Here is a 245708-nt window from a genome sequence, read left to right as displayed (position 1 = left end):
TTCGTATCACATCGATTAGCCGAGATCACCGAGAAATCGAATCGTCAAGCATGGAGATATGTACCGACCGATCTTAATCCGGCAGACCATGCTACACGAGGCAAGCCTACAAGGAGGATCGACATACAGGATGATTGGTACAGAGGACCGCAGTTTCTCTACCTAGACGAGGTGGAGTGGCCGAGCCGAGATATTACAGTAAGCCGCACCGAAGATCTTCCTGAAAGGAAGCTGAAAGTCAAGTCAGGAATCGTTTTATCGACTACGACATCGAAAATGGAGCCATCAAGCGTATTACCCGATATACGTCGCTTCAGTAACTACGATCGATTGATTAATTCTACAGCCTACGTGCTACTTTTCATCGATAAGCTGAAATCCAAGAATAGGAGACTACAGCTACAAGTGCAACACATTAAGCGAGCAGAGCATATGTGGATACAGAATAGTCAACGGAGAAGTTTTCCAGACGAAATACGTACTCTGCACATCGGACGCGAAATCGACAGGAAATCGAAGCTATATACGCTAGCACCAGAGTTATGCGACGACGGCGTGCTACGTATGAAAACGAGATTGGGCAACGCTCCAGTACTCTACACGTCACTACATCCGATAATACTGGACGGCAGAGACTCATTTACTCGATTGCTGATTCAGAGAGCCCACAGACGATCAGCGCACATACATAACGAAGCCGTGATAAATCAGTTACGTCAAGATTATTGGATTTTGCATCTACGACCGATAGTGAAAGCCGTAGCGAGAGACTGCGCACTTTGCAAGCTACGTCGAGCTTCACCGCGAGCGCAGCCCTTCGGAGACCTACCCCCCGAGCGACTACAGGCTTATCAACGACCGTTTACCTACACCGCGCAAGACTATCTAGGCCCCATGTACGTGACAATAGGCCGGCGAAGAGAAAAACGCTGGGTCTGTTTATACACATGCCTAGTCACCAGAGCCATCCATCTGGAGAGCGTGCATAGTTTGTCGACGGACAGCGCGCTACTCGCCCTACGACGATTCGCTGCGCGACGAGGATGGCCACACACGATGTACAGCGACAACGCGACATGCTTCAAGGCGGCATCAACGGAGCTACGAGAAGCATATAAGCAGTGGCTACCACAGCTACGTGCTTACGGTCTACATCATCGGATGGAATGGAAGTTCATCCCGCCTGGTAATCCCTCTGCAGGCGGAGCTTGGGAACGCATGGTGCGTACCGTGAAGACGGCAATGGCGTACACATTCCATACAAGAGCACCGCGAACAGAAGTCTTCGAAACACTATTAGCAGAGATCGAGAATATCGTTAATAGAAGACCTCTCACACACGTTAACGTCGACCCGCAATCCGAGGAAAGTCTTACACCGGCACACTTTCTACTATTGCACAACGCAAACCTACCTATGATCGGAGTCTACGAAGAAAACGACAAGAAGCAGTGGAAGGCTGCACAGGCGCTCGCAGACCACTTCTGGCGGCGCTGGACGAAAGAGTACTTCCCACTGTTAGCACCACGTAAATCGTCCGACGAGGGAGGACGACAGATCCAGCCGGGAGACGTGGTCATCATCGCTGAACCCAATGGACCTCGCAGTGTATGGCCCAAAGGAGTCGTCGAGGTCGTCTATCCAGGCCCCGATGGACGGGTCCGCTCCGCAGACGTCAGGACGAGGCACGGGACGCTACGCAGGCCGAGCTGCAGACTGGCGGTCATCGCGTCGCAACCCATGCACCAGGAGTCTTCGACTGCGGGGACAAAATGTTAGCGACGCGACTGAAAACTTAGATGACGCTAAGATTAGTTAAGTTTAAATACGATTAAGGCTGTATTCGAAATAAAGATTTTATCCGTTAGGTAGGGCAAATATATAATTAGATTGTTATTAGACATAAGAATTATGTAATCGTTCGTTATATCAGGTATTATTCGATATTTAGGTCACGCAAACCCTAAATCCCAATTCCTTATTCGAAGAGCGAGATGGACGAAGGAATAAGAAAATAAAGAAAACTTATTCATTGGTTCATAATTATAGCCAATCACACGCAAATAAAGACAAGGAAAGGTAAAAAACAGCGAGACAGAAAATCTCGATCGTGATTGGTCAGTCAATTTCCCGTACAGAATTCGATTACGCTCAATTGTACTATGAGACGCACATATTTAGGTTATTATCGCAGTAATTACTTCAATTAGACTACTGAATGTTACGTATAATCGTAGAGCGTGAATTGCTTAACACCCTAATATAGGTCATGTTGTCGTAATCCTAGCTATTAGATAATAGCATGCTGTAAACCGTCGAGAAACGGGCTATTGTTCCGAGCGCGGGCGAACAATAGGCTTTGTATTCATGAAGTAAGCGAGTCGGACAGGTGTTATTGTTTTGTTTCACTGACCTAGTAACCGAGTTAGCGTGTTATGCAATATTTAAGTCAATAATTAGATATTTGTGAGAATTATAGTTATGTAAACGATAACGAGATAACACGATTTAACCCGAACAAAGCCGAATCAAGTAACCGACCAATCAGAGGGCTTGATTCAGAACGAATCGAAACGCGTCTTATCTCCTTATCGTAAGGGTGTTCCTTTTCTTCGAAATTCGTATATAAGCGAGGAAGGAACGGAGTGAAATCGTAGTCAGTCGTCGAGTGATCCAGCAACCAGAAGCCTCAAGAAGAAACCAACCGGAAGAGAACCAGAAGCGGTTCAATCGCGTAGTAGGGATTGTAGGAGTATTTTTATACCTTTGTATCGCGTGTAATAAAAGTCAGCTTTGTGCGAAACAGTAGTTTATTTAGCTATCTCCTCGCGCATCGTATTCGCTCCTCTTCACGCGGCGACGTAGAGGGCCGTGGTCACGGTCTTGGCAGTAGGAGTGGTGGCGACAGCCCGGTGCCTTCTCCATTGAGCTATCGTCGGCAGATATAGCGCCGCGGGCTGCTATATTTATATTATACGTTTCTTTTGTTATAGGTATTGTGATTTCATCAAAACTGTCATTGATATAATTCTATTGTAATGTAATATGATTTTTTCTCAAACTTGCTATGAAATGATGACATGACTTACGTCAAATTAGGTCCGGAAATACTACATATAAGGTGCGATGAGTGAAGATGATATGTAAAGGAATTTTATAAGCTGCCTTACACACCTAGGACTGTAAAGCAACCTTCTTTTGTTTTTTAACGTCAAATTGTGACACAACGTCTTGGCATTCAACCATCAACAAATAATATTTTTCAGTTAGCTTGGTACGGTGATCTTTCGTGCATATTCGTTGCTATTAAGCAACGGCGGTGGCGTATCGCGCAGGCGCGCGGACTTACGCGCATAAGGCACCGCTGGTAGAGTGGCGAGACGAGTAGTTCGCCACAAAACAAATTGACTACAATTTTTTGTTTTAATTGTAAGTTTGAGAAAAGAACTATACAAATCTCGGCGAGAAACGGGGTTGCTGGCCGCGTATCTATATCTACTTGGGCTGCAAGTGCTGCAACCCTACGTTTCCCGGCCTCTATAGTAATGTACTATTAAGTAGTATATAGACATGTTTTATAATGACTTTTGTTATATTATATTTTTGTATAATACTTTAAACAATTGTATTAGGTATAAACACATACATTGCATAATATCTTTCTTTTGTTATATTTCATTTAATGATAATACGTTATCGTACGTATCTGCGTACTAGTTGTTATAAAAATATGTTTTACATATTTTGTTATTAAAATATGTTTTACATATTTTTATAACAACTAGTACGCAGGCCGTACAATTAAGTACAGATTATCATCCCACTTAACCCAATCTAACCTATTTTTTTTTTTCAAGAATTCGATTCTGCGGGGGCCACTGTTCATACCTTACCTTAACCACTTTTTTACTAGGTATTTTATTCTACGGCCCCCCGTAGAATAAAATACCGAAGTGTCGAAGTTTTAATCTAACCTAACCCTCCTTTTGCTTTTGTGCGAAGTCGCACATAACCTAACCCATTTATGTCATGCAACTAATTATATATGAGAAGTAATTGTAAAAAATGTAGTGCACCCGTTTTATGTGTTTCGCATGGACTGCCCAAGGTTTTACAAAAACTATTCAATTATTGGCAAAGTCTAGATCAAGACTATATTACGGGTTTATCTATAAACTTTGTGACTTAAAACAACTATTACAGTTGTTTTCCTATTTTAGGTATTGCTAATATGTTAAGTACGAGGGCAACACTTAAAATTTTTAGAATTGAAAAATTGTGGTACCCAATTAGGCAGTATAACCGGGGACGGTCAATAAGGGTCCTGTGTTTTACGCGAAACAGCCGTAAGGGGAAAAACACTCACGGAAAGAAAACTATGAGGTCGCGCGCACGTTGCATCATCTCAAACGCATGCCGGAAACGAACTAGTTAAGTATATGGCGCACGCGAGGTGATTGAGTGATTGCCTTAAAGTGAATGTGATGAATGGTGAGTGTATGAAGATTAAGGAGTTCACAGACGTGTGTATGATGAAGGTGTGTCTATAAGTCTGTGTGGAATTGTAGGTTAAGGCGGTGCTACAGCAGTCAATATTTATTTAATAAATACTTGTTTAAACTTTCTAACCCACCTTATTTATTTGATGTTTATCGAACTAAGAAATGTCCTCAGGTGCGTAGGTTGGCAAAAATGTACCTTATATAATTTATAGTCTATATGGCGTACATTTTTTTCAATTTTAAGCCAGACTTAGCATTGTCTTTTGAATTCAAACCAAAACAAAAATCAAAGGAAAATATTAGTCTCCTGTTGAAACATAAAACTTCGTAAAGCCAGAAAATAATAAAAAATTGAATACTATTTATTTAATACGATAAGAACCTATGTTGTAGGCGGCAATATGAAACACACAGGCGTGTTCTGATTTTCTGTTTTGCGTATTCACTTTTGACTATTAAGTACTTAAATATAAAACGTATCTACAATACCAAAATCATAAAAAAGCTACCGTGCCGACCGTGCTCTGTATTTCGTGGACTTCGTGGTAGTTCGAAATGATCTTGATTTATAATTCTATGTGTAACGTCAAGGTAACATCGATAATAAACATGTCGATATTTCATTTTATCACTCATTTTTACCAGGAAAAGTTATACGTATGTTATACGTATTACGTATGTCATACACCCGTAACTTAAATATACCTTCACGTACCTACCTTTATGTGCTGTGTGCTAGAATATCATGAATTATGATCTAGGATAATATCAGGTTCAAAATAATGAAAAATCCGGTTCCGCCAAGATTTTAACTCAGATCGCTGGATTCAAAGTTCAGAGTGCTAACTATTACACCATGGAATCGATGTTATCTCAGCATAAATTTATAGAACGTGATAAAAGTAAATACATAATTTATTTTCAAGTGCAGGTGACTTAAATGATTTTCCCATAGTCCCCATGGTTTTTCAATGTAATTTTCATTTGCATAATTAACCTAAATTGTCTAATTTATTAGTACAATAATATAACCTTATAAACAATGAATAATGTAAACTAAAACTAAAATATAACTAAATTAAATCTAAAACTAAAATAAATCTAAAAATGGCCCCTGCGGCATAGTACCGAAGACGCTGGCAGCATTTCCTCGCTGGATCGTTAGACTGATGCGTTGAGCGAGGAAGCTGCCAGCTCTTTCATCTCCTGTGGCGTCATATTTAACTAACATTTTATTTTAATTATTGAATATTGAAAAATACCTAAGAATATAAAATGTCATAAAAATAAGCTCAAAATACATTATAAGTAAATATTTACTAAAAAAAAACAAGAATGGATAGGTATATCGTCCACGACTTGCTTTGGCGTAATTTATAAGAATTTTTGTTTGATGACTGCATCAATGTATACTTCTACGACTCGCTCGCCGCCACGCTCCATTCTGGCGAATAAGCGGCCCTTCTGTAAGGGAAACGTCGAGAGCAGCGGAAGATTTGGAATGGAGTAATTCATGAAATTATATTCTCCCTGAAAAATAAAAGAGTAAATGTAAAAATATCGGCTGTAGTCGATTGAATTTTTAATATAGTGTGCAAACTGAGTGAAGCGATCTGCGGGGCGTGCGGCGTTCATATTAAGCAAATGAAAACCTATGTAAGCGGCTTCACTGCACGATGCTCAAATCCTTTGTAAGCTGAACGTCACGCTGTACGCCCCGCCATAAGCGCCGCTGGACGAATTTAATTTTATGTACTTGCCGCGTGCAATATAAACCGGGCCTCAGCACCGGTCTAGTGTTTGAAAATTGAGACCTAGGCTCTCCGAAAGATGTTGTGTAAGTGATTAAGATATTTTATGATATAGTATAAAGAAGTACCATCAGACCAGGATAAATTCTTACCTTTGGAAAAGGACAAGATGAGGCGTTAAAAAATTTCAAGTAGAAAGGCTTAAACATGGCATATTTAGGTTCTGTAAACCAATCGCAAAGCCTGAAACGCATTACGAACATACTGGGGCGGTACTCATTGCTCAGGAATTCGTATATATTAACTGAAAACTGTAAAATAATCATAAAAACTCATTTGGAAATGAGCACGATGCACAATTTAAAAGGAATTTTGTCAACCTACAAATTATTGTTGCGACATTACTTCTGCGGCTTTCACGCGGACGATACCACTGTCAAATTTCTTGACAAAATGAGTGTACGTAATTCGTAACTGCATTACCTATTAATGCCGCTATTATAACGTCAAATCTGTCATTAATTTTATCAAGTTAATTGACAGCCACAGCACCAGCGTTAAGGCCGCAGCAGTAATGTCGCAACAGCAATGCAGATGCGGTTGCCAATCGAACATCTCCTTAAAGGTTAAGTAACTAGGTTCATTCGGACTGAGGTTGTGCTAGAAAGTTAGTCCCACAGTGTTGCGTTCAATTTTTTAAGACTTAGGATTTTCTGATTTGTGCAGCAATGGGACACAGCAATACCTCAGTATAGACTAACTCTCTTAATAAGAGTATAGAGTTTTCTGCAGCAATTGCAGGAAACGTCAAACAGGTAATTTGGTCAGATATTTATATTAACCTTGACGTTACTTGTAGCATGCAGTCTAGCGTGAGTTTGGTTCCAAAGTCCATCTGAGGAAATTTTACACAGTCAAGGAGTGCCACTGTAACATATTTTTATAGAAATTTAATACTAATGATGACATTGCCACACTGTTTTGACTTTGACATTGCAAAGTTCTGGTAAGTACGATTCTCATCCAGCTCCGACAATCTCGGGATTTTACCAAAATACTAATAAAAGTCAACTCACTACAATATCGTTTCCAAAGACAGTTAAGATTTTTAAACGATAGTTCAAGTAGTGGATGGGATCTCGACGGCTGTATCTCTGGGCTGTGATTTTCAGGTACTCAAAGTATTTAGGATTAAAGTACGTAACGTTTGGATGCTCAAAGTCAGCGTAGTATATCTATAAAAATAAAAAAAGTTAATAATACTTTTGACAAACAAGAGTAATAGAAAAAAAAGAATTGACACAAAATGCTGATCCTGGTAACATAATTAGAAAACACTAATGCATAGCCTTTGTTAAGGCTTACTAAAGTTCAAAAATAAAACTTACCATTAATGCCCGCATCACACTTAGCTTTTGTATGTGTGTAAAATAATATATGGCAGCGTAATTCTCATTTCCGATGTTAAAGCGAGAAATGCTGCTGGAATATTTGGGCAAATAAGGCCGTATAATTAGATTGACTAAAGCCGACATGGACTTTATATGAAATGACGACCTTTTAGCGACATCTCGCGCCAGCTCTCTCATTGCCATCTCAGCAAGAAGCGCGAAGCGAATCCGTCGGTTATTGCCAATGTCGCCTGCGCCTAGCTCAGCCACTTCCAGCTCTTATGAATCAAACTATACCCATCAAGGTGTATTTGTACTTTATACCAAACTAAAGCTGTCAAAGGCAGCACTTCGAACAGCATCTCAATAAAAAAACAAAAATGTATACAAATTACTGACCAGTTCCTTGGCAGTGAACATTGCTGCATAAAAAACGACAAGCAGCATGGACCTGGACCACATCTCTCACAATTATAAAATCACAGTCGACCAAAAGGATCGAAACCAGGGCTAGGGCTATTATCAGAAAGTTTCCTAACGCCAGGGTTTCCAGAGCTGAAGTGGTCCACTCCATTTGATAAATCCACTAAGTAGTCAAATGAAATCTGTAATTATATGTTTTAGGGTTCTATACATGAAAGGCGACAGTCGGAACCCTATTAAGTACTAAACTTATAATATCCATCTGTTAGGGCTCTATTTCAGGTTTCACTTTCAGCGTCGGCCAGAAAGAGTTTCAGCACGCATTTCTACTCATTACTACAATTTTTCTATTCTAAGAACTTTTAGTGTTGCCCTCGTACTTAACAGAGAAAGGATTCTTTTATAAATATTTGATGCATGAAATTTTCTGTTTCTACTACATTGTTTTTCTATCGCTACTATACCAAAAACTAACAAAAATTAAATTAATTTAAGATAATGAAGCGGGGCTTCTAAAAAACTTTTCTTTGTTATCTTATGAACCGCCATGGGTCCAAAGGGTTACTTACAAACCTCAAACTGATACTTAATATGATACTTAATATAGAAAAACATACTGCATAACAGAAAATAATACACGTCAAGCGTGAGTCGGACTTATGAAAAATAATAAAAACATTGTAAATATTGTGTGATGGTATAGGACCCTTAGGGCGCGAGTCCAAATCGCACTTGGCCGGTTATGAAAGCAGGAATACAGTTTATTTACGCGTGTCGCGCATCCACAATTACAGCTTTTATGTTCATAATTATTCACTTCATTAATTTAGACATTACAATTTAAATCCGTCGGTGAATATATATTTTTTAGATATATTTCGCATTGCATTTGGCATCATCAAAATGCGATATTATCAGTATTTGAATCGCCATAAATTGAGTTGCAATTAGTATTTATCAGTAAATTAATCTAGAGCTCATCATATTTATTTTATTTTGATGTGTTTCACGTGGACCGCCCAAGGTTGCAATGCCAATAATCTGTGCAATTATTTGCGTATTCTAGATCAAAACTATATTACAGGTTTAACTATAAACTTTATGACCGTAACATTTTTTTACCTGTTTTAGGTTTGTTAAGGGCAGGGCAACACGAGGGCAACACTAAAAAGTTTTTAGAATGGACAAATTGTATTAATTAGGCAGTCAATCTTTTTTTATTGAATGCTTATAAAATAAACTTTTTCTGACTGATCCTGAATCCTAAACTTGTTTTTTTTTTGTTTATGGAATTAATAAGTGTCCTTTAGCATTTGTAAGGCGCAAAAGTTTAATTTTTATTAAGAATAAAACGTAATTTAATTAACCTTTTGGAAATATTTCATTAAATATAATGAAAGGGCATTTTTGCCAGTAATCAGCCCCCTGTCTACCAATACACAGCCTTTAAGTACCCAGTGTCCAGCCATCCCATTTTAACGGCTGAATATTGGGTTCTGAGTTCCGTGATTTCAGTGTCCAGTAGTCAGCCACAGGATGACTACTGGGTATTAGATGTATTTCAGTCAAATAAAATCATAATAATGTAAATATATAAAGGTGCTTGAATTAACGACTTACATTGCATTTGAAAATAAAAAAAAACTTGAAACCTATGGTCAGCCGCCCTCGGCTGACTTCTGGGTTTACGACCTTTTTAAAATTACTGCCCTAAACCCAGTAGTCGGCCAGGGGTGGCTGACAATGGGATTTTGTACAAAAATGTAGTTCCCAATAGGCAGCCCTCTTAAAAATGTTATTTTAAGGCGCGGTGTATAGTAAAATGCGCTGTTTTTAAATCGATATTTACAAGCTTGTACAAAGATTTCATTGGTTATTTTCTAGTATGTATAACTTCAGTCCTTGAACTAGCCGTACGCTTGTCAGAAACACAAGGGCTCATCTTTTTCTCGATAGATTATTGCTTTGAAAATATGCTTAAAATTGTATCCTTTCCGATATTTTAGAAGTACTATGACGAATATCAATATGAAATTTACTTCATTCGATAGCTTTTAAGTAACTCTATGATTTTGCTTGTCATTTTATCGGTGCGTTAAACTTTTCATTCATAATTATGAATTCAACGTTTTGTCTACTAAACGTTACCCTGCACGGCAATACCGTCAGTACGCCAGTACGCCCGTGACCACTGTCAGCGTCGGACCTGTGCTAGTTTAGCGGACGTTACATAAAATGGATAATCACACTGTAAATACACAAATATGTTATACACACAATGTTTTCATCACACTTACGAAGAAAAAACTAAAGTTTAAGGTACTTGATTCTTAAATACGGTGACATTTCAGACATCCGTCCGTCATATTATCTTTTTTGACAAGTTTTACACACGCATCGTCCGGCATTCAGCCACGATTAACCAAAGGGTGAAATGGTGCCTTGCACCCGAGTTAAACACTCTACTTTTCATTTTTAATACGAGAAAAGTAAAAGTAAACAAACACGGCTAAATATAAACTTCAGTAGTATTTCGTGAGGGGTACTTTTAATTATACTCGTACATTTAGGTAAAACATAATTATTTATGGAATGGGTAGTTAATTATCAGAATGGAAATGGTACATCGAATCCATTTAAAACCAAAATTTGAAATGCTTATCGTAAAAAAGAAACAAACGTACTAAGAACGTACAGTGCTCTAGACTCTCTCTAGAGCAGTAACTTTTCTGCACTCTTTTGACAACAACAAAGACCCACTTTCAGAGCATGAGAAATGATAAAATATTTTAAACGGCTATTGCAGTAATAAGCAAATTGAATACCTATTTTTAAACGTAAACAAATAAATTAATTCGCTTGTTTAATTTATATCAGTCATTATATTGGAACAGCTTCAATTTTAAAACATACAGGATGCAGGAGATATACTGGATTCAAATATGTGGGAGTACTTAGTGAAAGGTGCCATTTCACGACTTTAAGTTTCCGAGTTACATGCGTTTTTGTGGATGCGTAATAGTTTTGTGTTATATAGCCTGTTCCGTTAAATCTTTATACAAGAACTACTACTGAATTTGGATTTCTGGTTTATTAACTTTCATATTTTAATTTATCATGGTATACATAATAAATAATAATAAATAAATAAATATTATAGGATATTATTACACAAATTGACTAAGTCCCTCAGTAAGCTCAATAAGGCTTGTGTTGAGGGTACTTAGACAACGATATATATAATATATAAATATTTATAAATACTTAAATACATAGAAAACACCCATGACTCAGGAACAAATATCCATGCTCATCACACGAATAAATGCCCTTACCAGGATTTGAACCCGGGACCATCAGCTTCGTAGGCAGGGTCACTACCTACTAGGCCAAACCGGTCGTCATCATATAAGACTTTATTTACAACATTTATCAATTATTTGATTTTGTAAGGTGAGCAGGAGCGATATTTACCCTTTAAGTCCCATACAAAATTTTCGCAGTTCGGATATATTTGTACCTTTCGCCAATATTTTTATTTCACTGGTTAATTATTCTATAAATTCAAGAATGTCACTTAATTCCACTTTTGTTAGTGCTAAACATAAAACCCTTTGTACAAGTTTGGTAAAATTATATGAATAAGTACTTTTATACCATGCTATTTCTAATTTGTATGAAAAATGGTGACATTTTATTTCTTTTTTCTAGTATAAATTTCGATAACATTCTGCCGCCAATTTCAGGTCTCAGCAATGATTTTACCTTCTTCTTTGAAAACTTGGACCTTTGTTATGTCTTTGTGATATGATTTTGCTATTTTTCCTGCCAATACAAAATATTAGTGGAAAATCGATTGAAAGTTTCACAAAAGATGTTTTCTTCATTTTCGTATTAGGGTGCGGGTGGGTGGTTTATTTTGAAATGAATCACTAGTCAAGGCCTATAATATATCCCTTCAAGTGGCGGCAGCGAAAACGTGAAAAGTAGTCAAGTGGCGGGGCCCCGTTGGGTGTTCAGCGCGGATTTAGAGAATATTACAAATACAACTATTTAAGCTTATCTATATATAACAGTATATTATATTGAAGCATATATCGTTAGAATAAGCATTAAATACGGTATTCGAATAGAACAATTAAATTATTGTAATGTTAATGTATTTCGCCACACGCACCTAACTAATCAAACCTAGCAACAGTGACAGGTGGCCGACAGCTTACTGGCTTTCGCATCAACCCGTGAGTGGTGGGCCGCCATTTGAAGGGATAAATAACATAGTTACAGATAAAATAATTTTGTTCATCAGAAAGTTTAGTATATTAATGTGTTCTTGTAAAAGACTATACGGAACAGGTCTTAATCGTACTTCGTTCCACAGGAAAATAATACTTATCGAGATAATTCTAACAACCTCAAACGCAATTAGGTTGCGATGTTTTTACACAGAGTTTCTATGGCCACCTCCTCTCTCAATCATCAGATCAGTTCGATGGTACCATAATATTTCATTGCCACCCTTTTTACATATATTTGCAGATTTTCAACTTCATCTGAAACCTCAGTGGGTCAAATATACTTGTAATATTTGATTAGAGACAGAGCAGACAGACAACAGACTGCTTCTGTATTAGACATTGATTAAAGTCAGTCAATTATGCCCATTACTATATAACTTCGAAATAGAAGTGTGTTTTTTGCCGTTATAAACTTTAAATAATATATAATAATAGCAATTTTCTCGACCTTGGCATTGAAAGTTTATAATCGTCGTCAATTCAAAAAATAATAAAGAAATAGTCGTTACAGTTAGAGTCATGGTTCTTTTTTGTGAAGATAGCAAGTTTTATCTACTTTTTGGAGCTACCATATATATGCTTATGCATACCTTATGCTTTTGTTTTGTGTTATCTCAGTACCTGCAAAAAATCTACCTTTCCACGTTCACTCCCACAAATTACTTAGCTTTATTAGTATTCTTCCTTTTTTCACTACTTGCCCGAAATTGACTTCTATTGCATTTTTAAGGTCAACTAAGTGGTCTATATATGATTTAAGACGGTTGTAACTTTTGTCTGAATTAGTAAGTAATATTTTTTCGTCAGAAAATTATTTGGTATCATTTTACTAGGTTATCAGTTTGCCGCGGTATACTTTAGTATTGTATATAATTATCTAATTTTTAATTTCATTGAGTAAAAATCATAATCAATATAAATTTCCGGAAAAGATTCGAGAACTAACAAACCAGAATACGGATGGCGTCAGAATAAGGACGTAGGCGTGCTCCGGGCGCGGCGCGCGGAGCGCCCGCCTGCCTGCTCTGCCACTTCGTCTGCTTCACCCCCTCAAAAACCTAAAATCCGACTATAAGAGCGCCTTAATATGGATTTATATTATTTTTTTACTTTTTCCAGATAAATTAAGTATTAATTATGTGAAGCAGTGTACATTCTTTAAAAAAAATATCACATTTCGGCTGCTAACGTCTGATCAAAATACCATGTGACGCTCCAAAAAAAATGGCGCATATCACATTTCCCTTCATGTCAGAAGACAGCAGTTCTTTGAAGTAGTGTTGTGGTTTATGCTAGACAATTATTTTAAAAATTAAGTTACTTTTCACTTCATACTTTATCAATCTATAATATCACCTACGTTTGTCATGAAAATTAAAAAACTTTGATATTTAAAAGCAAAAATAAGCAAGAAAGGCTGACCACTGGTACATGGCTGAGCACTGGTGCCTTTACCCTATTACACATCCAAAGTCATCATCATCATCGTCCTAGCTTTTATCGCAGTTTTTTGTCAGTGTTATTCATACCTATATCTAAAACTATCACAGCATAAATAAAATGAAACAAAACACTGAAAATAAATGAGCGCGCGAAAAGAATTCCCCGCGAAGCAAATCAGTCAGGTTGACACCCGAGCGGACAAGTATTTACGACGGGGGATGGGAAAAGTTTTAAAAACTAACCACTTTTCATTTCCAACGCAATCTACGGGCCACGACAAATGGACTTGGGACATGACCATGCTTGTTCCACGTTCCATTTTTTTAGCTGTTGCTTTTTATTTTGAGGTTATTTGGGTTCCGTACGTTTTATTTCATTATTTATTTATCGTATGGCATATTCTACATCACTGCATCAATAAATGGTCAAAATTAATAGAAATTATAAATAGAGATCAGTTAGTGTTTTAAGCTGCTGCATAGGAGATGGTCTTGAAGTCTTCTGCGTGTCCTGGGTATTTAGGGAGGGGGCACTCCAATACCACGTGGTCAATCGTCTGCTTGGTGTGACCGCAATCGCAAGCAGGGGATGTGCTCCAGACCCAAATGGGACAAACGGGAGTAGGCAAATGTGCCATTGGTAGGCACAGTTGCCTACTCCCGTTCTAAGTCGGTTAAGGGCAGTCCAGAGTCGGCGTGGTTCTTTGAATCCAGCAGGAGGTTTCTGAGGTGTGAATGTGAATTTCATCATTCATCACTTTGAATCTCAATCACAAAGCCTGCACCCAACAAACGTCTCTGTTTGCCCAGTGGTTGACTGGTCATTTGAACTTATTATTTTGTACAATAAAGTACAAATAAATAAATAGAGAAAGCAACGAGGGCCGTCGTTGAAAGCTAATTACATAGGTACATATAGGTATGGCGCAATTTTAGAAGTACAAATGAGATTTCGTGTTATATGAGATATTTTCGCGCGCTTTGTTGTGCTTGGTATATGTATTATGGAAAAGACTAAGTTATTTTTGCAACTTCATTTTTTTAAGCGTAACTATGATTTTTTTCATCTTCTTTTAAAAAAAGTTCATGGAACCGCACTGCACAAATAATTTAAGCTATGGAATATAAAATATTATGAAGTCTAATTCTTGAAATCTAAATATTTCTGTTCTGAAAACTGGCCAAAATCATCATTCATATTTGGTCTTGATATATAAATAGTAATTATAGATAGGTAGAAGAGTTTTAGATAGAAGTGGTAATTTACGTACCTATTTTGCGTTGGTAAAGTTCATTTTAGTAAACTAGTGCTTTTTACTAGAAGAGTTCGAAATTTAATGTTCACAAATATAATATATTTTTTATTTCGTCATTTGGCATGTATTATGTACAAAATTATTATTACACTATTTATAAGTACTTATAAATAAAATAATTACATAAAATTGAGTATTTGTTCTCAATAATATATTAGGCGCCTGCCTATCCTTGATAAAAAAAAAAAAATTCTGCGCCTACATTTTTTATACGTCGCGCCTTTTTCTAGTGTCAAAAAATGGTTGCTCAGACTATTTCTATTAAATATGTTGTATTTTATTGTATTGAAATAAGAAGGGTTTTTTTTCTGCCCGCGGATCTACAGCGTAACCCTTAGAAAAGTTGTCGCAGAACGATTTGTACGGCGTCGCGCGATATTGCGCACGAGACGAATGATGCAGCCGCCCTTTAATAAAATATGTGCTAGGCAGTCAAGTCCGAACAAGGGAATTAAATGACTTTAAATATTGTATTTTGACTAGGCAAGACTTGTGATGGGATTTCACTGAAGGTGACGTTTGGATGTCGACTGCAGCTGCATTACTGATGCGATATTACTATCTTTTTAGGGTTCCGTAGCCAAATGGCAAAAAACGGAACCCTTATAGATTCGTCATGTCCGTCTGTCTGTCCGATTCTGTCACAGCCACTTTTTTCCGAAACTATAAAAGCTATATTTAACGTTAGGGAAATGCGTTTACGCATGCAAAACAGGTCCGGGGGAAAACAGGAGCGATGACGGACTAACCAGTGGAGAACTAAACTAAACGTCTAAACGCCTAAAACCACCAACGAATGCCGATTCCGTTTGGGGTGCCGCAGATCGCTATCAGGATTCGACCGCGTGCAATATTTCTATAACGTACCGGCGTTGGTTAATATTAGTACTAAATTAAAATTATGAGGTAACGTGGGCCGAAGCCAATATATAAATTTTTAGAGCTCCGTACAAAGATGAATGTTGAGTGCTACCGTTCGCCAACAAACTGTTAAGCAGTTTGGCGAAAAAACATGTAAAAAGAATTATGCTGTGTATTACTTATTGTGTACTTAAATAAAATAAAAAAAATTGCTGACGGAGCTCTTATGGAATCACTTCGGTCTTGCAAATAAGATTAAATGTGTTTATTGTTTCGGTTTCTATACAATCATAACGCAAGAGGCTAATTATTAACAAAACATGACTAAAATATTCAGGTTCCATCGAGATTTGAACTCGGATTGCTGGATTTAGACTCACCTTTACACCATGGACCCGATGATAGCTCATTTAAAAAATACCATTATTAAAAGCAATCGATGGAAAACAAGCAACAACAAAAGACTACGTATTTTATTTGTTCAAGTGTATTCAAACAGATGTACGTAAATTCAGGATTAACAATGGGCATCTTATTAGTCAAACCCATTTATTATAGGTTTGTCGCACAATTTTTATTTCGTTGTAGTGGATAAAATATCCCGCCAAAAGTATCTGACTCCCTGGAATATTTTTCCAAATAGGGATATATCTTTACAGCTCGCGTTCAAAAGTATCTGACTCCCTGGAATACTTTTCGAAATAGGGATATATCTTTACAGCTCGCGTTCAAAAGTATCTGACTCCCTGGAATACTTTTCGAAATAGGTATATATCTCTACAGCTCGCGTTCAAAAGTATCTGACTTCCTGGAATACTTTTCCAAATAGGGATATATCTCTACAGCTCGCGTTCAAAAGTATCTGACTCCCTGAAATACTTTTTCAAATAGGGATATATCTCTACAGCTCGCGTTCAAAAGTATCTGCCTCCCTAGAATACTTTTCCAAATAGGGATATATCTCTATAGCTCGCGTTCAAAAGTATCTGCCTCCCTAGAATACTTTTCCAAGAGGGATATATCTCTACAGCTCGCGTTTAAAAGTATCTGTCACAATCTGGTCTTCGACATATAAAACATATTTCCTTTTTATTTTACGTTAGGTATTAGAGAATAGTTGATACTTTTAATGCCAACTGGACATGTAACATATAAATTATTACCTTACGCTGAGGGGTAGCTAATATGTAGGTCATACTGAGCGATTTTAACGATCGGTCCAACGCAGAAATCGCGAAAAAAAATCTGCCTTCTCATACATTTTGGTGAATCACAGTCAATGTTTTCTATGGAACAGATGACTTTCTTTCGCGGTTTCGGAGTTGGCTCCATAGTAAACCCATGTAATCATCCCTCAGCGTATGGACAAACATAACAATTTCACCCTGTAGGTATTGTTATAAAAAAGTTTTTGTATGTGTTTCTAATACTGTCTTTTACATTGTTATATTTACGGTTTCTTTATTATGTGCAGTGCCAACCCTAGCTTTTTCAATGAATTTGAATTAAAGTTATGGTTGAAAATTTCGATGTCTATAACAATCGGTTCCATGGTGTAATGGTTAGCACTCTGGACTTTGAATCCAGCGATCCGAGTTCAAATCTCGGTGGAACCTGACTTTTCGCAACATAATATGTGTTAATTAGCCTGATCAATGTTATAGTAAACTATTTACGTAGATACTGCAGGCAGATTTTAATTGCTAAATAAATTTTAGAAACATGAACTGAAAATAAAAAAAATTAAAAAAATAGACAATATCCAATCAAATGTAGAAAATATATTCTTATTATTACATATATGTATTTACCTAAGTGCTTACAAATTCAAAGTAAAAAATCGGCCATGAGCATGTCGGGCCACACTCAGTGTAGGGTTCCGTAGTTAACACATTCACTGCCAATGTTTTCGTAGCGCTACGTTCGTAGCCGATCCCAGCGTTTTCCCGCTTTGTAGAGGAGAGCGACTACGAACAGAGAACCCGCCGGACGGGTTCCCGGCCCTCAATATGTTAACCGTCCGCCACAATTATACGTCTTCTTGAACGTACATACATAACCTCGATACTCCTATGTTACCTCGATAATACTGTACTTGCCACTGTAATTAAGTATTGATAAATGTTTAAGTTCAATTAATTCAAATTCAAATAAATATAACATTATAGGACACTATTACACAAATTGACTAAGCCCCACAGTAAGCTTAATAAGACTTGTGTTGTAGGTACTGGGTACTTATACAACGATAAATATAATATAAAAAATATTTATAAATAATACTTTTTTTTTCATTAATTTATAGCAACGGAAAAACACGACTCAAAATTGTAAATTTATTTTTTATTATAAGCCGTTTTACGATTTTTATATGCATCAATCGCTTGTTTTATTTATGATTATTATAAGAAAAGAAGAAGAATAGCAAATTAATACTCTGCGGAAGGCCGCCGTCAATCAAAGCAATCAAGAAATGTACTCGTATTTACGAAAATCGATTCATAGAAATACATATTGTAGTTAAAGTTTTCCTAACACTATCCCAAACCTCCCTATTTATTTAATCACCACCTTGTGATAACCCTACAATAGAAAACGCAGCACCCCTCAAACCCTTCCTATAATTCGCACATTACTACTCACACCCCCCACACTCCATTCCCAACCTTAATTCCTTGTTTTAAGGTTGATATTCGTTGAAAGCGTTTTCAGTAGTTACTCTTGGGAAATTGGCGGGTGTGTCTAGGGTTGTCACTCGGCAAGATGAAGCCTCGTCCGATGGTGGAAATCTTAATCCAATACGAAGCGACAGCGCATGATTTATACGGAGTCGATCAGGGCGCTAAGAGGGTGTTTTATCAAGAGGTTTTTTATTCGACTTTCGTGAATGTAAATTAAGAGTAAGAACGCAAGCTCGGTCCAATTTCACCTTCCCATAAAAACGGAGTTTTGTTCTCATTTTAAAACTGCGTGTTGGATTGTAATGAAACTTGGCAAAAACAATGACATAAGGTATATATAGGGCTGAAATTAGTTTATATTGCTCCACCTTATAAAACAAACGAAATAGAGCAAAAGCAAGTTTTGTATGAAAATCTTAAACTTGCTGTATTTTTTAACTATTTGAGGCTACATGGACTAATTACAGCCCTTAGATATTCCTTATCTTATTGTAAGTACAAAGTTTCAGAGCAGCTAGCTAGTTGTTTTAAAATGAGAGTGTAACTACGTTAGTATGGGGAATCGCTGCTGTATGTATGGGAATCAAACAATTTACACATCTCTTCTCCGCTCCGCTGAACATATCTCTTCTCCGCTCCGCTGGAAATATCTCTTTTCCGCTCCGCTGAACACATCTCTTCTCCGCTCCCCTGGACACATCTCTTCTCCGCTCCTCTAGATTGCCAATGCTATTGGTTGATTCCTGCACGGTCTTCTCCTCCGCTCATCTCCGCCTTAACTCCACTGAAAATGTATTCCACTTAAAAGCAGCTTTATCCTTATGACTAATCTAGGCTAGCCGTATTACGGTATAAAAATAAACGAGGAGAATTAATACATACCTACGTATAAAGTGGACATTTCGTGAAGACAAACCCACTTTCTAGAAAAGGAGCTTTCAATTTCTCTGAATGCCTATAAAATAGTTAAACTTTGTTTTTATATTTCAGATAAAGTAGCAGTTGCATTGCCCAGTCTTCTAATAACCCAGGCTGATTTTGTACAGTCAAAACTGTGGAATGAACTGTCACCGTTACGACCTTCAAACCTTCAAGAAAAGAGCATAAAATGCACTTAGAGGCCCTCTGGTATTGCGGGTGTCCCTGGGCGGTGGTAATCCCATACCATCAAGTGATCCGTTTGCTCGTTTGCCTCCTATCCTATATCATAAAAAAGTGAAGGAATTTAATTCCTTACTCATTTCGTTGAAATGTTTGTTTGACATTCGCAATGCATTAAGAGGCTGTCAATACCTAAAGCGCACACACTGTCTATTTCTATCGGAGTAAATGAGATAGCACTGTCGCATGTTACTGGGCCTGGGCAAGGGAATAATAAGAAAAAATATTTAAATAAAAAAAAGTGGATTATTAGTGTAATATTTTACTCAACAGCGGTTTAGATATAAATGTTTTGAAATTGTGATTTTAATTGCAGACCCATAAGTCAAAACAATAAAGACATAGAACCGTTTAATTGTGATTTTAAGATCATAGAACTGTTTAAGTAAGATCAATTTTAAGGACATTGGGGGTTGACAGCCTCTTAAGGTCGAAATTTCCGACATGTCAATGTAACGTCATGCTCTTATGGTGATAGTTTGCTGGACGATTAAACCAATTTAGACTATAATATATTGTTGATCATTTTAACAAAACTTTGCGTTCGTGTATTAAGGCAAAAGGAGATTTTTGTTCTGTGGGGCAGGGTAGGTCGTCTAAGACGGTTAAGCCTCCATACTAATACCAAAAATTGATGGAGTAAAAAAAAATTCTACTTTGTCCTAATCAAAACAAGATACGAAAAATACGCACTTAGACGGATATCTCCACTATTTTTGTTATACCTGGTATAAGTGAAAAAAAAAAAAAAAACTCGTGTACCGGAAAAGATCCATCTTAGCGGCCCGGCCAGTAATACACTCAAACGCGCACCTGCGCGCAATCACATTACCGTCTTCGGCGTCATCGGGCAAATATGGGATTTCCAAAAAGTATGTCACTAACCAAAACGATACATCGATTTTCTCGAGACAGGTACCTATTGAGAGTCGAATCTCCATACAATATTAATTAAGTTAAGGAGTCACAGGAACCTAGCGCCATAACGTCAGCGAGAAAACGTTTTCCACTAAGTAAAACTTAACAAATCACTTTGATTTTGATGTCAATCGCTTCATGATGATATATTCTAGGTTTATAGATTTCGCTTTTTATTTTTATGAAAAAGATATAAATAAAAAAAAGGAAAACTTATAAATCTAGTTTTTCATTGTTTGAATTGTGTGGATCACGCGGTATCCCTCTTAAATTACATAAAAAAATAGAGCGTCATCATCATATTTAAAGACTCCTATAAACTTTAAAAAATAGAGCGTCATCAGCATATTTAAAGACTCCTATAAACTTTAAAAAATAGAGCGTCATCATCATATTTAAAGACTCCTATAAACTTTAAAAAATAGAGCGTCATCATCATATTTAAAGACTCCTATAAACTTTAAAAAATAGAGCGTCATCATCATATTTAAAGACTCCTATAAACTTTAAAAAATAGAGCGGCATCATCATATTTAAAGACTCCTATAAACTTTTTTGGAATCCACTTACAAAAAAAAACATATTTTTATTGTTACTTAGTGCTAAATTTACTAACACTAGATGCTATGCTAATCAAACAGAATGATGATTACTTGGTTGACTGGTATATAATTCCTTAAGGTATTATTTATTAAGTCAGCCATTTGTACAATCGTGTATTGTGTGTGAGACCTGGTCTCTGACACTGAAAGAAGAGGAGAGGAAAGTTTTTCGCCTTTTTTTGGGACCTATTCAGAGAGATGATGGCACCTGGTGAATCCGGAAAAATGCCGAGATCGAGGAGTTAGTGGCCGAGCCTAATATCATCGGCGAAACGAAAGCCCACACACTACGCTGGTTCGGTCACCTGCTCAGAATGGGAGAGGATCGGGCTGTCAAGAGGGCGTTCTGGGACGACCGACTGGTAACCGTGCAGTGGGTCGGCCCAGGTGTCGCTGGGAAGACAGTGTGGCGGCGGATCTGCTTCAGCTTCGCGTCAGTAACTGGCAGGAAGTAGCGCAGGATCGAGACAGGTGGCACGCTCTCGTTTCGGAGGCCAAGATTTTTTTTGGGTCACTGAGCCGAAATATTTAGTGCAGGGTTTTCCAATCTTTTTCACCCTGCGGCGCAGTTACAAGTGTAGTATTTTGCAACGGCGCCCTTGTACATTTAAAATCACGGTCGAAAAAGAGTGACACGACGCTATATTATTTACCGATGCGAGCGCTCAAATAGGTACCCGCGAATATTTGTGGTTTCGGATAATGATAGAACTCACGGCGCCCCTCTTTACTTTCTACGGCGCACCTGGGCGCCGCGGCGCACACTTTGGGAACCCCTGATTTAGTGTATTGTACAATAAATATTAAATAAACAAATAAATCACTGTACATTGATATAAAGATATGCTTCTCGCGTGCGATTCGTCGACCCGCGCGTTAGGGTAGTAGCCGGCCTTAGGTCCAAATTTTCATTGCACTATCCAGGCTGGAGTCTCCAAATAGGAATATGCCTGGATTTCGGGCTGCATTCCCGCGCGACGCCATTATAAATTATGGCCGTGATTTATTGCATCGAATTCTCGTCGGTAATTAGTGCGTGCCACTGGCCCGGTGGTACTTAGTTAACTATAGTTTACATTTGGTACTGCTGATTAGTACCTAAACTAGATAGTTTACCTGACTTAAGAAGTAGGAAAGGTCGTATTTATGAATGAATATATGTTTGTACGTTTACTTTTTACAAGAAAATTCTTTCAATCGTTCGGTAATTCACTTGCAAAAACGAGATGTAACGTGAGTATAGGATAGTATTGGGGCACTATCGTTTAAATCTCTGCAACTAGTATAAAGAGAGACAACCAGCATTTTTTTGTTTTTTGGGAAAATAAGCCATTTTGTTTGTATAGGTACACCATACGACGCAATTAATCAAAACAGACTGCCCATTATTACTGTGAATATTTATGATTACTCTGCAATACACATATTGATCGAGGCGAAGAGAAATGGTTTCATATTATATAGTAGGCGTGATACCTCAATTCAATATATTTAATTTGAATAATACAATCCATATTAGTGTTAGTACATAGCACAGCAAAACTTATAAATCTAATCAATTTGATGTTCATTGTAAATTGTACAGTTGTGAAACAGAAAATTGGCTAATGCTTTGCTACACTGAGGCGCCAGCGGGTGCAATATGAAAGTACAAAACTTTAAGATTTCAGACTACAGAAGAAACATACTTTTGCATTCTACGACCCCTTTTGACACAATTTAAGTGTGGTGTAAGGCGGAAAACTATCCTATCACAGTTTTTTTTTATCAAAATGCAATTTTAAGTCACGGACGAGTCCTTCGCCCAAAAATAACGAGTCTTCGTTTCGTCTTCATTTCACTCAGCTGTGGCAGTCCTACCTACCTCACCTTTAGGTGCTTGGACTAGAAATAACATGGTTACTTTCTTTAGACAATAGCCCTCTTTATGTAACATTGAATCACACCAATAATGTTGTTCTATTCCACCTCCTGACAGGCATATTCTTACAGAAGGGACCGAGATTCTTAGCCACTGCAACTCGGTATTTGGAGTCCATCTCCACAATTCTCCACACTCAGGACTACAGAGTGACAGTGATAACATTAAAATGATTAGTTTTGAATACAGTATACAGTAATTAGTTATGTTTATAGATTTAATTGTTTAGTTTTGTTAAACTAAGTTGAATATATAACTTACATGTTTGGTAATATCTGTTAGTGTAAGATGGTTAGTAATTTTTTTTTCTCGGTTTGCTTTCTAATCTCCTCTCTCGTTGCACTATTTTGCGATCCCAAGCTATGATATAGACATCCCGTACTTCAGCCTCCGATAACCGATATCACCCTACTTAAACTCCAGTTTAACAAACTGTGCCACCGGGCCCCTCCCCGCGGATTATCGGAGATTGAGTTTAATCGGGCCCGGCGCGTCCCATTAATAACCGAGACTGTTAATTGAACTTCTACCGACAGTACAAAGTGTACAATACAAATACAGCCCTAGTACAGTCAGCAAGGGTTTGACACGTGTCTTTACACGTCAAAAAATCAAGTACCGTAATCTCCACATCAATTAACCGATAAGTAAACTATATTGCAACGGAATTAAGAATACTGATGGTTAGATAAACGAAGTTGTCATACATCTTCCTCGCGTTGTCCCGGCATTTTGCCACGGTTCACGGGAGCCTGGGATCCGCTTGGCAACTCATCCCTAGAATTGGCCTAAGTACGAGCTTTTAAGAGTTTGTTGCTGTTCTATTTTAACTCTGTTTTGTAAACAATGGAAACATACATGAAATCGTTTTCTGGAGCAGATGATAAATAGATCTTCTTCTACTTAACTCAATAATAGGTCGACGTTCAGGGCTCTTCTCGAGGCACCTGAAGTTATTTCATTATAAATACTTAATATACTACTAATGACACTGGTTTTATAACACTTTTTCAGATTTCAGTGAGGTGTAAACTAAAAATAAGCACAAGATTTGTTAGGTTATATTATAGGTAATTTGCGTTCGTGTATTAAGGCAAAAGGAGATTTTTGTTCTGTGGGGCAGGGTAGGTCGTCTAAGATGGTTAAGCCTCCATACTAATACCAAAAATTGATTGAGGAAAAAAAAAATCTACTTTGTCCTAATCAAAACAAGATACGAAAAATACGCACTTAGACGGATATCTCCACTATTTTTGTTACACCTGGTATTAGTGAAAAGATTAAAAAAAATCTCGTGTATCGGAAAAGATCCATCTTAGCGGCCCGGCCAGCAATACACTCAAACGCGCACCTGCGCGCAATCACATTACCGTCTTCGGCGTCATCGGGCAAATATGGGATTTCCAAAAAGTATGTCACTAACCAAAACGATACATCGATTTTCTCGAGACAGGTACCTATTGAGAGTCGAATCTCCATACAATATTAATTAAGTTAAGGAGTCACAGGAACCTAGCGCCATAACGTCAGCGAGAAAACGTTTTCCACTAAGTAAAACTTAACAAATCACTTTGATTTTGATGTCAATCGCTTCATGATGACATATTCTAGGTTTGTAGATTTCGCTTTTTATTTTTATGAAAAAGATATAAATTAAAAAAAGGAAAACTTATAAATCTAGTTTTTCATTGTTTGAATTGTGTGGATCACGCGGTATCCCTCTTAAATTACATTAAAAAAAATAGAGCGTCATCATCATATTTAAAGACTCCTATAAACTTTAAAAAATAGAGCGTCATCATCATATTTAAAGACTCCTATAAACTTTAAAAAATAGAGCGTCATCATCATATTTAAAGACTCCTATAAACTTTAAAAAATAGAGCGTCATCATCATATTTAAAGACTCCTATAAACTTTTTTGGAATCCACTTACAAAAAAAAAACATCTTTTTATTGTTACTTAGTGCAAAACGCCTTTTTGATGGCGAAGTTAATCCTTAGTGATAGTTTGATCCTTAATGATAGATGTTAAAATGTGAAAGATAACACTTTAAATAAATAAAATAAATAATAAATAAGATAAATGTATAATTGTTGGTGCAATAAAGAATATTTACTTACTGACTTACTTTGAAAAAAAAAAATTCTCTTTGAGTTACAGTTTTACAAATAGCGTTTACATTTTATATATAATTTCTTTTTATTTGTAATGGACCTAAACTCATATAACATTTTTTCCTTCTTTTGGCCTCAGAAATGCGTGGTTAAAGTCTCTCGGGTTCCTCATGTAATGGGCACCTTGTATATGTGTAAGTTTATCAATATACCTTAATATTCATGTAATGTCTTGGTTACAATTTACTTTACTTTAAAATACCCTGCTCCTACTTAATCAGTAAGTTTTTTGGTTTGTTTATTTTATTTTTATTTATTTTTTATTTGGAAAGCAAACAACAATAAGTGTGCAGGATATAAGGTTTCAAATACACACAAAGTCCAGTGTATCAAATAAGGGTAGGAATACAAAGGATATTCACTTATTTCCTTAACAGCTCTCACTAAACATCTATAACAGAAATAATTGCTCTTCAGGTACGAAATACAATTATTAAATTTACTAACACCAGATGCTATGCTAATCAAACAGAATGATGATTACTTGGTTGGCTGGTATATATTAATTCCTTAAGGTATTATTTATTAAGTCAGCCATTTGTACAATCGTGTATTGTGTGTGAAGCCTGGTCTCTGACACTGAAAGAAGAAGGTAGCGGAGAGGAAAGTTTTGCCCCTTTTTTTGGGACCTATTCAGAGAGATAATGGCACCTGGTGAATCCAGAAAAATGCCGAGATCGAGGAGTTAGTGGCCGAGCCTAATATCATCGGCGAAACGAAAGCCCACACACTTCGCTGGTTCGGTCAAGAGGGCGTTCTTGGGACGACCGACTGGTAAGCGTGCAGTGGGTCGGCCCAGGTATCGCTGGGAAGACAGTGTGGCGGCGGTTCTGCTTCAGCTTCGCGTCAGTTACTGGCAGGAAGTTGCACAGGATCGAGACGGGTGGCACGCTCTCGTTTCGGAGGCCAAGATTTTTTTTGGGTCACTGAGCCAAAATAGTTAGTGTATTGTACAATAAATATTAAATAAACAAATAAATCACTGTACATTGATATAAAGATATGCTTCTCGCGTGCGATTCGTCGACCCGCGCGTTAGGGTAGTAGCCGGCCTTAGGTCCAAATTTTCATTGCACTATCCAGGCTGGAGTCTCCAAATAGGAATATGCCTGGATTTCGGGCTGCATTCCCGCGCGACGCCGTTATAAATTATGGCCGTGATTTATTGCATCGAATTCTCGTCGGTAATTAGTGCGTGCCACTGGCCCGGTGGTACTTAGTTAACTATAGTTTACATTTGGTACTGCTGATTAGTACCTAAACTAGATAGTTTACCTGACTTAAGAAGTAGGAAAGGTCGTGTTTATGAATTAATATATGTTTGTACGTTTACTTTTTACATGAAAATTTTTTCAATCGTTCGGTAATTCACTTGCAAAAACGAAATGTAACGTGAGTATAGGAGTTGGGGCACCATCGTTTAAATCTCTGCAACTAGTACAGAGAGAGACAACCAGCTTTATTTTGTTTTTTGGGAAAATAAGCCATTTTGTTTGTATAGGTACACCATACGACGCAATTAATCACGCTATCTACAACATGTTGCCGACTAGCTAAATCGTCTAAAATAATATCTGTTAGAGGACCAGAAGTCTACAATAAACTACCCAATGACTTAAGGCAGATTGAGTGTGACTCAACCTTTTACAATAAATTAAAAATATGGTTAACTGTCCAAGCTTTTTATGACATTAATGAATTTCTTAATTTTAAATGTAATAACATAATGTAGCTTAAATAATATTAATGTATGATTTTAATTTATCCGAATAACTTAATAATTTTAACTTGTCATTTTTATTTATTTGTATTTGTATCCTTTTATTTTAATCGAATGTAGATCAAGTAAATATTTTTAATTTAATTTAATTTAATTTCAACTGTGTATTTTATTGCTGACATGTAAAATTGTATATTTTACCAATAAATGAGTATGAGTATGAGTATGAGTAATCAAAACAGACTGCCCATTATTACTGTGAATATTTATGATTACTCTGCAATACACATATTGATCGAGGCGAAGAGAAATGGTTTCATATTATATAGTAGGCGTGATACCTCAATTAAATATATTTAATTTGAATAATACAATCCATATTAGTGTTAGTACATAGCAGAGCAAAACTTATAAATCTAATCAATTTGATGTTCATTGTAAATTGTACAGTTGTGAAACAAAAAATTGGCTAATGCTTTGCTACACTGAGGCGCCAGCGTGTGCAATATGAAAGTACAAAACTTTAAGATTTCAGACTACAGAAGAAACATATTTTTGCATTCTACGACCCCTTTTGACACAACTTAAGTGTGGTGTAAGGCGGAAAACTATCCTATCACAGTTTTTTTTTTATCAAAATGCAATTTTAAGTCACGGACGAGTCCTTCGCCCAAAAATAACGAGTCTTCGTTTCGTCTTCATTTTACTCAGCTGTGGTAGACCTACTTACCTCACCTTTAGGTGCTTGGACTAGAAATAACATGGTTACTTTCTTTAGACAATAGCCCTCTTTATGTAACATTGAATCACACCAACAATGTTGTTCTATTCCACCTCCTGACAGGCATATTCTTACAGAAGGGACCGAGATTCCTAGCCACTGCAACTCGGTATTTGGAGTCAATCTCCACAATTCTCCACACTCAGGACTACAGAGTGACAGTGATAACATTAAAATGATTAGTTTTGAATACAGTATACAGTAATTAGTTATGTTTATAGATTTAATTCTAATATAATCTCACACACTAGCATGTGGAACGCTCTAACTGAATGCAACGTACCGCTGGAAATAATAGACCTCATTAAAGACATTTACTCTAAAAGCGTTAGTAGAGTTAAGTTGGATAGAGTGGACCCCTTGTCGCCAAGAATATTTATTACTGTTTTACAAAATATAATGAAGAACCTAAACTGGTGTAACAAAGGCATAAATATTGAAGGAAAATATTTAAGTAACCTACGATTTGCAGACGACATTGTACTTTTCTCAGAATCATCCGCACAGTTACAATCAATGATCGAAGATATATACGTTGTAAGTAAAAATATAGGTCTAGAACTGAACACGTCTAAAACAAAAATCATGACAAACCACAATCGGGACTCTATCAAAGTAAATAATAACACTCTTGACTATGTTGAAACCTGGGTAAACAGATTTCCTTCAAGAAAACCCGACATGTGGATGAAGTAGATAGACGTGTTAAAACATCCTGGAACAAATACTGGAGTTACAAAGAACCGTTAAAATCAAACCTGCCCCTGAAACTAAAAAAGAAAATACTGGATTCCTGCATATTACCATGCCTTTCTTATGGATGTCAAACGTGGATTTTCAATTCGTACACAAAAAATAAAATCAACACGTGCCAAAGAAGCATGGAGCGGAGTATTCTAAATATAAAACGTGTCGATAAGAAGAAAAACACAGAAATAAGACAAAAAACAAAAGTAATTGACGCTCTGACATATTGCAAAAAATTGAAATGGCGATGGGCTGGTCATGTCACAAGAATGAACGACAACAAGTGGACAAAGTCGGTGACAACATGGCCGGGTCCAGCGGGAAAACGCAGGCAAGGAAAACCATTAGAAAGATGGTCAGATGAAATTATTAAAGTAGCAGGACAACAATGGATGGAAAAAGGCAAAATTAGAGATAAATGGAAAGAGTTGGAGGAGGCCTATACTCGAGAGAGGTCCTTAATATTCAAGACATAAGTTATATATTCATTAGACAATTAATATTTATTAAATTATATTTCAATCAAATTAATTTCAAATTAATGACATAATGTAAACAATTTTAGAATTTCAGAATATATTCATAAGTAAATTATCTATGAATTAAAATTAATAATGTTAATAATGCATGCATTCACATTTGTATATTGCAACGATATTAAGGAATAAATGGCTTTTTATTTATTTTTTTTTATTATAGATTTAATTGTTTAGTTTTGTTAAACTAAGTTGAATGTCTAGCTCACTAATGCAATCTATAACTTACATGTTTGGTAATATCTGTTAGTGTAAGTTGGTCAGTAATTTTTTTTCTCGGTTTGCTTTCTAAGTTCCTCTCTCGTTGCACGATTTTGCGATCCCTAGCCATGATATAGACATCCCGTACTTCAGCCTCCGTTAACCGATATCACCCTACTTAAACTCCAGTTTAACAAACTGTGCCACCGGGCCCCTCCCCGCGGATTATCGGAGATTGAGTTTAATCGGGCCCGGCGCGTCCCATTAATAACCGAGACTGTTAATTGAACTTCTACCGACTGTACAAAGTGTACAATACAAATACAGCCCTAGTACAGTCAGCAAGGGTTTGACACGTGTAAAGGAGTAAATCAAGTACCGCCATCTCCACATCAATTAACCGATAATTTGTAAACTATATTGCAACGGAATTAAGAATACTGATGGTTATTAGTAGAGGGTCATGTGTTGTGGTAAAGAATAGGCGCTGACTCAGCATAAATGCTGCGGAGACCACAGCGCTGATCTTCCGTCAGAACCTTAAAACCTCCTCATACATCTTCCTCGCGTTGTCCCGGCATTTTGCCACGGTTCATGGGAGCCTGGGGTCCGCTTGGCAACTCATCCCTAGAATTGGCCAAGGTACTAGTTTTTAAGAGTTTGTTGCTGTTCTATTTTAATTCTGTTTTGTAAACAATGGAAACATACACGAAAATCGTTTTCTGGTGCAGATTATAAATAGATCTTCTTCTACTGAACTCAATAATAGGTCGACGTTCAGGGCTCTTCTCGAGGCACCTGAAGTTATTTCATTATAAATACTTAATATACTACTAATGTCACTGGTTTAATAAATAAATAATAAATAAATAAATATTATAAGACATTATTACACAAATTGACTAAGTCCCACAGTAAGCTCAATAAGGCTTGTGTTGAGGGTACTTAGACAACGATATACATAATATATAAATATTTATAAATACTTAAATACATAGAAAACACCCATGACTCAGGAACAAATATCCATGCTCATCACACGAATAAATGCCCTTACCAGGGGATTTGAACCCGGGACCATCGGCTTCATAGGCAGGGTCACTACCCACTAGGCCAGACCGGTCGTCAAATAACACTTAATAACACTTTTTCAGATTTCAGTGAGGTGTAAACCAAAAATAGGTATAAAATTTGTTAAGTTAGACTAAGCTCCAAGACCCAACGCAAAAATACGCATATAAAAAGTGTAAAGTATATTTTAACTGGCTGAAAGAAACCCCTTTTTTCGCGCCGCCACGGTACTTATGTGCAATATACCGTCCTTTTCACACTCGTTTAGTCTCTTTTCCACCCTAGTGTGGAAATCAGTCCGACAAATTAAATCCTGCCTCAGATTATTACATAGCTCAGTGTCGGCTCATAAATAACCGTTGGAACGCGCCAAATTTGAATTTAGAATAGAATCTCATTTTTTGCGCTGTTTTGGTAAATTGGAAACGGAAGTGTGAGTGATTATGATTTGGGGAAAAGGTTTGGGGTGAGTTTATTTGTTTTTTGGAACGGTGACGGGTTAAATGTGAAAAGTTTTTATTTTATGGTTTAAGTAAATATTCTATATGTTGCACCATATATATACGGAAAATGAAATACAGTTAAAAACTGGGTAACAACGGGTAGTTAGGTAGTAGGGTAGGTACTTAGGTTTGATGATAAAGATAAAAATCAATTTATTCAAGTAGGATCTGTTGGATCCCTTTTGCATCATCAACATCTGATATATTATCTTAAACATGCACAATTACAAGATAAAATGAATGAAATTTATGGAGAAATGGTACCATATTTTATTCCGTTTTAACTAACTTTTCTCCGACTTGAATAAAACAAAGTGGGGCCGTGTCATTATAAACGTCTAATTTTCATAGAAACTTAACATTAATAATGCCATTTTCATACTTTGTCATTGAAAATGCCATGCATAGTAACCTTGGCGTGGCACAATTAAGGGCTATCTTTTGTTAGGTACGACGCAATCCATGAAATCTCAGACGACGTAAGGCTTAATTTAATTTAGTTAGGCTTTACTATATATATATATATATATATATATATATATATATATATATATATATCTAAGAACCAATCAAATAACTTTTTATGAAAATTCGTGTTATTTCAAGTAGACTCACTAATTATTTCGGTTCTATTTTTCTATGTCAAATTACAGCATTAGCACTTCTGGCCACCGAGCTAAGCCACGGGCAGACAGACAGACGGACGGATATGGCGAAACTATAAATGTTCCTTTTTCACTATATAACATTAGACGACCGATCTGGCCTAGTGGGTAGTGACCCTGCCTACGACGCTGATGGTCCCGGGTTCAAATCCTGGTAAGGGCATTTATTCGTGTGATGAGCATGGATATTTGTTCCTGAGTCATGGGTGTTTTCTATGTATTTAAGTATTTGTAAATTATATATATCGTTGTCTAAGTACCCTCAACACAAGCCTTATTGAGCTTACTGTGGGACTTAGTCAATTTGTGTAATAATGTCCTATAATATTTATTTATTTATTTATTTATAAAAGAATCTTAAAAGAGGTACTTACGTCACCGGGTTTTACCCATAACAATCAACACTGAAACAGAAATGGAAAATCCCTAATAATATTTTTCTCGCCGCACCATTTTTCCAAACACCTGTTTACACAAAACTAATGAGGCATTCATACACTATCATAATGTTACACTTTGCACCCTTGGCAACAAAGTGCCAAATTTGCCGTTTCATTTAGCCCACACCGTCAATATTTGAATAAAGTGCCCCCAAAATGTACAACTATAATAATCCCGTTATAAACGCTACAATGAGCTTTTATAAATAAAAATTCAATCAAGAGGACCTAGGCACAACCATTGTGCTTACACAATAGACGAAATGTCAAAAAAACTTAACGAAAACCAATCCAATATCAACCTAAATTTAAAACTGTAAGGTCCATTTTCGATTAACGATTGTAATAGAGATTTTAAAAGGGGGCTTCCATTTTCATCGTCATCACTAACTCGCGTCACACACTCAAATCTCAACTCTATTCGCATTTGCTTACAGTCGATTTTCAATTTCGTTTAAAAACTAGGGGTGTGCAAAGCCGTAGGCCTATTTGTGTCGGTTTCACACTTACAACAATAGTGTCATGATTCCTGATCCGGGATTATGCCGGTGTGTACCCGGGCTTAGGTCGCCGCGGGAAACAAATGGTTGCGGGCTAACAAGTGTGCATCCCTAATGGGACTCCGGTTTCAAATACCCCCTTTATACAAGAATGACGTAAGCGACAATGCTTTGCGAACAGGATAAGTTCTATTGACAATACTGACTAGTTTCTGAAATAAAATGTTTGGTGAAATCTTTATACGAGTAACTATAATCTGGGTGCATACAATTTATAGCAGCTCTGAACTTTGTGTCGTTTTCGGCTAAAGTGTACACTAGTGTAGTGTCAGCATCAATAGTAGCGGATGAAACAACGCGTCAAAAGTATATAAAGTCAAAAGTATAGCCTGGAATACTTTACAATTCGCGTTCTAAAGTATCTTTCACAGTCTAATCGTTTTACACATAGATACGTATACCCCATTTCATTTACCATGGCGAGATTCCACTTGAAACTACACAAAGAGAACTGAGAGAGAGAGAGAGAGAGAGAGAGATAAGGTTGAGCTATTGTGATACTAGATAAACATTCTGTATCTCTACAGAATGTTTATTTAGTTATCTGCAATAATTTAATATACATTATATCTCTTTTTACGCTGTCATACTTTGGACGCGTAGTCTGATCCTTTGCTTTTGATGCGGACTGTACTTCGTTATTTCTAAAAGTTCTAACTTTAGAATCATTTATAATAATAATGTCTTTACTGCACTGCTAGCACATGATGGGCGCGACAGTCGACAGGCGAGAAAACGCCGCGACATAGAGTTCTATCGCAAATCGGTAGCGTAAGACGCGCGCGACAACCCGCTGTCTCGCGGACAAATGTCAAGGCGACAATTTTTTGTCGCGGCGTTTTCTCGCCTGTCGACTGTCGCGCCCATCATGTGCTAGCCGTGCTGACTAAGTCCCACAATAAGCGAAGAATGCTTGTGTTGTGGGTACTCAGACAACGATATATATAATATACAAATATTAAATACATATAAAATATCCATGACTCAGGAACAAATATCTGTGCTCATCACACAAATAAATGCCCTTACCAGAATTCGATCCCAGGGCCATCGGCTTCATAGGCAGTATCACTATACCCACTAGGTCAAACCGTTCGTCGCGAATGAATTCCATTCCATGGTACTCCATTACCATGCACTTATTAAATGGTGCTCTATGTACGTATAGTGATAACCGATGATGAGGCTTTCGCGAGTGCAGCCCTACAATCGGTATTGGATATGGTCATAATATTTTTTTATTTTTTATTTTATTGGTATTCAGGATAACAACAGCCGTAAATATAACTAAACATATAAATGCTTACATAAAAGAAGGCCAATGACAGTCATCCATTAAATTGCAATACATAACAAAGTAAAATAACAAAAAAATTAAAAACGACGAAAATGTACAATATACACACAAATGCTCGAAACCTTAAAAATACGTACCGGTTGTAAAATATGTACTTAATGAATAATCGAGTTTAATTTACTTTTGGCAAAAGACCATAAAATTTGCATTAGTAACATATCCAAATAAATACCTGAACATAGTATTTGAACTGAATTTTTATTAATGGTAGAATTAGGTAGTAAGAAATAAAAATTTCAACATTTAGAAAGAAACTCCTTTAAAAAAAATTAAAAATACCTCTAACAAATTGCATTGCATTTCCCTAGTACCCATCAACACATAGCTTGAAGAAGTTATGATATGCCTACTTAGATATTATTATTGTAAGATTTGTACTATATCACTATAGCGCGGTAAGGACTGACAGATGAGCATCGCGAGTTTCAGTTATGTCTGTTTTTATTGTATTAAATCCTTTATTTAATGGTGATTGCCGTATTTAGTTTAACAGTAGTGATAATTTTATATGGGTCTATCTATCTCCTAAGCTAACAGGTCAATTCGAACGTACACTGACATCGGAATGACATCTAACTCATGTCAGTTATCGTTCATTTCGCTCGTATTCCGGACATGTATTGGCACAGGCGAGACGCACGATAACTAAATAACATAATTCAGTACCCCTAGTGTAAATAAATTGTATTTTGAAACGTGACGTACGCGTTTGCGTTTAGTCTCATTTTGTATTGGATTTAGAAAGAGCGCGCCAAGCGGGACGTTTTGGAAACTCAAAATCCTATACAAAATGAGACTTAACGCAAACGCGTTCGCCACGTTATGATGTCGATAAAATTTACACTAGGGGTACAGATATCATCCTCAATGTACGTTCGAATTGGCCTGTAAGTTTAGTTGACTAGAATATTTGATAGAAGTGGTTTTGCTACACGCATGGGAACGATGCATTTTATAGCTACGGGGCGTACGAAGCAGTTGCATACGTGGACGATTCGATTCCCAATGCAAGTGGACGTTATGCAAGCACTAAATTTAATGGGCCGTTACGTTTACGAGAGGCCTATGGGCCATATTTGGGTGATTCTCATACGTCTTAAGGTATGGCAATTCGACAAACAAATAGGTTAGTTTAATTTATCAGAATAAAATGTTATTTATATAGTATTTAGTGTTTTTACTATAAGAAATGCGAATTTAATTATATTTTGTTATAAAACATCTTCCTCCGGAATTTTTCTACGGATCTTGGGAGCCTGGGGTCCGCTTGGCAACTAATCCCAAGTCGGGCGTCGTGCTTACTGGTCCTTACTGGTCCTAGTAAGAGTACTGGTAAGAGTACTTACTGGTCCCTGTTATTTGGTGGTATATTGCCAGATTATTTTTGTTAAATACCTACACGAGTCGCATATGGTCGCGATTTTTAGCTACTCTACAAATATCAGACATCGTCATTTGGCCTATCTAGTCGTGTAGATATGAAACCCGCGACACAGCGAAACACAACGCACATACGTAGATTTCAACTAATTAGGCGGCCAAAACTCGCTATCCGAAAAAAAAACTAATGATAAGATAACCATTTACTCAGGTAGTCAACAGTTCCGGGAATACAATGGGCACCCCCTCCCACCCTTCATAGATGCGCAAGAGCTTCCCTCAGGTAGTCGGAATTCGATAGTCGCTTAACGTGTACGTGTCTGTTCTCGGCGCTCCTAAACTTACAACTTTTGTAAAATTCATATTTGTTTTTTAACTACTTATTTTCGAGTGTCAGTGATGGATTGCAGTAATTCAGGTAAGAACCTATGTTTTTTAATAGTAACTTTTTTAGTTTCTACTGCCTTTGATAAACTTTTAATTTTTCAAAGATAGCTCTATCAATAAGTCAGATTTTTTGTGTTTCTTACAATTAAATATGTCTTTTAACTAACTTAAGGGTCCGTCCGAGCAATGTTTTCTTTATTTTTCTATACTTTACTTATTTTTCTATCATACCAGTAAAAAATTAGCCGCGGAAACCCGCGCGTTTCCCAAATAAGAGCATTTGAATCTTAGGGGTCGAAATTGAGAAAAATACCACGTTAGTGCTAAATTGTATTAAATCTAATTATTTTTTGTTTTAGGTCCGTCTGGTACCTCGGGTACTAAAATAGTGACTCGGAAGTACCTGTTTCAACAGGTACAAAGACAAAATTTACCAAGTTTAAGGGAAAAACTCGATTCGTATGAAGATTTTCTTTTGATACGTTATGGAGACACCGAAAATGCTAAAAAGTATTTGAAGCAAAGGTATTCTTATATCAAGACCCAATTCATGAAAAGATGGATGAAAGCCAGTAAACACGAAGAAGTTTTCCTAAAAAACAACCGAGATTGGTTAGAAGGAACTTTCGAGATTCCGATAGAATCGGCCTCTCGTCAAGGTAGGCCAGCAAAATCTTTCGAAGATTTAAGTGAGCAAAGCAAAAGAAGAAAAACGGAAGAAGTCCGCGCGACTTTGAAGCATGACGTCATCATCCATGCCGCACAATCTGTTTTACAAAACACTGGGCAAAGGAATGCTTCAAAAGTTCTCAAAGAAATTACTAATTCGCCGACACGAGCCAGCAAATATAGATCTGCCTATTCTAAAGTGAATAACGACGACGACATGATACCTCCACTGACGCCTCTGCAAGCACTTCAGATGTTCGTGGAAGCTGATCTTTCAAGACGGCAATATGACATAATAAGAGCAACAAACCCAATACATTTCCCTTGCTACGACTTGTTGCTAAAGGCGAGACAAGAATGTTATCCACCAGAAGAATCCATGAATGTCACAGATACTTCGGCTTTTATTAACATCAGACCCCCTGATCAGCTCAAGCAGACAAATCAAGAAACCTTGTCACAAAGCATTCCTACCTGAAACTATAGAAATGTTGATGGCTGCCAAACCAAATACTTCTAGAGATAGCCAATAATCTTTGAATTCTCTCAAAGTAAAATATGTGTTTAAGTAGTTTTATTTGTAATAAGTATATATTTAAGATATAGATATATATGATATTTTACCATATTTATGCTTGTAACTGATAATTCATACGACGTTTTTATTTTGTTGGTAATTTAAAAAATAATTTTTATTTTTTGTATTTTATCGATGTAAATATGTTGCATAATCAATAATTATATTTTTTTCGGATCAAGAGGAGTTTATTTTAATTTCCTATTGTACGTATAGCTATTTTCCAGAAAAAAATATTTTTGGCCGCCTAAATAATTGAAATCTACGTATGTGCAACGGGCGCTCTAAACGCAATTGACCCGATTCGAAGAATGATTAAGACACGTTTAGAATCTTGGAAAGATCTTTAAAAGATCGATAACATGTCGTTTACATGTCCAATTTGACGTTTATGTATGTATGTATGTATGTATGTATGTCACTTTATTGCACAACAACAGACAAAATACAACAAAAAAATGTTATGTACAAAGCTGTGATCCCAATAAGTCAATGTGACAATGGTTTGCTCAAATCGACCTACTTCTATACTTCTATCTATCTAAATGAGAACTTATGGTTATCGTGTTGCACTCTTCGAATCGGGCCGACTGTCCGGATATTTTTGATACCATGTAACTACGTAGTTTTCTCAAAACTTTCAGTCGCAGAATAACCCCCAAACGTCGGCTATAGCGGCTCGATAATTATCGCCGGTTCACGACGCGACGCCCGCGGGCATCGTGCGCGACACGCCGCCGTTTAATGCCATGTAAATTTATTTTTATTTGTCGTGCGGCGTAAAGTCCGCCATTACCGATATTGCTTTCGATTTGGTAGGCTGCTGGTTTTATTGCAATGTACATATGTAATGTATGTAAAAATTGAGATTATTCTTTAAACTTTCATATGTAAAAAATCGTGGGTTCAAAACCTCGGTTGTTCTGTTATGTATAGGGCAGAAAAAATTGTTTTCTTAAAAATCCTTATCATACACAGACAACAAGTTAATAATGGAAGTAGATAGTGGAATTGGAAAATCATTAGAAATATATAATCTTATATATACCTTTAAACGAGCAATTCTTGTATATATATTTCGGAGATCTCGGAAACGGCTCTAATGATTTCGATGAAATTTGCTATATTGGGGTTTTCGGGGGCGAAATATCGATCTACTTAGGTCTTATTTCTGGGAAAACGCGCATTTTTGAGTTTTTATATGTTTTCCGAGCAAAGTTCGGTATATCAGATATTGATTACTTAACAGTTAACGCGTTTTATTTAATGAAGAAAGCAGTGAAGTAGCTTTGCTCTTTTTAGCGGCGGTTTCGTATTTTTTTAATGATCAAAAGCAGCTCTTTTCGGCAAATATCTAATGTGCGATCAAAAGAAAGCTGTTGTTGTTGGGTAGAGTTTAAAAATGCTTCACATTTAGGTATAACGTGCTGTATAAACAGGTACAAAATAAATATAATCAAATACAAAGCACACACAACACAGCCATACAAACCTCCATTAACACGGACAAAGATCGCTTTAAAGCAAATACAATGGCTTTTAATCCCATTGTCACGAGCTTAGCCTGATTAATTAGTATCAAACGTCAGCCACGCGAATTTACGCTTTGTTGGTTGGAGATAAGGTGCATGGGACGTTCTAGAGAGGCCCCACAATGTAATTACCGTTAATCTTGAAGGGATATACGCATAGGTTAGGTGTGCTCAAATTTGAACACCTTGTGGTTTAGTGTTGTTAACAGAACAAATTGGCATTAAAATTATAGTGCGAAATGTTACATCCGAAGAAATTTTTACATTCACTTGTTTTTTAATATAAACACATTTTGGGATATTTCTACTCAGAACGGCCATCGCCGAACAAGAAAGGGCTCTGTGAGATTGGGCTGCGTGCATCTCAGGGATTAATTGGCCAGAAAGAGTAATATAGGCAAACATAAAAAATGTGTCTGATTAACTACTAAAGTTTTAATTATATATTTTAAAAGGTTTTTCATTTCCCATGCATGCTCTGAAAGTGGGTCGTTGTTGTTTTAAAATGTGTGCAGAAAATCACACGTTCCTGCTCTAGAGCACTAACTACTTACTTACTACTTACTTTACTTTTTAAGTACGTCTATAAAAATAATAATAATAATAAAAACATTTATTTCAGACCTTGGTCCATACAGTGTTTGTTTAACTTACTCTAAAAAGTGATATTATAATATTATTGAAATAAATTAAACTTAAAATATTTAAGGGTTTAAACTGGAGCCAGGCATATACACCAGTAATAACTACATACACTCATGTGAGTCATGTGTATGTAGCTCCCACTGAGTGTACCCTGGTCCAGTGTACAAGAAGCTGAATGTCGAGCGTGTCAGCTATAACTGCCAGGAGACTGTTGCGGCTGTCCCGCACGCGCATGATGGCCGGCGGGAACCCGTCCACGCGCGCATCCGCGAACATCTCGGACGCGCTGCACCAGCGAGGCAACCGCAACAGTGCCCTGAAGGCATTGTTGTATTGGATGCGTAGGTCGCTTAGCGACCTCTACGTATAGCTGCTGGTCCATAATGCACATGTATAGAAAGTAGTGCAAAAAACTCGAAACAATGTGAGTAGTAGATGATGTATTTCTGTTGTCGCTATAACAAAAAATACTAAAAACAAATAAATACTAAAAATAAATATTTAAGGGGGGCTCCCATACAACAAACATATTTTTTTTGCCGTTTTTTATAAATAATGGTACGGACCCCTCGTGCGCGAGTCCGACTCGCACTTGCCCGGTTTTTTAAATGCACATGTACATATTTTACTTTACTCGTATTAAAAATGAAAAGTAGAGTGTTTAGCTCGGGTGAAAGGCAACTACCAAACTTAAACGATTGGCCTTTCATCAATTGGTCAACAATCTACCAGTGACTGACAGCCCAGGGAACCAGTAATCCCACACCTCAACCACACTTTAACACCAACTCGTCAAGCTACTGGACAGTGTTGCCACATTGGCACATTATTATTGCAGATCCTCCTGCAATAATAATGTGCCAATAATAATATTGTTCCTGAGTCATGGGTGTTTTCTATGTATATAAGTGTGTATTTATCTATATACGTATTTATATTGTCCCCTAGTAGTCATAGTATAAGCTTGAAGTTTGAGGCTAGGTCGATGTGTGTGCGATTATCCTCAAATATTTATTTATTAAGAAATCGGTTCCTACCCATGTTTTCTTGGATCAAAATTGAGGTGTCGTGTTGCTGTTGCCATTACTTTACTTAAGAGTTTAGTAACATCTAAAACAAGTACATCCACTTTCCGTATTAAAAGTATAAATTAGTGGTCATTTCTCTATACAAACGTTCTCGACATTTTCCTCTCTGGATTTTGGCCCTAAATAAATATATTTTTATAAGAGTTCATTATTACCAATATCTGTGTCTGTACGTTTTGCTTTTTTTGGTATTCTTATTTTTATAAGAACTAGGTAATCTCAAACAGCGCTAAAAACGGCCAAACAAATGCGCCATAAACAGACGCCTAGCATACAAAATCGGCAACAATAAACGAAAAAATCAAAACGGTACACACAGATAATTTCTTTCTCATTCCGTTCCCAAAATTTAGTTACAATTGGTTAAGTTTTGGAGGAGGAAAATGTCGATAACGAAACCTCCATTTCTGAGAATTTTACGCTGGATTTTTCGTTTAAGCTGCAGTTGTCTTTATCGCACTACTTTTAGAAGCCGTCCCCGTCAGCGCAACGGAGATATTTACCCAAGAATCTCAAATCTAAGAAGGGGCTCAGTTCCTCTTAAGATTATAGATTATGACGACCGGTTTGGCTTAGTGGGTAGTGACCCTGCCTACGAAGCTGATGGTCCCCGGTTCAAATCCTGGTAAGGGCATGTATTTGTGTGATGAGCATGGATATTTGTTCCTGAGTCATGGGTGTTTTCTATGTATTTAAGTAGGTATTTATATATTAAATTTTTTTATTCATTATAAAAACACAATATAAATTAAAACTACAATATTACTAAATTAAATCTAAAATAAAACTAAAATAAATCTAAAAATGGCCCCTATATATCGTTGTCCAAGTACCCTCAACACAAGCCTTATTGAGCTTACTGTGGGACTTAGTCAACTTGTGTAATAATGTCCTGTAATATTTATTTATTTATTTATATTTTTATAAGTACATGTAGTTAGTTCTGAATATACAATTTGTTCATACCTATAGATCGTGTCATGCACAATGACGCGTGTCTTACTCATATTGACATGTTATTAAAGGTTAGATTTAACAAATCTACGCGTCACCGTGGATGACACGAACTTTACAATTGTACATTTTTGCTGATGATATCAAAGCATTATGATTATGACAATCAAATGACACTTAATAACTTTAGTTACAAATAATGATGCAAATCAATTCATACCGACTAGGTATAATAGTGATAGGTAACATCGCATTTTGATGATGACATGACACGTGCAATGCGAATTTAAATTTAAATATTCTATATTCACGGGCGGTTTAACTTGTAATGATTCTATACTTAATTTACATTGATATACTTGGTTTTAAAAATAATTTTGAATAATAAAAGAGGTAACTGTGGATGCGTGACTCCGCTTAACTAAAATGTATGCCTGCTTTAAAAAAAACCGGCCAAATGCGATTACAACATTTGTAATTTACAACTCGCGCCCTAAGGCTCGCGCCGCTTCTTCTGTTTTAAATTATCATTTATGCTATGCAGTATATTTTAGTAGGAATAATATCATACAGAGCTTAAGGATCTAGACGCGTGTCCAGCCAAGTTCAAAGAAAAAGGTACTGGCGACGCAACCGTGTGTATATTACACGAACCATTTCGAGCTAATTTTGACCCCTTCAGAACTTGAAACCTATTTAACCTACACACATGAAATTTGGCACATTTATTCAAGCTAAAATACAAGATTTCATAAACGTAGCTCAAGTAGTTATTTATAAATTAACGTTTAAAAATCGGCATTTGAGAAAAAAAAGTGGCATTTGATGAAGTGGAACTGCTGATGCTGACCAGAATGGAACTCTTCAACGACGCATAGTTCCCGCTTGGCGATTGGTCGTCTTCGTTATGTTTGTTAGGCAAATTAGGTTTTCAAGACACATTTTTCTCAAGCTCGAGATCTGATGGTAGAATCTATGAGGAATCGAGGAAACTCCTCAAATGTTAAAGGCATACACATAGAGATGTTTGTATTGTATTTAACAAATCAAGCATTTACATTAAAAAAAGTGACATTAGATGAAGTGGAACTGCTGATGATGATCAGAATGGAACTCATCAATGACGCATAGTTCACGTATGGCGATTTGTCCTCTGCACTGTGTTTGTTAAGTTTATTTATCTATAATTTCTTGTCGAGCTATAACCACAAACACCGAGGTTCACAAATAGGGTCATAATAGGGTATTCTCCTACTATCAAATCAGTTTCTTCTTTAGAACTGTCAAAACGATTTGCTAATATTATATGAAACATTACACAAAGATGTCACTGTCAACTCACCTACTTTTTTATATTTCTATCCTATTTCGTTTTTCTAATAAATCTAATTAATCTGGTGCTTTATTTCATGCATGGTGAGAAATAATTTATTTTAAATACAGTCGAATACCCTATTGCGGGTATCTTATCAGTCAACCATAGGGCAAATCTGAAATGAGTCAAGGTGGGTTTAGTGACAAAAAAAACATGTTACCTCCCTTTCTACATAATTAGGCGTAGGACGCTGTCTTTTTAATTTCATTGTATAAAATCCAAAATCAACAATCTTTCTTTCACCGGTCTCCCTCATTGAAGTCGGTTTTTTTTCTTATAAATGTTTTTACTTCAATTATGTATTTTTGATTGACCAAGCGAGGGCGAACTGTGCGAAGCGCGAGCTAAGCGTCTCCATTTCGTTTAGACAAAAATATTTTCCTGTGTCCGGCAGTTCTCCTGTTCAAGTCGTATTACTCAACTTGTTTTCGTGAAGTTTTCTGAGAAGATTCGATAATAATGAAGTACTTATATTCTGGATTTATTTTGTTCATTCAGATTTGATATTTTTTGTCCGAACATTTGACGTGATACTGTGAGTGAAACAGTATTTTTTCTTTCGAAGCAATTAATTTATTAAAAATTATCCAATTCATCAAAAACTTTTATGTAAAGCTCAACCTGATTTTTTAAAAACCTTTTAAATGACGACTTCGTGAACAGTACCTAGTTTTTTCCACATCTAGTTGTGTGAAGTACCTAATCGGCTGCACCTCACAATTACATATGTCCCATATGGACAGACAAACGGACGGCCGGACGGACAGATGGACATAACGAAACTGTAGGGGTTCCGTTTTGCCATTTTGGTTACGGAAGGCCGAATGCCTGGAGCGTATGACGGTGCGCGCTTATCGCAACTTCTCCAAGTATCTTTATGGCGGAGGGTTTAGCCGAAGATCGAGCTCCGCGAAAATTTGAATATGAAGGTCAGAAGCGTCCGAGAGAAGCGCTTCTGTAGCGTTCAAACACAAAACATTGGTAAAAGACAAGTGTCTAAATGAATGCATGCATAGTTCTTGCAACTTCTACAAATACCGGCAAATTCCTCGCCGTTGGCTTTTGCATTTAGACAATTGAACTGCTCACAAAACCACTAGTCCATTGTGTTAAAAGTTGTAAGGTTTTTGAAAAGATTACGGCAAGAAACAGTGGAAATACTATAGAGGGCGCTACTTGGATGGTTTACTGGAACCCGGTTCGAATCTGAACTTGGATTTATTGTCTTTTTTTATTTATTATTGTTTTTTTTTATTAGCAATCCAATCACTGCTATCACATAAAATTTCACGATTTTAGGACTTCAGGAACCAATGTTTTCAGGTTTATAGGTATTTATGGGTACCCCCATTTTAAGGAGTTGCAGGGTGAAAGTTACAAATTTCTGGTGACCAGAGGTGTTTACACCCGTCTATACATGCCAAATTTCAGCCTTCTAAGACTTCAGGAAGTAGTCTCTATTTTCTATGACTCGTATTTTATAAAGCTCGCACAGTGAAAATAAAGGTATCTATAAAATCTTAATACAATCTAAAGTATACGAGCTTTTGCTGAAGATCTGGGAACTGGAAGAACAACCGCAGGAATAGAACGTAGGAGTCATATGTCCTGTCCACAAAAAAGGCTCAAAAAAGAAGTGCACAAACTATCGAGGGATTGCTTTGCTCACAACAGCGTACAAAGTCTTGTCCAACGTGTTGCTAAAGAGGATAGAGCCATATGCTGAAAAAATCCTCGGAGACTACCAATGTGGCTTCCGGAGAAATCGCAGCACGATGGACCAGATTTTCTTGCTCAAACAGCTAATGCAGAAGAAGTGGGAGTACGCACAAAGCATCCATTCGCTGTTTTTGGACTTCACAAAGGCCTATGACAGTATAGACAGGGGCACCTTGTACTCCATTCTTGCAAATTTCAACATCCCCAAAAAACTAGTAGCCATAATCACCACAGCAACGAGGGAAAGCAGGATGCGAGTTAAAGTTGGCGGCGAGTTGTCAGAGGAATTCACGGTGACTACCGGTCTAAAGCAAGGGGATGCTCTATCACCTGTGCTCTTCAACCTAGCTGTTGAACATGTTGTCCGAAAAGTACTAGAATTGGACATAGGAGTTGAGTTGAACGGCAAGCACAAGGTGGTAGGGTACGCCGACGACCTAGCTTTATTAGGGGAAAGCTGTGAACAAGTGGCGGAAGCAGCTAGTGTCCTGGAACGAGAGGCTTCTATGATAGGTCTCAGGATCAACCAGTCGAAAACCGAATACCTCCACATGAAACGGTAAAAAAACACACGCGTCAAGCGTGACAGTCTTCATGTTGGAGGCACCGTTTATCGTGGAGTTGACAAATTTCGGTACCTCGGATGCACGATTACCGACACAAACACCAGAGAGGAGGAGATCAATATACGCATCCAAAACGCCCTGCGATGCAGCGCAGCCCTCCATAAGGTGTTGGCGTCCAAGCTTCTCAGCAGAAATACTAAGTTACGGGTATATAAAACTATAATAAGACCAATCCTTATGTATGGCTGCGAAGCTTGGACACTAACACTGAAAGAAGAGAGTCAGCTCCTGGTAGCGGAAAGAAAGGTGTTACGGAAGATCCTGGGACCTATCAAAAGAGATGACGGCACCTGGAGGATCCGTAAGAATGCCGAAATCGAGGAGTTGTGGCCGAACCCAATATCATCGGCGAAACGAAATGCCACAGACTTCGCTGGTTCGGCCATTTACTGAGGATGGGTGAGGATCGAGGTGTTAAGAGAGCTTATTTGGGACAACCGACTGGTCGCCGTCCAGTGGGTCGGCCCAGATACCGCTGGAGCGACAGTGTACGGGCGGATCTGTGCCAACTCAAAGCCGACAACTGGCAGGAAGTGGCACAGGATCGGGACAGGTGGCATTCTCTCGTTTTGGAGGCCAAGACCCTCTTTGGATCACTGCGCCACAATAGTTAGTTAGTTTAGTTAGTTAGTTATAAAATCTTAATATAATAGCTTAATCAAACTTGGTATTTTTGATAAGTCTAAAAATTTTAGCTCTCTCTTATCCAAACCGAAACTACGATCGATGGTTCGAAAATACGACGAAACGTGCCGAGAAAATGTAGGCACTGTCTTTTGCCCTTTGTCTAGTCTTGGTATTAAAGGTATGTTACCTTGTATTCCTTTATTCAAGTAAAAGATAATATAAATACAATATTTTCTATACGATAATTTCGGATGAGATTTAATTTTATTTTTTCGTACGTTTTAGAGCGGGATCTTTCAGTAGTTAGTCGGGTTCAGTAGTTTCAACTTATTTTTTTCAATGTTCTTGGTTCAGAAATTACAGTTTTTTGGGTAACATACATACAAAAAAAGTGACGGTGAAGCGGTGTTGGCGGAGGGGATATCAATCTGGAGGTCGCTGGTTCAAATTCTAGCTTCGGAACTTATATACAAAATGTCATTTGATATTTACCACTAGCTTTTCGGTGAAGGAAAACATCGTGAGGAAACCAACATCTGCGAAGAAATTCAAAGGTGCATGTGAAGTCCCCAATCCGCATTGGGCTAGCGTGGGGACTATAGGAGGCCTGTGCCCAGCAGTGGGAGGTATATAGGCTGAATTATTCTTATTTATTATACATACAAAAAATACGGTTGAATTGATAACCTTTTCTTTTTTTTCTTTTGAAGTTGGTTAAAATAGTAAAAATAAAAACACGAGACAGTCTCGTTTTAGTTTAAACAATGAGTGCAGATCATATATCGTATCTAATATAACCATGGGCACGCCACGACAGCAAAAAACAAATTTAAATATAGGTACGAGTATATTATGAGCTAGATGGTTCCAGTGATAAATACTAATGGCAAATTAATGTATGCTGATTCTAATAGAGGTATATAATTTCACATTTCGTTAATGCCATATGCAGTGCGAGTTCGCTGAATGAAGTTATCACTGGATCGACGTTCTTGCTCTCACGTTCGGACGTTCTGCGTATTCTAAGAGATGTGGCCGACGCTGCTTCTCGTTCTTTACGTTCAAATGGTTACCGCCAAGAAACTGGTCAGTAATTTGATTAATCACACTATAAGGACCACCCCACACTTGCGTCTTTTGAGCGTCGGCGTCTAGTCAGCGCTATGGAAAATCGCTTCACGGCGCGGTTGCACCAACGTTGCGTCGAGCAGCAGCCATATTAGAGTTAGCTTGACGCCGACTCTCGGGTGGAGTGGCTTTTTTGAAAGTTTGTATTTAGGTCAAACATTTTTTTGAGTGCGGACTTGAAACTTTGTATAAAGGCATATTGTTAGAATTCAAGAAAAGTTATTTAAAGCGTTTTTAAAAATTCATCCCCTAAAAGGGTTAAATGGAGGTTGACAGTTTGTAAAATAAAAGAAAATCAATTTCAGCGGTTTTGAAAATTCATCCTTCAAGGTGGTGAAAAAGGGGTTGAAAGTTTGTATGGAGATCAAACATTTTTGTGCGGGACTTGAATCGTTGTATCACGGCATATTATTAGAATGCAAGAAAAGTTATTTCAGCGTTTTTATAAATTCATCCCCGAAATGGGTTAAAAGAGGTTGATAATTTGTAAGAGGTGTAAAATTTAACTTAAGCTAGGCACTTGAAACTTCGTGAATTGGTACTTCATTGAAAGGGAAGAAAACAAAAGGGTTAAAAAGGGGATATAAGTTTATATGTGGTGCGAGTTTTCTTTCAAGCTAGGCTTTTAAAATGGCGTTTATGAAAGTATTAATTCCCTAAATTGTTGAAAAAAGGGTTTAAAATTTGAATTAGATTGGAATAGTGGACTTGAAAATCTTCTTAAGGGATTGAGAGAGATCATATCGAGAACTTTTTTTTCACTTTTATTCACTTCGTAGGTTGTGTCAGACAAATCTCATGCGTTGTATAATTATTAAAAAGTGATTAACCTTCCATACTGATATCTTTTGCTGCATAATGATCTATGCTCATGTATATAACCAGCAACATACAAATTCACGCGTACGAAGTCGCAGGCAACAGCTAGTAATAAATATAAAGTAAGTTTGCTGTGCAGTGGGTTCAAGCCAGCAATTTTTGTAAAAATCGTAGCGCTTTATTAGACCATAATACGGTTGCCGAATATGTATAGCAATCAGGCCTCTCTGTAGTACAGCATTTCCTAAACTATTGGTCGCGACCCAGTGGTGGCTCGTGAGCGAATATTATATGCATATAAGCTAAATGGAGAAATTGTTCAGGTGGGCCGCAGACCAGTAAACTTTGGGAAACCCTGCTTTAGTAACTTAATCGATTAGAAACCTGATTAAACAACTTTCGCGCGAAAGAAAAAAACACGAACATAAGTCTAAAACGCACCATTCAAAATTTATAACTATTTTTGCACAGAAACATCATATGAAAATTGCTTCAAAAAATGCCAAATTATATTTTTGAACGAACTAATCGATTACTTTTTTCTTGTTAAAAATAACAATTCAAATATAGTTATAGGTATCCGCGTTCCCGGGCGTGACGCACGGCCGTCCGTTCTGGCCTATAACCGCGAAAATCGAAGTTCGTCAATTGCATTTTTCTCTGTCACTCTGATTACGTCTTAGTGAGAGTAAAAGAGCAAGATCCCCGCAATTTGCGAATTTCGGTTTTTGGGGTGGGTAAGTAATAGAACGTATACAAACCTATAATATATCACTCTGAATGTATAAATTCAATTTGTATAATTTTTAATGGAATAACATTCAATTGCAATAACATGCAATATGTATAACAACGAATTCTATTATTGCAAATTGTATAATAAACACTACATATATCATTGTTTACGATAACATTAGAAAGGTATAACGTTGAAATAATATAACATACAAAACAAATATCATACATAAAAATAATTTTTTGGTCAACTGCGTGTATTTTTGCAAAATATAATGTACTTTTCATTGCATAATCGATTGTTTTTTTTTTCCTCACTACCGAAATTACATTATTTAAATATATTTTTGTGTGTTAGTTAATGAACAGATACAGTTTTTAAATTATTATGAAATGAGCAATGTATTTGAAACATCTATACTATGCGAATTTATATTTCAACGTAGTTTGCTCCGTATTTATCTATTACAGATTGCAGCTTATTTCTGTGGTAATTCTGGTGCTAATTTCTTTATCTAGAGGGTCACAGTTCTAACCTAACCTAACCCACTTTTCTGTTAACAGTTTCTTTTTCCGAAGCCTCAGAGTTCTAACCTAACCTGCTACCTATTCTGGAAACAATTTATTTATCTAGGGGGTCACAGTTCTAACCTAACCTAACTCACTTTTAGCAGTTTTTTCTAGTAGTGTGTTCTATGAGGTTTGAAATTCTAGGTCATCCTACTAATTTTACTACTTAATTATATAAGATGATATTTATATTTTGATATGTATATATTATGACAGTTATATGAAATGAGCTTAACTTATATGTATACTATACCAAACAGCCATATGTATGTCGTATGTTATATTATTTTTATGTTATACTAATTGAAAGTATACTTTTACTTTATTATACATAAGATTAGTATACATTTTTAACGTTTGTAAACTGAAATTATTCCAAAAGTGCGTATATATTATAGGACGCACCCTTTTGGGGTAGGCCCCCAGTCCTCAGCTCAGTAAGTTGCGTTCGGAGAAGGACCTCCAAGATGCCAATCGTTTACGCCCCGTAGCGAACGAAACGCAAATGTCTTTGTCGCACTAATATGGAAGAGTAATGGAAAGAGATGGCCGTATCATTTGCTACGGCGCAAACGATTGGCATCTTGGCTAGGCACCCTGTGCTCAAGACCCTCTAGCAAAAGGCGTGTCTTCTAGGAGTAAATCCCTTACCAGAATCTGCATTTTGTGTCAATCGCATTTTTTTTGTAACTACCTAGTGTTTTTTTAAAGCCTTTTATATATAACTCGTACACTCTTATTTATCTTTAGGTATACTACGCTGACTTTGAGCATCCAAACGTTACGTACTTCAATTCTAAATACTTGGAGTATGCGAAACTCACAGCCCAGAGATACAGCCGTCGAGATCCCATCCACTACATAAACGTTCACGCAAAATTGTTAATTGACTTTGGGAATGACATTACAGTGAGTTGAGTTTTTTATTTGTTGGTAAAACCACCAGTTGGTTGGAGTTCAGTGAAAATCGTGAATCGTGGATTCTGCAAAATGGGACCAATCTGTTCTGTATGTTGGGGTAATACCGGATGCATTTTGAGCTGGTTAAGCACCACGTAAATAAAAATCTCGATATCAGTACGATAAATTTAAATAGACTGCTAAAATCTCTATATTTTGAATTACCGTACCCAAGTAACAATAACGGAACGAAATATTACCAATCGAACAGAACAATTAATTCATGAAAATTTTAAGTTTGACAATCATTGTTGTATTTTAAAAGGGTAAAGATCGGATTATTTCCTTCCGATCTTTAATTACAAGGGCGAAAATCGGATAGATAAAAAATACCAGAAAATTACCGTCCAACACAACTGAGCGGCGCGGCGGCTAGAGGTTGAGACGCAATGAAATGGCGTCTTGCACATTAATTAGGATTAAAATGTTGGGACATTGAAAAAAATACAACCGAATTGAGAACCTCCTCGTTTTGGAATCTTGAAGTCTGTTAAATATAAAGCCAAATTATGCGGAAATATGATTCTTATGGCTTACCACATCCGGTATTATCTTACCATCACACAATTTTTATATTCAAATTTTTCCCTTAAGACTGATATACGCTCTACAGCACTAATTTAACTAGCAAACAATGTCTAATTTTGTATTTGTCTTGATAAAACGAGTTTAATGACATTTCCTGTTCCAATTTTCCATCTACCGATTATTCTTCATAATGAAATTCTTCCAAACATTTTAAAGAACTCATTTGCAAACCTTTGTATGCAGACAAATCTGTACGTATTTATATGGCTAGCTGCTCATAGGTTTCATGTTTACTTTACAGATGACCTATAATGGTTACGAGTTCCTGAGCAACGAATACCGCCCCGGCATGTTTGTGATGACTTTCCGGATATGCGATTTTTTTTCAGAACCTAAATATGCCGTATTTAAGCCTATTTACATAAAACATATTAACGGCTCATTATGCCCTTTTCCAAAGGTAAGGTTTTAAATGTTTTGTTTTTTCGATTTGACGAGATATCTCTGTATCAGTATCGGAGATATCTGTGTTAAAGATATTTGATATCATAATGTAGTAGGTAGGTAACCTTTCCCACAAGTTTACGCAGTCGCCAGCGACTACGGATGCGGCAACCATTTTACGGCCTCAGTGGCTTTGTGGCGTGGAGTTGACTTTCCAAGGGATTTGAGCAGCGTGTACTGAGGTAAGGTAGCTTCCGTACATTTGCAATAAGTAGGTACATCATTGCATTTGTTTAACATAGACGCCGTGACGCACGCCACGCTGTTGTCTCCACTCGAGCATCCATTTAATGTTACAGTAAACACAGCTGATATTTTTACAATTAAAGCAAAAAATATTACTGTGCTAATCCGCGAAAAAATAGCATGCTAGTCAATCAGTGCTAACCCGTTATACTTACTAGCGTATTTTTACATGTAATTAATGTTACCGCAAAAATAAATACGCAAAAAAATATAACAACCCAGCACCAAAAGTACAAAACTCGACACGTGTTTCGCCTCTCTACGAGGCATCTTCAGGAGATGCTGGAGATGTTGACGGTCTGACGCCCGACAGCTTAAGTACTGTTATTGTGTTTGTGTTGTGTTATTTTACAATTACCGTTTAATTTTTCAGGGAGAGTATAAGTTTTTAAACCTCTCTATTCCTCCCGCTCTGAATTTGCCGCTCCTCTCGACGTTTCCTTATCAGAAGGGCCGCTTATTCTTCAGCTTTGTGCGTGGCGGCGAGCGAGTGGCAGATGGATACCTTGATGCAGCCATCAAACAAAAGTTCATATGAATGTGTATGAAGAAGCCGGTTAATATAAACTTCACACCTTGGCATGCAATTTCAATATACATGATGTCATGTGACTCCCACAGCTGAGACGTCTGAGGCTAAATGCATTTCAAAGTTTTTTTAAGTTTTTTTATATTTGCTCTATAGAATAAAAGAAGGTTCCAAATTCAAAACTGCATAAATGACTTTGGGTGTTAGCAAGGACGGCGCTAGCCAATTAACTAGGGAGGGGGTAGGGGAGCAAGTTGACATTGACACCACCGGAGGCATATATATGTTACAGGGGAGGGCTTTTCCTATTCATTGTACCTACCCCTCTGCTCCCTTCTGCCTGCCCTTGAGCCTTAGGACTAGGAGGTTAACTTCATTAAAGTTTTTCTGATCTTTATGTGGTAAAATTGTAGTTAAGATAAATTTATTTTTAAGGTCAAACATGAACGGGATCAATCTTTCATTTAAGCAAGAAAGGGTCAGTAAGTACTATAGATCTCTTGTAATCGTAAAAAAATGAAATTGCTATAATTGGAAAGCAACTAATGTGTTGTTCAGGCATTGTCAAAATCCCTACAAAACGCTGGTTTTCAAAACACCTGCTAAACCTTTGTGCAGCGGTAGGATTTTCCTGCAGTTATAGTGAGGCATTGCATGTCGAAAGTTCAGAAAAGGGAACATTTATGCAATTCGTTTGGGACAATACCGACGTAGGTCACCTACCATCGTTAAGAGCGCAATCTACCGTTAACTTTTACCGACCTTCCCCGATAGCAGCAGAGCGCTGTTAGATTTCAATCTACGTTACATTACCTACGTGCATACTTACGTCGGTATTGTCCCAAACGAATTGCATAAATGTTCCCTTTTCTGAACTTTCGACATGCAATGCCTCACTATAACTGCAGGAAAATTCTACCGCTGCACAAAGGTTTAGCAGGTGTTTTGACCCAAACTTTCTATATAGGTAAAAACCTATGCTGGTCTGTAATACTGAGACGAAAGAGTTAGGTCTTGCATCTGAAATCAGGATTAGGAAATGAGGCCTAAAAGAGGTTATTTCAGAGGTCTTGACATTATTGTCAATGCCATGTCTTTTCCTCATATTTAAACTTACATTACACAAGCAAATAGGGTTGTTTCCATCTACAAATCTTAGGGCAGAATTGTATTCCAATAAATTCTTTTGGATTATAAGAACATGTTAAACTGTTAAACTTTTAGGGGACAGGTCCCCTAAAAGTTTAACAGTTAACCATATTTTTGTAAATATTAAATTTAAAATATCTTTTGGCACACGTCACGTGACCAGACTCGAAACGTCATTGAAGATTCTGATGACGTCACAACTCTCGGATTGACACTGTTGACAGTTAACAAATGACAAATGTCAGTTGACAGTTCGTATTTTCTACGTGTGTATGTAGTTATGTGTCAAACCGTAAACTGTGACGTCATACAATTTTCAAGGAGCGGTTTGGGCGCGAAAGCATCTGTCAAAATATATTTTGTTAATTTAACATATTTAAAGCCGTTTTTAGAATAAAAGTTGAATTATAGGGCAACTTTTAGTTAATATAGAACGTAAACAAGCGTTTTAAAAAAATTGGAATCAACCCTATTAAGAATCAAAGATACGATATGGATTGAATATGTCAGTATCAAAAGTGACGTTTTTGTTTGAAGAACACTTGACAATGACATATCTAATCCATATCGTACGTTTAGCAAATGCTTGACGTATCTTAAAGTTCGAATCGGCCAGAAAGTTTTCTTTATCACCGATAGTATAATAAATTATTAAAGTAAGAATGTTTGCTATCCAACTTTAAAACGTTATAGATACTAAATGGTTGTTCAAAACGAAAAGTGTTCAAAGAAACCTAAAGATGACTTTCAGATCCCTAATGATGGGATATTACAGTATCCCGCCAGGTTAATGATGAAAAGTTACAAACATAATAACAGCCAATTTACAATAAGTACATATTCCAAGCACTATAACTTGTCCGTACTCGAACTGGCCGCTTGTCACTGCGTTACCGTCTTTTTATAACAATTCAAAATGGCGGGAACCAGTGACAAGTAAAAGTCAATTGATGCTTTTTATAAGCTGATCATAGATAAAAGTAAGAATGATCAAAATATAAGCTATTTTTAATTAATGATCACTAATACTATCTTCCCTATACCTGAAATGTTCTCCCACAAGTCTGATTGGTGATGTAGTGACGGACCATTAAGATAAATCGATTGACGTAAGAATTGGTTTTATAAACTGTAAGACAGGTATTTCCGATCCTTCTTGATCGATGCGTAAGCATTAAGTGCTTATACTTATATGCTTTCGTATATCCGGATTTTCTCTTCTACAGGTCGCAATTCTCAACCGATTTTGTGAGCTGGTTCGAAAAAAAATTTTTTTTTTGTCCATTCAGTTTTTGGAAAGTTTTCAAAATGGCGGAGACATAGGAGCGAGAACTACAGTTCACAGAGCCACTAGTGTATTACGATCAATAGAATGTTAGAAAACAATATTTGCTCCGCTTATTTTCAAAGGCGCATATTGGAAGAACCCGAGTTTAGGCTCTTAAGCAGAATAGTGGAGCTGATAGTTAAAACACTAGTTCTCGTGGTGAATATTATATTGCAAGTGATTGACATCAGACAGCTGTACAAAAACATAACAAATTCAAACGAGTGTCATATATGTGTCGTAATAAGTTTACTATTGTGCCAGCATACACATATACAACCTCCAATAGCGCACACAACGACAAGCACCATTCGAACGTACACTGATATCAGAATTACATCTAACTGATATCATTCCATTATTGTGTATTTCGCACGTACATGTCCGTACATGCGACGGGCAGTTTATCTTGCTACGAGATACTGTCGCGCCTATGATGTGCTAGGGCTACTGAAGTTCTAAAAACTTTAATCTCCGTGAGTTTGCTCGGAACTTTTCTTCAGGATTAACGATTAAGTGCCGAATTCAATCTTCACCCTTACCCGACTACGTCGAAGCAAAAGGAGGATTATGATTTTGACCGGTTTGTGTTTAAAAATAATACATATATCATCCTGATTTAATATGAATTGATAGACATGTCAGTGTATAGGTGTAAAGTGGGATGTTGGTATTGAAAATAATATCATTAAAAGTTTTGTCGCTCTTTAGCAAGGAAATACTATTTTCAAAAATATATTGGAATCCGCCCTCTTTCGGTTCTTCCTCTATTTTGTCTTATTGTCGTACGGGTAAGAATCAGAAAAATAGAACACTATGTTTTTCTCAATCTAAACAAAAATCCAGATTTTAAAAATAAGTATTAAAAAAATACTTGAAATTGAAACAGTCAATCTGAAATCTCGCGAGTTAATGAGTTCAATTTAGTTCAACTAATAAACGTAAAAAATATATATTTTTATACATATTTATTTAGTTATATTTATTTTCAAATACATTTTAATAAATCAAAAAAAAAAAAAAACATATTTATTAGTTATTTTCGACATTAGTTTATATTCGAATTGTATGTTTTTTAGGTTATTCGGTTTAGATCGTTTTTGGGATTGTGTATTGTTAATTTAATTGTATTTATTTATGTAATTTTTAATATTTAAGAACTGAAATAAAATGGTATAATTAACTCATAATAATTAAGTACATAGAAATACTCTAATAATTAAGAATTAAGACAAAATAAAGGTAACGTGCCTTCACATTGGGAATAAGTCGGATGTTCTCGCAAACTCAATTCTTTCCTCAAATGAAGATACACTTCCCTAATTGATAAACTAAAGTTCGCGTGCCGAGCGCCATCTAGCGAACTAACCAAGATTTACCGAGTGCGGGAGATTCCTTACACTACCAACATATATTTTACGATCTATACCACCTTTTATTATTACACATAAGGTTTATTTTCGCGTAATTGTAAGTAGGGGTAGGTGTGTTACGCTGTGCCGAGTTGCCACATTGATTTGTTGCTGGCAACTTTTATTGCCAATTAAAAAGCGGTTACGTTTAAATAATTAGAGTTCGACGAATTGCCGATTCTATTGACGTCACGCGAAGCACAAGTTTATGTCGTTTGTTGAACATGCGATCAATATAGTTCAACATGTATAGGTTCATTCTAATCTGGCTAATAGGCTCCAGATCCAGAGCCATAAGTTTAGACCAGATTGTAGGTAATCATTATCTTTATAGTTAGGGAGGCGAATAGGGGAATTTTCGGTAATACTCGAGCGTGGCAGTTTAAGATATGAGAGATACCTTAGACCTAATAGAACAACCTTGTAAAGTATTTAGCTCTATATGTAGTGACGCGCGCCTAGGATAGACGATCAGATTAGTAAAAAAAAATCGATAGTCTGAAATACTCGAGCGCGTCAGATTAAGATATTGGGGGTTGATTTTAGTGTTTTAAGACTAAATTTAACTAATCTGACGATAAGTCCTTGACGCCGCCGAGTTATAGGGTCGCGAACTTGTAAAAAAAAAACGTTAATCCGGCATTCTCGAGCGCGATTTTTATTTTTTTTATTTTGAAGAATATAATCTAAAACTTACTAAAAATACAAAATCTGCCGGTTTCCGCATGACCGGAAGCGTGGAGGAGCCATTTCATCTTCCGAAAAACGCGTTGCGGCATATAAGTCGCGAACGATACATTTTACAAAAAAAAAGTTTAAATAAACAAAAAAGGTAATTTTATTTTACACAAAAAAGGTCTCTTTACATTTTTGTCCAATGTTAAAACTTTTTGACTTGGATCATCATAAAAACTCTAACTCCCGGTTTTTTGAGTATATCTCGAAAACTGAGGGTGTTAAAAAAAATTGATATGAAATAACGATGATTAAATTATGTGACTTTTATTATATGTCAAAAATTTTTTTTTTCTAAAGCTTCTCGACAATTTTCGAATACGAATAAATGAATACGAATACGAATGAATGACGATAAGGACTACCACATCAGCGGTCCTCAGCAAATCCGATTAGTAGACTTTGCGAAGGACTTGAAAAATATCAAGTTCAAAGAAGCTCTAGTCAAGTTTTTCATTGATCATTGGAATAGTCAAGAGATGGCCGTTATTATTCGCAACAAAACAATCTATTTGAACCACAACTTGTGCTACGTCTTCAAAGTCGTCGATGGAATAGTGCAGAGAACAATCGATGATATGCTCTCATGCTCAAGTCACGAAGAAGCGGACACGAAGACAGTTTTCCTTGCCTGTCAATTGCCACAAGGTTCTACAACAATCATTCGAACATCAGACACAGATATTCTGGTCATTGTGTTGGCCAATGTGGAGCATTTGAACGAATCGGTTAGAGCGTGGATGGATCTCGGAGTCGGTAATGCACGTCGCTATATAGATGTTTCGGCACTGTCAGTTCAGTTAGGCTCAATGCTTTCACGCGCACTGCCTGCTTTCCACGCTTTAACAGGATGCGATTTTAATCCAGCATTGTATAAACGAGGCAAAAAGAGACCTTTTGATATTTTGAGAAAATCTGAGATCTTTCAAAAAGCGCTCGCTGATGTAGGGTCCGATCGTTGTGATATCCAAACAATATTACATCTACATTTACGTTGGTTGCCTATCGCTTTATTGTCATTCTTAAAATCCCCGTTTTATCAAGGAGAAAGAAAGGAAAAAAAGAAACCAAAAAACCTTTTTCGGTCAGATTAAGAGAACCCACCAACATTTTTGTCAGATTAAGAAAATATGCTTTCAGGATACCGAGATAAACCTCCCCTATGAAAATCTGATGCGCTCGAGTATTTCAAAAACACTTTTTTTTTTTTTGCATTTTCAAAAATTCATCGTAACTTATCGTCACGCCGAAATCGTCAGTTTTTTTAAAGGGAGCTTCCTTGGGGCCTACTTAACACCCCTTTCGAAAATCTGACGCGCTCGAGTATTATTTTTTTTTTTGCATTTTTGACTACTTTATATTCCTACCCCCACCACGCAAACCGGCAGATTAGTATACCGTTGTTATCAGAGGCACTTGGGGCATACGTAGTATGAATATCTGACGCGCTCGAGAATGCCCAAGTAACTGTTTTTTTTAACATTTTTGAAAAACCGTACACGCCAAACCCACCGCTAAAATGGTTTTTACCATACGAGCTTTTCTTTTCGAAATTATTTTATCTTTCGATTTTGATAGGTCTCGACGGCGCCGTTGAATTACGCCATTTAGCTACCTCGCCTCCCTAACTATTAACTGCCTACATATAGTTCGTGTCATCCACGATGACGCGCAGATGTGTCAAATCTAATAATAATATGACATTACGACTCAAAGTAGGCGTCTTTGAGAATGACACGATCTATATACTTGTACGCCACACTGCCAAGCACTGGCTTCTTCTCATTCTCAACTTTACCACATTGACGCCAAGCAGTTCACAAAACGACTGGCAAACAGCCCGGGCTATGGAACCGCGAACCACAACCAGAAAGATGAGAATCTTTAAAGGCCACCCCATCGTCAATAGAAAAAGGCGATTGAGGAAGACGAGAGAGCTCCTCTCATTGTGAAAGTCTTTCTCCGAGTTTCTTGCCGGTCCAATATTGGGATACCCTTCAACTATTGAGGAGGGATTTAAATCTTCTCGAGTAGTGGTGTAGGGTTAGAGCCGGCGTAGCTTTATTTGAGGTTCATAAGCGCATTGTTGTTGTTGTAGCACGTAAGGTTAAGCTGTTAGTGCTGATTGATTGAAATAAATAAATGAAATGAAATGAATTGTAATATGCCTACTTAAAATACTCCCAGTCCACTATAACTTGGATCTTTTTAAATCGAGAGTGAATAGACATCTTTTAGGTAAGCATGTTCCATCCTAGACTACATCGGCACTTTCCATCAGTTGAGATTGTGGTCAAATGCTTACCTTTTCGTAATAAAAAAATATATAACATGAGCAAACCTCCTTATCAATGTTGCGGTTAAATGAAAGTCAGGGTTGGCAAAAATACTTACCTTCGCCTTAACTATCATCAAATCATAATAGCGGTATAAATTCATTAGTGTATTCAATATTTAGCATAGGAATAAGTTATAGTATATTTTACATAATTACAATTTTTTGAGGAAAATTAAAAAAAAATCAGACCATCTTTTATTACTGATCGCACTTTTCTTTTAATAGGCAAATCAGCAATAGGTACTCATCGAGACAATTCTAATTAACACAAACACAATTAGGTTAACTGGAAGAGATCCCATACAGGGATAAGTTCGCCTTTGTTGTATTTAATTTACTCTGTACTAAGAAATAAAGTATATACATACATACATACATACATACAATTAGGTTGTATTGTTTTATCACAGAGTTCCTATAGCCACGTGCTGTGTCCATCATTAGATCAGCTCGAGGGTACCATAATATTGCATTGTCACCCAACCTACATAATGTATGTTAAAATCAGCCTAATGAAGGGAAGTGGGTCTTTAGCATACAAGATTTGACCCGAACATACAAATAAACATTGCTAGTTAAAAACTTGTAAAAAACTATAAGGCGACGTTGGGGAATTTTAATTTTTTTTTACGCAGGTCTTATTATTGCTAATTCAAAGATATTTTTATAAAATTATTATTTTAAGTTTTAATCCCCACTTGTACTGATCGAGGACTTAACAAACTTATAATAGTAATTTAATAATAAGAAGTAAACTATTAAAACTCTTAAAAAGTAAAATGCTTACACTATAGGCAAGCAAAATAAAATAACTTCAGTGAGCGTTGAATAGACTCCGCACCCCTTATCTAAATCACAAGCCGACAAGACCCCAGGGGCAGTGGATAATTGTTGCCATGCGTATCAATTTTCACCCAATGAGGGTAATCGCGTTAATTCTTTATTGGGGCTGGCAACTTTGCCTGTTTAGTTAATTTTTTGTAAAAGTAATGGTCTTTTTGTCTGCGCAAAGTTACGTTTACGTATTGTGTAGACTTTTATTTAGGGTATTATTAGACTTTAGAAACGGAATATGTACTTAAACGAGGTAACCAAGTGTACTTGTACACATCTTTATACACTGTGCTTAAATTTCGTTGCATAGTAGTTACAGTCAAAGAATTTCATTTCATTACCATTTCGCACTTTGTCACAGTGACAATCAATATGAAAACGCTAGGGATCCTTACTATTTTCACTGTGACAAGGTAAGAAATGGTACTAAAATTAAATTCCTCGACTATAACTACCTACTCTGCAATGTATCTGGGTCATTCTCCTTTTTATGTGTTTTTTTTTTGTCCATAGAAGTAAAAATTCTTCCTCCTTGCGTTGTCCCGGCATTTGCCACGGCTCATGGGAGCCTGGGGTCCGCTTGACAACTAATTTGGCGTAGGCACTAGTTTTTACGAAAGCGACTGCCATCTGACCTTCCAACCCAGAGGGTAAACTAGGCCTTGTTGGGATTAGTCCGGTTTCCTCACGATGTTTTCCTTCACCGAAAAGCGACTGGTAAATATCAAATAATATTTCGTACATAAGTTCCGAAAAACTCATTGGTACGAGCCGGGGTTTGAACCCGCGACCTCCGGATTGCAAGTCGCACGCTCTTACCGCTAGGCCACCAGCGCTAAAAGTAAAAACAGAAGACTCCACCTGCCACAGAAGTAAAAATTATATGTATAAATAAATATGTATTTTTTTAAATTGTCTATCAATATAAAGGCAATTTTAATGCCGCATTAACGGTACCTTGGAACCAAGGTAAAAAATAATTTAACTATTTTTATATCCAATATATTTTTCATTATACTCATTATAAGTAATAGGGCAGGGACGGTAACATAGTTGTATGTTTGTACACTTCAGGCTATACATTCTAAAAATAAAAAAAAGTCAAGGGTCAAATATTGAGGTCTATCTGTGCTTATCATGTTTTAGTAGCTATTGTTAGTTAAAACTCATCACGAATTTATATAAAAAGGTGGTTTATAAACATACGCCAATGAAAAAGTGAAATTGCTGTCTGGTTTCCACTCTCTCTTATTGCTAAGTTTAGGGTTAGAGATAAACACGTCTCACAAATATCTATCTCACGTTCTATATTTTTACAATAAAATACCTTATACACAGTATAAGGTAAACCACAGTATAACTACACTAGAGCGACACCCTCTGTCCCGTTTTATGTCAGCCATCCAATACCTATCACGGACCGTCCTGAATTTTGCATAAGGAAAATATGGCAAAAACGCCTCTGAATATAAAGTAAGCAAAGAATGATTGATTCTATATAGCGAGTGAGATGTCACATAAAATATTGATGTCGCGTCATAAAGGGTTCCTTTAGAGTCCGAAGTGAGAGGGCTTTTCGGAAATTAGTGGTATCTGGTTTCGGTGAGGACGGTTCATAAGATTGGATTGTGTTGCTTTCAAATTAAATAAGTATAACATAAAATAAAAACCAAAAATAAAGCTGTAATAAAAAAAGATAGAAGATCATTGAGTAAAAAAGGAAGTCCGTTGCGCCAAAGGAGCACCTCGAAACAAGAGGCCCATTTCTCGTCCAGTATGAGACTAATATTATTAGTCTGTTGCCATGGAAACCCATACGATATGACAGTTTGCGGATTAATAATAAGTTAATACCGTTCAAGAATTCGGACCCAGGATATATCTGATGACCAGGGGCCCATTTCCCCAATGGTATTTGTAGATGACAGAATCTGAAAAAGAAACTTAAAACTAATACTTACCTATACTTATATCCATATATACCTTTTTTACTTACCTATTTTGTATGATGATGTACTTCTTATATAAATAAATCTATACTTACGCATTGAATAGTGAGCACGAGCGACATGCAACGTTATATATACATACATAGATGCATACGTACCTGTATCGAAGCCAAATCAGTTGCTAACTGACCACTGTCACACACAGACGCTGTCCCTCGCGGCCGCTATAACTATTTCATTTTCGTATACCTACTTGTTTTTCTCCTGCTACTCTTCTTCCCTGCACCCTTTTCACCATCTATAGTCTACAGTATTAGACTAATATTATTAGTCCAGGAACTGTCAAGTTGTGTGGGTTACCATGGCAACACACTAATATTATTAGTCTAATTCCGTTCAAGAAATGGACCCCAGTGGTCGGCGTTTTGGGTGCAACCCATGCAACACTGCGGTATATCAAATTGAAATAGTAATACATATAGATACACTTTTAAGCCCGCCATACCGTTTAAACTGCTCGAAAAAAATGCTATTTAAGTGTAGGTAATATATTTATAAAATATACAACATTAAATAAAAAAGCAGTTAGTGAGGTCATTCACGACATTTACTCGGAGTTGCAAAAAGCGCTGGTGGCCTAGCGGTAAGAGCGTGTGACTTGCAATACGGAGGTCGCGGGTTCAAATTCAAACCCCGGCTCGTACCAATGAGTTTTTCCGAACTTATGTACGAAATATCATTTGATATTTTACCGGTCGCTTTGTGGTGAAGGAAAACATAGTTTACCCTCTGGGTCTTGGTCGCATCGCATATTAAATTGCCTAAATTCGCTGTCATATAATAAAACAAAAGTTAGTATTCCAAATTAAAGTGAATTTTACACACACACGCACACACACACGCACAATATACACTTATTACAAGTGGTGGTTGCCTAAAGAAAAGCATTAAAAAAAAAAGCCATTGATTAAGAATAAAACGATTACACATTCTAATTATTATCGTATTAAGACTGCAATTGTTTTTATAAGGGGGCACAATACGTGCCATCTGTGTTTACGAACTTACAATAAAATACGGTTACGTCATGCATTATGTTAAAATTATTATTGATGATCACTGAACAATAACAATATTAAAGTACTTATTTGATCAGCTGATCTGTTATTTCATGTCTTTGCGTTTTCTACTATCATCATCTTTGGTTATTTTTAGATTGTCAATCAACTGGTTCCATGGTGTAATGGTTAGCACTCTGGACTTTGAATCCAGCGATCCGAGTTCAAATCTCGGTGGAACCTACTTTTTTATACTGCCTTAGTTTTAAAAGCTCGCATCTCAATGAAAATAAGTTTGCAACGCTTATGACATTAGTGAATCTTTACAGTACTCTTATTAAACGTAATTGTAAACATCAGACATCTCGGTTATAAAGCGGTAATGAGACTAGGATTTATACCTATATTAAAATAAATAAATATTAGATAAATATCTAAATATACATACATACATAATATAACGCAGCGGCAGTAATAAGTAATGTAAGTTAAAAGTCCTGCCGGCAAAGCTAGAATATATCTCTGCTACTATTATTTTGAATAAATTTATCCTAAGTCGATTCTAGTTTCCGTGAAATCACATCTCTAGCCCAACTCTAGGGTTGTCCCATTGACCAAGCGTCTCTAGGTATAGGCTATTTGCAGCCCGCAATTTGATTCTCAGAAGTATTGTCATGTCCGTCTGTCTGTCCGTTTATGTCACAGCCACTTTTTTCCGAAACTATAAGAGCTATACTGTTCAAACTTGGTAAGTAGATGTATTATATGAACCGCATTAAGATTTTCACACAAAAATAGAAAAAAAAAACAATAAATTTTGGGGGTTCCCCATACTTAGAACTGAAACACAAAAAATCTTTTTTCATCAAACCCATACGTGTTGGGTTTCTATGGATAGGTCTTCAAAAATGATATTGAGGTTTCTAATATCATTTTTTTCTAAACTGAATAGTTTGCGCGAGAGACGCTTCCAAAGTGGTAAAATGTGTCCCCCGCCCCCTGTAACTTCTAAAATAACAGAATGATAAAACTAAAAAAAATACATATATGATATACATTACCATGCAAACTTCCACTGAAAATTGGTTTGAACGAGATCTAGTAAGTAGTTTTTTTTAAAACGTTATAAATGGTACGGAACCCTTCATGGGCGAGTCCGACTCGCACTTGGCCGCTTTTTATAAGTTCCATAAGTTTCTTTGCTAAGTTCTGGTTTCGGTGAAACCAATCTTTTTCCCAACTCTAGGGTCGTCTCATTGACCAAGCCTCTCTGCATATTTGCGGCACGCACCTTGATTCTCAGGAGTGTTATGCCGGAATTATGTGGAATTTGGAATTGAATTTCTGTTGATCGTTTCCCGTATTTGAGTTGTGGGTTTACGTTTGCGAGTTTCGGTTTTATGTCGCATGGGTACATTTGTTAGTTATTTAAGGAAATATATTAGGTAAGTACGCAAATCGTACATATAATTTGCACATTTGACAAGTTACATAATATGATGTTTTTGCATTGTTCTATTAAAATCGATACAGGTGACCATGCAACTACAACAGACATTAATAAAAAGAACTTGTTCTATATTAAATAGTATTTTATACAATCGTGGTATAATGGAGAGCTTTTCAGTCAAGTACCGTGTTAAAGCCACGAAGTTTGCTGAGTGGCCTTAATGGGTACGAGATTGAAAAGCTTGATTATATCACTATTGTATACAATACTTTTTCTACGGGTCAAGAAAAAACAATACTTTAAATTAGTAGAGTCATATAGATAAAAAAACCAAAACAATATAGATAAAATACGCGAGCAGCCGCAATACGTTGGCCGGCTAGTCAACGACACCTTCTCGTAACTCATGAGGCCTTGGTATTTGCTACTTGCTATATTAAATTTTTTGACAGTTTTTGTCCCAATTTTATGCACACAGTAGCTTATGGAGACCAACAAGCATCGCTAAAGGGTCTTCGTAGTCTATAGATATAGGTATATTAAGGGTGTCACATGCGTGTTTCTGCCTTATGAAGCAATTGTTTCTACTATACAACCTAAAATAAATAATAAATTAGAGCTATTGTTTTGTTTTGTCCTCTTGACCGCGGCGGCACGTGATTGGTCAAATTTATTATAGTTGACTAAAAGCGTTTCAATAGGATTATCCCATAGTGAAAAAAGTATAAGATTTCAGTTTGGCATACGAAACCTTAATTCAGTCCACGAATAGAAAAATATAAATATAAATATGTTGTAGATCAAAATTAATTGGCGGCCTAACTCTTTTCAAGTAAACTACTTAACATAACACTCGACCATAAACGAAAACCCAATAAGGCAATATTAATTCCCGCGGTTAGTGATTACTGCGGTAAACCGCCATATTTTTATGTCGCCGTAAATATGGGCTTGTCGTATTTACGACAGCAATACGATAAAGTGATATAAGTGATAGGGAGATAAAGTTTATGTCGTGCGTCATGGGCGAGCTTTTGGAGATGGCATTATGTAGAAATGAGATCTGGAAGAGCACCAAGATTGTTGACATAGCTCAGAAACTTGCCAGACTTACGTGACAGACGGGACATGTTGCTCATAGAACCGATGGCCACAGTAGGCCTAGCATATGATTGGCGAGTATCTCTCGACGAGATAGACTACGCATCTTTTTGTAACTACGTTAAGTAAAGAGGGACGGGTATAGTCTATCTCGCCGCGAGATGCTGTCGCACCAATCATGTGCTAGCCCGGCTGGAGCGTCTGAGGTAGAAATTTTCTTTTTTGGCGAACGCAAACGCGAACCATAAGACGCCGATGGAGAAGGACCCCAATAAGATAGTTTAACGATCTGATTTAAGATCGCAGGGACCATTGGATGAAGGCAGCGCACGATAGGCCGTGGTGGAGGCCTTGGGGAAGGGGAAAATAGGCTTGTCTAATTGTTTAATATAGTAGCAATAGCAATTAATTTTGGCCATTTCAATAGCAATTAATAACGGTGAAAAATTAGATGAACTGATTTTTATATAAATCCAAGGCAACCATGGACTGGACCAACTTTTTAATAAGACAATCTATTGCAGTTAGATTATACATATATAAAATAAGCTTTCATTTGATATATCATACGATTAAATAACAAACAATAAAAAGTAAAAAAAAACCGTCCGTACGAGATTTCACGGTATTTTTAAAGTAACGTTTGTTATATATTTTCTACCCACCAACGATAAGATTACTCTAAATGCAGTATTATATTCCTTAATTTGTTCGAAAAGATCCATTTCAGTTGCAACAGGTTCCATTCTTTAGGTAAGAGAGATATCACCATGGATTTACCCGTCACGTTCCTTTATATCAATTTAATCGGCAATTGAAATTCACTTGGCGCACCCACGAATCAATTACGGAGGCTGTGGCACATTCAAATACGCTGGAAGGGTGGCCATGGTTGCTCGAAGCCACAGGACAGATGAGCTTTTTTGTCTGATTATATTTGAGATAAAAAGTACATCAACTTCAACGCAACTTCCTTTATATATTGTTAATATTGATGATAATATGTCTGTCTATACTGTTTGATTTACCAGTTATAATAGATGAACAATGCCGCCAAACCCTCAACCAAACCAATAATATCTAAAGACTTCTTACCGTCCGCCCGTACAGTCTAAGTTAATTATTAAGTTACGTTGTTTCCTGGTTCGCTGGCGTTCATAACTTTTTTTTCGTGCGCGTTTTATACTAGCCAAAAATGGGTAAAACTGAAAACCGAGAAACCATTTTGCACATTAGAGTCAAACCAAAATAAGTTGGCAGTGATTTTAATAGCCCAGACGGTGCACGGGTTATTTTAAACGTTAATTCATAGTTTGGTAACTATTTTCCAATAAAAAAATTATAAATACACAAAATAATTCCCTTACCCAAATCTCCAGGGTATGTTCATTAAGATTTTTTTAAATTTCTCGTTGCTTACCTAATTTTTTGTGTAGTCCGTATGTCCTACAAAAAACATTGACGTGGTGTGCCTAACACGGATAGAAATGTTATTGAAGAATGCGCGTGTGATAGAATGTGAGCCAATATTGTACGTGTGCTTGCTTGTTCGGGCCCTTTGCATGTTGACTTGATGAATGGTAGAGGGTTTCGGTACATAAATATATTGTATTTAGGATAGTTAATCATTTAACATTTCTAGCACATTCTCGCATCTAAACCAATACGAAAACTTCAATATTCGAAACTGCTAAGCATAAAAAATAATCAAGTAAATAGCAAAAAGTCAGGTTCCGCCGAGATTTGAACTCACCACTCAAGTTCAGAGTGCTAACCATTACACCATGGAACGGTTATTTGCCAATCTAAATACTTGTGTAGTATGCAAAACTAAAGAAATATACCAGTATATGTCAAACAAACACATACTGTTTTTGTACAGCGGTTATGCGAATCACTGTTTTGACATTAATAACATAGTCAGAATGTGTCCAAAGTATATGTAATGAGCTGTCATCGGTTCCATGGTGTAAAGTTGCGCTCTTTAGACTTTGAATCCAGCGATCTGTACCCCTAGTGTAAATTGATTCGATAGCGAAACATGACGTACGCGTTTGGGTTAAGTGTCATTTTGTATGGGATTTTGAGTTTCCAAAACGTTCCGCTTGGCGCGCTGTGTCTAAATCCCATACTAAATGAGACTTAACACAAACGCGTAGGTACGTCACATTTCGAAATCGAATAAATTTACACTAGGGGCTTTGAGTTCAAATATAGGTTGAACCTACTTTTTGGAGTTTATAAAATAAGTAAGTTGCTTCATAGCTAGTGAATACAGTGTTTTGAGTTTAATAACTCACATCGTATGGTGTTGAAAATGGCAATGCGCACTTTCATTGCAGTGAATTTTCTTCTTACAGTACAGTTTTTATAGATACATTTTCCCTTTTATAAGAGTACTTCAAAACGGAGCAATCAAGAACAAACAACCCAAGCATTAGATAACTATATCTTAACACTAATAAAACATTTTCTATTTACCAATCGGTTTATGTGAATAATCTAAAACATGTACATTTCTCGAATCTGGTCATACGCGGCAACTTTTCATTAAGATCCAACAAGTTGCAACGTCTTATAATTAAAACTAACCTATCTAATATGAATCGACTTATATGATCCTTCTCAAACTATGGAAATAAAATGATATCGCCGATCGATATACATCTGAAACTGTCCATTGTACTCTCTTTACATCTTTATTACGTAGAAAATTATATATTATCATCAAGGCTCAAGGAATGGATATTGTAATGGCGATATTTATGCAAGCAGCCTAGTTAGTATAAGTAGTTATATTTAAGTCAAAATGAAATCTTTACTTAGAATATGAGAATGAGTCGCATTTTCAGGAATTTGTGTCATTATCAGGGGCTTTTAACAAAAAAAAAAATTATGTTTATTTTAAAATGACGTTCATGATCCATAACGGTTCATAATGGTTGAGTACAGCGCCCAACAAAATTTCATAAGCATCGAAGAAAACAGAAGGAAGGAACCTAATTTTAACCAATAAACTCTAGTGGTTCAAATAAACAGATATTGCCAATACAAGTACGTCCAAAACTGTCCACTGTACTTCAGGGCGCTATTATGTAAATGCCCGGATTACCACCGACAATGGATATTATAATGGCGCTGATGCGATCGGCCCGGTGTTGGGGCGCGTAACTCAATACGCAACTTGGACGCCCCCAGTGGCGCTGGGATGGGGCGATGTCGATACTGTCGATACTTATATTACGGAAAGTCATGTTGGAACCAATTATTCTCATAATTTCATTTTGCCGAATGATCAAGTGGCAACTCAACACAATAATCAGTTTGATTTCCCAAACTAACTGTCAGCTACTGTATGTTAAGCTAAAAACATCATAACACACTTCTCGACATTTTTGTAAATTATCATCGTAAGATGCAAAAAAAGTCGATTCTGATGGCGCGTCGGTCTAACATGAACACCTGTTAAAATAAATATGGTAAAAAAACAAATTTCGAATATAATGAATAAGTAAATAAATCAATGTTATGGTAGAAAACAATATGAATTATTTGTAAAGAAACATTTATCCAGAAAAAATTGGATACAGCAAGATACTTAATAAAATTCTTCGTAAATTAAGTTCGATACTTGATAGTTGTTTTATTATAAGTATTAGAGGCTTTAAAATTTTCTGTTTTGGTATATAAACTAACTCTCATTTCCACAAAAAAGTCAGGTTTCACCGAGATTTTACCTATTGGGTCGCTGGATTCAGAGTCCAGATTGCTCACCATTACACCATGGAACGAATGATAGCTTTTTACAATAACACTAGTTTACAAAGTTTTTGTCCTTTGAATGAAACGTTTTTTTTCTTAACAATCGTGGTGCACTGAGTTTCAGAAAAATTATAAAAAAAATCTAACACGTCATGTTTCCAAGATATTTATTATTTTTGATAATTTTTTACAAAAAATAATGCTTACAAAAATATCAAACAAAAAATTAAAAGTGAATTATCTTAGCTTTTTTCTTGTATTTATTCGTGTCTGTATCTCTAATAACAGACCAGCAATAATCAGCTAACATGGCCTGGTCCCAGTATCCTTGATAATTTTGCTCAAAAAATTTCAAATCCTGATGAAAACGCCCTCCATGTTCATCGCTGACTTGTCCGAGGTTCGCAGGGAAGAAATCGAGGTGCGAGTGAAGGAAATGAATTTTTAGAGACATGCTGACACCCATTCATTGAAAATTATGTAATAAATCAGCAAATAACTGTAGGTAATTTTCATTTTTTTTGTTGCCTAAAAATTCTTGAATAACAAGTCGTAGTGATTTCCAAGCAGATCTCTCAATATCAGAAAGGCTGTTTTCAAATACCCCATCTTTTAAGATTTTGTTGATTTGCGGTCCGATAAAAACACCTTCTTTCAGTTTAGCCTGAGAAAGATTGGGAAAAATAGAGCATAAATGCTTAAAAGCTACACTAGTTTTATCTAGTTTGATTCCGTTATGGGATATCCTTTTTTAGATATTATAAATTCACCACAAACATAAAAAAACGATCAGAATGTACTTTACACAACCTTTTTGACATTTTTAAAACAAGTATTTATTTAACTGAACACTGCACAGCATCAAAATTTTAAAATAAAATCGAAACCAACTTATGAGTAGTTTGAAAATAAGATGTTATAAGAACTTGATTTATAGACGTGATAGAAATAAAACAAATATATGTTTGCGTTTAGTTATTACTACTAAATACATCGATATGGAATTCATTGAAAGGACATAACTTTTATTTTAATTTGTAAACTAGTGTAATTTATACCTTCGTATTATTTTATTTTATTAGTGTCAAAATATAATTGATGACCACTGAGCAAGAACAATGGTTAAAGTTTTTATTCAATTGTTCTTTAAGTAGCATATTATTATGCTTCTTCAGATGGTGTTTGAGTATTTTGATTGGCAATTAACTGGTTTCATGGTGTAATGGTGAGCACTCTGGACTCTGAATCCAGTGATCCGAGTTCAAATCTCGGTAGAACCTGACTTTTTGCAAAAAAAAATCGTTAATTAGGTTTCAGTACATACAGTGCAAAATATGTTATAAAGAAAGAAATAAGTGGGGATCTAGAAGAAATACATTTTCCTAAAAACGCCAATTACGTAAATACTTTTCGGACGTACACCAAAACTGTTAGACAATATGACTGTTTTAAATGGGTACAATATTTCAAATATGTTTTTATAATAATAGTATGTGTTTATGCATGTTTATTGATAATAGTAGTGTTTAGATAGTGACTTTGATCTCTCTGTACTAATTTTCTTTTCTGCACCAATTGTAAGTTTCTGGTTGGCCCAATGCCAATGGTTGACTGGTAGAGAATGTCTTAAGGCCTAATCTTAAGGCTCGCCATTTGTACTTTTTTTGTATTGTGCAATAAAGGTTAAATAAATAAATAAATATAAGGCTTAAAAGTAGGTATAATATTGTAATGTTACATTTCATTATTGACTTATTCTTAATCTAGAAATAAGACATGCATAATAATTTGAAGCAGCTGCAAAAATGAGTCACCTTTCTATTGCTCCGGCAATTCAGTAGGTAATTTGTTATCTAATTGCCCTATTTGCATCTATATCCTAAATAGTTCCAAAGAAAATCCCGTAGCCTCGCAATGCATTAACAAAGAATAGTAAGTTGTCAACATTAAATACTACTTGGCCTCTCGCTCGTCTAGTGTTTTTTTTTTACTGTAACATTAGAACGATGTATCGATAATCCCCCATCACTAGCCTCTCCGTAAACTCACAGAAACTCGGTAAACGGATTCGACATCTCAACTAAGCGACAGTTTTAAAGTATCCCCCTCCTAACTCGATTCCGAGACGTCTCAACTCTCACCGGCCATCTTTATGTAAATTCGACAAGGATAACTTTGCGTGCGCAAGAACCACCAACACATGGAATCCCAAAGAGGAATCTAGCGATGTAACTGTAAATATATATTTGTGTTCGCGCTCAAGAGATGTTTGATTATCTCGTGTCGTGAGGGTTTTTTTTAAATGTTCGACGGTTGTGTTCTAAGTTGATTTGTGAAAGATACTTTACAAGTTTTATTGGGAGAACATGCGTGAAAATGGAGTTCTGAAGTGTTCTGTTTATTATTGTCGTGAAAGCGGCATTTTCTTTCTTTTATATGTTGTACTTCTGTCAATAGGTATTTCCAACAAAGAAAATGGAAAGATAATATGTCAGATTATAGGCTACGTTTTGATCTTAGTAATAATTTTGCTTATTATTTAATCCACTACGTGTACATATTGAAACAAGTACCATAATACAGAAAATTTGAAAAAAAAAATGAAGTACCGAACTCGTAACCGTCGCAACTCTTCAATTTTATTTTAAGATTTGATGATAATCCTAATCAGATCAACCCCATACTAAGCCCAGCCTGTTTTCTAGGGATTACGAAAGGATCGAGGATAAATCTAATTTACCTAAAAAAAGAATAAATGCACTTAGCGGGTTTCGAATCCAGGACTTTCATCTTTATAGGCCAGATTACCAGCTAGACTGAGACGCTGAACTATTACACTCAATTAAGAGCAAAGAAAACGGGTTACATTTGGATAATTCTATACATAGTGGTTCATTTTCATTACATTTGACTATATTTTACTATGTGCATGTCAAAATGTATTCTCGGCAGCATATTATCGAGTCATGCACCCTTCAGGCGCTCAGACCAAGCACCCCGACGAAAGGCACGTCTCCGATACAAAGGCAGACGTTTCAGCTATTCGCCATTTACTTAACTACACGACTTATATAAGCACTATGTTAAAGAAATATCAACTCTATGACATAACATTAAGGTATACTTTAAGATAAAGATGACTCTAAGGAGCCAAGTGAACCTCTGCTAAGAGGAAACGGATGTTATTTTGAGTGGAATAAGAATTTCTATCCATAATCATATATCGCAATGTTCGGAATTGCGATCACGATGGCTCATTCAACTTTGAAACTTATCTAGCTAGACTTTCGGTTGGTTTTAGATCGGTGATTGTTTAAACCAGGTGCGATGGGAGTGCGGTGGTGACACGGTGCAATTTGAATAAATTTGATCGCGGCACCATTTCGGTCGGGACGGTATTGGAAAGTGATGCTGTGGCTTGATGAAATTTTGTCCGACGACTGCGTTGTTTATTCTTGGCCGCTCGATTTGGGATGCTACTACAAAAAGGAAGGAAATGCAATGCGAGAACAGTAAGCACACTTTTTACTACAATTGGGAATGTATGAATGAATGGGACGATGTCATAGCACCTTTTAGTTTCGAATTAACAGTAGCCGTACTACGTCTGCCTTAGCCGTGTCAAACTGACGTATTTGCTAACGTCTGCATAATTATCTTACTTTCTAACTATATAGGTACATCTCGCTCACTATTATGCGAGTACGAGGGAGATGAATAGAAAGTATGTTAAGCACACGCTAGCGAATATGTCAGTGTCAAACTGATGGTACCCGTACTTTTGCTATTTTCTACCTTACAATGGGAAGTTTAATTATTATTTGTCTTTGATTCTTGTTCCAGTGTCGCTTGAAAACTACTGATAAGATAAATGAGATGTAATAAGCAGCTAGGAGGGCGAAAACCAATCAGCAAGATTTTATGTCAATTAACAAAAAACAAAAGCATAAAAAAAGGAATAAGTAAATATCTATATAGACAATAACAAGAAATCTAATTCGTTTCAATGGCATGAATAGTACAGTACCCCTAGTGTAAATTTAGTCGATAGCGAAACGTGACGTACGGCGTTTGCGTTAAGTCTCATTTTGTATGGGTTTTTGAACAGCGCGCCAAGCGGGACGTTTTGGAAAGTCAAAAATCTCATACAAAATGACACTTAACGCAAACGCGTACGTCACGTTTCGCTGTCGAAAATATTTACACTAGGGGTACAGATGACATAAGCAAAAATTTTGAATACCTACGTATTTTTTTTACTGGATTGTTTTATAGTTCTATAATATTTTTAGAATATATGCACAACAATATCTTTGGCAGGTCTTGCTGATAATAACCGTGTACGCGACTACGTAAGGAATAACTGACGTACCATTTAACTTATGTTTGAGTTGTAATTACGTGCAGCTTTAGCAGTTTCGAAAGTATTGCTCCAATTTTAATGAAAGATTTGACTATAATGTATGTATGTGTGTGGCATTTACAATTTTATACATCACTTACACATATGGAAACTTAGATCATCATAATTACCTACATTACCTACAACAACCGGGATATACAGGTTAGGAATCTCCATGACTGACCATGTCTGGCCCTCTAGTAGGAGGCCTTCACGCACTGTTAAAATGTGTGTGTGTACATTAACAGCGTGGCATTAACAGTTTAATATATTACTTATACATGTGAAAACTAAGATCGTCATAATTACATAAATCGGGATATACAGGCTAATAGGAATCTCCATTACTGGCCATGACCTGCCCTCTTGTAGGACGCCTTCACGCAATAATTAAGTTTAAGCTAATTAACGGTAAATTTGATGAAAGTTAAGGTTCCACCGAGATTTGAACTCGGATCGCTGGATTCAAAGTCCAGAGTGCTAACCATTACACCATGGAACCTGTTCTTTAACTTACAAAATTAATAATAACTTACTTTCTTTATTACTACACGACGGAGTTTTAGTTGACGTATTTGTTCAAGTGTGAACACATTGATTTTAATTTGATTGCAGCGATTATTTTTGCTGCTCTCATCAAGAGGTTCCATGGTGTAATGGTGAGCACTCTGGACTTTGAATCCAGCGATCCGAGTTCAAATCTCGGTGGAACCTGATTTTGCTCCAATATTTTATAAGTACATCGTGAATAGAACAATATAAGTAGATATTGTTTTATACTTCTGTACCCCTAGTGTAACTTTGATCGACATCATAACGTGACGAACGCGTTTGCGTTAAGTCTCATTTTGTATAGGATTTTGAGGTTCTAAAACGTCCCGCTTGGCGCGCTCTTCCTAAATCCAATACAAAATCAGACTAAACGCAAACGCGTACGTCACGTTTCAAAATCGAATTTAGTTACACTAGGGGTACTGTAGTCGTTAACTTAACGTAGCAAGTCGAACGAGGGATTTCAACGTATAATTACAGTTAGAAAACAACTACGGTAAAATATAATTTTTCAATAAAGCATAAACTAACTTTAAGCAGTTTAAGTATCGTTCGCATCGTTATCAACAAAACTAGGTGATTATTATTTACTTTACATATTTTTATAAACTTTAAGTATTGCATTTGACAAATTGTACAAAAGACCGACTTTACTAGTGCCTAGAGAGATCATTACTTGAAACCATTATTTTTAATGAATAACAAGATGAAATGTTAGTTCCTGATAAACATCAATAGGTTAATTAGGTCACCTAATTATCAGAAATAAATAAACTAAAAGTTCAGGTTCCACCGAGATTTGAACTCGGATCGCTGGATTCAAAGTCCAGAGTGCTAACCATTACACCATGGAACCGCACATCAGTAGTGCTCAATATACGAGCTATATTGCGCCTCTCACCGTGACGTCACTTGCGAGGTCAAAGGCAGATGCGGTGAAAGTTCTTGCTAATAGTTGAATTGATAGTATAGAGAGCATGATGGTTAGTCACGACTATGCTACTAGCGGCAAAATCTTTACACTATCCGCCTATGTTTGCACTGCTTTTTTTTTTATTCAAGTACACTGAACTGAGTTTCCTTAGTCCTTCAATTTAACTCTTCAATTTTGATGGATAAATCTGATGAGTAATGTGCCGTCAAAAAATACTTAATTAACGAAATATTCTTTGCCTTGTAATAAATCGAATGTCACGCCACTCGTTTACGGTTATCAATTGTTATAACCATAGCGTAACATAAGGAGCTGTTGATAAAACGTAACCTAACGATATTTCTATTGATTAAATACATTTTTATGGCAAAATAAAATCTATGTTCATTTAACATTTTAAATTTTAGTAGATACCTACTATTACATTTCTAATAAAGCTAAGTTTATTTGTTTATTCTATAATCTTAGTCCAAGCCTTCCGCAATATGTGATTTTATGTATTTTGCCAACACACGTCAAATATACTAAAATGAAAATGTAAAAAAATACAACTTTATAAACAAAAATTAATAAATATAATAAATAAATATTATATGGAAGTTCTTACACAAATTGACTAAGTTCCACGGTAAGCCAAGAAGGCTTGTGTTGTGGGTACTCAGACAACGATATATATAATATACAAATACTTAAATCACACAAATAAATGCCCTTGCCGGGAATAAATAAATAATAATAACATAACAGTATTAATAAAAATATATAAATCCCTAAAAATAAAAAATAAAAACTAGTGGCTCTGTTTTCTGTAGACCTCGTGAACCTGTAGACGAGAACATACTGACATCCTGAAGGTCTCCTTCACTCCGCGTGGTCAAATAGTTTCTAATTCTTCTTCTTTGTCCATCCCATCCCTCTTCCCTGTTTACCTGGGATCAGAGCACTTCGTTCTGGCTTCTCAGTGTAAGTACGCCTACAAGACCCTGGAATCTAAGTAGGTTCTCTTGCAGGATCTCTTTAAGGTAAATGTCTGACAACCAGATTTGTATGTCGTGCGTGCTCAAATTATTATACATTTATCGTACCGCAAAGATTTAAAAAAAATAGAGGCATTATTCTTTTGCAATGATCACACGAAACTGTTGTGCAAATATCATTACAAAACTAATACGACAGTTTTAAGATAAGTAATAATGTGCCTGTCCATCCGAATTACCAGCAATCTCATGCATCAACAAAAATATTTCAATGCATATCTTGACCCTCGCAAAAATTACTCGGACTCCAAATTGAATAACAAAACATCAAAGGTCAATGCAGATTCGTGCCCCAGCAAGCTAGCGATTTTGGACTCTACGAGTTAGAGTTTTTGCCATTTGGACTAGAAAATGCTCCCGATTCGTAATTTTTCGTAAATGTCTCATGTTTGGGAGTATGCGATTTTGGACCGTATGTCCTAGGGTTTTTGTAGTTAAAGTGGTGATTCGTGAATCTCACGACGTTGGCCGCTCATCCATTATGCACCATACTGATTGCGTTCACGCACGTGCCTCTCGTGAATTATAAATTCGCGGCGATTCTGCGCACAGGGATGGATTGGAAGGACCTTATTTTTGTTTTAAGATTTAAGAAGTCAACCAACACAAAAAATATACGTTTCAAGTTTTTCTTTAAAATGTTGATCTAAAAGACAGATCAAAATTATTAATGGCATATAAAGAATAATGAGAGGGTTGGTTTATATTATTTACATAAAAATTGCCTTATATTCGTACAAAAAATAACAAAGATATCATCATGTCTTTAAAAGCTGTTCAAACAAAATCTTACAAGTAACATGAAAATGATTGATTATGATTATATATTCTTATGCGTACAAATGCTTAATTACAAGCATTTAGTCTTTATACACTTGCGTAAACATTTAAATCGAGGCCTTGTATTCAATATCCGAAAATTTTGGGAGCATTTTGTATCCGGTTTAATGGTTAGCACTCTGGACTTTGAATCCAGCGATCCGAGTTCAAATCTCGGTGAAACCTACTTTTTATGTTAGTTTTTAAAGAACTTCGTCGACATTGAGATCAAATGTCAGGATCAATAGATTCTAAGTCCATAGTGCTAACTATTACACCATGAAACCGTCAATTTTAATAGTCCTTGCTGCATCTACCTACCTACTGTGATGCTTAGTAAAATAGTAATGTATATAAATATTTAAAAATCAGAGATATCACAACACATCAGGTTATGGTATTGAATACACCAGTAATTATAGTTATTATATTCGATATATCTATGTCGACTCTGCCAAATTGCGGACGTTCTCCTGTTTATTACAAATTTGTCTCCACAATACGGCAATGAGAATTGTCATTTATATCCTGGTCCACCGTGATACAGTTTTTACTAGTACGGGGATCAGATGACGCTTACTCAATGTTTCATTGCATTTACCTTAAAACTTGTTTATAAATTGCTTACAATGGTAAGTTCACCTTGTATCATTTATTACTTGTAAGCAGTTGTGAGCTATCATGTAGCTAAATAAAGTTATTTATTTTATTTATTTATTTTATATGTCGCTGAATCGAATGCATTTTTTTTTATATACTTCGTCGGTGGCAAACAAGCATACGGCTCGCCTGATGGTAAGCAGTCTCCGTAGCCTATGTACGCCTGCAACTCCAGAGGAATTACATGCGCGTTGCCGACCCTAAACCCGCCCCCCCTTGTTGAGCTCTGGCAACCTTACTCACCGGCAGGAACACAACACTATGAGTAGGGTCTAGTGTTATTTGGCTGCTGTTTTCTGTAAGGTGGAGGTACTTCCCCAGTTGGGCTCTGCTCTAGATCTGGAATGACATCCACTGGCTGTGCCCTACCACACAAAGCGAGATGACATTCACAATGTCCATACCTCTCTTATGCCTTCTCAAGGTCTACGCTTAAGTCCACAAGTGTATGAAATACGAGTACTTACATCAATGTTCAACGAATCCTTACATGGTTGTTTTTGCTATCGCGTCAGAATTGTCTCCGTTTCAGCTTGCGGAAAAATGCTTTCGTATGGCTGTCCGGCTGTTCTCTTTTGCAGGTCTTAAATCTCAACTGATTCTCGTGGAATTACGAGTATTTCAGCAGGTTCGATAATTACATACTCATATCGATTAATTTTTTCTAATTTTTTTCTCTTTATGGCTTACATAGCCCTTGTTATTATTGTTATAATGGATGATGCCCAGAGTACTGCCCTGAGGCACGCCGGAGTGCGTGCTAACAGGCGTTTAGCGCGCGCGGGACAAATCCCACAGCCCGCCTTCGGTGATCAAGCACGACAGGTTTTATTTGCTTTGTCTTCTATGTAACATGTAAGTCTCTATATATTATGTGTAACTAACCTTTGGAAGGATGTAACTTTGTATTTTGTACTGAATTACAATTAGATATTTTTTTTAATATGACCGTGTTATTATTATATATTAAGTATTAGGTAGATAGGTGCCCAATTCGAAATGGGATGTCTTGAAAATTATCATATAACAACAGTGAGAGGCATGTATAATACACTCGCGCGAGCAATGAAACGGAATCACTTGCCATGTAAGGCTTCTTCGCTCAATAACTTTTTCCAATTTTGCAATGCAATCCTGAAGAAAAACAAATAAAAGCTGATAATATAAGCTATTGAAGACCACCAATGTTTCAGGTGTGACGCCTAAAATTTGGCTTCTTCGCTCAATAACTTTCAATTTTGCAATGCAATCCTGAAAAAAAAGAAATTACAGCTGATAGTGATGATATAAGCTTTTGAAAACCACCAAAGTTTTATCTGTTTCAGGAGTGTCGCCTGAAAAAAATCTCTGTTCTAAGAATACACAAAAAACGCTTGGAAAAAGTATAGTAATTTTTATTTTAAATATTAATTTTCTTCTAAAAATATTCTAGGTTTTTTTTTGGAAAACCAGTAATAAGCAATGCAGCGCGTTGTGAACTGGTATGCTGAAAATGAGGTAAAGCCTAACAAGATTCTATTTGACGACCGGTCTGGCCTAGTGGACCCTGCCTATGAAGCCGATGGTCCTGGGTTCAAATCCCGGTAAGGGCATCTATTTGTGTGATGAGCACAGGTATGATCCTGAGTCATGGATGTTTTCTAGGTATTTAAGTATTTGTATATTATATACAACAACAACGGTCAGCAACAACAATGGTCGACAACGGTCTGAGTACCCTTAACAAACGCCTCCTTGAGCATGCCGTGCTGATACCGTGGGACTTAGTCAATTTGTGTAAGAATGTCCCAATAATATTTACTTATTTATTTGGTCCTGAGATAGTGTCACTACAAGCCGCTTACGTATTTCTAAAACACTTATAAACTAATACAAGGTAATAAAAAGCTTCACCCTCTTGCGCAACTTATATCAATCATCAGCAATTATCAACCGTTGTTCAATCACTTTAGCTGGTTACAGATAACCATTAACTTAATGATCCATCGCTCATGGGTCTTCAAACACCACTCATGAGCAAACACGGGGGCGGTCTCATTACTTTCCAATCGGCTATACTTTGATAGTTAGCTTGATTTGATCAAATTAATCTGCTTTTGGTTGACATTTGAGACTCTGACACTCCATTGACAAATATACCTTAGAGTTGCAACTTTAATTTAGTCTAACGATCCAGCGAGGAAATGCTGCCAGCGTCTTCGGTACTATGCCGCAGGGGCCATTTTTAGATTTATTTTAGTTTTATTTTAGATTTAATTTAGTAATATTTTAGTTTTAATTTATATTGTGTTTTTATATTAAGAATGAAAGTTGAGTAAAATCGTTTTATGTAGATTCAGTTCTGCTTATAACATAAAATTTATATTTATTTTATTTTATTTTTATTTTATTGATAAAAATGTTTACATGACATTACAGTTGAACCAATGCGTCACGAAACTTAGACTAACAGCAATAATAATTATAAGTATTAACAATTATAAAACTAAACTTAAAATAAATAATTAAAAACTATCCCCCTGCGGCATGGTGCCGTAGATGCTGGCAGAATTTCCTCGTTGTATCGCAATACTTATTCTCTGTGCGAGGAAGCTGCCAGCTCTACGATCACCGGTAGCGTCTGCTATTTTTTTGGATAATTCCTTGATAGTTTTTAATTATTTATTTTAAGTTTAGTTTTATTTATTTTTAGATTTAGATTTTAAGTTTTATATGTATTATGTTGTGTTTTTAAATAAATTGTATTTATTTCAAAAATTATAAAACAATAATGGCACATTAACAAATTAAATTGGGACAGTTGAGCACCTAGAAACCTGTATGAAGGGCTCTAGTTTGCAACGCATCATGCACACTTAAATGGCAAAGTGAAGTGTTGAAATAAGGGTGTCAAGCTTAGCAACTTTTAAAATTATAAACTCAGATACGTTTGAACTTTCTGGAATTAAAACATTATTAAAAATACTTATATAATAATAAACCTTTTTCATTTCTAGACTGTAAATTCAAAGGTGATGAAAAATTTAAAAAGACTGAATCCTAACTTCATACATTTTGGTGTGGAGTCCTTATGACCAGTGGGATACGAGCGCTTACGCCTAAAAGAGTTTAGGTAATCCTTTTTATATGGACATTACTTGAGAGTCTGGAGACCATAGCTATACTATCTGTCAACCAAACTGACGACCGAGGTCATATCACTATCTCTCTCACTCTTGTCATGACCACGTAAACATGAATAAGAAGTTTTACGACGCCGGTCGTCAGTTTGGTTGGAGCTTTTTTTATTGACGAATTAAAATTGCGATACAGAAAGGAAAATATATGCTGCCAGGCAAGGTTTACATTTATTTTTCAATAGTTCTATTCATATTACAGCTCATACTTACCTTAATTTACCCTAAAAAAATCTGGTGATGATAATATTTAAATAAACAAATACCAGTATTTCCTCCTAAGCTACAGTCACCTTGATACAATTCACCAGCTTCCCAGTAAGTCGTCTCCATTTCGCCACCTAACCAAATATACATACATAATTGTAGTAACCCAAGACGCTCCGAGGATCGCAAATCATATTCCTCGCCTTCGCGTTAATGGCCAAACGAAGTTACTATCGTCGTTCGTATTTGCATAATTCCCGGCTGACGGCTCTTACGAAACGAAATTCGACCTTAACGAGATGAGACTCCCTGTAATGAAAGCGTCTAGGCTTTGAGTTGTTGGTGAAGACGTTGAATTAAAAGGATCTTCTCTGTCGCTCAAATATGTAGATGCCAACTACGAAAACTGTGTTTTGATACTAAAACTGTGGAGTCTCTATGCTGTCACAAATTCAGAAAGGAAGAACTATCCCCTCTCTGTCTCTCTCCTAAACTCCTCTTATAAACGCGAAGAAAGAGATTGTAGACGGTTTTACCTGATAGATAGAGTTTCCCACATTGACCTTAGACCCTGAGAGACGTGTGTGACTTTTTTGTTATCAATCATACATAATATTAACTACCACAACTATATCTTTGTACAGTCAGCATCAAACAACTGATCACCCAACCAACCAACCAACCAATCAACCATCCAACCAACTAACCAACCAATCAATCAACCAACCAACCGTATGAAACAACGCGTAAAAAGTGTCTGCCACCCGTTTGCAATTAGGAATCCCACACTTCCCGTTCAAAAGTATCGGTCACAGCTTAGTTAATCAACATAAGTATGGAGACATATCTCTTTTTGTTAAGCTGAACAAAAAGAGAGAACCTGATTCGCTACTTTTGATGCTGACTCATCATCTTCCTCACTTTATTCCGGCTTTTTGCCACGGCTCATTAGAGGCTGGGATCCGCTTGGCAACTAATCCCAAGAATTGGCGTAGGCGCTACTTTTTACCCAAGAGACTGCAATCTGACCATCCAAACCAGATGGTAACTACGAGTAGACCTTATTGGGATTAGTCCAGTTTCCTCACGATGTTTTCCTTCACCGAAAAGCGACTGGTAAATATTAAATGATATATCGTGCATAAGTTCCGACAAACTCATTGGTACGAGCCGGGGTTTGAACCCGCCTCCGGATTGAAAGTCGCACGCTTTTACCGCTAGGCCACCAACGCTTGTTACCTACTTTTGATGATGAATTGATGACTGTGTGTTGGGTGTAGGGAATGCAATAACCGGGCGTTTTTCATTACCGGTAATTTACCGACGCGAGGTCCCACTAACCGGTTAACCGGTAAATTACCGGTTATACGTTTATGAAATAAATAACATTGATTTTGCATTATTTTCGTCAGTAACCTTTAAAAGTAATCAACAGCACGTTATAGAAACATCGACAAAACAGAATAATGAAAATAAACATTAAACAAGATATATTTACTAATCATATTAAATAAAAAATCAAACATGTATCATTTCAAAGCGAAATGAACTTGTACAGTAAATAAGCAACATCAAACTTTTTTAATTCTTTAAAAATCGCAGTAATCAAAGGGTAACAAAAATTATAACTAAAGAGCGACAGTCGTCATTTAAATGTCATACACGTTTGCATTTACACATCTATCAATATAATATTGTTATTAAAGGAACTAAAACCGTAATCAACATTCATTAAAATCTAGTAAAGTAGGAAAAAAAAGATTTAACAGCAAGATTAGTTTCATATCATTTTAACACTAATTACTTTAAAATTGCACTTTAAGTCAAATGCAAAAATGCGAAAATGTCAAATTGATAGATTAAGCGCATGAAATTGTACACCTTTTGTTAACTATTAAAAATGACAAGTACTGGTTTCTTTTAGCACGTCTTGTTATCTTTAATTATAATATTTTTTTTTTTATAAAACAGACTCACGTAATTAGTAATGTTTTTTTTTCTGATGGACGTTTAGGTAAACGCGCGAAAAGCAGTGATTTTGTCGATCTTATTTGTAAATTTCGTTAAATTTGGACTGCTAAAAATGGTAATTTTGTATTACACATATCCTGTACTTCAACTTTAATAAACTACATTTTTGTTACTATAAATTTGAAGTAGTGTAAATGAAAGTTAGAAGAAATCAATTTTCTACAGAAATTACTTCAAAACAAGTGACAATTTCTCTGAAAATGGACTTAATTTCAACGTAATTTTGATACTTAAACAATCTACAACATTTGCTGAAACTGTTCTTATACATCATTTTGTATAATTTACTACCATAATTTATATGAATTTTTAAAAACTATCCCTTCTCGTCACCTATTACCGGGGACGCACGCTTGCGACCTCATTATTAAAAGGCAAGATGAAAAAACGTGCTAATAGAAACCAATACTTGTTATTTAGATATTACGTAACAAAAGGTGTACAATTCCAACGACTAAATCTATCAATTTAAAATTTTTGCTCTAAAATCGTTACCGGGCTCTTAAGATAGGAGTTGGAATCAGGAACATGTCATCATCAGATCATTCTGTTAATTATATATAAAATAATTGCGTTTGTTAAATATCTAGGCGATTAATTGGAACGTTGCTTAGACATTCGTGAACGATATCTTGAACACAAGTAACCAGCGGTAGAAAATGTTCATCCGCATTCTACACTTGTCGGACACTACAGACTAAAACAAAGGACACTGAACATAGTAAGGCGGGTCGGGTAGGGGTGGCGAGAAGGGAAAGGGCGAGGGATTAGCGACCACTCATTTGTCACAAAACATTGCTTCCTAAATAGTTCCTACTCCGACGAGATCATAAGATGCAGAAAAGTAAGTATTTTAAGTGTCTCTTCGTAATCGTAAACCGTAGTAATTGTTTTTTTTTGTAAGTACGAAGACATAGATGGGCTAATTCAACAGGTTTTTACATTTTTATTTGCCTGTACAACGTTCGGTAAATTCCCGGTTACGACTGGAAATTACCGGTATTTTACCGACTGTAATATTGGTCAAATTACCGGGTAACCGGTTAACCGGTTAACCGGTTAGCATTCCCTAGTTGGGTGCTTATGATTCTGACTGACGTTGAAATTCCGTTCCGCTCGGTCAATTTCAGAATTTGAATGGTCTATGTACGTCTGTACGATGTGTTTTTGTAAATGTGGCTTCACCCTTCGTTTCTATACCCGAAAAATATAGCTCTTCCTTCTTGGGTAGTAAAGGCGTATAGTAGACCGAGGCGTATCGAATCACACGGCGAATCGGTTCAGATTACAAAATCTATTGATATTTAAAATATTTCTTATGCGCATCGATACGATACGATACGATACGATAATTTATTGATAAAATATATTTTACATGTCATGTCTTAATACTAGGTACTTAATCTATTATTACATCATTCGTTATGTGGCTAACTAACCAGTTACTATTTATTCTAAGCTGCTTAGTTTGGCACTCGAAAATAGGCATCCAACGAGTAGTAGGCCTCAGCTACTAGTTTATTTTTAAGTTTATTTTTAAACGAGCAGTAGCTAGTGGCATATCTTATTTCGTGTGGCAATGCGTTGTATATCTTGGGTCCCATCGTGTGTAGACACTTTTTCGATTTGGCAAGCCGTGTTCGAGGAGGTCGCAGCTCGTCGCACCTCCTGCTATTCGCCCCTCGTGCGTCACCCCTGGTAGGAAAGTGCAATAGATTACGTCGCACGTACTTTGCTACTTCGAGAATGTATACACACGGTAAGGTGAGTATTTTAGCGGTTTTAAATAGCTCTTGAGCTGGATGGTCCCATGGGACCCCTGATATGCAACGGATCGCACGTTTTTGCATAAGGAATGGTCTCATTCGGTCAGCGGCATCCCCCCACAGGTCAACACCATATGAAAGTAGAGAATGAACGTAGCCAAAGTAGGCTTTCCTGACATTGGCCGGGTCCAAACTAGGTCGCAGTCTACTTAGCGCGAAGCAGGCAGATGCCAGGCGGTCACATAACCAGTCAATGTGTGGGCTCCACGATAGTTTGCTATCTATAACAAAACCAAGATATTTCACTTGATCGACCTGTGGGACAAGCTGGCCGTTGCACGTGATAAGCAGTGGCTGGTCTTTTTTACCACGCAAAGAGAAATGAACTATATTCGTTTTGTCTACATTAAGTATCATACCATTGACTGAAAACCAAGATGCCACTTGGTTCATTACTTTAGTTATTTTTGTTCCAAGTAGGTCCTGGCTGTCAGCCGCAACGATCACACAACCGTCATCTGCAAACATCACGATCTCGGCATCGTCCGTGGCGGTTGTGAAATCGTTCATTAGTATTGAGAACAAATTATTTCCAATTACGGAACCCTGTGGCACCGCAATATCTCCCAACTCGAGAAGGTCGGACTTTGCACCGCGGACAGACGTCAGCTGTTTACATTCCTTTAAAAATGAAGCGATTACATTTAAGAAGCTGTCAGTGACGCCATAGTGTTCTAGTTTGGCTAGAATGAGAGGATGACTGACCAGCTCGAAGGCGCGCGACAAATCGCAGAATATGGCTGCGACCTGCCGCCCGCCGTCGAGATGGCTGGTCACTCTGGTTACCACGTCCCGCGCGGCGTCAATCGTCGACCTTCCACGTTGATATGCATATTGTTGCTTATTCAGTATGCTATTTAAGCTGAAATATGACATCAGTTTGCCGCTCAATAGGTGTTCAAAGATCTTGGAAAAAAGTGGAATTAAAGATATGGGTCTGAAGTTCTTAAATGAATTCATGTCGCCCTTACCTTTATAAATAGGTTGTACTTTGATATTTTTTTAACTATTAGGATAGGTACCATTTTTTATGCATCTATTAATTAAGTCACTTAAAATGTCAAATAAAAAAGTAGGCAATATATCGAGTAAGCGAGAAGACATGTCATTTATATCTCTCGAATCCTTACGCTTAATACGCTGGACGGTTTTTTTTACACATTCTGCTGAAAAGGGTTCGAATTTCATTAATTTAGCGTGTTTTTTTATATACTTACTAAGAAATTGCAGTGCAGCCGTGATGTCAGCGTGTGCGCAGGTGTACTTGTTTGCGTCGACGTAAAACCGGTTCAGTGCGGCGGCAGTAGCTGCAGCGCGGTGCTCGTTCGATCCATTAGGCGATTCCCTTATCAGCACATCGAGTGCATCTTGTTTTTTGATGCCACCACTCGTTTCGGACGCTATGATACGCCAGGAGGTTTTGCAAATATTGTCACTTATGGATATTAAGTTATTAATGTACCCTTTGCGAGCGGCGTTAAGTTCCCTGGAATACGAATTCTCGAGTGCCAAAACTATATCGCCAGATTGAACGTCGCTAGACATATTATTAGATAACAGGGTTTTTTTGCACTACGTAATCGGTTGCGCAATTCGATTACTGGTTCGTTAACCCATGATTTAGTAAAATTTTTTAGTGGATACTTTTTTAAAGGAAAATTGATATCATATGTTCTTATTATAATATTCATCACATTATCAAATAATTTATCGGGACAAGTCTGCTTATTCATTAAAAAAGCCCAGTCGTAATTATGTAAACAATAGTTAAAGTTATAAATATTCATTTCTGTAAATAATCTTTTCCATATTATGTTATTAAGTTGTAAAATTCTAGTTATTGCTATGACAATTAACACACATTTATGGTCAGATATATACATATCGTACGGTTCTACGCGCATAATTTCATTTTTTGGTATATTGGTGTAAGCGTGATCGATGCATGTACTTGTTGTTTGACAGATTCTAGTAGGAAATGAAATTAACGACTTCATGCCAGCTGATTTGAATATATCTAATAAAACTGTTTTTTCACTACTCCTTTTTAATAAGTCGACATTAAAATCGCCAACAATTATTACCTTGTATTGCTTAAAATTATTTTGCTCACCAGATTGAGTAGGGGGTCTGTATATACATATAACGATCACACCTATATCAACATATTCGGCCGCACACGCCTCCAGGTTCATCTCAGTGCTAAGGTCCGCTACTTCTTTGCGCTCCAGGGTGAGCAACGAGGACTCGGAGTAGATGCAGACGCCGCCTCCGTTGCGCGAGATCCTGCAGTTGCTGGCGCTGAGTTTGTAATTCATGATATTCACTGATTTCAGTTGGTCTTGCCGTAGCCAGTGTTCCGATAAACACAGGGCGTCAATTTTCTTATTAATTTGTAGTTCACACTCCAGTTTGTAGGTTTTATTTTTTAACCTGTTGATGTTCTGATGGACAACCGTAAAGTTTTGGGTTTGTGTCACCGACTTTGTCATTTGGGGCACCGTTAGATGATGGTCTGTGGAGCTTACTGGTAGTTGCATAGGCGTTGAACCTGTATGAGCTGGTAATTGATGCGAGCTAGGAGGTGGCCTGCCCGCGTACTTTTCTGTACAGAAAAGGCCGCCACGGTGAAATGCTGATATTGACAGGCCATGCTGATGGGGTCAGGAACTTATTATAGGCAGACGCTGGGATACCTATTTTGAAAGAATTGTAGTTGTCATGTTTCGAAGGTATGAGCTCAACCAGTACGTTCGGGTGGTTCATAGACTCCAAGTACTTTTTTATGTCGTCAGGTGTTGTTGTCTTTTTAAAGTAGCATCCGTGAAGGTATTTGTACTGCTCGACCCCCTCCAGGGTCGTGTTCGTTGCTGAACCGACTATGGGTTTGTTTTTCTTTCTTCGAAGTGGGTCCGCTATATGGGTTGTTTCATTTCTACCGTTGTCACATGTTTCACTGTGAATTTGTGACGTTTTGTCACATTCATTTGTAATAAAATTCACGTCCTTTGGTGTAGATGGTTTAGATTGAGTTCCGTTGCTAATGGGGGGCTGGCTCGGTGTAGTCACTTTTGGAGCGGAGTGACGGTTATTTTGAGGTTTTGACGAGGTGATTGCTATTTTGATTTTGGCCTGCTCTGCTGCAGCGCGCTTAGGCTTCACATTTTCAACAGTGCAGGGTGGCAATGTTGCTGGGGATTCTATTAAACGGCCGGTTAGCGCAGCGGCGTAACCGCCATCTTGTTTCTTTGTTTCCCTGTGTTGGCTCGTTGCATTATCCTTGTCAGCGATAACGGTTTTAAGGTATGATATTTCACTAAATAATTCACCTATTTTACTCATTAGCGAGTCAATTTTTAGTTCTAATGGTTTTATCGCACTTTTCACCGCGTTTGAGATCGCAATATCTGTTTTTGAGGTCATTTTTGCACGGTAAACGTTAATTAATGCGCGAGGGCACTAAGTTTCACACATTGCCGGCCGAGTGCGCGAGCGAGACTGATCCGAGAGACATCGCAGACTAAAAGGAGACGCGTATGGTGCAGTTTTACTGTGCTCATAGCCTCATATAATGCAATATTTGAAACATCAACGGATTTTTCATCGTGATCTGATTCGCCGTATGGCCCGATTCGCCTCGCTCTAACCTACGATCAATGCAAAATGCAAATCATATGTTTGTGATACAATCATTAAATTTGTGTCAGGCGCTTGAAAATAGATTTTTACATAAAGCGTGAATCTATTTTTAGTTAACTTTAGATATACCCGTAACTTTGACTATATAAGTATATACGAGATAGAATCGGTAGCGGTACATACAGGGTTTTTGAAATTATTTATTCGGTGGATATGTTGGCGTTGCAACCCTAAATAGGTCCATGGGATACCAGCGCGCACAAGTTTTTTGCAGGAATGGCGAAGCATCTGTTTGCCGTAACTGGTGACTGAAGAGTTGGCGGATACCTCGCACAACGTATCAGCATTGCGATACAACAAGGAAATGCCGTCAGCAATGTCAGCATCCTTGGTACCATCAACCATGCCTCAAGGGCCTATTTTAGATTTAAGCTAGTTATAGTAATCCTCTGTATATATCCATTATGTATATTGTTATTTTAAATAAAATGTAGGTATATTCCCGATATGTACTATGTGATTTCGAAAGGTAAAACAGATTATTTAAATAATTGCAGACGAGTTGTTTGCTACTCACGAGCACGACAGATTGTAGTCAAGCTTTGACGGGGGTGTCTTACGTATAACGGCTTTTAAAATGTTACTGGGTTGCTACGAGTATCCGTAAGTCCTCAATTTATTTCGCATGCACCAATCGCCGTGAGCGATTTTCAAGGTCGTTACTAAATGAGATTAAATCCATAACAATAAAACCGTAAGTTTTTAAATATTAATGGCGTCCGTATGCTATACTCAGTCTCAGGGTCGGTCGGCATCGCGCATGAACCGAACACTTATAGAGTTGCAGGCGTCCATAGGCTACGGAGACTGCTTACCATCAGGCGGGCCGTATGCTTGTTTGCCAACAACGTAGTATTAAAAAAATGGATATACGGATGATTCAGTAGATGTGAGCAGGATCAAGCCTGCGTATTCAGTAATGTATATAAGCAACTGTTTCGTACCAGTATTTGCGAGATTAACGTTAATTTAATTTTTACTGTTCAAAATGTTTTGATTTATTTTAAGTACGACATTTATGGTTACCCTCTTTGTTTCATCCATAACAAATGACAAATTGAATGTTATCAAAGTCTGGTTACTTTTAAAAAATCGTATCTCACTCAAGTGTGACATTTTATTTTCTTCACAATCAAACTGCTGTCATAACGGTTAAAGAAGTTTTATCTTTGTAAATAAGTGTTGTAGGGTGTTCATGATTGTAGATAAACAATCAAATTTGTCATTAAAAAAAGTTAGATAACAGAAAAAATCATGATTGCTTTACTTAAATATGACGGCGAACGATTCATCAACATTTACTGATTGTGTAGGCTTGGTTCTGCTCACGTCTCATGAATCACCCTGTATGTATTGTACTTAAAACCTGTGATAAAGTGAGGGTGGTAAAAAGAAAACAACTTCATAAACATCATTTTTTATTGAAGTGACTCATCTTTAACATACTTTATTCATTATATTACGACATAGGATTGCACGTTTGTCTTTGGATCCGTTTATACGTACTTAACTATATGTTACAATATATACAATTAATATTAACATTAAGGAATTATGTGAAAACTTCGACAATTACATTAAAATACAATAATACAAACATTTTAATTTTATAACATATTAAATTCCAGTTTAGACGTACTTGGTGAGTTCACATAAAAATTTGTGTTTATTTGTATATAAATAAACATTAAAATGTCACTTACAACATATTTATTTTGCATTTACGAGTTGGCATATAGTATTTAAACTATCACCTCGCTGTTATCAAGGAGATTTGATTGTAATAGAGACGTAAAGCCTAACAAAAAAACGTGCCCCTGAATTCGACATTCAAAGCAGATGGCGCTGTACAGTGCCATGTTTCATGGTCACCGAAATGTCAAACGTCAACTTTTGATAATCAGAGTCACCGCAAAATGTATGGAGCTACAGCTGTACACAGCACCATCTGGTTTACCTGTCAAATTCGAAGCACGAAATTGTCTTAGATTTTACACATCTTACTCAATCAATGTATCTTTGCTGTTATAAACATAATAAAGTTAATAAATACATGATATGTGACGACTGCAGGAAAAACGACCCACTTTGTCGCTTGCCATAAGGACGAGATTTGTTTGTATCTTTATACGAATAACCTGTCAAGGCGTCCTTATGGCAAGCGTCAAAGTAGAACGTTTTTCCGGCCGTGGTCACATATTGTTTCATTTTATTGCTTATTTACATTTTTTTCTATTTTGTCTTTGGCATTAAGGATTTCACTGTAAAGTAAATATTTAATCAGTAAGTAAATATTTAGACAAGACTTGAAGCCTGAAAAGCACTATTCACAGCATTTCAATATATTTCCAAACATTCTCTGACGGTAAAGCTTCTGTGTAAAGTTTGTACGCTGCAATTATAGCCACTAGAACATATTTTGTGGCATGATCAGAGAAAAGGGACTATAGCGTGACGTGATATAGAAGTGTCGTTAAATACCTAATAAAGGCTCCAACTTTTAGTGCGGATGACGTAAAAATTACGTCATTTTCACACAGGATGTTGTGGTAAATAAAATAAGTTTGGCGAAACTTGTTACCTTAAGGTACGATTAATTATTAATTTTGTGTTTTAGTTCAGGGTATGTACTGTCTTTATAGCCATAATAAAAGGACATGTCTGATGTCAGTCAGTCAGATAATTTAAAAATATATTTATTGTTAATCTGAACGACAATGTCAGTCAAAGACTGGTCATCGTGGTAGGTACTGGTCATTTCAAAAATATTTTAGGGACACTAACACCGATTAACTAAATTCTATGGAAACCCAAGAAGGCTTGTGGGTACCTATTAAGACAAAAATATATATAATATACAAATACTTCAATACATAGAAAACATCCATGACTCAGGAACAAATATCTGTGCTCATCAAGTCATCACGCAAATAAATGCCCTTGCCGGGATTCGAACCCAGGACCATCGGCTTCATAGGCAGGGTCACTAATAGCGCTTAATAAAAGTAGAGGAGGTTGTGAGGATTGACGTCATTAACACTAAAAGTACAAGCCCTGACAACGACGTATAGGTAAAAAACTTAAGTAAGTCACCTGTTGTATGTAGGTAGTTGTGACGTGTTCGAATAGACATTTCTGTCTCAGGTTTAGACATTATTTTATTTAACTATTATTTGGTGCACTTACATCATTTGGTGAGAAAAAAACGTTAATATGGTTTTTATCTTTACAATGAATAATTGATGGAATTCTATTAATCTAGTGCTTTAAAATGTAACTAAAGCTATAAAAATAGACAACATTTTGTACATTCAATATACTTAGCATATTAATGTGAAATATTTACAACGCTGCAACAAATAACCTTCATTTATAACTAAACGATACTATATCAAATATAGTGATATGTGAGTATTTGTTGTTTAAATAAAATTAAATAAATTTGATCTCTGAGGAATAATTTTAAAGTAAGGAACTGTAAGCTGGATAGCAAATTAAATTGTTCTGCGGTGATATTGTCGCATTATTTAAAATAATATGGATTTTGGAAAGGTTTCAATATGAAAAATAATTAAAATTGTATGTTGTTGCTGAATGCTTTGAAAACTATCGGCCCGATTTGAATATTAATATACGTCAAATATTAGATTTGACGTACCTATCCACAGAATAAATAATAGTGCTACCGTACAGAAATGACTCTTCCTACAAAACCGAAGTGTGACAGCGGTTCAGGGTCGAATTATGATGTCCCTTTCTAATGTATGGCACTATACCTTGCGGTTATTTAGGGTTGTCAAAATTCAAGTCATTATCTTATCTGTGGTCGTGAACGTATAGGGACGTCAAGTTGTGCCAACCCTAATAATTGCTCGGAGCAGCGCTGAGCCGAGCGGAGCCGACAAAAGCCGAAAGGAGGAGTGTCGTCCCACTGACCTATCTAAAAGTTCGAATCGGGCCGTTTTTACATATTACTTGTATAACTTTTTTTCAAGTTTTCTGTGAATTATTTTTATCTGATCATTCTTAGCATAACAATAACTTGGTGAACATGAGTAAAGAACTCAACTGGAATGACTTATTCGGAATTTATATAAAACTAAGTCAAAAATCAAAGACAACATTCTCAAGATATAATATTTGGAATGGCATTTATCAGTCTACTTACACATTTTATTCGCATTTAACAATATTAATTAAAAGGAGATCAAAAACTCACATGCACGAAGCCTTCACAATATATGTTTTATCCTAAAATCAGCTAAATATTAAACAGCAGTTTTTAACAATATTTTGTGGGCCCAGACCTCGGACCATTTAATTTGTCACTTACGAAGTTTGGTTTCACTTTTTTTTATACATCATAATCTAGTTCAATCTAAATAAAATTATAAATTAGCACGGTTTAATTATGAGAACTTTACTTTTGTACATCAACTTGTCACAACTAAGTTAAATGTCTTAAAACAATAATCTTTGGAAAACCGTAGCGTGTAGTTACTCGTATCAGGTTATTGAACAATAAATAATTACCTAATTGTATTTTGGTAATCTTTGGATTTTTTTTACATAATGTTCCTATATGGTAAGGGTAAAATATTTTGATATAATGAAAAAAATAGCTTAAGTAAAATGTTGTAAGGTCACAGGGTTGAAATTGCCTTAGTATCATTTTTCGAACGTGGATCCAAAAAATACATTTCAATAGTCTCTAAAAATCACGTTGTTCCATTGCAGACTCTATCGTGATCGCCACAGAGTCGCTATTACCTCAGCGCCAGTTAGTACGAGAGACTCCAATAGTCTAGAGGCACTGTTCTGTTTCATACTCTGTGCACTTCGTCACAGAGTCGCGATTGCCTCAGCGCCAGTTGGTACACAAGATATTCAGCTAGTTTAGAATCACTGTTGTTCTATTACAAACTCTGCGCACATTGCCACAGGGTCGATATCGCCTCACTACTAGTAGGTAAACGCGGAACTCTTATGGTTTAGAATCACTGTTGTTCTATTTTAAACTCTGTGCAGATGGCTACAGGGTCGCGATTGCCTCAGCGCCAGCTGGGCGGCGCGAAGGCGGTCGCCGTTCAGGAGGCGAGCGGCTGGAGCGGCGCGGGCGCGTGCGGCGGTCTGAAGTCGGGGTGCTGCCGCATCTCGGGGTGCGGCGGGTGGAGGTCTGGCGAAAAAAAAGTTTCTCTGTGATTTATAATTCTTACCGAGCTACCTACATGGCCGATTACAATGGATGATTCTGGAGGCCAGATGAGTTCTTACTTTTACCAAATTAAAAATTATACGTATGTCGTTCCTCTCCAAGCGGGGCGTAGGTTGGACATAGATATTTTCTCCTACTGTCCGATGTCACCTAATTATATTATTAAGTACTTTGCCCTCTGGCTATTGGGGCATATAATTAGTATGACAAAATTGTGGGTTTCTGTGTTCACGTGTCCCAATAGTCCACGTGGTGTCCACGCAAGTCCACCTTGCGTTGGAACACCCGCCCGCATAGCTCACACGCGAATGATATTTTTCCACGGCTATACACAAAGTCTTAAACGCTTACCTATTTTATGTTCCGGCAGCATCTCTACTTGCATACCATGCACATCAGTATACGTCATGTGTCTAAACACCCCATGTTGCGTCTCCCTGTGTCTATGCAAGTCGGCTTTCCGTTGGAACGCCCGTCAGCAAAGTTCAGACGCGAAAGACTTCAAGCCCTTGCGTTGAATATGGAATAATGTCATCATCGCGCTATTGACATTTTACGACTATGTCTATAAAGTCACAATATCGCTTACCTATTCTATGTTCCGGCATCATCTCCGCGTGCATACCATGCACATCAGTATGCGGTACATGTCTAAGGTCCGCATGTTGCGTCTCTCTGTGTCTACGCAAGTCCACTTTGCGTTGGAACGCCCGTCCGCAAAGTTCGCACGCAAAGGGCTTGAAGCCGGTGTGCTTTCGTGAGTGCGTGATGAGGTTGGAGCTCTGGCTGAACGCTTTGCCGCATACTTGGCATTTGTGGGGTTTCTCGCCTGTTGACAATGAAAATAAATACTCTTTAAATGTTTCTGACAGATTCTTTTCGGAAATGGGTAGCTCTTAGGGGCATGACACATTGTGTCCGATTCGTACGTCACTCCGAAGTTTGAGCGGGACAACGCTATGCGCGTATTATAGCGACATCCCGCTCGCACGACGCATTGTACCGTGCCCCTTACTCTGCTTACTATACTCTTTATTTTTAATAAGTACTTTTGCACCTTACTCCTTTGTAATAAGGCGAAAAATATATACATAATTTTGATGGCGACTGTACTTATAACATACACATAATTATTTTTATTTATTTATTTTTATTTAAATATAAATTTTCCTGTAGAGGAAACATAACTAATGAACTAAAATTATTAAAAGGTAATTTGTATTGACGGTGAAACCTAATTATTAATGGCTTTGGATCGCAAATTTATTCCTGGACCCGCTTTAACAAAAAAAAAGGTACCATCAGTGTAAAATTGAAACCAATTTGGTAGTACTTATAAAGGTTTGATTTCTACCATTCGTTAAAAACGCCCTATTTGTATTTAAAAGTCGAAGAGCTATTATACTTTATAATCTACTGACTTTTGAACTGACTACCTATGTAGTCAGATAAAAGAATACATAGGAACATAAATAAAAAACTGCAGTTACTCTTTTTTAACTCCGAAAACTTAACCAGACAACAATAAGCCTTCATCTTACATGGCAGCACGTTCGCAAAAATAACCCGCCGCTCCATTAAAACCTAATCCGACCCGATTCCGCAAATAATCCGTGCTATCGATCGTACGTGGACTTGCGGGCCCGCAATACCCGCATACCCGGGTACCCGGTCACCGTGTGCGCGTATACACGTCCGCGTAATCTCTGCCCAGTCCAGCATTTCTGATTCGACCCTGGACTTATAAAATTTATAGCTGATCTGACGTTTTCTAGAAAGATCTCGAGCAAGGATCTTATTGGGTTGAGTTAAGAGCTGATTTTGTTTGGCGCCTGTTGGTGTGAACGCATTAAAAGTTTATGTGTATCGTGATTCAAGTGTGGATAGGAATTTAATATTGCGTCGCGCGGAGCGTCTTTTGTTTAATTGTTTACGAATGCTATTAATTTTATTGTTTGCCGTACTGTGTTGCCAATATACGGAATATGGTTTCTAAGAGGGTGAAAAATTATACAGTGGTTATTGATAACATTTTGCACAAATAAATGGACATGTAATATTTTTTTATCATCTAATGTTTTTATTTATTAAGAACCTTATACAATATAGATAATTGCCGTTGTATATAACAGTTTATGTGTATCCTATAAGCATATATGAAATTGGTATAAATAATTACGTAGTCACATCCATCATACATTCATTAAACTCTTTATTAATAATAAGTACGAACATCATTTCATAAAAATAACCTAAGTGTATGTAAATATTTAATAAAATTGTGTACTTTATGAATCGTCTTACATCTAAAACAAACAATAAATCTAATCTTTGCTTCCAACATTTTTGTTCAAAAGAACAAATGAACTCAGGTAGCCACGCAACGCAACTTTATATACGACCGCAAAACAATACAACTTAGTACATAACGAGCTGTAAACAGCGTGGACCAATGCCGTGTCAACTGCAGTAGGTAATTACCTACACAAATCACGGCCGTATCGACCAGAAAAGGGCCGACGTCAATCAAGGGTAGTGGTGAAACCCAGTTCATTAGAGAGAGAGCGCTATAATCCGTGTACACCTCCCGCTCGCGCGCGAGTGTCGCGATACGGGAGCAATTTATACCCGTCGTACTATTGGCCGTGATTTTAGCGCGACTCCTCCCCGCGTCGCGTAGCAACCGAGGGGGGATTAACCCCCCCACTGCCGTTATGGATCGCAATTTTCCTTTGAATTGGAAATCAGCGCAGGCCCGCTCGTTAGCTGCCGTCTTCGCAATACGGCTACAGATTTTTACTGCCGGATGTTTGAGGGAGTATTTTGGGAGTTTTTGTTTGAAGTGGGTTTCAGTCAAGTAGGTATACTGGGTACCTAAATCATCATTTTTATGTTTGAGAACCTATGATTCTACATCTTTCTATAGAATAGATATAAACCGACAAGGAGTGAGGTTTTATTATTATTTTTATTTATGTAGGTATTATATTTTACAAAACCAAAATATGTAAATATTTCATTTAAATTAGAACTACCCACGATGATGAAAACTCGAAATGATGTCAATAGTCGAAATTTTGTATATTTTGTATTTGGAAAATTCATTTATTTTATATGTCACTTACATCAAAATGATGTCCGTTGCGTCACTCACACACACTACACACAGTTTTATTTTAACCTGAACGTCCCTGGTGTACTTACACCAAAACTTCAGAATCCTCAGAACAATTCTAGAAACAATAAAAATGTAGTAACAACACGTTAACAGCCTAAACAGCTGTTTAAACTCTCAACTCTCAGCAGTGGGCGCGTTACCCCTCCTTTACAAGACGTAAGGCGTAAACGTAAGGACTTACGCTGGCGTATAATCTTGGCTGTTCTTATACTAAGCCGCGCGAAGCCGTAACCCCATACAAATGGACTACATTTAATTTTACTTAGATGTACATGTATTTTTTTGTTTCTAGATTTGAGATTATCGAATGATTTCCATATTACAGGTAGATATCTATAGGAAACATACCACACTAACTATTATTATTTGTAAAGATGAAACATTACAAAAGAAGGTACCTACCACCAGATCCGGAAGGACCAGATCCCAAATTTCCCTAATAACTTAATCTCAATTTACCTACAATAAACCCCACTTCTGTAGGTAGGTAACTACTATAAATAAATCCCAATAGCTGCTATTTATATACATTTAAATCCCAATAACGTATTTATCCTATTATCGTATTATACTTGGAATTACCAATATCGGCGTAACAACCCATGCACAAGTGAATCACTAAAACTGGCTCGCCATTGGCCAGTTATGTACCTAATGGGTAGTAGGTAAGTAAATACTTAGACACAAATTAGGTACTTACATACTTAAGGGGCCCACTGAGTACCAGTTCGCCGGACGTTATCGGCCTGTCAGTTATTCGCGATTGTCAGCTTTTTCGAATAACTGACAGGTCGATATCGTCCGGAGAACTGGTAATCTGTGGGCCTCTTTTGATGCCTATTATTTATGTGTGGATGCAACTATTCCTATTTACGAAACGGAATCATTTTTGTAAATATGGTTCTCAAATTGGTAAGCCTCTATATTTACCTATTATTTAAATATTTTATTAACATTATGAAGTACCTAATGCCATAGCACAATTTACAGTTAGCGGATTTAATGCCTTAAGCCCCTTATGACATTATCTAAGCATCAATCAATTATTAGGTCAAACTAAAACATGGCGCAGGATTAGGTATGTCGAAACGAAATAACAAATAAGATTTTATTGCTTGTAATTTTTTCTTAAACATGGGTTAGCAATAACGAATAATCAATAAGTTTACAAGTACCTACAATATTTTTGAATAGACCTGCTAACATTGTGTTCTCGCGCGAGACTCCATACATCTTGCGCGACTTCAAGTATGGAATGGACTCACGCGCAAAAACGCAACTCATGCTATTAGACGGCCTGTTCAAAAATATTGTACTTGTGAACCTACCTCGATTGTCGTCTTTGTTAACCCATATTTAAGAACGGCTCTTTCTTCCGTCGATTAAAAGCATCATTTGTCTATCCGCCGGTTCTCCGCGACCTCCGCGTAATTACGGCAATATTGCGAGGGGGGCTCTTAATTGTCCGAAGGGAACCCGGGTGAGAACTTGTCTATCGAATCGATATACCGAGGTGAGATTTCACGACATTTGAGTGTCAATAGCGTGTCTACTCTTTCCGCTAAATAATTCGTAACCATTCAAAATAGAGCTAGATATTTAAAGTTAAGTTAAGCTAAACTGTGGAACGAATTTCCGAAACGGTATTTCCGGACCGATACCTTCAAGAAAAGTGGTACTCCCATCGCAAAGGCAAGTGCCTGGTTATAAGTACAACCATGTCTTTTGATGTAATAAAAAAAAGGGGTTACCAAGGGTTTCTTCCATCGATTAAAAGCGAGATCATTTGTCTGTCCGCCGGTTCTCCGCGACCTCTGCGTAATTACGGAGATATTGCGAGGGAGCCTCTTAATCGTCCAAGGGGACCGGGTGAGAACTTGTCTATCGAATCAATATGCCGAGGTGCCTGAGAGATTTTACGACGTTCGAGTGACAAAGACTTGTTAACTTTTTGCTCTACAGTCGGAGACGGACCAAGCTCTGCATGGAATTTGCATTAACAAAGTGTAGTAATGTCGTCACACATGTCAAACCTCTATGAAAATATGGTGTTTATAACAACACCTCCACACTTTGTTCTGTTAAAATCGGTGCAAAATTAGCTTAGTCGGTATCCAAATTAAATTAATAATATGATATGTTTTTGTAAAGGAAATAAAAAGAAAATATTTTCATAAAAAGCATCATGCAATCTAAAAGTTACAATTTTTTTTTGTACTTTTTGTAACTTTTAGATTGCATGATTGTATATATGTATAGGAAGACCTTGAGCACATTAGTATTTTTACTAGCACACACTTATATTAACTTCACTTATAACAATGTAATAAAATGTTGCAAGTTAATTCTAAACTTTTTGAACTTACCTAATATACCTATTTAACGTACAATGACTAGTATCTTAGTATATGTAGTCGTCGAAAACTAAGGGCGTTTTAAAAATGACTTTTTGTTTAAACTTGTTAATAGCTATACATACTTGCGTGTATTGTACACGCATATTTGATAATTCCGAATCACGTCCGGATGTCGGGTTATTCCCATACTTAAAAACCCATAACTTTATTATATCACAGCCCATTTTCGGAATTACCAATCTGAATCGGTAGTATTTCCTATTAGGTAGGTACACCTTATCAAAATTGGACTTGTTTAATATTATATTTCCTTAATCTACTCTCGACTCACGTCTCATTTAGTTAAAACCGGATTTTATTTTAGGTTCATGGTCTCGAAAATGGACTAGTTTTAGCGAAACAGGGAAATACGATAATCGACAGTTCGTTATCTGCCTCTCGTCTCTATAATTCTTGCATATTCGAGCGAAAGAGAAACTGATAAGAAATTATTTTTTTCGCCTTACGGCCTCAGTACTGTTAGTTAGCAGCAGCATTCGTGGTATCTATGTAGGTTAGGTCTCTAAATATACTAAGCGGGAAAGGTGTTCAGAATGAACTTGACATGATCTTATATATGTGTTCATTAGTTGTGCAGTTGCATATGAACTATTCGCCCGTTTAGCCCTGCTCCTGGTCAAGATCTCCTGACAAAGTGTTTCATTTTGATATTATTTTTGGTTCTCCAATAGAGGTCCCTGGCCGCGTAGCCATAGCCAACAAGAAAATCGCTTACGCTAAGTAGCGATCGGAATGCAACTGTCACTGTCGCACTAATATGGAAGAGTGATAGAGAGACACAGCGTTTCGTTATCGTAGTGATAGCGATTGTCACCTTGGCTAGGCCGGTAGATTACCAAACCAACAAAAATGTCCATTCGGCAAAAAAAGTGTTCAAAAAATTAAGCATGTGGACGCCGTGATATTAACCCCTATTGACTGTAACTTCTACTACGCAATTTCGGATCAATCCGATGGAAAATACAGCAGTATTCCCCGACTATCGAATCCAAAATACGTAACCGATTCATTTTTCAAAGCTTACAGTTCCATTTTCGCTGGACGATAAAAATCAACGGCAGCGTAACGTAAACGTGTGCAGTAACGTTAATATCGGGTTGTGATTGAACGCATCCCGGACGGCGATAACCGTAAATCCGGGATTCCCGTCCGGATAACCGGCCAGGCCCGGACTGAGGATGTTACGTGATGTGATGTGGGAAATATGAATAGTTTTTAGAATTTTGGTAAGATTATTGAAAGAAAGATAGGACCCTGCGGAAAACCAACCTAGAATTAAGCTGAGTTGGGTCTATTTTGCGACACACTTAAATGTTATTATTATGGATTTCTTTAGGATACGCGCAGCGGATGAAATAACGCTTTAAAAGTATCTGCCACCCTGGAACTCCATATAAATCTCTACGATTCGCATTCTAAAGCATCTGTCTCAGTCTAAATCTACATTTAATATCATATCTCTTTTTGTTGAGATGATTTACAGGCTGAATGAATATATAGGTCATATTGACCAACTTTTACTATGGGACTAATCCTGAAATCGCGAAAAAGAATTAAACTCTCCCATAGAAAATGTCAAGGTCAGACAGCCAAATTGTATGAAACAGCCAATTAGTTTTTTTGGGATTTCGGGATTGATCGATATTAATATTTGCTCAGTATTACCTCTATATTCACCCCGTCAATTATTGCAGGTGACTAAATACACCCTGTAGGATGGTACATACTTTTGACCCGTAGTCGTATAGCTGTCAAAATAAAAATGTCATCCAAAGATCTAAACACGTACCTACTGTACTTATTGTCAAGTGGTTAAAGGATTTGTACATACCTTTTAACAACATACATATTAGACAAATAAACTAATGGTGATTGTAAGAATAAGAATAAAGAATAAGAATAATTTATTATCATAAAATAATACATAGTAAAAGTTGCACAAATGCTGTTCTGTGTGTCCCAAACTAGGCTCAGCCTGTATCTTGGGACCCACCGAGCCGGTTCTACATAAACATTAACATTGTAAAGGTAATCAATCATATTATGCTTCAAATAATATATTATTAATGCGTATGGTTACTACAGCGCACTTTAAACAGAATTACCTCATCCACTAATAGAAATATCCGTAAATGGCGAAATAATGTTATTACACCATAAAATAATCACAGCGACATAATGACTAAGGCCGGCCGTTATCGGGCCGTTACGCGAGATTCGCAATAAAACCAATTATTATAATACTATTACACAATCGTGGGGCTCTAGTCTGTCAACATTTCTTTTTAGTCGGACTTAGAAGTTGAGTCACCGACGAATAGTTAGCTAAAATAAATGATTACTCTGTACATATATCCCGATTTATGTATTTTTTTTTATTCGAGTCTCAAGTACTGAAAAAATTATCCTAGCTTTAGATTAACTTTGCTATGTCTACAGGAAAGACGTGAACGACTTAACCATATTATAAAACAAAATGTGTCTAACCTAAATAGGTATTAGCATAAAAAAATGAGCGTACCTCGCCATTAAACGTCACAGTTTGGAGTCTTATGAAATTTATAAAATGTATTTTATTTTATTATGAAGGAATAATAAATAAATAAATAATGTCCAGGCTATATACGTAACAAAAAAGATAAAAATGTATTTGTACCTTAGTAGTAGTTATTATCCTAATAGCGTTATTATACTTATTATTGAATTTCTGTAAAAATCTACACTTATTTTTGACATTGACATTTGTAGTTGTCACTGTGAGGAGGAGACAAAACCCATTTAAAACAGTGATTTTAAGTTTTATAATTTTTTTTTACGAAGTAATGATTTTTCCACCCTCCATTTCGTCAGGTGATAAGCAAAACTCACTAATTAGTAAAACATAATCAAACAGAAATCACCTTACTTTAGTAGTAATATGGTTCATTATGGCTATGGTTTATTATGGTGGTAATGTGTGAGTTTTGCTTGTCACCTGACGATGAACGACGACCACAGGGATCGATAAGTATATTTTTTAATATCTTTATATGTATTTTTTTTATTATATTTTATTTTATATGTATATAATGAACATCTCTAATCCGGGCTGTTTAATATGTTTCGTTTTCACCAATTCTCTCTTTTTTCAAATATCTCCAAGCAGGGCTTCACAACCTTTTTCCTGATCTTCCAATCTGCGTTTATTATAAGTTATATCATTCTAATATAATTACTGAATCCGGCCCTGCGCGGCTCATCTGCACAGTATCACGGCGCTGGATTTTTATGGGGACGTACTTTGGGCGGTCGTGAATTAAATATATTATGGCTCCGAGTTAAAGTGCTTCGGTGGCAAGATTTCACGAAATATGGCCGAGGATGTACGGGGAGTGCAGAAGCTTTAAAAGGACGAGGTAGATTTTAGTTTAAATGGGTTCTTTTGCTGAAGAAAATGTTAGGATATATACCTACATTAAATCGCAAGATTATACGATATACGTAACCAAAATATTTATTCTGGTATATGTATTTCTCAAAAGTTCCTCCTATGACGTAAAGTCTAATGATGATGGTACGAAAAGACAACTCTGTTAATTTCATTTTCTTTTCTACCGCGGTAAAAATTAGAATATCGAAATTATCGGAAACGATTTAGAGTTGAATCAAGCTAACTGCAAGGAATCGGTAAAGTCATCATAACTGTCAAATTTCTATGAAAATATGACGTTTATGACACTCCCACATTTTTTTCTGTTCAAGTCGGTGTGGAGTGATCTAAGACGAACTATATTATTCTCCTTTTAAGCAACCTGTTACATTTTTGGTATGTTTGGGTAAATAAACAAACCTCATATTTTTTGCCAATAAAATACCTCAACAATATTTGAGCAAAATCTGTAATAAAATTGTAATCCTTCTTTCCAAATGATTGCCGTTGCGGCTTACAAAAAGACAATAAAGAAACAATAAGAAAAAGCCCATAAAACCTCCCTTCAGACCATAGACAACGCCAAAGCAGCAGCTTAAAAAACCGCCAGCCATAATAATAATTTAGCCGCGGTCTTGCCAGACTTAATTATTCAGGGACTTAGAGAAAAAACGGCGAAGCAAATTGGGGAGAGACGCCGTGAATTCAGGTAACATTTACATGTTCATAGATAATGCAGGGTACTTTGGAACGCTGTGGCAACACTGGCTTGCACCTTTTTGAATTTTGAATATGGAACTTTGGAATGAAATGAAAAAGAATGAAATGGTTTTAAATTTGAAATGTGAATGGCTAGACGTTTTTGTGAAGTCTTTAACAAATGAGCGATAGAAAACTGATAAATTCAATACCTTTTTGCTGTATCTCAAACTTCGCTATGAAAGGCCATTTAACTTCCGGTTGCATTCGTTAGTACAAACATACCCATACAGTAGCCATGGTGATATAGAGAGCATATGATTAGATAGATACCTTGGCCGAACGGTTGCAATGGTCCTTAACAAAAGTAGGCAGTTTAGGATGCTTTTGTTGTTGGGAAAACCACGATGTTTATTTCGTTGATTGGGAAAAATGGTGCCGATACCTTTTTTTAAAGTAATACAATACGTCATGAAATATTAGTTCTTGTAAAAATGTTGACATCTCCTGACGGCCAGGGAATGACAACATTTTTTAAGACTGAATTAAGTATATGTATACACAGTGTAACACGGCATCTTGGTGGAAACTAGGGTACTTTTCCGATGAATTGGGGGTGCACTTAGCCAGGTGCGAGACGAGGAGTGCAGTGCAACGTGCGCTGCCTGGGAACAGCAATATCTACGGTAGACTAAGTGTTGCCTGCGGTTTTTGGTGAAACGGTTTAAGTTTTGGGAAGGCTGTCACAAGAAGCTTGGAACTAATGCGAATTATAAGCTTTTGGTCCAAAATTTAGGTACATACCGTGAAGTGAAGGTCTTCACTTTAGCTAGAGTGAGGGTATTTCTTTTTAAAGGAAACCTAACGTTTTAGACGGACCTAAAGAAATGGAAAAATTAAAAAACGACAACAATTCTATGTAAGAAATCATATAGGTACTTCAAGATGTTATTGTTGTAATGGTTTCATTATTATTGTCTCAAATAATCTGCCTATTTCAATATTTTTTTTATTTGTACAAACTTAACTTTCCTATATTCACCTATCATTGCAAGATTATAACTTTTAACCAAAATTATATTTATACTTGATATAAAAATTCACAAAATGTACTCAAGAAACGGCAAAGAAAACGGGAAAAACACATCGATCCTCAGTCGGTAAAAAGAGCTGCTCGTTTATACCTACAAATCCACACTCTAGACGTCGTGATTACCACGCTCTAGTGAAGTGCGGATTTCGCCGGAATCCCGGTTTACGACCCTCCCCCCACCTGGGGGGGATGACCACGGATATAGGATTTAGTAGACTGGGAAAAAATGTTATCGATCCCTGCTTAGAGATTTTAGGAGGAAATGTTGGGGATGCCAATGTTTTCAAGAGGTTTAATTTAGTTTACTATTGGTAAAAAGGTTGACGATGCAAGAACTTAGGAAATCAGGGATGGGATATTTTTATCAAGTTTTATATTGAAGAATACTTACTCACTTAATTGAATCAAAAATGACACCAAAGTGCAGAAAAAATTGCCGATATTCGGCTAACTTTAGCAGGTGAACACTAAGTAATAAGCAGGTGAGGTGTACAAAATGTTTGTCACTTCTTACAGACCTATTCTAGTTTTACTGATATGATACTTACTTATCTGATACTGATCTGTCAGTGTCAAAAGCGACGTTTTTGGATCCGAGTTTTAGATTAGATATAATTCCAATATGCGCAATTCAGCAGGTCCTCTAAAGGAAATTGGAACCATCGCGTATTGGAATATAGTATCACATTATATTGTTGGATTTGGCCTGTTATTCACTTTATAAGTGAGTCCAGATCTTGTTCAGCTTCTAGTCCGATTAGTAACTTCTGCCAAATTACTATTACCCAAGTACCTAAATATATAACTAGAGTAATTTCCTAACGTAATTTTTGGTACTTAAATTAAAATCAAGAAATGTCTCCAGAAGCAAGTTACCTACGCAATTTCTGTTATTCTCTGTAGGCCTCAACGAAATAACCTAAAATTTTGATTGAACCAACAAAACCAGCGTTTAAGTAAACGTCGGCAACAATGATTGAATCACTCGCCGCTGGGTAAACACTCCTATCTCAGTTCTAATGGAATCGCAATCTTGCCGTGCGCAAACACGCGCCATCTTGGAGTAAAAACAAAATGGTGGCGCTATATTAGCTGTGTGGCTTATTGAATTTTGGGTTTCCATGTGATATGGTTTAATGGATTGATTTGTGTTGAAGTTGCGGCCAATTAGCACTCACACACAAGGTCTAATCGTGCCAATAATAAGCATACATCGCCTTCGTGTTATTTAATAACTTTTTCTGAAATATTTTTAGTGTAACAAATAGCTGTACTCAGATGTGTTTCATCAACAAGATCTGGCTGTAAAATGTGGTTATTTCAAACATGGTTGAAATGAGGATATGTTATTCTTTAATAATTTTGTTTATTAGATATGTATTTAATTGGTGCTTACCAGCAACCAGGTACTTCAAAGGATCGTTCACGAAGAAGAAAATCGTTTGATTAAGGATACGCATTTTCTCATAAGAACTTGATACACCTTTCTGGATTAAGTAACTGACAAGAGGGACGCCACATTACGTGAGACACGAATAAATATATCCTATCGTTCGCTTGTCAGTTACTAAATTTAGGAACAAGCTCATTATCTCTTTTTAAAACCAACTTCACCATTCTGTATGTGTTTATTGTTTCCGTAGCATACCTTTCTAAGTGTTAACAAACCGTGTCCATTTCCAGACAAAGCTCAACAACGCTGATTTAAAAAGGTCCCTCCCAAAACCCTGACCCGAAATCACCCCACTATTTTGTAAAATATGCCCGCGCTACCATAGGACGTTTACGATTTGCTTCTTACGGAAGATATGTGTTGTGTGTAAATGCCACTTAGCCGGGAGATTTATAGTACTGGCTACCGAGACGTGTTTTGTTCTCGCGTGTTTTGTTTTTGAGGAAAAATGGGAGAAGAATTCGGACTTGATTTTGAAACGAAGATCGTTGTGGCCTTAATTTTTAGAAAAGTATAGTACAAACTACCTACAACATAAAAAGTTTAACATACTTTTGTTTTGTTTATGGATTCTACTGAATAAAAAAAAAGTTGTAAGAAGACATTTAGACAAAAATATATCTACTTATCTACTGTTATTTACTAAGTATAATTGCACGTGTAAACATGACTCAAAACAAAATAAATAAATAAATATTATAGGACATTATTCCACAAATTGACTAAGTCCCACAGTAAGCTCAATAAGGCTTGAGTTGTGGGTACTTAGTTAGTGGGTTATTTTTTTCATAAACTATCTTCGTAATAAGAAGAACTATAATTGTTAATGTTTACAGCATCAGACGTATTTCAAACAACATTCTTCAAGAGAGCAATCACACTAGAATATCCATCAATGCGAAACAATAGAAGCCCTCCAGAAACCACGAAAATTCCCCAATTTTATTTCCCAAATGAAGAGACCGTGAAGACATCGGCGACTAGAAAAACTAATAAAGCTTTGACAGTTTGACAAATTCGTTAATTCAGCACCCTCAAGCGAGGGCATTTGTATCTCCGGCCCTAGACGAGAAACGCACTATGTCACGATGACGATGTGGAATAAAGCACGTAAAGCAATGTTTTGAAATTTAGATCAGAATTTTAGATTTTTTGACTTATGCCGCTTTGGCGTTTCGTGGGAAATTGGAGTACTGTTTTCTTAAGGTTTTTGTTCACGTGTTTATCTTGGTGTTCATATGTTTTTGTTACAGAGGAATCGTACAGATCTTTATACTTCTATCCCAAAATGGGGAAAGACAGTTTTGAGAGCTTACTTTAAGACATATTTATTACATCATAAATACAAATAGTCTTAATTATCATCTTTAAAATTTAGTGAATACATATTTTCTGTTTCTAAAACTGATAAATACTTGCACATATATATGTTTAGGTTGGTTGCTGGTTTTTAATTGTATATCTAATTAACCGACCGAACACATTCTGAACGTCTTAGGTACCGCTGGAGAGAAGTCCAAAAAAACCTTAACGAACTCAGCGCTGTCGATTCGACAGAAACGGCTTTTGGCAGAGAAGCATGGCGGTCTTTGTTATCGGAGGCCAAGATTCACTTCAGGTCGTTGCGCCAAAGCAGTACCTAAGTATCTACTCAAAACATAAACTTAGTCGTTTCTACATTAAAGGGCTGACAATAAAACAAAGAGCTCTAACATTTTACTCCAGGCCCCCAGATTTCCAAACAGAGGAGCGTCCATTTGGTCCGCAATAAACCGGGTGACTGTAGCATTCCTTTGCAACGACTTAGTCTAGCTGGAAGAGATCACTTAAACGAATATTATTCGAGCGCAATATTGAACAAGACATTATTTGTACGATGGCACTTGGACACTATTGGATTATTCAGAAAGAAAAGGCAGTGTTAGCTATGACTTTTATTACAGAAAACCTGCTAAAGTGCGTCAAAAGCACTGCCTCGACGTCAAAGCATCAAAACCGGCCACTAAACACCTCATATACGAATTCGAAGGTTGACGCCTTCAATCTCTGTCATTGGCGCAACCAGTGCTATTTTTTCGATATCAATGAGACACATCTAGAACCGTCTCGGTGATAAGGAGGACAGGAGGAGGATAAAGGAGACAATCGCCAACGACAATAGCCGGCGAGTGGCACAGTCCACAATATAGCTGGAACCCCTAAAATCCCGAATTCCTGGCACTCTTGGACCGGAGCGGCCCGTCTTTAAGCGGAGCTTTAACACTTGACCTTTCAAACATAATACAGCGATTTGAATTTGTAAGTAATTGATTAATTATACAGTTGAAAGGAAACTAGACTAGAAGAGAAAAACGCTTGTAATGATAATCCTTCCATTCCATTTGAATGGGGTAGCTAATAGTTGAGTAGTAGTTTAATATCCGCTAACACAGCGCTAAGCCTTGCTCGCAAATACATCGCAATAAGTGAAGTGACTGGAGCATTCCCGAATAGTTGCGAGCAATCCCGACGGGGACGGCAATCTTGCTGCATTCCTGCCACAGCGTACGTTGTCACATCAACTGACCGTTTGGCAAGAAAACCGCTCGCCTTTTTGAAAAAAAAAGGAAAAACAAATTAGTTAAAAGTTTCTATCACTTAATAAATTCATACACATTTACTTAGACATTTTGAATTAGGTCCTTGAGGCAAGCTGAAAATTTGCCTGAAACTTCTCCTATCATACCCTAACTCAGCACTGTAAGTCTGGCTGCGGGGTAGCGGGGCTGTATCTGTAATTCTTATACATCAAAATTAAATGTTTCAATCATAAGTCATAAAAAAGGCTTATAGCCAGACGATTTGGTCGGGTCTTTAATCTTGCTAGACACTTGCAAAACAATTTGTTGAAAAATAAAAATAAAAAAAAATCTTTAAAAATCTAAGGGTTGATTTAGCCCCACAGCCAGACTTCCAGTGCCAAGTTAGGGTATGATAGGAAAAGTTTTAGGCCAATTTTCAGCTTGCCTCAAGAACTTAATGTCTACCAGCTCTAGGACCAGTTTTCGTATCGATGCTTTCCGAAAAATTTTTTAGGTACTTCTTATTTATTTAGGTATCTGTGTACTCTACGAATGAATACGGTTATAAGGCAAATGGCAAGCGATTTCTCCGACTAGTGTCTCCGCTGCATATGTGTTGTCTTTAGGTACCCGTCAGCTAAGCGACGCAATGTTTCGTTATAGCGGAACAACTTGCCAAATGGATGCTGTGACATCGTTGAAACTTGCAACGCACGGCGAACTTCGAGCAGGAATTTAATATACATCAGTGGTTAAATTATATAAGCATGCCATTAAGCCGAGAAAAATCTTAACAGCTTTCTGCAATTAATGATTTGGTACCTACATATTTTTCTTTTAAGTATGTTGGTTATGAATAGTTTTTTAGTTCCGGTGTTTAAGACAATCAAATTACGAAAAAATGCCTTGTGTGCAACTATGTTAGGAACGATTTACCCACCCTTAACGACTGCACATACAAATGAACAGTGATCGGAACTATGGGAGTAAAACTTTAATAAAACTTGTTAAGCGGACACAAAATAGTGCATACAGCCCTAAAAATATTCATGTCCATAGGGATAGAAATAGTATAGTACTTACAGCCATAAAAAATATTTACATTCATAGATATTCGAATATTTTTAAGGCTATAAGCACTCTTTTTACGTCCGCTTGATAAGTTTTGTTAAAGTGTACTCCCATAGTTCCGATCACTGCAAATGAACCATCTGCAAACTACCTACAAGCTTAGGTGGGGCAAAAGAAACTATGGAACTAGAATAAGTCAATAAAATAAATTAAAAGATAATACTTTTTTTTGAATAGCGCATAAATAAACATAACTTTATATTTATTTACTTACGTAAAAGGACTCTCCTGATAAGGTTTCTTGCCTGAACAAAATATACCATGTCCGTTTTACTTAAAACTGTTCAAAAGATCTCTTTTTCTACAATATAAGACCCGGTTTACCTACTAACAGCACTGCAAAACTAGGTCTATTATTAGAAAAGCCTCATAAAATATTCCATTAGAGAGTACTATCTAATGTTCATTAAACATTACAAGCTTCATCTTATAAGCTGATAGAATATGACAGTAATTAAAGCCCACAATGTAAATCATAACCTCATAACCCGCCCCCATATTGTCTGGTCTCATTCACGTCCCGGCACAAATAAATTGCCCCTTGCCTCAGCTATAGGGTTACTAAGGATTACAAAGGGTTAGGTGTTATAAACTATGTTTTATACGGTACGATACGATTTTTGTCGTGTGGCCGCCGGCCGTGATTTCGAATATTTTATAAGATGATAAATGCTTACTTTTAAAGCGCTGATGGCTTAGCGGTAAGAGCGTGCGACTTGCAATCCGGAGGTCGCGGGTTCAAACCCGGGCTCGTACCAATGAGTTTTTCGGAACTTATGTACGAAATATCATTTGATATTTACCAGTCGCTTTTCGGTGAAGGAAAACATCGTGAGGAAACCGGACTAATCCCAACCAGGCCTAGTTTACCCTCTGGGTTGGAAGGTCAGATGGCAGTCGCTTTCGTAAAAACTAGTGCCTACGCCAAATCTTGGGATTAGTTGTCAAGCAGACCCCAGGCTCCCATGAGCCGTGGCAATATGCCGGGACAACGCGAGGAAGAAGAAGAGATAAATGCTTACTTTTGCTTTACTTCGGATTTGATCCTTGGTTTGTTTAGAAATTGTCCTTTTTTGATTCTAGTTTAAATATTTGGGAATGTAATACGAACTAGACTAAGGGCCTGTTTCACAATGTCTTAATAAAGTTTTGGATAGCTAATTAACCTGCAAAACTTAGCACTTTATCTACCAGTTAAGTTTATTTGAAATTGTGAAACGCCAACGATGACTTTATTCGTCAGATAAGTGGGAAATAGCTTATTGAGGACTTTAATAGTATAAAATTAACAGACCCGGTAACTGGAGAGTGAAAGCCTATGATTAGATGTTAAAAAATAATTTATTGTGTAATGTTGATACCTATGCAAAAGGACAGTTTTTTTTTCTGCAAAATCGTCTCGTAGTCGTGTCGTATGATTTAATCAAATAATTGGTATTATTTCATACATATCATACAATAAGTACCTAAGTACGTGGCAGAAAGGGTACCATAGAGCTTTACATATTTTAAAATATGTGCCTAACTCATATTACATCGTATTATTCGGCCATTACCACTGATACTGTCATCATAAAAGGTACGGCACATCTGTCATTTTCTACAAGGACTACGTATTTATAAGATTCAATGTATGTGTATGTTGGATGAGTGGGTAGTGACCCTGCCTATGAAGCCCATAGTCCCGGGTCCGAATCCCGGTAAGGGCATTTATAATAATAATTTATATTGTAGGACATTATTACACAAATTGACTAAGTCCCACAGTAAGCTCAATAAGGCTTGTGTTGAGGGTACTTAGACAACTATATATATAATATATAAATATATATAAATACTTAAATACATAGAAAACACCCATAACTCAGGAACATATATCCATGCTCATCATATTACCAGGATTTTAACCCGGGACCATCAGCTTCGTAGGCGGGGTCACTACCCACTAAGCCAAACCGGCCGTCAACACTTATTTGTCTGATGAATACAGATATTTGTTCCTGAGACATGGGTTTTATATGTAGGTAAGTATATAAGTATGCATTTATCTATTTACGTATGTATATCGTCGCGTAGTACCCATAGTACAAGTTTTGCTCAGTTTGGAGCTAGTTCGATCTGTGTAAGATCGTCCCAAATATTTATGTGTTTAAAAAAAAATGCATCTTCTCGGGCTGTGGTTTACCCCAGGGGTAGATTTTGACATTCATAAGTGCATTATAATATGCCTTAATTAAATAATAAAGACGTTCACTTTCACTATCCATCAGGTACCTACGAGTTTAAATTATCACTGATATCGATATAAGTACCTACTAGCATTTCTTAAGATACTTTTCATATTTATGAGATCCCTTCTACGAACGGAAAGGGCAGATTAATATATATTCTTCCTACGCTGATGCGTAGGAGTAGAAACAACCCACCGGCCAGTAAATAAATTACAAATAAATATTTATTTTATTCTATTTTTAGTATTTTTTTTAATACTACGTCGGTGGCAAACAAGCATACGGCCTGCCTGATGGTAAGCAGTCTCCGTAGCCTATGTACGCCTGCAACTCCAGAGGAGTTACATGCACGTTGCCGACCCTAACCCCACCCCTCCTCGTTGAGCTCTGGCAACCTTACTCACCGGCAGGAACACAATACTATGAGTAGGGTCTAGTGTTATTTGGCTGCGGTCTTACTGTAAGGTAGAGGTACTTCCCCAGTTGGGCTCTGCTCTAGATCTGGAATGACATCCACTGGCTGTGCCCTACCACACAAGGCGAGATGACATTCACAATGCCCATACCTCTCTTTTGGGCGTAGTTTAAGGACATACCCGAGTCGGGTGTTGTTATAGCGGCAACAGAAATATATCATCTGTGAAAATTTCAACTGTCTAACTATCACGGTTCATGAGATACAGCCTGGTGACAGACGGACAGACGGACGGACGGACAGGGGGCCTACCGCGAAAACCGAAATTCGCAAATTGCGGGGATCTTTCTCTTTTACTCCCACTAAGACGTAATTAAAGTGACAGAGAAAAATGTCCGCAATTGACGAACTTCTATTTTCGCGGTTATAGCCCAGGAGTCTTAGTAATAGGGTCCCATTTTACCCTATTTTACCCTTTGGGTATGGAGCTCTAAAAAATTTAGATATCACATATACCTAACACCATTTCATGCAGTCTGTAAAATCTATAATATCCACCACAGAAATCCACCACGATTTAGTGTGATTCTAACAAATGCACTTACATTTGCCGCTGTTATCCTAGCACTTGAATGCACCGGTTAACCTCTGAATCACTCCCCAAGCGAAATTCCACCTTATCCTTTATAAAATAAAGTCGCTTTCCCTTTACCCTTGACGTGCAAAACACTTAGCCAACTGGTATTGTGACTGACAAATCAAAACACTTGACGATCTGTCGGCGGCCAATCAAAATAACTGAATAATTTGATTATGGAACAGTCCGAATTAAGCTCAGATGTGTGTTTTGGTTTTTTGAAAACATTCGTTTTTTTATAGGCCAAAAGGTTACATTTGAAGCGGTGAGGTTAGTTTTAATGTTTTTTTTTTTAACTTCTAGGTTAATACTAAATTATGTATTTTAAAGGTCTAAGTGGGAAAATGGCTTAATATGATAAAACAAAACATGTTACATTATGTATTCAAAGAAAGAGCCGAATTATGTCAAGCTTCTTTTTTATAATTCATAGTGTAGTCTACGATGCACAAAAAAATGTTTTATAAAATAATTATGTTTCCGTTTTGTACAGAACCTGTGTTTTAAGATATTTGAATATTTCACTAACCCTACATATGTATATCTAAACTTAAATATAAATACAAACTAAACATGTATAAACATCTACCTACTATAACCAGCGCCAGGCTTCTCCCGTCGCAAAAATGCCCATCATACTCACTGCGTTGCCGCGTTGGAATGCGATGGACAGCTTTTGCATTATTCGCTTAGTAAAAAAGTTACTTTTAAAGTCTACAAAAAATAAATAAATGAGGAAGCCAATAACTACTTGGCAATTGAATTAGGTCCATAATCCCATAATAATCTCGGGCCCAAAAAGGTTTGATTGTAAATTCCATAATGACAGTTGCATTACGCGATTTACGCGGGTTCGCGTCGCGTGCCTAGTGCGTCTATTGTGATGACATTGATGGAGATACGACAGATAATGGTGCGACAACCATATTATAAGACCGGTATAATGAATGAATGTATGTATGTATGTATGTATTATGTATGTATGGTATGTTATTGTATTATATTTGGTTGTTGTTGTTAAAGTAGCACCGCCCACAATCTCTCTGCTTTGCCTAAAGGTTGACTGGTAGAGAATGCCTCATGGCATTAAGTCCGCCTTTTGTACTATAAGGTTTTCTTTTGTGCAATAAAGATTAAATAAATAAATAAATAAATGAATGAATGAATGAAAATCATTTATTTCGAGCTAAAAACTCATAATGATAGGCGAAAATGTTTTAAAGAGAATGACTATTTTGAAGCGATGGCCTAGCGGTAAGAGCGTGCGACTTTCAATCCGGAGGTCGCGGGTTCAAACCCCGGCTCGTACTCGTACCAATGAGTTTTTCGGAACTTATGTACGAAATATCATTTGATATTTACCAGTCGCTTTTTAGCGAAGGAAAACATCGTGAGGAAACCGGATTAAGCCCAATAAGGGCTAGTTTACCCTCTGAGTTGGAAGGTCAGATGGCAATCGCTTTCGTAAAAACTACTGCCTATGAGCCGTGGCAAAATGCCGGGATAGCGCGAGGAAGAAGGGAGTTTATTTTGAAAAAAATACTTAAGAAATTGAAAAAAATAGGCAAACATGTTATATTGGTAAACCTCTACGACAACTTAAGCATATTTGTAAATTTTACTTATTAGATTTGAAATAACTCTATTTTATAATAGAATTTAGATAATTTTTTTGTGATTTCATGTATTTATTCCTTGAATATGTTAAGGTGTATTAACCTAAGTATAAATAAAAGTGTATTTTATGTCTATGTCTAATAGCCTTTGATATTATAGTGTCATACAACATAAAATACTACTAAGTTACTAAAACAAAAAAAAAACATGACTAACCATAGTAACCATCACATGTTAAAAAATTCAAAACATGCAATGCACCACATTTAGTCGCATGAATCAACCGATTTACAATTAAATTTATTGTTTAAATAATCACATCCTGGAGCCGGTCGCACGCGCCGCCACGTGTTCACCACCAGCTCGGTAAGACCCCCAATTTAGTTCACACTACAAAAATCAGGAGGTCAACATTTACCAGCCAACCCTGACCCGACCTAACTTCAATCGCATTGCAATATGAACCTTAACACCTCGATATAAAGTCGCTCTAACATTACCGCGGAGGTAACACTAAACTGGTAAGATTAGAATTAGGGCTGTACCAAATTTAATAAATGAGTTTTTTATATAGTAACAGTTGGTAGGCGCGTGCCTTTAAAAGGGAAATGAGTATTGTGGTGATAAATTTCTGTATTAGTCAATGAGATACAATGTTTTAATCGATTTTCTGAGAAAAGATTGCAACTTTGTTTTATGAATGATGCTTTTAATAGTAAGTGCTCTCTTATTTTTTTATAGTTATTCTTAATGGACAAAGACTGATATTATTATCTGCGGATGCTGGCATGATTAAAAACAAGAGAAATCTCTGAGAAATTATTAAAAGAATAAAGTTCAAATTCAACTATTTCGGTTTACAGTTTAAATAGTAGTGTCTACTTGAAATAACACAAATGAAAATATTTTTATAGAAATTAATTTAATGTGTTCTTAGTGATTTACGTTCGTTAAAATAATGGTTAACAATGGTTAATTTATGTAGTACAGACGTTTATGACAAATCAATGCATCATCTTACTTTTAAGGGACAGTTTAAAAAAAAACGCTGGCTATTGATTTCCATTTGAATAATTTCGGAAACATCTATTTTTGTATAGGAATTAAAATTTTCTATTTCCATGTGAAAGTTTCGTGTGATATTTTCCTGAAATTTCCGAGAACATTTCAAAAATTTGCTAAAGATACGATATGAATCGGATATGTCAGTGTCAAAAGTGACGTTTCTTCAAATAAAAACATTTAAAGTTCGTAACGAGCCAAATATCAGGTGATCTTTTTCACTGCACTTTAGTCCAAGCCGAAAACATCTGATATTAGCACTTAGTAGTACTCAATCGTCAATGTCAATTGTCAATGTCAGATGACAATAGTCCAGTTGGTGGAACTAGCCTAGCTTAGTAAACGAAAATATATCGCAATAACGAAAAGTCAGAGTCACGTAGCTTACTATTTCATACATTACATTTGATTGTCGCTTTCTATAAACGACTGTCATCTTGACTAGGCTCCCTGACCTCTTCGTATCGGTTCGTATTCGGGCGTTTTCGACCCCGCTCGATAAACTTCGGCTTTGGCAGGGGTGCCACTGCAGCTAATCGTGATAATGTGCTTATTAAATTAGAGGCGCGTGCGATGCGCGAGGATCTGGTTACTCCCGGTTAAGTGGTATCACTTGTAAGGGAAGATCGATGGGGAGTGATTTTTAACGGCCTTGAAAAAAATTCTCAGGGATCTTGGTGCGTTTTTTTAATTGATATTTGATCGCAAAGGTCGTAAGCAAAGGCAGCAAAGCGGTGTTATAATACGTTAGAAGTAAACGCTCGGCGCGCAGTAGTTGAAATTCGATAGTAGGTATAATGATTTGTAAAGAAAAAAGGAAAACTTCTACAAAATCACTACATAGACTGAGAACATCTTCTTTGTATGTTCTAAATATAAGCAAAATTTATTTTCTAAAACCAAAATGTTTTAACGTATTATATAAATAAATAATAAATAAATAAATATTATAGCACATTACTACACAAATTGACTAAGTCCCACAGTAAGCTCAATAAGGCTTGTATTGAGGGTACTTAGACAACGATATATAAATACATAGAAAACACCCATGACTCAGGAACAAATATCCATGCTCATCACACGAATAAATGCCCTTACCAGGATTTGAACCCGGGACCATCAGCTTCGTAGGCAGGGTCACTGCCCACTAGGCCAAACCGGTCGTCAAAATAATGCGAATAAATATTGTTGAGGTAAGCCATTCGTGAGTCTGTTATTTTGTGGCTTATACCGAAGAAAGCTCTTTAAGATACTAAAAGCTACATGAAAATTGATATCGTACACATAAACAAACCTAAACTTTCATTTCTAGCCATATAAAAACGTCTAGCAGTAAAAATGTTCAAAAACTCGCAACACAAAACACTAAAACTAAAGCAGAAACGAAACGCCAACTGATTCCAACGAAAACACAGCAGGTGTCGGGTTACTGGCGAAACGTGGGGCCAGAGAGGGCGAGGACATTAATTTAATTACCTCTCTCTCTCGGGACACTCTAATATTATACGGGAGTGAGGCAGACCCAGCATACAAATTCGGGTGTCATTTTTTCGCGTGAGAAAAAAAATCTCAAAACTGATTTTCCGCGATCCCTAGTGAGATCGTGTTACGTGTATCGCGGCAAATCTGGAAATATTCGGTGAAGGTGACATTGACATGTGGAATTGTTTCCAACCTTGACAATGTCGTATTGATTTTTTTGCTGTGTGAGAGATTTACGTAGAAATATTTATAAGGTTGACGCAAAATACTTACAGAAAAACGTTAAATTTTTTTACCTACTTAATAGTATCGTACCTATAACCTCGTAAACTACTTTAGTATCTTTATTTTACGAATATAGCCTCCTAAGAACCAGAAGCAATTGTTTTGTTTTTGAATTTGGAACCCTTAGTTACATAATAAAAGTTCAAAATAGATTTTGGAATACATGTATGTACAAAAATTTGTACTCAGGGTCTTAGGAGGATAGATTACAAGATCATCAAATTTAAATCGTCTAACACGTAATTCTAAAAAAGATGCATGCAATTAGTAAAAATATAAATTCTTAAGCTCTGAAGATAACTGGAAAGTTACATTGTTAAAAACACATTTTTAAGTGCATTTTATACCACCTTAAGCGTATCTGTTTGAATTTTATTAACACTATCCAAATAACCCGCTCGCAACTAAATTTATCTGAACGTTTCCAAACGTCAATTCATGTGTAAGTTTTATCTCCTAGTAATTAGATACAGATTGAAATCATCTTTAGCGTCAATATTCAGTAAAAATATTTCCACCGTCACGTTCCTTAAACTACGTCCAGTATTTCATATCAGTGTGTTCCAGAACGTTCCAGACGTATATACGTATAACCGCTGACGGCATTGTCAGAGGCACGTCTACAGGGCTCCGGGAGGAGGGATGACAGCGAGGAAATCTGGATGTACCGTGTATTCCACTCGGGGATTTCAACAAAATATATTTCCTTGGATATCGGGTGTAAATCTTTGAAAGGATACTCGTGTATGAGATTAATCGTTTTATTTTTCAGAGAATTCTTGTTTTTTATTTGGTACCTACTTGTAAGATATAATATTGAAGCAAATATGTCTCGGCAATATGGAGGGCCACCGCTAGAAAGACGATATAATCGTTAACTACTAAGATTACATCACAAGTTTTATATAATAAGTTAATAGAAACTTTACAACTATTTATTTCAACAACTATGCCGAAATTCAACGATGATTATCTTAATCGTTCATTCAACCGAGAGATTTTGAGTTATCAGTGGTCTTATACTAATCAGTCAAATAGAATCATAAAAATACGTAGGCACTAGATCACTTTCCACACTTTAAGATAAAGTAGGAAGCACTCATTTTAAAAAACCATCTGAAATACTTTTTGGATATTTCATCATAATTAAGAATTAAGAACTCGCGAGTAGGTATATGTAGTTTCATATAATTCTACTTTTAATGTAACGCTATCAACTTTCTTAGCATCTAAACGAAATCAAAAAACGACTTTAATGAATTAAAAGAAAACGCCACTAAAATCGAAGTATCCGTCGACTGGGTGCTTAATTAAACGCCGGGCACGTACCACTCCTTGATTCAACCCCCAGCGGGGGGACACTTCTTGTGGACTCCCCCTTCCTTATGGACCGCTTAGATTTCCCCCCCTAGCTTGTGTGGACGGAATACTTGAAGTCTGGAATCTTGTACTAAGAATTGGTGTAGAGATTGGATAGTCCAGTCTGTGGATTGGTTTTAAAAATAAATTCTTAGTTTAGTGAAGGATTTAATGTTAGAAGTAAGTTTCGAAAAAAATGTATAATTCAAATATCTGAGGACACGTTATTTATTACATAAGAAACATCAACATTATCTAAATATCTAGTCACAGTACAATAAAAAATCACACAACAAATCGAAAATATCTACTGGTCGGAGATTGTATCTACTGTATTTAAATTTCCGTATTGCTTCCCTCCAAAAGAAAATTGAGCATTTGTTCCCAATTACACAATTGCAATTCGTTTTTAACAACTTTCGAGGTGCTTTCTGCAATTTTTAAGCAGAAGAAGCCTTTAAAAGTAATCAAAGGGGCTGAGAACAAAAAGTTAAGAACATTTGGCCCAAGAACGGCAATTATGAAGTGTTTTATACTTTTAATTTTGTTCTTGGCAATCTTTAACCGGGAAAATCGTTTCACGGGCGTTTTTGCTTTAATTATCTTAGGCTTTTAGAGATTTGGAAGTATTATGAAGAAAATTCCGAAAAGAATTGCAAATAACGAAAAAACAAGGTTGTTAATTGTAACTTTATAAATATATTAATAGTAAATGTTTACTTTGTTCTTCAACTGATCTTCATCAAAAGAAAATAAATATCAGCTTGAATTGTCAGAAATACACGAATGTTTGTGTAACTAGACACAAAACAAAGCTATCAAATTACAGCAATCTTACTTTGATACTAATTAACATGATTGCATTTTTTACCACAGTGCAAACCAATTTGGCAAATGCTTTTTAAATTCTTCATTGCAGACCGCGGGGAAGTAATGCAAGGAAAAAAGAAAATAGCGCCGCGTAATTATTCCGAGAGGCTAATGTGCCACTTGTTTATTCCACGCCTAATTAAGAGGAAGAGTTTTTTAAAATGCCTCTTAAACGGGAGCGTTTTAAAATCAAACATTCATGAGATGGAGCCGGTGCGATCGCTCAACTTTTACAGTTAATTGTTCAGGAATGTTCGTGGTCCAAAGCTACGGCTTTTTAAAATTTATTTTAACTTCACTTGTTTTACAATTACCCTTAGGCGTACCGCAAGGGTCTAACTTCGGACCATGCTGTTTATTAGTCACTGTCATATCCCTATTCGGTAAATGTAAATATAGGTTGAAAAGCTAATGCAAATCTAATTCAACCCATTCGATAATTATAGAACCAAAGAGCAGCGGCAAGCGAATTAATATTAATTACTCCAACTGTTCACAACTACTGCTAACTACCTACTAACTTGTAAATTGCCGTTCTAACAGGTACAAGTTCAGGGGTTACAAACTTCCGCGCTCAATTAGCGTTGAATTAAACCTTCGGGCGAGGTGACAAATCGCAGGTCGTGGTCGTACGTCTTGACGTTGAGTAATCACCCACCATTTAATTTCGCAGGCGTAATTATAAATAAAATTTCGACGATAAATTGTGTAGGGTACATTAATCAACAACTTGGGACACTGATTAAAATGCCGTTGAGGAACTATTCGCTGAGTTGATGTTAATAATTTACAAGGGGGATCAGGTGTGGTGAGACGAGACATCTACGATAAGTGGCGAGCGTGCCTGACGTTATTCGTGCGGTGAAGTCTGTCACACATAAAATCAAAGGTAAAGTGCAATTTCTCGTGTCATATAAAATAACTGGACACTGGTAAAATAAATAATATTTTATAGTACTTTAAGTAAATAATTCCTCCTTTAGTAAAAATGAGTACAGCATTATGTTTGTCGGTCTAAAAATTTACATGCAAATAAAGGCAATATAAATGCTCTTTTTAAATCTACGACTAAAATACAAAATCCGTCTTATTTTTAAGATATTCCGTATCCAAGTTTGCGATTAATGGCAGTATTTACGGCGTTGATAGAACAATTTGTCGGACAAATTGTCGGGGGCTTCCTTATTAATTATTCAGGATTATACCCTTGTCCTTTTAATCGTGACAATGGCTGATAAGGGAAACTTATTATTGCATATTATGCTTTATTGCGTCACTTAACTATTAGTCATTAGAAGTTTCCTGATAAAGTGTATTTTATAATTATGTATTCTGTTTTGTATACTTTAAAGTTTGCTCTTCTATTTGTTTTATATGCATCTGACAGATTTCTGCCTAATGGGGGTAGCTTGTAGTCCAAGCGGCAAAATTGAAATGTCATAAGAACATAATTAAAGTGTATTTAACTTGTGCTTATATTCTTCTATCTAATACCTTAATTATTTGAAATACTTCAAGAAACAGCCTTTTGAACGGTATTGAATAAATTGTTATATTTTTAACAGAGAAAGTTATTTTATTATATATAATATTATCCGAAATAGAAATGAAATAAAACCAGACTATTCCCTAAAAAGTATTTCTATTATAAAACTCGCAATAAAAGATTCAGCCATTATTCGAAACATTTCGCCGCCATATAATTTTCATTACAAGGGAAAGATTTCCGCGAACCATCGAAGCAACTACTAAGGACCAAATACCTACCCTTGAGGAACCCCAGTTCATTTAAGAAGGGTGGGACTTCCTCCGTCTTCCGTGATTCAGTATTCATTGCTTCAACACTGGGAGTGAGGGAGAGGGCTACACAAATCTCCCATTTCCCAATTAGTGTGAGCGAGACAGTGACAGAAGGGTTGGAATCACTAGCTGTAGGTAGACGTGATGAATAAAATTTACATGTTTTATCAATATGGAGGTGCAAATTCGGAATTTTGGATGCTGTTGGTTGTTAATGTTTTAAATTATGGTTATTATTTCTAGAAAATGGATACTGACTGACTGAATCGTGTCATAAACAAGGCGAACTTGAAATTAAGATCCTTTTACCACCTTAAAGGGGACATAAAAAATGACTTTTTATGCAATAATGAATTTAGGTAATTTTACGTTGAGACATGTTTTCCCCCTATAAATGCAGTGTAAATGAAGTGACTATTTATATTCTTAATTGAAGTTGAAATCCTATAAATCTTGTTTTATTCTGTGCTGCAGCATAATAAGAAGTTTTGTCTTAAGAACAATTCCGCTCCATGACTAAATAATGACTTTAGAAAATCATGTCGCCACAACAAGTTTACCAAAACACGGACGTAAAATCATGATAGCACTTTAGGGTTAAGATACGGAATCTTACCCGGCAGCTTAAGTGTTACCGAGACAACTCCGCCGACCGCAGCATCTTATATTCATGAAGGGCCTAAGGATTTAGATACTGTTGGGAGGTTTAGTGAACAAAATATTGTATCGTTTTTAATATTGCTTTCTTTAAACGTAGACCTGGTATAACGTGGTTTGTTTTGGGACATAGTGAACTCAAAAGTAAACGTTGAGCGAACTTGATATGAGCACTCGTTTTCATTATAAGAAATCACATTTTAATGTAATGCAGCTCAATTTAAACTGGTTAAAGTACTTTTCTTGAAATGTTCAGCGTCACTTTTTCTACCAAACTCAATATGCTAAAGGTAAACGCAACTCCATCCGAAAGCCAAAAGTAAAATTATACTAATTCCAATCTATATATATATATCTATTTATATCAATGTAAGAACAAAGTGCTCTAAAATCCGACTTATGCAGTTTTTTGCATAGGTTCTTCTAATGTTAAGTAGGTAGCTACTTGATAGACTATATGAACGATAATCTTGAGTATGTCCCAGGCGACGGTGTGTCCCCGCCCGCAACCCAATCCGCCCTTATAATGTACCCGCAAACGTCTCAAGCCCGCAATTATTATAAAACACCTAGCTCATCTTAACGTTAATATACATTAATTATGGGCGTTGTGACAGCCCTGAGTTATGGTAAGTAAGTGGAGTTTGCTTTAAATTGTTCATGATGAAGTGGGATTGGACTAAGTTTTTGATGATGAATTTGTAGGTTTAGATCAGATTAATAATGGCGATAAGTTTGGTAAATTTAAAGTACGTTAGTATTTAAATGCTTTAATTGAAAGATATGTCAAAAGGATAAGTACTTAAGAATTTGGCGAAGTGGTTGTTAAGAGCCATTTTAACAAAGGCACCAGTAGTCAGCCTTTTTACGAAATTTCTATGTTCAAGATCGTTTAATTTGCCCACTAATTGACCAATAACAATCATTTATGTTTTTACTGTTCAAGAATTTAATAAAGTTTAATTTGTATGAAGAACAAAATTTAATTGAAGTTTGCTTTTGGAAATATTTCATTAAATATAACGAAAGGGCCCTTTTGCCAGTAATCAGCCCCCTGTGAACCAATAAACAGCCTTTAAGCACCCAGTGTCCAGCCATCCTATTTTATCGGCTGACTAGTGGGTTCTGAGTCCCGTGATCTCAGTATCTAGTGGTCAGGTTAACTACGGGGTATTTGATGCATTTCAATCAAATAAAGTCGTAATAATGTAAATATTTAAAGGTGCTTAATTTTACGACATACGATTCATTTGAAAATAAAAAAATCTGGAATCCTATGGTCAGCCTACCATGGCTGACTTCTGTATTTACGACTTTTTAGGGTTCCGTAGCCAAATGGCAAAAAACGGAACCCTTATAGATTCGTCATGTCCGTCTGTCTGTCCGATTCTGTCACAGCCACTTTTTTCCGAAACTATAAAAGCTATACTGTTCAAACTTGGTAAGTAGATGTATTTTATGAACCGCATTATGATGTTTACACAAAAATAGAAAAAAAACAATAAATTTTGGGGGTTCCCCATACTTAGAACTGAAACTCAAAAAATCTTTTTTCATCAAACCCATACGTGTGGGGTATCTATGGATAGGTCTTTAAAAATGATATTGAGGTTTCTAATATAATTTTTTTCTAAACTGAAAAGTTTGCACGAGAGACACTTCCAAAGTGGTAAAAAGTGTGTCCCCCCCCCCCCGTAACTTCTAAAATAACAGAACGAAAAATCTGAAAAAAATATATGATATACATTACCATGCAAACTTCCACCGAAAATTGGTTTGAACGAGATCTAGTGAGTAGTTTTTTTTTAATACGTCAATAAATTAAAAAAAATTTTTTTTTCATCAAACCCATACGTGTGGGGTATCTATGGATAGGTCTTCAAAAATGATATTTAGGTTCCTAACATCATTTTTTTCTAAACTGAATAGTTTGCGCGAGAGACAGTTCCAAAGTGGTAAAATGTGTGTCCAAAGTGGTAAAATGTTGAACAAGATCTAGCAAGTAGATTTTTTTTAATACGTCTTAAATGGTACGGAACCCTTCATGCGCGAGTCCGACTCGCACTTGGCCGCTTTTTTTAAATTACTGCCTCAAAACCAGTAGTCAGCCAGGGGAGGCTGACTATTGGATTTTGTACAAAAAAGTAGTTCCCAATAGTCTGCCCCCTTAAAAATGTTACTTCAATATGGATTTATATTAAGTTTTACTTTTTTCAGATGTATTAAGTATAAATTATGTGAAGCAGTTCTCATTCTTTTAATAAAACATCACAATTTGGCTGCTAACCTCTTATCAAAATACCATGCGCTACTCCAAAAAAAATGGCGGATATCACTTTACCCTTCATGTCAGAAGACAGCACTTCTTTGAAGTAGTCTTGTGGTTCAGGCGAGACAATTCTTTAATAAATTAAGCTATTTTTTAATTAATAGTTTATCAGTCTATAATATCACCTACTTTTGGCGTGAAAATTAGAAAAACTCTGCTAATTAGAAACAAAAATAAGCAGCCTTTACCCTACAATGCCACATACTGAGTTAAGTAACTTGACGTCGACTTATGAACGATAGCCTCTGTAAAATCTGATTAAATCTAGTGCGTGCTTGTTTTGACAGATTTCTGGACAATGGTTTCTCAACATACTGGCAGGGGTAAGGTATTGTATGAACCACCATCGCACTCGGTACATTTATGACTTCAAAAAACGGTTTATATGACTGACACTTATATAACTCCATCAATTTACTCCACCCGCACCTTACATAGAATAGTACCCAAAACATAATTTCCCGCTATTCAAAAAGTCGTGATCGGTCAATAAAACTTTTGACTGGCTAATATAAAATTATATATGTCACAACACTTGTCCGACATTACAATACTATATTTAACGTTGCCAACGCGCTTTCTACTGTTCAATCGCTCACAATACCTATAGTTATTATAATTCGTTGCAAACGAGGATAAGGCAGAGTACTGAAGCGCTTGAAGATTTACAAACTAGGACTCACCAGTATGTATATAAGTGTGCTTCTTCATGTCAGATTTCTGGTGGAACCGCTTCCCGCAGTACTGGCATGGGTAGGGCCTAGTGTCGGAGTGGATGAGCAGGTGGGTAGACAGTGTGCTGGATCGCTTGAAGGTCTTGCCGCATTGCTTGCATTCGAACACCTTTTCTACGCTGTGGACAGCCCTAGAAGGAGGGGGAGGGATAAGTATTGTCATAAATAGGAGAAATTTAGAAATAAAACAAGGCTGACCAAATAACATGGGTAGATAGATAATTTCTTGAATCTGCATTGATAAAGACAACTGTGAATTTGATTGTTAACGGCATCGTTGACGGTAATTCATTTTTAATCAAAAAGTCTACAAGAGCACCAACTACAATGAGCTTTTCGGGACAAATTTATTCATTTTAAATCAAAAATATGTGAATAGGTATACCTATTTGTTTATTACGAGCTAATATGGCTAATATATTACTATGGATGTAGGAACTAAAACAAAATAATGAAATAAACTCACCTGTGTTGACTAAGACTGATCTCGTGCCCGAACGTTTTACTGCACATTTCGCAAGCAAATGGCCTCTTGCCATTATGCGACCGTCTCGCGTGCACTTCCAGGCCGTGCGGGGTGCTGAACATTTTCTCACACTTCACACACGAGTATACGTCCCCGATGGGCAGAGGTCTCGAGAGAGGCCCGGGAGCTCCTAGCACAGCTGCTCGGAGCCGAAGGAACTCCGGACCAGCGGCTTGCACTGCGTGGAGGTACAGGTTACTGTAACCTCCCCAAGGTATACCAAGACTCCCAGCGTCTCGGAGGAATTCCGCGAAAGGCAGATGAGGGTATAAGAAAGGCCGCTGCGGCTGGACTCGAGGTGCATCAGGTCTTAAGAGAGCACTGACAGAAAACGACTCGGATCTTCTCGGGGGAGGCGAGGAATCTGGAGGTCTTCTTGGCGAAGAAGGAGGGGAATCCACTTCGAGTTCAGGAGAACTTGACCGGACTGATCTGGGGGATTGCGGAGACGGGGGCCAGCATGAGCTGCCGCAGCGTGAATTGGGGGAAACGCCCTCGGGTCTCGGGATTTCGTTATGTTGCTCATCTTCTTCCTCGTCGGTTTTCTCGCTGACCAAACGGTTGATGCCGAACTTGATTTCCTCTGTAACAAAATACGCCTTATTATATTATCTAATTATTAATAAAATTCCTTATATGCTCGCGGTGTAAGCTATAAAAAATGCAATGATTTTTGCCTTATGCGGTAAAACCGCATACCTAAATATAAAAATTATATTCAGATTTAGCTTAAAAACAAGGACAAATATGGTCTTAAATCACTTCAGGTTTCCCAAACGCCACAAGTAGGTAATATTACACATCGTATAAACCCAAGTGGATTTCCCAATCATACCTACTTGTATTAATTTGGGAAAAATCTCCATATTCATTTACTTTGTTATTTCCTGTAACTACTTTAACAATAGCCCAGCAAATAACAGTAAAGTAACATCAAACAGTAATTTGCCAAACATGGGATCGTTTTCACTTTCCAATCGGGGACAAAGGGTACAATCAACTGAGGGCCCGGGGGCTTGAAAAAGCGCAGGTGCCTCACTTGTCGCTCGACGAAATGGGCCATATCATGTCGTAGCACCAAATTGACTTTCATTGGACCCTCCGGCCCACCCCTGTAATTAACACATTGGGTCTGAGCCCCTTTTTTACAATTCGCTAATCCGTCGAGAACTACGCTACGTTTAGTTTCTGTGATGCTTTGTGTTTAAGCTTTGGTGAACTTTGAATGAATTGGTTGAGTAGTTTTTTGCATTTATTTTATATTACCTTCTATTTCTTTTAAGTTTTCTTAAATTTGTCATACTTGTGTTTTACATGTATTGTTTGACATAAAAATGATAAAATACAACAATTATAAGGGCTAATTTTTATTTTGTTATCGTTCTTTTGTTCTTTCGATAACATTTGGTGGTAGATAGAGTTCCCTATTCTGTAAAATATAAGCGTAATTTGACCGTCGTATATCCAAAACAATCTTCCTCTGGGTTATGAAAACGCATGGAATTTTATTAACTAAACGAAAATTTATATATTTACATTATTTTTTCAAATCAAATTGGGATTTCTTTTTTATTCCGCCCAAAATGAGCAGCTCTTCAAGCATAATAGTTTCTTTCACAATCTGACGAAAAGAACAATAAAATAAAAATCCGCCTATAAGGCTCTTCTTGGGTGCGTAACTGTATGTATATTTTTTTGTATACTACTCGTACAGTCAGCATCAAAAGTAGCGGATCAAATAACGCTTCATAAGTTTCTACCATTCTGTAACAGCTGAACTAAAAGTCACGTCTTTAATATAGAACAACTAAGACTGTAAAAGATATATTTTTGAACGAGAATTTTTGAAAATTATTTACAATTGGAAAAGTTATACGGAATATCAGATACTTTTGGCGCGTTGTTTCATCCGTTACTTTTGATGCTGACTGTACCTATGTAAAACAAAAAACAAGTGCGTAAACTTAAAATGTTAGGTTTAACATCATACTCAGAATTTGTCTGTCATCATATTTAGGTAAAACAGACTGCCACTTCGTTGCTATGATATATTTCTGACCGTTACTTTCCCTACCGAAAAATCATACATCATCAAGCGACCATCACCCAAAAACAAACATCCATCTCAGCAGACAAGTTGCACTAATGAAGAGGCGCCCCTATAGCGAAACGCAGCAGCTGTCATCTGGAGCGGAACCAATCGGGAACAGTCGGCTCCGCTCGGCAGTTCTCGGCTCCCCTCGCCAAAGCCCAGCGTTTAAGGGTTGCCTCTGTACACTTGTTTGTTTGTCCCCCAGCATTATTACCCCATAGTATTTATTACATATTAATGGTTATTTGGATTCATTGTTCCGCCCCGACAGTATGCTCGAATTTATGGGTTTGCAAAATATTGAATGGGATAATGGAGCGAGTGTAAGGACGGTCATTGAGAGGCATTGTGCCGTTTTGTAATTAGATGATCTTAATTTTGGTGTTTGATTTATGGGTGCAATTTTAATAAAGTCACCTCCCTTATTACATTGATATTTATAAGATGGCTCATGACTATGTCCATATTCTTGCAGATTGTGATATGATATGGCCATTTATAATTATGTGCGTCCTTGAGAGAATGGACGAAGATCGGAACGTGAAAAGAGCGTACCTGGGTCGCCTAGCAGGAAGACGTCCTATCGGACGCCCTAGGTATCGCTGGAGCGACATGGTGGAGGCGGATCTGCGCGAGCTTCGAGTCGACAATTGGCGAGAGGTCGCACAGGACCGAGAAAAGTGGCGCTGTCTTGTGTCGGAGGCCAAGTCTCATTTTGGGTCGCTGAGCCAACGGAGTTAGTTAGTTAGTTGGTTCTATTAACTTAATAAATCCATATAAGGACAGTTAGGTATATTATTAAACTGCTGAAAGGCACTTAAAAATGAATTGATCTGTTTTCATCTACAGACTTCTTCTCTTCATCTGCTAATATTTTGTACATTACACCTGCATATTCAATACCTGTCCATCTCCGTACATGTATGAAGGCTAATTATATTACAAGAGTGCATTTTTCTATGCACACCGCACATTAGTATTACGCTGCACTAATGCAATTTTAATTATAAGAGGCGCGCCGCAAAGTGCCCGCTGCATTGTGATTGCTATTTTTCCAAAGCTTTTAACAAATTAAAAACAAGGCTAAGTGTTTCTGTAATCGGCTGGACTTTTTATCGATGTTTTGACCATCTAGGTTCGAAGGGAAATATGTGTGTGAAAGGAAAGGTGTGAAATCAAAATGAGCATTAATAATTTACGCCGCAGTGCTAATAACTAATGAAGCATAATATTAAAACAAATATATGTTTTTATCATAAATCATGACAAAAAATATCATTGTATATTTCCAGCAGGCATATTATGGATGGCTATATCCACGTACAGTAGGTTATGATGATAATAGATGCCTAAGCGACAGCGTGATAAAGATAGTAACTGTCTCTTTCAATCGCGCGATGATAAAATTTTATCACGTAGATAAACCCATAATACGAAGTCTCTGAACATAAATTTTAACAATGATTTTACGAATCAGTGGTTAAATTTCGATTTTTAACAAAATACCTTGCAAATTTGTGGTTTAATATTCAGCAGCGCATTCAGAATTAGCATATGGTTTGCATAGTGATGACCCATACGCAAATCCGCGTGCGATCGCCTAAATTGGTTACACCGAATCGGACAAATCGGTATGCATATGTGAATATGTAATATCTACCTACATATGTAAACCTTTATTTGTGGGTTGAGTTGGAAAATACTAAATAGTAAAATGTAGTCCTCCTCATCGTTTTCGATGACGGCGACCGGCAATAATACACCCTCAAATCGACAATGTTCAACGTTCAACCTTTGATTCTATTTTTGTATTTTTTATTAAAGTGAAAACTTCTTTAGCAGCGCTGTGCACTTTTTGGGATGGATAAAAAATCTTAAACTCGCGACAGATCACGTGGCCGACCGATTCGACAGATTGAAAATTCGTAAGACGGACACGTGACGTAGTCGTTGAAATTATGGATGGATGGAAGTTGATTTTTCGGAGAGATAATTTTTTTAATGTTAAATAATTGTAATAGTTCAGAAGTGTGTTATTAATGTCATATATAGGTAAATTGTCATGTTTGTGTACGATAGAGCAATATATAAATATTGTATTTTACCACATAAATGATAGTAATTTTATACTGATAATTAAAGCAATTCGTGCAAAATTATTCCCTAACCATTCCAAAATATCAAAAATGCACAACGTTAATATTAAAGTTTTCACTTCTGCCGGCACTCCCGGAGTTTTTTTTCTCTAACCAAAATCATTACTACTATTGAGCACCGAGGAGGTTTGAACTTAAACTCACGATCTTCGATGTTTTCTGCCAATTTAACGCTTTAACGGGCAAACTGAAAAAATCCTCAATTCAAGCCTCATCGCTAAACTAGTCCTAAAAATTCTGTACACGAAAAAAATACAAAAAATTATTCTTTTTTGAGACCTTCGCAATATAAAGGGTTGGGTTAAAATAAGTAAAAGTTGACTCGGATATTTGTTGGATGTTTTCGGATTAACCATGAAGAAAGAGTGGAACAAAATTTTATTGCATATCATTTAATGCGTGCCTACATGATAGTTTACAAATGTATGTATATCGGCATGATAAATATTCGTACCTATTTTTTTAAAAAAACCTACCTTATTTACTACAAACCTAAATATATATCTAAAATTAAATAATTATGTATGTGTTTGGTTTTCCGCTAAGGAAATGAACGTTTTATCCTCCATACACGATTAGATTTTATACATGGCGAATGTATAGGTGAATAAGGACTTCTAATACAAGTAGGTACATACACAATACAACCAATTTTAAATAGTTCTATTTTAATTACTATATTTATTTCAATAAAAACATATTATTATATTATTAAAACTTAAAATTTACACAAACAAACCGCTCCCCACCGTCCCGGGTGCAAAAGCGCCCATGATACTCGCAGCATTTCCACGCTGAATTACCATGGACAGCCTTTGCACTAGGAACGACTCGGAGCGGGGACCCTCCCCCTTTTGCCTGAGACGACGGCAATTTTTAATTATTATTTTAATTTAGTACATACACTTTAAAAGTGTCGGAAGTGAGTTACATGTTGGTTCACTAATACCAAGAATTACAAATACAGAAATAGTACTAGGCTTTGTTAAGGATAACAGAAGGAAGGCTTTGATCTTCTTCTTCCTGCCCTTATCCCACGTTATGTGGGGTGGGAACAACATGTTATTCTCTTCCATCCTCTATCTTTCGTTACTTCAGCACTCACTCCTTTCTTTCTCATATCATATGTTCTGATGGTAATAACAGGTTATGAACTTGATCTGGATTTATTATAAGATCTGTCAGTCTTAAAAGTGACATCTCTTCAACCAGAAACACTGATATCATATCTATAACAAATCCAGATCGAATTAATAACCATAAACAATCAATATATGCTTCCAGGACGTAAACTACATTTAATATTCTCAGTCTACTCTCTATTGCCATATTTTTAATTTCTACAAGCACCAATAACTAAAATCCTCAAATAATTTCTATCAAAGAGCATATTAGCTCAATAAAACTATAATAAACGCGACAAACATGCAAAGTCACGCGTCAACCGTTAATATGGATTAGTTATCAATAAACCCCCACATATGGGAGCCGTGGATAATTTACAACTATTTTAATTAAGTCACACCCCATGATTTGAAATCCGCAGTTATTTCATATTGTTCGTTGTCTATGAGAAATTCCTTTATTCTAGACCGATGTGACAAAAGATACAAAATATCCGTACTTACATCCATTACTAGAACATTACATACATATTAGCATTACAGGCAAAGTTGTAACTTGGGCACACTGGACACGCTTCGTATAATTACATAAACATTTAGTACATATTTTAAGTTTAGCGGTCGTTTTTATACAGTAAGTACATACTTTCACACTACTTCTGAGAAATGCAAAACATGCCGCGGCAGAATTAAGATTAATAACTTTTTTTATTCTTTTGTTTTTACTAACTTTCTAATATAATATCATTTATTTTACTGTATAAATAAAACTAAAAACTAATACTAAATAAAATTAAACTATGTCTACAAAGTTTGGCTCCTTTGGCATGGTGCCGAGGATGCTCGCAGCATTTCCTTGCTGTATTGCGATGCTAATACGTTGTGCGAGAAAGCTGCCAGCTCTTCGGTCACCTGTGAAGTCTACCAGCCTTTTAGAGAACTCTTTAAAATAAGTTATAGAGAGAGAGAGACAGCGTAATTTTGTAATTTTAAAGTAATTATAATTTCCTATTTTTCAAATAAGGAATTGCTTGCCAGAGCAATTTATTTCTAATAGGTTTACCATGTACTAGAAATGTATATGTATATATATATATATATATTATAGTGCATATAACATTGATCAAAACAATATGATTAGTACAGGAAGCACAACAATCAATTCATTATGTTCCAACGATCTGTATCAAAGCTCTGCGCTTTATCTGCAATTACTGAATTAACAGTATCAGCACAAAAATGTAACAAATAATGTATAAATCAAATGTTATCATTCGTTTTAATGTCTTTTATCAATCGTAAAGATATCTGTTAATCCGTGTTATCGTTGGGATTACATGTAGTCGAATCTTGGATTGAACGCGATGGAAATCATACGATTGAGTTGATATACAGGACTGAGTATGAAAACCCAAAACAATCAAATAATAGCATATATAAATCGGGAATAACTTTTAAAAGTATTACAATCTGGTATCTAAATACAAAAAATACTGACAACACCTATAACCGGGGGTTACATACTTATGTTATTTGAGCACTGACCTCCTAGACGCTTCGTCCCTTCGGCCCTACGTGGAGCTCGGCCTCCAGTCTTCCCATTTAGACACTAGTGCTATTCTGCTATTTGTTCTGTGTTTGAGCACTGACCTCCTAGACGCTTCGTGCCTTCGACCCTACGCGGAGCTCGGCATACGGCCTTCACGTTTAGACACTAGTGCTATTTGTTCTGTGTTTGAGCACTGACCCTTAGACGCTTCGTGCCTTCGACCCTACGCGGAGCTTGGCCTACGGCCTTCACATTTAGACACTAGTGCTATTTGTTCTGTGTTTGAGCACTGACCTAGACGCTTCGTGCCTTCGACCCTACGCGGAGCTTGGCCTACGGCCTTCACGTTTAGACACTAGTGCTATTTGTTCTGTGTTTGAGCACTGACCTCCTAGATGCTTTGTGCCTTCGGCCCTACGCGGAGCTCGGCATACGGCCTTCACATTTGGACACTAGTGCTATTTGTTCTGTGTTTGAGCACTGACCTCCTAGACGCTTCGTGCCTTCGACCCTACGCGGAGCTCGGCCTACGGCCTTCACGTTTAGACACTAGTGCTACTTGTTCTGTGTTTGAGCACTAACCTCCTAGACGCTTCGTGCGTTCGGCCACGTAGCTCGGCTCGGCCTCTTACTTTCACATTTAGACACTAGTGCTATTTGTTCTGTGTTTGAGCACTAACCTCCTAGACGCTTCGTGCGTTCGGCCACGTAGCTCGGCTCGGCCTCTTACTTTCACATTTAGACACTAGTGCTATTTGTTCTCCTGTTGTGTGTTTGCGCTCTGACCTCCTGGACCTTTCCACGTAACGTCGCGAGAAAAGTCGTCCAAAACTGTAATCTTATTGGATTTCTTTGACCGCTGTCATCCGCCCATAGACACAAATGTACATTTAAAGCATAATACACAAGGGGCCTACTCATTAACAGTTCGCCGGACGATAGTCATATCGGCCTGTCAGCTTTTACGAATAACTGACAGACGATATCGTTCGGTGAACTGGTAATCAGTAGGCCCCTTTACAGTATTCTTATTCAATGGTGTATTTAACATCGAAATGGGAAATGATGTACACCGAGAGCATCTCGATCAAATCAAACTTGGTGACTTTATCGACTAAAATATTTTATGAAAATATTTTAATTTGTGTTTTTAGTATTTTTTTCCTTCGTATATGACATTTATTTCGGTTTAACTCTGTATATAGATATTTGTTTTCAAATATTTTAATCTCAAAAGATTTATATAATAAATCACTTACTTAAATTTAGATATATTAGGGTATGCGACTAGAGACGATTTACAAAAATGCCTCGTACAAGCATGCTCATATTAAAACTTCTAACCAATTAATGCGGCGGCATTTAACGTTTTTCCTGTCATCTAAGCCGAAATCATAAACATATGACGTTTATCAGAACCTCGGGCTTAATCAACCTGGATTTATGTACACAGTAATCCGTATCCGAACTAATCAAAGTTTTACATTTCAAGGTTATCCTTGAGATTAGATTCCCTTACATTTTACCGTCTAATCAATCCTTTATTAAATTCGTTCGCGGCGTTCATACTTTGGTTTATCTTTATGGTTTAATGTTTTGAAAAAACACACTTGCATCTTTTTTACCTATAAAATTCTAACATCTACTTTTGACTAATTGTGCCATGAATCAGTTCTTAGTACCGTGAGCAGTTATAGTGAAAATGACACCGGCAATTTTTTCATTTTTATTTATTGATTAGATTTTTTGAGGTTCGAAGTTCGCTCCCAGATAGGGGACAAAATAAACCGCAGACTAGAAAGATAGATATAGACCTATCATTGTCTGTCAATAAAACCCTTTTACCCAAAGCACCCTCTGTAATGAGCAATTGGCAGTTTTTAACTTTATCATCCGATCATCAGAAACCCTACTCTACAAACACCAGCAGCATGCAGTATCTAAATAAGTGATCTACTACGTATCTTATCAAATCGAGATCATTCTTCCATATTTAGGGTTCCGTAGTCAACTAGGAACCCTTATAGTTTCACCATGTCCGTCTGTTTATCTGTCCGCAGCTTTGCTCCGTGATCGTTAGTGCTAGGTCTTACAAAACGAATAAGGTTCCCCAACAACCAGTTTTCGATAAAGTGCATATTTTCGGAAATAAACGCGCCGTAAGAAAAAAAATATGTGTCCTCTTTTATCTTTTGAACCATGGGTCCAAAAAATATGAAAAAAGTGTAAAATAGAAGCTTGCTAAATAATTTCAATGAAAGCTATAGCGTCATGATCGGTCCAGCCATTTTTGAGTTACTTACTGCAAAAAGTCTTGATAAAAAAAGTGATCTGTATCTTTAGGTATTTAAAAAAAGGTAAACAAACAATTTGTACATTTTCGGGTAGTTTTATTATTTATTGGTTAACCAACCAAATACAAAACTGCCTGGATCTGTCACTGAACGACCTGACTTTAAACCTACATTATTTGATCATGTAATGTTTTCATATACCCTCAACTGCCTTAAGGAGCCATTTGAGGGTAGATTTTGTTTACCTTTTTTTAAATACCTAAAGATACAGACTATAGGTTGGAGCAGAATATCAGTGATTTGCTCGAAAGACCTCTGTCGCCAGTCGCCACCCTTTTGTTGTTACTGCAATGCGCACACTGTAACTACTGCAAGTTATTCCACTGTTCCTGTTATATCTTTAATATTTACAAGATTTTGTATTTTAATTCATAGTGTATTTTGATAATTGTGTATTCCTCTGTATTTCTCAATTGTGTGTATTTGCAGCAATCAAATAAATTTATGGATCTATCTGTCTATCTATCTGTGAAAGTATAGGTACGGTCCAATTTGATTCCTAGGCCACTATAGAACCATGTCATAATGACTTCTACGACAGTGCTTATTGAGTGATGCATGTCATGTATAGAGTAGTTAAAGCTACAAGGTTCTATAGTGGCCTAGGATTCAAATTGGTTGACTGTACCCCCTTATGCTTGTAATGTACTTACATGTCGATATAGTAAGTATACTAATAGCGTTTAGCCTATTCTCACAGAATGGTAACTACGGAACCCTACACTGAGCATGGCCCCACATACTCTTGGCCGATTTTTAAATAGTTTTCCACACAGCAGTAAACAATGGGAGTTATATAAACAATGGGATTGTGACGCAACGTATCTTTGACAGTGTCAATCGATAACAATGACAAATCTGGGCTTAGCGGCTACATGAAAGCCCAGGGCTTAGGGGGACCACGCCTGGCAAAACGTCACATTTTGATAACTGTTCTGACATTTTGTGACGATTGACACAATCTTGGGAATGGGATTAGTGACGTGGCTTGCACGTTTACTCGTACTATGCAACTGGTGATAACAAGATTTTTGTGATTTCTTTCTTAAGACGTGTTTTTTATTTGATAATATTTTAACTTCAAATAGACACACTTTGAATAAGTACATACATCTTATATATGTAGATCATGCCATTTACGAAGACGCGTGCCTTTGATAAATCTGCGTCTCATCATGGATGACACGAACTTTACAGATTCAAGACCACATTAGAAATGTATATGAAAAAAAATCAAATAAAAATGATGGGAAAATTATATTTGACAGATATATAAGTATGTGACATTCTCAAGCATAAAGGTACCACATTGTCGCTTGCCATAAGGATGAAGGTACAAGCAAATTGCGACCTTATGATAAGCGACAATGTGGTACCTTTTGCTTGAGAACGTCACATATATGGTAGGTGGACTCAAAGTCAAATTCTATTACAAAAAAAACTGTCAGTTTGTTAAATCATATCAAATGAAGGCAAACTTTATGAATAAAAGGGAAGTCTTACATTTGAAGTAATCAAGATAACCCTCTAAGGTCATTAGAATCGTCAAACTCAACCGGCGTCTTTGTTGGTGTCCCGATTTCTCTTGTTTCCCCGAATTATTTGCTAAAGCAACACTCTTAATGTTCTTAATTACCGCACGTGCCCAAAAAACACCTGACGTCACACAGATCAACCTTAAAACCAAGAATTAAGGTTGAATTTAAAGGAGTTCTGATTACGACTGTCGCAATTTAAAGTTTGTCAGTAAACACTGTCGAAATGTCATTCATGGGCGGCTCCTTTGACGGATTAGATTCTTTAATGATTGCCGGTCAACATTGGTTAACTCGTGCCTAGATTTGCCATTGTGGAATGACGTGGGTGATTCAGAATAAGAGTGGTATAATTCCATAGAAAATATCTCCAGGTTCTCCATTAATTAATGAGTTTCGTCTGTCTTGACAAGCTTTGGCTTGACAAGCCTCTTTGGATTTAAGTCCCTACATTTTATCAGAACCTTATGTGGCTGTACTTACAAATCATATTATGAAAAAGTAATTTATTCTTTTGGGCCATACCGACACTTCAAGATGACAAAGAGTAATAACAAAGGGTTTTCACCAGACAAAAATTAAACTCGTCGGGTTTTTGCCCCAAAAAACACTCGACAAATAGTGCCAAGTGGCGTCGGAAAACAAAAGCGCAAGGCAATCACAATCCCCTAAATTATTAACGTGTACACCACAAAATTCAATTGTCATACCGGTTTGACACGCGAGCGTAGGGTGACCGAATTCAAAGTCATAAACTAAAGACAAGTCTTTCAATCGTAGTTTTAAATTTCTTCGTTTTCCGTTATAACTGGAGGCCTACTTAAGATGAAAATCCATCAATTGTTGATTTTTTATCCCCATAAAAAATGGCAATCGAAACTGAAATCGAAATTAAAATGGTCGCGTACTGTGCGGTTTAAGAGGAATTTTCTCCCGCGGACGCTCCGGCTGTTGAATGTGCTCTGTTCTGAAGTTCTCCTAAGGGTCTTAAGAATGGCGTTCTTCAAAAAAGGAGTGTACATGTTTTTAAAGGGTCGGCAACGCGCGTGTTATACCTCTGGAGTTGCAGGCGTCTATAGGGTACAGTGACTGCTTATGCATAGGCCGTATGCAACTCGATGCTGTTTGCCACCGACTCGGTATAAAACAAATATGACTATAGTATAGTCAAATATAAATATTGTCACTTGACTTTTAGTAACAGCTGTCATCTCAATACATTATTTTTGTTTAGCGATGTACAATGAAGCACCTGAGGATCTTTAAATAGTTTAACCTTTTGACAGCCAAAGACGTCATATGACGCGCGCGGCTACAGCCCAATATCATCCTTCATGCGTACCGACAAGGTTCACGATTACGCGCCGCGTGCGATAGGCGTGGCGTTCAAAAGGTTAAAATGACGTCCACACTTGGAGAATTGAAAATAATTAGCCCTTAATTGATTTGGTTTTAGCAGTCTACTTGACAAATTGTTCAGCCCAAGGCCAATCAAATTAGATCCAAGAATAGTGTTTTGAGGAATTAATTCTCAGTTAGCTGGAAATCCTTTTCTTTCATTTGGTCCTACATGTGTGTAATCCAAGTTTGCTCCATCCCAGGAGGTGATCCAACTTGCTAGAAATTAATTCTTCAAAAAAAAATTAATTTGATTGGCCTACACGTAGTTTAATGTTAGAATATTTTAATGTTGTTTGAAGAAGTCTCTTAAAAAGGAAATTCCGGAATAAGTATCAACATAGGGAATAACTTCAGCTCTATTATCATACCTCAAAGCCGATTAAACAGTGCCTGCACCTACAACTATAAAAAAGCAGGGCAAATCCCAGTTACCCCGGATTTATGGCGACCCGTCGAGCCCAAGTCTTTTGCTACACTTGGTCTTGGTCAAACATTGTGAATAATAGCGCACACAGCGATGTCGTGACCACTTGGCAAATATTGACAGGGCCGCCACGAATGTTACCCTTTGATTGATCGAGCAAGTGCGCTGTTTTTACATTTAGTCTGTTTTGGTTACAGTAATGACTAGAACTGTGATCCTGTTTTTACTTTGGCCTTTGTTTAGCCAGGTTGACTATCGTTGGTAGAAAACGCAAAAGGAAACTTGAATAATGTCGGGAAATAGTTACGTGACTTTCCTTATCATCATCATCATAGCGTCCCAGTTAGCGTCCGGTCGCCCACCGAGGGCTCCGTACTTTTCCGTACGGTTCCGTAGGCAAAAAACGTCAAAAAACGGAACCCTTATGGATTCGTCATGTCTGTCTGTCTGTCAATAAATTTTGGGGGTTCCCCATACTTAGAACTGAAACTCAAAAAAATTTTTTTCATCAACTCATACGTGTGGGGTATCTATGGATAGGTCTTCAAAAATGATATTGAGGTTTCTAATATCATTTTCAGAGTTCCGTAGCCAAATGAAAAAAAAAATGGAACCCTTATGGATTCGTCATGTCTGTCTGTCTGTCTGTCCGTATGTCATAGCCACTTTTTTCCGGAACTATAAGAACTATACTGTTGAAACTTGGTAAGTAGATGCATTCTGTGAACCGCATTAAGATTGTCACACAAAAATAGAATAAAAACAATAAATTTTGGGGGTTCCCCATACTTAGAACTGAAACTCAAAAATATTTTTTTCATCAAACTCATACGTGTGGAGTATCTATAGATAGGTCGTCAAAAATGATATTGAGGTTTTTAATATAATTTTTTTCTAAACTGAATAGTTAAGAAAAAAATGATATTAACCCCCCCTGTAACTTTTAAAATAAGAGAATGATAAAACTAAAAAAAATATATGATTTACATTACCATGCAAACTTCACCGAAAATTGGTTTGAGAGATCTAATAAGTCGTTTTTTTTAATACGTCATAAATGGAACGGAACCCTTATGCGCGAGTCCGACTCGAACTTGGCCGCTTTTTTTAGTATTTTTTGTAATAGCGGCAACAGAAATACATCATCTGAGAAAATTTCTACTGTCTAGCTATCATGGTTCATGAGTACCACCCACTTTCGACTGCACCTTACAAAAATATCCGGACAGAAAAAACTCATAAACTGCCCGGATAGAAATATTTACGTCCTTATTAATAAAACTTAAGAAACTTTGTTAAATTTTGTCCCTTCCTAACAAATACAAATGTCAAAATGACGGATAAGGACAAACGATTATCAGGGACTTGACAGACGTCGATGAATAACGCCACGAAAGTAGAGAAATCCACAATAGATGACACTCATCTTTTTTCAAAAATTTCTAAAGCCTAGAGACCTTCGAGCAACATTGGCTTCCGACACGTCGGAAGGGAGAAGCCCAAACGATAACTTACCGTACAACGGCAGAAGGACTTCTGCCGTTTTTTGAGGGAGGAAACGTGCACACAGTCACACTTCTCCCTCACTACATACAAAAGCCAATCTCTAAAGACGACACAAATATATATATATATAATAGAAAATGACACACGTCAAAGATAACTCTTGCACACCTCGATCTCTTTTTGTGTTCTTTTTGAGTCACAACACGCACCGTATGCCCAGTTGGGCATGTGCTTCGGCAGAGGGGAAATACTGCGAATGCCGACACCCTTCACAGTGTTGCTCGAAGCTAGAGACTAAACTCAGGAGGATTTTGCCCAGTATTATTAGACATACAATATGCGATCCGAAAAACAATTGCACTTTTCAACAAAACCAAAGACCTAACTAATTTCTTTGGGAATTGAGAATATATTAATTTATTATGATTTATTTTTATTACGCATCGGACGATCACAATACGAGGTCGATACGAACCGGTACATACAACAGCGAATACAATTTATTGCACTATATAATTATGCTATCTCTCGCCGCCGGTCAAATATAAACAGGTTTAAATTACAATTTATCCGCAATTTTGTACTTTGTTCAGCTTCAATGAAACCGCGCGAGACGTCTACACTAAAAAGACGGCACTACAACCGAAAACCCGTCGGGTAAGGCAACCTGAAGCGAATCACGAATTTATTTTTTTTATTTTCCTATAATATTAAAAAGACGAAGTTTGTTTTGACATATTTAAATTTTAAAGCCATGTTTTGAAATATCATTGCACCCAAAAACAGCTTTTGCAGAAATTTCCGTACGGAAACGCATTAATATTAACATAGGTATTACACTTTAATAGGTAACAAACCAGTTACTGCCAAAAAACACTTATTGCTAACTGTACTTCTTATCATTTGTAAGTCTGTCAAGTACTTGAGTCTAGAACCCATGCGATAGTGTTTTCCATCAAGGAGTTCTTTTGGTTACCTCTACTTCCAGCTGCGTCATCACATTACCTCCATATTAACATACTATAGATATACATTTTCACCGGGAATTCAGACAACGGGAAGTGGATTATCTTTAAGTTACAAAATTTGGAGCAAACAAATATAAGCAGTGAAGCTACATAAAAGCATGTAAAAATGGGACTCGAAGTCTACCTGGGAGATTTGACAATCTTCCATCTCAATAAATCAATACCCCCAGGAACTGGCGGATACGATTCGTTTTTAACGGATTCCTCGAAGTCACGAGGACACAAACACACAAACAGACCAACGGCGTTATCTTGTATTAATGTTTGCTTACACGGGTACACATGTCCAACTCGGATTTACAAGACGAGGGCATGAATACGCAGGTACAGTTAGAAAAAAAGAAGAAAATAATGTTATATCGTAACACTCTACCGTATCATAGTGAGGTCCTATGAAGCCGATGGTCCTGGGTTGGAATCCCGGTAAGAGAATTTATTTGTGTGACGAACACAGATATTTGTTCCGGAGTCATGGGTATTTTCTATGCATTTAAGTATTTATATATTAAATATCTATCGTTGTCTGGGTACCCGCAACACACGCCTTCATGAGCTTACTGTGGGGCTTACTCAATTTGTGTAAGAATGTCCAATATTTATTTATTATTTTTTACTTATCGTCAATATGAGTTTGTATTATCGATTTTATAATAATGCTGCATTCCGCTTACTTCTGGTCTGCTTTATAATCTTGTAACAGAGTACAGTTATCTTAAGTATGAAGTAAAAATGTCGGTGGCAATGTAGTAGGTTACTACCTACTACATTACTACCTACATTGACATAAGTACTTGTCAATTTAAAAAAAAACAGTTCAAAATGTTATATCATTAAAAAAAACATTATGTTTTGCTTTGCTGAACAAACATGAAGATCAAAGCAGTACAGCTGCTGTGATTGTCATTGGACTACGTTTGATCCATACTGAATGTGTCATACCTACTGTATTTTTACTAAGTCTTGACTATCTCATGTAAGATGGTACATATTGTGATATCATCTAAATGTCATAAAATCAACGACACCATAAAATCAGGAACCGGGTCATGAGTAGGTACTTTACAGTAAGTTACAAAATCCGTATTTATCGAAACTCCAGGTGTTGCACACCGTACCTTATCGCGCGCTATCCAAAATTCATGTTCGATACAAAAATTACAACTATCATAACACGACTATTTAAACTGGCGATACGTTATCGCGCTTTTGTCGATGCCGCCTGTAAATCAAAGCCATAAAACAAGCGTAATTTCGCCAGCGATAGGCTCTGACGGGCCACTGATAAGTGATAAGACAGAGATAGTGTCACGCCGAAATCTGAAGCCGTGGGATTTGGTGGATATTGAATATTGTGACGTTGGGGATTGGTCACGCTGGCAAAATACTGTTTGGTTGCTACAAAAAGGTTTAAAAGTATTAAAGATAAAGATAGTTTATTATTCAAGTAGACATATTACTTACAATGCAATTATGCACGTCAAATAAAGCTACACCGGCTCTAACCCTACACTACACCTCTGACCCGAGAAGATTTAAATCCCCCCTCAATTGGAAGAGGTTATCGCAATCCATATTTTGTTTGGGACACTAATATCCTATTTTGTCCATTTTTATAAAGATATCCACTACTACTAACTAACACATTACATCATCATATTAGTTACCAAACTGATCTGAAACTGATCTTAGATCTGTCATATCTTCAAATAAGTTGTGAAAAGATTTTTTGGTGTATATTTGTATGTGTACGTTTGAAAAATAAGGATTTTGTTTGGGACACTAATATTCTATTTTGTCCATTTTTACATCAAAAAAATCTTTTCTCAACTTATTTGAAGATACTTCTAGAAGATCTAAGACAGATCTAAGATCAAGTTTGGTTTAAGTTTAGTAGATGAGGGCACCACACAGACCGGGGGGTGTTTGAGATTTTTTAAGTTTAACTGATATTACAGTTCGTATCATCCATGATGACGCGCAGATTTGTCAAATCTAATCTTTAATAACATTGCAATATGAGTCAAGGCTCGCGTCTTCGTGAATGACACGATCTATAATAAAAGAATACTTGGTTTGGTACGTGTAGATAGTAGTTTTGCGAAGTTCAACTTCAGCCAATTTATTATGTTTCTTACCTCTGACAGGATAGACGTCATGGTGTGAAGGAGGAGATGCCCTCGGCTCCGGCCGAGGAACTGGTGACCAGGTGTTTTGGCCTAGGCTGTTCCGAAGAGCCTCACTCGCTAGAATTCCTGTGGACAAAAAGATAGAATCAGTTAACTGCATTCGTGTTACCTTTCGACAAAATAGTCAGTGATAAGCCATTTAAAGATTGAATGGAAGGTATATTCAACTTGGAAAATTCTAGTAGTGACGATCGGGGCCTGGTGATCTCAGTGGAAAGCTGTCGAACTAACACCCTCCGGTATAAAGTCAACCTTTGATTACCAGTTGTTCTAAAAATCAATCTTTCAAACATATCATTTAATTTTAAGATACATCAAAGTAGTGACATGCGTGGTAGAGGACAGTTCATTCCAATTACTCTTAGCATGCAAACTATTGATTTGGGCCGATCAGTCAAACTGACAATTTCAATCAGAGATTATTTTCCTCTTGTGTGTGGCACGCAATACTGTGAGTCATATCACATCTGTCATTGAACGGATACATTTAAGTATATTTTAAAGATAACGAGTATATATTCTTATTGTCAAAACTTGATAAGCTAACCTTTAAAATTAAAATGATTCTTGAAATTTTAGATGCACTACACATGTTTCTATGCAGAGATACTAAGCTCATAACTTTGCTTTTTGTAGGTACTACAAAAATAGCCATACCTATATGACATTCAAGACCCTTAAATATAATATTTTCACCCAAGATTAAGTTATTAAGAAATGAAATCATTTTTAAGCAGTCTGGCCTAGTCGGTAGTGACCCAGCCTATGAAGCCGATAATCCCGGGTTCGAATCCCGATAAGGGCATTTATTTGTGTGATGAACACCGATATTTATTCCTGAGTCATGGGTGTATTCTATATATGTATTTATCTATATACGTATTGGTATATCGTCGCTTAGGGGCGAGGTGGATCTGTGTAAGATGTCTCCTAATATTTATTCATCGCAGTTATACTTAAAGAAAGTAGCTACTATCATCGTGACAATTTCGCATTTAAACAATTCAGAGAAGTGACTACCGTGATTATGATCGCAGATACAGACAGACGTCGCATATACCCAATTGAATGTCCGTCCGAAGTGCCTTGATTTGTGTCGCGCCCTCGGCTCGACCCTTTCATAGCCGATCTTAATGACATGCTTGATTTATTTGTAGATATGCAACACGTGATCTTGTAATGTGAAGCTTGTTTTAACTTCTTGATCGTTTCAGAATTTTCTTGAAGGGTTTTTGGAAGAGGTTTATGTAATGAATATTACAAAACGTTATTATAAGTCTGTTGCCTAATCCTGTACCCCTAGTGTAAATTTGATCGACATCATAACGTGACGAACGCGTTTGCGTTAAGTCTCATTTTGTATAGGATATTGAGTTTCCAAAACGTCCCGCTTGGCGCGCTCTTTCTAAATCCAATACAAAATGAGACTAAACGCAAACGCGTACGTCACGTTTCGAAATCGAATTTATTTACACTAGGGGTACAGGTAATGAATAAAATACTTTATTAAAATACAACTAAAAACATTTGAAAAGGAAGGAGAAAAATGTGTAAGATAAGTAGTATAAGAATGAAGTTTTATCAAGTTTTTAATTTCCCGATAGAAAACTGTATTCTGGAGGCAATATATACTTACATTATTACTAAAAAAATGTTTTATTACCTAGTATTACGTCCATTACTTTGTACCAAACTTATGCAATCATAAAAACAAATCTTTAACACGTGATGGAAAAAGGATTACATGAGGATTATAGATTTCATAATCAAAACATCTCTTGAAAATCCAAAAGAATTATGTTGGAAGTAAATTACATACTAACTTCAACCTTGGTGCGTTATCGTATGGTCTACTTTTAAAATATTTTACGTTTGAGATACAAGATAATCACAGTATTTGTTTTGTAAGTATCGCTTGTAATTAGTTATACTTAATTACTTATTTGAGATCGTATTCAAAAATACTATCCTAAAAAATACAAGCATTGGAAATTACATCAAGATTGATTTTTTGATTTGAATTCATTATTTTTTAGCTATTTCTCTTAAAATAAGTAATTTTTAAAATGAATGATTGTTACAAACGGTAAGTTGATTAAAAGAAATTAAAAGTTTCTTGATCGGTCATATTTCATACCGTGAAAAATCGATACCTATAAATTTACTTGCCTTCCACGACTATATGTATCTTTATAGGCATATCGTATACACTCTCTATAACCTTGTAAACAAATCGTCTTTTATGAATCACGAACGTACAGTCCATCACAATTATGTCAAGCAGGCTATTTGGCACTTGAGGCATTAGGGCAGTTGGCGCCACCGAATCGCTGTCTTCCGCCCGCCGGCACGGATTGTCTTGCCCGGTTTCCTGCGCGTGCTTCAATTTAAATCGACTTATAATATGAATGAATTTAAGAAAACTATTCGAAGAGCCAGGGCAGATCGTGCAATCGAGTATCCCTGAACTTGTGTAGGAAATATCATGTGATATTTATCTGTTACTTTCCGGTGAACGAAAATAACTTGAACGGTGACTTGCATTCATTTGCTTGAGATTTAAAGGTGAAATATAGTCCCCAATCTTCAATGGGTCAGCATGGGGATTATAATCAGAACCTCCTTGTGAGTACCTGTGTCCACATATGATAATGAGAGTAAGAAGAAATCATGAGTAAAAATAAATATACACATGGGAAATATCGATTAATAGCCCTCTGTAAAGTTTGAGATGTAAAAGCCGAGAGACAATCGCACATTTATTTTTGACACCGAAAAGAAGAGTACAGAAAAAGATAATCTTCATTGTCGTTAATGCGTAATTAGATATTATTGGAATTTTTAAATTACCAGAAGAGTCTAGACAGACTTAAATGCTAGTAGCGGATGTGTCACATATCCTTGACATCCATTGCATCGTTGTTACTAATCCCAAAATTAACACAATACCGCCATTTTATAGACCAATCAAACCGTCTAATAATAGATCTTGTCCGCGCCAATTATGATCAATTAACTTTCTATTTATAGATAATTGAGTCACAGCTGGTTATCAAAAATTTTGAGATGACGGAATATTAGAAAAATGTCTCGGTTTTAGAAATTGGGCAGAAAGGATAGCCAGATGTAAAAATAAGATTTTTTTTCCAATACAAAGGCTAGACATTTATTTTGTTTGCTTTAGGAAACCTAACACATTTTAATGACACATTGATTAATAATAATAACATTCGAATGTACGTCACGTAAAACATTAGAAAATATGAATATCAGTTCACCAACACTAACTTTTTTCCTATTTTTGAATTTGGTTTGACTTTTATATGAAGCGATTATTTCATGCAATCGTAAATTGGAAAATTTCATCTACAGGTGGAATTGAAAAAAAAAAATTGCCTAAAATTATCTCAGGGTTTTATTCCGTAATATACGTCGTAAATAGTTAGTACTTTTACTATTTTTTTTGTTTTATACTTTGTTTGTCCGCTTGTTCTAGTCTATGGTTAAAAAACAAAGCCAGCCGAATGGCGCCAGCGGAATCAATGGCCGGCGTCCGGCGCTCATCACAATTGCCGCTGACAACGCCAATTGGACATCGCTTCCTGTGCCAGTGCAAGTCATGAGCTAGATGCTATGTGAACTGTTTACTTGACAATATCACAGCCAATACTAGTCTTTTTTATACTACGTCGGTGGCAAACAAGTATACCGCTATAAGCTAGCCTGATAGTAAGCAGTCTCCGTAGCCTATGTACGCTTGCAACTCCAGAGGAGTTACATGCGCGTTGCCGACCGTAACACTTCACACCCTCGTTAAGCTCTGGCAACCTGACTCATCGGCAGGAACACAACACTATGAGTTGGGTCTAGTGCTATTTGGCTGCGGTTTTCTGTAAGATGGAGGAGTACGTGTGGAGTAGTGCTTGTCCACCTCCTCGTGTAGTGTGGGGAAGTATCCCCAGTTGGGCTCTGCTCCAGATCTGGAATATCATCCGCTGTGCTGTGCCCTACCACACAAAGCGAGATGACATTCCACAGAAAGCGAGAGGACATTCACAATGTCCATACCTCTCTTATGAACGTAGTTTAAGGACGTACCCGGGTCCAAAGGACGTACCCTGGTCTGGTCTGGTTATGTTCAGTCGAAAGTGCAATATTTTGGCAACATCCCCATGTCACATTTATGTAAACTGTTTTGGCGATGTCGCCAACTAGAAAATTTAGCCATGACATTGCTGAGAGCAACAGGTTTTAATGATTAAACCGGGAAAAAGTTTTAAGGCACCTATATTAAAAAGAAAAAAAAAACAGAAAGAATGACAAATATTAAAGTAAATAGTATAAAAAGATAGAAAAACTGAAACTGAACTGAGGATGAAACTGAAGAAGCTGAAAGCTGAAGAAGCTCAAGACAGTTGCAAGTTAATGAAAAGGATCCACGTGTTGGTCCAATCCAGCATTCTACAACTTGAAATAGGTACTTTTATATTCTTCTATAATCTACATTTCTTTAAATCATCGAATTCATTTAATAATATGATTGATATCTTTCATAATTACTCGAATAACAAGAAATTTGTCATTTTTGTTTATATACTATGTGCTTGTGTTTTAAACCACTTCCGAGAGTCTCGTGCTGATTCTTAGTGTCCAAATTTAACTGGGATTTACTGTCACCGTCTCCCTGGTCAATTTGGAGGATATTGAGGATTTCCTTCCTTCGGCACCGTTACACACGGGCTAGATTCGTCTACACATCCCGTGTGCACGACCTTATGGCGGTTATCACAATGAATGCGATTCGCTTGTCGCTCCGATGTTTGGGCGAGATAACGCTATGCACGTATTATAGCGATATTCCGCTTGCACATCAGAGCGACGTCCGAATTCCGCATTAAGGAATCGCATCGCCATAGAGATCGACAATGCACGCGCCCCGCGCCGTGGTTAAACGAATACATGTAAAATTTTAATTCACTGTTTATTTCAAGTCTCAATGCTCAATATATTTCTAAGATATCATTTAAAGACAAAAATTAAATTGTATTATGTGCGAAACTAAAATATGGCAAATAAAATTATTTCAAAGCCGGGGCAATATGAAGGATGAAACTAGGATAAACGCTAATGGCGTTCTTCATTAACGTTTATCAAATCTAACAAACCGTTGATAATCGTTTGTTCATCCGTCATTCTAAATTTATATTTGTTAGAAATAAACAAAATCTAACAGAGGTTTGTTAGAGGTTGCTAAGTACGAAGGGGGTAAGACTACAGTACACTACTTTACTAAAAAATGTGTAAATTCCTTTCAATAAAACCCATGTTATAAATGCAATTTATATTGTCAGTGACAAAGGAAGCCAATAAATAATAGTGCATCGCAGCAATCGATTGTGATTGAATCGTCACTCGTCGATTACACTTTAATCGAATCAACTCGACCGAGGGGCGCCAGGCGACTACCCTCTAATTAGTATTATTGTTTTTGGTGAGGTGATAGGGTTGATTAATAAGGGTTATATTTATGATGACGCACTGTTGTTACGAATATATTCAATTTCGGACATATTTTGTTAAATATTCGTGTACATGCACGAATTGTTTAACCAAAACGTGAATATTGTAAATCTGAGAAGTAGAATAACTTTGAGAAAATGTGTGTTTATGAAGTTGCAAATAAATATTAGGTGGGCGTAAATAAATAATTACCGATCATTGTCGCATGGTAATTTAACTCTCTTGTGTTAAACACGTACTCGTACAAGCTACATCTTCAGTCGATTATCGATGTATTCAGAATACAGTAATAATAAATAAGTAATAAAAGAACGGAAGATAGAGAAAGTTACGTTTGACAGGAAATTTGACAAAAAACTTATCTACGATTCAATTTATTCTCTTAGTTCATAATGATGATGATATGTGGAGATCACCATGCGAAAATACATATCGAATCGTCAATGCAATCTCCTGCATTACAGTATTTACTGCCACCTACTAAGAATTATCAAGATGAAACACGCCGCGGGTCACCAATTAGTAGCCAGAAGACAATACCGTCTTTACGATCAATGGACCCGATCCATTCACTTATTATTGGATCGAATCGGTCATCGAGTGAATGGACAATGGGACAACGATTAACTATTTGCGGCTTGAATGAATGATTTGTACACGAATGGTTTTGTTGACATGTTTAATTGGGTGTTTTTGTTTTATGCAGGCAATGAACATGTTACAACATCTCGCTTAGAATCGATATCGTTAAGGATATGTATGATGATCGTATTTGTGTACGAAACAGTGTGATAAAAACAGTGTCAGTCTCAAATAAGACTGACATCGAGTAAATACTCGAGTGGAGTTAATAAGTGACACCTATTTTGACAGCCATCCTTAACGTAATTTTTTGTGTCAATTGGGCCTCGGCGAATACAAAATCAGATTTATTTTCTTTTAAAAAATATCATAATTACAACAGGAATACTGTTTGTAGACAACAATTTTGACTACTCCAGCTGTACAGATGAACGTGACCGCCAAAGCGGCTCGCATTGAACTCCCGCGCAGCAAGCTCAATGCGCTTATTAATCCCAATCAATATACTCAGCAATCCGAGTGTCGTGTTACCGCCTGGGTGGTATCGGCATCGGCTTGCGTCTACCGGAAACTGGGGCTTGAACTTACGATTCTTTTAACAAATGTTACAGTTAGGTTTGAGAATCGATAAGACCTTATCAGTAACAATACTTTTTGGAGAATGTAATTGGGAATGGAATAGAATAGAAAAATATTTAATGGCGTGAAAACATACATAAGAACAACAAAGTAAATAATGACACGTACACCAAATAGGATGCCGCTCAGCATAAGCCGTGTCTGAGACGCGGCACTGGTTTTCAGGGCACCCAAAATTAAAACTAAAACAGCAACAGAACAGAATAGCAACAGAACAAGGAAGAACATGTGTAAGAAGGAAAAAGAGAAACAGTTTACACTTATTTATAAAACTTGTTGGGTTACGAGTAAATACTTTTTAAGGTTGTACTTGAAAGAGGTAATGGAATAGCACTTCAATCTAAACACGCGCAGGTATTATTTTGAAATTAATGAAATGAAAGCATTTTATTTCGGACAAAAACATCCATATATATTTTACATGTAATAAAAGTGCGAAGATACAAACAGATTTGATAGGTAATCTATCATGGCTTTAGAAAAGTAGATAGCCAATTTTTATATCAGAGACACTTTCGTAAACAGATGACGCGATAATAAGAGTAAATAAATAAATAGTAATAAATAAAGTTTGGACTTTCTTACACAAATTGCCTAAGCCCCACAGTAAGCTCAAAAAAACGGCTCAGTAAGCTTGTGTTGTTGGCTCAGACAACTATAAATATGTATAATATATAAATACTTAAATACATAGAATCACCCATGACTCAGGAACAAATATTTAATTGTGTGACGAGCACAGATCATACAAATAAATACCCTTACCGGTATTCGAACCCAAGCAGTAGGCAGGTTTACTACCCACTATGCCAAACTGGTTGTCAAAAAATACCTGCATAGAAACGCTGTAAAATTATTAGGGATCGTAGTCTTATCTTTTTTTTATCCATTACGAAACTACAGTCTGTGTTTTAACTATGAAGTATTTACTACCCATAGAAAATAGTATAGAACGCTCATTTGTTTCTTACATAGGAAAATTATGGTTTAGTACTTTAAAGTTTTAAAAACAGACTTTATCAAAGGTGAATTTGAATAAGCTGCGAACATTAGAAATCATCACATAAATAATAACATCTTCAAAATTACGAGTTTTATCAACTGCCATTTGGTCTAACACGTAACCTAATTCGTTTCAAAAGAAACATTGTGCTTTATCAAATTCTCAGTAAAACACAGCTAGGTATGTTAGCAAGAACTGTTATCGTGGTGACAGGCAGTCTACGGAGCGCTGTTATCGCCACTGTGATGTGTCCACAGAGCACAGTGGGTCTCTCTTCCAATTGCATCGGCAGAGGCACGCGGTGTCAGTGAGGTCGCAGCTTCCTGAGTTCAGATTATTTGCGGAATGTGAGTTTTTAGAATGTCTTTGTTTTCTTGTTTAACACTATGTCACTGAGTAGGTAGGTTAGTAAATGCGTTGACGTTGGGAAGACACAAGTTGTCTTGTTATAAAAAAATCCTCAAATATTTACTTGTAAGTAGATTTCTTTATGTTTAACCCATAATATTAAATACTCATATGTTTTCGACCCACTAAATAAAGAATGACTCACGTTAGAACGGCCCTGGTCTGGACCGAGGCGTCCGACACCTCGTTTTTTATAAATAAATATTATAGGACATTATGTGATCACCGGTCACCTGTCATAGCAAGTGGAGTGTCGGTTGCGTCGGCCCGGACTCGGACCTTTCTACTTTTAAACTCACTCAAACACATTAAAATTAAGAAAGAGCTTGTAACCTTAAAGGGTTCAGACCAAACCTGATTATGGATTAAGTTAATATTTTTGGGGATTCATACGGTCCAACATTAGAATCATAAAGTACCTACGCCTAATATGACCTTATTAAATAGCTCCTAGCGATTATTTTTGTCGATTGAAAACTATCAACTCTAATTAACGCAGCGTTCATTTGTACAAATTAGAGGAAGTTACTAATTACGCTGTTTACTCGATTTGGTTTGGCTAACGCCTAACGCTTCTAATCGACACTTACTATGCACTTATTATATGTAATTGTAGTCGTGTTTGGGATGTTGCGAAAGTATTACATGGATTGAATTACAAGAAGTCGATGATATAGTTTTTAAGTGGGGAATGAACCTAAGCAACCCTTTCTTGTGTCTCTTATACCTCACATGATTGTGTGCCTACAAAATAATATTAGGGATACAATACCTTTTTAAATAAGAAAATAAAGAAAGCGTTTGGCATCAGTTTTCTAGATATAATTATTTTAAGAGTCAAAGTTATGTTGCTCTGAGCTCTGACAACAGACATCAGAAAGGATAAGACATCTTGACATCAGGATACACCTTCCTATCACCGCGCTTTTCATATGTAAAAAATGCAAATCTATTTGTCACGTGAGAAGTGACTGTTCTTGAAGATGCATTTGGATCAATCCACCAAGTTATCCTATAAAGCAGTTCTCACGACCGAGCCGCCCACGCCGCTTCCTCGCGTGGGGCCAATCATGCGCGGGCGACGGATTTTAGACCGATTTCAGGTAAACGGACTTGAGTCTCTTTTTGCAAGTGGTTTTTGGATGATTTCATGATTTGGATGAAGAATCAACATGTTATAGATTTATTTCAGGTTTCGAAGATATTTATATTTTTTACCTCTAATTTCGAAACGCCCGCATTGGTCCATCACATTACATATTACATTTGAGTTCCTCCAGGATGCACATTTTATAAATTCTCGCTTTAATTAAGAATGATTGGATAATGAATATTACATTTTCAGTTTAGTAAGACATATGGGAATAACCTATAAATTGGGGCCAGATTTTTGAAGGCAGCCAGATTTTTTAAGATAACTAAGTGGACTGATAAAGATCAGGATATTACTACTAGTTTTTTTAAATACTCTGTTACAATCATTTTTGTAATAGTTGGATATATAAAAAATTAAAAGAAAAGAAAAACTACACTGCGTAGACCAAACAACGCAAGCAATCTTTTTACACTAGTACAAACACATACTCCGAAGACAGGTCATAGTAATATTCAAAATCTAGATTTCTAGGTTCTAGGGACTACGTACTGATCAGATCAGATTAACTGCCAGGCAGACCAATAAACTAGACAAGCAAACTGGAGCAGTTCCCACGGCCGCCCACAGCATTAGTCACGCAGCTTGTCATCTGCTACTTTAATTGACCCGAGTGAGATCTACTAGTAAATTGAATCGTGGTTCTCCAGTCTGCGAGTGTGTGAATACGGCCGGCCTTGGCAAAGGATTTTTCGTTATGAATGAGTTTGTTATGGCGAATTATTAGTGTCACGGTTGCTATGCAAATTAATTTAGAGATGTGCGAACTTGTTTTTGATATGCGGGAATGGCAAATGTGATATCAGCCTATCATGTTATTTGACTACTTTAAATTTTTATATATTTTATTCATGTGACCACACAACCTGATTGATAAAGGTGGTGGTAATATGCTTGTAATGAGTTCAGAATAGTACATTACGATACAAGTGCGAAAAATAGGAAATTCGAAACGAGTGGCGATAAATTAAAACACGACCGAAGGGAGTGTTTTAAATCGACACGAGTTGCGAATTACCTATTCGCACATGTATCGTACAACGTTTTACAGTACATATGGCCCTTTAAATGTTCGACACAGTAACATAATATGCTACTTCTCGCACTAGTGCTATAAAGTAGCCCCATATGTACTGTAAATTAATATTATAGTATACTAGAATATAGTCCGAGTGAACTACTTACTATATTTATAAATCTTATAAACTTTATTAAGTATTTTGAGTCAGATCTTAATCTGGCGTAAATGACACAAAATACTGCCGCGTTATTCCGATGTTAAATGCAAATTAAATGGACCTCTAAACTAAAAGCTTAATTCATAATTAAAAGGTAGTACGACATCGAATGTATTCCAGACCTTCAAATGCAAAAAATATGTGAATAATATGTATGGAACAACGTATAAAAGATTAATTCGTGGTGCTGATTGCCGTGCGATCGAGGAGCGGGTTAAGAGGTGTTAATTGTGCAGATTGAATGTTTTCAGGGCAGAATCTCAATTGAACGCAATTGTTTCTTTGCCGTTTTCGCTGCGATGTGCCGGGGTTTGACGAGCGAGTTTTATAAATAATGTTCACACCAGACGAGGAATTGCGACGGTTGAAATGAATAAGATCAAGTCTGAATTATTATGAAGCGGAGTTGAGTTAGGTAACTAAGTATCTTCACCTCGTAGTTTTTTTTATCCGATGTACATTTGGTCGTTTTTATACGATGTGTTGGTTGTTCGATGGATAGTGCGATAGGGTCGCCATGTGATTGTGGTAGCCGAAGGAAAGCAAAAAATTCAGCTTGAATCCCTAAATGTAGTAATAATTTACTACTGAGTTTTCTAAGTAGTACCTAAGCAAATACATAAGCACACATACTGAGTGGAACTGTTTTGAGTCCATATAAATATTGAAAAATGAATATTTTTAACAGTAGCGAAACTTAAAACACTATTTGAAATCTTGTGCAACTATTACGATGACAAAATATTCGGCATTTTAATTAAACGGGACAAACTTAGCCCCAGAAGATGCTAAAAATAAATAATGTATGTTTTACTCTGAGCCCAGTTTTTATGACGATAAATAACAGATTGTTAAGTGCGAATAAAATCACATATGATACTAATGCCCGTGAGACTGGACCAATTGGGGTCAAAGTCGTAAACAAGATAGAATTACATTTTGCGCTTCGCACTTCAGACCTTCAGCGTAATCAGTACACTCGGCCAATATTCATACATGGTAAAAAAACTTAAATCGACCGGGATATGGACCGTGATTACCTTTCGAATATCGGGAGCTCGAAAACAATCAAAAGGTAATGACGTTCCAAATCCCGGTAGATTGAAGTCTAGTGAAACTAACCGTTTGTCATTCAAAACTGTTATGGTAAAAAAACTTCATCTCCGATGAAGAAGTCTCCGTTTAATATACTCAAGTTAGCAATAAATAAATCAATGTATGAGTTGTTAGAAATGTAGCTTTCTGTTAATTATATTAAGCAAACAAACATTTCCGCTGTGGAAGTTTTCCACGCGAGGGGTTACTTAAAAAACAAAGATCTTATTTGGCCGAATCAGATGTAAAACGTGATAATAATAAGTCATACAATTCAGCTAAATTGAACAGAAAGGGTAAAAAAATTAGCCATTGATCACGTGACTATTATAAGACAGCGTCCATCTCTTAAATATCGACCGGCGACACAGTCACGCGCGATATATGTAGGGGGAAAGTAGACCTGTAATAGAAAACTAAAAAAAACAAAGACTAAACCTTGTTTTGACCTTGAAAGCAGATATTTTTGCGCTTCGATGTCCTCCCACATTTTTGCGAGTAGACTGATAAATATTTACGACCGCCAAAGCCCGTAAAAGTACCGTGGCATAGACAATCAATCCAATTGGTGGTCATGATTCATTAGAGCGGCCGCTCTGAAGTGCCGGCGGCGGAAGATTCTAATGAGGTTAAGATTTAATGTCAAATCGTGGGTGACTCAGGTTGAGCAATAGGCAGCGGGTATACTAATATACACTGGCCACTGTCATTACGTTCGGGAAAAGACATGCGAGTAGCTATACCTTCTAAACAATGAACATGTAGTCCTCAAAAGAAGGTCCCTATACTATTGTGTCCCTATATTACATATGTATGGTTATGGTCAATATCTGTATATCCGTCATAGCGTGATAGTGGCAAAATAAGTCACTTTCTATCAAGCGGTGTTAACTGTTGAGAATTGTCATGTGGATAACGATATCCTTCATACTATGGAAGGTAGAGGTAAGGAATACATGCGATCTTCAAAAGTGTCTAGCTGACATCTGGACACTTACAACAGTTCTGCCTATGGAGATTGTAGTCTTTCACCTTCCATACATCATACGCCTAGGATAGTTAAAGATGGTACAATCAAGTGTAAAAATATAGGTGCGCACAAGTTACTCAAAAATATGTCCCAAAGCTCTTATGTCGGCGAATTAACGTCAGGGCAGAAAAAAAAGGCGCAAGGCTTACACAAAAACTGATCTAGAAATATAAAAATATCGCACAACGTATCAGTATTGCGATACAACGAGGAAATGCCGCCAGCATCCTTGGTACAATGCCTCAAGGGCCTATTTTAGATATAAGCTAGTTATAGTAATCATCTGTATATATCCATTATGTATATTGTTATTGTCAAAAAATATCGCTATTATTCAGACATTGCAAGACAAGCATATGGGGCCTCTCTGAGCTTCTCATCTTGTCAATATTAGGCGACATATTACCGTCAGGATTCTGGTTTTGTGACGGCCAGCATAACAAAGGCGTCGGAAAATCGATAAAACAGGGTACAGAACAGGGTAAATCTGTTAACGTGCGAAAGTCGTTGTAAATTCCGTGTCCGGAAAGATTCTGGGTCATTATCCTAATGGGGCACACGCGGCAATCCCTTCAGATGAGACTTCAACGGATTAATTATTTATATCTGTGGCGGAGCGCATGATTACATGATTACGATTTAAGAGCTTTGTCAACGCGTGGGGCAGCGACATATTTATTTTAGAGCACGATTTTTTTTATTCATGTTCTTAAATGTTCAAATCTTTACATTTGCAATGGTATTTAGATTTTTAAATCTTTTGATGTTGCTTTTAATACGATGGCTCGCGCTTATTGGTTCACGAAAGGCACAACTATAGTCGTGTCATATGGCATTTCGCCCTCATTTTTTAATATCCAAATTGAGATTGTAAATTAGAGTCACTTTCCTGTATAAGGTGTTGATAGAAGAAAGAAATTAAAAATGCTTGCCAATAGCAGTTAAAATGAAAGAACGTTGCTTAGAAAAAGCCTAACTGTTGAAGCAAATGTTAGGTATTTAAAAAATAATCTAAATCAATGAATATCTTATGATTTCTTATGTAGAGGAAAGAAAAAAGAGGAAAACCTAGGTTGAATTTTAAGGTCCCTTTGTAGCTTTTTATTTTAGGTATTGGTGCAATACTTAAACAATATTTACTTGCTTATTTATCAAGCTAAATTCTAATTAGTTTGCTAGTTACTTTATTCCATACATGTAATTGCTTGAGTGTGGGAACCGGACGTCGGATGTAGCCAAGGACTTGCGATTTAATTGTCGTTTTGTCGCACACATGTGCGATCAAAATAAACTGTTAAATAACGTGCTGGGCTGGGGCTCTGTTCGATTTGTTTTAACCATAGCTTGTGACATTAAGTCTTAAAATTGTCGTGTCACTGGGTCGGTAGAATTTGAACAGTACCCCAAAATTACGATGAGAAATTTTGGATGAATTTTATAACTTCCACATATTTTTCGAAATGTTATTAAAAATTAAACCTACAATCATATAACTGAAACAAAACGTAAATATTTCAATATATTCTCCTTTAGTTTCGATATATAAACGCAAACCTTTGTTACACATCAATGAAAAAAAAAATTCATAAGCTTGTCAAACCAATTTGAATTCGATGATTTAGGTTGCTAGGTGGGGGGTAGTCGTTGAGATTCAAGATGGCGAAGACGTCTCGAGAATATTTTTTTGTGCTTTACTCATTAATGTTGTTTAAAGTGTAATATTGATAGCTTATTATGCAGTGAACTATCGTGGAATTGTGCAGCTAATGAAAACTAATCTTGAAACGCGTATAACCATGTTTTCAGTTACACGCGGCAATCCATCGTGGCTTTGAGTAAAGTCCAGCTAGGTATCTCTTTACTAAATGCAACTACCGAACTACGTCATGCTCTACGAGCACACTTAAAAGTTACTATTGAACAAAGACACTTGACATTGGCAAGATGATCATAGATTTGATGGAGGCCATGTTTTAAAAGAAGAAGAAGGTTGATAGGTAGAGGTAGTGTGTGTACTTAATATTTTAGAAATCATTTGATAAATGTCACCGTGACATGTTTATTTCCCGTTCGTCATCAAACCACATGCTAATTTTAAACGATAATAACAGGTAATTTGACATATTCACTTATCCATGTCGGTACCTAAATTGAAAGTTTTATCATAGACGGTAAAAGGATAATTTAAATTTGTACGCTTGCAATTTTTGGGATTTTTCCGGGTCGTTAAATATATGGGTATAATAATCAGAGAACATTATTCCTTTTAAAGAGTGCTCATAAATTTAATTTACGATGGGCTAATTGTGTAATAAAATAATAAGAAATATAACCTACACTTACAGAATATTTACATCACCTAACGAGATTTTGAAGTGAAATCTTTAAAATCGGTAATTTTGATTTTAGTGCTTAGAGAAAAAAGACATTCATTATTTAAAAGTATACGCTTTTCTAACCTTTTTTTCTTTCTTTAGCTCGTTTATGTAGCTTCAGATACCATATTTTTGTTCTATTTCGTTTATTTTATAAGCTGGAGCTAAGTATATAAAGTATTTATAGGCATAGATATACCTCATGTCAATGTATGTACAGTCAGCATCAAAAGTAGCAGATGAAACAACGCGCCAAAAGTATCTGATATTCCGAATAACTTTTCCAAATATATATAAATTTCTAAAATTCGCGCTCAAAAGTATATCTTTTACAGTCTTTGTTATTCTATATTAAAGACATTACTTTTTGTTAAGAGGCTGTCAACACCCAATGTCCTTGAAATTGATGTTACTTAAACAGTTTTTTGAAAGACTATTTGTTTTAGTCAAGTAAGAAAAATATATGTTCATATTAATTATATTTCAAAGACCGTGGTTGTACTCGATACATGATTGAATGAAATCGGCTCGATAGAAAATAATTGCAAAGATTGGTCTTAAAATCACAATTAAACGGTTTTATGTCTTTATTGTTTTGACTTATGGGTCTGCAATTAAAATCACAATTTCAAAACATTTATATCTAAACCGCTGTTGAGTAAAATATTACACTAATAATCCACTTTTTTTTTATTTAAATATTTTTCTTATTATTCAGTAACATGCGACAGTGCTATCTCATTTACTCCGATACAAATAGACAGTGTGCGCGCTTTAAGTATTGACAGCCTCTTAAGCTGTTACAGAATGGTAGATACTTAGAAACGTTATTTGATCCGCTACTTTTGATGCTGACTGTAAGTACAACACGTAGTTTTATAATGAGAACGAAATTCCGTTTGTATGGGAAGGTGAAATTGGGTCGAGCTTGCTGCGGATTCTTAGCATAATACAATACTACGCAACATAATTCGACACATGTCTCAATACAATATAATCAGTAGCGCAAATCATACACGTCGCAAATGTCGCAGCACAAAGATTGGCAGTAGCGTAAATCGGTTATCTGTAATCGCACTACGCGCCTGTAATTCGTTTACCTCGACGTGTAGTCGACTGCCAAATTAGGTTTCCATCCAGAATGACGGATCGGCCGGTAGGGATTACATGGCGAAATCAGGAACTATGGAACTTGCTTTTTACACTGCTGGTGGACATTTTATTTTACTAAGCGGTTTTCTAAAACTTTTACAAGGTGTTTTTTTTATAAAAAAAAATGTAAATTTACATTTGTGGCCTATTGCTTAACAATTTTTACTTGTAAATTGAGTGGAGCTCTTTTTCCGATTCCTTTTATTACAAAGAGAGTTCCGCAAATGTAATAATTACAATTTTAAGTGCTCCGTAGAAAACTTTGTTCCCGGTGTTTTCTTATAAACATAAGAAAACAGTTTCATACAAGTTGAAACTGATACGTTAGCTTCAAACTCGCTTAGTCAATCAAAGATATGAAATTCAAGTGCAAATAAGCTATATCTGCATACCCGTTCGGGGATCGAACTCGGATCGTCGCTGTTACCACCTGTTTCTAAGCGGCTGTTGGCCAACTGCTCCAATAAGTTGGTGAAATTAGGCTACTTATTCTCGAGAAAGAATTTTAACTAAAAGTTAACAAAAAACCAGTAAAAATCAACGTATTATATATCGTTCGATAGATATTAAAAAGTATTTAACTTTAAGGTTATTGATTAAGTGAAAATAATCGCTCTGAAAGTTTGAAAGAGTGTGTATCCTCCTCCTTTCACTTATGAACCGGGCGTACAAAAAATATGAACATAATTATGAAAAAAAAAATCTTAATTAATATTTTTCTAGCAAATTATTTTGAACTAGATCTATTGAGACATTAATGAGTAGGTACCTATTATATACCTACCTTACTACCTACTACCTTAAAGAAGTTTTATTATAGGTACCTATTAGGTACCTATAATAAAACTTCTCTTCATATTAAAAGGACGTAAGTGCGGCGCAGATACGCTACTTTGGGACCCTCCATTACGCATGGCCCGATACGCACTTGGTCGGTTCTAGGACAAGTATCCCAATAGTTATTATGCATATGCATTTTGATTTAATTATATATTACAGAGAATAATAATTTGCTACCTAATAAGGTGGTGTTATAACAATGTTAATTAATCAAACTTAAGTTTTATCCAGTTTCCGGTCGATATGTAAATAGTTAATTGAGTTATTTTGATATAAATTCGGTAACTATTTCCGTTTTCCTGTTTGTAAGTTATCGATCTTACTTTGGCCTATTCTTATAATGAACCATTTTTTTACATTTCCTTAACAATAATCTAAGTAATTTAGAGATTAGAGAGTTCATTATACTTGAAGTAGTATGGAGGAATAAGGGACGGGGTCGTACGAGTATTAATTCACGCCAATGGACTTTCTTTGGACGGAATGTACGCGTTATCCCGGCTTTTTGTCACGGTTCATGGGAGCCTGGGCTCCGCTTTGTAACTAATCCCTGAATTGGTGTAGACACTAGTTTTTTATGAAAGCGACTGCCATCTGACCTTCCAACCCAGAGCCTACTTGAGCCTTTACAACTAGGCCTTTTTGAGATTAGTCCAGTTTCCTCACGATGTTTTCCTTCACCGAAAAGCTACTGGTTAGTGTCAAATTAATAGTTAATGATAGATTGTACATAAGTTCCGAGTAACTCATTGGTACGAGTCGAGGTTTGAACTTGAACCCGCGACCTCCGGATTGAAAATCGCACCCTCTACCGCTAGGCTACCAGCGTTTCTACATAGTTCTTTGGCTAAAAATATATTTTCCATTCACGTTAAAAGAAAGAAGAATAAGTTAAATTATTAATTGAAATATTCATGTTATTTTTAAAATTTTTAACTTTACTTTTAATAAAATCGTTTAACAATAATAATATCTTCTAGGCTTTAATTATTATTTCCTGATTCCATGATCAAAATGAAAAACAATTTACACACATAATAATGATACATTTTAAGGTAAAAGACTTTTGAAAGTAATTTTAATCATCGTTACCTACTTTTACCTCAAATTATCCGTATATGTATGTAGTAAATTTAATTATAATGAGCAGTTACCCGATGTATTTTAGCAAACACAGTGGAAAAACCTAATATTTTAAATTGTTTATCACTTGTAAATTTACCACATGAAATGAATAATAAATTGGTTTAGGATCTATATTATCCCATAGGATAAATTGCACTTAAACACTACTCTTTTTAGGGTTCCGTAGCCAAATGGCAAAAAACCGAACCCTTATAGATTCGTCATGTCCGTCTGTCTGTCCGTTTATGTCACAGCCACTTTTCTCCGAAACTAAAAGAGCTATACTGTTCAAACTTGGTAAGTAGATGTATTCTATAAACCGCATTAAGATTTTTATACAAAAATAGAAAAAAAAACAATAAATTTTGGGGGTTCCCCATACTTGGAACTGAAACTCAAAAAATCTGTTTTTCATCAAACCCATACGTGTGGGGTATCTATGGATAGGTCTTCAAAAATTATATTGAGGTTTCTAATATCATTTTTTTCTAACCTGAATAGTTTGCGCGAGAGACACTTCCAAAGTAGTAAAATGTGTCCCCCCCCCCGTAACTTCTAAAATAAGAGAATGATAAACCTAAAAAAATATATGATGTACATTACCATGCAAACTTCCACCGAAAATTGGTTTGAACGAGATCTAGTAAGCAGTTTTTTTTAATACGTCATAAATGGTACGGAACCCTTCATGGGCGAGTCCGACTCGCACTTGGCCGCTTTTTTTTAATTGAATTTTTTTATTGGTCGAAGCGTTAGCGAAGGTTACGTTTTGACTCGTGCAATGTACTTTCGTATGGCTCTTCGATCGTGTCGATGTTTTCAGACGTGACTGTACCTATGTCCGGATGTTCTCCTCTACAGGTCGCAGTTCTCAACTGAATGTAGTGAAATTATGTAAGCTAGTTCAGTAGCTACATAGATTTTTTCTGTCGTTTCGTTTTTTGGAGAACGTTCAAAATGGTCGAATGGCATTTAGGACTTAAGTGCCATTGCTCGCACGCTGTAAAAATGATTCGACGAAGATTTTTTTTTTTTACATGTTGTTATCGGTCTTATCGCGAGGTCCATCTATACAGCACACAGAGCCACTACTCAAAATCACAAGCCCTTTCCGTCTTAATTGGAGAAAAAAGTGTCTTAATATATGATATTCCATTCCCTAGATTGCTAATAGAATTTGCGAAAACGAAGCATACCTGTCATAATTATCGTAAAAACTGGGGTACAATATGCGGCTAAAGTGGAACGAACTACGATGAAAGTCAGTTCAGTTCTTCGTACGAAGGTTAGGAGTTACAGAATATGTGTGTTACTTAATTCTAGGCCTAAGTCGAAAATCATACAATTTCCTTCGTACACAAATCACATTTGGTAGTTGACATAGAATAGAGTAAGAGCTCCAAACGTCCTGTGGTGCCGTTTTCTCAACTATTATTGGGCTCGAATCAAAAGTGTATTAAAAGAGAAGTATGAAACAGCCAAAAAACATGAACAATTCCAGCAGGTGATGGGCTGATGCAGGCAAATGTGAAAAACGGGTCCGTAAAAAGCTGCCACTGAATGCGCTAGGAAGAAGCAGCCCATCACTCCTACATAAAAAATTAGTAAATGTTTCATAGACTTTGTATGACGGTAACGGAAAGTAAAGAATGAAAAATTAATGGTAATTTGAGAAACTTTTTTCTCTTAGCAATAAGAATTAAGAAGGTATAGAGGGAAATGCTTGGAACACAATTTTTGACTTCGTAACTTTGTTTGGACTAGTTAGGAGGTGAACATATCAAAAGTCCCCGGCCGTAGCTCTTGAGCCGGGGGGAGAGGGGAGGGTTTGAAGGTCCCATTTTTCGGTTTTCGATTACATCTCGGAATCTATACATCTTAGCGATATGAAAGTTGATTACATTTGTAACCAGTTTTATTTGTTAAGTTTTTCTATTTCATTTAGGGCTGATCCCCTTCCCTCTATAACTTTTTTTGAGCATTAATTGCCTAACTTATAGGATCGGAAAAGCTCGTGGTTCTGAGTAGAAATAACATAACACTTCCCAAATCTAAAATAATTGTAGTACACTATCCTTCTTTTATAATATGGCCCATATCAGTTTTCAGGTAAAATAGTTGTTATGGGTAAGTATAAATAGTAGCGGATGAAACAACGCTTCAAAAGAACGCGATATTCGGGTTAACTTTTCTAAGTATATAAAATTTCTAAAATTCTCGTTTAAAAGTACTTATATCTTTTACAGTCTCAATTGTTCCACATATATAACCAACACTGTTTGTTAAGCTGTTACAGAATGGTAGATACTTTTGAAGCGTTGTTTGATCCGCTATTTTTGATGCTGTACTCTATATATGTAATCGAATTTAAACTATCGTGAGACTAACATTAAACTCGACGCGGCGCGCAGCAGTACGCGAAGCGCGGCCATCTTGAACGCTACTCGCACTGTTAGTGTTTGAAAAAGGAGACCTAGGATCTCCGAAACATGTCGCGCGAGTGACTAAAAACATGTGAGTTAAGTCGTAAAATTAGTATAGAAATAAACAAGTATGTGGTTTAGGCGCTAAATTATTCAATAGGATAAATTGCAATTTTATCCCTTATCTCAGTTGTCATGTAAAACTATCGTTTAAAATAGGTAAGTATGTAAGTCTACCTACCTGAAATTTTAGATTGCTTATTACTTGTACATTTACCACTTGTAGGACACGCAGGTGGAAGTTGGATAAAAACTAGGTTTTTTAAGTGAAATGATGAGAGAGTGTCGCGTGGTGAGCAGATAGGCAACGGTACATTCGCAATATGTTATAGGTTAAGTATACATCCTCACACCCTAGAACCTAAATGGTCGCGGTTTAAGAGGAATTTCCTCCCGCGAACGCTTCGGCTGTGGAATGAGCTTCCTGCCGAGGTTTTCCCGAGGGGCTACAGTATGAGGTTCTTCAAAAAAGGAGAGTACAGGTTTTTAAAGGGTCGGCAACGCGCATGTAATGCCTCTGGTGTTGTAGGCGTCCATAGGCTACGGTGACTACTTACTATCAGGCGGGCCGTATGCTTGTTTGCCACCATCGTGGTATAAAAAAAATACACGCCAGCGCCCTCTGTGACTTTATTTGAATGTTCACAATATAGGTCCAACAGATGGAGTTAGTATGCACGAAATAAACCTTAATAATTAAAATTACGACTAATACAATGACGTAATGAGTAGCCAGGGATTTTTGAAAACTTTAGAGTACATTGTAAAGAAATCTTTGGCTTTCTTAATAATAGGAATAAATTTATATATTTTAAATGAATAAGATTATACCCAAACTTACTTTAGATATGGATCTATCGTCTACACCATTTGAAATAAACAAGTATGTGGTTTAGGCGCTAAATTATCCCATAGGATAAATGGCACTATTATCCTTACCTCAGTTTTTATGTAAAACTGCCGTTATTGGTAAGTAGGTATGTTCCGCTCAAAAATAAGGTAATACATAACAATCTATTAATGTATAGTTGTAGTTAATAATGTAGTGAAAAAAAGCCTGGAAATGTTTGAGTGTTGTTGCCCACCTGTTATTGGTGCATAGATATTATACGTGTCCACTATACTTGTTACTTTACTAGCTTTGTTTATGTACTGTGTGTCTTAAAAAAATATAAATTCGCATAGATTCATTTAGCATAATTTACCATGTAATTTTATATGATGAGGGTAAAAATCTATATGTTAAATATACTAAGAATTTAGTTTACAGAAAATTACTGGTATAACATCATATACACTTCCAAATAGGGTAGGATAATTTTATAGGTTAGAAATAGAATGATAAGTATGTGATGACGTATCGGTAATATTCTATAAAATAAATAATAAGTATTATTACAATAGTTTAACATTTGCAAAAAGCTACCGTAGTTACCTCATTTCATATGAAACAAATTAGCAAGAAACTTACAGCATATTTGTAGGTTTGTAGACGAAAAAATAGTATAAAATAGTTCTCTTTGAACCAAGTTTGTACTTATCGTATGTATTTATTGATTCACTAGTTAAGATGCAATTTGCCATTAACTCCGCCATTTGTACAGTCGCGGACTTTAATTGTTTTACTTTACATTGGACATATCATACCGTTAGTACTGAGAACCAAATTAGTTTGAACCCTAAATGGACCAACAATCGTCCGTGACTGTACGTTGCTGCGTTCCGTGCTATAAAGTTTAAATAAATAAAAACAGATTTTTTTGCGCTAAATACGGAAAGCTGGCCGTGCTGCAATACATTATAATACAAGACCAGAATAGATTTTCGTGCATCAAAAAGACGCAAACTACCACAAAGTAATTTGATACCTCGAGATTTCAATAAAAGCAACCACAATTACTTATTAATATATAGAAATCTCATTAAAATCAATGTCAGCGGTCGATGGCCGATCGCAATCCGATTAGACGTGATCGGATGGCGCAGCCTGGCTCCATCACATCTCCTTCGATATTAATTGTTTTTCGCGTAATCTTCTAAGCGAGATTTTATTATTTCTTGTATTTAGGAAGTTAATCTTATTGTCTTTTAATTATAAGAATAAAGGCCTGTGTTAATCTGTCAAAGAATATGGAGGCCCTGTAATAAACGCTGCACGATATGCTGTACAGTTTGGACCATGAGGACTAGGTATAGCAAAATTAGGAAACATGGTACTGACGGCCCGATTCGAACTTTAAGATACATCAAAAATTAGGTCTAATTACGATATGGATCGGATATGGCAGTGACAAAAGTGACTATTTTGATTGAAGAAACGTAACTTTTGACACTGACATATCTAATCCATATCGTATCTAGACCTAATATTTGAAGTAATTTAAAGTTGGAATTGGGCCGTTAGATTCGTTTTCATTGCCTAGGTAAAGGTAGGTTAGGCAAGATAAGACTTAAATTTAGTAGCATTAAGTTTTTATATTATTTGCATTAATTATTCAGTGCCTATGAGACAGGATGTTTTCATGGTTTCCTTACATTTGTCAATTTTTTTTTATTCTACCGAATTAAATTTCACCGATAGGGGAAGCCCGGGAAAATGTTAAAGGAAATCAATAGAATAAAATACAAGTATGTAATAAATACTTTATTTTACTTTTAATGTGTACGTTGTTTCATAAACTTTGGAAACGGCTATATAAAGAATAAAATCTTTGACGATTTCTTCTATTAAAACCACTAAAATCAAAAAGAATCTATTATCCATTTTACCCGCAGGGGTTGGGCAAAACAGATATGCCACTAGGAAAAACCCATAACTTAAAAATAACACAGATAGTCTTGACATTCGTCACAAAAGTACCTACACCTGCATATGATGTGCAATTTTCATGCGACCAATTTTGGCATTCGAGACACTTCCCGATTTTAAGTGTTGATACAAGGTAATAAATGGAATCTCAAACGGTTTTCGACAAATTTATAGATTTTTCTTCTTATTTTACTGGTTTATCGATCGCTTTTACGGTTTTTCTGAACACAATGCCCTCTCATTTTTAATTTTGTAATTGAAAAAAATATCTATAATAATAAACCCTGTAATACTCGTAATTATCCGTCTTGCCTATATTCGTTTTTCTCATAATACATATATATTAGATCGATGAACAAAATTCAAATCTATGTTATCAAAAAAAAAACTGCTATCACAAATTGTATTTAAATAAATATGTCATTGAACAAATAAAACATATACCTATTTATGCATTTCATACATAGTTTAGAGGTGGATGCCATTGCGAAAATTGTAACGAAACAGCACAAATTCTTTTTAATTTTTTCACGAAAAACGAGTGCTTACATTGGTTTGATCAAACTGTCATGGCGTCGCTGACCACAAATCATGGCAGCGTGTGTCAAAGCCCCATATATTACCGATATTTAGAAAAATTTATTTTTCTTCTTACCCACATTATGCGTATTGCCCGGGTTGCCCCTAAATTTATTTTTCAGAAACTGTAATTCATTAGGTCCAAAAAGATCATCGTATAGGTTGGGGTAGGTTTATGCCTTAAGGGCTGATTTATGACGGCATGCAAACTCGCATGCGATTTTAGTTGCATTGCGGATTATTGAGGTTACAACCAATTCGGCCGACCGATCAAATGCCGCAATGTAATGATACTCGCATGCTAGTTCACGCACTGTGTAAATGAGCCCTTGCTATTACAATTTAAAAATGTTACGTGTTTACAGAAAAATCATTTTTATGTAAATACTGTCGGTGCATGAAGATAAATCAAGAGTAGAAAATCCCATTTTCTTTTTAAAACATAATAAATACTTGATATACCTAAGTATGTCATGTTTTTGTTACTATTTTATCGCGGCTGACAGTACAACCCGTATTATTATTAAATTAAATCATTTCTAAAGTGTTTATGGTTAATAAAATTATTCCTTAGCATTTTTAATCTTGATGTAGGTAAAAATGGTCCTTACAGAATTGGCACCATTTAATACTTACTAATTAAAATATGAGAAAGTGAATAACATTTCTGTAGAAATACAAAATAATATCAATTCGATCGAGAGTTCATAATGAATATCCCAGAAAAGGTTTTTTGCGGGAAAATCTCATGTTCGAAATAAAGGTTTTCTAACCTAGAAATTTTGTGACATTCATTCTGTCGACAGGTATAGAAATATACCCAGATATATTTTACACGATAATATATTTGCAGAGAAAAGTGGAATAAGGTACTGCTACTATAAACATTATTTTAAATACAAGTGATTCATATCGACAACTCGAAGCTGCCGGATAAAAAATAATCCGGATAAAGAACCGTTTATCCGGTTTTGAATTTATATTTTACTGACATATTGTCCGCAGCTATCGCAATCTTTATTCATCAACGTACGTTACCTAAGATAATAAAAAAAACATATTCCAAATACTCTTTATGGGCTCTTTCCTACATTTTTAAATTATAAAAGTAGCCAATGTGTGGCCCGCCTTAGCGCTACCAATTTCAGATCGACGATCAAAAGAATCGCGCAAAGGGGGAGCTGGAGTAAAAAGAACAACACTCATCAGGTGCCGAGATGAAAATTGGAAATTAAAATTTCAACTGCATTGGGTATCAAGGGCACAAAGGAATTGGTATCGGTATTAGTATCGGACTGCCTTTGACCAATTAGAATCCTTGTGGGATTAATTTTTAAAACTAGGTCGGTAGCTATAATATTTTTAAGTTGTTTTGTTACAGCGAAGTAGAGTCTTCTTAATTATGATTTAAAAAAATCCTTTTAGACAATTATCAAACAGGTAAGTACCAACTAGTGCTGTAATATAACCTACCTACTTAATACCTATATCAAATAGCATCATACTAACAGCATTAAGAACGATATTATCCGATATATCCCGTATATTATATTTTCTAAATCATGTGCTTCATTTGTATGGTTTTATTAAATAATCCACTAATTTGTTCATTGAAATACGGTAATTGTTGTCTGGTTTATAACTGTATTTAATTTTTGTGTCAATAATAGGAACATGAACATCGGTTTTGCGAAACAATATATACCTACATACGTAATTAGGTACGTATTGTTTTTGTTGTACATATTATTTATTTACAATATATAATATCTATCGCAATGGGTATTCATCGAATAAGATAATGAAACCAAATTATGTTGCATGTAAGGAATTAAGTGTATATTTAGGTAGATGGATTGCAACTATGTGTCAAAAATTACCTTTGTAATATATTACGCTTTTTTTGTGATTATATTATCAATAAATTGAGAATTTATCTCATTTTACCTGTAAATGGCACGCAGGACCCTGTCTATTAAATAATATACCTACCTACTTCTTTATACTACATAATATATTATAGTAGATGTAAAATACAAATACCTACCTATCACCTCTGCTGTAGATACGTAGGTGGGTATCATGATTTAGATTAAGATTGTGGAGTAGAAACCTAAAGATAAGCTAAGCCGCCTAAAGTTGATACTTCCTAAATTATGAACTAAAATATTTATTACAAAATATAAATGATATTATCAATAAAAACCGATGTACTAAAATTTTACAGCCTTATTTTGATCTGTCGAAAGAGTTTATAATATTCTGGTACTCACTTTATCTGTGCAGTAAATGTTTAGTCAATAACATACATATATACACAATTTTCATAAGAACACATTCTTAAAACTTTAAGTATGTATTCTACCCATCAATTTACATGTAATTTAAAGCTTACTTAAGAAAAACAAAAGCTTGTTTACATTAAATTTAAATCTTCTTAAAAATTTGACATGTAAATTACTTTTAGAGGTAAAAGTAGAAACGAAACTGATAACTGGTTATACTTATTTTAAAATTCGAAATAAACTTACCCTTTGGGGTGACAACTCTAAAGGCGCTATTGGAGCCACTTCTCGGCGACTCCCTGAGGCTGCCGCCAGGCGAGCCACTCCTCACCATAGAAAAGTCCAACGGCATCGGCGGCATTGCACTTACTTCCATCGTCCCGGTTAAAAAAACATTACACAAACTTCAAAAACGAAAACCGATCCCCGAACCGCGGAGCGTGCGAGCGCTCCGGAGAGCTAGTGTGTTTTAAACCAGTATCACACTCGACGCGCCTTTAACTTGGTTTTAGTGTGTTTAAGGTTGAGAATCGATGGGATTCGCTTGAGATTTGAGCCTTATCGGCGGCTAGAGGCGTGGTTTGAATGGCGCCGCCCACCGTCCCCTGACGCCATGTGTCCGGAGTGACAATCACTTTGTATAGGTAACGCAATAATATGATTCTTGATGGATTTTGTGCGAATGCATTTACCGTGGCAATTTAATACGGTGTTTTCTGTATGTGGGCTCTGAGATGACTGGGCGGTGCTTGTTGTTATTATGTTGTTCTCGAGTTAGATAATTAATGGCTTTGTGTTTATGAATTAACTTGTATGGAAAATGATTATATTAGTTTTAAAATTTGAAATTAAATGTATCTGAATAGAAAAATCGCAAATGATAGAGATCTATTATTTTCTATTTGTATACAAACTCGTAAGCGATTCAATAATAATTAAGAAGGTTCCATTAGTTATCACATGGAACATTTAGGTAAAGTTCATTCAGCTTTCACTTATTATTCCACTTTCCATTTGTACTTATTATTTATCTAATACCTTAAACATTTATTTATTATTAAATTTAAACCTGGTCCCCGACACAAACAGATGAGTGTGTTTTATTTTTCAAGAGATATTAAAAAAAACTAGCTTTTGTTATATTGATTTTGTGGTAATAAATAAAAATAAGAATAGACAGATGTTTAATCAACATACCTAACGGTATAAGCACCTTGGCAAACAAATAAAGATATATCATTTATCTATATTTTAGAAATAGAAATATTTTTATTTTTAAACACAAACGAGACAAATTACATATAACAAAAATATAAAAAGAATAAAGTGCCCACCATGTTTTCGTACCAATTAATAATTAAGATTCACATTTATTTTAGATCAACTTAACTAAATTAAGATTTATTCAATTAAAACTATTTTCAACATACTCTTATAACATAAAATCACTAATTTGTGCCGAAGTCTAGTCAAAAGTCCAACTTTGTCGCTTACCATAAGGACGAGATTTGCTTGTATCTTTATACGAATAGGTAACCTATCAAGGCGTCCTTATGGCAAGCGACAAAGTGGGGTTTTGATTTTGACTGCTGCGACCACATATTGAGATAACAGCTGTCATGGTACTCAGGCTATAAATTCTAAACTGTAAATATAGGTGGCATATATGTTTGCCACCGATCTAAGATCAGGCAGATCATGAAATTCCTAGGCATATCATGAAACAAGAAAATCTTTGTCTCGTTTTCTGAGTCGACAGAGCCCAGTGTACGGAGCTCCTATTTCTGAACTAGTGCCTAGTATAGAGTTAGCATCAAAAGTTACATACACATAAATCAATACGTTAAAAGTATCTACGACCGTTTAATAAATTTACATTATTTATAGAACTTAGGTATTCGTTATAATATAGCTCACAGAGGTAAAATGTATAAGTAGTAGAGCCGTTAACCACGTATAGTACCTACGATGAATTTTATCGACAAATCACCCCCTAAACCTATGTTTTTTCAACCAATTTACAAGTGCACACCTTCATTGTTTTATGGCGCTAAGCACGACTGCCTTTGGTTAATGTACCATCCATTTGTCCATGTCCATTTATTTATCGCACATTAAAAAAATGAGAATCATTCGATAACTAACGACATAGTGATTAGGGCATACATTTCAAGCATAAATGTTACAGAGAATTTTTCACAGTTACTCGAGTATTAATAACAAAGATGTTTCTACAACTTAAATGATTTTTTTAGTGAAGAATATGATTAGGACACTACAAATCATTAATTATAGTAAATGATTAAAATGTACCTAGTTTAAGCTAAGTAGATTTAAGTTATCTAAATTTAAGGCTTTAATTGCTATGCCCTTGCAAGGCGTCACATGTATACCTTCTAAAATGTACCACCTTTAACAATTTATGTAATGTGACATGCAATAAATATTCATTCATTCATTCATTCAAGTTAAAAATTGTCGTCAAAAATTTCCTTTTTTTACATTTTATCTTTTTTTTGATAATGAGGTCGTTGATCGGTACTTTTTTTAACGTTAAATGATAGTACAGGATATCAGCTAAAACATGACATCAAAATTAGCCCTAGTTAAAACATTTCACAAGTTACACGAGTCCTAACAAGACCTTAACAACATTAACCAAGTGCAGTAGTGTTTGGCACCATAAAACATTGAAAGGGTGCATTTTTAAAATGGTTGAGAAAAAACATAGGTATGGGGGGTGATTTTTCGATAAAACTCATCGTACTATAGGTACGTGGTTAACGGCTCCACTATACTCGTAAGTGGACAAACACATTGTATACATATCATTTACTTCCTAGTCTTTCAGAAAACTCGTCTTTAAAAAACAAATATAGAGAAATAAAACTAAGAAAACGGATTATATTCGTTTTAGTTCATGAATAACTATCGCGGTAACGAAATACAATATTAAATATAGATAGAGAAGTTTAGTTTAGTTTACAAATGGAAAATTGCTTGACCTATAAGTTAAATTCGTCATATCGAAATCAAGATAAAAAAAACAATCTCAAAACAAAACCCGATCTCTTTTACATTCCGTTTCATCCTATACCTTCATCTGTATACGAACAAAAGAGGGATGATCAAAAATAATGGGATCTACCCGGCGAGATTATACCCGGATTATTTTATACTCAGTACTAAAATTTTTCCACAACTCTGTACTGTATATCCACCATCCCAGCACATACTTTTAGACAAATTTAAACCTTACATGATTCTAATAAGGTGTATACTTCTTTGTGTCCAGGTTGTTCGGGAATTTCATTTTGTCCCGAATAAAAATACCTATCCCATACGACGGCTTTGCTTTATCATTTCGAAGCGGGGGATAATTAGTTTTCGTAACGCTGGGGGTTATTCTGCTCTGGATCAAATATGGCTTGATCAAAAATGTAAAAAAAAAAACACCAATCTACAGGCCAGGTTTTGTGTTATCGTAAATATAATAGGTATGTAAGGTATGCTTATTAATAAAATAGCTTTTTCCTTAGCTTCTATTTTTGGTTTATATTTTTAAGTTTACACACGTAGATAATATTAAGATTAGTTCAGATTCTTCTTCCTGGCGTTGTCTCGTCATTTTGCCACGGCTCATGGGAGACTGGGGTCGGCTTGACAACTAATTCCAAGATTTGACGTAGACACTGGTTTTTACGAAAGCGATTGCCATCTGACCTTCCAACCCAGAGGGTAAACTAGGTCTTGTTGGGATTAGCCCGGTTTCCTCACGATGTTTTCCTTCACCGAAAAGCGACTGGTAAAAGAAATATAATTATAAATTACAAATTTTATTTATTCTAAAGAAATATTACAAAAGTAGAATATTATATTACACACAAATACAATTAGAAACAAATACACACAAAACAATAATATACAAATAAACTACGAGTACAATGCTAAATAAACTATCTTATTCTAAAAGACCTCCGTAAGCTGCACCGGGTGCAAAGGTGCCCATCACACTTGCCGCGTTACCGCGCTGGATAGCGATGGCCAACCTCTGCACCAGGTACGAACCCGCGCGGGCATCAGAGGTCTTCTCCCTAATCCTTCGTCCCACTTCCCTTATAAACACTATGGCGTCAGACCCCCAACACCCCGTTGTCTCGAAGGCGAGAGGTACAAAATAATAATTCGCTTCCAGAACAGAGTATTTTGCCCTCTTTCTCAATGCTGCCAACTCTGCCGCAGCGCCGGCTGTCCGCACCGTCCGGCCGAGGTGCGAGGCGGCGAACGTGCTAACGCACGTGGCGTCCCACAGTAGGCACTTCCCCTTCTGCCATGGCACCAAAGTTAACCCGTCCGGCCTTTTGCCATCAGTGCGACAGAGGCCCGGCGGTTCCAGTTCGGTTCGGTTATAAATTGTTTTTTTTTTTTTTTTTTTATAAATATTTTGCATCTTATAACTATTTTCCTGTGATTCACCTTCACCTCCTCCTCCAGTAATAACCATTTTTTGCCTCCTATGTGGGTGATGTCTAGTGTTGAGTTGCTCACTCGTGAGGCACTTCATTTGTACCACTCATTTAGTTAAATTGTCGCAGAACTTCACACCGCATAAATGTCATACATCACTCCTCAATTAATTTTACTCATTTACTCGCGCGCATCACACACAGCTCTTACCACTCAAACCATTCAAACACTTCAAATTTGAAAAAAAACTCTCAGCCTTTCAAACTCACTCGCGTTCCTCACAACTCGCAAGAGAGTCGCGAGGCGCTCGGTGCTCGCCGACATTCAAATGAAGAAATGAGTCTTTGACGTCATCGCATTCATCGCTCACACTATCAACTGCCCAACTACAAACCTTATTGCAAGGACAAAAGGTCCACCGAGAAATGCGTTGTGTTTGTACCTCGCCTTCGCCTCACTGTGACATCCCCTCAAAAATCCTTTCAAAATGAAACAATGAATTAGATTTACCGAAAGAGGGAGTGAGACAGACACGCGCCGTGCTTCAATAACACCTCATCGAAAATACGTTAAAAATGAAACACGAAAGAAAACAAGCGTAAGCGTCCGCAAGCTTACATACATATTACGCCATTTTGATCCTAGCATTGCTAAGTTACTTGTCAAAAGCGAAAAATCTAAGTCATCAAAGAACCTACCGAAGAAAGTTTTTTTTCTCTGTCGCACTTGTAATTTCATACGTAAGTGCGACAGCAAAGCAAAACTTCGTGGTTCGCGGTAGGCCTCCATATTTGTTAGCTATTATTGTACTAACGCGCATACCAGTATAACCTGACCTCAAGGTTCATATTGCTGGTGTCATGTATAATCTGAATCAATTAGACTGGACAGTGAAATGGTTACTTGATAAGCGATTAAAATTCCAACCAAGTCTCACTGGGCATTTACGAAGCTAGCTTAAAACAGTTATCGTTTAAGAGACCAAAATATTATTTAAATTATTGAAATATATATAGTGGCGTACACAAAATATGATATTTTACATTAGTTTATTAATAAAAAAGTAAATATAATTTGTATAGGTGAAATAAACATGTACATTTTAACGATTTGAATTTGTAATACTTTTTGTTAACGTGCTTCGTATAGTATTTCGATCATTTATGATTTTGACATATTTATAGTACGAGAAACTCGAAAAAGTTGTTCGTAATCTTTAGTTGTGTTTTATAAATAGTGATCAGTGACCATTCTTATAATTATTCCAAAATAACAATATAGTAACATTGTTTTCGCGATAAAATATACCTGTGGGTCTTTCTTTGTGTCTTTTGCATACAAAAATCAAGTGTATATTACACGCCGGTGGCATTACCGCGCGAACGTTATTGAGGCTTTCGTTTGTTATCATATTACAATGCTATTATTACTGATAAATTATGAGGTGGTAAGTTAGTAATTTCTATATAATAATAATGGTACAAAAAATATTGGATTTGTTCTCCTTAGTTTGTTAATTGTTTGTTTGGTAGTTTATGGTTAGTATTTATTTCAATATATGAATGTTAAACTTAAAATTATATCAAGTAGCAAGGATTGATACTGAACAATCTAACAATAAAAATAATAAACTGCTAAATTAGAACAAGTTTCATAAAAGCATCAAATTAAGTTGCAATAGGATGTATGTACTTTAACTCCTTAGTTTGATTCTTAAATGTATGTCTTCTGTTGTTAAAGTTCTGTTTTAAACCTCCAGAATTGCACTCCAAGTAAATATTTAAAAGGAAGTTTAGCAATGCCTAAATATGTATTTACATTAAATATGGTTTGCTGCCGTTGGAGTTGATGGAATAGTCGATGCTGCAAAAGTGCTAGTACCTCTCCTCATTTGAAGTAAGACATTGTAACACCTCATTTTAGAGAATGAGGTACTCATACAAACTCATTTTAAATTGATGTCCTACCCATCACTAGTGATGTCGTATGCCCATCTTGTGATAGGTCTGCCGTGTTTCCTGGTTCCTGCTAGTCCTAACCATGAGGTTAATCGTAATGTCTAGCAGATAACGGTACATATAGCTGACTATAAAAATATATTATAATTTAACACTGTAAAATCCGTCAAGTCAACCGAAGATGTTAAAAATTTAGCTACATCAAAAATAGGTAATCCCATACTAATTTAAAGTGATTCTTTTTAAGGTATACTTAAATAACTTCCATTTCGCCAAATGTCGCTTACTTTTAATACACAACGTCGTCGCCATGTTGAGGATTGACCCCAGCGGGATTAGCGCAGAGCGCGGCCGGTGAAAAATTGAACCGTTCATTGTTTTTAATGTCGCTACGTGACGCCATCATTGTCCCGGTCCGGATAATTGTGTCAACTGACAGGAAACGTCCGGAAAACAGTACTATTTTATTCAGATTTATGTTTTAATATGTAGATATCTCTCGTGGATACCACTTAAATATACATATTAAAACATTATAAAAATTAATGATGAATGAAAAACTATATAATCATAAGTTTGTCTTCGGTTACCGCGATAGTTATTCACGAAATAAAATTATCAAACGGATTATATCGCGGATAAGGAGTTTGAAATACATCCCGATGTTTCGAACCCGTTACAGCGTTCGTTAAGGATATAAAAAAATTAATCACAAAAGAAAACAGAAACAAAACATTCGCATAGCATTATGGACGCGACTATACCACAGTGTCAATGTTTTAGATTTTTTAAATGAGTGTATTGAAATTAAACCGTTCTATATTTTTAATGTTTCTACGTGTCGCCATCAATAACATGATACGACCGGCGAACAACACTATTTTATCCGGATTGAAAGTTTTTTTATCCGGCTGTACTAAATTTGAAAGTAAAAATGAAAGAAGGTTAACAAATAGAGTGTATAAGGGAGAAGTAGAAGAGGGAGCTGGAAGGGGTAGACCTCGGCGGACTTTCTCTGATCAAATCGGGAAAATCCTGAAGAAAGGCCAGGTCAAGAGCACCCTAAACCGACGAGCGTGTATGAGGAATGTCATGAAAGTGAAGGAAGCGAAAGAGGTATGTCAGGATCGTAGCAAGTGGAAATCCGTGGTCTCTGCCTACCCCTTCCGGAAATAGGCGTGATTATATGTATGTATGTATGTATACTAAATTTGAAGCGTTGAATTTTTGAATGCGCTAGGTGACGGGGCTACCATTGTGCTAGCCCTAATTATTATGTCAACTGATAGGAAACCTTATCCGGATAATAACACTACTTTATCCGGATTGAAACCTAACCTCTTTTTACTGCATTTATTTCAATTTGTGTGTATAGATTATTACATGGCAACTGCATAAAGTACCCCTTGATGTGGGAAGCGGCAAATTACTTTTTTTTTGTAGGTACCTACGTAACTCTCCGGCTTCTTAATTGAAAAAACACTATTTAATTTCAATTTTAAATATAATTGTTTTCAATTCAACGAAACAACTAATTTGTGCAATAAAGTTTAACTACTAAAATATGAAATATTTTAAAATATCATAAAACCTTCAACATTATACACCCAATCCTAATAACAAAGTCCAAAGCCGGCTAACTAAAACACCGTATCATTATACAGAACGAGCGAACAATCCTCGTCCATAACCCTTCGCTGCTCGTTTGCACACAAACGACGCTCAACCGGCTCGTGGCAATTATCCGGCGCGGCGGGGAGTGGTAACCTGTGCGGGTGTGGCGGCTTTCCTGTTATAGACACGGTGGCGCGTAGTGACAGATTCGTGTATGCAATATTATTGTATCCTGTATACTGTCCTGTAAACAGTAGTAGGTAACTGTATAGTGATAAAAACGTTAATTTTTTTTTATCATGTTTTTTTTGTGTAATTCGACATTTACACACTGTATACATCTCTAATAAAGTATCTAATATTTGATTGATTCCATATTTGTAATTACAAAATACAATTGTATTTTATTATTTTTATTGATTGTAATTTAAAGGGTCATATGTACTGTAAAACGTTGTACGATACATGTGCGAATAGGTAATTCGCAACTCGTGTCGATTTGAAACACTCCCTTCGGTCGTGTTTTAATTTATCGCCACTCGTTTCGAATTTCCTATTTTTGCACTTGTATTGTAATGTACTATTAAAGTTACAACGCCATTCGCGTGCAATACAACAACATTCCCAAAATGTTGTTGAGGCTGCCGAGACATTGCAGTGCATCCCGTATGTTTGCAGAGGCGCGTACAGATGACTTTTTCGCAATCAGGCGAAAAAGAGTTGGATCTCCGCTGAAACGTATGCTGCTGTCCCAGCAACGATCTTCTGAGAGAGTTGGCGGAGCGCCTCGACTCTCCTCTCACTCGCTACTGGGTTGAAGTGGTGATTGGCAGGCCAAGTAGAGCAGATTGTTTGCCTTGCTTGCCCCAGATTAATTAGTCCATGCCCCTGTCAATTTACAACATAGTACTATATCGTGTTATATATTAAGTTTTAATTGTTTTTCTATTATTATATTTTCTATTTTTTGTATTGTTCAACTAAGATAGTTATTAAGATCCTCTCTGTAACTAACAAGCTATGGATAGATAGATAGAATACTCTTTATTGGCACACCTCAGTAAAAGATACAGCTTACAGAAAAACAATTGATTAGTGATAGAGACAGACAACAGGCGGTCTTATCGCTAAAGTGCGATCTCTTCCAGACAACCTTTGGGTCAACACCTTTGGGTTTGGGGGATCAACTTGGTCTGAAATCAATTTTATTATTATTATTATTAAATAACTTTTTTTTAATGATACAGGAGGCAAACGAGCAGACGGATCACATGATGGTACACGATTATCGCCGCCCATGGACACATGCAACACCAGAGGGGTTGTAAGTGCGTTGCCGGCCTTTAAGAAAGGAGTACGCTCTTTTCTTTCTACGGGTATAAAAAAACGTACCAAATAATTTTATTTACATTTATAGAAAAAATATATCCTTATTTATTTATCTCTGGCCAAAACTCAACACTACACCTCAGACACTGTGTCGACTGTGTAACCGGTGTAACTCCACAAAACCCGGTCCAGAGTTCTCACAGAGCCAAATTATACAGAGTTAATTAATACAAAACATTAAAAACTTATCTCTCGCCGTGAAATCGTTTAGTACTCGCCTACGCAGAGAATTGCCCCCTTTACATGTTTATTTTCCATTCCCAGTCAAAATTTTATTTAAATTATCGCACCTTTAAGCACGTAGCGCTGTAACGCTTTAAAGCGATTATGGGGATTTTAAATAGGTGAAAATTAAACAAAATTATTCTTAAAAATGATTCATTATTGTAAAATTTTGCATGAATAATTTACATTACTAAACATCACTTAAAGCAGGCAACCAGGGATCGGAAACCGGTATTTTTTTGTATGGGAACGAAAACGGTATTTTTTCGTTCTTTGTTAATTATTTCATTCCTAATCGGGCAATCTAATAATACGAAGTCGTTATCTAAAAACACAACTGAGTCCTACATTTTGAGTATAAAATAAACCGAAATATATGGTTATTTCGATGTTTTTGCAAAAAACCGGTTCCGATCCCTGCAGGCAACACTTATGGATTTACAGGTCACCTCGAGAATGCTAATATAGTCAGTTAAGGATTTAAAAAAAATGGAGAAAAAAAAAGTGAAATGTAGTACTCAATCTATTCCCTTCTTCAAATCAAACCTTAAGGAAAACTATATTTCCCTTCCTTAGTTTTTATTAATGACACTGTTGTTTCTTTATTTCAATATATACTTTTTAAGTATGCATGTCTATGTACATAGACATACATACATAAACAGTACGTTTATGATTATACTTATTTAAGTATGTTTATTTATATTAATGTTTTGTGTGTGTTGTTTGCTAGTATTCAATTGTAAAACTCTATTCACCCGCTTAGAGTTTTTCATGTAACATAATATAAATAAATAAGAACTAATTTTTACGAAGAATAATATTTGAAGTACACCATTATTTGGTCCCACATTTATTTTTAAAGTCTCTCAAAAGACGAAAATAAAACCTATCTCAAAAGTTACAGAGACACCACAAAGCGCTTACGAGAAATTAAAAAGAAAACTTTGCCCGGTTCAACCCTTGCGGTATTTACCGGGGCAAATTACAGTCGCGGGCAAACCCGGTATTTGCATTTAGATCGTCACATTAGCTGAGGGTTTTTTGACCGGGCGAAATTACAGGAAGATGTAATTATGGAACCTTTTTAACCTTTTTGATGTTTTTAGTGACCAATGGGTTAATTAGTTAGGGTTAAAGAGTTTGAGTGGTCTTGGAATTAAAAAGTTTGAATCTTAGTTTATGCTCTTTTTGACAATTTTTGAGCTACTATCGGTTAAATTATAAACAGTTTAAAGGTGAATCAACTTTTTTTGTGTTGTTATCCTGTTCCGTTGCCCAAGGGACGATACTGGCACGGCCAGATTCGAAGAATGATTAAGACACGTTTAAGATCGATAACTAAACGAAATGTCTAAATTGACGTTTATTTCGATTCCGCTGTGATCCCAATGAGATCTATCTACGATATTTCTAATGTGAATGCGACATTGGTTGCCCGAAACGAGCTGATTCTGTCAATTATACGACATACAAACGATATCTAAAGGAAAACTTATCTACACCAGAACTTATCATTATCGTATCTCATTCTTCGAATCGGGCCGACAGTTTGTTAGAAGAGATGTTGCATGACGATTTACTAACATGCTCAGCGGATGGCCTGTTATAGAAATGGCATAAAACTACCTCATAAATGCATGTTTGATACATTAAATTATAATACCATAAAATCAGGAGTTCAAGATTGGTTGTCCAAGGGACAATAAAACGGTAACCATATGGCATCGAGTGACATAAAAAAAGTTATTTACCCTAAAATACTACAGATTAATTAGAATTGGGTACTTGACACATGTTGAATATTATAACAAAATTTAGTTAAATGGATAGAAAATGAGCCATCCATTATAAAAAAGTGGAATTCAAAAAAATATATTAAGATTATAAAAAAATACAAGGCTCCAAACTCTAAAAATATATATTATTTTGTGTTTTAAAAATAGATTTAAAAAAATGGTACCATACGATTCCATACATTTTATTGAAAAATAAATTGTATGACAACTATACACATAACCGCAATATTTCAGAGTCAAAATGGCAATTTCCTTGATCTTCCATACATTTAGGACAGACTTATATGATGTGACGTCACATCACATTATCATTTTGTTAGAGGCGTTTCAATCGTCGAGTGCGGGGTGTCAGACTTTAACTCTCATTTCTGATCTTTGTGTTGCTTAAATGCCATGAGTCCTATATAGACATTTGATCCTCGGGAAAATCAAGATCGTTTCACATTATTTACAAAAAACTGTCAAGTAGCCAATTATGACGTCTTAATTAATATGAAAGCGTATAAAGAATAAATAATCATCTGATAATGAAATGGTATTAATATATAGTATTAGGTGCATACTACTTCTAAGTATATATTTTTTTAATTATATGAAGATATAAAATAAAATAAAAATAATTTATTTCAGGTATACCAACCCATAAGACACATTACAAAAAATACTAAAAATAGATTAAATAACAAATTTAGCAGCTGCAAACATAATAAATGATTACAAAAATAAATTACATTAATTAATTATTAGCGGCACTAGGTAGAAATCATCACTTTGTTTGGCCAGTGATGATTTCTACCCAGTGTTTTGTCATGGGGTTGTTCAAGCACTCAGCGAACATGCTCAGGATGGTGTTGGAGCTGCCGCGTACTCTGTTCAGCAGTGACGCTACTCTCTTCCTTCTGACGGCGTGAAAGCCATCAGTGCGCGCCTCTGCGAAAGCGCTTAGGGCAAGACTAGAACTTGCAACTCAACACCGGTCCAATCGCTCTTAACAGTCTTACCCAACCGACTATAGTTCGTGTCATCCACGGTGATGCGCAGATCTGTCAAATCTAACCTTAAATAACATTACAATAAGGGTCAAGACACGCGCCGTCGTGAATGGCACGAAGCTTAAGGAAATACGGAGTGGCGCATAGCGACATCTGCCGTAAGAAGTTGTAAGTACATTAAATACTTCTAAAACTTCTAAGTACAGTACCCCTAGTGTAAATAAATTCGATTTCGAAACGTGACGTACGCGTTTGCGTTTAGCCTCATTTTGTATTGGATTTAGAAAGAGCGCGCCAAGCGGGACGTTTTGGAAACTCAAAATCCTATACACAATTAGACTTAACGCAAACGCGTTCGTCACGTTATGATGTCCATTAAATTTACACTAGGGGTACAGAACTTGCTTCTTTCTGTACCATCATCCTCTTTTAATTTTATAATAATTCTTTCACTTTTCAATCTATCCGACTATGGAATTCTCTGCCTATAGACTTAAGGCGCGCTCAATGTCCTAATTATTTCAAGAGACTCATTCATTAAACTTTATTTTTTATCTGCTCCGTAATACTTTTATCTGCTTTCTTTTGCATACTTATAGCTGGCATTTACTTATATGTATATATATATTATATGTATTTTAATATATGTACGTATTATTTATGTATAGTGTTTATGTATAGTATATGATATATTGTTTTGTTTTGCGTTTATTCCGTGAAAGACTTCTTTTATTGCATCTGGAACACCTACTGACATGACATAAATTTATGACATAAATCCGCTACCTAAAGGTTGTCTGGAAGAGATCGCTTTTTAGCGATGAGACCTGTTGTTTACCTCTTCCTATGTGTTGTATTATTTGTATTGTTTCTGTATTGAGGTGTGCAATAAAGAGTATTTGTATTGTATTTTATTGTAAATGAGTACTGCGAAAGATTCATATGAAACACTGAATCGATAATAAGGACTGTAATGTAAAAGCAAAAAGCTCGTAACTGTAAACCTCAGAAGCAACTTGGCGGATGTCGAACTTTTTTACAAGCACTTATGACCTTTTAGGCCTGAGCGCATTCTTGAGTCGTCTATTTATTGTGCACGTGAAAATAATAATATCTACATTATGTCATTAAAGGCGCCAGCAGCCATTGGCTCTATGAGCAATTTAAGTACTTAATTTTTTTTTATCAAGCAGAAACGTCTGCGAGCGATACTACAAATTTTTATATGCAATGAAGGAAAAATGGAAAATTCACACCTCCGGCTATACTCGAACTTGCGACCATTGGAACGCCGGTCCAACTGAGCTACGGAGGCTTACCGAATATTGCCGGAGGTGTACGTTTTAAAATATTTCCTTTAATGTTAAAATTATAAGTAATATTTCATAAATAAAAAACAATATGCAAGTCAGTCTGTTTCTCTCTGATGCTTACAAATTCACGTCTATCCTGAAATAAAAAATAAACACCAATTCCATATGAACATAACTAGTGTCAAGGAACTATTATACAAGGTGCCCGTGAGCATTGCGAGATATTTTAACATTTTTAACTAAGCATTCCTGGTAATATTTAGAAACTAAAATGTCATATAAAATTTTCTATATTAGGCCTAGTTTCAGAGATAATTAAATGTTTTTCGAAATCATTCTTTCGCCATAAGTCGGTACAAAACACATTTGTGACTGCGGTATTGCCACTTTGAGGTCTAGTCTGGACATACGTATTGATTGACATCGAAAAATTTAAAAAACGTAATCGAGAGGCTACCCCAAAATAAAATAAAAAAACTCTTTAGTTAATTTTAGGTTATGTGTTTATCAATAAAAATAACGTTTTATGTACAGGAGTGTTCAAAAAAGGGAAAAAAAAAACTTTTTTTTTTTGTTGAATTTAACAAAAAGTCTTATACTTAACATTTTTTGCTTCTGTTGCCATCAGGAATGCACCGTTAAAATCTCTCGCAATGCTCACGGGCACATTATATCTTAACATACATATGCTGGAACATACGAATGTACAATGGAAACCCACAGCATGATCTCGCGAAAAAATCCTAAAGCGCCATTATCAAATCTTATACCATATTTCATAAAATTATATCATCAAGTATCGATAACACGTGTAGGTTGTAGGTTTATTCATAAATTCGCGACGAGGCGACCGTCTGTCTGTGCGCACATGTCTTAATGACCGCGTATGTGACCACGTGTGTCGTTCATGTGGCTTTGGAATGGGAAGAAAGGATCGAATATAAGAATTATATTGTTGGATAAGCACAACTTTGGGAATAAAACAATTATTTATTTTATCAAATATTATTTTACTACTAACTAAGGTACCAGCGGCAAAGAATTCAAAATATCTTAACTTTTATAAGTGTGAATGGGTTCAAATTTTGCGTCCATGTTCGCTAATACCATAGACAAAACTGCATGTTCATATTAAACGAAAGAAACAATAATAATAAAAATAACGACAGGCCATTTTTGGAAAAGTTACCTGAAAAATTGTTTGACATGCGCCAAAATAATGTAATTAGAACATTGATTTTGGGTAGATAACAAAAGTATTATCATTAATTTTTATCGAGAAAATGCAGACTAGGTACTTGGTTTAAAAAAAATACCTTGATGACTCTGGATCGGTTCATGACTCTGTTGTAAGAAAATAAAAATCTTGGGTTGTCACACAATGCAACATACCAAATTTAAAAATTGACAAAATAATACTGACTATGATCAATGATAAACTTTATTTTGGTTAGGTACCTTATTTTAATGTAAGACACATAAACCTCCAAAAAAAAATTGTAAGACCTCCTTCTCGGCTCGGAGCACCGACTGTACCACCTTTGGTTACTGATCGAGCGTGCAATCGGTGCTCCCAGAAAAAGATCCTCAAAATTTTTATCGAAACATGTCAAGCGCTTATTTGACTTAGTTAAAATAAAATAATTATTATATGTTCGAGTCTCACGTGAATTTTAATGTTTTGAATAAAATAAAATAAAATAGCCTTTATTTGCGACCCCTTCTTTCTGTGTTGCATGCTAAACACTTACAAGGAATAACATATAAACTGTATTCAATTATAAAAACAGTTAATAAAATATTATTGTACATGAAATTTTTTTTATTTTTTTTATTTCGGGATCCCCTTGTGGGTATAGGCCTCCTCCAGTTTTTGCCATGCCTCTCGATCTTGGGCTAGATAATGCCGGCAGTTTTCTTTATGTCATCAGCCCAACGCTTGAGTGGGCGTCCTGAATGTCTGTCACCACTCCCTGGTCCTCTCCATTCCGTCACTCTTTTCGCCCTTTAATGTTTTAAATTTTTTTAATGTTTTAACAATAGATAAAATAAATGATTTTGTTATCGAGTCCTTTCTGAACAAGTCCAAACTCTATATGAGTGTTTAATTTCAGTAAAGTAATGAATGAACTGGATGAAGCCATGTTGATCCGCACAAACATCACGTGTTGTACTAAAATAAAACATGAGATTATCTTTTTTGTGGCATTAAAAAACTCACTGACACATTAGCTATATCATATTGCGTTTACTTACGATATCTAGTAGGTACTTCTTGAATTTATTAAACTTTAAAATAAAGGGTCAAAAACGTTTAATTTATCATCATCATCATCATCATTTTAGCCTCCAGTCGCCCACTGCTGAGCATTGGCCTCTCTTCGTGTAAGCCACTTATACCGGTCCTGGGTTAGTCTCATCCAGAAGTGTCCCGCGATTTTCCGAATGTCGTCCACCCAACGAATCAACGGACGCCAGGCTCTTTTTTCATCCGAAAGCGGCCACCAATCTGACAACATTTTCGTTTTGATTGGTTTATTTTTTATTTTTTTACAAGTCAAAACCTGTTAAGATCATTGAAGCAAGTCGTTGCAAAAATTGTGCAGAAATTGAATTCTGACAATGACTATTTTAAATGCGATCTTTAAAAAATTAAGTTCAAATACATAGATATTAGCTAAGAAATCGAGACACATTTTAGAGTATAGCCGAACTAGGGTTGCTTCAACCCTTAAAGTTAGCTGAAATATTTTTTAGCCGATGGTATGGTGTTTCGGAAATCTACTCACACGTACACTAATTCCACTCACGTCATTTGTTCTTTATAGAGACATTTGATTGTTGTAGATTAACTATTTTAACTGTATAAGTTTTATGGGCGTATCTAACAGAACTATTATTAAAAAAACCGGCCAAGAGCATGTCGGGCCACGCTCAGTGTAGGGTTCCGTAGTTACTCTTCCGTCACAATAAGCTAAACTGGAGCTTAAAGTATAGTAAATTGTTAACCAAGGGATGAAACGGTACCTTTCACCCGAGTTAAACAAATAGGCAAATTTGCATAATCAGTACCTAATTAAAGTAAGTCTTTTTACTATGAAGGGAAAACTTTTTGCGATAATTCAAAAACAGCTAAACTGATCATGTCCGCTATAGTTTTCATTTAATGTCTTTCTTAAGCTCTACTTCCACGATTTTTTTCATATTTTTTGGACCTATGGTTCAAAAGTTAGAGGGGGGGACACATTTTTTTTTTCTTCCGGAGCGATTATCTCCGAATATATTCACTTTATCAAAAAATGTTTTTTGAAAACCCCTATCAGTTTTGAAAGACCTTTCCAACGATACCCCACACTCTAGGGTTGAAGTGAAAAAAAAATTTCACCCCCACTTTACGTGTAGGGGAGGTACCCTAAAAAAAATTAAATTTTTAGATTTTATTGTAAGACTTTGTCGGCTTTATTGATTTATATATCCATGCCAAATTTCAGCTTTCTAGCACTAACGACCACGGAGCAAAGCCTCGGACAGACAAACAGACAGACAGACAGACAGACAGACAGACGGACATGGCGAAACTATAAGGGTTCCGTTTTATGCCATTTGGCTACGGAACCCTAAAAAGGAGGTTTTGATACGAAAGTGATTTTCATTAATTTCATTATATTTTACTCAGAATGCTTATACTTTTAACCTAAATCGAAATCGTCACGTATAGATACATTCCCATTTTTTTTTCTATTTGTATGTGCGTGACGCACTGGAACATTTATTTTCATAAAAAAATGTTACTCTTTTTTATGCTTAGACCTAATTCTGCTTAAAACGAAAACACTAAATGTGATAACTATTAAATAAATAATATTTATACCCCTTACGCAATTATGGCAAAAAATGTCTTACATCATCTCGTAACAGAGCTGAGACTATTCAAACTGCTGGATCGATCTTGATGAATCATAGCTAAAAACTATCCGCGTTAAATAAACTGTATCGAAATCGGTCAATCCATTTGAGAGCTATAATACCACTCTTTTTGCGTCAGGGGTAGGGGTTTGCACGAGGGGTCCGAAATGGGAAGATCCGTGGATCCGGATCGAGATCCGGAAAATTACAATCCGGATTGTAAATCCTAGTAGGGGTTAAAAATGAACAATTTTGATATTTCGATCGCTACCCATCCGTATTCAGAGCACACTGTAACCACACTTTCACATGTCATTTAGCCAAGATCGTTAAAAAACAATCTAGAACGCTAGACCGGCGGGTCACCGACCGCGGCCACATGTCACTGCAGACTTCTTTAATGACAAACTATATTATTATTTGCATGTGCACAACAAATAGACGACTCGAGATTCCGTTCAGATCTAAAAGGTCGAAAGCGTTTGGGAAAAAGTCGGACAACCGCCGAACTGCTTCTGAGGCTAAGAATTACGAGTTTTTGCTTTTACCGGACTTAAATTACAGTCCCTCAGTAACGATTTAGTGTTTCATCTGAATCTTGCGTACATATGTATTCATTTAATCTAGGTACTTAGAAGTTGTATGTAATATTTTATACCAATTTGATTATAATATCTGTTTTTTATACCTCGGCCTTTATATTAATTTATAAGGCATGATACAGAATTCGAAGTGTTTATCTATTTTATATTAACCGATTTAGGTTAGCTGCGCGTCATCGTGGATGACAAAGATATAAACTTATACCTTTAAACGAGCATATTGTACATTTATATATTATATATACATAAACGGCTCTAACGATTTCGACGAAACTAGCTATATGGGGGTTTTCGAGAGCGAAAAATCGATATAGCTCTTACCTCTGGGATAACGCGCATTTTTGAGTTTTTATATGTTTTCCGAACAAAGATCGGTCTCCCAGATATTGTATATTTTACTATAGTATTGTGCTTTTGTTCATATTTTGTGTAATTGCCTGAATTGGAATTATTTTTGAGTACGACCGACTAATAAAATTCGTAGCATCGGATGCTTCTCGGTGAATTTACTTTCTATTTATTTATCCGGCAATGACGTGCTTTGACTTATTAGGCAAACTGATAACGTTATTCCTCATTGAAAAAATCACCTATGATGACATCGGTATCACAAATTATCGCAAATGCATCTAAATAGCTTGAAAATAAGACCCACTTGCATCGCAAACCATTAGCAAATCGAATTCACATCGACATCCTCACTTCTTTTGTTATCTGCATCCCATCTGCTCCATAACGCCTCAGCACAAAACGCCATAAGTGTCTTAAAAGCTTGTATGAACATGTAATGATTTGAAATTAGGTTACATACTGTGACAAATTAGGTTATATACGGCGTACAAATCAGCCCGTCGGAACCTCGTCGGATGTGCGGGCGCTGGCCAGTTATTCTCATCGCTTCAGGCAAAGTAGTGTATATTTATGCCTTTTTTTCATCATCATCATCATTTAAAAGTATGATTCTGGTCGGTGGAGTAGACGCCAGTTTTCGCGGTCCTCGGCCAAGTTCTTTAGGTCCCTGTAAGACACGACATTTGCTTTTCGTTTTAGTTGTTGCGTGTGACTTGCTCGTGGTTTTCCCCTTCCTCTTCTACCTTCGATCTTGCCTTCCAAAATAGTTTTAAAAAAAGTGTCGTGTCTTATCAAGTGACCTATCATTTTGCCTCGTCTATTCTCTATGGTCCTCAGTATTATGGTCGTTTTCTTCATGCAGGTTTATTTTTTGGGTTTCCTAATTCAGACTCTATCTTCTGTTCCATAGCAAAACATTGACATATGAAACGCCGAAAGCTATGAGACAGCATAATTTTTGCGATTTTGGGGTTGGCTTAATTGCAAAAGTTGTTGTTCAGTATGACCTACATACGAGTATTCACTCCTCAGACAGGCAACAAAAATACCATGTATTTACTAAGGAGGACCCAATTGCTTTCAAACTCGATGCTTGACCTAAGAAACTTTATCATTAAAAAAGTGCTCTCTAAGCGAATGGAACAAGGCGCTGAAAAACGAGCGGAAGCGAATCGTTTGCGCATGTGTCGTGTAAACATGATTTCATTCATTAAACTTTAATTGGCCCTTAATGGACTTGTTACGAAACGGGTTGGTGTAACAGAAGAATGACTACATTTTTTTTCTATTCGTCGACTGTACTGGTTGAAATACCAAACTATAATTGCGTACTTTCATGTACGGGCTCCCAGTTCAACTATAAAATTAATTTCAATACGCTGTAGTCAACTATAAAGAAAATCGACCAATTACGGGCCGCCGCGCTCCCATAGAAAATACTACTCGGCAAGCTTCGTTGCCTAAACACGGTACTCGACTATATCAAGATTGTATAAAATACAATTTTATGTCATAGCCAGCAAACTAGCAGACGAGCCGCCTATTGGGAAGCAATCATCGTCGTCCATGGACATAAGCAACAACACAGGCGCCACTTCAGCGTTGCCGACCATTGGCTCGCGTCTCGACATAAGTAAATACATTTGAATTTTATACCTATATTATTCTACTAATCTGCCAAGCGCGTAACCTATTTATCTTTTGCCTCGAAATTCTACTCTGCGTATAAAATTATTCAGCCACGTGTTTATTCTTAATTAGGTGGCTAACATTGTATTGCATTAGGCACACATAAATTTTATATGGCATTTTTTACCACCACCTTATGACATAATCTTTTTTTTGTTTTATGTAGTATTTTCAGTACTTACGAACTTGGTCTGTTGGTTGGGTCATCTTGGAATGGTGAAGATCGGGACGTGATAAGACCGTACCTGAGTCACCTAGCAGGAGGACGTCCTATCGGACGCACCAGGTATCGCTGGAACGACATGGTGGAGGCGGATCTGCGCGACCTTCGAGTCAACAATAGGCGAGAAAGTCGCAAAGGACCAAAAAAAGTGGCGCTGTCTTGTGTCGGAGGCCAAGTCTTATTTTGGGTCGCTTAGCCAGCGGAGTAAGTAATTTAAGGACTAAATTAGGCTTGAATTATGTATTATTGTACCTACATATTCATTTTGAACATATTTTAAAGGGCTAAGCGTAAGCTTCATTCTAGATCTTTATTTCGATTCCGCTGTGATCCCACTGAGATCTATCTACGATATTTCTAACGTCAAAGTGACATTGGTTGCCCGAATCGAGCTGCTTCTGACAATTATACGACGTACAAACGATATGTAAATGTAAACCAGAACTGATCGTTATCGTATCTCATTCTTCGAATCGGGCCGATAGATTGTTTTCCTTGCCTCTACCCTCCATACCTAAGGTACACGTGTTATACTTCAACCTTATGATTTACGAACCCCACACGAAACAAAACGCTAAGCGTCGCATAAAATCAACTTGCAGCGACAAAACGCGGCGGTGCGTTCAGAAACCACAATAAAGTAAGTTTACAGCCGCAGCACACCTCTTTACGGCTATAATCCATTCTGAACGCTCTCCGAGCTCTTATAATGGTCCTTAAATGCGGTAAATGAAGTGTTTAAACTCCGAGAAAGTTTGAATTGTTTTTTTTTTCTGAGCGTTATGGTAGCAGTTACAGTCGCATTTGAAAACGTTATGTCTTTAAGACTGGCGATTTAGAAAAGAAGTTATAATTATACCTATTGCTTATTATCCTTGTTGTTTTTCTTGGCATAATAGGCTAGTTGACTAAATTCTACTAATAGAATTTAGAGGTTAAATACTAGTTAATTCCCAATTTCTATCAGTCGTATTTCAAAAATAGCATTTGCCGTTTTCCATTGATTTTCGAGTGACGAAATCGAGCGCTCGAAACTTAAAAATCGGTTTCCTGGTTTGTTCTTAGGATTAAATGTCTATATGGGATCCATTGCGCATTATTTATTTATTATTTATTAAATAATGGTCAGAGTCTGTCAATCGCACTTTACTGACGAAACGCTCCCAACAAAATGGTAATACATATATAGTGACGTCACTATTGTATACAAGCCGTTTCGATGTATAAACAACAAGGAAATTGCGATTTTCTAGGTGAAATACAATTACAATATATTTTTTAAATAAATTTGAAGGACGCGAATGGTGTGTACCATTATTTTTCCTTGTTGGATATTTAAAGAATAACTTAAATCATGAAACTTTGAGGTTTTGTATTTTTTTAATCATAGCCATATATTTTTTAACTTTCCAATTTATTGTGATAAATTGCAAATTTTCTGTCTATTTAACTAGATTTAGTTATAAAATTCAACATGTGTCAACAACCCTACTGTAACTATAACATTACAATACAATACAATAAAAATCCTCTTTATTGCACAACCTCAGAATCAAAACAACAAATCATTGTGCAAAATACTGGTTCTCTGTACTGGTTGTATACGAAATAATAGTTCGTCTTCAATCCTAACAGATGAAAAAAAGTTTGTTAGGGTCGGTAAAGGTGACAGTCCATTTCCAACTGCAGCTGCACTACCGTTGCGACATTACTGGTGCGACATTACTGCAGCGGCCGACTGCTGCTGCTTGCGGCGTGCAGTCGCGGCAGCGTTCGTCAGTTGACTGTCAATGTCAATGAGTTATGAATAATGTCACTGTCAGACGTATAAATAAAATTACTGATTTACTTATTTGTATATTTTACGAGAAGAAGTAAGTGACGATAATGCTACATTGTATACGAAAATGAAGAACAGATTTGCCTTTCTACAAGAATCACAGTCAGTCCAAGGCACTTACGCAATATTATTAAAAACCAGATATTGAATTGTGATCGTTTGCATGCCGATTAAATAAATAGCAATTTAACTTCAAATCGAAGAAATACAACCAAATTACTCGAATGAAATTAATGCAGAGGAGCAAATATTTCTTAACTTAAGGTAAGTTAACATTTTGAAATTATCTTCCCCATCCTCTTGACTAAATGCGTGACCACCGCGCACACAGCAACCCGACGAGAGCGGGACTCATGTTGCTCGTGATGGATACGGTGTACGCTGGTTTGCAAAGAGATTCGTGGGTTTCGGAGATGGCAATGCGACACGTAAGAATAAATTCTCCAATGTAGACGTTCAGTGTTAGTAAAATATTACACATTTATCTTTCCGAGTTTTCATATTAAGCCAATTTTACTTTCTTTAGGTACCTAACAGTGAAAAATAAATGAATAAATTGCTTTGTAAGAGCTATAATTGCGCAATTTACACTTAATATTGTCCAGTGTCCTATTTCAAACTGAAGCACAAATTTAAATCTTATAATGGCTCTTGTGTTGCAGGTGTCCATAGGCGACGGCACTCGTGGTCGGGGCAGATACAGTGTATGACTAGACCTTATAAAACTTGACGGGCGAGACAAGAAATCCTTTATGAAGAAAGCTATTTACGTCAGCCAAGAAGGGGCTGATAGAAAGAATTTTGAATAAATTAATCGGAATAATACATATTTTCCTCGTGTTGAAGTGATGAAAAAATTTCGTGTTGCACTCTGTAGCAAAGTTTATTTAACTCTCATTCCTTGAATCCCCGCAACTGTCAATAAAATTTTACTTTTAAAACCGTTGTCACTTCTCTCGTGATTCAATTTTGTAATCTTTCTTATGATTGAGTATCCATATGCTACCATGTGTTAAACAACAACTTTGCCATTTATAATACATGGTAATACAACTCACTGATTCCTCCTTTAGCTCAGGAATGGCTTTGCTATGACAAAGTGAGAAAGTGTCACCATAAACGAGTTAAACGATATTATACACCGTGGGCTGGTAAAACTTGATAATTTTTAAATTTGTATTACCAATCGCATTTAGAGACCAAAATATCATACAAAGTTTTCTGAAATCGGTCTTCTTTTAGAGAAAACGCCTTTTTGGCTGGGGCGCTGTCTCTATGTGACTTGGTTTAGTTAGACATACCTTCTGACAAACATTACTGAACTAAAAAGAACACTCGCAATTTTGATCTATAGATGAATTAAGAAAACTTTACTTCTTCGTTGTGGTGTTTTTTTTTTCGCCAAGATGTAAAAAGAAATAACGTGTTGTGTGCAGAAAATTTCTTTTTTATCGGCTAAAAGAAAAAAGAACATTTTTTTGCCGAATTTGACTAAACATTTTTTTGCTCCTCAGGAATGCGTGCTTAAAATCTGCCAGGTTTTACCAACCCACGATGTATATAATATGATATTACGACACTTTCACATTTTATCACGCCAAATTCACTGTGCCACGGTATGGTCAGCGAGCATTCAGTAATTAATCCTGTTAAATGCGAGAATCACTTAAACTTTTTTTCGGTCGGTGGCAAACAAGTATACGCGCCGCCTGGTGGCAAGCAGTCACCGTAGCCTAAGCACGCCTCCAACTCCAGAAGTGATACATGCGCGTTGCCGACCCTTTAAAAGCCTGTACACTTCTTTTTTGAAGAACCCATACTGTAGACCCTCGGCAGGGAGCTCAAACTACAGTCGGAGCGCCCGGGGGAGGAAATTCCTCAAAAGCCGCACAATGCGCGACCATTGTGGCCAGTAAAAAAATTGATCTACTATTATGGTTTCGTAGTATCCTAACACAAATAGAGAAGATAAGTAAGCTATTTCATTCGAAACATTTTCTACTTTAATTCCGAAATCTATGGATAAGTCAGAGAGAAAGACGAGAGAGAGGAAATTGCATACGACCACCCCGTTCAGTCTTAGAATCATTAAAGAAATATTATATTGTCACATTTGTATGCTGTGTGTACATGATTGTATGATGAATAACAGTTATTATACCTACATCGATCTTTTTCTAACATATAAGTGCGTCCTGTAATTTAGTAGTACATAGTAGTAGTAAAACTCTTAATTGTACAAAAATGAAAACAAAACAGGAAAAAAACACTCATCATTAGTACAAATGCGAACTAGTTTTCCAGTTTTTTCACTATCAGTCACGTAAATAATTTATATATACATACATACATAGCTCCTATCTACTTATTGCCTACCATGAAAATCTTAATTTGAAAATCGTATATTTGCCTCTCTATCGCTCTTGCCCTTTCGAGCTTACAGCTGACCTCGGAAAAGTACGAAAAAACGAAAGCACAGTTTATTTAATGAATTGATCAGGAAACATTAAAAAAAACAATAAGAGCCACGCCAGGATACAGAGGGCCTACCGCGAAACACAGAAACTATCGGGGTTGTTTATCCGCGGGTGTAATAAACTCCTTAGAATGTAGTGGTTATATCCTCTTAGCTTAGAGCTACTAATATCTGTGACCAAAGACATTTCTGTACAGGTGAAAGATTTGACGTGCGGCACGCAGCTGCAGTTGCGCTCCAAACACTAAAAATCGCCATGCTACGTGCAGTCGGTCTTGTCATCATTTTACTATGGAATTTGACAATAACACTGACGCATTCAGGCCGCTGCAGTAATGTCGGAGCAGTAGTGCAGCTGCGGTCGGAAATACGTTAAAATTACCATATTACGTGCAGTCGGTACCGTCATTGATTTTACTATGGAAATTGACAATAACACCGACGCGTTCAGGCCGCTGCAGTAATGTCGGAGCAGTAGTGCAGCTGCGGTCAGAAATGGACTGTCACCTTTACGCGCATGTAACTCCTCTGGAGTTGCAGGCGTACAAATGCTACGGAGACTGATCAAGCGAGCCGTATGCTTGTTTGCCACCGACGTAGTATATAAAAAAAATGAAAATACGAAAGAAAATCTCTAAAATTTCCTTCAGTAATTAAAACAAAATGTAGAATATTACCCCTCATAAATATCAATAAGATCCCATCCGCCTACGTAATCAAATGAAAAGTTAACCACAACGTAACCCGTTTCATCTCCAAATCATAATAACGATTTGTATCATCAAAGAACAATCACAAAGGATCTCTAAAAGCATAATGAGACGGCAAGTACGGTACAATTTGCTTCATAAATATGTATGGGGCCTTCTTTCCTTTACTTATCAATTATGGGGCCGTGTCACACGAAGGGTTAAGTTTTGGGGGGCCGTTTCGGTTTTTTGCAATCTGTTTTAAGTAAGGATGGGAGAATTGTGCCGTGTTGTTAAATATCTGTATAGGGGACTTTTTTAAATAACAAGTGTTTTTTTTTCTTTTGATAATTTTATAGGTTGCTATGTCACTTACCTATGTCAGAGGTCAATATTTAAAGTTTGTTTTCTATCTTGCAGTATACATTTAATATGATTTGCATGTATTTGCATGATCCAAAAGCTTTCAATAATAATATTAAACTACTATTTGGGTAGAACAATACCACACACTAGAATTACAAATATCTTGATATTGTGTTGTTACAATGACTATCAGGCCCAGATTTAGAGACCTAAGCCCCTAAGCACTTGGTATGACTCTTGGAATTCCAGGGGGCCCCCTAAATTTATCGGGGCCCCCTTCTCCATATCAAACAAATGCCAGGTTGCCTGGGCCTTTAGGCCCGGGCCTTGTGGGCCGATACGGAAATCCGGCCCTGGTGACTATGTCAACTTCTTTTTGTGTTTCATAGTTTATTTAACATAAATATACAAAGGTACAGTGACATCCTTAATCCAAAGATTTTATGAAATTAAACTCCAAAATCCACCATCAAAGTCGTTATCCAAACCTTGTAATACTCGAACTTAAAAGCTAAACCCACATTATGTCGGCTCAACACACTGTCAACAGACCTAACCCTAAACTGCCGCCGGTTAAACCGGGGGAGCGTTTTACTGCCAAAAAATACCCGGCAATTTCTCTTTCAATGACAATATTCCCCTGGCGATGATAGTGGCGCTAGCGTCTATGCGAACACTTAAATTAGTAAGGAGATATTTTAGTTTCAATTTTTTCCGTTAGCATTAAAATTTTGTTGTTTTATTCTCCATGGCCCCAAGGTAGTTTCGATCGACTCGATTATATTTAGGGTTAAACGTCATTGATATTGCAAGCCGTTGGAGGGCTATTGAATTTTTTTCTCTAATTTGTACGGGCCTGTGGGGTTTGTGTTTATTTATGTTTAATTTGCCGATCGGGTGCGGCGTGAAATGTGTTTTGTTTGATACAGTTGTTACGATTTTTTGTTTACTGGTTACGGCCGCTCCTTTTTAACCCCTGACGTAAAAAATAAAGGTGTTATAACTTTGACCGCTACGTACGTCAGTCTGTGACACCGTAATTCTTGAACGGGTAAACTGATTTGGATGCGGCTATTTGAAAGCAAGTTTTCTAGCGCTGGTTCGTAGACATGTTTTATCAAAATCGATTCATGCGTTTCATTGCGTTGGGTTTTTTTTAATTAATAATTTATATGAACAAAAACAATGTTATTGACAAGAAACAATATTTCAATCATAAATTTATGAAACGATTAGCAAGTTTCAGATTTATTTTAAGATTATAATTTTTGTCGAAAGTTTTTTAACTAAGTACAGTCAAGGACAGTCCAGTGTAAAGTAAACCCTAATTGTTGAGTCATTTAGGGTTTACTTTACACTGGACATTTCATACCTATACATAGTATTGACAGCCAAAGTAGCTTGAACCCTAGATGGATCAACGATTAATGTCTGTGAAATAATTTTGCTAGCATGTGACACATACTGGTTTTCACATCATCTATGAGGAAATTATTATGTTTAAAAATATTATTTAAAAAAAATGCAGCAGAATAAAAAAAACATGTCCAAGAATAGAAAAGTGTATCTTGATGGAGTTCGTTTCAGTAAAAGATTTGATTAAATACTAGAATTAATTTATATATTTTTTGTTTAATGAGGGGGTTACTTTACAAATATTTCCAATCGGTTTAAACCGTAGGCATATTAGAGCTCACAGTTGTAGACGTTGGCAGTCGGCAGCCATTTTATGGGCCCCCTGGGAAACGGTACCCCGGCCCGGAATACCCTGGGGGCCCTTTCGTGTCTACGCTAAATTTGAGTCAACCGAGGTGAGGCGATGTAGGTACGAAGGAAAAAATGTACTTAAGTTTTTTTTTTTCACTTTCTTAGTAAAGTGTAGGTTGACATACATTAATACCTACACGTTTAGTAATCGTTGGACGTTTTAATAATTTGTCAGTTTTGTAAACTTTTGATCGTGTTGTGTTCCTGTCAGTGAGTAAAGTTGCCAGAGTTCAACGAGGGTGTGGAGTGTCAGGGTCGAGACGTGCATGTAACTCATCTGGAGTTGCAGGCATCCATAGGCTACGGAGACTGTCTACCATCAGGCGGGCCGTATGCTTGTTTGTCACTGACGTAAGATTAAAAAAAAATAGGTACCTTAGCTTAGTGTTCACTCCATACATAAAGTTGTATGGGAGGTAACTCAGGTAACGTATTAGGTACATATTCGGTATTAATAAGTGCATAAATAATTTTTCGTAACGTTTGCTTCACACTTATTATAAATTATTTTTTAGAGAATATATGTATGGACGGAGCACTCTAATGTACTTATTTCTCTATTGATTAACTAACGAACATCTTACATAAACAAACGAAAAAAATCTGTATTTTTGAACCAATCTTACCCAATATAATTACGATAACAGACCGTTTGGTACAACCGGAAGAAAAGATCCTTACCTACTTACACTACTTACTTACACTTCGAACTCCTCTGGTGTTAGCGGTATCCATGGGCGACGGTAATCGCTTGCCATCAGACGACTCGTCTGCTCGTTTGCCTCCTATATCTCTAAATAATTAGTCAATAGAGTCAGACCAGGCTAAGTTGGCAGCCATTTGAATAGCCCTGTCTATAGAAGTGTTAAGTAAACGGCATAATCTAATAGAAGTTCGACATTTAAAATAACACTTGTACTGTCTGGGATGCCAATATACCTAAGTATATTGGTCAGACTCCAACCTTTCTGCCCCGGCGAACATTACTACGACGCTTAAGGCACCGTGAGTTTAGATCCTTCTCTGAACGCAGTGCGCGGAGCACTGAGCGGACGGCCGTGCGCGCCCGGGATCGCGGATATCATTGTTATTGAATCGTTATTTTTACTTAGTAAAAATAAAATTACACGTATTTAGAAGCATTCATGTTTTATAGGTTTTTTCAAAAATTACAATATGTTCGTGATTTTTTTATATCGAGCGAAAGTTGTTTAATCAGGTTTCGAATCGATGAAGTTACAGAAAGGCATCAAGATTTTTAATATTTATTCCTATTTTTTGGCAGCCGAAGATATTATAATATAATCTAAAAAAGCGCAACGATTTTTCAAAAACTGCTGTCTGAACCCACTGCACTTTAACCTAGAGCAGTTGGATTAATTATGTTTCCTAAACAAGTTCCTTATTCACTAATTCTACCAAAATACGTCCACACACAAATGCCCTCAACGCGTCGTCAGTCAGCTTGCGTGTGCGCACATGCGGGCACAAACAACAACGCAAAAACAAAACGTCATATCCACCAACACACTTTCAACTGTTCTCGTCATTTTACTATAAAAAAGCTACAGTTTATCAGCCATCGGATTGGTAAAAAAGCCTGTTAACGTAAATTGCTAAAACATTTGATTCGTTAACGATTCTGGAGATTACTTTAAAATGCGGGTTTGGATTTTTTGTTTCGATTCATAATTTTAATTGATGGCGGTAGGTGTGAATCCTTGTAACATCTGTTATAGACCCAATAACAGTCAACGCTTACAAATTAAAACAAACTTGGTGATCTATGCTAATTTTGTGGTGGTCACATTTGGTAAATTACTTCTGCTTTTTGTTACATAAATCGCTAAATGTCTACTCATAAGCTAAGATTGGGGTGAGGGAAGAGACATTTGTATTACTCATACTCATAGTTTATTGATAATGTAAATTACAGGTATTATGGCTTATGGCTCCTCTACACGATGGCCCAGCGCTGGACCAGCGAGATCGTTATGCGATGGTTGAGAGCACGCACTATGGAATGGGCCACCATTGATGTGCGGACAAAAAACCGACACCGTGGCCATCCTATCGCCATCCCACCGTGCCATACGCCATGCAACACCACTACCCTCTCTACACGCTGGCCTATCTTAGAAGGCCAGTATGATTACCCATCGTGTAGAGGAGCCATTTCTGGAGCTGGGGTCCAGTCTTTTAGCCTATTGCTTAAATAAAATATAGAAAAAAATCTAATTTTAACCATTGCCAGCATAAGCTGTTAAGAATCACGCGTTTGACTCAAGGGGTATTTAATAAAACAACTGGTGAACTTAAAGTTTTTGCTGCGTTAGCTAACCGTCTGAACGTACGTCACAAAGAGCAGTGTGAAGACACCCTTACAAACTAAAATAAAATACTTAGATTCTCAGATGTTCAGACACTTTTTTTACGTAAAATGTTGCGCCGCACATACAACTTTGTAAGTGGGTAATATGTACTTCATTTTTGTTTAAAACTGACTGACAGTATTACTTAATGAATGACATCAGCGACTCAAAATATCATACTCTGATTACTTCATCAAGCGCCCTTAATAAGCAATCTGATGAATCGAAATAATTATACTTATTTTAAGTGTTAATAATGACATGCGGGCTCCCGTGTTCAATTAACAACTATAATTTAACACCTACTCAAACACATTAAGGAGCACTTTAAATATGTACAGATAAGGGTGGTTTTGCAATGAGAAGTGGAGGCAAGCCGCGTACTGTGGACGGCAAAAGTAAAGTTGTTTAAGCAATATGTTTGCGTTATATCAACGTGCATTCACCCTTTTGTCTTTCTAAATGAATGGTTTAATTCGGATGACAGTGATGCTTGCGATAAAAGAGTTTAGAATCAAATAAATAAACTACCTACTAGTCTTTAAATACACATTATTTTAGTTTGTGGCGTTGAAGTGGAATCACATTGCGTTTCAGATCAACGAAACCTCTTTCATATTCCTGAAAATTAATAAATCAACACTGAAACGGACAATGCGTAGTACTTACTTTTGAAAATATCTGTAGGCAAGGTCTTGTTGATTTTTATATAGTGTTATCTAGATTTTCTTGGCTTAATTAAACAGATATGGCTATTACTCTAGTTTGTTCAGAGTACACCAGTACCTAAAAATATTCATTATCTTAGACTGTAATCAGAATATGTTTACCATGTAGTGAAGGTTGAACTTTGGTAGTTTCACCAAAGTTCAACCTTCAGTGCATGGGAAACATTTGATTACTATTATTGAAATAGGAAATCCTTTTAAAAACGGACATTGTTTAGCTTTAGCATCTTACAACTCGTAGCTTATTTAGTTGGTTGCGTTGGGGAGTAAAATAATAAGATTTTAAATCTACAAAAAATACACAAGAAATCTCCACAATCCCTTTAAACTCCAATCTTCGAAATTCAAACCACAACATCCGTCCTCCGGTCAAACAGTCAAAGGCGGCCGCCGAGAAAGTTGACTCAACTCCGCTCCAGATCAACTAATTACTTGTTATTCTCGCTGATTAAAGCTCAGCTTGGGTCTAATGAGTGACTCACACGACTATCGGTCGGTTACATTTATAGGATGCGAACGGTATGCGATCGCTGCACGAGTTTTGGCGTCGATGAACGATTTAGTTAATAGTTCAAAAATATGAGTCATGTTTTAAAATATGAGTTTCAATTTTGTAGTTCGGGAAATAGTGCTTGTAGTTGTTAAGGCAAGTGTGGAGCTGGATTGTCCAATGCCCTTTTAATATAATTATATTGTACGAGACAGGTTTACCCACGTCAAAATATAATTTGTTATTCAATGCCAAGCAAAAATAATCGTAAAATAACTTACTAGCGAATAATTCAAAGGTAGTCTAAAGACTTTCTTGCAAGAGGAGGTCTCTCCTCATAAAAAATCTCTCTCATATGTTCATTTCTCTTCTAAATAATAATGTTGCCTAACTATTACATACACAATTGTATATTGAGGTATGTAATGTTATAAGCATATTAATACAATACAAATACTCTTTATTGCACACCTCAATACAGAAACAGTACAAATAATACAAAACATAAATAAGAGGTAAACAACAGGCGGTCTTATATCTAAAAAGCGATCTCTTCCAGACAACCTTTAGGTAGGTAGCGGAATTAAATTTTTTTTTATGTCAGTATTAATTATATTCATTAAGAAGAATGTTTGTGGTTTTGTCATATTTTATTACGGAAATACAATTTATTTCTAAGCATTTTACAAATTACAGAAAATTAATATTTAAAACTTACGACCTAAACTAAACAAAACTAACATGATAAAAACCTAAATTAGGTAAAATAAAAAAAACGCTACCCCTAAACTAAAACAAACTACTTTTTTATATTACATTATTTAACAAATAAGTTGAACAAACTAGACAGTTAACTGCCCTAAAACTTTTATATAATTTGACAATCACCGATGAGTCATTTCATTAATCCTTTTAATTAACTTAATACCCCTCCAATGAAGTACGAAACATTAAAACCGAAGTCGTCAGCTATAAACAGCCGCCGTAATCTGGCGTAGAAGTTCTCACAGAGACCCAGTCATCTTTCTCAATCAACAAACCATCAGGGGTTTACGATTTTTATTGTTTTCGATCCAATTGCGACAAAACCACAAAGTTACTTTTTGCCGTCGATCGAATTTCGAACCATATACGCATTCTTCACACTCCCGTTGTTTAAGTTACATTGTCAACTGACTTAACTAAGTTGGTTGTCTGATACGGGCGTTGACGGCCGTTTTTTTTTAATTTCCAGCCTAAAAACGATTGGATAATTAATTTTACGTCCTCTTTATTAAACTTAACTTCTTAAATCCACGGGAAACGACGTTTGTGTGAGTTTAACTCGGTTTTATTTTTAGTGGCGTTTTTTTATTGCGGATTGATTGAGCTTTGTGGCCGTGTAAGTGTTGCTCGTAAAATATTAGTTGGTTCAATCGATTAAAATGTGCATGAGTCGTTTATAGACACTTTTTTCTCATTTAGGTACTATATTTAAAAAAATGATCTCCTATAATAAATACTTAGGTATAGATCGGGATTTGGTGTATCGAAACAAAGAGTCTTGCTAGTATAATTTGATTTAGGTACAGACCTATTAACTGAAATAGATGTCATATATTAAAGAAAAAGTCACGAAGCCCTCCAATGACTTTTAGGTACTTATTTATTAGCTACAACCGTAGATATAAAAATATGGTCACTTAGCTGATACCAAGGGATAACTCAAGGTTTCAGTTCTATTCTTGCTAAGTTCCTTTTTTTAAATACGACATCGACATTATCCATGACTCGAAAAAGCCATCATTAAGAATATAAATACCTAGGGATCTTACAGTAGGTAGGCAAGGGGTTAAAATAATTGGGCTGATAGCAACTAAAATTCACCGAAATCAAAACTTAACCCAGACCAATATTTTCATAATTAATAGTGATTTTAAAACGTTGCACCAACTGCGCCTAAAAAAGGGTAATTATAAGCTCACGTCACTCGACACAAAGTCATTCATTAGCAATCTCTAATGGGAATTCGAACGAACAACATTGTTTAAAAAGTGGTAGAATGTGACAGTGACAGGCCCTGGGGAGCTGAGGACTGCTTTGACAACGTTGCGTTTGCTTTGCGCCGCGTTACAGTTAAAAAACTAGGTGTGTTAGTACACTTTATATTAATTGAATTTTTAATTTATTATTTATAAATAGCAAAGTTTAATAGTTTTGTAGTCGGAAAGTTGGACTTTCTCAAAAAAAATGCTTAATAAACTTGACGCTTTTGAGATGTGGATATACAGATGCATGCTTAAGATATCTTGGCGAGACAAAGTCACTAATCAAGCAGTACTAAAAAGAATGAAAAAGAAACAAGAATTAGTACCTACAATAATGAAAAGAAAAACCGCTTACTTTAGGCATGTATACAGACATAGCAAATATAATATTATTAAAGGGATAACAGAGGAAAAAATCAAAAGGAAAAGAGGCAGAAGGAAAAGAAAAACTACATGGATGGATAACCTTAGGAGTTGGACGGGAATGGACGTTGCCACGCTGGGCAGAAAGACTGCAAATAGAGAAGAGTTCCGGACTGTGGTAGCCGACATCCGTAGAGGATATGGTACCTAAAGAAGAAGAATAGTTTTGTTATGATTGAGCTACTTTGAAATATTAACCTTTCTTTACGACGTCATAAATTAAGAGATTAAGAGAGAGAGCGACAAAGAAGTAGTGCGCAGAGGTCAAACGACAAAAGCCACGGTAAAAAGATTTGAGATGATATGGAAGAACCGCGGAATACGCTTGAAAATTAAAATTACCCTAATGCGGACCCTAATCTTCTCCATCTTTCTATATGCGTCAGAAACATGGACCCTGAATGCAAGAACCAAAGAAAGGATTGATGCGTTCGAAATGTTATGCTGGCGGAAAATGCTGGGTATCAAGTGGCCAGCTACACTTTTCAGTGCTCCGTTCAATGGCCAATATTTCTGCCTTATACATAAAGCCTAGTTTAATCCCATTGTATCAAACTAACGGTTTGGTTCTGTCTAAACTTCGCTTAACCTTCGCTAGTTTAGTTTCAACTAAGATGTTATAATAATAAAATAATTTAATATTGAAATTTTACCAAATATAAAACACAAATAAACGATGAACTGGCCATAAGCGATTTGTGTTTTCATTTCCAAATCTTCGCTAGTTTGAACATTTTGAAAATGATGAATAATCATAACAGCTAATATCGCCATTTGTCTGTGATTACGAATCAACATTTTTTTCTAAGTTGTTTACAAATTGTATTCATTTAAACCAGTACAGGATAATCATTAATTTAAAATAATTACATTACTTATGCAATCACGGCACGTCACTTGAGCTTAATCCGACTGATGTCACGTCAAGCGTCACTGTTCGCGTGCCGTTAACAGAATTAAACATAATTATAGTAATCTTAATTAAAATATTGATGAGTACCTAATTTTAATGTTTCCTTATTTTGCAGTTGAACAACTGAAATTGCGTTGTTAATAAGATAAATTTAAAATAATTGTACACATATAATTGGTTACGTAAAGTTGAAATTTTCTGACCTGATTTTATCTGCTAAAATCTTAATCTGTTAACGCATTCACTGCCAGGGGGCGTGGCTTAGGAACAAAGGTGGCAGTGAATGCGTTAAATAATAGTAAATTGTTAACCAATGGTACCTTTCACCCTAGTTAAACACTGTACTTTTCATTTTGAATACGAGGAAAGTAAAATACCATGTGCATTTAAAAAAAAAACACGACTGCCTTAGTATAAACTTTAGTAGTATTTCTTGAGGGTCATGTCAATTAACAAATTTAGGTAAAAAAATCGTTATTTATGGAATGGTGAGTTAAGTATCAGAATGGACATTGTACAACAAATCCATTTAAAACCAAAATTTTAATTGCTTACCTATGAAAAATAAGAAAAAACGTACGTAGAAAATACATTGCTCTAGAGCAGAAGTGTATTATTTTCTGCACACTTTTTAGAACGACAACAACCCACCCAATATGAGAAATGAAAAGGCATTGTTTCTTATATGCAGTGCGGCTAGCTTCCGAATCCCGAATTCTACTTAGATATATGGTTCAAATTCATGTGATAGTGTGAATATAGTCATAGTCAATAGTAGCAAAAAGCCGGGACGACGTCAAAAAGATGAAGTTCCAAGAACTTATTTGTACAAGTCGGGAACCTTGGGTGAGAAAATCTTATGCCTAACATTCCTTACAGCTAGGCCCATAACGCTCATCAGCAAAAGCGGGTATCAAAATTTTGGACCCGGGTATGTCCTTAAACTACGTCCAAGAGAGAGGTATGGGCACTGTGAATCATATCATCTCGTTTTGTGTAGTAGGGCACAACACAGCGGATGTCATTCCAGATCTAGAGCAGAGCCCAACTGGAGAAGTACCTCCACCTTACAGAAAACCGCAGCCAAATAACACTAGACCCTACTCAGTGTTGTGTTCCTGCCCGTGAGTAAGGTTACCAGAGCTCAACGAGGGTACGGAGTGTTAGGGTCGACAACGCGCATTTAACACCTCTAGAGTTGCAGGCGTCCATAGGCTACGGTGACTGCTTACAATCAGGAGGGTCGTAGGCTTGTTTGACACCAACGTAGTAGGTATATAAAAAAGCAGATAATAGGACAACTGTCACTAAATCATAAAAAACTAGTTTTTTCACTCATTAAATTTCTAAAATCCACACAACTACCCTTTCCTTTTAACCAGTGCGTGTCACTGTGGCCATATTAAAAGTTCACGTCGGGGTAAATACCCCGACGAGCAAACACGGGGTAAATTACCCTTATTTTTACAATATTTTGATATATTGTCGGTAATAACAGGCGGAGCGGTGGCCAGTGACGTTTTACAGTTGGAAATCGTGGACAAATGTGTTTGCTTAGTGTGAGGAGTTGTCGTGGGTGGGTGCGGTGGTACGATTAGTTCGTGAGTGAGATTGTGTCGAGAAGAAAGTGAGTTTTCTATGTACGTTATATGACCCACTGTATTAGTGTTTTTACATCTTTGTTGTTATTTTTGTAAATGGCGAATAAGTAGACAGAAGATGATTCCAAAGTTTCATAGCTCGAATTAAGTTTCAGAAGTATTGTTTATGATGTTGATTCTTATGTTTGACGACCGGTTTGGCCTAGTGGGTAGTGACCCTGCCTACGAAGCTGATGGTCCCGGGTTCAAATCCTGGTAAGGGCATGTATTCGTGTGATGAGCATGGATATTTGTTCCTGAGTCATGGGTGTTTTCTATGTATTTAAGTATTTATAAATATTTATATATTATATATATCGTTGTCTAAGTACCCTCAACACAAGCCTTATTGAGCTTACTGTGGGACTTAGTCAATTTGTGTAATAATGTCCTATAATATTTATTATTTATTTATTTATTTATTTATGTTATCTCTAGAAACAGTCAACACTTATTGTTACTTATCAAATTTATTTAAGATGTATACTTTTCCTCTTCGCTCTTTGCATATTAGCGGCGTCGTTCTGGCAAGTACCTACGTCTGGAACACGTTTGCTTTTTAAATATTACTATGTATATTATGTCAATTATACACATATCAACCCAGTCCGTTATTTTTTTCTCGCTCTACAAGGCCGTCACTACACGCATTCAAGTATTCGATTTCTACATGGATTCACGTTATTAATTATCATCAAAGTAAATTGGAAACAAATGATTTCTATCAAATATTTTTTTTCTGTTTTTTAAGTAGTCATTACTATATATGAATTATAAAGTGACTTATTCTGTATTATATGACATCTATGAAAGCTTGAAGGTCGTAGTGGTCCGGAAATACCGCGGGCGATAGCTCATTCCACAGTTCAGCTGTGCCAGGCAACGCACAGCTAAGGACTGCCAACCATTTAAGTGGTGAAGATTGAAATGTTGTTGTGTAAAAACAACGCGGCAGCAATTCTCACCTCAAATCCGACCACGCCCGCCAATTTCTTGAATTCCTATAGTACCGCCGCACCTATTTGAGTTTAGATTTTTTAATGAACGCTGTACAACAGCCATTGTTTCGGTGTTTTAAATAATGGAATAAATTACTGTTTGGTTTCCAGCACACGCCCGTTTTATGGCGTTCTCGAATTATTGCCCGTGTGTTTGTGCTCGTCAATTGCGTGGCTCATATTAAAATCAAACTCATTAAGACTAGGTATGGACTGAATACAGGGTTTTATCTTTTTTTAGGGTCGTACCAGAAAGGTAGAAAGGACCCCATATGGTACTCTGTCCATATGTGTGTCTGTCTGTCACATGGCTTAATATCTCAAGAACTAGGTACTAACGCTATTTAAGATTTATAAACAAGGGTATCCCATCCGCATTTAAAGAGATTTTTTTTCTTTTTATTTACTATGGAACCTGTTCAATATGATAAGTCAATTGGGTATAATAGAAAATAAAATAATAGTACATTACGATACAAGTGCAAAAAATAGGAAATTACCTATTCGCACATATATCGTACAGCGTTTTACAGTACAAATCACCCTTTAAATCTTCGACATAGTCAGGTAATGTGCTAATTATCGCACTAGTGCGCTAAAGTAACACTATATGTTTTGTAATAGTACATTACGATACAAGTGCGAAAAATGGCGATAAATTAAAACACGACCGAAGGGAGTGTTTTAAATCGACACGAGTTGCGAATTACCTATTCGCACATGTATCGTACAACGTTTTACAGTACATATGGCCTTTTAAATGTTCGACACAGTAACGTAATATGCTAATTTTCGCACTAGTGCGGTAAAGTAGCACCATATGTACTGTAAAATAATAAATAATATGGAACAACAATACACAAATAAACCAAGTAAGCTCAATAAGGCTTGTGTTACGGGTACTAGATGGTGATATGTATTATATATACTAGATATAGATAAATACTTAAATACAAAGAAAACATCGATTACTCAGAAACAAATATCTGTGATGAAATGAACACATATAAATACCCTTACCGGGATTTGAACCCGGTACCTCCTGTGACCGGCTATTTTATGCACTGCCTAAAAAACAAAAAGAGAAAGCCTACCGTTGAAATCGAAATTCTACTAAAAAAACAAATTAAGTGCAAGAACAGAAGAGATCAAGGCCATTTTTTACCTAAAACCCAGGGATCGGAAACCGGTATATTTTGTATGGGAACGAAAACGGTATTTTTTCGTTCTTTGTTAATTATTTCATTCCTAATCGGGCAATCTAATAATACGAAGTCGTTATCTAAAAACACAACTGAGTCCTACATTTTGAGTATAAAATAAACCGAAATATATTGGTTATTTCGATGTCTTTTTCAAAAAACCGGTTCCGATCCCTGCTAAAACCTGCTAAAAATACAAATATATATATGAAATTATACCGGATGGCCAAAAATGCGTTGAAAAAAAAAATACTGCGGCAAGTAAAATTGATAATTTTAACAAACATTTGCGTTTGAGTATCGAAGTTAATGGAGAATATTTTGAAGAAGATATATTTTACTTAAATTTCATCATTGTAGTTTCAATCCGAAGGTCGCGGGTTCAAACCCGGGCTCGTACCAATAACTTTTTCGGAACTTATGTAAGAAATATCATTGGATTTACCACCTTTTCGGTGAAGGAAAACATCGTGAGGAAACCAGACTAATCCCAAAAAGGCCTAGTTTAACCTCTGCGTTGGAAGGTCAGATGGCATTTACTTTCGCAAAAACTAGTACCTACGCCAATTCTTGGCATTAGTTCCCAAGCGCACCCCAGGCTCCCATGAGCAGTAACAATAAGCCAGGAGAAACGGTAGAAAGAAGATTGTATTTTTAATTTTTGATATCACTTTGCAAAAGATTTACACATACACACAATTATTTTTTCTCAAACATTTTTTGGACTATTCTGCAATTTGCACACAGTTTTATAATCATTGTCACTAAACTTACAAAAGGCATTTAAAGTAACAACATGAATTAACAAGATAAACAGATATCCATAAAAATCATAAACACAAGTAAACGCACCCTAACAAGCCTAAATGCGTTATAAAATACCTAATCATTGCCTACCGTGCTATTTGTATCACTACTTAATAACACGTTGCCTATGTCAACTTCTGATGGCTCCCGTTATTTGACACTGCCAAATAATATGTACCATCTATATTTAATAAAACGATCCTTAATCCAACGGTTTACAATTCTAAATCGTTTGATTTTGAATTTCGAAACTGCATAGCAACTTGTTAATTTACAAACTTAACTTTACCATTTCCAAATTGTTATAACACTTCTATTCTATTATCGTTAAGTGCGAGATTAGTTTGGCAATTGGTTTTTCAAGTGATTAAGATAGAAGGTTAAATGAACGTGCTACTAATGACGTCATAGCACCCCCAAGGCACTCCAAGTATTAAAATGATAAACGTACTATCGGGTATGGAAATCTCTCAATTTATTATACGACAGGTCATTATTCTATTAGGTAAACAAAATTCAGGGGTTAATAGAGCCATTGGGTTATTAGGATAATAAAAGGGGGTTATAATGGTTGATGATGTTATTATGTGTATGTGATTAGAATGTCATTTTAAACAAAATAGTGGACGATAATGTTTGGGTACGAGTATTATTGAAACATTGTTATAATTACCAAAGATAGCCAAGGAAATATAGTCAGTGACATTAAAAACCTGTTAACTTACAAGGAAGGGTACCCAACTGTCCGACTCCGATTTCATTCATTTTGATATATGTTATAGAGTAGTCTAAAATAACGGACACGTATTTTTTTTAGCTGCCCAAACTCAACTTGTTAGGAGAAAATGGCCTTCAAAGTACTAAAAAGTTATTAAATCTTCTAACTCCTATAGAAAGTGATGCTCAAGCAACTTGCTAGTTAATGGCTGGTTTGAGTATAGAAGAAATAGAAATATTTATTTGCTTAAACATGGTAATTGCATACAGATGTCAAAAGTAAATTAATTTAGTATCACATGTTTAGCCAAAAAATATGGCATGCAAACTTAAAGCTAGAGAAAAAAAAATAAACCCTTCATTACAATGTCAAAACTAAATAATACCAAATCATTAACATGACATGTAAGTCGCGTAGTTAAATATTACGAACATTATAAATTTATATACGAACATTACAGAAAAGAGTTTAACTATGAATTTAATGTCACTTTACTTGATTCAGAATTATATAATACATCTAGTTAACAGAATAATCCAGAAACTCGTTTAAGAGCAATTCCTAGCTGAGCAACTTTTCAAATCTCGAATTTTTGAAGCTATGTTTCTGTCGCGCTGCGGTGGGCGGGAGCCGGAGCTATCTAAGTGTGAGTGCGCGCACACAGACGCGAGACTCGTGCGCTCGCTCATTGCGCGCCGTTCCGTCGACATCGCCCGCGAGCCAGACGGAATTTATTCTGCGCTGCCCGACGCAAGTTGTTTTTGTTGTTACCACGTAATATTGTTTTTCATTTTTATATTATACTGTATCTATTACACCCTAATACCAAACACCCTATCACCTGTACTAAATGTATTTTACACCTATGATGACGAAATAATAAATGATTGATTGATTTATTGATATTAATTACCATATAGGTAAAAACTGCAAAAAAGAATGATGTCTCAGCTTCGGTTGTCGTCGTACAGTCAAGTGCAAAAATATGTATCGAAAGAATCGTCTCATAAATATGGTACTACGCTCTTATTACACTGGAATAAGATGCTATGGGACATATTTTTGAGTAAGATGTGTACACCCATATTTTTACACTTGACTGTACCTATCCGTATCAGTAAGTTGGGAGTGATCATGGTGTGTTGTGAAATTTTGTAAGTAGGTATAAATATACCTATGTTTAAACTACAATCTATTTAACTTGTAGTACGATGGGGCTAAACTTGGGCCGCCTTATTGAAGAACGTATCGTAATGACAATCTGGGTAAAGTATGTTGGGATAATGCCGGGCAATTTTGGGACCAATTGAGAGAACTCGTGAAAAAATGTTTTTTCGAGATCTCAACACGTGACAGATTCTTGCGTAGCGAATCGTTAAATAATAACCGTAGATTCGGCCTGAATTTTGGTAATCTTCAATATAGAACGGTTTTAGTTTTGTACCTGTGTAAAGATGAGACATACTTTTTTTAGGGTAACGAGTGTTTTGCCATCAAGGGAGAACATTGGATGGTGAAAAAAAGTTGCTTCTAATGGAAAGAGAATAAGGTATCACAAAGAAATAGGTCCGGTGTCTACCCTTTTGTATCCGATCTTAACCCGGATACAAAAATTGGTAAAATTGTGGCTCTCAAACTTTGATACCTATGTCATAAGGCAATTTGATAAGTAAACAATGTGCTAAGAAACCTCTTATTGTAAGGTTTACCCGAAGTAATAAAAAAAAAACCCACTAAAATAATAGATACGTTGCGTAGTTTTGACAATTTAAGATTTCATGAACTGTACAGGTTTAGGGAAAGTGTAAATGTATTGTTTATTGAATGGAATGTACTGGAAGATATTAAGTACTTAAGTAGGAGGGACAAAATTCAAAATAAAAAATAATCGTGCCCAGTCATTTTTAATGAAGGTCGCCAAAAAAATAAGAATCAAACTTAGAAATCAAAAAGACTAAGTAGTTCTTTAAAAAGGTCAAGGTCACTGAGAGCCCATCTTGAAGTATGGAAAATAATTAAAATTGCCATTTTGTTGGTTTAATTTTGCAATTATGTATATATATATATATATATATATATATATATATATATATATATATATATATATAGTTTATATACAATCATTTTTTTTTATAAAATGTAAGGATCGTATGTAAAGAGTAAAGTAAATATATAGGAAAAGAGAGCCCTCTTGAAGCATTTTAAGGAAACTAATTTCGAAGCCCTATCTCTATTTTGTATCCGAAACTAGCAATGTATGTATGCGTGCACATCTACATATGCATCCGTATGTGTAGGTACTTTATTGCGAAAAATTGCTCATTTGCTATCTAATTTACTCGATTTTGTTATTTTCAACATGTATCATCATCCCTATATAATATAAATACTCTTTATTGCACACCTCAATAAAAGAAAACAATACAAAAGAAAACATACACATAAGCACAGGTAAACAACATGCGGTCTTATCGCTAAAAGGCAACCTTTGGGTTGCGGAAATTAAAAAAATTACATTGTCAGTAACCGTCGCGCTGGTAGTGGTACTGGATAAAAATAATGGTCCGAAAGTGTGATCAAGAAAACAATAAATGTGATAATTAAGGTCAGTAGGTAAATTGAAGAAAATTTAAAGTTTGATAATCACTGCTGTTTTTTAAATAGGTAAAGATCTGATTGTTTCTGGTCCGATCTTTACCTGGAAGGGTCAAGATCGGATATCGGTCTACAGCAGTGCTAGGTCTGTTAACACAATTACAAAAACAAACACAGTTTCATCACAATACGCAAAATAAATTACAGAGCGAAGATCGGATAGAAGGAAGAATTCGCGAAATTTACGCTCTCTGTGATTGCACATAGCACAAGCCCGACTCCCTGAGCGACGCGGGGACACTGACAGTCGAGGCGCAATGAAATGGCGTCTTACACAATGTTGCCAACATTAAAAAATAAAGCCAAATTAGGGGGAAATGAATGTCCTACGTTCTTCACCCGCATCCGGTATTTACCCAACATACCTTATCGTTGAATCGCCGCATTTCAAAATGGCCCTTATTTTGATATCGGCTAGCCGTAATGTAATACGGCGGATTATACAATGCGACTGCGATACTTATATATAAATCCCCTCGTCAATGTAATTTCATTAAATTTGCTATCTAGTGGCAAACATCAAAGTAGTTATCTTTTACTTGTGACGCACAAGTGTGAGCAATGTAAAATACTATATTTCTAAAAAAAATTGCCTACTACGTAATAAAAGAAAATGTGATTATTAAATTATAATACGAAAGGTGGTCAAATCGCAAAATGCTGTCGTTTTATTTAAAATAATGAAATAATTAGACCAGTTCCGAAAGTACCGAGAAATCCCGGTTCTTTAAAACAGTACCGGTTCTGCAATCCCTAATAAGGATGTTATGCCCATCACTATTCCTTCTGTGTACGTATATTTAGAAACTGTCTCCGCCTCCAATTCGTGCGATAAGGACAACTGCAGCTCGGACCGAAATTCACTCGCAAAAAACTCAAAAATCGAGGTTTCGCTCTCGACTGTTTCCTCCTCCAAAACGCAACTAATCATTATGAAATTTTGGAAATTGCAAGAGGAAGAAATAATCTATGCCGCTATGTTTTGATTTTTTGGATATTTTTTGTCATATTTGTATACTGTGCCTTTTTTTACAGTCAATTCAATTTAGCCGTTTTTGCGATTTTCGAGGCGCTGTATCTTTCGTCAAAATAAAATAATCCAAAAAAGCAAAACATAGCGGCACAGATATTGATGATATTGATCTTATTTGAAAAAATCACTGCTCTAGGTTAAAAATCCAGGGAGGAATCAGTCGAGAGCGTTTGTATGGAAAAATCGCAACTAGGAATTCCTCTTAAGGAATAAAAGCATTTATCCTTTAACCATTTGTGTAATCCGGTAGTAAATAATTTGTCAGGTAATTGTCTTATCTCATATGGCAACTTATTATACACAAGAATACTCATTATATAGCAGTTTTTCTTAAACAAAGAGGTCTTACATAGTGGTATCTGCAGCTTAAATTCATCCCTTGCTCTTAATTTACTATTAGTAGACGTTATTTTGAAATACAGTGGAAGTTTGCGTACAAGGCATCCTAATTCTAGTATATATATATCATATAAGGTTAGCAGTCTAAGTCTCCTAAACAAAGGCCGGCAAGAGTCTCTCGGCTTAGCTCCGCAGACCGCTCTAACACACTTTTTTTGGACTATGAATGCTTTGTTTACATCTGTGCAATTGCCCCATATTGATATACCATATCTTAAAACTGATGCAACATAGCCATTGTAAGCAAGCAATGATGCTTTTTCTCCAGCTACAGCTCTAAGCTGTTTCAAAGCATAAACAAATCGGAGTCGGACAGTTGGGTACCCTTCCTTGTTAGTATTTACCAAACGTATATTAAATCGATGTTACCAAAGAATAAGTAAACATTATTTTATATTCATAAAACATTTAATGGCAGAGTTTGAGATTTAAGTAGGTAGGGTCAATGAGGAAACAGTGGTTCGGCAGAAAAAAATCCGGGTACAGTCACTCAACCTAATTTCAACACGAGACAGGCGATATTTGGGCGACTGAGCCACTGTTCCAGCTGAGCCACTGTTTCTGCCTTGGTCCTATTTATATATTTATGGCTTAGACTGCATATTCTTCACGCAAATAAATTAAATTCGTAAGTTAACATATTTTTTTACATGTTCGTTTTTGTTGTAAAATTCCCATGTGTAACATAAAAAATAATGAATAACTGCTTTTATAGTTACCTGAACAGTCGCCATGAGATACATCGGAGCGGCCAAGGCGCTCACAAATATCTGAACACGCCTCTATTGTGACGGCGTTAGAGTGCGTGTTCAGATATTTTAAGCACCCCGGCTGCTCCCATATATCTGATGGCGACTGAACAAAGAATTTATTAGGTAGTTATTGCAAAAGTAGATAGTTAAATCATTTTGCAACAAATTAATTAGGTACTAACTATGCATTGAAAAAAAATAGAAAAGTAGTGTTTTACATATTATATTATAAATCTTAGGTATAATAGATAATAAAATTTTACTCCATCTCACAAAACGATACCTAATGAGTAGCTCTGTTTTAAATTAAAACCATGTTTACGATAATATCAGTGAAACACGGGTAATTAGAACCTAGTTTAAAAATTGGCCAACACCGTATTTTTGCTCGCACAATGTAGCGTAAAAACATAATGCATTTAAATTCAGACGGAACCGCTCATTCAGGTGACTACAATCACATCACTCAACTCGCGCGTTCATTTCGCACCAACTGTCCTGTCCGTACATGTATTAGCGTGAGCGAGACACATTTGAATCGGTATCTTAATAACGTACGTTTCTGTAAATATGGAGATTTGTATGTATGAACGTGTTTTGCTCAATCACGCAAAAACCCCGGAATGAATCTTTGGCAGTCAAATGCTGGAACAAAACATTTTAGCATACAAGAGTACGCAAAGAAGAATTTCGAGGCAAAAGATTGCCTCGTTTTTTTTCCATAAGGCATTGACATAAATTATCGTATTATATACTTAAGAGTTTAACGCCATAAGAAAATAAATTGGAAGTTGGGAAGGAAATGCCAAATGGGAATTGAAAGTTAGGAAAGCGAAGGCAGAGGCTATGTGCACACTGTACGTAGCTTAATGGCTTTGTTTAATACAATTTAACTAAGGTGCTTAGCTATTTTTCTATTTCCTCTTCAATTAAGTAGAGGTACAAGGATGACAGAACAAATAAAAACATTTAAAGCGCTTCAATCGAAACATTGTTACAAAATGCCAACAACGATGCATGCAACATAAAAATGCATAAAAAATGCAATGCGGGTCTAGTACAACGACGCCTTCAGGGTGCTGTTACGGCTGCCGCGATACCTAAGCGCATCCGGGATGTTTGCGGACGCAAACGTTGAAGGTTTCCACGCCACGCTCCGCTAGCGTTACGCCGCGATGGTTAGCAGGGTGCGTGACAGCCGCCACAGCCTTCTGTCCGTCATGGCTAACAAAATAGTGGCCTTCTGAAGACCAGTGCTTCAGAAGGCCACTATTATGCACGTTAGCCTTAATGATAAATTTAATTTAATTTAACTTAATTTATTTATTTTAATTTAATATGATTTATTTATCGATTTTTAATTTTTTTTTAAATGCAAATAGTTGTAATTTAATTTATTCATTTTATTATTTTAGTTTTAATTTTAACTTGTAACTCAAACATTGTTGTAATCTTACGTTTTTATAACTTCATAAAGTTTTTCTTTAAACATGTTTGAATATTAATTGAAAATATTAATGTAATTTAGTTATAAGTTGTACCTACATGTTATATTCCGATTTTTTTTTATTTACGCTGCATTACCGTCCGCAATATGGGCCCGTATATACCCACATATGAGCAGTAATTCAATTTCGGGGTAAAGCGGTTATTTGTTGTAATAGCAACTCTGCTCTGTCTCATTCGAGTCCGGTTAGCGGAGACTGAAACTCACAGATCACTAAAGATCAGATGAAGCATATTTATAAATAAATACATTTCACGCCGGTAAAGTTAAAGAGAGCGCCAGCATTATTGTTATATATATGTGGGACTTTTGCACCTGGTACATGTCGTCTCGAGGATTAAAGTGAAGGCGTAGGTAGTGTTAGGTTTTTGGACAAACATTACCTACATTTTTGACGAAGCTTGTGTTATCACTGATGTAGAACTAACGAAGTTTATTGAACTTAATAATCTTTAATCACATTATTAATAATGAGACAAGTGAGAGCACTTTGTTGTCATCAAGTCGGAGCTAAATTAGCTTAGACGGCATCTAGTGCACGTCACTGCCTAGGTAGGACTCTGAAGCATATGAGCGCCTATTGATTTTGAGGTCATCAAGGTTTGAACATGCAGAATCTATGGGACGTTATCGTTGCTGGAACTGGAACTCAATTAGTGCAATTTTTGAGGGCAGCATGTGTTTAATTTTGCACTGCGTTTGAGTTGCTTCTTTTGCTGTCTGCTTTGTGCTGCAGCTTTATTAGAGCTGTTTAACTGTAATGAACATTGTGTAACCATGCTATGCGGCTAATTTGACTATTTAATTAAGAAAACTTCTTACAGATGCAGCGAATCATGACCACAAACGTCCAAGAGACCAATTCGATCGTACACTTGAAATCTTTTGATATCGTTTTCGATATCTATACAATGTCATTTAGTTATCTGCATTAGCAGGTTCATTTCGTTTGGACTTATCAGTATTTAAACTTATTTGTGCTATGTAGAGCTGACGAAATCGTTCTCGAAAAAAAAAACGATGTCTACTTTGGTCAGGTTCCTTACTTCCTTATCACACACAGATAAGAGGTAAAAACTTATGTAAAAAGGTTAAAAACGAGGAAATTTGAGTATCAAATTTGACGGTCTCACAGTTCTGAGGACTAACTGTAATAAAAAAAATAACTAAGTGGTTTATATCCTTCATTCTCGATAAATCCAGTCTATGTCTATACATCCAAAATGGATCTAGTGAGAAATGTTTTTCTTCTTAGGTCCAAATTTTTATGTTGACAGTTAAAACTGGATCTATAGGGAATAATATATACGTTATATCATTAGATCCATTAAATTATACTATAATCAAAATGGATCTAAAGAGAAGTTTTTCATCTCAATGGATCCAACATGCAATACTCATAATATGTTTATTGATCTGCTTAATTCTTCCTTCTTAATTTCTTAAATTTTGTTTTCAACCGGGAAGCAATTTCCCACATTCCTTAGTATTAGAATCTGCCTTCCTCTGGCATTTATCCAAAATGAATCTCTCATCAGCCCCAGGTGGCATCGATCGGTGATTTCAGCCAATCTACGGACGTACGGACGGGCCAATTTCTTAGTAGATAGCAGCTGCGACTTTGTAGTTAGAGTAATGAGATTTTTTGCTCCACAATCGAAGTGTTCGATGGATGGGGTGTTACGGACTACTAATATTTACCAGCTTGAGTGTAATAAGATGGTTCATATGTTACTGGAAACATATATTTTTGGCTGTATCGGTGAATAACGTGTAGGTATTTTGCGAGTTTATTTTTTAAATACAGATGTCAATACTTAACAATATTAATTATTACTGGTGTCCGACCGAAATTTTGATTTCGGTTTCGGTTTTGACAGGTTTTGATATAAAAATCATGTTTCAGCCTAAGGTTTTGTTTCGGCCTAAATACTGCCGAACAATCATGCCGCGCCGACACTGTATTACATATTTCGCCCAACGCGAACAGTTTAGTTAGTAAAGTGAAGTTCAATATTAATATAAATTGCAAATACTGTAAACAAATATGACAAATTTTGTTAGCATTTGACATATAACCTAAAAAAATTTTGAAGGTCTTCGCAGAAGCATTAATAAATATCATATTTTTAAACTAGAAATCGATATACTTATAAATAAAAGATTTAAGTGTACAAACCGTAAACTCCTGGTTTACATAAAAGGTTGTAAGATTACGAAGGAATGAACGTAAATTGGATTGTTTACATTATTTGCTATTTATATTGAACTTCACTTGAGTTAGTAGTAGTTTAGTTTAGTTATGCAGTGGCAATAGCCTCCTCAGGATATTGTCGGAAAGCCTAGACTGCCCTACAACAAAATACTGGGTCGAAGTCGCCATTGGAAGGGCCAAATAGGAAGTTTTTTGTTTTTTATTTGGTTTTTGTTTTTATTTTATGTGTTTGCTCAAACTAACATAGTTATTAAGTCTAGAGTATAACTACTAACATAATATGGATCTTTGATCTGAAATAAATAATTTTTATTTTATTTATTTAATATTTTTAGTGTCCAACCGAAGTGTTCGGCCGAAGGTCCGGTTTTGGCCGGTTTTGGCCGAAACTAAAGCAAAACCGAATGAGTACTGTCAGCATCAAAAGTAACGGATCAGACTACTTGTTATGAGTCTTATAACTCTTATAAGTGTTAGTGTTAAGTGTGTGTGAGGTAGTGTTGTAAATGATGTCTCTACAGCGTGTATTTTTGATACGACCGCATAATCAAAGGCTATAGTTAGTTTAGGCTTTAATGGACGCACTTTTAAAGGTTTTATAAAAATTTACGACTTTTATTTTTCAATTTAAAATAATTCAGCATGCAATGTATCACCACTTTGTTTTACCTCAAAGCGTCGCAACTCGCATTTAATGAAGGGACGTCACAACTGTCACGTGACCATGATGTACGAAATACATTGCCACTCGAAAAAAATAAAAAAATAATTAAGCTCTGGTTGTTAAAACTAAATTAAATAAACCTGTCAGGTTCGTTTTATAGCACTAAAACCTACGTTTAGTTTAAGTTTGTGGCTATATCAAAGTATGTAGAACAATTAAACTGTGACAGACACTTTAGATCATGAAAGTCTTCATCCTGAAAACTAATACATTCAGGATGATTTTTTTCAGAAAGGCAGATACTTTTGGCGTGTTGTTGCATTCCGCTAATATTGATGCTGACTATACAACTCCACGGGACACATTAAACAAAAGGACCAGCTTCCCGGGGATTTGTTATGACCGCACTAATTGTCCACATCCCGCGCCCGAGGTTCCTTCCTCATTAGCCGCGTGACGTCAGTGTGGATGCGACCTAATCAGTTGCAGCTCGGAAGAAAAGTGACGTAAGTTAGTGTCAAATGTATATGTTAGGTGGCTTTTTTAAGTGTATGGCTCTGGTTAGCCATCAGTGTTCCTGAATGGTAAATAGACTGAATGAAAGGATGGATAATGAATAGTCCAATGAAAACAGTGGTAGTTATAATTGTAGAGGTTGAAAAGTATTCCTTAAGTTTTTTTCCTTGAGAATATAGGTAGGATTTAGGTATGTATGTATTGTTGAAATTAACAATGCACTGTAAGGTGTAGGTATAAAATAGGTATGAAATCAATATGGATTTTTAGGGTTCCGTAGCCAAATGGCAAAAAACGGAACCCTTATAGATTCGTCATGTCCGTCTGTCTGTCCGATTCTGTCACAGCCACTTTTTAAAGTTTGAAATCCGTTACTATTCTGCATTTTCATGTAATCTTGTATCATATTAGAGTAAACTGACATGTGCGGGCGTATATTAAATTTGATGAGATTATCACGTTATAATTTTTAATCTTGTACTTTTTATGAATAAAAAGGGTTAGGTTAGGTTTTTTTTACATGGCTACATATTTTCACTATCTTTTAACATAAATATTTATGTGCGCTTGTATCAATTTTGTGGTGTATTCATCTATCTTTGGCTATGGTTGGAGTATGTATAAGCCTATAAAGATTATCTACTACATACAGGAAGTTTCGTTCTAAACCCAAAACCGGCGAGTCAGGTCATAATGCCATCTCTTTCACTCTTGGTTGGTCTTAACAATGATAATGAAGATCGCATTATGATTTCAGTCGCCAGTTCGTTGTGCGGCGAATATACTACCTTCTGAGGTCTTCTTGCGCTATGACATGGGGTTCTTCAAGAAGCAGGTACGAGTATTTAGGGTTTTCAAACGTTGGCAACGCATAAGTGGCTCCTCCGATGTTGCTTTTGTCCATGGGCGGCGATGACTGCTTCCCATCAGGCAGCTCGTCTGCTCGTTTGCTGCCTCTTCCAAAAAAAACTCACCTGATGGAAAGTGCCGATGCAGTCTAGGACGGAACATGCTTACCTAAAAGATGTCTATTCACTCTTGATTTAAAAAGATCCAAGTTGTAGTGGACCGGGAATAGATTTGCAGGAATAGAATAGAAACTAATTCTAATATAGCTGTAAAGTCAGCTATGCTCTGGTCAATAATGGAGCCAATGGAGGCAGATTCTCGTACGGTAACATTTCAAAGGGTATGCATTGAATATTGCGAGCTAAGACAGAGCGGCCTACTATCTAGTGGATAGTGACCCTGCATATGAAGTCGGTGGTCCAGGGTTAAGTAAGTAAGTAAAATATTCTCTATTGCACCAACAATAATTATACATATTACATACGTGAAAACGTACGTGTATACGTGAGGGTTAAAATCCTAGTGAGGGCATTTATTTGTGTGATGATCACAGATATATGTTCCTCACTCATGGGTGTTTTCTATGTATTTAAGTAGTTATAAATATTTTTATATTACATATATCTAAGTTGCCATGTGTCCCTAATATACGGGACTGTCACCGTATTTAAGTATCGCGTCCCGTATTTTTTCCCGTCCCGTTTTTGTCCTGTATGTCAATATCGCTGCGGAATACACATAATACGTGTATCGTGGTCACAATCATATCTGTTTAACCATCTTGTTTCCTCTGATATGTGAGTTAAAGCTGGATACGTATTTGAACCGTATGTCATCCGGCGAACTGGTCATCAGTGGGCCCCTTTATTGAGCTTACTGTTGGAATTAGTCAATTTGTGTAATAATGTCCTATAATATTTATTTATCTATTAAGAAACACCATGGTGAATAATTAAATATGTCTGCGCAATAACCATGCTATATTTATAGCTAGCCGTAAAACAACTAAACAAGGCCAAGTACCGTTATGCACGGAATCCAAAACGCAAAACCTATCCTGTAATAATTTGATGAACACTGATAACATATTTTACGGCAATATTTTACATTTGACATTTGATAATAATTCAAAATTATAAGGAAACGACAGATAATATGGTTATAGTGAGACCAAGATAGGTTGGCAGCGATTTTGACAGCCCAGACAGTTCAAGTGTTATTTAAAACGTCTAACTTCTATGAAATTATGACGTTTACTTAACACTTGCACAGGCTGGGTTGTCAAAATAGCTGCCAACTTAGCTTGGTCTGACTCTACATTTGTGACGGGGTGGCCTAGTGGTTCATGGCGTTTGCCGCGATAGCTGAAGACGCCAGTTCGAATCCGGCCTCTGCCACTCGGCATCGTCACTTTTTCTCATTTCTTTGTGTAGTAGTGTGACTACTTTAAAAAACAAATCAAAATATTTAATGAAATAAGTTGATTTGTTTCCGAAGTAGACAGTTAAGAATTTGTAATAAATATTTTGCCGATGCACTGATTGCGGAATGAGCTTCCTACTAAGGTTTTCTCGAGGGACTCTAAAATAGGGTTCCTTTAAAAAAGAGTGTACAATTGTATATGTTTTAAAAGGGTTAGCTTGAGCTGGAGGCATCCATAAGCAACGGTGATTGGTTATCATCAGGCTGGCAGTATGCTTGTTTGCCACTGATGTGGTAAAAAGATCGCTTATTCCTCCGTTTTAGACCAAAACAAGAATTCTGAGGCATACGGAAACTTAAATTCGAAATCTTTGAGATTCAAATCGGCACAAATTCAGTTAAGAGGAGAGCCGCTGTAAAGGATTTCTGAACTGAATACTGCATTTGGTTTCAAATATGCTACTGTATAGAGTATACTCGTATTTTAGTTACATTAAGAGGCTGTCAATATCTAAAGCGCGCACACTGTCTATTTGTATCGGAGTAAATGAGAAAGCACTGTCGCATGTTACTGGGCTTGGGCAAGGGAATAATAAGAAAATTATTTAAATAAAAAAAGTGGATTATTAGTGTAATATTTTACTCATTAGCGGTTCAGATATAAATGTTTTGAAATTGTGATTTTAATTGCAGACCCATAAGTCAAAACAAGTTTAATTGTGATTTTAAGACCAATCTTTGCAATTATTTTCTATCGAGCCGATTTCGTTCAATCATGTATCGAGTACAACCACGGTCTTTGAAATATAATTAATATGAACATATATTTTTCTTACTTGACTAAAACAAATAGTCTTAAAAAACTGTTTAAGTAACATCAATTTCAAGGACATTGGGTGTTGACAGCCCCTTAAGCAAGCAATAGTAGGTAAAGCTATTATTTATTTTATGTTAGTTACACACAGGCTGAAAAAATGCATTAAATATATTTTACAGTACATATTATGATGTTACTTTCCCGCACGTGTGCGGGAATGAGCACTTTCCATGCATATGTCGAAACTTTAAGGAGCCATATGTAATGTAAAACGTTGTACGATACACGTGCGAATAGGTAATTCGCAACTCGTGTCGATTTAAAACACTCCCTTCGATCGTGTTTTAATTTATCGCTACTCGTTCCTACTTTTCACACTTGTATCGTAATGTACTATTTTTATAATTAGGAACTAGTTACTCTTTTAGTTGTTGATGTCGCTATAGCTTTGGCCTTAGATCTATTAGATGGCGCCACTTTTTGATATTTAACAAATTTAACACATATAAGTGAAAGAATAAGGATCAAAGTCAAATAGCATTCTAAAAGTTTTAATCATGTTTCGAAAGATAGTAGTAAATTTATTGTGGCTACAAAGTTTTCTTTGACAATCCACCTGTATTTCAAATTTCTTCGCTAACAGCTACAGAATTGGAATGGAAGAGAAAATGCTCCCCTTCCCATTTCCACACCCCCACGGTCAGTTGGTCATACCCATGGTTGGTTCTATTTTCCTTTCCAACCTGGTTCTATTTTCCTTTAAAATTCATTTGTAGTTTTACATGTATGTAAAATGTATAATTGTCGGTGCAATAAAGAATATTTACTTACTTACTTACTTATAATCACCTCGGAAAAAGGAGGGCCATTAGAGATTCACTCTGTAGTCTTATATCTATGGGATTTGGTAATTTCATCCGCTAAAACACATTTTTCTACATCGAATACCTTTCCTAAAATATCAACAGGAGATTTATAATAAATTGTCGGAACATTGTGTTCCTGGAAATTCGTGCCCTGCATTTTTGTAGACAAGATCTATAGCAGGCATCGCTGACTGTTAGTAATCTATATACACCAAAATTATCTAAAACAATGCTACGAGTCCTACCGTAACTTTCTGCCGCGACAGCAGGCAGGAAAAATGTAAGAAAACTGTTTCCCTCTTTTAGCTATGATATTCATTTTGGTAATTTAATTTAACGTTCATTTACGTTTAAACTTCTGTTCCTAAAATAATATCACTATTCCGATCTACAACGACGTCCGTATAGAAAAGCCAAAGTTGATACATTAATCTGCAAAGTGCAAAAACTGGTCCGAAAAATTCTGAACATGGAACCCTTCACACATTGCACCCGTTTTCGCCTTCACAACTATGCAACTGTCCGTCTCCTTGAACTTTAACGGCTGAAAAAGAGTTCAGACAAAAAAACTGAAATAAATGCGCTTCGCGCTCGCTTCATCAATCAGCAATACGAGATTTAAGTGCGAAAAAAAAATACAACATGTTACAATTCAGGGGATAGATCTAGGGACCTCTCTCTCCTCGCTACAAAGCTTAGTCAATCAAAAATATGAAATTAAAGTGCAAAATAAATACAAAAAAGAATTTCATGTTCGGGATTGGAACCCAGAACCTCGTCATTGTAAAGCGAGCGTATTCCAACTGAGCCACAAATGGATATATATGACATGTTAAAATTAGGCTACTTATTCTCGAGTACAACCTAAATATCTAAATACCCCCTAAACCAGCGTTTAAAATATCTGAATTTTTCGCAAATCACTCTGTAAACATGTCTCACGAGGAAGAAACTCTTACAATACTTACCATGAATCCGCCATTTTGTAAAAACTGGATCAAAAGAAAAAATTATTTCATCATAGAATATGGTCACAAAATTTCACGCGAATCGGTTGAGAATTGCGACCTGTAGAGGAGAACATCCGGACATACGAAAGCAGATTGCCCGAGTCAAAACGTAGACCTACGCTACGCTTCGGTCAATAATACAAAGATACTTAGAAATACTTAAATCCATAGAAAACATCTATAACTCAGGAAGAAATATCTGTGATGAAAACACAAATAAATGCCGTTACCAGGATTTGAACCCGGGACCTCCTACTTCTGAGGTAGGGTCACTACACTCACTACCGAGGAGCAGGGTAAATTTAAAAAAAAAAAATTGGTACTAAAGAAATCTAAATATGCAATGACCTTCAAGCAAAAAAACACGTGTAAGTAAACGGATGCATTCTAAACTTGCCACTATTATATTTAAATACCATAAATATAACCAATGTTCTAAATATTAACGGCAATAAAATGTAACGACGTAAGACATTTCAGTTTACTAAATGGAATTTAGGTAATTAACGTCTTAAAGATAACACATAACTGTAAAAAGGAATATGCTAACAATGTTAGGTTGATAGAAAAACTAGTATATAAGACGTACGTTTTTGATTAGTCTTCACTTAACTACTTGTTAACCATGTACTATCTGAACGTTTTATCGTTGTTTTTATTTTTCAGCTTTACACTAGGCTGGTATCCACAGTATGATCTAGAAAAAGCTGATGAATATTTTGCTGATTTCATAAAAAAATACGAAAGGAAATACGAAAGTGCCGAAGAGTTCCGCATGCGTTTTGAGATATTTAAGAGAAAATTGGAAAAAATTAACGAATGGAACAAAAATAATAAATATACAAATGTATGGTATGCAATTAACCGATTTGCGGACCAAGAAGACTTGGAGCCATTAGATCTATCTACAATTAGAAACACAACGAAAGTTATTGAAGTGGAGAAGGAATTTATTTTAAATGCCCCAGAAGAGCTGGATTATCGCAGTCAAAGTTTGGTCACCGAAGTGAAAGATCAAGGGAAATGCCTGGTTTGCTATGTTTTTGCAGCTATAGGTAATATTTATCTTACAAGCTTTTATTGTTATATTGACTTGTCTCGTTGTCTGCAGGTACCTTTGTAATAAAATCGTGTTAGGTGAATTTGACCCACTTCTCTACTCTGTGTTAAAAAAAACACAAACTTTTTTATTTGGGTTTGTTAGAATGAAAAAAAAGTACAAGGAAGCTCTGCCTTCGCCGATTGGCCAGAGTAGAGTCGCTATAGAACTTAATTCTCAAGAATATGTAGGTATGTAGATAACGAAACGTAAGCGAGTGGGTTATTTGAGTAAAACTGAGTGGCACCTCTGCACCTCTAGTCATCAATGATGACGCTTTTTTTGCTCTGAAGGAAAACGGGGACTACATTTGTATGGAAAAGCGGTCCTCTAATATCCTCGCACAGTACAGTCGCTACTACTTTTTAAGCAACTCGGACGCTCTGATATATTTAATGGTTTACTGTAGGCAAAGAGAATTTGAAATAGAGGTGGATTGACAAAGAAAACTTTGTAGCCATAGTAAATGCCATGTAATAGATCAAAGGCCAAAAGTATGGCGGCATCGTAAGATGGCGCCACTTTTTGATATTTAACAAATTAAACACATATCAGTGAAAAAATAAGGATCAAAGTCAAATGGTGTTCTAAAAGTTTTAATTATTATAAATTTTCTTTGACAATCCACCTCTATGACGTCTATGACAGTTTAAGAGCAAGAGCACGTTTAGTCGGTCATTTACTTAGATTTTTGCGCAACGTCAAACTTTTTATTGGTGTTTCTGCTTACCCTTCTTATTTTTTTACAGGAGCTATCGAAGGCATGCATGCCAAAAAGTCCAGTGGCGACCTTCAGTCATTATCAGAGCAGCAAGTTGTAGATTGTACTCCAGCAGTGTGTGAAAAGGGTGGAATACCCGTGGATGCAATAAAGTAAGTTTTTACCGGACTACGTGACATAAGAACCAGTAACTTTTTAACTCAGTGTGAAACGGAGACAGTAAGTATACATGCATTCAGGGTGCATAAGAGGCTGTTTATGCAGGTTAGCTGTTTTCGAACGAGCGAGCAAAGCGAAGCGAAATTCTTACATTCAACTTGGAACAGACGGCTGGCCTGGGGCACGCCCTGGTATTTCGATTTTTTTTAGGCTGAACTATTAGAGGATAGTTTGATGGACAATAACTTAAGGAAATTGGTTCTAATTTATTTTTTTTTCAAACATAAATTGTTATTTATTGACAATAACAATATACATAATGGATATATACAGATGATTACTATAACTAGCTTATATCTAAAATAGTTCTAAATTGAATGTAATTGTGTAAACATGTATTTGAGGGCATAATATTTTAGTCATTAAATTATGAGCAGGCTCGATTTAGGGGTTATGGAGCTAGAAGAGCCTAGAAGGCCAAAAAGCTACTTGTGAGGGGTCTTGCTGTTCTGGTCAACTTATTTGCAAGAAAGTATGGTAAAATTTCGTATCAAATGAAAGTGCTCGGTTTGCACATTTATAATATTGTTTTTAAATGTAAGATTTTTGATCCTTTGAAGACTAAGTAGGTGCATTCTATTGATCTATATTTTTGGCGAACCGAGAGTTCTCAGTTCGGGGCAAACTACTAGTCTATACGTATTTTATTATATAGGTGTTTATGTGTTTTATTGTTGTTGACTGCTGAGTCGGTCAACAACAAAACGATTCAACGATCGACTCAACGCTGGCGCAATGGCGCTGCAACGCCAGCAATAACAATGACTTGCCCACGCACAAGGTCTGTGAGCACGTGACAACCCTGCATGGAAAAACTAAAAAAATGGTACGGGACGTACGTACATAAAATAGACGTAGCTCTAAAAGCGACTAAGTTGAATTGAGACTAGGCTGGTCATGTCTGCCGCATACCGAATGACTTATGGGCCAGACAACTACGAAGTAGGAGTCCCACGAGTTAAAGCGAGGAACCGGCAAACGTCGTATGCAAAAACTTGGATGCTGTTTGAGAGACCGGCCCGAGTTTGCAAAACTGGAACGAATGGAAAAATAATGGAGGCTTATGTTTCCAAATTTTATATATTATCATTTTAATTCCACCTTTGTGCTTTGCAGTGACATGGCTGGTAAAAGTTTAATGACAGAGGCGGAATACCCATATACTCAAGAGAATGGAAAGTGTCACGCCGACCCTAGCAAAGGCAAAGTCAAAGTCAACGGCGGGACCGTTATTACTACCCCCGACATTGAATCGCTTAAAGGAGCTCTTTTTGGGAATGGTGCGCCCCTTGTAGTTGGTGAGTTAACCAAACCGTTAACAATACACAACTAGGTACCTATTTATTAAGCCTTTTTATACTTTATGCCTCTTAAAGCCACTTGCACATTCCAGGGTTAGCCAACTAACTCGGAGTGTACAGTACAGAACCCCTAGTGTAAACTTATTCGATAGCGTATCGTGACGTACGCGTTTGCGTTAAGTCTCATTTTGTATGGGATTTAGAAACAGCGCGATAAGTGGGACGTTTTGGAAACTCAAACTCCCATACAAAATGAGACTTAACGCAAACGCATACGTCACGTCACGCTATCGAATAAATGTACACTAGGGGTACAGTTTAATTTAACTCTGCATATACGGTTAACTCCAAGTGAGTTGGCTAACCCTGGAACGCACGTGACAAGCAACAACTTTACGAGCATGAAAATAAATAAATAAACGTGTTTTCAAGTAGTCGCATTACAATAAAACTTTCAACTGTAACTGTTTCAGCATTATATGCGGGTTCTGGGCTTCAGGCATGTCACGGTCCGGGAGTATGTAGCCCAGACGACTGTACACCAGGCGTTAAGGTTAATCACGCCGTTTTGCTGATAGGGTATGGCAAAGGTAACGTCTGTTTTATCTATTATGCAGCTTAACTTCACATTTTTGTGGTTTTTTTTCCTGGAACATAACATTTTTTGGCAAGGCATAAATCCGACAAAAGAACAGACAATTCAATGATGATATTCAGTTTATGAAATTTAAATGTGACTATTTCTAATCTGAAATAAAATTAAAAATGGGTCTTGATGCGTCGAATTTTAAAATAAAATAAATAGATAGAGCCCGAATTGACCTGTACCCCTAGTGTAAATTTTATCGACATCATAACGTGACGAACGCGTTTGCGTTAAGTCTCATTTTGTATAGGATTTTGAGTTTCCAAAACGTCCCGCTTGGCGCGCTCTTTCTAAATCCAATACAAAATGAGACTAAACGCAAACGCGTACGTCACGTTTCAAAATCGAATTTATTTACACTAGGGGTACGGATGGCTTCTAACGTAACGTTTAAGATAAAGTTAGCTGAGTTACCTGCGTAAATCCTGAGTAAGACCAGAACGAAATATAAGTAAGTAAATATTCTTTATTGCACCACAAAGAAGACAAATTAAAAAATAAACCTACAGAGTATTAATATACCTACAGAGGATAAATTAAAATATAAAACAGTCAATACTGTTATGTTGTTACAGATGCAACGAGTGGTAAATCTTACTGGCTCTTTAAAAACTCCTGGGGTACCGCCATGGGTGACAATGGCTTTTACAAGTTGGACATGAGTTCTCCGTGCAGCTTAGGGTCAGTAGAAACGACAACTGCTGATGTTGATTAAGCTTAACTTTTCAACCTTACAGCGTTTTGAGTTCCTAAATTATGAAGTATAAAAAGATGTTCATTTTTTTCCCCTTGAACAGTGTTTGAATTGTTTTCATTCTAAATCAAAATAGTTACATTTGGATTAAAATTTATGTTTTGCAAATATAGAAAACTATTTGGCAGAGTACCTGTTGGGTTGTGTTGTATGTACGTTTTATTCATTTCTTTCATACGACCCTAAAATATCAAGCACCTGTATTATGTAGGTTCAGGATGGGACCTGTTATAATCAGAGCTTTAGAACGTATACACTACTTATGCACAAGTAAGTACTGCACTTACGATAAGCAGGGCAGAGTTATTAAGTAAGTAAGTAAATATTCTTTGTTGCACCAACAATTATACATTTATTAATATTATATCATATTGTATATCATTTATTATTATATTATGTAATTTATTTATTGTTAAGTAGATTATTATTATGACATACTACATTTTGAATACCTGCAACATTACGTAAAAAGGGTATTTTTAAGTTGTTTTCCAAACTTACAGTTGCTAACTGTTAGGTGGGCAAATAATATGAATTATTATGTTGAAATTATGCGAAAAATTGGTTAGAAAATTACATTGGGCTAAATAATTTTCGGAAATTATTTAGAGAACCCAAATATGTCATCATATTAATCAAATCACGTATATATGTACATCCCATAAGTACGAGAGAGAGAGGGAGAGAGAAAACGTGACCATTTTTGGGTTCGACAGAGGCTATCAATGGCCACCATCGTATCACCGTAATTATAATTTGATAAATATTTAAATCAATCGGGAAGAAAACTACTTACTTAAAAATTATTGCAGTTAAGATAGTGTCCGGTTCTGTGCTAGATTGCCGTGTAACGGGGCCAATCCAAGGAATTACCAGTAAAAACGTAATTATGATATTCCGGGCGAAGTTTTCCTAAACGATATTTTGCTAAATTAATAGCTTAAATACCTAGTGTAAGAAACACAGAAAATTATAAGTTTTTCTTCCATTGTGTGTTACGATCCCAATAGAGCGTGGCACGACAATTTTCGAGAATTGGCGCAGGTGAGTATTTGTAGTACGGTACTTCGCGGTCCACAAGGCCGTATAGAAGAGCAAGTTGCTGGTGAATATCTGGTAGTGCGGCTCCTTAGCTCGATATAGTATGGAGGTATAGTCGTATCCGACAGAAAGCACGAAACTTGACATGCATATAGCTTTTAGGTTTATAAGAATAAATGGAAGTAGAAAGATGCCGAGAAGTTATTGTTTCCCTCCCTCTCCCCACTTTTATATCCCCATTTATAGTTATTTATAAATTTTTATTAAAATTGTGAAAGCTACAATAAAAATGTCTCAATTAAATTCTTTACAATATTGTCTTTGAAAGTATATTGTTAAGACTTATAGTTTTCAAATTATACTTAATTTATCTTTATAATATTTGCGTCTTTGAAAGTCTGTACCAAATTTGTACCAGAAAACCGGCCAAGTGCTAGTCGGACTCGCACAGGAAGGGTTCCGTACCATTATCTACATATAAAAACGGTCACCCATCCAAGTACTGACCCCGCCCGACGTTGCTTAACTTTGGTGATTGAATGAGAACCTCGGGATTGGATTATTTTATTTTGTTTTCAGTATTTGTAGTTATAGCGGCAACAGAAATACATAATCTGTAGAAATTTCAACTGGCTAACTATCACGATTCATGAGATAGAGCCTGGTGACAGACGGACGGACGGACGGACAGACAGCGGAGTCTCAGTAATAGGGTCCCATTTGACCCTTTGGGTACGGAACCCTAATAAGGGCTAAAACGCATGGAACCAGCATTAACACATTATGTCCTTACTTTTAAAATGCCAAATTAAGCTTTTATTAACATTTTTAGGGTTCCGTAGTCAACTAGGAACCCTTATAGTTTCGCCATGTCCGTCTGTCTGTCTGTCTGTCTGTCTGTCCGAGGCTTTGCTCCGTGGTCGTTAGTGCTAGAAAGCTGAAAATTTGCATGGATATATAAATCAATAAAGCCGACAAAGTCGTACAATAAAATCTAAAAATTTAATTTTTTTTAGGGTACCTGTACACGTAAAGTGGGGGTGAAATTTTTTTTTCGCTTCAACCCTAGTGTGGGGTATCGTTGGAAAGGTCTTTCAAAACTAATAGGGGTTTTTAAGAAACATTTTTTGATAAAGTGAATATATTCGGAGATAATCGCTCCGAAAGAAAAAAAAATGTGTCCCCCCCCCTCTAACTTTTGAACCATAGGTCCAAAAAATATGAAAAAAATCGTAGAAGTAAGGCTTAAGAAAGACATTAAATGAAAACTATGACCAGACATGATCAGTTTCGCTGTTTTTGAGTTATCGCAAAAAGTTTTCCCTTCATAGTAAAAAGACTTACTTTAATTAGGTACTAATCAGTATGCAAATTAGCCTATTTGTTTAACTCGGGTGAAAGGTACCGTTTCATCCCTTGGTTAACAATTTACTGTACTTTAAGCTCCAGTTTAGCTTATTGTTACGGGAGAGGAACTACGGAACCCTACACTGAGCGTGGCCCGACATGCTCTTGGCCGGTTTTTAATATTTGCCTTTGGTCATTATATATATGGAAATCGCCACCGCAAATCCTCCCCAGATTTTTAGCGTCATCGACTCAGTCGCATTGAAGTAATGAGTGTGAACGTTTTTGGTGGCCACAAAAGCTTATTAAGTTTGTCGAAGAAGAACTATTTATTTCAAAGTCGAATCGGTATTTATTCAGTGTTATACTGACCTATTAATACTGTATGCTGGCTATGTGCTGTGTGTATGAGTGAGCGGGACACATTGCTCGTAGGACCGTTGGCCGATGCGCGATGGAGCAAAAAGGTTCTTGAGTGGTGACCGCGAACCGGACAGCGCTGCAAGATAAGACCCACAACAACGTGCACGGTGCTCATTTACCTGCATCAGATGTATAATGCCCACTTTGCTCACCGGGTCGTCTCTTTAAAGGCCAGAGAGGTCTAAATATCCACTTAGGTCGAACTCACGGTACAAATACTCCGCAACCCTCTACACCACCAACCCAAGCTCCCAGCCAAGCAATGATACTACAACAGGTCTCGCCACTCTACCTAAGCTAAAGAAATATGTTTGTGTACTCAAACCTAAAGGAGCCAGAAGTTTAGCTGCTGGCAGGTTAGCGGACATTATAGAAAATTGCCTCAAAACAAACAGTACAGAAAATTGGTATGCATTGTTATATTTTTCCTTTACGGCGTTAAGAGTTCCGGAGAGTTCTATTCATAAATCTCTGACGTCCAAAGTGAAAGATAACATTGAGTCGATAAACACATACTTCCCTGACGAAGTAAATTATAAACCACAGTCTCTGTATCGCTCAATAGAATCTAAAGTATATGAAGGAGACTTAAGAGGGGCCGTACGGCTTCTAATGTCCGAATCAACACTAGCTCCCAACAATAATGACACTTTAAGAGAATTACAAAATAAACATCCACCTCCATCAAGACAGCTCGTTTTACCAGCCGAGCCCAATTCATCAAGCCCGTATTTAACTATAACAACTTCGGAGGTAATAAATGCTATAGGAAGTTTTTATAATGGCTCGGCCGCTGGCCTAGATAGTCTCCGTCGTCAGCATCTGAAGGAGTTAACTTCCTCATCATCGGGAAGCAATGGGCCTAAATTACTTAAATCGCTGACCAAATTATGTAACTTTATGTTGCAAGGGATGGTCCATCCGCAATTCTGTTCATATTTATATGGAGCATCGGTTTGCGCCCTATCAAAAAAAGATGGAGGGATTCGGCCCATCGCGATCGGGAACACCATACGCCGTCTCGTTGCCAAACTGTATTGCCAATCAGTAAGGGATAATATGGCGGCTTATCTTCAGCCCCACCAAGTAGGGTTTGGCACACCTCTGGGCTGTGAATCAGCCATTCACGCTACACGTTTTTTCGCTACCTTACAGGATGGCAATGACAGAATTGTTTTGAAACTGGACTTAAAAAATGCTTTCAACAGCGTGGAGAGAGATACAATGTTACAGGAAGTAAGAAATTTGATACCTTCTTTATATCCCTTCCTCTACCAGTGCTATGTCTCTCCTAGCAACCTATTTTATAACTGTAGTGTTTTGTCATCTCAAGTCGGTGCCCAACAGGGAGATCCATTACGTCCGTTGGTTTTCTGCCTGGCCATACAAAAACATATATCGACATTGGCATCTCCTTTAAACGTGTGGTACATGGAAGATGGCACGATTGGAGGACCAGCCAACGTTGTTCTTAGCGGTTTTCATGCAGTTCATCTGGGTTTTTCCCTGATTTCCAAGCACTGTTACCAAATTTTAAATGAATTGATACCACATCTTTTTTTAAACGGTTTTATTTACCTTGACCCCGTATCTTCTTTGTATATATCTATTATCTACATATATATGCTTCAAATCTTGCAATCGATTTTTCGACCACTTCTATTTAACCGATTTCGATGAAATTTGGCAGGCGTATCAAGTCCTCGTGACAATCGCTATTTATAATATTTTTAACCTTCGATCTTCAAATCCTGATGCTGCAGATACACTGCTTACCTTACCCGAGAGTCGCACAGACCTGCTAATTTAACTAGATAATTGTTGCTATGAAACAAATCCTTAGTGACAATACTGACCTCGTACTCTTTAGTTATGATGCTGTACGGTTACTCTGGCCTGCCTTACCTATCAGGATTGATACAGTTCTGATTTTAAAGTAGAATTTAAAGTATTGGACCGGGGCATTTGCATTTAATAATGACCTCTAACTCCTCAGTCGTGATGATGCAAGGTGAATGCCTGCCATAACTGCCCGGTTGGAAAATGTATCAATTTAAAAGTAGTGCTCTTAAGTTTTAGGTAGAGGCATTAACGTTTCATAATGACCTGCAACTCATTAGTTCTGATGCTGCAGGGTTACTGCCTGCCTCAACCGCCGGAATTAAGAAAGTTCTGATTTAAAATTAGAAATAAAGGTATTGCGTAGAATCATTTGCATTTCATATTGACTTCCAACTCCTAAGGCCTGATGCTGTAGGTTCACTGCATGTCTTAACAGAGTTTGATTTGATTTCAAATTAGTAATTAGGTAGTTGCATATGCTTTTAATACCTAATGATATCTAACTCTTTAGTCCTGATGCTGAGGATTGAAGACCAGCTCAGAGCCACAAGTGCCCATATGGAATTTATTTTCTAGTTTTTGGTACAAAATCTGATTGAAATAAAACCGTTTAACTTAAAACTTTTTTACTTAAATTTATTTCACGTTTAGGTGCTCCAATATTTCCTGAGGGGGTGCCCTCTACAATTCGGAAAAAAAGAGATGCATTATCATCATCACTCAATCATTTGCAACAGCTCTCATATTATATCGCTTTGATCTCAGTACCCGTTCAAACGGGCCTGTATTATATTCATTCATTTATACTCGTACTTTAGATTAAATGTATGCATTATAATACCTTGACCATTATTGTTTTGACGAGCGGTCTGGCCTGGTGGGTATAGGTAAAAAACTTAAGTAAGTCACCTGTTGTATGTAGTTGTGACGTGTTCAAATAGACATTTGTTTTGTTTGTGTGTGTCTTTTAAACATGTATTGTCTATTCGAACACGTCACAACTACATACAACAGGTGACTTACTTAAGTTTTTTACCTATAGTGACCCTGCCTACGAAGCCGATGGTCCCGGGTTCAAATCCTGGTAAGGGCATTTATTCGTGTGATGAGCATTGATATATGTTCCTGAGTCACGGGTGTTTTCTATGTATTTAAGTATTTATAAATATTTTTATACTTATTATATATATCGTTGTCTAAGTACCCTCAACACAAGCCTTATTGAGCTTACTGTGGGACTTAGTCAATTTGTGTAATCATGTCCTATAAGATTTATTATTTATTTGTTTATTATACTAGGAGGATGATTGCATAATGAGAAGTCAAAACTACGAGTTATTACACTTCATAATACAAGGGAAGATTCACGGTAAAAAAAGTCTCGGGGGAAGAATAATATCGTGGCTTAGGATTTTTTTTTTATACTACGTCGGTGACAAACAAGCATACAGCCCGCCTGATGGTAAGCAGTCTCCGTAGCCTATGTACGCCTGCAAATCCAGAGGAGTTACATGCGCGTTGCCGACCCTAGCATCCTTCCCTCGTTGAGCTCTGGCAACCTTACTCACCGGAAGGAACACAACACTATGAGTAGGGCCTAGTGTTATTTCGCTGCGGTTTAGTGTAGTGTTATTTGCGTTAATGGTTCTAAAAAAAGAAAACGGTCACTTTTCAGAGCTGCTGTGTCGATGGTTCAGATGACTATGATGATTGTCAAACTGCGATAGCAGGCGGTACCCAAAGAAGAAGAAAAATTTATAATTTTAGTAAGTAATAATAATAAATTAATATAATGGGACAAATCTTATGCAAATCGACCTAGCCCCACAGTAAACTCAATAAGGCTTGCGTTGTGGATGCTAGACAACGATATATATATATATATATAATAGAAAGATACTTAAAAGTACTTAAATCCATAGAAAACATCTATAACTCAGGAAAAAATATCTGTGATGAACACACAAATAAATGCCCTTACCAGGATTTGAACCCGGGACCTCCTACTTCTGAGGCAGGGTTATTAGCATCAAAAGTAGCGGTTGAAATAACGTTTCATAAGTAACTACCATTCTGTAACAGCTTAACAAAAAGTAATTTACAGTACATATGGGGCTACTTTATAGCACTAGTGCGAGAAGTACCATATTATGTTACTGTGTCGAACATTTAAAGGGCCATATGTACTGTAAAACGTTGTACGATACATGTGCGAATAGGTAATTCGCAACTCGTGTCGATTTAAAACACTCCCTTCGGTCGTGTTTTAATTTATCGCCACTCGTTTCGAATTTCCTATTTTTCGCACTTGTATCGTAATGTACTATTCTTTAATATAGAACAACTAAGACTGTAAAAGATATACTTTTGAACGCGAATTTTAGAAATTTATCTATATTTGGAAAAGTTATCCGGATTATCAGATACTTTTGGCGCGTTGTTTCATCCGCTACTTTTGATGCTGACTGTACTAAAGAAATCTAAATATGTAATGACCTTCAAGCAAAAAAAACACGTGTAAGTAAACGGATGCATTCTAAACTTGCCACTATTATATTTAAATATAACCAATGTTCTAAATATTAACGGCAATAAAAAGTAAAGACGTAAGACATTCCAGTTTACTAAATGGAATTTAGGTAATTAAAGTCTTAAAGATAACACATAACATAACTGTAAAAAAAGAATATGCTAACAATGTAAGGTTGATAGAAAAACTAGTATATAAGACGTACGCTTTCGTTTATTCTTCACTTAAGTACTCGTTAACCATGTACTATCTGAACGTTTTACCGTTGTTTTTATTTTTTAGCTTAACACTGGGCTCATACCCACAGTATGACCTGGAAAAGGCTCATGAATATTTTGCCGATTTTATAAAAAAATACGAAAGGAAATACGAAAGCGCCGAAGAGTTCCGCATGCGTTTTGAGATATTTAAGAAAACATTGGTACAAATTAACGAATGGAACGCAAACAGTGATTATGAAAACAGTGGGTTTATAATCACTCAATTTGCGGATCTTGAAAACGTTCCACCATGTTTTGATCCATCCCAAATGAACAATACAATGCCATTAACGGAGGTGAAAAGGGAATTTATCGTAAATGCGCCAGACGAGATTGACTACACCACTCAGGGGTTGGTAACAGAAGTAAAAGATCAAAACCCTTGTGGATCCTGCTACATTTTTGCCGCTATAGGTAAGTAAGCACTCATGAACTGAAGCTTATAATGACCATATAATAGAGGAAACTAATGCGACTAACTTTTTAGGATTAAGAGTTGATCATAAGTTGACATGAGAAAATCAAGTAGAAATAATTTGTAGTAAACTTAATTCATATTCTTATGCTCTGTATATCGATGATTTCGATGCGGTTAAAGCGAGTTTCCCTGCGGTAGCTATGTTTCATACAAAATCGATCCAGCAGTTTGAAGAGTATCAGCTCTTTTCCAAATGTAAGGCATATTTGATATACTTAAAATGGATTTTCTTGGCATATAGCGTGAGGTGTTGTTTTAATTATGAATTTAATATTTATTAATTAAGTATACATATTGTTTCTATTAATCATAATACTTTAAGCTTAAAAAGCTTAATATTATGATTAATAGATACAATAAATGCTTTAAGCTTATAGCTTGGTATTATGTTTTTATTTATGTATATCAATAAAATCTAAAGTATAAGAGCTATGCAATTGAAACTTTTATGTTTAATAGGTCCACTATTGACATCATATCCCGAGAATTTTGTTTATCTGGGATAATCCAAACCCTAGTTATGAGGGTTCCAAAAAAACGACGAAGCGCTTCGAGAAAAGGTAGGTAGTGCCCTTGCGCTTCGCTTGGCTCGTCTTAGCGGGGGCACTACCGTCTATATCGTATAATCTATATAGAAAATTATTTTGCACATTTTGATGTAAAGTATACCCTTAACTATGACTAACGTAGGAGCTTTTTGAGTATTATGAGAGTTAGGAGCGAAAACTAAAGTCCTTACAAACTTTTATAAAAGAGGAATATGGGGACTACGTTTATACGGAGAAAAGGTCGTCCACTATTCTCTGAAGTCAATAATTGCTCGCTATTTACGCGAAGCATGAAATGATTTTGTTTGATGTACAGTTAGTATTTTTCTCGCATTGGTGTGGTGAAAAATTTCACTTGGTGGCAAAATTCCATTTTTCGAACCATTCGCTACGCTCGTGGTTCAATTTTGGATTCTTTCGCTAGCTGGGGTGTCAATATTAGCACGAGTGGCTATACGGCAACTTTGCTCTATTGAAAAATAAAAAAAAATTAACGATTAAAATAAACCTCCTCGTCTTGCAGCACTTTAATGCGAAAAACGGTTTTCAAATGTTTTGTTTACTTGCTTACAGGAAATATTGAAGGCGTGCACGCCAAACAGAACCCAGGCCAACTAGTGTCATTGTCAGAGCAGCAAATTCTAGATTGCATGAGTGAAGCAACGTGTCATGGTGGTTACTCCCTGAATGTCATAAAGTAAGTTTCCAGAGTTACCCGTTGGATGGAATTTCGTATAAATCGATTAATTTCGGGTCCCATTCGTTAGCAGTCCGCCTGCAGTCTCTGGTGCTATCGGGTGGCCTGCCGTACTAGGGGTACCAGGAGTCCGCAAAATTTTTAGAATAAGAGCCAAATACAGCCAAAATTACCAAGAATATCTAGCTCAACGAGCCACAAGTGTTGTTTTCAGTGATCTGAGAATTCTCAAGTGTTAATATTTTGTGCATAAACAAACCATTGCCACCATTGCACCTATCTTTTTGAAGGCTCGCGAGCCACAGTTTGCCGACCCCTGTCCTAGGCCAATAAAGTCTACACACATAAGCAATTATTGTCTGCCGGCACTGACCTGGTACTGCCACCTCTGCGACTACACTAGCTGTTGAGAGTCGTCAGTTTCCCGCCGTTTGGTACGGACGGCTAGAGAATGGAATGCGTTCCTGCCATACGAGTATGTATTCCCTGATAAGTCATAAATATGACCTCGGTCTTTTTAAAGCAAGAGTAAATAGGCCTCTACTGAACCGGTGAGCTCCATCTTAGGCCCTGTCTTCACTTTCCATCAGGTGTGACTAGGGCGGGTAGAGCCAATCGCGCCGAACAGGTAAAAAAAAATAACATCGCCGATATTGGTTTAAGCCTCCACATGAATCTCGGCCGGCGGCCTGTCGACCGTCTAATGTGTGTCCATGGCCTTGGACTTTCCAACCGATATCAGTCGACGCTGACCGGAATCTACAAGAGGCCACACATTCTCAGTTCATATTAGTCGTCAGGCCGAAACCTGGAATGGAACTGTTAATCTGTCACCTTTTGCGATTAACTGACAGACTAATATCATCCGGTGAACTGGTAATCCGTGGACCCCATTAAGGGTGAAACCTGACGATATTAGTTCTGTGAGTTGTGAGCTGCAGAAATTCTGTGTATGTCAGCAGACAATTCATTTTGCGTCGCCGTTTGAACCAAATACACGTTTTTAGGGTTCCGTACCGAAAGGGTAAAACGGACCCTATTACTAAGACTTCGCTATCCGTCCGTCAGTCTGTCCATCTGTACGTCTGTCACCAGGCTGTATCTCATGAACCGTGATAGCTAGACAGTTTAATTTTTTTTTTAATCATACGGCCCGCCCTATGGTAAGCAGCCTCCGTAGCCTATGTACGCCTGCAGCTCCAGAGGAGTTACATGCGTGTTGCCGACCCTAACACTCCGCACCCTCGTTGAACTTTGGCAACCTTACTCACCGGCAGGAACACAATTAACACTATGAGTAGGGTCTAGTTTTATTTGGCTGCGGTTTTCTGTAAGGTGGAGGTACTTCCTCAGTTGGGCTCTGCTCTAGATCTGGAATGACATCCGCTGTGCTGTGCCCTACGACACAAAGCAAGATGACATTCACAATGCCCACACCTCTCTTTTGGACGTAGTTTAAGGACGTACCCGTGTCCAATATACAGTAAATTTATCGGTTTATTTATAACAACAAATACTAAAAAGTACCTACGGTGCCCTCGTTGGGTGAGTACGACTCGCACTTGTCCGGTTTTTTCATTGTTTATGAAATCAAATACAGCAGAAATTGAGCAACCTCGTCTGGCTTCACCCTAAGAGGATAGATCACATATTTTTATGCCATTTAAAATATATTTAACTATGCTTAACATTAAATATATAATATTTCCCTAATGATAGAAATTTTGAATATACACTTTTTTTTTATTAGCCTATTTGTGTGTCCCACTGCTGGGCAAAGGCCTCCCCTCTAGCTTTCCAATCCTCCCTGTGCTGAGCAAAATCCCGCCAGTCCCGCTGAAACGCATCCAAGTCGTCCCGCCATCTCATTCTCGGTCTGCCTCTGCCACGACTACACTGGGGATGCCAGCTTTTGCAGCTGGCATCCGTATTTTAAATTGCGTTTAATTTGAATATTTGAGAACTATATAAAGAAGAACAACGTAGTGCGAAAACCGTAAAAATGTACAGTAAATTTATCCATTTTGTTATTCAATCGATATATAAATCATGTGTTCCCTGCTAATTTTCCGTTTCCTTTTGTCTGTTCAGTTACGTAGCAAGTAGCCAAGGTTGCATGTCCGAGGCAGATTATCCATATATCGAAAAAACTAAAACGTCCTGTCGCTTTGATGCTAAAAAAGTCAAAGCCAAAGTAAATCCTGCTCAAACTTTTAATACACCCGATGATGAGTCATTAAAAGGAGCTCTCTCCCAGAATGGCGCACCCCTTGCAGTTAGTAAGTAAACCAAACTAATTATTGTAATATGTACATACATTAACAATAAATCATAAAATTTGCAATAAATAAATGAAATGAAATGAAATCTTAAGGTTCCGTTACTCAAAAATTAAAAAAGGCCGATCTTATAGGATCACTCGTGTGCCTGTCTGTTTTTCTATCATCATTTTGCTCCGAAACTTCTGTACCGATAGAGTCAAAAAGTACCTACATATGTGCATGATATGAGAATGACGAAACCTTAAGGCTTGCACTGTCAAAAAGTTATCAGATCTCATATAGAACCAAGCTTTTAACTGTACAAGCCCTAACTTTACGAAAAATAAACGTTAGTCAAAATATGTGGCTTGACTGTTTCGCTACCGTCACATGGGCGTAAGGTGAAAAATGTATTCACTATTCATTATTTTTTTGTTGTAGGTTGCTACAAAAGATTATGAAGCGAAATATATTCTAGGTATCACTTTATACTGGACTTTCAACTTAATAATAATAAATATTGTGTTATTTCAGCGGTAGAAGCGACTGACTCGTTTACTCGTTGGCAAGGCGCGGACGTCTTTACCCCAAAGGATTGCACTGGAGGTGGCGCCAATCACGCAGTACTGTTGGTAGGGTATGGCAAAGGTATGTTATAAATGTGAAAGTTTGTATATTTGGCTGTTTGTTGCTCAGTCACGCGAAAACAGCTGACCGTAAATTAGGGTAAGTGTAGTCCTGTTGCCTGTACCACATTAGTGGTTTGTGCCATATTTTTATTTAATCATTATTGACGAGCCTAATAGACTTATATAACCCGAATTACGTAACTCATGATGCACACGGGAGCATCAATCCCCTATTTTAATAGCCCAAGTCGCTATTTCATCACCAAAGTGGTTAAAAGAGATATATACTCGTATGTAACGAACGCTGGCATACATAATTTATGGTTTATTATCAATCATCTGTCAAAAGTTTCAATCGGGACGCAAATACTAAGTTTTTTATTTTTACGTGGTATGATGGGTGGCTGCAGTTCCTCAACTCACCAATGGATCGGCAGCTGACGATCGCTAGGGTTCATTATAAATCTCACTTAATCATTGCGATATATCGCCTGGGGCGCTATTGGTGATGGAAATCTGTTACCGACTCGCGGCTTAATACTTAGATCTCAACTAAGTAACAAGTAGTCGCGATAGTGACACAAACACAAATACCATTGCTGGAAAAACAGAACAAAATTTGAAAAAATATTTATTTTTATTGTGTATTAAATCGAAAACCATTTCGGTAACTATGCAAGCTACGTGCAATCGTGCATCTAAGACGACAGTTTTTTTATTGTTGTTACAGATGCTAATGGCGTAAGTTACTGGAAATTCAAAAACTCTTGGGGTACAGGAGTGGGTGATGGTGGCTATTACAAATTAAATATGCAGAACAACTGCAGCTTCGGCCGAGTTGCAACGTGCAGTGCTACGTAAAATTGACTGTTTCGGCATGAACTATTCATTTGTACAAAACTATTGATTGATACTGATGGTTCGGATTAGTTTCTTGAAAATTTTAATATATTTATGGAATATGTTTCTAAATTTAAAATAAACATTTGGCCTTGTATTGCCGTTTTATTAATTTCTTACGTAAAACCTGATATCTTACTCAAGGGAGGCATTATAAAATAGAAATATAAGTAGTACCTACTAAACATGTATCGAATTCTCAATGTCTATCTGAATCGAGTGTAACTCACCAGCAAATCACGTTATGCCCCTCTAAAGGCATGAGTCGAATAATAGGTCCTTTTTTTTTCTAGATTGAGCTTTTACTACTAGGTACTCGTACATTAGAATTTGCATCAATATTTGCAATTTGATCGATAATAAAGCAAAAAAAAAAATTGAATTCCACACAGTAAAAATTTACAAAAACGTGAAAACTAAAAACGCTGGCTTAAGTCTCTGGTAGGTATGACATGTAAAGTGTTTTTTATAAAACTAGAACTCATCATTCTTAACTTTGACATGGTTTCCAACTTTTGCCAAATGTGTGATACACGACAAAGCGACTAAAGATGAAAAATAAAAACATATTTTCTAGTTTGACTGAAGTGCTGTCGGAAAGTTTCGGAAATCACAAAATTTCCACTTAGAAAACATTCAGAAGCATGTCATATTTTTGTATGAGAATTGAAAATGCCCATTTTCAGAATGTTTGCCTTGTTGCCGTGAATTTTCTTAGATTTTTTTCAACTTTAAGGAAACTTTCTGCAACTTGCACCTCTTTAATTCATTTGACTCGATGAACACTAGTACAAAGTGGGCACAAAGGTACCGCCATAGATTTCCGTGTAGCGTGTTGGTCGGAATTAGCGTCCAGTGTAACTATCCCGGCGCCCGTAAATTAGGAGCGCTACATGCGCACACACACTGTTCCCACTGTACTATTGCTAAAGGGTACAAAGGACAGAGAATATTGTATTTATTCTGTTTTTTTTTACTCGATGAACATTAGTACAAAGTGAGTACAAAGGTACCGCCATAGATTTCCGTGTAGCGTATTGGTCGGAATTAGCGTCCGGTGTAACTATCCCGACGCCCGTAAATTAGGTGCGAAACGTGCGCGCACACTGTTCCCACTGCACTATTGCTAAAGGGTACAAATGATAGAGAATATGTTTTATTCTATTTATTAGACTTTATGAAGACTGGTATTGGTACTGGTTCCGTGTAGCGTGTAGGTCGGAATTAGCGCCTAATGTATTTATCCCGGCGCCCGTATATTAAGAGCGCTACATACGTGCACACTGCTTACACTGTTTAATTGCTAAAGGGTACAAAAGACAGATATTTTTTTCATTATATTTATTGGACTCCATGAACACTGGTACAATTGTACCTACAGTACAAAGTACCGCCATTAGATTTACGTGTAGCGGCGTGTCGGTCGGAATTAGCGTCCGGTGTAACTATCCCGGCGCCCGTAAATTAGGAGCGCTACATGCGCAAACACTGTTTCCACTGTACTATTTTCTATTCTATTTATTGGACACAATGAACACTGGTACAAAGGTACCGTCATAGATTTACGTGTAGCGTGTCAGTCGGAATTAGCGTGCGGTGTAACTATCCCGCAGTGTTGGCCGAACGTTAATTGCAATTAACCATTAACCATTATAAATTGAACCATAAACCGTAACGGACGTGTACAGTGTACCTACGGTTCAATTTATAATGGTTTGTGCCAATAATGGTTAATTGCATTAACGTTTCGGCCAACACTGCTATCCCGGCGCCCGTAAATTAGGAGCACTAAATGCGCACGCACTGTTCCTACTGTACTACAGCTGCTGCTAAAGGGTACTATTTAAATAATTAGCAAAAAATATACTAACATAACCTAACCTAAAAAACAACAAAAAAAAACGAATTGTCCTGCCGTGTAAGTGTGATTTTTTTTGAGGCGATTAAAAATATCTTATTCCTAAAGATATAGTCCAAAAACAGAGATTAACATTTTCTTATGCGTCAAAGGTAAACTAACTAGTGGGTCTGTGAGCTGTAGACCTTAAACCACAGTGTAAAGTGTGCGTGTGTGTGTGTAAAGGAGTGTCTTGGAGTGTACAGATTTTTAAAGGGTCGGCAACGCGTACAGCACAAGGGCGTCTATAGGCTACGATGACTGCTTACCATTAGGCAGACCGTATGCTTCTTTGCCACCAACGTGGTATTAAAAAAACTCTCATGGCTCCGTTACTTTGAAATATTGCCAAAAAATTAATAGAAAATATCCAGGTTCTTTTTGATCCTGCTCACAAAATTTCATTAAAGTCGGTTCAGAAAATGACAAGTAAAGGAAAAGAGCCACAGAGTCGCAATCACAAGTTGAAACGGAGACGCTTCGCTCGTGCTCGCTTGGACAAAAAAATATTAATTGTATGCTATATGTAAAATGTATAATTGTTGGTGCAATAAAGAATATTTACTTACTATATATATCCATATTATACCGGGTAAGTAATGAAACGTATATGTACTTATGGTATATTCCATAAACTCTAATAGTATAATATTTAAAAGTATAACATTCACTAAGAATAACGATTATAACGAATAACAACGAAAATTATAATTTCATAATTAATAATACCCTGTAAGTGTACTATCATTTATGATAAAATTCATGTAATATAATGTTGAATTAATATAACTTTAAAAATATATAACAAACATTACCAATAATAATCTAAAAAAGTAATATACTAATAAACGCCTTACAATTCTCCAAAAAAATAAGTCAGTTCAATTAGCTCGCAGTTCACCTAACACGCTCTTCCTCGCTTCGCTCGTCGTCGCACCTATCTATACTCCTGTCAAACAACACTCTTCCGTGACAGTATCTACACGCTCTGCTGCTTTATATTCAAATATTATTTAAAATGTTATTCGACATTTTGATATGTATACTAAATGTAGATTATTTCAAACGGAATTATTTCTTATGCTCGTTAGGCGAAACAATGATATATTTTATGTATGTTATATCATTATGAGCTTATACTTTTTGAAAATAGACAATTCGTACATTATACTTAACGTTATTATACGTTATGAACGTTTGTAAAGTAAAATTATACCAAAAGTGCGTATACGTTTCATGACGCACCCTATTATACCATATCAAGTGACGTAATGATCATTGTTGGAATGGGTATTACAGAAGCGAGTGAAGCGACAAAATATTGTATCAACAAAAAACCTCGAACGTCCTTGCAATTTTTTTACAAGAATTGAGAATTGTGGCCTGTAGAAGAGTACAACCGGACGAGTACATACGAATATACATTTTCTTAAGCTAAAACGGAGACGCTTCCACAAGCATGAAAACACGACCATCGCAGAATTTTCCCGCTGTAATCTCGTGCCGTCCTAGCCAATGGAGACGGACTATAAAGCATGGGCCATAGACTTTTAATCAATCTGCACGAGCGGTGCGGGACTGCAAAAATGGCGGCCAGGTTAGTGGCTTAATTAAAACAATAAGGAAAATTGCTGGCCTGTCCGCTTTTGTCTATGCCTTTTTTGCTGGACGGATTTGCGGTTTTAGGCGGTATTTTTAGCGAAAACTATGGAACTTGTGAAACAAACACAAAAGGTTATGTAACATAACTATTTAATCGTTGGTGTTATGAAATAGGTACTTACTATTTAATTAATTAAACTAACCTAAATATTACAACCTCGTAATCAAACTAGGATTCGTTTTTACTTATCAAGTGAAATTAGAAGATGGTTCAACATAAAAATGTTATACTTACTTAAAATTATTCTTATATTTACACAAACCTCAATCATTATCTTTTTTCTACCAATATTTTAAACCCAGACTAAGAATGAAGTGTATAACCTAAGGTAAGACGACACTACACTTTTTTCAACTCTTTCATATATTTTGTGTTCGCATACTTACTAAAAGTAGGAAAAGACAAATGTTGACCCAAAAAGTGGGCGTATGTATTCTGCAGAGCTTTACCTGCACTCTCTTCTCTCTTACTGCTTTTAGCATAACACCCACACCCACGGATTTATTTGAGCCGTAGTGAATACGAATTGTTTTGTTCGGTAGGCAAGCTTTTGTTAATATTCATCCAAAGCAATCTTATTTACAATCTTTCACAATGATACCCCGAAATCATAACTCGTACCTACGCATAAAGCACGCATGAGTTACATTCCATAAAATAAACACTCGCATAATGTAGACCTCACGCTCTGAAGTAATGCGAAAAAGCGCCGAGAATGGGCCCCTGGGGTACTCCAATCGGGTATTTGCCCCTAGATTGTTTTGAATATTGTTTCGGTCGAGGTACTCATGGTAACGGCTTGTGCTTTAAAACTAGCTATGTGCAGCGTTTACGATTATTACGGTAT

At 36.4% G+C, this 245708-nt stretch overlaps 3 protein-coding genes, 2 long non-coding RNA genes and 6 other non-coding genes across 12 annotated transcripts; 8 read left to right on the top strand and 3 right to left on the bottom strand.

Annotated features, from left to right (window-relative positions):
- The first annotated feature begins 17528 nt into the window (after window positions 1-17528).
- Trnaq-uug (transfer RNA glutamine (anticodon UUG)) lies at window positions 17529-17600 on the top strand. Its single transcript has one exon. It is a non-coding gene; the product is annotated as a tRNA-Gln (tRNA).
- A 31725-nt stretch (window positions 17601-49325) lies between these two features.
- Window positions 49326-51806, top strand: LOC133517561 (uncharacterized). Its single transcript, XR_009799387.1, has 3 exons — window positions 49326-49766; window positions 50647-50805; window positions 51469-51806. It is a non-coding gene; the product is annotated as an uncharacterized LOC133517561 (long non-coding RNA).
- Window positions 51807-62597: 10791 nt separating this feature from the next.
- Trnaq-uug (transfer RNA glutamine (anticodon UUG)) lies at window positions 62598-62669 on the top strand. The gene has a single exon. It is a non-coding gene; the product is annotated as a tRNA-Gln (tRNA).
- Window positions 62670-69947: 7278 nt separating this feature from the next.
- Window positions 69948-70019, top strand: Trnaq-cug (transfer RNA glutamine (anticodon CUG)). Its single transcript has one exon. It is a non-coding gene; the product is annotated as a tRNA-Gln (tRNA).
- Window positions 70020-73571: 3552 nt separating this feature from the next.
- On the bottom strand, window positions 73572-73643 carry Trnaq-uug (transfer RNA glutamine (anticodon UUG)). The gene has a single exon. It is a non-coding gene; the product is annotated as a tRNA-Gln (tRNA).
- A 140-nt stretch (window positions 73644-73783) lies between these two features.
- Window positions 73784-73855, top strand: Trnaq-uug (transfer RNA glutamine (anticodon UUG)). Its single transcript has one exon. It is a non-coding gene; the product is annotated as a tRNA-Gln (tRNA).
- A 622-nt stretch (window positions 73856-74477) lies between these two features.
- Window positions 74478-74549, bottom strand: Trnaq-uug (transfer RNA glutamine (anticodon UUG)). The gene has a single exon. It is a non-coding gene; the product is annotated as a tRNA-Gln (tRNA).
- A 14938-nt stretch (window positions 74550-89487) lies between these two features.
- On the bottom strand, window positions 89488-169995 carry LOC133517560 (zinc finger protein Gfi-1b). 2 transcript variants are annotated; one of them, XM_061850874.1, is made up of 6 exons: window positions 169163-169995; window positions 142550-142666; window positions 125186-125828; window positions 124669-124838; window positions 93887-94126; window positions 89488-93258 (listed from the first exon to the last, which is right to left on the bottom strand). In XM_061850874.1, exons 1-6 carry the CDS (start codon window positions 169290-169292, stop codon window positions 93170-93172), a joined length of 1389 nt encoding a protein of 462 aa, XP_061706858.1. In that variant the 5' UTR covers window positions 169293-169995; the 3' UTR covers window positions 89488-93169. The 2 variants fall into 2 exon arrangements, with proteins under 2 accessions (XP_061706858.1, XP_061706856.1); XM_061850872.1 differs by having other exon boundaries at window positions 124669-124850; window positions 169163-169989.
- A 21468-nt stretch (window positions 169996-191463) lies between these two features.
- On the top strand, window positions 191464-192229 carry LOC133518320 (uncharacterized). Its single transcript, XR_009799460.1, has 2 exons — window positions 191464-191548; window positions 191947-192229. It is a non-coding gene; the product is annotated as an uncharacterized LOC133518320 (long non-coding RNA).
- A 31979-nt stretch (window positions 192230-224208) lies between these two features.
- On the top strand, window positions 224209-234760 carry LOC133517558 (uncharacterized). The gene is made up of 6 exons (XM_061850870.1): window positions 224209-224660; window positions 225454-225577; window positions 226761-226942; window positions 227419-227535; window positions 228167-228272; window positions 234674-234760. Exons 1-6 carry the CDS (start codon window positions 224231-224233, stop codon window positions 234723-234725), a joined length of 1011 nt encoding a protein of 336 aa, XP_061706854.1. The 5' UTR covers window positions 224209-224230; the 3' UTR covers window positions 234726-234760.
- A 990-nt stretch (window positions 234761-235750) lies between these two features.
- Window positions 235751-241398, top strand: LOC133517559 (procathepsin L-like). Its single transcript, XM_061850871.1, has 5 exons — window positions 235751-236202; window positions 237388-237511; window positions 239603-239790; window positions 240307-240420; window positions 241132-241398. The coding sequence occupies exons 1-5, from the start codon at window positions 235770-235772 to the stop codon at window positions 241260-241262; spliced, it is 990 nt and encodes a 329-aa protein (XP_061706855.1). The 5' UTR covers window positions 235751-235769; the 3' UTR covers window positions 241263-241398.
- Window positions 241399-245708: the final 4310 nt, after the last annotated feature.

Source organism: Cydia pomonella, chromosome 5, assembly GCF_033807575.1.
Source record: "Cydia pomonella isolate Wapato2018A chromosome 5, ilCydPomo1, whole genome shotgun sequence".
NCBI lineage: Eukaryota > Metazoa > Arthropoda > Insecta > Lepidoptera > Tortricidae > Cydia > Cydia pomonella.
Note: the sequence above shows the minus strand (reverse complement) of the source record. Positions and strands in the feature narration are given on the sequence as shown.

Bases quoted from the DNA above. Each gene is read 5' to 3' on its own strand.
- LOC133517560 (XM_061850872.1), bottom strand. From the start codon at position 169,292: ATGGAAGTAAGTGCAATGCCGCCGATGCCGTTGGACTTTTCTATGGTG. The intron at 142,667-169,162 runs GTAAGTTTATTT...TTTTGTCCACAG, and splicing joins TAGAGTTGTCACCCCAAAGG to GAATTCTAGCGAGTGAGGCT. The intron at 93,259-93,886 runs GTAAGCGATATT...TTTTTTCGCCAG, and splicing joins GATGCCGGAACATAGAATAG to ACCTCCACCCGCCGCACCCC.
- LOC133517558 (XM_061850870.1), top strand. From the start codon at position 224,231: ATGTACTATCTGAACGTTTTATCGTTGTTTTTATTTTTCAGCTTTACA. The intron at 225,578-226,760 runs GTAAGTTTTTAC...TGTGCTTTGCAG, and splicing joins ATACCCGTGGATGCAATAAA to TGACATGGCTGGTAAAAGTT. The intron at 226,943-227,418 runs GTGAGTTAACCA...TAACTGTTTCAG, and splicing joins TGGTGCGCCCCTTGTAGTTG to CATTATATGCGGGTTCTGGG.
- LOC133517559 (XM_061850871.1), top strand. From the start codon at position 235,770: ATGTACTATCTGAACGTTTTACCGTTGTTTTTATTTTTTAGCTTAACA. The intron at 236,203-237,387 runs GTAAGTAAGCAC...ACTTGCTTACAG, and splicing joins CTACATTTTTGCCGCTATAG to GAAATATTGAAGGCGTGCAC. The intron at 240,421-241,131 runs GTATGTTATAAA...TTGTTGTTACAG, and splicing joins GTTGGTAGGGTATGGCAAAG to ATGCTAATGGCGTAAGTTAC.